Raw genomic sequence first — 248,373 nt, forward strand, 5'->3', positions numbered from 1 at the left:
CAAACACGCTTGATGTAGTGTATGGCATGTGTAAAGAGAAAAGTTCAGCAGGTCACCACTCTGTCCCAAACGGCTACAGAACAGTGCTGAAAATACTTCAACTGAGACAAGAACAAAGTCATGACAGTAATATCGGGCTTGTGAGAATGCAAGGCAGAGACAGAAAACTAATTCCAGCTGGAGGAACAGTTGTTTTGGAGGGAGTGGCATCAGTTAAAGAGTTCCATACTGAGAGGTCTGCTATCATGGAGTACCCTTCATCCTATTCTCTACCTGGAGGGCTGTTAGTAAAGCCATGTCTCATTGATCTACCAGGCAAACTACCAGTTGTGGTCTCAAATGAGTCTGAACATGACATTATTATCCCAGCTAAAAGTGTGATTGCTGAGCTCAGTGCAATCCAAGTCATCTTATCTCATAAGCAGAGCGTGACCAATCCAGCTAAACCAGAACCCTCCAAAGCAGCTGACCTAGCCTTTGACTTTGGTGAGTCCCCGGCCCCTCCAGAATGGAAAGACAGAATTATTCAAAAATTAAATAGCATGCCTGAAGTCTTCGCCCAGAACGATACAGATTTGGAAGGACAGACAAAGTCAAGCATCATATCAAACTGTCCGATGAAACACCATTCAAACTAAGAGCTCAACCGATACACCCACTTGACGTAGAAGCTGTTCGTCAACATCTTCAAGAGCTTCTCGATGCTGGGGTGATTCGTGAAAGTGAGTCTCCATTCTCCTCTCCAATCGTTGTAGTCAGGAAGAAGAATGGCCAAGTACGCCTCTGTATTGACTACAGGAAACTGAACCTACAGACAGTGAAAGATGCCTATGCACTTCCAAGGATGGATGACACCTTTACAGCACTCTCTGGTTCCAAGTGGTTCAGCGTCCTCGATCTAAAATCTGGCTACTATCAAATTAAAGTCGAGGAGGCTGACAGGCCAAAGACCGCCTTTGTATGCCCACTTGGATACTGGGAATTTAATCGTATGCCCCAGGGGGTGACAAATGCCCCAAGTACCTTCCAGAGACTGATGGAAAAATGCATAGGAGACATGAATTTGAAGGAAGTTGTCGTTTTCCTGGATGACTTGATAGTTTTCTCGAAAACTTTAGAAGATCATGAGGCCAGACTCACCAAGGTTCTCAACCGCCTGAAGGAGTATGGGCTCAAGTTGTCCCCGGAAAAGTGTAAATTCTTCAGTCCGGTACTTGGGCCATGTGGCCTCAGAGCATGGCGTGGAGACAGACCCAGAAAAGATTGCAGCGCTAAAGACCTGGCCAGTCCCTCAGCATCTGAAAGAGTTGAAAGCCTTTCTTGGATTTTGTGGCTACTATAGAAAGTTCATTAAAGACTATTCAAGTATAATGAAACCTTTGAACGACTTAACATCTGGATACCCACCTCTAAGAAAGCACTCAAAGTCCAAGGAAAAAAATGGCCAATACTACCATCCCAAAGAACCATTTCTGAACCGTTGGACTCCCGCCTGCCAGCAGGCATTTGAGATGATCATTGGCAAGTTGACAATGTCCCCAGTTTTGGCCTTTGCAAATCCTGCACTTCCTTGCAAGCCGAGGGTTATCACGTAGTGAGTCCCGTTATCCAGCTCATAAGCTTGAGTTCTTAGCGCTGAAATGGTCTGTAACAGAGAAGTTTAGTGACTACCTCTATGGCAATCAGTTTACAGTAGTTACTGACAGCAATCCCCTTACCTACATACTCACCTCAGCCAAACTTGATGCAACCAGCTACAGGTGGTTAGCTGCTCTCTCTACCTTCTCCTTCAAACTCCAGTACAGGCCGGGAAAGCAGAATGGAGATGCTGATGCACTGTCGCGACGTCCCCATGGCAATCTGCGTGACGACCCCTCATCTCAAAAAGAGTGGGACAGGATCTGCCAGTTCACACAACATCATCTGTCAGATCCAGATAACATTGAAGCTGTGAATCAGGGGGTTGTTCATGCCATCTGTGAGAGACAACTGATCTATTGTGCCAATGATGAAATGGGCAAAGATGGAAACATCTCCCTCGTCGAGAGCCTTGCCATCTCTGGAGATGCTGTACCTGACAGTTTTGAGAAGGAAGATGAGCTTGGAGGCCTCCCCAGTGTCCCACACCTATCAGAGGCAGATCTCAGAGACAAACAGAGAGCCGACCAGTGCATTAAACATGTCATCTCCCAGATTGAGCGTGACGAGAAACCACCACCCGCTGTGAGAGCTTTGCTTCCAGACCTACCTCTGTTGTTGAGAGAGTTAACCAGACTTTAACTGCAGAACGGCATCCTCTATAGAACACGGCAAGAAGAAGGCCAAACACAGTACCAGCTAGTCTTACCTGAAGAACTTCGTGAGACAGTCTTAATGAGCCTGCATGACAACATGGGTCATGTGGGAAAAGACCGCCTGCTGGACTTGGTCAGAGCCAGATTCTACTGGCCGAGGATGTCCTCTGACATTGAGAAGAAAATTAAGATGTGTAACAGGTGTGTGCTCAGGAAAACCTTACCTCAGAGGGCAGCACCTTTACTGAACATCAGGACAACAAGACCGCTTGAATTGGTCTTCATGGACTTCTTGTCAATAGAACCAGACAGAAGCAACACAAAAGACATTCTTGTGATCACAGATCATTTTACAAAATACGCAGTGGCTATCCCAACATCAAACCAAAAGGCCCAAACAGTTGCAAAGTGCTTATGGGAAAATTTCATCATCCATTATGGCATTCCAGAGAAACTGCATAGCGACCAAGGTCCTGATTTTGAGTCACGGTTAATCAAACAACTGTGTGAATTTGCAGGCATACAGAAAATTAGAACAACTCCGTACCACCCAAGGGGCAACCCGGTGGAACGTTTTAACCGCACTCTGTTGGACATGCTTGGCACTCTGGAAAACCAGGAAAAGTCACACTGGAAGGACTTTGTAAAGCCTTTGGCCCATGCGTATAATTGTACCAGAAATGAAGTGACTGGGTTCACACCCTATGAGTTAATGTTTGGACGCCAGCCACGCCTACCAGTCGACCTTGCATTTGGCTTACCTGTCAAAGAAGAGCAACCAAAAGTCACACTCCCAATATGTAAAACACCTCAAATCCCGCCTCGAGGAGAGCTACAAAATAACTACAAGGAGTGCTGCCAAGGTGGCTAAAAAGAACAAAACAAGGTTTGACAAGCGTGTTGCTCCTTCGGCTCTGGACATTGGAGACAGAGTACTTGTCAGGAATGTACGCATTCGTGGAAAGCACAAGCTTGCAGATAAATGGGAGTCTACTGTCCATGTGGTATTGAGGAAAGCTGGAGACCTTACCGTTTATACAGTAAAGCCAGAGACTGGAGAAGGCCCCTGGCGCACACTGCATCGAGACCTCCTGCTCCCATGTGGGTTCCTCCATGTAACACCAGAAGAACAACCTAAACCACTTGAGCGTCGCAAAACACGCCAGAACATTCACAGTGACACCATAGAAGTTGATCAGTCCTCAGATGAAGATGAAATCACTCCTGTTACTTGGTCCCTAAAAGAATCAATTCCAGAAGTAACCAGATATATTGTCTCATGAAATGTTCCAAGACACCATGGTCCAAGCCATTCTAATAAGAATCTGACGACAAACATCAACAAGGTGATTGATGATGTCCCAGCTAATGAGAGTAGCCTACCTGATGTTGCTCCAGTCAACAGAGTAACCCTGAATCCAAACTTACCTGGAAATGAACCTGTGGAAATAGAAAACTTACCTGGAAATGAATCTGGAGAATTAGAACACTTACCTCGAAATAAACCTGTGGAAATAAAAAACTTACCTGAAAACTTACCTGTGGAAATAGAAGACCTACCTGGAAGTGAACCTGTGGAACGAGAGACAAACCTATCTGACAGTGGAAACTTTGTTAAAGGCTCAGATGAGGACTTCACCAAACAACTTCCAGTCCCTTCCGACATGCCAGAATGTGATGAGACAAATGTTCCTGAAAATGAAGGAGAAAATGAGATTAAGAGGACGGAGGAACAAGTAGTAACTAATGACCTAGTCAGGAGGTCCCTGAGAAATCGACAGCCACCTAGGCGGCTGGACTACAATGAACTGGGAAACCCTTAAGTCACAGTGGTGAAGTCATTTTTTCAAGGGCTGACCACCGTGTGGGACGATCTCATAAGTGAGAGTGATACATCAGCTCATCCCCCTGTCCTGTCCCTCCCAATGATAACTGTTTAAAGATTGCTATGCACAGGGACGTGCATAATTTAGGAGGGGAGAGTGTAACCCACACAAGGTTACTGAGTGCAATTCTCTTTATCGCCTGCGAGTGGCGCAAATAAATCACTCTGCCTGCAAGTTGCCAGGCAACCTACCAGTAAAACAAACACTTGATGACTTTCCTCCGGTGAAGACGCTGTTAGAAAGTATCAAGATCTGGTTGAAAGCAGTGAGACAGAGAGAAAGTTAAGCTGCTGATATTGAGTTTTTCAAGATACCTCCGATTGGTTTTAGAAAGGGATAGATCTGATTCTGACCCTAGCGGTCAGTGGCGAGCCAACCGCAGAACTGAACAGACCAAGAGCCTGGTGTGGCCAGCTGTGGCATCTTTGGACCTATGATCATCATCATATGCCTCCATTTTAAATACAGATAAGAACACGTAAACCTACCCGGGTAGTGAAGAGAACACATACAGTATTGTTCAAAATAATAGCAGTACAATGTGACTAACCAGAATAATCAAGGTTTTTAGTATATTTTTTTATTGCTACGTGGCGAACAAGTTACCAGTAGGTTCAGTAGATTCTCAGAAAACAAATGAGACCCAGCATTCATGATATGCACGCTCTTAAGGCTGTGCAATTGGGCACAAAATTCAAACAAATTTAAAATGAATGTGATCAGCATTTATCTTCTCATTCCTTTAAGAATAATAATTAAAACACCTGTTACACAAAAACAAGTCGCACAAGTACAGATAAAGAATATTTGTTATATTATATATTTTTTAAATAACATCGCTGAAAAATTTAATTTATCTATCTTTTTTTATTACGTGTTGAATTTGAAAAGCTCTTTATATTGATCATGCATCTTACGCAGATTGCGCTCGTATAATGGAGAATACGCGACTGCGTCAGACTTTCCGTATCACATCCGATTAAAAAGGTACAAACTAATCTTGTTTACATGAAATAAGCCTGCTCCCGAGCAGGTTTGAGCTTACGGACCTGTTGCTATGACAGCAAGTCTAGGATGAGCTTTGAAGAACCAAATAATCCAAAATCATGCCAAATCGTCAACAATCAAATCCAGCTAACTGAATTAGCGACGTACGAAGAACGGGCCCCTGGTTTAAATTCAAACGTCAGATCATACTTTTGCAATCCTAACATCAGTCTTTGTATGCGTGGTGGAACTTCTCCCAGTGATTTTATTGATATCGCTATGAGAGACATGGTCTGTCTATCACCATTCTTCCATAGACATACTTGTGGAATTTCTTACAGCTGAACACTGCACCTTCTGCTTAAATTTTCATAAATTGAAATTAACTTGAATTAATATCAAAAAACATTGCAGACATTTACACTCCCACCAATTACTTTGATTTATGAAAAACTTAATGTACATGTTTGAATAAATCTAGTAATTCCAGGACCACATACCAGAAAGAAAGTTATTTATCAAACCCTTACATCCATTTAATGTTTCAAATACTCTATAGTTTGTGTGTGAATGTTTAAATTATTTCTAATGAAACACACTTTAGTTGTTTTCTATGAGTACAACTAACTTATGGATAGGACGTTCCAGAATGGAAAGGTTATTGTGTCTTTTACCCTCTTTACCTAACTTTCTATCTCCTATTTGTATTGTGACCTTTCGCACCAATCCATCTTCATCTTTACAAGCATCAATCACTCTTCCAAGCCTCCATTCATTGCGTGGAATCTCTTCCTCTTTGAGAATAACAATATCTCCAGTCCTCACATTCTGTTTTGGAGAATGCCAGCGTTGTCTGGGGGTGATGTTTGCCAGATATTCTCTCTTCCATCTACACCAGAATTGCTCTGTAAGATATTGTACCCTGCGCCATCTTTTCTTGGCATACATCTCTTCTGCTACAAATGTTCCTGGTGGAGGCAGCGGAACAGATGCCTTCATGGTAAGTAAATGGTTTGGGGTAAGGGGCTCTAGGCTTTTTGGATCATTTAACCATTGGGGTCTTAACTCTCCTGGAAGCAGTTCATCCCATTCAATACCTTTTTGCCACATCCCCTGTAGTATTTTCTTTCCCTGCAGTAGAAAGGGGGCTAGGAACCCTGCAAGTAAGCTTACGATGGGCCTGTATGGGCATAGCCCAAGGGCCCCGCACAGGTTCGCCCACCGGCGAAACGCCGGCCCCCCAGCGCCGGCCCCGCACGGGCAGCCCCCACACAGCCCCCAGGAAGCCCCCACACAGAGAAATCCCCAGAGCCAAATGAACACCGCTGGATGTATATATTGTCCCATCTTACAGAGTGTTAAAAAGTAACAATGAAGCAGAATTAAAACCGCTGTTATCCTCTCTCTCACCTTCTCTGTCTGAAATCTAAAATTGCATTTTACATCTTACTTGTAGAGTCATTTTCTTACTTTAGGTTGAGATTTTGTTTAATTTAAAGTCACCACTATTGTGATCAGTGTTTGATTTAGTTAAACTTGACTCTTGCCTTATTCTGTCTTTTGATTGCTATAACTTTGTGTGTTTAAAACATGTTTGTTATGGCAGCATGCGATCCTTTGGTGGTGGTCAGTTCAGTAAATAAAGTCTGAACATCATCATATAAAAACGTATGTATTAATTTATTGTTTGCACACTTAACAGAAGGATCTTTCTCTGACAATGTGATACTACAGTATGAGATCGAGCTCTCCCCCAGCAGTTTGTCCCTCTGAAGAACCCTGAAAGACTGACACCCAAAATTAACTGCTCTACAATGTAGACACACAAACACCAAGAATCAGAGCACGAATCACAATGATGGCGACAATAAAACGAAAAGCTTCATGCTGCAATGCATGCTGGGTATCAACAAATTACAAATCTCATCCAGAACTCCCAGAATGCACTGGGGCATGAATAAATAATGACCTTTTTTACCATTTTCTTTGTCACCATTGTTGAGATTCATACTCTGATTCTCTATGTCTGTGCATCTACATTGTGCAGTGGTCAATGTTTATGTGCACACTATCAAAATCCTTCAGAATGACAAACTGCCATGAGAGTTCTGGACCTTACACTGAAGTATTTCATTATTAACAGAAAATTATGCTTCTGATGAGGGGGGAAAACTATATTAATAAATCTGTTCATTAAATGATTATGTTTGACAATGTTTATGTATCAACCATCAATATTCACCTACAATTGCCTTTTCTTTGCTATAATATGTGTTTTAAACACACTTAGATATAGCAGTTAGAAAACATCAACAAGCCAACGGTCAAGAGTCAAAGTCCAATCAAAACAACCACTGATCACAACTATGGCGACTTCAAATGAAACAGCCAAAATCTCAACATAAGATAAGAAAATGACTCCACAAGATGTGAAATGCAATTTTATATATCAGACAGAGATGTTGAGAAAGAGGATAACAAAGCTTTTAATTCTGCTTCATTGTTACTTTTTAACACTCTGTAAGATGGAACAGTATATACATCCAGCAGTTTTTATTTAACTCTGGGGATTTTTCTGTATGAGGGCTTCCTGGGGGCTAAGTGAGGGCTGCCTGCGCAGGGCCAGCGCTAAAGGGCCAACGTTTTGGCAATAAGCAAACCTGCACGGGGCCCTTAGACTAGCCCTAAGTGGGCCCATAAAGGGCCATTGTAGGCTTACTTGCAAGGAAGCCTAGAGGGTCAAACACAGAAGCTACAGTTGAGAGGATTCCTTGCCGTGTTGCTGGTTTCTTATCCAGAACTACCTTAAAGGAGAAGGCATCACTATCCACACTCCACTTTACTCCCAACACGGTCTGGACAGGGAGGTTGTCATGACTGAGGTCCACATCCTGAACTCCACTAGCTCTTTCACTGCCAGGAATTGACTCCAGAACTTCTCTGTTGTTAGAGATGAACTTATGAAGATGCAATCTTCCTTTAGCACACACAGTTTGTGCTTCTTTCATTAGGTTAATAGCTGTGCCCACATCTTCTACACTAGCAAGGCCATCATCAACATAGAAATTCTTCCTTATGAAGTTGGCTGCTGCAGGATACTCTTTTTCATTTTGGCTAGCGAGATACTTCATTCCATAATTTGCACAGGCAGGAGAGGATGCCGCTCCAAAAAGATGGACTTTCATACGATATTTCTTTGGCTCAGAATTCATATCCCCATGTTCCCACCACAGGAACCGTAAGTAATCTCTGTCCTCCTGGCTTACATGGAACCTGTGGAACATTTTCTCAACCTCACAGATGACTGCAATTGTGTATTTGTGGAATCTGCAAAGCACTCCTGTTAGGTCATTGGTAAGATCAGGTCCAGATAGCAAATTATCGTTTTGGGCCGTGCCATTGTATTTGGCAGAGCAGTCGAACACAACCCTAATCTTGTTTGGTTTTCTAGGGTGATAGACCCCTTGGTGAGGAATATACCATGTATTTCCTGTCCTGGGTGAGTGCTCAGCTCTCTCTGCATCACCATCCTCAAATACACCTTCCATAAATTTAATGTAGTCATCCTTGAATTTGGGATCTTTATCAAGTCTTCCTTTCAGAAGCTTCAGTCTTAGTAGAGCCAACCGCTTATTCTCTGGAAGCTGGGGACGTGTCTTAAAAGGTAGGGGCATTTCCAGGTGCCCATCTGCATTGTAGCATATTTTTTCATTCAGTAACTGCATGAACTTTATGTCATCTTGTGATATGCTCTTTTCCTCAGGGCTTGTGTCTTTGAAGTCTGATTCTAGGGCTCTGATGACAGTGGCTGGTGTCAATAGTGGAATTTCTTTGACGGATACCCGATGGCACAGGCCTATAACCTCTGATGACTTTGCAGCATGTGGTGAGCTGCCAACAATGCTCCATCCCAGGTTCATCTTGATTGCATATGGCTCATCGTCACCTCCTATAATGACTTGTCGTGGAGCCAGTGCCCTGGAGCAGTCATAGCCTATCAATATTCCGACCTTACAATCCATCAACTTTAAAATTTCTTGTGCTGTTCTGTTCAGATGGTTCCACCTTCTGGCAGTTTCAGGGGTTGAAACGTGGGAACGTTCAAGAGGGATGAAATCTCTGGTATATGCAGGTGGCAAGTTGACAAGACTTTGGGAGGAAAACTGCCTAACTCTAAGGCCACTAACTCTTTCACTCTGAATAATGGAATCTTTTCCCATCATTGTTGTTAGTTTTAGCTTGACAGGCTCTAAACTTGCTCCAATCTCTTCACATACCTCTTGATCTACAAAGGTGTTACTACTCTGTGTGTCCAATAAAGCATACACTAGAGTTTCTTTTTCTGGAGCTGTGATCAAAGAAATCCATACAGGCACTATCATAGATGTGCTCCCACCATCACCTCTGTCTACACAACAAGAAAGAGAAGAAGTTGTTTCTTCAGATTGCATAGCATGAGAAGATGCGTCTGCTGTGGCAGAAGAACGGTCTTCATGCAGTGGTGTTGGATGGTGCTTCTTACATATGGCACAAGTATCTTTACTCTTACAGTCCTTCGAGTTGTGTCCTTTCCTAAGACAGCCGAAGCAGAGGTTGTTGTCAAATATGATTTTTTTTCTTGTCTTCTGCTGGCTTGTTAACAAACTTTTGACATTTGTGGATAGAATGGTTTTCTCCATAGCACATGCAAGTAACTGGTTTTGAACCTGAAGATGGGACATTTACTTTTTTAGTTCCATTTGAGGTTTTTGTGTTGTGTTCTACAGGACTGTAAGCCTTCATCTGTGAGTTTGACTTATCTGGTGATTTCTTGTGCCATAAACTCAGCAAGCTCCTTGAAATTAGGGTATTCTTCTGTTTTCTCAACTGCTTTGTCACATGGCGGTTCCAGCGAGAAGTCACCCAGTCTGGAAGTTTTTGCAACATCTTTTGATTTTCTTCGCAGTCATTTAACACCTGAAGTCCTTTGACATATGGCATAGCATTATTGCATGCTGTCAGAAAATCACTGAATTGTCTCAATTTACCGGAGTCCCTTGAACTTATCTTTGGCCAGTTATTCAGTTTCTCTCTAAATGCCCGCTGAATCACAAAGGGGTGTCCGTATCTAGAGTTCAGTGCGTCCCAGGCTTGGTCATAAGCTTTATCATCCTTCCTAAAGAAGCTTCCTTCTAACACACATCGTGCTTCTCCACTGACATATTTTTGTAGGTAGAACAACCTATCAGCTGGATTTGTGCATCTTCTTTCAATCAATGCCTTGAAACTTGTGCTCCACTCTAAGAATTTAAGTGGATCCCCTGAGAAGACTGAGGGCTCGGGTGCTGGAAGTCTGGTGAGTATCATTGTATCATGAAGGGCTTCCCTTACGAAACAAAAATATATTGCAGTATATTGGAAAATATCATGTAATATATTAGGCAACATATTCCCATATATGGGATTTAATATTTATATTTTCCAATATATTGAAATATATGCATGAAACATACATGTATATATGATACAAAATATATTGCAATCAAGAACAAAAAGGGCACTATATTTTTTACATGTAATAGTTTGTCTTTATATTAGGGCTGTCAATAGATTAAAATATTTAATCGCAGTTAATCGCATGATATCATGAGTTAACTCGCGATTAATCGCAAATTAATCGCACATTTTTATCTGTTCTAAATTTACCTAAATGTAACACTTTTTAAGTTTTTAATGCTCTAATCAGCATGAATTTGGATAATATATATGCTATATGCAAATGTACGTCTACAACAGCCTGTTTACATTTTCAACAGAACCATCAGCCATAGTTTTATAAATGTTTTTGCCTTTAGAAGACCTTGTTCTTTCTCCATTTCTGTTTGCTGCTGCATCATTTGTGACCTGTTCTGGCAAATTGAGTTGGGATAAGCAAATTTTCAAAAATGTGTCACTTATATTTTAACATTCTCTATTAAAAAACTTCAAAACAATTGGACCAATTGTTGGAATCTGACAAAGCATGAGAGAACTATACCTGTTAATGCAGAGCAAAAACAATATCAATATACATATATGTTTTTTTTTATTGTTTAATTTTGACATTGAGACAGACCACTTTAAGACTGTAGGATAATGCAAGGGTTTAATATAAATGACACAACAGATACTTTTCCTTAACAGTTATCCAAACATTCACTTCAGATATAACAGATTATAGGTCATACCTGCGTGAATTCTTGTCAAAACAGATATTTTTAAACCTGTAATTTTGTTTTAGATGTCTATATATATCGAGCCCAGTCTCCTGAAGATGCGTATAAATAGCACGAAGTGTCACGCACTCGCGCGTTTGTGTGCACGCGCTTCAGACGTCTGCGTCAGACATCGCTTTTGAGCCTTGTCACTCCTAATAACATCAATCGGATCCCGAACTTTATCCCTCTTAATAATTATTTTAACATCAAGAAAGTCCTGCGGTCTATTTTTTATAATTTCTGAATGCTTTTTAAAACGAAACTAAAAAGTGAAAGAAGACGCATCTTTGCTTTATGGATTTGGGACGGTACACCTCACAGAAAACGTGCAGATAAAGAAAACTGCACGTGCAGAAAACGTGCATTTTAGATGTTTAATGACCATTTAGAGCATTGGACTCGCTAGACGAGAGCTTAATGTTCTTATTTTTATGAAAAGCTCCAACTCATCTAGACAGCGCCAGTCACTTGCTGCGTCTCAATTCATCCAGCTGTGGGTCAAACAGAAATTGCGTGTTGCCTTAATCGCGCGTTAATAAAATTAGTGCCGTTAAAATGAATTTGCGTTAACGCGTTATTAACGCGTTTATTTTGACAGCCCTACTTTATATGCTTTAATATATTGCTATATATGCATAGACCATACATGTATATATGAGACAAAATATATTGCATTCAAGAACAAAAAGGGCACTATATTTTTTTACATGTAATAGTTTGTATTTATATGCTTTAATATATTGCTATATATGCATAGACCATACATGTATATATGAGACAAAATATATTGCATTCAAGAAAAAAAAGGGCACTATATTTTTTTACTTGTAATAGTTTGTATTTATATGCTTTAATATATTGCTATATATGCATAGACCATACATGTATATATGAGACAAAATATATTGCAATCAAGAACAAAAAGGGCACTATATTTTTTACATGTAATAGTTTGTATTTATATGCTTTAATATATTGCTATATATGCATAGACCATACATGTATATATGAGACAAAATATATTGCAATCAAGAACAAAAAGGGCACTATATTTTTTACATGTTATAGTTTGTCTTTATATGCTTTGATATATTGCAATATATGCATAAACCATACATGTATATATGAGACAAAATATATTGCAATCAAGAACAGAAAGGGCACTGTATTTTTTACATGTAATAGTTTGTCTTTATATGCTTTGATATTTTGCAATATATGCATGAAACATACATTTATATATGATACAAAATATATTGCAATCAAGAACAAAAAGGGCACTATATATATATATATATATATATATATATAAAATGCTCGAGTAGGAAGCTGAGATTCAGGCGCGAAGAGAGGACAGGATGCGTAACAGACACCAGCAACAAGGAGGCTGATAGATAGGTCCTGACCTATGATCCTGACCCACACTCCTAATCAGTAGGTGGCGGTAATGCCACTAAAAGTTGTTTGCCAACTGCCAGTAAAACTCAAGAAGAAGAAGAAGAAGGCTGACGTCAGCAGGCTCCAAGGAAACTTCAAGTTTCAAAAGGTATATAAGTTTTCAGAGCTGGTGCTTTTCCGTTTTTATTGCATCTCTGAGAGATTTTTGTGAACAACTTGTTGTTCTGCTCCACAGATGCTGTTTTAAAACAGTTTCCTATAAGGCCAAGGAAGCTGATGTCAGAAAATCTATCAACAGTAGAATCTTCGAGCTAATGGCATTAAGACACCAGGTGAAGAGCAAAAGCATGGGTATGTAAGTGGTTTACATCAGTGAAGATCCAAGGTGGACTCCTAACCAGGATAATGGACTGTTCTTTTGGCAATTTTTTTTTTTTTTTTTTGCTTTTTCACGGTTCCCAAAACTTCTTGAAAGTTTGTTTATTATTTATTTGTTCATTATTGTCTGTGCATTTTGTTTATTGATATTGTCTTTATTGATATTGTCTTTATATTGTATAATGGCACTGCTGAAATTTTGAAATGGAAATTGGTAATTTAAGTTGCTTTAATTTATATTTTGTATATTTTTTGTTTAATGGCACTCTTTTAAAATGTAATTTATGTAAATGCAATGCAACACATTTATGTAATGTAATGTAAAGCCAATCACATTTCCTTTGACTGACCATATGCAAAACCTCTTGTGGTTTTAATAGGCCTATAGAGCTCTGTGCCTGATTAAAATAAAATAAAGGTGGCTTTTGATAGATTACCCATCAGTCTGTGTTAATATGTGGTGTAAATGTTTGTATATTGCAGGTTGCATATTTAAGTATTTATATATTTTAGATGTTTTGTGTACATATACTGTATATATCCCAAATATATATTTATACATTGTATGTGCATGTTCTCATATATGTACACATATTGTGCATACATTTACAATAAATATGCACATATATTTCCATCTAATTTTAAATATATGCAAAATGTATTCCAAAATATATCAAACACATATCTACATATATATTTCCATATAGTTGTACATATATTTGAAATATATTCTACCATATAGTAAACATACATGTGACACTATATCTGTACATATATTGTTAATACATGTTCCCATATATGCACATATATTTCACATATTTTCCATCTAATTTTACATATATGTTAAATGTATTCCACAATATATCAAATACATATCTACATATATATTTCCATATAGTTGTACATATATTTGAAATATATTCTACCATATAGTAAACATACATGTGACACTATATCTGTACATATATTGTTAATACATGTTCCCATATATGCACATATATTTCACATATTTTCCATCTAATTTTACATATATGTTAAATGTATTCCACAATATATCGAACACATATCTACATATATTTCATGTATATTTCCATATAATTTTACATATATTTGAAATATATTCTACCATATAGTAAACATATATGTGAAACTATATCTCTACATATATTGTTAATACATTTTCGCATATAAATCAAAATATAATATTGCATATATTTTTAAATATATAAACACATATATTATATCCATGTACAATATATTGAAAGTGGCAATAATTTGTATATTTTGCAATATACTGCAATATATTACACATATATAGAATATATGTACCATCGATATATTATTCCTTGTATTGCCAATGTATAATATATTGGAAAATGGAAAGTAAAATAATATATTGCAATATATTACAATATATTTCAAGTAATATATTGGTAAATATATTTTCCTTTCGTAAGGGTTGTGCTAACGATGCATCATTGTTTGTATGGTTTATTTGAACGTTGTCATTGTTCCCACAAATCTGTTCATTTTTTATTTCTTTTTGAGAAACTGGAAGATGATAAGCTGCTACACTGCTTGGTGATCTGCTTTGATTACTTGCTTCGCCTGAATCTGCTTCTGAGTATGCTTTAAGCTTAGCCGCTATTACTTGCAGATCTCTTTCATTTTCGAGTCTTTTAAGTTCTTGCCTTTGTGCAGCAATTGCCTCTTCCATCTTGATTTCAGCCTGCTTTGCTGTGAGCTGTGCAGCATACTCTGCTCTTTTTGTTATGACGCTTGGTTGTACTGATGAACACCTTGAGTGGTTACTTTGAGCACTAGATTTGGAAATTGAAGCCTCAAATATTGACTGGGCATACTCTTTGTCAAGCACCATATGAAGTCTAGCATTTTCTGCCTTAGCATCAAATTCCTCCATCCCTACTTCACTCATACGTACTTTCATTAGCCCCATAAAATCTGCTGTTACTGCCGTGCTGGAATCCATTTTCCTTCTAATGTCAGGGGAGGTGCTGACTGGGATCGAATTTTCATACAGTTCTCTTATTTGTATTTCCAGCTCTTCTACAGCGTCAAGCATGTCACATAAATCTTTGTCAGAGCACTCATCTTTGAGTTTGGTTCATGTGGTTTTAACTTGCTCTTTCCAGCTTCCATATAACTTAATGAATTTGTTCTCCTTCTGAGAAACCTCTTGTTGCTTAAGCTCCAGCATTTTTGGGGTTAATTTTCTATCCCGTGACGACTTTCTAGGTTCTTTTTTCTTGGAAGTGACAGAATTTGACTCTATTGCTATCTGGTGCATTTCTGTTGTGGTCAGTTCTGACTGAATAAACTCAATTTGCTCAGTAGGTTCCTCAACTTGTGATGTCTCTCTATGAACTGACATTATATTAGAAATTGTCTCTCTCACCAAGTATTTGCTAACTCTGTGTATACCTTTGTGACTATGTCAGTATAATATTAGTATTTGAGTTAAATTTCACTTAAACTCTTAATGCATTTTTAACTTTCTCAGAATGCACACACTTAAACCATTTAGATGCACACACTTAAACCATATAGAATAGCATCACTAAAGCAAGAACAACAATAGAACAATAACCATAGCGATAATGATAGCTATAGTTGCTATAAATGTAATGTTATTCAATTAAACCCAGGTATATATTTTAACAAGTCCTTATTTTTCAGTTTCTTTTGACCAATGTTCATGAATTTGTAGAGATAGCAAAGTCAAACCTGATATTGTTTATACCGTCGTACTCTTCTGTTGGTAGAGAGTAATATATTACAGTAACGTTGCACTTGAAGCCTTGGCTGTAAAGGATATGCAAAACCATAGTCTACGCTGGTGAATGTCGCCCTGTCTTGGTGAATCAGTGTACTGTCCTCAACGTTGTCAGGAGCTAACACTCCCGTCTTCTCTTAATCAGCAAACTGATGCTCCGCCCACACTCAGCGATAGTCTATAGTAGGGATGCACCGAAATGAAAATTCTTGGCCGAAACCGAAAACCGAAAAAGAGGAAACCAAGGCCGAAAACCGAAAGCCGAAACACCGAAAGAAATTATGCCAATTATTAGTACTACCATTGCACTTATGGTATTTTTGTGTGTAATAGAAATGGAGTCAACACACAAAATTTGAGAAGAAAAATAAGCCAAACAGCATGTGGCATAAACAAACCCAACTTCAGTTATATAGGCTGAAGGATTTGTTTGATTAATCCTTTGGTGCTTGTTTGCCATGCAGTATACATTTAAAAACTGAGATGTGCTAGTTGTGGTTTTGTTCTAACGTTAATGTTACAAAATGCTGATAAAAAATAATGGCATTTTAATGCACGTTAAAACCCCGAATGGGTCGAAGGCTCAGTCAAATATGAATATCTTCTTTATTTAGTCTGACATGTTTTTGTTTAAAAAGAAAATCATATTTAGCCTACCTTCTCCGGTGAAACCCGTTTTTCTCATTAATGCCAGCTGCAGAAAAAACTCTGCTCTGTTGTTATCCAGTGAGAACAACAAACGGATCTAACAAATATATCTGAATTTAATATTATGTTACAAATAACGCAAGCTGGCTTGATACATTATTGCTGAGGGTGCAAAGTTACGAGCTTAATTTAACAACACTTCACAAAACGGAGCTATTGTTTGCTGTTACGGCATTTGCAGTTATTGGGTTTGTTATAACCATATCCACAGATAAAATAAACGTTCTCCGTTTCGCTTTCCATGCGTGTCTCGTGTCGTTTTAACAAAATAAACTAGGCTATATAAGGAAGCGAACAAATCTCTCATCATGCACGCTGATGCGGCGGCGGCGAAGCACGTCTAACACCCGGCATTAAAACTCTAAACACTTAAATGAGTCTGCAATCTGAATTACCAAAACAATCAGAAATACATAAATATTAATTTTCATGTATATTTTATATTAAAGTCTGTAAAAGACCGTACAGGTGAAGTGAAAAAGGATTCAATGAGCAGTAGCCGTAATGCTGCGGTGGCGGATTAAGAACATTTGAATATCATTTTCCCCCCATTCTAATTATTATTGCAGATCGAATATTTGACCATTCGTGCACATCCCTAATTTTAAAAGCAATCATGTTAAATGTCTGTTATTCTGGATGTTAATCTGAACGAATGTTTAGTCGGAGCTTGTGAAAACTGTACACAAATGCCCAGAGAAACTCCGCGGGTTTGGACACACACATTACGGTCGTGGGCGGGAGTGAAACTCACAGGTTGCGGAGATCCTGGTCAGAAATTCGGCGGACGCGGGTTTGAGAGAAATCTAGTCCACACCGCAGATATGTTACTTCAGACAAGCACGTGCAGGTCGCGGTTTCTGTTTGCGTCATCACATTATTTCGGCCGTATTTTTTCGGTGATAAAAGTCTTTCGGCCGAAAACCGAAAAACCACTTTTGGGCCATTTTCGGCCGAAAAATTTTCGGTGGCCGAATATTCGGTGCATCCCTAGTCTATAGTAGTTTTTGTTGGGTATATTACTGAACATATGCTGTATTAATATTATATTAGACCTAAGGCCTGTTGTTTCTACACAAGGCTATAAGACACCCAGTTAAACTTTTGTTTTCTCAGTTAACTTTCATTTCCTAATTAGAAGAGCGCAGGTGCGATCCTGCGACTATACCCAGATTGTTCTCGTCACGATTATCTTGAGAAGCAAGGTCGAAACAACCGATAAACAAGAGTACGTCATTTTAGATTAGAGAATTCGTCCAGCTGTACTTCGCTACATTAACAATAAGGTATCTGTGCAAGCTAGGCCAAGGCCATGAGAACCAATAAGCAGAATATATCCAGGGGTGCACATAATTTTTTCAGTGAGTTACTCAGGTGAGTACCAGGAGATTGTGTTTGGTACTCACCCCATATGTAGCGTGGTCTTAATAAGTGCAGTCTCCATCACTGTCCTCCTCAGTGTCGCCACCACTGTCCTCTGCTTCATCTTCCTGCATGGTACATGATGAAGATGCTGCAGATGCACCTCCTTGTCCTTGGTTGAGCCTCCGATTACCTGTCTCCATCCACAGGTCAACAGCTTGCTTTGGGTCAAATGTCTCTGTGGTCTGCTTTGACAGGTGAATGTGCATCAGCGCTGAGAGACGAGCATGTGACAGACGTGATCTGTATTTGGTTTTTATTATGTTGAGATGTGAGAATCCCCTCTCACAAGCTGCACTGCTTAAAGGCAGTGTAAGAGACAGCCTAACCACCTTGTTGATGTTGGAGTAAGCATCTGGGTTACTTGTATTTATTATTTGGACCAAGTCATACACAGAAGAGGCTCCCAGGCGTTTTCCTGCCTGCTTTAAGCGCATCCATTCTGTCACAGTGGTGTCTTTGTCAAGTTGCAAGGTGGCATTGTATTTCTTTAGAATACTGCAAACTGTTGTGTTTCCAAAACTGTGAAGGTCTTGCATTTCCTGAGGCCATGTTGAAGGATCAAATACTAAGAAATTATCACATGACTTGAGGGAGTCATATCTGATTTCAAACTCTTCAATTAACCCCCTGAGTAAGTTTGTCTTGTCTCTGTCAGCATCAGCATTAGAAACAGTGTGTGCCCTGTGGCCTTCACCATCAAGCAGAAGTGTGAACTGTCCAATGGCCACCATGAGTTCATCCTTACATTCTCCAATGGTCAGCTTTTCCTTTCGAAACCTAATGGATGTGGTCTTCAAAATGTTGCCAATGTCAAGCATGTGTGATAGAAAGCACTGAAAACGCTCTGTGCAGATATGCTGCAAGTCACTGTTATCACTCATAGCCAGTTGTATTTTAATGGCTGGCAATAGTCTTGATATTTTTAACAGTGTTTCATGCCTCCATGCAGACCATCTGATATTATGAAACTTACCCAGTTTCACAAATGAGATCCCATTTTCTTCACACAGCTTTTTCAGTGCAGCGTTTTTTTTTTGCTCCACCTTTTTGTAAATAAAACTGCAGCAGCTTGACCACAGAGCTATTAAATGTCTCACAGTAAGAAACGTTGTGATCAGCTGCTTTTGTGCAATTCTCCAGTGTGTGTGCGGTGCACAGAATGTGCACAAGGGAGTCTCCAACTGCAGCAAGTCGCCGGAGTTTTGGCACAACGCCGTTGTAGATACCGGCGTTGACAGCAGCCCCGTCTGTGCACACAACGACCAACTTTGTTGTCCAGTCATCCAAGCCTGTGTCCTGGCAAACGCTCACAAGTCCGTCTGTTATGGCTTGCGCAGTTCGGTCAGCACCCAATTCAATCAGTCCAATAAAGTCTGAGGTAAATTCTCCGTTGCTGGACACAGACACAATGTAAACGATTTCCTGCTCAGTTTTTGTGATGTCCTCAGATCCATCAAAAAGCAGCCCCCAAAAATCAGCAGACTGCAACTTCGCTCGTAACTCCCTGCTGATGCTTTGAGCGATGCTCTGAATAATTCGTGTGCCCCCTTCACGTGAATGATATGCACCTCCGACATTTACTCAAAGCCGCTTCAGTAAAGGAACATCCTCAGAATAGGAAGACATGGGACGTGCGTGTTTAGCTTTATGGAAGACGAGGAGAAAAATATTAAACAGAGCTTGTCGCTGTTCTTCATTTAGCTTGTCTCGCCATCTGGCAAGTGGGCGACTGGATGTTTCTTCACGGCTAGCTTGTTTATTAGCAATGGCTTGCGCCACATTCGTGTGCTCCTTGCTCTTTTCATGTTTGTCAAATAAAGGATGGTTAAAATTCTTTGAGCCTTTATAAAACGCACCTGTTTTGTCTGCTAGCTGTGGATTTGAGCGGCAAATCTTGCACCACATTTCAGTGCGCTCATCGTTTGCTTCAAGCCACGGCACATCTTGGAGCCACTTTTCCGAAAAAAGTATTTTCTTTGGCTCTGGTTCAAGTTGGCGTTTCTTTGTAGGTGGCGAAACGCCAAAGAAGCTGCTTAATGTCTGTTGCTTTTTGGACATTTCTGACAGTAGTTGACAAGTAACATGCCACGTGTAAGGTCAGACGAGGATCGGTCAGTACGCAAAGGCGCGTAGTTACACACATGTCATTACGCATTCCAGATTTTGTCGCGCATGCGTACCTGCGTACCAGTTATGTGCACCCCTGAATATATCATTTTAGATATGAGGCAGGATTCAGCTGCACTTCTGCTGCATCAAACAAATAAAATTAATTGTGGCAGACCGAGACCAATGAGAAGAATGTACGTCATCTCAGATAAGAAGTGTTTGATCTTACTGTATAAAAATGGAGTCAGATGTTGGGAGGACAGATGATCTTTGAGCACCTCTTTGAGGGGTATTCTATTGATTGTCTCACTTTGTTGGCTCGAGCGAATAAAGTAATTTTTGTTTGGCACCTGGAACCTTTGTCTCCTGAGTATTTTTTCTTATGAAGATTCAAGCTAAGACTTTTTGCCAGTCTTGTCTTCGGATAATCGCCAATCTTCTCTTTAATTTCTCTGACTTTAATCTTCTTTGGCGATACGTTTTCACTGTAGCTGCACTGGTTCAATAAAATAATGCCCACGCATCATACTGATGTCATTTGAATTTATTTTCACACTCTCTCACTCGCTCTCTCTTCAAACACCGTGAAAACTATAAAAAATATAAACATATAACATTCAAATACACATCTCACAGTCATAATAAACATCCACAAAACGCAATCCTTTCATAATTAGTCACAATCACGACATTACAATGCACAATACACCTATATACACGACAATATATACATAATACATAACACATCTTACATAACAGCACATGAACAACATTATAACATTTATCACAATATTAACAGTTACCATGTGCGCATTTTGAACCACATGCAGATAAACCGTAGTTATTTGTGGAAGCCGATCATGTCAGCATGTTAAAGTGTCCACTCTGACCCATAATTCCATAGTCCCGCGCTAGAACACTGGCGTCACGTGTACATCAAGTAGTTTTACAGAAACATGCACATACACATTCTCTGAACATTACATGTTACATTTAACCTTCTGCTTAAATTTTCATTAATTGAAATGAACTTGAATTAATATCAAAAAACATTTAAACTGTCTTGCAGACATTTACACTCCCACCAATTACTTTGATTTATGAAAAACTTAATGTACATGTCTGAATAAATCTAGTAATTCCAGAACCACATACCAGAAACAGTTATTTATCAAACCCTTACATCCATTTAATGTTTCAAATACTCTATAGTTTGTGTGTGAATGTTTACATTATTTCTAATGAAACACACTTTAGTTGTTTTCTATGAGTACAACTAACTTATGGATAGGACGTTCCAGAATGGAAAGGTTATTGTGTCTTTTACCATCTTTACCTAACTTTCTATCTCCTATTTGTATTGTGACCTTTCGCACCAATCCATCCTCATCTTTACAAGCATCAATCACTCTTCCAAGCCTCCATTCATTGCGTGGAATCTCTTCCTCTTTGAGAATAACAATATCTCCAATCCTCACATTCCATTTTGGAGAATGCAGCGTTGTCTGGGGGTGATGTTTGCAAGATATTTTCTCCTCCATTTACATCAGAATTGCTCTGTAAGATATTGTACCCTGCGCCATCTTTTCTTGGCATACATATCTCCTGCTACAAATGTTCCTGGTGGAGGCAGCGGAACAGAAGCCTTCATGGTAAGTAAATGGTTTGGGGGAAGGGGCTCTAGGCTTTTTGGATCATTTAACCATTGGGGTCTTAACTCTCCTGGAAGCGGTTCATCCCATTCAATGCATTTTTGCCACATCCCCTGTGGTACTTTCTTTCCCTGCAGTAGAAAGGGGGCTAGGAAGCCTAGAGGGTCAAACACAGAAGCTACAGTTGAGAGGATTCCTCGCCGTGTTGCTGGTTTCTTATCCAGAACTACCTTAAAGGAGAAGGCATCCCTATCCACACTCCACTTTACTGCCAACACGGTCTGGACAGGGAGGTTGTCATGACTGAGGTCCACATCCTGAACTCCACTAGCTCTTTCACTGTCAGGAATTGACTCCAGAACTTCTCTGTTGTTAGAGATGAACTTATGAAGATGCAATCTTCCTTTAGCACACACAGTTTGTGCTTCTTTCACTAGGTTAATAGCTGTGCCCACATCTTCTACACTAGCAAGGCCATCATCAACATAGAAATTCTTCCATATGAAGTTGGCTGCTGCAGGATACTCTTTTTCATTTTGGCTAGCGAGATACTTCATTCCATAATTTGCACAGGCAGGAGAGGATGCCGCTCCAAAAAGATGGACTTTCGTACGATATTCCTTTGGCTCAGAATTCGTATCCCCATGTTCTCACCACAGGAACCGTAAGTAATCTCTGTCCTCCTGGCTTACATGGAACCTGTGGAACATTTTCTCAACATCACAGATGACTGCAATTGTGTATTTGTGGAATCTGCAAAGCACTCTTGTGGAATCTGCAAAGCATATCTTAACAAAGCAAGACATTTACACTTGCTTTGTTAAGATAAAAGAGAAATTGCATGCAAGAAGCCTACAATAAAATTACTGGAGAAGTGCAGGTATGACCAACTTCACAGGGTGCATCACCACTGCATGTACTGGGATTCGTACAAATGGTCTTCCGCATAGAAGACATAGGCACTACCACTGCACCACAGAGGACTTGTTGGTGAGCAAGGCACAAACATAGAGTTGATGCTAGTACAATCTGCCCACATGTGCTTTATCACCCAGTCAAACTAGATGCTTGTTAAGAGCATTAGTAAGATTATTGATTTTTCATAGCAATGAGCCTGTAGAGAAGGGCAGATTATTATACTACTTTAAAAGACCCCATAGTCTTAAAGACCACTTAAGGACTTTTTAACAGGAGTGATTTACAAGGCCAACCCAATCAGCACTGAACTGCTGAACAGCAGTGATTTACAAAGTCAACCCAGCTGGCCCTGAACTGAACAAGAGATCACCCTATTGCTCTGGCCTTGAGCAAGACATTAGGTGTGTTCGAGATCATCCGGCGCTGCAAATGCACAGACATATATTAACTCAACAGAGAGTCAAACTAAATGTTGGTTACATGGTAAAAAATATCTCAAGACATGAGAAATAAAGATAATTTCTTTGCACAAAATGGACAAGGTTTTAAGATAATTAGTTAAGCATTGGTAATAAGTTTGAATACTGTCACGAAAGGGATCCAAAAATAAAAAAAAAGATGGACTTGTGGGAAGCTCTCTGTGATGTCCAGGACGTCCACTGAAGTTAACACCTCGTCAAGAGAGTTTTGTGATGATTGATGTTGAAAAAAATCATCATGAAAGTTCAGCACAGTTGGCTAAACCATTAGAAATTTAATCTGGGGTGTTTCCTGTGACATACAGTGCAAAGCATGCATGGCTGTCATCCACAGAGAAATCCACTTGTAAAGACAATGCACAAAAAGCCTTTTACTGGAGCTTATTGAGAAAGGTAAAGACTATATGGTCTCTAGCTTTCTATACTTTGGAGTAATGACACAAAGATTAATCTTTACGGTTCTGAGGTGTTCTAATCTGTATGGTGTGGTAAGAGTGAGGAGTACAATGAAAAAGCATGGTACCAAAAGTAAAGCAGCATGGTGGTGACAGTGCTCTTCTGTGGGCTTGCATGAGTGCTGCAGGTGTCAGAGAGTTGAATTTTATAGATGGCATCATGACAACACAGATGTACTGTGAAATACTTACAAAGAAGATGCTACCATCACTCCGTGCCGTTGGTCACCGGGCAATCTTTTAACATGATTGTGACCCAAAACAAACATCTAAGGTTACAAATTCATTTTAGAAGCACAGGGTAAAAGTGATTCAGGTTGAGGTATGGGGAGTTCTGAAAAGACAAGCAGAACGTCATTCTTCATCCAGGATCTGAAAGAGGTCATTGTTCAAGAATGGAGAATTAAAGATGTAACTGTATGTTGTCAACTTCATTCAATGTCATCACCTCATTTGAATTAAATGTGTTATTTTTTGTATCCTTAAGATGGTAAGTGACTTTCACTCTTATGTTAAGAAACATAAAGTTTAATAAAACTGGTGTGTAAAAATACAGCAAATTGGTCTCATATTTACTAACAAATGGAGAAAAATCTTAATTTTCAAAGGGGGTGTACTCATTTATGCTGTGCACTGTACATGTTGTTGTTAAATGGGCTGACATTTTTACACACCCACCAATCAATTTTTTTTATCTCAAACACTTTGAACACAATTTCCAGGAAACATGTCGTTCAACCCGGAAACTGTAGCAAAACAGTTTTTACTTCCAAGGAAATCTGGCTAGAATCTTAAAGTGAAACTGGTTCTGCCAACCCAGGCTCATTGGAAATACGTTACTCTGCCTACATTTTTGCAAAACCTAAAATACGTAGCTGAAAGTACATTTCCCTGTGAAACGTCCACTAGAGGCGCTATGTGGTATACAGCGAGTCATACTTGGCCCGTATCAGATGCATGTTTATTAACGTTTATAAAAGGGACAATATTAATAAAGGATGTTCAGACTTGTCAGCATACACTCATTTTGACATCAATTAGTAATTATTTCCATGTTTTTGAGGTGCCAAGAGCACATATCTTCTGGATCGCACTTCCTCGAGGTCATCGCACTTACTCGAAGTAAGTTACCGAAAGAGTATGGTATTGCCTCGCAAACGGAACAATTTATAATAAAAATGCATTTGTATGTTTTCGTTTTTTGTGTTTTGATGAAATTAAACGGCAGGGAATCGCACAATAATGATATCGCGTTGATTTCGTAATACGTACCAAACCGCACAAAACTAACGTTATATGCAGACATCCCAAGTCTCCCGGAAGTTCCGGGAGTCTCCCGCATTTGGATAGCGGCTCCCTGATGCCCGCAAATTAGTTAAAATCTCCCGGAATCTAGAGCGAGCAAGAAAGAGTAGACGTGCACGGCAGAGAGGGAGGGGGAGACCTTGCGTGTGTGTGCTAGTGTGCCTCATTAAGCGCATGTAAGACAGAGAGCATCCTGATTGGCCTGCTCCGCTAAATCAACCAATCAATTGTCAGTGTGGGCGGGCTTTTATCTCTTCTCCCGAACTGACATTGAGTTCAACAAGTTTAATATCATGTGCATATTATTCAGGCTGGCTACTAGTTGCCAAGGCTACATGAAAACAACAAACTCCTTAGACCTGTTTAAAGTTGCAATAGAATATAAATAAAACAGTTTATATAAATATTATAAGCAGCTTATATAAATAGTAAAAGTAATCTACATATTGTAAAATAATTAACAAATAATTGGGTAACACTTTAAAATAAGGTTCATTAGCTAACATTAGTTTACTACATTAGTTAACATATAATAATGAACTGCATTTATAAAGCATTTTTTTATCTTTGTTAATGTTAATTTAAACATTTACTAATACATTATTCAAATCTTGTTAACATTAGTTAATGCACCGTTTTTATTAACTAACGTTAACAAAGATTAGCAAATACAGTAACAAATGTACTGCTCATGGTTAATTCATGTTATTAACTAATGTTAACAAATGAGACCTAGTAAAGTGTTACCAATAATTGCATAGGCCTCTAGAAATTAATATTATGCTTTTATATCTTGAAATGTCATATCCTTGTCCTCCTTTTTTTTCTTTTTTTTGGGGGGGGGGGGGGGTAGGGGGCTTCGGGATACCTCCCTGAAATGACTTTTTGCAGGTTGGGATGTCTGTATATGGCAAACTATTCTTGAACAGCCAGACCAAATATTTTACATGGGTCTACGTGTCTCACTACCGAGCCTCGAGTAGGCTATGAGTTGTAACTGTTAATCCGAATAGATAATATCAAAAGATAATAAAGTTTTGCCAGAACGTAACGATATGTACGTTTCAGTCAGGTGATTGTTTTATGTACTCGGTGAAACGTACAGCAAGTTAGTGAGCAGTGGACACCCGGCTTCAATTACCCTGGTACAAAAAATATATTTTATTGACCCCCATAATCTCAATTGATCTGTTCTTTTATGACCCGGATCATATTTATCTGGCCATTCAACTGGGTTTTAAATGTTAATATTCCCTCGCAGTCTGATCTCAAATCAGCTAGCGCGGTCTGCGGTGAGTTAAAGAACGCTGCAGGTTCAGTAACATTCAGCGGTGAGTTTACGCTCAAATGCGGGTAAAACAACATTCAGAGAGGAGTTTTATTAAAACAGCGATCATCTGCAGGTAAAACAACACTCAGAAGTGAACAACGCTCCACGGCGCGTGCGGCGCGTGAGAGTAGCATTTTAAGCGTTTTCTGCTCATCTAACTGTTAGCTTTGATTACCATGCTGGATGGTAAATAATTTTTATCGTTGATGTTAACAAATATAGATATAAATATACATTTTACTATACTTCGATTGTGTTTGATTAATTTATGTGTTATATGATTATTAATTTGTTTATTTAAAATCCTGTAATTTAATAACTCTGACGTCATCGAACGTCATTTTTTTATCGTAGTTGACCTTTGCATTGAGTATGAAAGTTAAGGGGCAGTCTGATGTCTACTCTACTGCTAAAAACTACTAAGACCAGCATAAGCTGGTTTTAGCTGGTCTCCCAGCTTAGTTTTAGCTGGTATTGCTGGTGTAGCAAGCTGTGTTTTGGTCACCTTGACCAGCTGATCCACCAGCTTGTAGGTTTGCCAGGCTGGGAGGACCAGCTTAAACCACCTTAAACCAGCTACCAGCTTATGGTGGTCTTAGCTGGCTTTTCCGGTAGGGAATATCAAAATTAGATAACTTAATTCAATAAATTGTGTCGTGTAAAAGTTAATCCTGCAGCAAGATACAGGGAAATGCAAGATTTTCAGTAGTGATATACCTATATTACACTAGCTCGCAACTAAGTTATTATGTTGACTTGTGTGCGTGTGTGTATTATTAGTTATTTATTTATTTTCTGTTTATGTCCTTCAAATTTGCAGGCTTCAAACTCTTTATACCCCCACCACCACAAACAAACCAAAAACAAAGGCACTTTTAATAGTCACATGTGTTTTGTTAAACTGTACTTGTCAGTCTCACTGTAGCACTCTCTGTTTACATTTATATTTGTTTTATCTGTTGTTCTCTTTGTTGTGAGTCTTTCTGTCTGTTTGTGTTTCTGCCCATCAACATGTCCATCCATTCAGAGCTCCAATATCATCTTATGATCTTGGATAACTTGGTTGATGGTCAAGAACTGAAGGATGAGCTCCAAAGTCCTGATGACACTCTTGGTGAGCTGCAAGAAGAGGAAGCAGCAGCGCCAGTGAAGACACCTGAGCCGAGGGTGCATTAGAGAAAAGAGACATTGATGGGAAATATTGTCTATGCAAGGTCAAGCAGTAATCAACCAAGTAAAGGTCAGTATTGTTTACATTTTAAAATATATTTTTAGGATCTACACTGTTTGGGTACTTGCAGGTGTATAAAATTAATGAATACTTCGACTTCTAAGGGGCCAATCACACCAAACGTGTTTATGGCAGTTGTAGACTCATTTTTTGAATGATATTCTATGGACAGTGAGCGTTATGCACACTGTTTATTTGCGCCGAACGCCTTGCGCCGAACGTGCTGTTTGAAGGAGCTGAGAGCGGAAAAGCGCCCGACGTCATTCGCATCTTTCCATTCTCCAATCGAATGAGGGGAGAGGCGGGCCTTCCATTGCAGGTACGGGGTCACTCACTATCTCCTGCATGTTTGTGCACTCTCACCCCGCATCAAGGCCAGAGCAAGTGCCCTCTTTGTAAAGTTTCTGCTAATATCTGTCATAACAGCAAATTCAATATTTGATTGACATGAGAGTTGCATCTGTGGTTGCCTAGCAATTTGCGCCCTTGCGTTTCCACACATTTAAAACGCGTTTGGTGTGATTGACCCCTAAGGCTATTGTCAATAGCCAATCAGATGATTTCTTTATAATCGGTTCTATTTGAGCATTCTTATTTGCTGTCATCATCTGCATGACGCATAGATATCCATACAGTTATTGGACTGTTAACATAAGGGTTTGGGAAAATAAAGTGTTCTAGTTTTTCTCTCAAGCTATAATGTTAAACAGTGAGCTTGCACCATTACAGACTGTAACCAGACTGTGCCACTAGCCTTGGGACAAGTTGGAATTTGTAAATATGTATATTATATTGTATGTTATATATAAATGTTGCTTTGTGTTGTTTTAATCCTCTTAAGCAGATCACATTCGGACCACTGATCCTCCCAATGTTCTTGACACTCATTGTGAGGTGGGCTTTGCTCCAGAGACTGTTGGTGTACTTCAGTGTGTTTAAATGATCATTTATATCTGTACATATACAGAATATGACAGTGGGTTATAATGTAAATAAATACATAGTTTTTTTTCTTAAATTAGCTTGAATACTGGACCTTTTACACATGAAGTACAATTAGATGCTGTAAATATATATGTATAAAGAGAAATATAAAAGTATTGTTTTTGTATACTATTTTAACTATTTTAGTGTTTTCTACAAGATCACTGAACAATTTCTCAGAGGCATCACCTCCTGGAACCCCAAGAGATCCTCTTCTGGCTTCCTCAAACTGGAGCACACGTCAAAGTCTCTTTTCAGAGAGGTGGAGGGCATAGAGACCCCGTCTGCTAAACACGGCTGTGGCACAGGAAAATGTTTGTGGGAGAAGTCCAGCTGTTATCCAGTGTTGTGACTGTCGACCTCGCCCCTTCTTCTGTGCTGAATGTGACGTCATCATGCACATCAGACATGTCCTCCATAGCATAGATGCCATGACTGCTGAATTCTTCCAGCCATTACCTTTAACAACTGTTGTGGTGGATACGGCTCTTTCCCATTGTGGTAAGTTTTGTGTACGTACATCATATATCATTTTCAGAATAGTTAAGCTACAGTACTATGCTTTACTATCTCAATTATACCTTTTTGTTTGATGTTGAATGTATGTGGATACACCGTGTCAGTCAGCATTTTAAACATGTACATTCTCATGTACTTTTTCAACTATGTGCTTCACCACTATTGATCCATTACAATCTTATATTACTCAGTCAAAAGAAATGATCTTAATTGTCCTCTACTGTATGATGTTTTTCAGTGCGGCTTGTACTTGTGGAAATGCCTGACAAAATCTGTGGTTGTTCACCAGAGTCATTAAGGGTCTGTCCAGGAAAGACAATTGCTGTGGTCACAATTAATGGTTAGAATGTAAAGAACTTTGTTTTGTCCTGTTAAAGCAGAATCTTAAATATCTTTTCATACTTAATTCCCAACAATTTAGCATAGATGTGAGCTCCAACACCTTCTTAACATTCATTTCCTTTTAGTATTTCATACCAAAGCCCATGATTTTAAATGTGAGGTAAGGAAAAGTTGCTGTGTGATAGAAAATAAATTAAACATCTGGTTCTTTCTTTCTTTCCTAATTTTTAAGCAGGTGAAATGGAGTATGGCATATCAGGATGTTGCTGGATTAACACTAGGAGAGGAGGTGGAACAGTGCAATGCCTTCCTCTCTAGGATCACAGTGACCACAAAACCCAAGTCAAAAGCAAGTAAAACAACTGCACTAGCAGGTGCAATACTGCACTAGTTATATAATCATATAATAAATAGGGGGAATAATATGGTGACAAAATATTTTCTGTGTTTGCAGGATGCTCAGACCTGCCGACCCTCATGGCCATGGGCTGGAATCAGCAAAAGTTTGACAATTTGGCCATCTCGCTGATATCAGAAGGTAATGACAAAAAATCTCTTGGAAATCTCTTTCAGCTTGTGCTGATGCCCTCGGAGAGCTGTCCTGCTTGTTTTCTAATGAGACAATGAAAAGTATGCATTTGTAATATATGGCATAATGGCAATGGGTATTTTTATTTTGTTGTTAGTAAGAGTATAACCTATTAACTAAAATCTGCTAAAGTGCACATTCACATAACTATATATAGGACATGTCCTCTCTAATCATTGAAGTAACAAGTAGTAAAAACACAGTAAAATATTACAATTTCCTTTAATAAAATAGTAATATTTTACTATGCTCTTACCTTAACTTGGACAAATTAATACGCACATATCTTCTAAGTTGGGATCTAAGGGATTTTTTTTACCAATAATTAATACCTGTGTTTTTTCAGAATGTATCATATTAGGATGATGCTGTAATTTGGTCTTGTAGAGGAGAACAATGATGTTTTCCTTTAAGTACAAGTACCTCAAAGTTGTACTATGTTTTCTAATGACATTATCTGCACTTTGATATTACAGTGGCAAAACCTGAGATGACACCTGGGAGCCTGCCCGCGAATTCCAGCACAAGTCCCCACATCCCAACCAGCTTTCAGCATGACTGCCTACACCTGTACATTATCAAGCACCCTTCAATTGTTTATTTTTGTCTTTGCTTGCTGTTCTTTATTAAAGTTTTTGCACAGTACCCAGTCTCTTTTAGTGTTTTTTTTATTTTGTATTTTTTAAAACCCTGTATTTGTCATGAACTCTACACAGCAGACAAGAAGTGTCCCATGCAAGATCATAAGGTAAAGAGTTAGTGCTGGTTGCCATTATGAAATTCCCAAAGGCATTATATTTAAAGATTTTTGGAGCACTGGTTTAATATAGGTAAGTCTACTTAAACTATGTGGAATGCCAGACATGAATAATACCGCACATATGTTCAATTACAATATTAGATAAGAGTTACTTTAACGTTTATAATTGTTATTAAAAAAATAATAATTTACTTATATTCAGAGTAAAATAATGAAAATGTATTAGTTCATATTTAAAACAGTAATTCAAACATATTTTATTTTTGGATGTTTCTTTAAAGGACAGAAAATATATTTTTGATAGCAGCCTGCATGCTACAATAACTTTATTTAATTTTGTAAGCAAAAATTAAACATTTGGAAATATTTTATTATTTATTTCACATACAATACATCTGCAACAAGTTACCTTTAGGCTTATACTATTGAAATAAATATTTGCTTAGATTACTGAGAAAACTTTTCTGTTTCAGTTAAGTCTGTGTTTGTGATATAAATAAACATTATAAATGTACCTATAGCGATTTACAGCCGTGCTGATCATTTACATTCAGGAAGAATGTGCACGTGATAACCATATATAGACACGTGTGACGTTTCCTTGCCGTACACGCTGTGATTGGACTAACTTTATTCAAAAATAATAAGTGATCCGTTTTGCAAACTTTGTTTTGCCGTTGTTGTGACCTTAGTAATACTGTCAGTTATTGTTAGGTATTGCTATGTTAAAAGAAATTACCCGTTTATCGAGATCCTAACCCTAACCCTATAATGTAACTACAGGCTTCAATGAACTACAATTAACAGCGCCATGTTTCCCCGTCCCATCGACAGAATGACAATGGCTTATGGGCAATGTAGTTTTAAAACGTTTAGTAATGGAATTAAATAAATACAATCTTTAATGAACAAAATGGCATGTAAATATGTTCATTGTACAAAAATCTATGACATATTTAAGAGTTAGAATGAAATTTGATATTTTACTGTGAGTACTTTTTAAAATGCTTTTTTAACAGGTTTCCATGTATGTCAGAAATCTCTGTTCAACATTATTTAGTAAACATATCATAAATAGTTGTCCTACCAATTTTCTCTTTAATAAACTAATCGGACTTTGCTATACAGCCATTTGAAATGTGCATTATTTTTGCATTTCCATGGGTTGTTACATGGGCCCCTGGGAGATGAAGGACAGTAAAACCTACACAGATGTACGCTCTTCATCATGGATAACAATCTGTGCTGAGTGACATTTTTATCTGAACAATATTTTTATTTTTATTTCCCTTTTCCAAATTCATATCTTGATTGTGTTAGGTTTTGCTCATATTGTGAGACTGTAATCAGAATTCAGAACTACAGTAACAGTTGAAGAGAAACCTCTTTTATAAATATTTATTTATAACAAATAAATGCTTGAACATGACATGATTTTTTCATGCAAAGGACAAATGATCAGCAAATTAGTTGCCAATTCATTTATCAATTGTTTCTTTTGAGACTTTTTGTTTATAACAATATTTTATAAGCTCTCGCATGTGATGCTAAGTAATCTAAATGGCAGTGGAATATAAATTGAAAATCAGATGAAAAAAATGAGATACCTAAAATATCTACTGCAAAACAGTGGGTGAGAGTGAGGCACAACGCTTTTTGGCTTTGGCTCTATCATTCAAAAAATATTTAAGTTAGATGAATCATTTTTTTACACAATCAACACACACACCTCTGCTACAAATGAACACTTAAAGTTTGTTTGTGAGACCTACCATTATCATACAATTACACCGAAAGTTACAGGAGGGCAAACATTACCCCCTAGGTGGGGTTCATTGTTACAAACAGAGGGTTTGTTGTAACACCTGCTAATTTTTTTTTTTAAATTCAATAAAATTCTGTCTATAACCTAAAGGTGGATATTGTTTATATATCTGCCTATAATAGATATCCACACATTCATCCATCCATCATCCTTCATCTAACCATCCTTGTATTATGCATTAATAAATAGAAATATATATATTTCAAAAGGGCTGCACAATTAAGACAAATTAATCATAATAGTGAGTTATTTCCTCTGATATTGTATTAACAGTTATCATTTTGATGAATAATATTTACATTGTTTTCATTTCATTATCATTGTATACCTGAGGCTTCATTGTAACACTGTGTGAAAACTAACCCAGCTTTGTAAAATGTTTTTAATCCCAGCTATCAGTTACTAGGACTTGCTGACATGTTTCAAATGCTGTTTTAGGTAAGACGACAGTGATTCAAATAATATAAGGTTGGATTTGGTGACTTACACACCCAACTCAGAAATGGAAAAAAACTTCCATGCTTCCAAAATCTTAACCAAAACACATCAAAACTTTTCTCAGGAGATCTTGTAACAGTAAGAGAAAAAGACCAAAAGCACAGATTGCTTGGCCCTGTATACATATGTAATACATTTTCATTATTTTACTCTGAATATATATGTAAGTAAATTATTATTTTTTTAATAACAATTATAAACGTTAAAGTAACTCTTATCTAATATTGTAATTGAACATATGTGCGGTATTATTCATGTCTGGCATTCCACATAGTTTAAGTAGACTTACCTATATTAAACCAGTGCTCCAAAAATCTTTAAATATAATGCCTTTGGGAATTTCATAATGGCAAACAGCACTAACTCTCTACCTTATGATCTTGCATGGGACACTTCTTGTCTGCTGTGTAGTTCATGACAAATACAGGGTTTTAAAAAATACAAAATAAAAAAAAAACACTAAAAGAGACTGGGTACTGTGCAAAAACTTTAATAAAGAACAGCAAGCAAAGACAAAAATAAACAATTGAAGGGTGCTTGATAATGTACAGGTGTAGGCAGTCATGCTGAAAGCTGGTTGGGATGTGGGGACTTGTGCTGGAATTCGCGGGCAGGCTCCCAGGTGTCATCTCAGGTTTTGCCACTGTAATATCAAAGTGCAGATAATGTCATTAGAAAACATAGTACAACTTTGAGGTACTTGTACTTAAAGGAAAACATCATTGTTCTCCTCTACTAGACCAAATTACAGTATCATCCTAATATGATACATTCTGACAAAACAGAGGTATTAATTACTGGTAAAAAAAATCCCTTAGATCCCAACTTAGATTAATTAATACACACATTCACGAGGCGCTGTACAAAACTTAAAAAGCACGCATTGAAAAAAGATATGTGTGTATTAATTTGTCTAAGTTAAGGTAAGAACATAGTAAAATATTAAAATTTCCTTTAATAAAATGTGTTTTACTACTTGTTACTTCAATGATTAGAGAGGACATGTCCTATATATAGTTATGTGAATGTGCACTTTAGCAGATTTTAGTTAATAGGTTATACTCTTACTAACAACAAAATAAAAATACCCATTGCCATTATGCCATATATTACAAATGCATACTTTTCATTGTCTCATTAGAAAACAAGCAGGACAGCTCTCCGAGGGCATCAGCACAAGCTGAAAGAGATTTCCAATGATGGTCCATCTCTGCAACAAGAATCTTCTGCTCCTCCTCAGTCCTTAGATCGACAGAGTCTGGAATGCAATTATGAGAAAGTCTTAAGTCATTGGGTTTTCATGGCCTCTAGGTTTTGTAACTGGCTTTGCAGAGCTTTTTTGGTCTACAATGACAAACAATCACAAATAGCAAGAAACAAAACCAAATCTTTAATGCACAGCTTCAAACACTACTAACACGCAATTCAAAACATCTACCACAAACTCTACTGATGTCATTACCTTCTGATATCAGCGAGATGGCCAAATTGTCAAACTTTTGCTGATTCCAGCCCATGGCCATGAGGGTCGGCAGGTCTGAGCATCCTGCAAACACAGAAAATATTTTGTCACCATATTATTCCCCCTATTTATTATATGATTATATAACTAGTGCAGTATTGCACCTGCTAGTGCAGTTGTTTACCTGCTTTTGACTTGGGTTTTGTGGTCACTGCGATCCTAGAGAGGAAGGCATTGCACTGTTCCACCTCCTCTCCTAGTGTTAATCCAGCAACATCCTGATATGCCATACTCCATTTCACCTGCTTAAAAATTAGGAAAGAAAGAAAGAACCAGATGTTTAATTTATTTTCTATCACACAGCAACTTTTCCTTACCTCACATTTAAAATCATGGGCTTTGGTATGAAATACTAAAAGGAAATGAATGTTAAGAAGGTGTTGGAGCTCACATCTATGCTAAATTGTTGGGAATTAAGTATGAAAAGATATTTAAGATTCTGCTTTAACAGGACAAAACAAAGTTCTTTACATTCTTACCATTAATTGTGACCACAGCAATTGTCTTTCCTGGACAGACCCTTAATGACTCTGGTGAACAACCACAGATTTTGTCAGGCATTTCCACAGGTACAAGCCGCACTGAAAAACATCATACAGTAGAGGACAATTAAGATCATTTCTTTTGACTGAGTAATATAAGATTGTAATGGATCAATAGTGGTGAAGCACATTGTTGAAAAAGTACATGAGAATGTACATGTTTAAAATGCTGACTGACACGGAGTATCCACATACATTCAACATCAAACAAAAAGGTATAATTGAGATAGTAAAGCATATTACTGTAGCTTAACTATTCTGAAAATGATATATGATGTACGTACACAAAACTTACCACAATGGGAAAGAGCCGTATCCACCACAACAGTTGTTAAAGATAATGGCTGGAAGAATTCAGCAGTCATGGCATCTATGCTATGGAGGACATGTCTGGTGTGCATGATGACGTCACATTCAGCACAGAAGAAGGGGCGAGGTCGACAGTCACAACACTGGATAACAGCTGGACTTCTCCCACAAACATTTTCTTGTGCCACAGCCGTGTTTAGCAGACGGGGTCTCTATGCCCTCCACCTCTCTGAAAAGAGACTTTGACGTGTGCTCCAGTTTGAGGAAGCCAGAAGAGGATCTCTTGGGGTTCCAGGAGGTGATGCCTCTGAGAAATTGTTCAGTGATCTTGTAGAAAACACTAAAATAGTTAAAATAGTATACAAAAACAATACTTTTATATTTCTCTTTATACATATATATTTACAGCATCTAAGTGTACTTCATGTGTAAAAGGTCCAGTATTCAAGCTAATTTAAGAAAATAAACTATGTATTTATTTACATTATAACCCACTGTCATATTCTGTATATGTACAGATATAAATGATCATTTAAACACACTGAAGTACACCAACAGTCTCTGGAGCAAAGCCCACCTCACAATGAATGTCAAGAACATTGGGAGGATCAGTGTTCCGAATGTGATCTGCTTAAGAGGATTAAAACAACACAAAGCAACATTTATATATAACATACAATATAATATACATATTTACAAATTCCAACTTGTCCCAAGGCTAGTGGCACAGTCTGGTTACAGTCTGTAATGGTGCAAGCTCACTGTTTAACATTATAGCTTGAGAGAAAAACTAGAACACTTTATTTTCCCAAACCCTTATGTTAACAGTCCAATAACTGTATGGATATCTATGCGTCATGCAGATGATGACAGCAAATAAGAATGCTCAAATAGAACCGATTATAAAGAAAGCATCTGATTGGCTATTGACAATAGCCTTAGAGGTCAATCACACCAAACGCGTTTTAAATGTGTGGAAACGCAAGGGCGCAAATTGCTAGGCAGCCACAGATGCAACTCTCATGTCAATCAAATATTGAAGCGTGAGCGCTCTTTTGCTGTTATGACAGATATTAGCAGAAACTTTACAAAGAGGGCACTTGCTCTGGCCTTGATGCGGGGTGAAAGTGCACAAACATGTAGGAGATAGTGAGTGACCCCGTACCTACAACGGAAGGCCCGCCTCTCCCCTCATTCGATTGGAGAATGGAAAGATGCGAATGACGTCGGACGCTTTTCCGCTCTCAGCTCCTTCAAACAGCACGTGCTGCGGCCAGCAGCAAAAAAACGCGTCTGCAACTGCCATAAACACGTTTGGTGTGATTGGCCCCTTAGAAGTAGAAGTATTCATTAATTTTATACACCTGCAAGTACCCAAACAGTGTAGATCCTAAAAATATATTTTAAAATGTAAACAATACTGACCTTTCCTTGGTTGATTACTGCTTGACCTTGCAGGGAACTACACTAACCTTTTCCACTGGTGGCACTTGCGCTACCAACTTTTTCAGTTACTGGCGCAAAATATGATTTGGTCGCACATATTTTTTTCAAGTTATATTAAGGTGCTCTGGATAATAATGAACAATAATGAAACTGTATTGCATACAGATATGCTTTTTATTTTACTTGCCATCTTTTAAACCACATGCCTTCTTGTTTTCTTAAACGTTGCAGTCGTGTTTCCCACAGATCTGAAATTTACTTGGTGGTGAAAAGGGCAATTATTACCCACTGACAAATAATGGTCTACTATACATGTGACGTAGAACTAATAATGTGTGACACAACACAATACTTTGATTTATTGAAAATTAATATTAATTTCACATTATATTTCATTAAACACTCCAAACTTTCTTTGCCATTAACAAAGCTGACACTGTTTGTCAAAGCACCACGAAAACACTTACTGTTTTTGCACTGATATATGAAGCAATTAGACCCCTTTTATCAAGCTCAATATAATACAATACGATGTATAGTATATTAATAGACAGTGCAGGTCTATAGATTATAAATGTGACCCAGCTAACACACGACGTCCTAGTTACGTAATTTATTTGTCATTTTTGGTAATTTCATGACTTACCAGCTGGCAACGTAACTGTTACGTCCTAGGGAGGTAATTTCATTACCATTACAGTACCAAATCACTACGTCGCCAGTACGGTCTCCTAACGTCGCAAGATAACCAAGTACATTCTTGTTAGGTAATACATTCGTACTATTTTGGTAATTTCATAACTTACTGGCAACGTAACTGTTACGTCCCAGGGAGGTAATTTCATTACCATTACAATTGTATTAACATTTATTTTATTTTCTATTTAGGTTAGCATGTTAAAACTTTTCAGTCTCAAAGTTTCCCTTAAATAAGTCAAAATAGAATAGATATTTAACCACCATACGAGCTGCTCTTTACAAAAAACAGCACGCGTCTCCCTCCTTCAGCTGAACTCAATTAGAGCGTGTAACCGCGCATGCACAGCACGGCATCTGACAGGACCGGTCGTTTTTCTGACTGAGAGACAAACACAAAACTTACCAACACAAAACTTTTAATCCATTACGTTGTCACGACGTGCCCACGACAGGCAGATTACGTTGCAAAGTTACGTCGAGGCGACGAATCCAGGAATTTCACTTTTCCGGTCGCCACGACGTAAGTTTGGTAATCATATTACGTCGACGTTACGTAACAGGTATTTGTGTTAGCTGGGGACTGATATATTGATGCTCTTTGCTACAATCTCTGTCCAAACTTAATATGGATATGGTTTTAGAAAAGATATGGTTTATTAATAATAAGATTATTAAAAAAATGTGAGAAAGCAAATGCAGCGCGTGGTCGTAAAAAGAACCATCGCCATAGAAACCGAAGGCACGCTGAAACTTCACTCGAGCTTTAGCACGGTAGCGCTCATGGCCGCTTTCCGATCGACTCCGACTCGGGTTATAAACACAACATTAATCAGACTTGGGACCCAAAGTAATTAAACTAGGACCTAACCGGACCCGACAGACCACTTAAAATATAAACCCGGAACCATACGGGTCCCGCGTCCTCAGTGAAGAAAGACCTCTATGGGGTGTGAAAGCTGAACTTTCTGCTGATTGATTAGCTAACAGACATGAGAGCTAACGTGTATACGCTCGCCTGCCGTCTGGCCAAAATCCTATAGGATAGAGCCGTCAGACGTATAATTTAATGCGTTTGACGTCACGGTCACGTGTTGGAGCTGCGCCAAATGTCAGAGGCGGGGTGGCGGCGGCGTACCTGAGAAATTGATATTTTGTAATTTGCGTCTGGATAACGTACGTGTTTATAAGCGTCTGAATAACGTACTTGTGGATAACGTGTGTATAAGCGTCTGAATAACTTGCGTGTGGATAACGTACGTGTGTAAAAGCGTCTGGAAATGATTGTTATTACAATATAGATGCACTTCTATAATGTGCCTAAGGAAGGTTTTCAGATGGTAAATATTGTGTCTTTTGGGAGATTATAACGAGACATTCAGTAAATGATGACACACACACGGACTTAACGTGACTGCTCTTTTACTCGCATGCGTTAGAATCATAACACCGGAACATGTATATCCGGAAACACACGTTACAAGTGCATTGTGGGAAATGTAGTTAAATAACAATGTTAACAACATACACAACATTTCCTCCCCTCTTACTCTTTGAGGTATAACACAAAGATTACAAATTAAACTGTACCACTTAAATTACAAATTATAAAATTTTGTTTCTTTATCAACATCTATAAACACAGATTGTTCAGAACGTGAACATTGAGTCTTTTATGTTATTCCTGTTGTAAAATAACACAACTAAATCCTGGGAATGAGGGTAGACTACCTCAGACCCTGGCTTACCCTTAGGGGATTATTCTGCCCCGAAGCAATAAGGGTAGCCCCTAACTATGTGTAATCCAATAAACGTTGAGGTGGACGCCGCTCCCTTACTGGATACCGACGGCCTATTTGGTTTCCATTTTCTGGCGATGAAGGTGATGGTTTGTTAGCAAAAGAACCATTTGTGGTCAGCATAGGCTCATTTGTGGAGACTTCTGAAGTTGGAGAATTGTCATATATTTGATCAGTGACATCAGTGATCTCAGGGAGAGCTGTAACAGTGCTGGCTCCACCAAGCAACTGATCAGTATGTCTCCTCCAGGAAAGATTTTCATCAGTCTTGACCTTATATGACACTGGACCCGTCTGGGCCTCCACAGTAGCCGGAACCCATTTCGGACCACTACCATAGTTCCGAGCAAGCACTGCTGAGCCTGTTGCAAAATTTCTGTCCTTGGCTCGTAGATTCCGTCGCTGTACTTGATGCTCTTGTTGCCATTGGACAGTCTCTTTGAGTGTAGCTGGTTTAATCAGCTCAAAACTTGTCCTGACCTCTCTACCGAACAACAAATACGCTGGCGACACTTTGGTGGTCGCATGCGGAGTACTACGATAGGAAAGCAAAAAGCTGTGCAGACGTTGATGAAATGTTCCTTGCCCGAGCGAAGCTTTCAAAGCATGTTTCATGGTTTGGACAAATCTTTCGGCTAATCCATTAGTGGCAGGATGGTAGGGTGATGACGTTATGTGTTGCACACCATTTGCTTGTAGAAATGTGGCCATCTCGTGAGATGTAAATTGGGGCCCATTATCTGAGACAAGTTGCACTGGTGATCCAAACCTGCTGAAAATTTCTCCCAGTTTCTCAATTGTCTTTTCAGCTGATGTAGATTTCATAATGGCCACCTCAGGCCACTTACTGTGTGCATCCATGACCACTAACAGCATTTTGTACTCAACTGGGCCAGCAAAATCAATATGAATGCGATGCCATGGTTTTTCAGGGAATTCCCACGGGTGCAGCGGTGCAAGTTGTGGTGCGTTACGTATGTGCTGGCATGAGGTACACGTCCTAGCTTTTTCCTCAATTTGGCCATCAACTCCTGGCCACCAGAAGTAGCTTCTGGCGATCTCCTTCATGCGGACCATTCCACAGTGTCCAACATGCAGCTGTTTTAGCACTTGCTTGCGTAAAGCCGGGGGAATTACCACTCTCCTCCCCCACAATAAGCAGCCTGACTGCACTGAAAGTTCATGACGTCGAGAGATGTAAGGTTTTAGCTCCAAGTCATGTCTCTCCCCTTTGCCTGTCATGACCATATCCACAACTCTTGACAGGACAGGGTCATTTCTTGTGCCTCTGCGTACTTGTGCGGCCGTTATAGGAGCCCGGTCCACCTGGTTGAAATAGAAAATTTCAGCCACCTTTGCCTCCTTTACCCTTTCAGCGAGAGGCAACCTGGACAGACCGTCTGCGTTTCCGTGCAACTCCGATTTCCGGTATTTGATGTCATAGGTGTGAGCAGACAACAACAAAGCCCATCTTTGCATCCTACTGGCGGCAAGGGTGGGAATGCCATGGTGTGGACCAAATATTGCAGTGAGTGGGCGATGATCCGTCAGCAGCGTAAACTTTCTTCCGAAAATATACTGATAAAACTTACGCACTCCAAACACAATGCTCAATGCTTCTCGCTCAATCTGAGCATAATTTGCTTCTGCTTTGCTCAGACTCCTGGAAGCAAACGCGATTGGCCTCTCTTGACCATTGGGCATGATGTGGGACAAGACAGCTCCCACACCATACGGGGAAGCATCGCAGGCCAGTTGGATAGGAAGCGCAGGGTCAAAATGAGTGAGTGCATTTGACCCTAAAAGTGTCTCCTTTGCTTTTATGAATGACTCCTGGCATTCAGAGGTCCACTTCCAGTTATTTTCATGACATAACAATTTGTGCAGAGGTTTCAACAGCGTAGCGATATTTGGGATGAAACGCCCATAATAGTTCAGTAAGCCGAGAAAAGACCGTAACTGGCTGACATTTTTGGGTATTGGAGCATCCACAATAGCTTTAACTTTGGATGGAGACGTATGCAGACCAGAGGCATCAATGACATGGCCTAAGTACTCGACTGCAAGCTGGAAAAATTCACATTTATCCTTGCGCACTCTTAGCCCGTATTCTTTCAGTCTCTCAAGGGTAGCATCCAAGTGTTGTAAGTGCGACTGTTCATCTGTGCCTGTCACTAGAATGTCATCTAGATAACACACAACTCCTGGAAGTCCCGCAAGGATCTGATCCATAGCTCGCTGAAAAATAGATGGAGCTGAAGTTATTCCAAAAGGTAAACGTTTGTACCTAAATAGTCCCTTGTGCGTATTGATGGTGAGAAGTTCTCTGGACTGCTCCTCAACATGCATCTGTAGGTATGCTTGGTTGAGGTCGATTTTGCTGAATCTTTGTCCTCCTGTCAACCCAGCAAAAAGGTCATTAATGTGAGGCAAGGGGTATTGCTCTACTGACAATACGGAATTTACAGTAACTTTAAAATCCCCACAGATCCTTATGCCTCCATCCTTCTTTATCACTGGAACGATAGGTGTTGCCCACTTACTCACATTGACTGGTTCCAGTACATCATTTTTCACAAGTTCAGCCAAGCTCGCCTCTACTTTAGGTTTGAGTGCATATGGTAGGGGTCGGGGCTTTAGGAACTTTGGTTGACTTCCCTGCTCTACATTCAATTTCACTGTGATTCCTTCCATGCTGCCTAACTCCTGTTTGAAAACTTCACTGTGTTTTGCAAGGACACCTTCAAGATCCAGAGTTTTAGGCGTCATCATATGTATGGTCGACCAGTCCACCTTGAGTTGTTCCAACCAGGAACGTCCCATCAGTGAGGGGTAATCACCTGCAACCACATACAATGGCAGTTTTTTTGTTTGTCCATTCAGTTCAACTGTTACCTGGGTGAGTCCTTTCATAGTTACTGATTCCCCAGTATAAGTTTTAAGAACAACATCAGGTGGTTTGAGTGGCAGGTGGCTGAGTATTTCGCTGTATACCGCCTCCGACACCAGCGATACAGCAGCACCAGTGTCGATTTCCATTTTCACTGGCTGTCCTTCCAGCAGCGCGGTGACTTTATAAGCCTTCGTTCCACCTGCGACAGTGAGCACATGCAAAGGAAATTCCTCATCAGATGTGTCAGTACTCTCTTTATTTTCCTGTCCGACTGTAAATATGCGCTTCTTTTGTTTCCTTCTGAAAACTGGTTTCTGAGGCATTTTTTTCTTTTCCATTTTATTTCTACACGCACGCTCAATGTGTCCCTTTTTCTTACAGCTGCGGCACTCCATATCCTTAAACCAGCATGAAGCAGGTGAGTGTCCAGTCTTACCACAACGGAAACATGGACCTTTACTTTCAGTTTGTTTTTCTGTCTCCATCTTATACACTTTACTATTTGAGCTTAATTGCTGGGCTTCCTTAGCAGCCAATTCCATAGACACACTCAGCTCAATTGCTCTCTGTAGTGTCAGGTTGCTCTCTGTTAGCAATCGTTTCTGTATGCCCTCGCAGCGTAGTCCGCATACCAATCTGTCCCGAAGTGTATCGTTGAGCACGTCACCAAATTCACAGTGTTCAGCTAATTTTTTTAGCACTGCCACAAACACTGCCACAGATTCCCCTTCTAGCTGATTTCGTCTGTGGAATCGAAATCGCTCTGCAATTACTAAGGGTTTTGGTGAAAAATGTGCTTTTAGAGTGCTCACTATTTGATCATACGTTTTCTCTCCAGGTTTCTCTGGCTGCAGTAGGTTACGCAGCAGTGTATATGTCTTTGGACCCATTACACTTAAAAACGTGGGTACAACTTTCGCTTCAGTAATAGCATTTGCTGCTACAAAGTATTCAAATCTTTCTGTGTAAGAACACCACTGCTCACTGCTTTCCTCAAAGGGACCCAAATTTCCATAAACTGATGCCATTTTAGCCGTTCTCTTTCGTTTAACAATCAATTCAGTCACTTATCTGAATCGTTGTCTTTCCTCCCCGCTTATCAGCCAACACGTGAACTTGCAGCAGACTGTTATTCGCGTCTTTCAGCAATCTCGCCGTCAAGCCGTTTCATTTCCGCATCTTTAAACACACACGGGATATCGAGATCCTCGTCGCCACTTTATTGTGTCTTTTGGGAGATTATAACGAGACATTCAGTAAATGATGACACACACACGGACTTAACGTGACTGCTCTTTTACTCGCATGCGTTAGAATCATAACACCGGAACATGTATATCCGGAAACACACGTTACAAGTGCATTGTGGGAAATGTAGTTAAATAACAATGTTAACAACATACACAACAGTAAATGATCACCATAGAGTCGGCATTACAAATGAAGAGTTTGGTTCCAAAACGCAATAAATCCATTTTGACTAATTTCGGTAAAAACATGTTTTCATATACCAAGAAAGTGACAAGATGAAAACCACTTTTTTCTGTTTAAAAATGGCATTTATCGCGTTTTGGAAACAAACTCTTCAAATATAGCCTATCTTCATTTAGGATTATAGTAGTGTTCATAAACGCAGATCTAACGTAGCAGCATTAATGAACTTGGACTATTTAATTTTAGGGTAAAAAATAATGTTTCCAGGCCAGAGATAATCCAAGGTATAAACAATTTTTCGTCCCGACATGTTATTCTGATTAAATATAAACAAAATTGTATAAATCTCCGAATCACTAAACTTCACAAATAAATGGCATTTCCAAATTATTAAAGCTAGAAGGCAGTTAGATCCTTCAGTCCCCAAACTTTGGAGTAGCATGAAGTGTTTACATTTAACTAATACTTGTGTACCAGTTGCAGCAGCTTGATCAAAAGCCCTTTAGATTTTGTCTTAAGGCTACACATGAGTCTGTTCGTTTTTGGACGAATACTCTGGAAATATATTACAACATAAATATATTTATAATATTAATATAACACCACATTTCAACAATAGTCGAAGATTAAAGAAGCCTACCAGTCTCACAGTCGAATCGTCGCAGATGTCTCAAAAATGAGGATAATTCAATTTTGGCCATAAGGGTATGTGATTTCACATACAACAGCTTTCTCCCAATATATTAGTGCAGCCTACTATCATTATGATAATACTTTGCAAATAATGTAAAAAGTAGCGTTCAATAAATATTTTTAAAGTGCATTAATATAAAAATAAAAACGTGACAGGGCTGCATGTTCATATGAGAAGGGGTTTTCAGGTGAATAAATAACCGTGAAGCCGGACATTCTGGCTATACTTTCGTCATTTTAATAATTTCTTTATTTTTTATATATCACTCGGGGCTGTGTCTTATTGTGGCTTGTGTTTTGTTCCCCTGCATGCACTTCAGGCATTTTGCACACATTTGTTCTGCATCTTGTTACTTCTGACTTTCTTTTATTTTGTATTTATTATGAAAGGCAAATTCTGATCTAGTTTAAGTCTGTAAATTTTGGATTTCTTTTCGTTATATAAATGTTGAAATGTTGCGCGCTGTCCGAGCTGCTGCGCCGAATCACGCTATTTGCACACATTTGTTCTGCATCTTGTTACTGACTTTATTTTTTTTATATAAAAGGCAAATTGTGATCTGGTTTAAGTCTGTAAATTTTGGATTTCTTTTCATTGTATAAATGTTTAAATGTTGCGCGCTGGCCGTGGTGCTGCGCCGAACACGCTATTTGTGTCAGGACTCTGCCTTGAAGTCTTGTTAAATTTTGAATTTTGTCATGGTGGCAGAGTTCTGGCAGTCCCTTGCCTTGTGTGGAGCTTCATGCCTTGCTTTTGTGTTTGGGCATGTACCTCCGGTGTCTTGTCATTTGTCCCCGCTCCCTCGTTCTCCTGCTTATTGTTAATTATTACTTATTCCCATCACCTGTTCCCGCTCGTTATCTTGTTTGGTTTTCTCTATTTAATGTCAGTGTTTCTTTTGTTCTGTGCAGGATCATTGTGTTGTGTTGTGTTCTCGTGTTTCGTGTAGGTTTTCAGCCTAGCTATCAAGTCTAAGTCTAAGTCTTAGTGTTATTTGTCAGTTTAATGTTTCATGTTGTGCACCCCCTCGTGGGTTTTTGTTTGTAAAATAAAGTGTTTTCTGTTCTTCCCCGACATCGTCTGCTCTTGGGTTCATTTGTCCTGCTAATCCTCACAATTTGCTCTGCGTGTCATATGAGTTCATCAAACTATAAACATAAAAAACTTTGTTTTATATAGTTTTTCGACACGTATAAATTTTAAACTGTATTTAAAAAAGGGTGGTTATCTTGTCAAAAGTTTAGCTACAAAACAGGTAAGCCATTTCTTTAAATTTCGGTGATGACATGAATAATATTTGCACCAAACATATATTTGACACTATTGTCTCTGATTTATGCTGAATATAGAGATGATCAAAGTCGAAGTAAGCAAGCAAGCAGGTAGGCTATTTCTCTGCAAAATAATAAAGCGTAGCGTAGTGTCTATAAAATCAGTAATTTCAGTGTGTTTCCTTTTAGAAATGAACGTTTATGGAATTTTTTATAAAGCTTAATCTTTATCATTTACAGTAGCCTAACTATCACAATTTGTCGTTAATTACCGTTTTTATCATAACTACTTTGACACGCTATATAAATTTCAAAATAAAAAAGTGAAGCTGGTCTTATTTATGTTTGTGCTATGAACTAACGGTTTTAATTACCTTTAATTGTTACAAACATATAGCCAGGGTTTGAAAATGAGAGAGGTCCAGGGTTAACAAACGCTATCCCAGGAGAAAAAAAGTGCACTAAAATACACATTTAAGTAGTAAATGTACCATTTTGTACCATTTTGTGCACCAATTTTGTAGTTAATATACCAACATTTTATTTTTTACCTAGATCTTATGTATTCTGTCTGAACGTTTTTTGCCATTTTACACTTTGGATACACATGTCTATATGTTTTTGGGGTGGGCATTTTTATATTATTTATTAGATAACAATTTGTTATTAATTTATTGTTAGGGTGGATAATTGCTTATTATAGCATTATATTAATCGTTTTAATAAGCAATATGAGACAATATAAAAAAGAACTTTGTTTAGTGCTCGTATGAATGTTTTCAGCATGACTTTGTTAAATGCTAACTCCTAATCTGAATGAAATAACTTAGCCTTCTTCATGGCCATTGTTTACATTGGCATATTTCATTTTAACCTGTTATGTAATTTTCTGATTTGTAGTGTTGAAAGCGTTTCTTACATCTATAATCATGATGATTATTGCGTGTGTCTTAAAGTTTCATCTCAGCAATAACCTGCACACGCTGAATGATGCGCCATTTGATTACTGTTTAGGTGCTGGTCACCCCGTGTTGCCATGATATTAGTACGAAAACAAAATAGGCCATAAAGAAAGAAATAAGTTAAGACCTTGTCTTTCAGAGATATCGCTAACACAAACAATTCTTACTTCATAAATTTCCCAAAGTGTCACATTATTTGCTAAACCATTAAACACAACGTCTAAAGAGGATTTTTCACAATGGGCTCTGGCAACACTGCAAATGCTGCAGCCCCCAGCGTCTCATTAAGCCAATCTCTGTCATTTTACACCAAACTATACAGTAAACGGTCCAAACTCAATTATATACGAGGATGCCAATGTGAGTCGTCTAAAAGTATTATTAATTCAGAAAAATTCGAATTTTATTTTTTACATGAAACATTTACCGAGGTCCGGACCTCGGTGGCCTCATAGCTGGGACACGGTTACAAACTATAGCTGGCTTTCATTTAACACAAATGGTGTTTTATTGGTGCTTTTACTACATATAACAACAAAATTAATAAAATTAACATCAATAAAATAAAAATCCGTAGATAACTGTTACAATAACATTGCTCAAAACACAAAGGATAATAACTAAAAAAAAAAAAACACTTTGATAAAGGCTTTAAATTAAGAAAAAAAATATGCAGACGACACGGCGGAGACGTCACGTAGCTTCTCAGACAGCTTCTCACGTTCATTTTCAGACGAAAAGGGTGACGACGAGAGTCTTACGTTAATTCTTAAACGGCATATGTCACGAAATCAGTACACGACAAGGGACGCGACGATTGACACGACTGTCTGCTTAGTTAGCAAAGGAAGTTCAGCTTTCACACCCCATAGACCTCTGCTCAAGTTCAGAAACATGAAAGACACTGCGCTTGCGTCGCACCTAATTCATTGAGAAACAGCTGAGCACGCAAACGCACAGTGATAGGGAGAGACACGACGTGCTTTCACCCAAAATGAAGCCAACGTGTTGATGGCTCAGAGCACGTTATAAAACGTATTCTTAAAATCCACATTTCTGTTTTAATAAATGCTCATAGTAAATCATAGCATATATTGTCTAAAACTTTTGGTAGCACATTTTCTACCCATTAAATATTAGGGTCGCAACGGCAGTTCAAAAGGTCGCATATGCGACCATTTTGGTCGCAGTGTAGCTCCCTGCCTTGCATAGACAATATTTCCCATCAATGTCTCTTTTCTCTAATGCACCCTCGGCTCAGGTGTCTTCACTGGCGCTGCTGCTTCCTCTTCTTGCAGCTCACCAAGAGTGTCATCAGGACTTTGGAGCTCATCCTTCAGTTCTTGACCATCAACCAAGTTATCCAAGATCATGAGATGATATTGGAGCTCTGAATGGATGGACATGTTGATGGGCAGAAAGACAAACAGACAGAAAGACTCACAACAAAGAGAACAACAGATAAAACAAATATAAATGTAAACAGAGAGTGCTACAGTGAGACTGACAAGTACAGTTTAACAAAACACATGTGACTATTAAAAGTGCCTTTGTTTTTGGTTTGTTTGTGGTGGTGGGGGTATAAAGAGTTTGAAGCCTGCAAATTTGAAGGACATAAACAGAAAATAAATAAATAACTAATATTACACACACGCACTCACACACACAAGTCAACATAATAACTTAGTTGCGAGCTAGTGTAATATAGGTCTATCAATACTGAAAATCTTGCATTTCCCTGTATCTTGCTGCAGGATTAACTTTTACACGACAAAATTAATTGAATTAAGTTAGCTAATTTTGATATTCCCTACCGGAAAATCCAGCTAATACCAGCATAAGCTGGTAGCTGGTTTAAGGTGGTTCAAGCTGGTCCTCCCAGCCTGGCAAACCTACAAGCTGGTGGATCAGCTGGTCAAGGTGACCAAAACACAGCTTGCTACACCAGCAATACCAGCTAAAACTAAGCTGGGAGACCAGCTAAAACCAGCTTATGCTGGTCTTAGTAGTTTTTAGCAGTAGAGTAGACATCAGACTGCCCCTTAACTTTCATACTCAAAGGTCAACTACGATAAAAAAAATGACGTTCGATGACGTCAGAGTTATTAAATTACAGGATTTTAAATAAACAAATTAATAATCATATAACACATAAATTAATCAAACACAATCGAAGTATAGTAAAATGTATATTTATATCTATATTTGTTAACATCAACGAGCCTCTGATAAAAATTATTTACCATCCAGCATGGTAATCAAAGCTAACAGTTAGATGAGCAGAAAACGCTTAAAATGCTACTCTCACGCGCCGTGGAGCGTTGTTAAAGTCACTTCTGAGTGTTGTTTTACCTGCAGATGATCGCTGTTTTAATAAAACTCCTCTCTGAATGTTGTTTTACCCGCATTTGAGCGTAAACTCACCGCTGAATGTTACTGAACCTGCAGCGTTCTTTAACTCACCGCAGACCGCGCTAGCTGATTTGAGATCAGACTGCGAGGGAATATTAACATTTAAAACCCAGTTGAATGGCCAGATAAATATGATCCGGGTCATAAAAGAACAGATCAATTGAGATTATGGGGGTCAATAAAATATATTTTTTGTACCAGGGTAATTGAAGCCGGGTGTCCACTGCTCACTAACTTGCTGTACGTTTCACCGAGTACATAAAACAATCACATGACTGAAACGTACATATCGTTACGTTCTGGCAAAACTTTATTATCTTTTGATATTATCTATTCGGATTAACAGTTACAACTCATAGCCTACTCGAGGCTCTGTACAAAAAACGAAAACATACAAATGCATTTTTATTATAAATTGTTCCGTTTGCGAGGCAATACCATAAGCCGGGTGTCCACTGCTCACTAACTTGCTGTACGTTTCACCGAGTACATAAAACAATCACCTGACTGAAACGTACATATCGTTACGTTCTGGCAAAACTTTATTATCTTTTGATATTATCTATTCGGATTAACAGTTACAACTCATAGCCTACTCGAGGCTCGGTAGTGAGACACGTAGACCCATGTAAAATATTTGGTCTGGCTGTTCAAGAATACCCAGATAGCACACGTACGTCTCAGATACGTCTTGTAAAGATCTTTACATCTGCTGACGATCGTCTTTAAATAATACGTCTTCCATATCTCTACAAGACGTATTTAAGATCTTAAAAAAATTCTAAATCCTACCTGCCTGCAATGCATCTCCGTTTGGTCTTGAATCCGATCAAACGCAGACGAATCAGCAAAGACCTCCAACTCATTTCATTTTTTAAATAAATGTCTTGTTTAATTGTTTTAAAAATATAGTTAACGGGTTTTTAAGGGTTGGCATTAATTTTGAAGCAAAAATATAATTAAATATAATTAATAAAAGCCCATATCACGTATAATAAAAAAGCAATAGACATTTTGCGTTTAGTCCAAAACGTTAAAAAGGCACTTAAAGCACCATGCACAAGAAAATGTGATCTCATACTCTTTCTGACTACAAAATATTAACAAATACAAAAAACACAGGAACATTGCCAACAGCCACTGCCCCTCTGACTGTTGTATCAGTCTGAAATGAAAAAAAGTTATACATTTAAATAAAGCAATTGCCAACAAGCTGATTATCTTAAGGTGACCCTGCTTTAATGCTTACTGCAATTCCTGCTTAGTATAATTACTGGGTGTGACTCATATTAAGTGTGTTTGTCAACAGTTATATATCTAAGGTTGAAACTTTTAACTTTAATGTTTATATATAGATGAAGAAACCTCATAAAAAATTGAAAACACAATACACATTCATTTGACCAGGTTTAATTCAGCATCACCGCATGAATTATATTGACTAGTTTGTTTACCAAATTTGAATAAAATGTTTAACCTATGTGCTGATATGATTACAGCCACAGTGTAACAAAAAATACTGCAAAGCTATCGATCACATTCTCATTACATTACTTCACAAGACCCAAAGCTGACCAGGACACTTTAAGAGCACTTTAACGTAGTAACTGCTGAAAGAACCATGTAATACTGTGAATATAATGACAAACTGCTCCATAACACTTGGATGTGACTTTAATTACAATACAACATACTCTTACTCATACTCAGGGTTTTTAAACTGTGGGTGAAGACCCACTTGTGGGTCACATCGTAAGATAGCGTGTGTTGCATTGTAGTGATGGTTTGTCCAATTAATTATTAGCAATGGTTTTGATATACTATAAGATTACACCTGTCTAAAGCCCATAATACACGGCACGATTTTTGGCTGTCCCAGATGAAAGATTACCAATCGTGAAACAATCGTGGAGATTTCTGTGATCATGGCTCTTAATTGGTGGTCCTATCTCATACAGTGTGAGAGGTTTAAAGACGTCTGTTTTCCCAGTCCTGGGACCAAAGACACCTACGATAGTTTTATGACAGTGTAAGAAGTTCAGCATGATCAACGCACATCAACAACATGTTTGCTTCTACGACCTGCATTCCTGTATTTGTTTACCACTAGCGCATGCTGATGACGGATGTTGCAGCCTCAGATGCAATAGGTGTCTTCATCGACAGTCGACTGCTGAAGTTTAAACAATTCTTGTCACACAGTGTGATAAGGCCTTATTGGATTGCAAAAATCCTGCTGTGTATCCTGGGCTTAATATGTTGTGAAATGAAAAGTTTGGAAACCCCTGCTTAACACAAAGTCTCATTTGAAGTTTATAAGAACTTTTGCAATAGACCGACACTAAACGAAACTGATGGCAGATAAGGTGTTGGGATGACAATGGGCCAGAGTTGAATCTGTGCATCTTAGCAGATCACAGGCAGGTTTCTCCTGAAGTGCTGCATTAAGAAAAGAAAGGAAAAAGATGTTAGAACATTTTTAAGGAAATTGAAATAATTCTCACAATCAATATTGGACTATAAACAATAAATTATTACCAATGCAATAACATGCAAACAGACCTGTCAACCACCTAAATAATAGATACTATGCGGTAGGCATGGGCGGTAGCCGTCTCCAAGGTATGAACTGTATTTATACAAAATTCATTAAATCATTAAGTCATGTGATTGATTTTATGTTTACATGTAATATACATTTTGAAAATATTATATATAATATAATTTAAAGGCTTTATTTTTACCTGGCATTTAAAAATAACAAATTTTAGTGTAGCAATGGCAATACCGCAACACTGTAAAACCATGGTATTTTCTTATACCGGCCCATGCCTACTACGCGGTTGTACCATGTGTTAGAAACATCAAGATTCTCAAATTTTGAGGGCTAGTGCAATACCACAGTTTTGGCTATTCTTCATGTTCTCTAGGGCAGTTATTTTGCACCAGTGACAGAAACAGTGACCAAATAATTCATTACCTTATCTACATGTGAAGGAAGATTTTTGGCCTGCACTTTCACAGCTGGTAAACATGGATTGTGGTGGCCTAGTGACAGAATGAAGAAGATCAGTATAAAATTTGCTTTACAACCAGAGTTTGCATTAAACTTTCTCAATGTCTGTCATTTTGACAGACACGGGCCACAAGAAAACCGTCAAAACCAACAACAATATGAGGCAACCGCCAAACAACCACAACCAAACTCAATCAAATATCTTAATGTGCCTGAACTCAAATCTTGTGGTCTATAAAGTGGGAGTTTATCTGTGTGTAATTCAACCATCATGTTAGACTGAAGGAGTTGCAGTTATCATTAGATTTCACGACAGCACTGGACAAATGACTTCTCACACTCAGTGTGACTTGAGACAAAGGATAAACAAAGACATTGAGTATGTTTACATGCACATAATAAGAGGACAATTATCTTATAATGATATTATAAAAATCAGCTTATTACATTAACATGTTTCAAGCGTTTTAATTTACTTTTATTTGTGAAGTTTATCTATCACAGGTGGAGACATACGCACATACGAAACCGCAAAAAAGACGTTAAAATCTGGGTTAAGAGCAAAAAAACTACCTGCGCCAATCAGTTTTTGCCATTTATGGGCTTTACCCTATAAAAGAAAATCGTTATATGCATTTAAATGACCTTACACGTTATCAGTTTATTAAGCGTTTAGACTATGTAGACACACTTACTGTGCACTAAGATAAAAAAATTGGTTAACACGACCACTCGCGGCGGCCCCACCCAGAGGCCGGAGAAGACAACCGGCGGACCAAACATCAAGCCTCCGCACGACCCAGGCAAGTGGAACAAAATACACTGCAAACAAACATTACTAAAACAGATTGCAAAGTCATTCATTCAAAACTTGCTATGACCTAAGCCTAAATGACTTAATTTCTTTTTAGAATTAAGACAACCTTAGCAGGAGAGCCCCAGCAGTAACTTTCTCTCAAGCAGATGAGCAATAAGTTGCTTTGTATGAACTTGATTTTTGCAGGCCGATACCGATCACCGATTTGTTGTCTTCGTGATCTGCCGATACCAATGCTATACCGATTTTTCAAGCTGATATGCAAGCTCTTTGATGACTGTAACTTTTAAAAAATTTTCTAGATAAAGTAATACCACAGATGTTGCCTTTGTTATATTACTTGCAGTAATTAGGTATATTATTGTTTTAATATAGAATCAAATAAATTAGCACAACAGATATTTCTTCTGCAAAGAGAAATTTAATATGCCTTTAAAAAGGCTTATGTCTGTAAAAACTAATGAAAATAAAACACTTCATAGTCTTTACTGTATGAATTAAATATATACGCATTCGTATGAAGTACAACAGTTCTTTAGTGAAGAGCAGAGAGTGATTTTATTGAAGGATGAATTAGGTTACTGCAGCTTTAAGACTTGTGGGTGGATCACCGGGTGGATCATCAAGACTATTGGTCCTCCTAGTTGTCAATCTGGAGTGTTGCGCAATTGCATTTTTTTTTTTAAAGCGGAGACGGCGTTTCTTTTCTAAAATTCGAGAAAATCCTCCGCTACACCTTTAAGTGGAACATTTTTATAGCATGCCGCTTATAGCTAGTGAGAAAGATAATCTAATTGATCTACCATGCATATCCTTCAAATAACTTAACATAACAACTGAACATGTTATTTAATATGTACATCATTAATAATAATTGTAAATAATATTTAATATTTGTGAAATTATATACTTGTGAATTCATATTTGCAATGTTTATACATTACCTGTTTTTAGGTAAACAGATTATCCATCAGTGGATGTCATGCAAAAAAATAGCCTCAAGGTCAGCTCTGTAAATACTGTAATCTGCATGTTTCCGAGCACACGTTTACCAGGACACACTAATATTAAACAGAAAAACAACATAAATCAGTGTTAAACACAAACAAATTTTAGGTAAATTAAATAAGGTTTTAATTTTCAATCAATATAAAAGAAATAAACGTAATAAAACAATGTCAGTGATGTAATAAATATGTGTAAATTTACACGCATCATTTATTAAGCATTATAAAAAAATCCAGCAATATTATTAAACTTTGGTTATTTGTTATTATCCCTGCATTCAAATTGCAGGTTGGAGCAGGAAGTTAACCCTTCTGTCGCGCATGCGCGAGCTGGTCGCGAGGCCATTCGTACGTCATGTGAGCGCCATTTTCATCATATGACCGTTATTTCCTCAGGCACACTTCAACATTTTCTTCGCATTTAACATCATTATTAACATGTAAATAATATAATTCGTAAACATAGCGTTTATGTTCATTTATAATATGGTAATATTGTAATTGTTGGCTTTAAGTTAATTTTTCTGTCAGTTTGTTCGTGTTGGTAAGTAACTTAACTTTATTAACGTTACGTCAGCCTTTTGTCATGTATGTGTTGTTAGAAACTGATAAAAATACGAATTAATTCACAGATATAAATAACTTTATAGCTAATACAACTGATAAAATATATTAACTCAATTATCAAACCACTTCGCTAAGGCTTCTTGTGAATACAGGTCGTTTACATAACGTTACGTTAACTTACTCCAAGCAAATCGGGCGGGAAGATTGATAACGTACATTTTATAACTCAAGTAACTTTAAGTTAAACAGGGGCTGGTCTAGGCTAACTTAGCTAATGTTTACCCCACCACCGCTGAGAAAAGCGGTTAACGTTACATGTTCAACGTACCTTGCCTTTAGGATTTGCAGCTCGATTTTGGCTTGCATTGATAAACGTTACAAACAAACAAACCAAAAAAACAATGATCATATACGACAATCAATCTGTAGATCCACTACATGCATAACATAAAGTTGGTTACTTACCTCTACTGATGAAACTCCTTCGTCAGCGTTGTAACTTCACATGTTGGTTTTGTTAAATCACAAGAGGCCAAAGATCGAGGTGAAAAAGAGAAATAAATCGTTCTGCGATCGTTTAACGCGACGAGACACGTAAGCCTTAAAAACCACAGGCTACTCCAGCCCAAAGATTAGTGCAGCCCTTGTGTCCGGCTTCACGTGGCTTAGCGTTAACCAGTATGACGTCACAGTACCGCGTGATTACACTGTTTCGTGGGCTTTTGAATCACTCTCGCGGTACTTCAATGTCTGCGCATGTCTGCATGAAGTCAACCACCCATGCTTGTAACTGGGGTAGCGTTTGTGCGCTCAGTGATTTAGGGTGTAACAAAACAAGATAATTACATTAATTTAATATTATCAATTAGTATTGTAATAAACCTTTTTAAATGTTTGTTAATGATTAAGTGTCATTAACAAACTCTGAATTAAAACATCAATATATATGCTACGTAAATTTTCCTTAAATCATCAAAACATCCAAATTCAATGAAAAAAACAACAACAATGTATTTAAGATGAGACACATTCAGCATTTATAATTTTTTCTCTTTTTTTTACTTTGTTCAAAGTTTTCCACAGTAGCCTGTTAACAGTAGACCAAAGGTATGATGATCAATTATAAATGCAATATGGTTGAAACCTCAGTAAACAAACAACAAAAAGGTAATTTCTTAATAGAATGTCTGTACATTTTTTGCTTTTGTTACATATTTCATACATCAAAATCCTTAAACGTTAATAATTATGTATTCCAACTTGTTGCAGCTTGACAAAAATGTAGCTTGAAGGAGAAGGGACAGCTGAGAAACAAAGTCCTGGTACGCAGACGACGATACTATTACACTGACAAGAGTGTAATGATGATGGAGACACAAGCCAGAGAAAGGGGGGACCAAACACCAGGCCAGAATTCTGCACGAGTCAGGTAAGCATAATGAGTTACACCAGTGGTTCTCAACTCTGTTCATGGAGTTTCACTGCTCTGTGCATTCTGTATGTCTCTTTGATCTGACAGACTGAGGCTGCATCCAAATATCACTTTGTGCATCATATCGTGCATCATGTTCTGGATGTAAAGCATGAGACTTTTAATTGTATGTTAACATTTCTATGGTGTTCACTGCATTATTGTTATGCATTTTGTGAAACATCTGCAACATTGTGTCGTTTATTTAGGGACTACTGAATAAATAATACACTTTAATAAAGCTACATACTCAAAACAAAGAGCTTTTTTACAGGAGCAAAGAATTCTGCATCTAAAAGTTTGATATAAGCAAATGTTAATTTCAGAGTGTTCATTTTATTTACAGAAAAACTTAAAAACGTTAAATATAAATTAAAAGTAGTAAACAAAACACAAATACGTTTTGGTGCAAATTGCTGGCACTACCTGGATTGAAATTTTTACACATGCTAAGTGTGTCCCATCGGATGAATAATTCTACATGCACGCTTGGGGTCTTCACACCCACTAGAATACTTAGGCCAAATACAAAAAAAACCGTAATGTAAGTAATCTAGTGCAAAGACAACAAGTGTGAACATTTGGACACAGCCTCAGTTCAGTTCATGAAGATCTCTACTAATGAGCTGATGATTTGAATAAGGTGTGCTAAATAAGGAAGACATACAAAATGTGAATAGCAGAGGACCTCAAGGAACAATGTTTAGGTACAGTTACACTGTATAAAACATTAACTAAACAGACAAATGATTTGTCATAGTTCAATAAACAAAAGAATGTCACCTGCATTTTAGTTTCCAGCATTTTTCCACAATGAAGCCAAACTGGAAGAAAATAAGCTTCTGCTTTGCATCTGACATCAATTCAGAAACCTGCAAAAATAATCACAAGAGAATGAAGAATGTTTCAAATATACATAGAAATAAGCTCTTAGGAGCGGCATGGTTTACAGTAAAATTATGGGGTACTCACACTATGCATACTGTATCATACCAAAGTATGTTTTACCTCCAAAGTTTGGTGTGACTAGTGTGAGCGCTCCGTACCTTACTACACTTGGTCTCTGCGACAGTCCAGTTTAGTTCATGGTAGGGGGGCATATTTTGAAACAAATATTTTCAAATTATTTGCGACCCTTACAAAGACACTAATTTCCCACAGCCAGCAACAGCACAATGTTTGTCTGACATCACAATCTTACTCTTATAATAACTTTATGATTGTCAACAACTACTACTTTAGACTGAACACCAGTGGGCGGAGCCAACGATATAATGATGTGCTGTGTCTTTCTGTGGGGGAGGTCAAATGAAAATTAATCTAGCTAGTGACATCACTACTCCAGCCATTTTACATTCGTAAAAGAAGAATGCTGTCTGCGATTCACTTATGTTTCCATGATTGCAAAAACTTTTATCGAAGTACATATACAATTGTTTAAGTGTCATAATTAAAACATGCCTAAATTGGCAGTGACCCTGGCTTAAGTCAATACAAAACTCAAGTGCAAATCATGACACTCACATTAACTGTAGTTTTGCAAATTATTGTAACACCGATATCAGATATGAATTGTGTCTTATGTAAAAAGAGCAGAACAAAAAAGGAATATAGTCAAAAAAATATGATCTGTGCATTAAAATTTGCAATGTAATTGTTACGAAAAAACTTGGTTATTGCTGGAATCATGAATGATCTGAATAGGATTTGAGTTTGTTTACTTGTGAAACTTACCTGCTCCACCATTTACAGCTCCAGTGGGTGCAGATCATCCTACAGATGGTTCAAGTGTGGATCCACCTAATATTCAAGGTAAAAGAGCATTTGTTCACAGCATTATAAGAAAACATATCACTAGATATTACATATTAGATGTTAATGTCTGACTCTGATCCATACGAAACAGATTTTCTGTCCTGGGACACTCGGCTAACCAGCAAGAAAGAACACAGAAGGTTAACAAGAATCTGACCTCACGTTTTGATCAAAATTATGGCATTACATTACACATTTAAGGACTGTTATTTCTCTGGCTGATTTAAAAATACACAAAAGTTCTTAAAAAGAAGCAGCCCTGGTTATTTTGGCTTGTTAAACATAAACTATATATAAACTATATAGACATAACTATTCCGACGCCTCCTTCTAATAAACAGGTTTAAATACTTATTTCCATGAGCACAAATCTTAATGCTACAGCATATGATATTCTAGAAAAACCGTTTGATGCTAAATTTATGGCAAGAGTTTTGTCAGGGCCCTTTTCAATACCAACTTAAGAATGACCCTACAAACAAAGTAAGGTTCAAACAGAAAATGAGTGATTCAGTCTGGTGTAGAAGAACTTTGACTGGTCTGAATAAAGCCCAGACCTTAACTCAGCTAACACCTTTGATATCTCTCAAAGGTTTTTAGCCAAAAACTCATCACCTAAACCTATCTATTACTTGTACAAGAAGCTGTAGTCATTTCGGAACAGAAAAAGGCACTTACAAAACTGTTGCAACAAAAATCAAAACAAAATTCTTTGTAGTGGTATTATATGGGATAGCATTTATATTTGTTTTGATTGGACATACTGGAATAAATAAACATGTTTATTAGAATGAGGCCTCCCAATACTTTTGTCTAGTGTATTTGCCACAGACAGGTTAACGCAAGCCTTAGTGTGCTTCTTTGTAAATGTGACAAATGAAAATGACCTGATCCATCATTTCCAGCTCCAGTGGGCATCCTTTATCCATCCAGACCCTCATACAGATGGTTGGAGTTTTGATTCACCTAAAGTACCATGCAAGGTAAAAGAGCATTTGTTGACATAATTAGGAAGAAAACATAAACGCATTGTTCATGGCATTTAAATACAACATAACACTGTGTAATACTACCTTTTCTGTTCAATCCATAGAGCACTCATTTTCACTCTTGAGACCATGGTGTGACCTGCAAGGTCGAATGGAGAGTAAGTTACCTAAAATAAATAAATAAATAAATGTATTTAAAATCGTCATTAGCTAAACATCAACATGTCTGAGGCAGATGCAGGTCTGATAATCTGTCCAACATTCAAAACCTCACAGTAAATCTACAGTCTTGAGTACCTTTTTAAATCGATGTATACATATGCTCATTATGAATTTTAATAAAAAATACTAAATGTATATAAAAAGCCTCAATCAATTCAATTATTTTTTTGATATTGCAGCTGTAAACGAGACAATCTTGGAGTCACCTGCATTCACTGGTCCAGTTGTTAGTCCAATTACAGATGGAGATTATAGAAGAGGATGATGTCTTTTCTCCAACATCTTTCTAGACTGATAAAAGGGCTTGAACAAAAGTTAACAGAGGGGCTTATATAGAGAATGGTAAGAACCATTTTATCCATCAAACTTTTTACCAATTATTGTAAACATAAACAATATTATAGGGCTTAATTTGTTTTAAACATTACTTCAATGTACTGTATCTGTTTAAGGTGAGCAGCTACACATAAAAGAAGAACATGGAGAATCTGCCCAGAGGTGTTAACCAGCAATGCAGCTATACAACTAAATTGATGCAGGCGGAAACAATGTGTGTATGTTATGTCCAAATGTTGTTATGTTCAAATGTTTTACAATATACTTAAACAGGTGGACCTGTCATTAGTGCATTAGTCAAGTACAACTGAGTAGGTTAAGTTTACATATCAACGTCAATAAATATATATAAATAAATATCAGTTTTGACAGCAAACATAATAATGTAAAATAAAATAATAATTACAGCTTTTTAAGAAATTTACACGGGCTCAAACTATCAGTGAAATTAACTATCAAAAACCTAAAATAACCACAGACACGCGAATAAAATATCTAACGTGAACTAGCTAGTTACTGTACATACATTGCTTATTATCAACGAAATTTCTAGTTAACTGATCCCACACTCAGCATTATTAAAATGTATTATTACTACATACCTTAAACAGATGTTCCCTTAAATCGCCAGACCAGGACAGGTTTCTTTCTTGCCGTTCTTCTTTTGCATTAAGACGTCAATATAAGTTCATGGTGTAGCACGAATTTAACGCAAAGACGCTCATATTAATAATATACACGATATTGACGATTAATACGGATGATTTTATCTTTGTTTGACATTCTAATCAGAGTTATATTAAGGAAACAAAGAAAACATATGACATAGTTTGTAAAATTAATTTTTCCTCATTTTTTGTAATGGTTTCTTTTAGAATGCAGCTGCAGATGAAGAATCCGTCCGTCTACCACTGAAGGAGACGCGGAAATTCCTTCCAAGATGTTCTTTGCCCGAGGAAGCATTTGATTAATTTAAAGATATTGTGTTTCTTTGTATGTTATAGAAAAACGTTGCTTTTTTGCATACACTCGTGTAAATATGCATCTTATGAATGTTTTCCTTTGTCTAATTTTAATAAATTTTACGCAATCAACTGCCTGTTTTATTGAAAATACTGTTTTAATTGTTGTAAATGATATTTTGTAATAATATTTGTGTATAACTGTGTAGAAGATGTAGTTTAGAGCAATTTATTTTTAATGATCTTTTAATCGTCTTTTAAAGCTCTCAGAAACATCTTAGAAAGAGCTCGAATAAAGCTCTTATAAAGATCTTTTAAAGATCTAAGAAACATCTTAGAAATATCTTAGAAACATCTGCTAACCATCATTCTAAATATCAAGCGTCTTGAAAAGATCTTAAAAGCGTCTTCAAAACGGCTGGGCTCGTACGTCTCAGATACGTAATTCATATGGGCAAACGACCTTTATAATACGTTTTCCAGACGGAATGGAAATCTGAGTGATAACCTCGCAGATACGTATCTGAGACGTACGTGTGCTATCTGGGTAGTTTGCCATATAACGTTAGTTTTGTGCGGTTTGGTACGTATTACGAAATCAACGCGATATCATTATTGTGCGATTCCCTGCCGTTTAATTTCATCAAAACACACAAAACGAAAACATACAAATGCATTTTTATTATAAATTGTTCCGTTTGCGAGGCAATACCATACTCTTTCGGTAACTTACTTCGAGTAAGTGCGATGACCTCGAGGAAGTGCGATCCAGAAGATATGTGCTCTTGGCACCTCAAAAACATGGAAATAATTACTAATTGATGTCAAAATGAGTGTATGCTGACAAGTCTGAACATCCTTTATTAATATTGTCCCTTTTATAAACGTTAATAAACATGCATCTGATACGGGCCAAGTATGACTCGCTGTATACCACATAGCGCCTCTAGTGGACGTTTCACAGGGAAATGTACTTTCAGCTACGTATTTTAGGTTTTGCAAAAATGTAGGCAGAGTAACGTATTTCCAATGAGCCTGGGTTGGGTTCTGCACTTGCCCTCTACTGTACTCTACTCAACCAAGCTGACTTTGCAGGTTTCACAATTTTTCACAAATATTATGTATATTTCTATATAATTTTTATCTGATTAAAATCGACTTGTCAGCATAGATCATTTGATTTGCCATTATAAATAAAAATATCAGCAGCCCAATTTGCTTCTGTATTACGGCATCAACCACAGGAAGTGATGATGATGTTAAAAGGAAGAGCTGTGGAAGGAAGTTTGAAGGAAGAGCTTTATAAATATAAAGAGGAAGACAGACAGAGACTGATCAAATGGCTGCTAAGTGTCACATATATCTGCTGGGACTGATCATTCTCTGCTCACTTCTCAAAGGTAAAAAATATGTTTATACTATATAAGGGATAATATGACATAAAAAGATTTACATGATGATTTGAAGTGGATTTATAGTGGATCAATCTCAAAGTAGCTCCTAGGTCACTGATGCTGACAAATCTCATTTTGCTACTATTTATCCTAACTGCTTTTCTTTTGCATTGTATATTAATATATGTGTAAAGACATTTACTAATGTTAATTAATCAAGAATATCTGATCTCCATTCTGAACACTCAAATCTACTATGTGTCAGGTACCAGTGGAGTGGTCAATGTGTTCTGTAGTGATGGAGTAAATGTTACTCTGCCCTGCAGTGATGCTTATCCTGACTGCACATCAACACACTGGATCTATTATAAAGACAGCAAATCAACTGTTGCACTGTTTACTAAAGGAAACAAAAACAATGGCAATAAAAGACTGGGGTCTGACTGCTCTCTGAACATCTATAAAACCACAAAAGAAGATCATGGGCTTTACATCTGCCATCAACTAATAGATGCAACTGATTCATACACTGATCCCAATGTTTATCTGCATTTTCTTCATGGTCAGTCTTTCTGTTCATTAACATTTGTTTCATTTAAAAATGCACAGTCTGAAGTCTGTTGTGTGATTTGTGTTTTAATTTGTGTTTCAGTGTCTTTATCATCCACACAGACTGAGATTAAAGCAGGCAGATCTGTCACTCTCTCCTGTCAATTATATTCAATAGATGGATATGATTGTGAGCGTTTGCTCGAAAAGGATGAATTTCAGATGATCTGGGTGAATGAGTCTGATGTTAATCTACAATCAGACTCCAGATATCAGATCTCATCTTCAACAAAACACTGTAACAGCAGTCTGACTACAACACTCCTGAATGAAGACAACAACAGAGAGTTAAGATGTCAGATTATTAAAGGAACTGAAGTAAAGACCTCAGCCGGATACACTGTCAAGTATTCAGGTAAAATCCCATATTTCACTCTCTCATACACTTTATTTACTGGATAAATATTCCTCCAGATTTAATATCAGTATTTTATATCACTTTTCTATTTATGTTTCAGTGGTTTCATCTTTAAATTCAGCAAACAGTGAGACTGTGGGTGGATTATTATTAAGAGGTAATTTGTAATTTTATTTTGTTTGTTTGTACTGAGTTTGTATTTGTATGTTGTTTTATAAACTTTATCTGTTTGTGTCTGCAGTGATTATTTTTATTGTTGAGTTTGCAGTACTGACAGCACCTACTGTTATTCTTCTCTTGATCATCTGTGAAAGGAGATCTGGTGAGTTTTTTTAAACAGTCTGATGATTCACATAAAGTAACACAAACAAACTAAAATATTAAAACATGTTAGTCAGTTTCCTAATATTCAATATATTTGTCATTGTGTGTTTTTATTCTTAGAGAAGAAGAGAAGAACTCACAACATCTAAACAATTGACAGAAAAATCCAAATGTCATTTATTTGCCCTTCTGTTGAAGTCTAAACTGTTGTTTATTAAATGAGACATACACTGCAAAAAATGACTTTCTTACTTAGTATTTTTGTCATGTTTTCAGTAGAAATATCAAAAAATTCTTAAATCAAGATGTATTTTCTTGATGAGCAAAATGACCTAAGAAAATAATACTAGTTTTAAGACAAAAAATGTACAATTTAAGTGAATTTATGGTTAAAACAATCAAAAATAACTGCCAATGTAGTGAGAAAATTGTACTTGAATTAAGTGTTTAATAAAAAAGAAATCTTATTTCACAATTTTTTTTTTCTCACCCCATTGGCAGATAACTTAGCTTGTTTCAAGGACAGTTTCACTTGGATTGTATATTATTTGTCTTAAAACTAGACTTATTTACTTAGGTCGTTTTGCTTATCAAGAAAAAACATCTTAATTTAAGAATTTTTAGATATTTCTATTGAAAACAAGACAAAAATACTAAGTAAGAAAGTCATTTTCTGCAGTGTATCATGAAAATCTGACTTTTTCAATGTTTAAGTAATTGTGTCTCTAGTGCTTCTATCAACCTGGAACATTTGAAAAATATCAAACCAGTAACTTAGTTTCAGTAAGCCATTCTCTGCAAGCATGTGAAAAAATAGCTAATTAAAATTTGTTTCCCCTTATGATGTCAGAAGTGGATAATACAGTCCCTTAATCTTCACTATCTTTGTGAATTTGTAGACAATGGTTACTGTTGACTTTTCTTATAAAATGTTAAATGCTCTTTTATTTGTATGTCACTTGTAAATACAAAAGAATTCTTAAAAATAAACGTGATACAAAAGTTTCTTCACAGCAATGTCATAGCATTTTTGCTTCCCTATAGAAACATTCAATCCAATGTTCTTAAAAAAACATTCCTTTCTCACCTTCATCTTCAGATGTTAAATGTTCTTTATGGAGCCATAAACCTCCCTTGACTCTAAGATGGAAAAAACTGAACAAGGAACATTGAGTCTTTGACTCGGCCCTGACAGTACAGTACTTTGTACTGTATACAGTTTGGTGTTTCTCTCCATTATATTACTGTAATTGTCTTGTATATTTGACTAATCAACAAGAAATAAGATGAAAACGATAGTTTAGTGATAGGTTAGGGTTTGATTAAAAAGCTTAACAAAATATTTATCTGGAAGAGTTTTAAAAGGAAAACACAACCATTAAAGCTCACGTAACACACGCTGTTTCTGCATTTCTGATGTTAATCTGGAGTATCTATAGAGTAGTATGACATCCTTTATATCTCTGAAGAGTCTTTAGTTTAATCAGATTTATAAAAGAAAGATTAGCTTTACCGAATCTTTCCGATAACGTACGAAACAATGAAGAAGGAGGAGTTACTACCGCGGGTGGAGCTAGTACGAGTCATGCAACACTATACAACACTGTTTTAACTTATGATTCACTACTTGTTCGTGTCATTTATATAATATACATGCGCCTACTTCAATGCAGTCACAAAAACAGAAGATGATCTAGTTCAAAAAAGGAAGCAAAAAGATTGCAAAAGGGGAAAAACAATTTCATGAAAAACTTCTTAGAATAAGAGCAAACTTACAGCAGCAACTGTGTTAGGAAACTGCAATAATCAAGCAATGATACAGGGAAAGACCACAGCAGCACAAAAAAGACACATGTAAAAACAATATAACTACTTACTAAGACATGAGGGTTCAATAACAAGTTCTATTGCTCATAATAAAACACTACAAAGTGAAAACTCTGACACTATGTAAAGGAGACATTTCACAAGACTTTTAAGATGTGAAATAAATCGTAGTTGTCTCTTTTTATGATCTTCCCTCGCTAACTTCCCTCAGTCTTGTTCATTCGGATGTAAGTCATTGCTTACATTGTACGAGTGCCCCTGCCCACTACTGCTGGAACACTTGAAGTGGGTTCGAATGGATTGCTCTAAGCCCTTGAACACATGGAAAGTGGAGACCGCCCCCTCCATCATTTGAACTGTGCTGCTGAAGTGACATCACGATCGTGTTGCATTGTGGTATATGTTACCAACCCAGAAGTCATTGCGAAAAGAGCAATCACACCAATCAGACGACGGAAGGGAGGAGTTCACACTGAAGGGCAACTTCTCTTCCTATTTCCGGCGTGACGCTCGAGTCTGTCCCTAAATAAGACTCCGGTGCACCAACATGGATTCGCATCAAAGGTCCCTAAAGTCTGCACTGTGATGTCATCAAAGTGTGGACTCTGAGGAGGACCACAACGATAACGCGCTCTGACTTTACGGTTGCTGATGAGAACTCGGATCAAGATCGCTAGATAAAGGGCTAAATTTGGATCTGTTCCTTGCAATCGTATGGATTTTAAAGATGTGGATTACAGCAAATTTTGTGAATTTATGTTGTATTTTGTTGTAATTATTGCTTAGTAGTAATAATAACGTATTGCATAGAAGACAGCATGGGAGAAAACGCGTTTTTGTGTGTCATGGTAAACCAACTAAATATAATTTTTTTTTAAATACAGAAATTTGTTTTTTATTTTAAAGTTTTAGAATGTTCAATATTGTGAAATTCTCTGAATATCATAATCATTTGATTAGGTAAATGGATAAACTGTCTTAAAATGAATAAGTCAGAAAATATGACTTTAAACATGTCATATTAATATTTATGAATAGGAATAACTTACGTACAAATTTGTACGTCTATAAAGCTGTAAATAATTTACCTATTAGTTCTGTCAAAACGTCGATATTATACGTTTCAGTGTGAAACGTAAAAATACACATATTCTCATGAGATCACGTTGGACATGAAGTCTGAAGTTGCATTGCAATACATCAGATATGTATCTGATTTAGGACCACATATGAATGTGGCCTGGGTCTGATTTGAGAAACTTCTGTCTGGTGTTCAAGAAAATTAGATATGGGTCACGTTTGGGGAAAAAATAGTTGAATTTGGGTTACTTTCGCCTGGAGTGTGAGCATAGCCTTTTTTGTGAAGGTACTGTATCATAAGGCGCCGCTTATTCGCTGAACTCAAGGTTCTTAATGGGGTGTAAGATGTAGGAAGGTGTGAAAGTATGGCAGTTCAGAGTCAGTGTTAATCTGTAAGTGAGCAGAAATGATATATGGACTTCAATCAGTAGCCAGTGGAGAGAGATGAACAACCTCCCAAACTAGGTTGAGGCCTTCTGCAACATTTACTTTCACGCTTTTTTTGGCATGGAGGTCTGCAACACTTTCCCAAACTTTTCAATGGATTCTTTTGTACCATTATGATGTGCTCATTGATCTAAAAGTGAAACTCATCCTGGAATCTTCGTTTACTCAGTATTATATCCAAGGGCGTAGGAACCGGGGGGGATGGAGGGGACGTGTCCCCTCCAATATTGGAGACAGTCACATTTGTCCCCCCCAAAAATATTATACTGCGGGGGAGAAAAATATTTGACTCGCATGCTTTTATTTTGAAAGCGCAACAGTGTCTTGCCACCGGCCCGCTCCGCTCCCTCAACGGCTAGTGGGGTCTGAAGCTGGTGACAGGTCGTCAGAGGTTAAGATGAAAAGACAACTGCAGCTCAGTTTAAGTGATTTCTTTATCACGGGGAAGACAGGAATGTGAGTTTGTAATAATTTTGTACAGGAGGATAATTATATTTTCTGTCTAACGTTAGACCATGGATTAAAGTTCTCCATCGCACGACGGATTAACGTCAACTGCAAAATTCTTAAATTCACTTTTCATAAAGACGACTTGTATTCAAAGCCTGGAGTGGAGCCAAAGCAAGTTCTTTTCTTTAACGTTACTGTCACGCCCAGGGGCTGGCTGCTAATGGCTAAAGCCACGCCCCTTCTCAACTTCCACCTCGAGGAGGTCCCCAAAACCAACCCAATGACCAGACAACAACGAGGACAGGTAAATATAAAAACAATCTTTATTTATTTGTTTAAATATTTAAAATGTAGTGGGGAAATGGGTAAGGGAAATTAAAACTAGAATCTGGCTCTGCCCTCCAGGTAGGCCACGGCCAAGAGGGTGACGAGGAAGGGGGGCAATGGGGGGGTCCAAAGCCCTGTGGGCTGGGATGTGAGACTCAGGCTCCTGCCTGGTCTCTACTATCCGTGGCGCCATCCTTCTTCCTGGAGGCAGAAATCAAAACAGTGTGAGTGTTAGAAGTAACGTCCTGTTTGAGCACCTAGCTTAGTTCGAGGAGCCTTCTCCCTTGTTCTCGCACAGTTCTGGACGTGCCGCTCACTTTTCCTCTACATTTCTCCACAGGTGATGACTAGGACACAAAGGTGCAGTTAATTCGATTCGTATGGCTCTCACCTCTTCTGTGGGACACAGCGTACCGTAAGTACAAGTTTCACTCGTTTCTTCTCGTGTTGTTCACCCTCTCTCTTTCCTTCTCCACAGGTGGTGACTAGGACACAAAAGTGCAGTTAATTCGATTCGTATGGCTCTCACCTCTTCTGCGGGACACAGCGTACCGTAGGTACAAGTTTCACTCGTGGCGCTCACTCCGTGTCGATCGGAGACAATGTGTTCTCCGTATCTGTCGATGAACGGGCTCAAAGAGGTTAGTATATATGACTTCTAGCAAATGTGGCAGGCTTACGTCAAATGTTTGCGATGTGTCTGATGGGACAAGCAGTTCCTACGTGGCGGCGGGGGCGAACCCTCTCGACTGGCTCGATGGTTACAGAGGGGTGGACGTCACACCGTCTCACCGGGCCGGGCGCTGCCCTCTCCTCGCTACCGTTAGGTGATCGAACACTGGACAGGGGCGCCCCTTTGTAGAGACCTCGGGACGGTGAAGTTCCTACACCTCTCACTCTGCAACAGCAATTTCTATACAGTTGAACACATCCACAATGACAGCCCCTGATCGTACTCACACATCTGCTAATCCTTCTGTTCTTCGCCGCCGCTCTCCAATTTCACCCAATGCCTGGACGGGGGAGAAATCGTTCCGAGTCACCGTACTATTTCCTTAGACCTGGAGCACACTCACAACATATGCTATACTGAAGTAAATAAGGGCCGACAGCCTCTTCGTTTTCCCTCGACGACGTGTATGAAGGCGGGGGTTTTTCTGACAAGACACACAATAATGCACAGCAATCCACAGCAATATATACAGCACCACGTCAAAATAAAGGTTTCCACGGCACAAGGACTCACCCACCACACTCTAGTGAACACAAAAGACCACCCGTCTTCCTCCACTTCGCTTAGGTTGGATCTGGCGATGAAATATACGGCCTAGTTGGTAGTATCGTCGTTGTGACTGCTTCAGTATGGATTCCTTCAGCTCACCCACCGCGCTATTTTAGGGGTAGGGCCGCCCTCCTTCTCCTGGAGGTGCCTATCACAAAGGCAGATAAATAGCAATGCGGTTCCAATGTAATCTGAGTACTCACATCGAGGCCCGTCTCAGTTCCGTTTCACTTTGTCTCCGTTTAAAATGTATTCCTTTCCGTTTCCCTTTCAGGTCCACGAATATCTTTGCCACCATACAACTTCAGCCTGTGGGAGAGAGAGTCCAGACAACCACCAGCAACACGCCAAACGGGCACAACACAGCGCTTCAACACACCAAACAACTAACGGATCAAGGTTTCTAAAAAGCCTCCGGTGCAGTGCTCCTTTAACTCACAGCCCCGTCCTTTTCGCCTCTCCTGGCTGCCGCACTCTTTCCTCTCGCTATAAGCGCTCTTGTGGATCAACGTAGGGATGGCTGACGCGAAACAGTCGTTCCGAAGCTTTGCGAGACCCCGAAGCGCAGATGTGTCGAAACACTGATCCGAAGCGCGATTCAAAACACCCATGTCACGTGACTATGACCAAATGAAGCCTCAAAGTGTTTCACCAAGTGTTTCATCAGGTGTGGTCTGCCGAATCAGCGTTTGATTTGCACGGTCGGGAACAGACAACACAATCGCACATCTGTATAAAAGTGAAATAAACGCATATTGACCTTGTGGGTTTTTGTGAGAGGAGTTTTTTAAAGGCTGGAGAAATTATCTGTAAAAAAAGAAGTAGGCTAATTCCTTCCACACACGTGACATGGTGGCTTGATATATTTTATTAATTTCTTATTGTTTATGTGGTATTTATCTCTATTCAATTTATTTATTAAATAGACCAGCTTATAGTTATTGACAATGGTGAGCCTAAAAGCTCATGTAGTTGTAAAACAGATGTTAAAACAACAACAAATATGTAACTTCATTGTGACGATGGAAATAGTAACGCGTTTCCAGGGATTCGATCCTAAGTGTTTTTTGCATGAGAGTCCAGTACACTATCCACTCTCCCACCTGATCACTTGTGTTAATCAATCAACATGTGGGATATAATTTGTCAGCGCTCGTCTAAAACCTTGTCAAGGTTGCTCTATGGTAATACGTGCGAATGACCACTAGGTGTCACTGTGGAGGCGGTTCCGAACCATGTTTCGAAGCCTCGACACAATTGATTCAACTGTTTCAGTGTTTCACAAAGCCTCGCTCTGCCCATCACTAGATCAACGGCGCCCTCCGGCTCTTCCAAGGACGGGGCGTGTGGTTCAATCTGCCCTAGGCAATAAAAAGGAGCTCATGCCCGAAACAACAACCACTGCTTTGTGTTCTTGCAGGGCTATTTAAGTGCTTCAAACTCCCACAGCCTCCAATCACACTTTGCTTGATTAATTCGTTTCACCTGTAGCGAATTTGGCCTTGTTTGTCTCCATGGAGAACCAGGAAGTAAACTGGTGTTTTTAAAAATTCTGTCCGGGTGGAACCTCTCCTCTCCATTTTTGGTTCCGCCCGAAGTCACCCTGTGACATTACTGTAAGCTTTCTGAAAGCACTTTGCTCAGGATCCACTCCGGGTTTTCTGACTGTGTAAAGCTGAGGTAAAACTTTAAGCATGGACATACTTTTAATACAGGAAGGCTCATATTGGAGGTCAGTGTAAAAGACAAATGGAGATTCAGTTGGCTTAGCGAAATGGGGAAGCCTTTTAGTTCGTGGGATAAAAAAATCAAACAGCCAGGCGAGCCAGGTACGTGTCTTTGCATTGTATGTCTAGGGCAGTATTTTGGGGGTAATTGATTTGTCCCGTACATAATCACTCGCGTCCCGTTTTTTGACTGATACGCTGATCTAACCAGTGACTGATACAGTTTTGTTAAAGTTCATGTGGCGCCACAGAGGCAGATGACATCAAAATCCTGTGAAAGCGATTCAAGAAAACATACAGAGGAGACTTCAAATACTTTGATGTCATCTGCCTGTCGGTTTCAGCACCGCTGTAAGAATCGAACCAGCAGCAATGCTGATCACAACACATGAGAATGATCAACTGTCATTCAATCACAGACTCCCTCAAGTGTAAATTAAAAGGGGTGATATAATACGATTTCATATTTTCTTTTTTTTAAAGTGGGATATTTAGCGGTTTCGCCTCAATTTACTATGCCTCAAAAGCATTTCCAACTTTGCTTGGACATTCTCGTGCATGATTCACAGTCTGTAACTTACGTGTGTTTTAATAATCTTATTTGTTAAAGTATATTATGTTGACTCGAAACTACAGCTTACAGAATCTATGTAAGAGTTTTTTTTAGTTTGTCACACGTAGATTAATATGAAGGGGATAACATTTTTAACCCTTAGTGCAAAAGTCACAAGTGTTTTGTTTAAAGGACTGTGTTAAAAGTAAAGCTGTAAATTAACAAACTATTAATAAACCTACCATATGTTGTAGGCATAAAAGTTATAAATTAGGAGATTAGCTATCATTCTGACAAATGGCTTAAATCTATATATATATATATATATATATATATATATTGTCATGGTCCTGTCTTCAAGTCACAGTTTTTAAGTCATAGTGACAGGATAATGGCAGCCCAATGTTTTGTGTGAGAGCACTGGCTTTGTTTTTTCATTGCCATGTGCTTTCTGTCTCGTCTCCTGACCCCGCCCCCTTGTTTCCTTGTTAATCATCCCATTATTGTTGGATTCATGTCACCTGTTCCCCTCTTGATTTGCTCCTCTATTTAATCCTCTTGTATTCATTGTCCTGTGCTTGTGCTTTGTTCAGAATACTTGTGAGTACGCTGTCTTTGTAATCTAGTCAAGTGGTGTTTATTGTATTAGTCTAGTTCACCGTTTAGTGTCTCCCTGCTTAGTGTTAAGTGTGTTTTAGGTCTAGTCTTGTTTAGGTTTATCTCCCTCTGTCTAGTATCTTGTTTGTTATTTTGCCCCCTCGTGGGCTTTATTTTCTGTTTGTTTGAATAAAGAGTTTGTGTGCATCCCCACCACCGTCTGCACTTGGGTTCCTCTTGTAAATCCCTTATATTTATATTAGGGCTGTGAATCGATTAAAATTTTTAATCTAATTACATACTCTGTGATTAATTAATCTAAATTAATCGCCTACATAATTTTTGCTGTGAAAGTATTAAATATTTCTTTTTAAATGAATCAGTGAATAATCAGCATTAGTGACATTGAAGCTCAAAAACTCTATTATTACAGTATTTTCACTGTTCAAATAATGGCCATAACAATCAACAAAAATAACCTAAAGTAATATGCTAAGGAAATAAAGTGCTTCAGGAAGATTATTTACCAAAAGTTTAACAGTGCAATATCAATTGCAGGGCTTTTGTGTGCAATTGAACATAAACCTTAAATAAAGAACCCGACAGGTGGATGACATCAAAGTACCGCGAGAGCATTTAGGAAGCAGTCTTCTGTTATGATTTCTTGAACTGCTCTCACGGGATTTGATGTCATCTGCTTCTTGGTTCTTGTGGCGCCACATAAAGTGTACTCACTAGTTTAACAAACCCGTTTTATCAGCCACTGGTTAGATCAACGTAGCAGTCAAAAACGGGACGCGAGTAATCACGTACGAGAGAAATCGTTTACACACAAAATACAGGACACCTATACTGTGCTATATTTGGTTTTCTGATCCCCATCTTCATCATTCCGCTAAGCCAAGTCAATCTCCATTGGTCTTTTACACCTTTATCGATCTCCAAAACTTCGGAGCCTTCCTGCATTATAAGTATGTCCATGCTAGCTGAAAATAAGTTTTACCTCATCTTACGGGCTACAACCAGAAAACCCGGAGTGGATCCGGTGCGTAGTGATTACAGAAAGCTTACAGTGGAGAGAGGAAGGTGATTTTGCTCCACTCCAGGCTTTGATCACATCCCACTTAAAAAGCTGAATACACGTCGTATTTATGAAAAGTTAATTTAATAATTTTGCAATTGACGGAAATCCGTGTAACGACGGAGAACTTTAATCCATGTTCTTTGTATGATGTGGTACTTTAGAGTGGACGAACTCTATGATATGCAAATTCTTTGCTGCAGACGTTGCATACTTTATTTTTATCATCACTTCCATCAGGCCGTTTCTTTATAAGTAAATGTTCCAGTCAATGATCCAGTCACCGCCAGAGCGTTCTCATCTACCTCCTTTATTTTACAGTCAAATGGTGGCTAGAATGTATCCAGGTTCAATACGGAATGGATTAATCTGCGTTATTTTTTTTAACGCGTTATTTTTTCTCAGATTAATTAATCGAATTAATGCGTTATTTTCACAGCCCTAATTTATATATATATATATATATATATATATATATATATATATATATATATATATACCTCAGGAGACTTCAATATGGCATTAATGGCAAAAAATGCATCTCAAAATGCATCAGATTGATGGATTAAAAATATGGAATTTTCAAAATTTTCTTGCGGGGGAGCATGCCCCCAGACCCCCCTAGAGGGGTATATCCTTCTCACCATTTTCACCCCTAACCCATTTTCATGCCTGAATAAAGTATGTTGGTGAATGTTTTGCACTGTAGTTCATTTAAGACATATTTCTGTTCAAGCTATTAACGGATCTGTCAGGTTTCCGATATGTGTCCCCCCAATGTTAAACTTATTCCTACGCCCCTGATTATATCAGTATTAGGTTATCATTAAAATGTGATGGCCCAAGACGTCTGTGTATTGTAGTGTTACAAAATAGCATCGACCACAGGAAGAGCTGATGATGTTTTACGGAAGAGTTGTGAGCTAATAATAAAAACAGGAAGATAGACAGACAGACAGAGACGAAATGGCTGATAAGTGTCAAATATATCTGCTGGGATTGATCATTTTCTGCTCACTTCTCACAGGTAAAAACAACATCTGTATTTACTGTATAAGAGATTTATGTTAGAGAGATACGTGAATAATATAAAAATGATTTAATACATGATAGTTTAAAGTGGATCGATCTCAGAGCACCACTAAGATTTAGTTTGTCTGGAGTGCAGTCACTGGTGCTTACAAAACTCATTTTGCTCCTATTTGCAAGTGCCTATGCTTTTACTTTGTATGTTAACATGTGTATGTACAGTAAAGACTTATTTAGGTGTAACGCTTGTAGATGTTTAATAATCAAGAATGTGTCTGATTTCCATTTTGAAAACCTAAATCTGTGTCAGGTACCAGTGGAGTGGTCAATGTGTTCTGTAGTGATGGAGTAAATGTTACTCTGCCCTGCAGTGATGCTCCTCCTGACTGCACATTAACACACTGGATGCATTATAAAGACAGTAAATCAAATGGAGTTGAACTGTTTCATGAAGGAATAAAGCAGATGGATCATAAAAGAGTGAGTCTGGGGTCTTACTGCTCTCTGAACATCTATAAAACCACAATAGAAGATCACGGGCTTTACACCTGCCGTCAACTAATAGATGCAACTGATGTCCAAGTTTATCTACATTTTCTTCATGGTCAGTGTTTCTGTTCATTATTATTATTGTTTTATTTAAAAGAGCACAATCGTCTCTTTTAACTCACGTTTACATTGAAGAGTGAAGTCTGTTGTGTGATTTGTGTTTTAATTTGTGTTTCAGTGTCTTTATCATCCACACAGACTGAGATTAAAGCAGGCAGATCTGTCACTCTCTCCTGTCAATTATATTTATATGATGGATATGATTGTGAGAGTTTTCTTCATAAGTATAGATTTCAGATGATCTGGGTGAATGAGTCTGATGTTAATCTTCAATCAGACTCCAGATATCAGATCTCATCTTCAACAAAACACTGTAACAGCAGTCTGACTACAACACTCCTGAATGAAGACAACAACAGAGAGTTAAGATGTCAGATTATTAAAGGAACTGAAGTTAAGACCTCAGACAGATACACTGTCAAGTATTCGGGTAAAACTCCATATTTAACTTTCTCATACACTTTATTTACTGGATAAATATTCCTCTAGATTTAATACCAGTATTTGGTATTTATGTTTCACTCTTTTCATCTTTCGATTCAGCAGACAGTGAGACTGTGAGTGGATTATTATTAAGAGGTCAGAAAAGTCTTTAATTAATGTTTTTTCATTTTCTCATTTTAATGCTTTACAGTCATTTATAGTTTAATGAACTGAGTTTGTATTTTGTTTTATAAACTTTATCTGTTTGTGTCTGCAGTGATTATTTTTATTGTTGAGTTTGCAGTACTGACAGCACCTACTGTTATTCTTCTCTTGATCATCTGTGAAAGGAGATCTGGTGAGTTTTTTTAACAGTCTGATGATTCACATAAAGTAACACAAACAAACTAAAATATTAAAACATGTTAGTCAGTTTCCTAATATTCAATATGTTTGTCATTGTGTGTTTTTATTCTCAGAGAAGAAGAGAAACAACTCACAACATCTAAACAATTGACAGACAAATCCAAATGTCATTTATTTGTTCTTCTGTTGAAGTCTAAAAACTGTTGTCTATTAAAGCATCATAGCTCTATTCCTACTTGTAAACATGACTTTGTAGACCATGATTACTGTTAGCTTTTCTTATAAAATGTTAAATGCTCTCTTATTTGTATGTCTCTTGTAATTACAAAAGATTACTTAAAAATAAAGGTGATACAAAAGTTTATTCGCATTGATGTCTTTTTGCTTCCCTAAAGAAACATTTAGTCGGTTCTTAAAAAAACATTTCTTTCTCACCTTCATCTTCAGATGTTAAATGTTCTTTATGGAGCCATAAACCTCCCTTGACTCTTAGAAGGAAAAAACTGAACAAGGAACAAGTACTTTGTACTTACTGTACCCAGTTTGGTGTTTCTCAGTGGACAACTTTAGTATTACTGTAATCGTCTTGAATATTTGACTACCGGTAATCAAGAAATGGGATGAAAAAAAGTTTTTGGATAGGTTAGGGTTTGATTAAAAAGCTTACCAAAATATTTTTCTGGAATAGTTTCAAAAGGAAAACACAACCATTAAGTGTTAAAGGGGGTATAATGTAAAATTTACTTTTATGGTGCACTCAAAAAAATACTTACAGCCAATCATTGGATGGCCAAGAATTGTTCATTTTAGGTCAAATAAAATATTATACATTCATAAATGGATGAGTTTTTGTTTATTTGGAGATATTTAAATTTTCCATGTTGTACATATAATAAGAGTAAAGTTACTTGGATAAATAAGTGAAATTTGAGTTGGTGTCCTGAATCCCATTGGCATTCATTTAATGACCATAAAGAATTTATTTTAGATCAATTTAAATATTATACATTTATAAACACATGCATTATTTTTCTTTGGAGAAATGTAAATTGTCCAGGTAGTACATGCAATGGGTTGTACATAGCGCAAGCAAAAGCAGTTTCTTAATATTTCTGTCTCTGGGTAAGAAAATCTACTTTTAACATTATTTTAGGTGAGATTATACACTCACCTATAGAGGATTAATAGGAACACCTGTTCAATTTCTCATTAATCAACCAATCACATGGCAGTTGCTTCAATGCATTTAGGGGTGTGGTCCTGGTCAAGACAATCTCCTGAACTCTAAACTGGATGTCAGAATGGGAAATTTTGAGCGTGGCATGGACAGGCCGGTCTGAGTATTTCATAATCTGCTCAGTTACTGGGATTTTCCCGCACAACCATTTCTAGGGTTTACAAAGAATGGTGTGAAAAGGGAAAAACATCCAGTATGTGTCAGTCCTGTGGGCGAAAATGTCTTGTTGATGCTAGAGGTCAGAGGAGAATGAGACGACTGATTCAAGCTGATAGAAGAGCAACTTTGACTGAAATAACCACTTGTTACAACTGAGGTATGCAGCAAAGCATTTGTGAAGCCACAACACACACAACCTTGAGGTGGATGAGCTACAACAGCAGAAGACCCCACCGGGTACCACTCATCTCCACTACAAATAGAAAAAAGAGGCTATTTGCACGAGCTCACCAAAATTGGACCGTTGAAGACTGGAAAAATGTTGCCTGGTCTGATGAGTCTCGATTTCTGTTGAGACATTCAGATGGTAGAGTCAAAATTTGGCGTAAACAGAATGAGAACGTGGATGCATCATGCCTTGCTACCACTGTGCAGGCTTGTGGTGGTGGTTTAATGATGTGGGGGATGTTTTCTTGGCACACTTTAGGCCCCTTAGTGCCAATTGAGCATCGTTTAAATGCCACGGCCTACCTGAGCATTGTTTCTGACCATGTCCATCCCTTTTGACCACCATGTACCCATCCTCTGATGGCTACTTCCAGCAGGATAATGCAACATGTCACAAAGCTCGAATGCCCTGGATACTGTATGCATCCCACAAATCTCCATCAACTGCAAGATGCTATCCTATCAATATGGGCCAACATTTCTAAAAAATGCTTTCAGCACCTTGTTGAATCAATGCCACGTAGAATGAAGGCAGTTCTGAAGGTGAAAGGGGGTCAAGCACAGTAATAGTATGGTGTTCCTAATAATCCTTTAGGTGAGTGTATATACACTAGTCAACATTCGAAGTGGATCAAAACCATTCAAAAAAGTTTACATAAAACCAATCCCTAATACCCATTCTTGTCTAGGACAACTTTGATAAACTTTTTTGATCCACTTCAAATGTTGACATAAGGAAGAAATAATAAAAAACAGGAAAATTATGAAATATTTAATAAATAGTTTTGACCATGAAAGCATTTTATTTATTTTTAGTTGGATTTTTCGTTCAGTGTTTATACACTGTAAAAAAATTCTGTAGAAATAACAGTATTACTGGGTATTACTGGCAACTAGCTGCCAGTAACTTACTGTAGATTTTACATTTATGGTATTTACTGGCAACAGTTTGTTCAAAGTTAAATGAACATGACACATTTTCAGTCTTTTTCTTCTACAGTAAGTTACTGGCAAACAGCTGCACAATTACAGCAAATTTTTTACAGTGTATAATTGCTTCTATAAAAATGCAGATGTCATCTACAAATAAATTACAAAGAACATCAGAACCAATAACTTGAGCAATACTGTAAATTTTAATACTAAAAAGAGTTACTGCTAAAATACTTCCTACACTGCAAAAAAAAGACTTTCTGACCCAAGAAAAAAAATCTTGAAAATGTTTCTTGAACAATAAATTCAAGAAAAATTCAAGAAAAAATTGTTTACCCCATTGGCCGATATTTTTTGCTTGTTTTATGCACAAAATCTCTTAAATTTGATATTTTTGGTCTAAAAACTAGACTAATTTTCTTGGGTTGTTTTGCTCATCAAGAAAATACATCTTAATTTAACAATCTTTAGATATTTTTACAGAAAACAAGACAAAAATACTAAGATTTTTTTCCTTGAAATAAATTTTTTGCAGCGGTACTCCAAGTTCTTGTTTATGTGGGTCGGACACAGTATTGTCTACCTTGACTCTAAAAATTATATTCGAAAGAAATCTTCCAATAAAAACAGCCTCTAAAATTTAGTCCAAGTCGAAAAAAATAGCATGCTCTTTCTTAATAACCAAAAACACCATCACAGAAATTCTTTTGGTTCTAATGGAATATGGCCCAAAACACACTACAGTGTGGTGGTTTTAATAGTAAAAGCTAATGGTTCTTATTGGCATTTTAATGGAAACCATTGTAATTTTCTGTAATGGTTTTATTGTTTTTTTCAGCAGGGCCATCACGGATATAGGTTTCAAGACTGGCAAGGTGATCTGTTTCTGCATACACCTTTCCTAAAACCACATTGGGCCTTACTTAGAAGTTGTTTGAAATCCAGGAACCAGACTAGACGATTATTTATTTACCATCCTCTCCATGAAACGAGTGTGAACACACTTCAGCACCATGCAGTGTAATTATCAAAAAATAATTTAAACATTTAAAATCAACACACCCTAAAACATATAAAATGGCTGAACAGAAACATTGTTGCCTTTGTTTGCCTCCCTCAAGGTATTTTCTGTTATTTAATAAAGTCTTTTGTTAAGAGATGTCTGCAAATGGGTTCTGTCCCCCATCACAGGTGACATTAACATCATATTAGTTGACATAAAAACAGATTATTATCATACTAGTTGATGTTAAAACATCATGGAAGTAGCCCGTAGCTCATTCTCAATGCCTTTAAAAACATTATGTAGCAAAGCAAAGTGATCCAAATACTACCCTTGAATGCACATTTCTTGTCAAAATGACTATACAGCTGTTTTAAGCCATCCATTTGTTATATTTTGCAGAGCAGTATTGAATGTATCATAAAAATATTTCTTCTTTAACATTTTAGGCCTGTGACACAACATGAACTTATTTTTTAACATTTTATTTATAAACATACAGCCATGTTAACATCAGATTGATCTCTTGGATAGTGTATATTCGTATAACACAATAAATATACCTTAGATTTAAGGGATATATTTTCCAAGGTAAGTGTTTTCCCTCCTAAACAACAAAAACTTTCCTGGCAAATCCCCCGACCTTCTGTAAAGCTACAGTTATGACAAATTAAACATTAAATACATGACCCACCCCGAAGCACAGAAATACTGGCTAAATAAACCGATTATGACAGAAGATTACATAGCAAATATGATGAGAATGATCACGTTTATAACAACAAAAGTCTCCATGGCCTTTTGGTCGGGTATTTAAAATGTAGGAGCAAACATTCATAGACATTATGTTTAAACTGTGTTAAATTAAGCCAGTTTGATAGGCAGCCCATACATCTGTATTGCTTTGTCATGGTCAAAATGAACAAATGAAAATAGATCAAACTTTATATATACTGTATATAAAAAACTAATTGACTAGCAATTGTCCAATCCAAATTTTGGATTTAAGCAAAAAGTGTAATGGGCCAAACATTTAAAATAAACCTTTCATGTTACAACTGTTAAGAAAACATATGTGAAGTGTGCTGTGAAAAAGGGGAAAACTGAAAGATTTAAAAGCTCAGAGTTCACAATTTCAAAGAGCAACTGGCAACCAGCTGCATATTATATTACATGACCAAAAATATTTAGTTTTATCAGATCAATACAGAAATAGTGTTTGGATTTAAAATATCATTCACTCCGAATCCCTTATACAGACATTGCATCACACTTAAGGCACATTATTTCAGTGCAACAACTTCCTAAGCCATCTGTTTAGAGAAAAATACTTCAAGCAGCTGTATCCATACAACTTGTCATTTTTTACGTGCACAACTCAATTTTGTTTACATGTGTAAAAATACATACTTTCTTCTAGATAGGAAATGATCAGGGGTCACTGAGGCACTACAAATTCAAAAATTTGTCTCATTTACACCTTTCTCATCCATTAAAGGAATACTGTAAAATAAATGTTTATAAGATATCTAAACATTTTAATCCACTCTCAATGGCAGGATTACTATGTAGCCACCAAATTAAAATGTATTAAAAAATACTTTGCGATGTCAAAAACTTTTTAAATTAAATACATTTGCAACATCAGGATAAAGATTCATTCAGACAAATCTGAAGGAAACTGAAATTATATTTGATTTATAGCGCAAATCTTCCACATAGTGTTGCATACTGTACTGTTTATAACTATTTCCAGATAATAAACAATGGACTTTACAAAGAGTCAGCGACAATGTTGGAAACCTAAAAAATGAAAAACATGGGTTTTGCTACAGTCTCACTTTTGGTGTTAGAAAAACAAAAACCCTTGAACAATGGATTTGCAGTGGTTTCAAGTTAAATGTGCTTGTATTGGGCATGAAGATGTATTATAGGTAGACTTCTTAAGATCCCAAATCAAATATTTCACAAGGTAGTGGGCTGTCCGGCAGCTGAAAGACAAGAGAAATGAAGAGCAACACTGTAATAATAATCAACTGCTGACTATAATTCAATTTCGAAAAAATTACAATGGTTGTTGTAATTTTATACTGAGTAACACCACCACATATTACAAAATAAGACATTTTTATGAATTGTGAATCATTGCTGTTAGTATTTTTTGATTGTTTATCATTTCAAAATTGAAATACAAACATTTCTGATAATTTATACTGTGTGACTCACAGCGGGAGTGGATGTAGCACTGATGGCAGTTCAGGAGTCCATTTCTAATCCTCACATCTGTTCCTGTGCTGGTGTCACCCAACTGACCCTTACAGATACCACACTGAGACAGAGACATTTAAACAAACTTTACACTAATCTATATGATAGGAAAACAAGACACGTGCTGTAAACAATGGTTTTAATTATTTTAACCTACTGTTTCTGCCCCAAATTTTATCCCTTCATTCTCAGAAAATTAAAAAAGATAAAAAAACCCCAATAAAATACAGCTTTTATAAAGTCCTTAAAACTAACAGTAATACTTTACAATAAGGTTGTATTTGTTAACAAATTATTTAATGCATTATCTAACATAAACTAACAATGAACAATACACTCCCTGACAAAAGTCTTGTCGCTTGTGTACAAATTGACCTAAAGTGCCGCTAAAATATATTTCTAATCAAGATTTGTTTTCAAGAAATGGCTCATTTTAATCCCAACAGCTTATGTAATAATGTTTCAGTGCAAAACGAAACTGTCAAAAAGTATTCTAATATTCACAGCTTGGTAAAGCCCATTGAGTCAATTTTTGCAAAGACATAAGTCTGGTCGCCTTGTCATATGAGCTTCATCTGTGACTAATAATGGATCAATTAGGTCTCAGGTGTGTATACAAAGAACCCCAGTACACTAGACCTTCACATCAACTGCAAAACATGCCTAAGATTCACCCTGAGACTAAAGTTTTGATTATCAAGAGGCTGAAGACCAGATCCACACCTTCAATGTGTCTCAGCATCAAGTACAAAAGATAAAAAAAAGATTTGAAGATACTGGAGACATTTTGACAAGCCCGGGTCAGGCAGACCCCGCAAAACAACTGCTCGAGAGGACCGTTTGTCGGATTTTGTCTCGAAATGGCCTCCATGGTTGAATCAGTGCCCAGAAGCCAGCACTAAACAAAACACAATTGAAAAACCATGTGGCATTTGCCAAGGCCCACATCCTGCTAAAATGATGGATTTTTCAGATGAATCTTCTGTTAAATTACACCAAAGTCGCCTCAAATATTACAGGAGCACTAGTGGAGCCCGCATGGATCAGAGAGTCACCCAGAAAACTGTGAAGTTTGATGGCGGAAAAATCATGGTCTGGTTACATCCAGTATGAGGGTGTGCAAGAGATCTACAAGGTGGAAGGCAACATCAATAGTCTAAAATACCAAGAGATCTTAGCTACCTCTTAAATTCCCAACCATAAAAGAGGCCAAATTCTGCAGCAGGATTGTGCTCCATCGCATACTTCCATCTCCACATCAAAGTTCCTCAAGTCGAAGAAGATCAAGATGATCCAGGATTGGCCAGCCCAGTCACCAGACATGAACATCATTGAGCATATGTGGGGTAGGATGAAAGAGGAAGCATGGAAGACGAATCCAAAGAATATTGATGAACTCTGGGAGGCATGCAAGACTGCTTTCTTTGCTATTCCTGATGACTTCATCAATACATTGTATGAATCCTGCCCAAACCGAATGGATGCAGTCCTTCAAGCTCATGGAAGTCATACAAGATATTAAATTGGGATCTCACAGCACCACTACTTAATTTGCTAAAATATTTTTGTATTTGCAGTAAATTTGTTCAATTTCTGTAGAGGCGACAAAACTTTTGTCTTGCCAAAATTTGACCTTTCTGTCTTGATTAAATGATAAAAAAAATTGTGAAACTAATTCATTTCAGTGCATTAAACATCATTTGGGAGGGTTTTAGCTTTTCATATGAGCTATTTCTAACACCAATTGATTAATTAAAAGTCAGGTTAATAGCAGGTGTTTCTACAAAATAGATAAGCGACAACACTTTGTCAGGGAGTGTACTTCTAAAGCATTTATTCACCTTCATGTTCATTTTAGCATTTACCAATAAATTATTCATATCAAAAGTTGTATTCCTGAACTAACATGAAAACTATATTGCTCATTGTTAGCAAATGCATTTACTAGTTAGAAAAGTTTATTGTATTATAGTGTTACTGATAGGGCATTGAAGAGGTTATGCCCTCCAAAAGTACAGTATTGTTCTTTGTTGGTAAAGCATGAACAGTTTTTGTCTTTACAGCAAACAGAGCATTTTTTTCTTAAAGGCCATGATCTCTGAAAGCAAATGTTGACATTTGAAATCACCTAAACAAACACGCAATACACCCCAATAAAATTTTTTTGATAGCCACTGACTGACTGGTTAATTTTACCCAAAAGCTTTTCTAAATGCTGTTGGTAAGGGAGTGAGGAGCTCATTTGCATTTAAAGGTACAAAGGCTACATGAAAACCATACTTTTTTGCTCCTACCCAAATAGTGGAATTTTGGACATCTTATAACAAATTATTTGTAGGGTATTTTGAACTGATACTTTACAGACACATTCTAGGCACACCTGAGACTAATATTACATCTTTAAAAATTGACATAATATGTGTCCTTTACAGAGGGAAAGCTAAAATCTGTACAGCAAAGAATGCGGTTGATAATTTTACAATCGTCATTCTTCTGTAGACACACACATACCTTAAAGCACTGAATGTGGAAGTAAAGGCTAAGAGTTTCGATAATCATGGCGGCACCTTTGCCAAGTGGGTGACCACAACTTGAACACAGCTTCTTCCCACTGACAGACCTGCAAAACAAAACAAAACAAAACAAAACAAAACAAAACAAAACAAAACAAAACAAAACAAAACAAAACAAAACAAAACAAAACAAAACAAAACAAAACAAAACAAAACAAAACAAAACTTAAAATTACTTATGTGGAGAAAAATATAATTGGCAATATTCATTTCCTTCAATGATAATTTCTTTAATCACCAAAAACTAGTTTTAAGATAATAAAAAATGAATGACTTAAACAAATATAAAGAGTCAGACAGTAAGATCCCAGAACAAATGTTAAAGGAATACTCCACTTTCACGTATAAAGGTCAAGCATTACATATGTAAAATGCCCACTTGTAGACCATTTTAAACAATAAACTGACTTAAAAAGAAATTAATTAGTATCATTCCACATACAACAAAGTCTGAACGCTCCTTTTTCTCCTCACTTGTAAACATGTGGTAGTTTCGGATACGTCATATGTGAACTTTTGATCTGATTATGTAATACTTAAGCTCACACTGACGTATCACACGGCTAGTGCAAGGCGAGAAGTTGTGTGCTGTGTTCGTAACCATTCCCTCATTCACTATTCCTTATATAGCAAATGACAATTGAGTCCACTATATGGGAAAGTAGTGAAAGAAAATCAGTAAGCAAATTTGGACACTACCGTATATACTAGTGTTGTAGTCAAGACCACCTAAACCGAGACCAAGTCATGACCAAGACCAAGACAGGCCGAGACCAAGACAAGACCAAGACTTTAAAGGGTCGAGACCAAGTCAAGACTAAGACCAAGACATGCCGAGACCAAGTCAAGGCCAAGACCAGTGCAAGTCACTGCATTAAAACACTTATGATAAAATGTGGAATATGCATATGATTAGGCACTTCTTGTCTGTGTGTGTGGGTTGGTCTATGTGGTTTACGAGGACATGAATAGTGTATAATGACATGTTTATTATGCTATAAACGTGGTTTACGGGGACACAGAGAGTCCATGAACGGAAAAGCTAAAAAAAACATACCAAATGGTAAAAATGCAGTCGATTCCGAGACCGAGACCTTTAAAAAGTGTTCTTGAGACCGGTCTCGAGAACTACAACACTAGTAAATACCATGCGTCAGAGAGCTGTTGCCGAGATTCGTCATAAACCCCTAGAGGTGTGCACATCAAAGCTTTTACGCCGGCGGCTGGCGCATGTTTTTAATTGTTTCCAATGGAAGCTTGTTCAAAAACGCCAGCAGCTAGCAGTTTTCCGCACTCTGCGCTGAGCATCGAGAGTTGAAAGAGATTCAACTGTGGGTGAAAAGCTCCGTTTGTCAATGTCAGTTATCACGGCCATCAAATCCCAGTGGAGGAGGGGCGGGACATTACCACAGCAACCAACCGGCTCACAGCTGAAGTTTCAGAGCTCATCAGTGTCAGTCCTCACACGGCTTTCCAATTACAATGGAGGGGCGGGATAAACATAACTTGTTCACGTAGGTTTTTTGGACACTATTACTAGAAAATGGCGGACACCAAATATAGTGCATTATATAGGAGATAGGGAGTTAGGGCAGGTTTGGGCACAGCAGTGGTTTAAAAGCAAGGCGTTTTTTGCCAAAGTAATGATCGTTTCACTAGATAAAACCCTTATGCATCGGTTGGGATCGTTTAGAGCCCTTTGAAGCTACAATGAAACTGCAATCTTAAACTGCAGTGAAATTGTAAACTGTTAAGGTCCACTAAAGTCCATTAAATGGAGAAAAGTCTGAAATGTTTTCTTAATTTCTTCTTCACTGAACAAAGAAAGACATAAACATCTTGAATGAGTAAATTATCAGATTTTTTTTATGAAAGTGGAGTTACCCTTTAACCCTTTATTTTTTTATATTTACACATGTACCCAATGTGACATCCAAAAGTAAACAACAAATCAATTTTTGAAATATCTCTTATCTCATTGTGAAACCTCAAGAAGCTGCTTGATAAAATGATATGAGAACATTTTTACAAATTCTAGGGAAAGTGTGAGTACTTTGAGGATGCTAAAATATAACATTGTTTTGATCTTATTTATATGGAGCCCCTAAGGGGACATGGAGAAAACAAATCTAAAGTTATTTCCCTTTCAGTCGGTCACTACGACGTCACATCGTGACCGACGAATTGGGAACTCGCTTAGAGAGACCAATCTGCTTCGAATACTACTAAAACGCCAATGAACTTGGCATTGAGATATTTGCATAATGCTGGCGCCGCCCCGCCAGGTGCGTATATAAGCCCCAGGTGCAAATATAGAAATCAGCTTTTTATCGTTTCGAAAGCCGGCAGTATCTGCTACTGAGAAGCTACTCTCTGCTCTGGTGGGAAACGATTGCTGAAGTTGGTTGGACAAGCAGTACCACAGCGGACGCCGCAGTTTTCCACTACTCTGCATCTTTTTTGTTTTGAGTTATTAGTGAGTGCGTTGCTGATCCCTGTGCGCATCATCAACTGAGCATCTAAGAGTGAATTTCCCTAAAGAGTGATACGGAGAGCTTTGTGCCTTGTTAAAGGCAGCCACTCTCTCGTATATCCGGAGATCAGCGTCCTTTTCAGGATGGCTTTTCGTCCGTGTGTTCTTGGATGCGGCAAGTACATGGGTCCAAAGGACGGTCACGAGCGCTGTCTTTCATGCTTGGGCATCGAGCATGCGGAGGCGGCGTTTGCTGGGGGTGCATGTTCTCATTGCGAGGAGATGTCCCTTCTGGATTTACGCAGGCGGTTGTCGTTTCTACGGGAACGGCGTCCGCGTCCGGTGAGTTCCGACCGCCGCCACGGAGCGGCTGCGAAGCTCTCTAAGGACGATCTGCGTTTAATTGTGTTGAGCCGGTCGGGGGATTCGTCCTCCGGCTCTCAGCTTTCCCGTCCTCAGCCGGTTGAGGTGCCTATGGAGACTGCAGCCTCGTGTTCTACGAGCGCTGTAGAATCCGTTGCGCCTCCCTCTGGAACCGCTTCGACCGCAACACCCGAGGGTGGAGCCCCTCTTTCTGAAGCTGACTCCGACGTTCTTCCTCCCTCTGGTCGGGTTGTGACGCCGGAGTTTGACCCGGAGATGGTGGCTGTGCTCTCTCGAGCGGCGGAGACCGTAGGGTTGGAGTGGGTTAACCCCCCACAGCCCGAACCGTCCCGCCTGGATGATTGGTTCTTCGGAGCTGCCCGGGCTTCACAGCCCTCTCCACCAGTACCTTTCTTCCCCGAGGTGCACGAGGAGCTGTCACGGACTTAAAAGTCGCCGTACTCTACCCGGTTACGGCCGATTCAGCCCTCCCCCCTCACCTCCCTCACCAACGGAGCCGCTAAGGGTTATACGGGGATCCCCCCTGTAGAGCGCGGCGTCGCGATGCAGCTGTGTCCGACCACCGCTGCCTCCTGGAAGGACCGCCCAACCCTTCCCTCTCGGGCTTGTAGACAGTCGTCCGGTTTAACGGGCGCTGCCCATCAGGCTTGTGGAGAGGCGGCTTCGGCTCTGCATGCAATGGCTTTGCTGCAGGTCCATCAAGCGAAGGCCTTACGAGATCTGCATGAGGGAGGACATGACTCACCCGTCTTCTCGGAGCTCCGGGCTGCCACTGATTTGGCTCTCCGCGCTACGAAGGTGACGGCGCAGGCAATTGGTCGTGCGATGTCTACACTCGTGGTCCAAGAACGCCACCTATGGCTGTGTCTGGCGGACATGACGGAAGCGGACAAGAACAAGTTTCTGGACGCTCCAGTGTCACAGACTGGCCTATTCGGCGAGTCGGTGGAGTCTTTTGCACAGCAATTCACCGCCGCTCAGAAGCAGACTGAAGCGATCTCTAAGATCATGCCCCGGCGCAAGAGGCCTGCCTCTCGTCCACCAGCACCGGCTGCCCAGTCTGCTCCTCGCCGAGGGCGCCCTGCGGCGGCTGCCTCCGCCCCCCCCCCCCTAGGAAGTCATCCAGACAACGGAGGGGGAACAGCCGTCGACAGCCCGCCCCGCCCGCTCCACCCGCCTCCCCGTGGTCGCAAACGGGGATCTAAGCGGCCCTGAGACGGGCGACCTGGATTCGGATGGGATCACTCTTCGGGAGGTGGTGAACGCACCGCTCCTTCCCCCGGAGGAGGGCCGGGTGGAAAATCTTTGGTTTCGTTTTGTTTCTGTTCCGCCGGCTTCTCAGCCGGCACCCACAAAACCACAAAAAGAGTGCATTCCTATTACTTCTCCAGGTCTTCAGAGGATCGAGAGAGCCGTGAGCGGGCATTCATCTGCTCATCCTCCCTCTCCTCCATTGCCAGCGGGGGTTCTGAGGAGTCCGAGCTCTCCACTGCGGAGACCGGACCACCAGCACCCTCAGCGGTCTCAGGTCAGTGTCACAACACACACACACACTGTAGTTGCGTGCGCTCTTACGGCGCGCGCACCGGCAGTCTCACCTGTTCCGCTCGTCTGCCCCACCGCGAGCTCTCCGTTTGTGCCGTTAATTCCCCTCGCACGGTCCCTGGAAGCTTGGCTTCAGCTTACCAGTCCGTCTCGATGGGTATTACGCACACTCCGCCTCGGTTCCGAAATACACTTCAACCGGCACACACCCAAAGTCTCGGGCATTCGTTTCACTACAGTGAAAGCGCCCGATGCACATGTACTGCGTGCAGAACTCGATGTCCTCCTGGCAAAGGACGCGATCGAACCGGTCCCTCCAACCGAGATGAGCTCGGGGTTTTACAGCCCGTATTTCATAGTTCCAAAGAAGGGCGGTGGGTTACGACCGATCTTGGATTTGCGCGTTCTGAACCGATCTCTCCAAAAACGATCCTTCAGAATGATAACGCCGAAACTGATATTTCAGTCAATACGCCCCCAAGATTGGTTTGCAGCAATAGATCTGAAAGACGCGTACTTTCATGTGTCCATTCTCCCTCGCCACAGACCGTTTCTGCGCTTTGCGTTCGAGGGGCGGGCATACCAATACAAAGTACTACCGTTCGGGCTGTCTCTCTCTCCCCGTGTATTTACGAAAGTAGTGGAGGCGGCGTTAAAGCCCCTGAGAGAGAGCGGTGTTCGCATTTTGGCTTACCTCGACGATTGGCTTATAATAGCGCATTCTCGACGGACGCTTTGCGAGCACAGAGACTTAACGCTTCGGCATCTCGCCCGTCTGGGTCTTCGGGTCAACTGGGAAAAGAGCAAACTTTGCCCCACGCAGAGGATCTCTTTTCTCGGGATGGAACTGGACTCGATCGATTTATCAGCACGTTTAACAGAAGCGCGCGTCCAATCAATTCTGACTTGCCTTGGTTCTTTCCGAGGGAAGAACGCGGTCCCTCTGAAACAATTTCAGAAGCTCCTGGGAAATATGGCAGCAGCCGCGGCCGTGACACCGCTCGGGCTGCTCCATATGAGACCGCTTCAGCGTTGGCTTCACGATCGAGTCCCGAGGAGAGCGTGGCGCCCGGGCATTCACCGTGTAACCATTACACCTGCGTGTCGTCTAACATTCACCCCGTGGTTAGACCCTGCGTTTCTGAGAGCAGGGGTGTCCATGAGACAGATTTATTGGCATGCTGTTGTACACACAGATGCATCCAACACGGGGTGGGAAGCCACGTACAACGGGCTTGCAGCTTCGGGGGTGTGGACAGCACCCCAGCTGCACTGGCATATCAATTGCCGCGAGTTGTGGGCTGTATATCTGGGACTCGTACGCTTTGCTACGGAGCTGCGAGGGAAGGATGTACTAGTACGCACCGACAACACTGCGACCGTTGCGTATATCAACCGTCAAGGCGGTTTGCGCTCTCGTCACATGTCGCATCTCGCCCGTCATCTCCTCCTTTGGAGTCAGAAGCATCTGAGGTCCCTTCGTGCCATTCATATTCCGGGTTCGCTCAATACAGCGGCAGACGCGCTTTCCCGAGCTGCGCGCCCCGGAGAATGGCGACTCCACCCCCAGACGGTACAGCTAATTTGGAAGAAGTTCGGTCGTGCGCAGATAGATCTGTTTGCGTCGCCAGACGATACCCACTGTCGCCTGTTTTATTCACTAACCGAGGGCAGCCTCGGCGTGGATGCGCTGACACACAGCTGGCCGCGGGGGATGCGCAAATACGCGTTTCCACCAGTGAGTTTAATCGCACAGACGCTGTGCAAAGTCAGGCAGGACGAGGAGAGCCTTCTTCTGGTCGCTCCTTACTGGACGACCAGGAATTGGTTTCCAGAACTAATGCTCCTCGCGACAGCCCCTCCCTGGCGGATTCCCCTGAGGAAGGACCTTCTTTCTCAAGGAGGGGGCACATTATGGCACCCGCGCCCCGACCTGTGGGATCTCCACGTATGGCCGTTGAGCGCGCACAAGGTTTAGGTGATTTATCGCAAGCGATATCTAACACCATCGCCGCGGCTCGAGCTCCGTCCACAAGACGGGCTTACGCGCTTAAGTGGAACCTTTTCGTCGATTGGTGCTCTTCGCAACGCGAGGACCCTCGAGAATGCCCCATTAATGTTGTGCTTTCATACCTTCAACACCGGTTAGATGGTAGGCTGTCACCCTCCACCATTAAAGTTGATATCGCTGCTATTTCTGCTCATCACTCACTTATTAACGGCAGATCAGTCGGCCAGCACGACTTAGTTATTAGGTTTTTAAGAGGCGCTCGTAGGCTAAACCCCTCGCGCCCTCCCTCTATTCCTCCTTGGGACCTGTCCATGGTGCTGAAAGCCCTGCAGGGAAACCCATTCGAGCCTTTGCAGTCTGTGAGTCTGAAGTTTTTATCAATGAAAACTCTGACCCTACTCGCATTGGCCTCTGTTAAGAGGGTAGGTGACCTTCATGCATTCTCTATCGACGATTCGTGCCTTCAGTTTGGCCCTGCTGTCTCGAGTGTTACATTGAGACCCAGACCAGGCTACGTGCCCAAAGTGCCCACCACTCCCTTCAGAGATCAAGTGGTGAGCCTACAAGCTCTGCCCGCGGAGACGGCAGACCCGACCATGGCTTTATTATGCCCCGTACGAGCGTTACGCATCTACGTGGATCGCACACAAAGCCTTAGGACCTCAGATCAGCTCTTTGTTTGTTATGGTGGTCAGCAGAGAGGGAAAGCTGTCACTAAGCAGAGGATGTCTCATTGGATAGTTGATACTATCGCCCTTGCTTATAATCTGCAGGGCATTCCTTGTCCATTTAATTTGAGAGCTCACTCTACTAGAAGTGTCGCCTCATCTTGGGCACTCGCTCGTGGTTCCTCGCTAACAGACATCTGCAGAGGCTGCTGGTTGGGCGACACCTAATACGTTCACTAGATTTTACAGTGTTCGTGTCGAGCCTGTCTCCTCTCGTGTTCTTTCCTCGTTAGGGGAAGCACAGAGAACAGGCTCGCAGGTCGGCTTGCAACCTCCGACTGCTGCTCCAAACTGAGCTCAGTATGGAAGGCCATCGAGGCAAAAATGCGTAATAATTTGGTTTGCCTTCCTCCGCTGCCTTGGCAGCCTGATGTTGCGGAGCATCTGCTGCCAGCCTCTCACTAGCTGTATCCTCGCGAACCTGTGTTTGGCTCGGGCATCCACATTGCGTCCCACCGGGTTCCTTTGTGAGTATTTATCCGTGGGGTTAATCCTACTAGCCCACGTTTCCCTCAGCAGAGCACTGCTTTGCTTACACAGCCACGGCTGTCATTTATACCTCAACTACGGTTGACTTTCGCCCACCAATAGCCCTTAACGGGGCGGTGGCTTCCGCAGCGTCCCTATACCGCTCAGATAGGGCGCTTCCCAGTCGCTGGCACTACTGTGGGGTTAAAGGAACATCTAGTGCCCGGCCTTCTGCCTTAAAACCTAATTCTCCTTATCCTTAAGTGGAACCGGAGGGCTTTACGCAGACACTGGAAGAGGTCAGCCCTTAGTGGCGTTTTGGTAGGGATTCCCAATTCGTCGGTCACGACGTGACGTCGTAGTGACCGACTGAAAGGGAACGTCTCGGTTACGTATGTAACCCTCGTTCCCTGAAGGAGGGAACGGAGACGTCACGTCCCGTCGCCACAGGGCTGCTCCCTGCTGTTTATCGGCCGGTCACACTTTCCGGCTTTCTCAGCGAAAAAGAAGCTGATTTCTATATTTGCACCTGGGGCTTATATACGCACCTGGCGGGGCAGCGCCAGCATTATGCAAATATCTCAATGCCAAGTTCATTGGCGTTTTAGTAGTATTCGAAGCAGATTGGTCTCTCTAAGCGAGTTCCCAATTCGTCGGTCACGACGTGACGTCTCCGTTCCCTCCTTCAGGGAACGAGGGTTACATACGTAACCGAGACGTTTTATGTGCTCACGTGAAACTTTCATTTGCTCATGCGAAACTTTCATGTGCAGAATGTTTTTTTTTTTTAAGTTTAGTTTCTTGTGCTCACGCAAAACTTTAACGTGAGCACAAGAAACTAAACTTTAAAAAAAAATTCTCCACATGAAAGTTTCCTGTGCGCACATGAAACTAAACTTTAGATTTTTTTCTCCATGTACACTTAGGGGCTCCATATTTTTTGTCATTTTATTATAACTAAATAAAATATACAATATATGGGTGGAAACAGAAAAACTGACTCAGTTGTGTTTGGATATGTAAACTCTGAAGAGACTTCTAGAGGAGGTCTGTAAGTATGACAGCTGGTAAGAGAGTAACTGTGCTATACCTGTTTGGTGAGGGAGGTGGTTGTGTGTCTGTGTCTGTGAATGAGGATGATGAAGATGAATTTGCCACAATGTTCTCTATAGAGTCAGACCTGAGGATGGTAAGCCACATGCAGGGTTCAGCCCTCATATCACAAACATGCTCACAAACATTAAGCTCGGAGGATGAACTCAATCAAATTATCACAGACACAAAAAACTGTCCTCTGGATCACATGCTACATCAGCCAATGTGTGAACTAAATGAATAAAAAACAAACAACTGAATGCATTATTCTAAATTACACACACACAGACCTCTTGCGTTCACCAGGTTTTGTCTGTGATGTAGTTTTCTTCAAGGTTTCGGCCTGCTGTGGTTGTTGTTTATTGCTTAGGGATACATCTGTAACAGACAAACCAAAATCACCTTACAGTAAATAGAATAAAAAGTACACAAGTACACATGATCTATCTTTACAAGGATTATATGTTATAAAAATACATTTGAAACATTAACATGGTTAATTCATGTTTTGTGACTGAAGTGAAAACTAAAAATTACACAATAATTATAGACCTACACAACTTAATCACAAACCTTTTTGTGTCAAAAGGGTGACTGCTGTGGTAAAAAAATACAAATTATAAATCTATATAAAAAATATCTAGTCAGTGTATGATTTATTTCCTGTGAGCTTTTTATGCACTTTGAATGTTAGCATGAAACTTACACTTCCTAATAGTTTGCCTTTTTGGTGAATAACCAAAAGATGTTTTCTTTATTTTGTACATTTCACATTGTTAATGATTAATTTTATGGAAGGTATTATTTTTTTTTTTTAATTAAATGTAAAAAAAAATTAAATCGCAAAATATGTCCCAAACTTATCGACTGTTTGGATGAATCTTAGCTTCACTTCTGTACAGATAGGCTACTGTGTCGATTGTACTGGCCAACGGGTGCCGGGTGTCGCTGTCCCGGTGAAATGTGCGTCTGGCGTCTCTGTGCATGGAGCTGGGCAGTGAGCAACATTAAGAGTGTACGAGCTGACGCGTGGATGAGATTCGCGTTCATTGTTTACATTTCAAAGGAGGAACAAACATTAAAAGAGGCTGGTCAATCATACCTTTGACAGTCGCTGAGTTGGCAACACTGCTTCAAGCCCCACCCACTGATTAACATTGAATTTGCATACAAGTTGAAAATAAAAACACGAAAATGAAAAAGAAAACCAAAAAAATAAACAGAACATAAAATTAAAACTAAACTTTACATTTTAATTTTGTCCCTATTATTGCTTAGGCATGAATAAAAAGCCTTTTAAAAATGTTTTACAGATTCCTTTTCAAGAGTTTGCCTTTTTATTTTAATATTGGCTGTCTTGCCTCAAGATAATATGGAAAATGAAATGTCAAATCATCAATTTTATTTTATTTTTCAATTTGGCCAGAATGATGCTTCATCACGGTATAAATGAAAATAATTTAATTTAATGTTTTAATTTTTATTTTAGCATTTAAGTTTCAAATATTTTGCGATTTAATTTTTTATTTTATCAGTTAATTACTTAATTTAAAAAAGACCAAAAATACCTTCCAGATAATTTAGCCCGAAGGGGGCATTAAAAACAAATAATCACAAAAATGCCCTCTGGTGGCGTTTATGTGTTGCCCCATCCTTAAAGGATTACTCCACTTTCTTTAAAAATCTGATAGTTTACTCACCCTCATGTGATCCAAAATGTAGATGTCTTTCTTTGTTCAGTCGAGAATAAATTTTTATTTTTTTTAAGAAAAACGTTCCATTTAATAGACTTTATTGGAACAGTTTAAAATTGCAGTTTCAATGCAGCTTCAAAGAGCTCTAAATGATCCCAAATGAGCCATAAGGGTCTTATCTAACAAAACAATTGTCATTTTTGGCAAGAAAAATAAAAAGACGTACTTTTAAACCACAACTTCTCGTCTTGTACCAATCATGTGCGTCATGATGTATGCGAAACTACCACTTCAGTGTTTACAAGTGTGGAAAAGAGGACTGTTTAGACGTTGTTGTATGTTGAATGATACTAATTAATGTCTTTGTGTCAGTTCATTGTTTAAAATGGTGCGCAAATGTGCATTGTACATATGTAACGCATGACCTTTCGACGTCATTACGCAATACGTGAGTTAGTGTCACATGGCTGGTGCAAGATGAAAAGTTGTGGTTTAAAAGTGCCTATATTTTATTTTTCTTGCCAAAATGGTCAATCGTTTTGCTAGATAAGACAAACTTATGCAGTGGTTAGGATCGTTTAGAGCCCTTTGAAGCTGTGTTGAAGGTACAATTTTAAACTGCATTTAAACTTTGAACTGTTGAGGTCCAATAAAGTCTAATAAATTGGGAAAAATGGAAACATCTGGAATGTTTTCCACAATTTTTTTTTTAATTTCTGATTAAATTATCAGGAAGTGGAGTAATCTTTTAAATTCCTATTGGTGGACTGGCGAAGATGAACCTCAACACGTACCAAGAGTCCGCTATTTCTGCTCGTTCATTCCCTGAGGTAAGTACATTTCTACATTTTGAAACCATATTACTGAAATATTTAGTATAATTAGTTAATATTTATTTTTGTTAGAGTAGCCTTTGTGTTAAATACTAGATTATAATACTAGAAGCTAAATGTATAATATTTACCTCAGTTAAAAATACAGCTGGTAAAGCAATGATGGGCTTCGTCAGCCATCGGTTCAGAAAGCCCCGTTAACTCAGGGTTTTAATGAATTAAGTTACAGTCTTCCTTTATTTCCTTGTCATTTTAAATTACATTGCCAATAACAATAAGACAGCTGTGTTATAAGGAGACGAGATTTGAGACAGAAGCGTAATTTCAATAAAGCGCGTGGTTGCGGTTCATTAACTGTAAGATGACGATTTTAAAGCGAACCGGATGGAAGACGGAAGCATAAGATGTGAACTGCTAAAAAACAACTTTATTGTGTGTACTTGGCATAATACAATGTCTTTGTGTGGTTTATGGTTAAAAAATATTTTCATTATTTTTGTTATTCCTGTCTTCCTGAAGCGCACAGATTTTGTACAAAACTCACTGATTTCTAATTGGCCAGCTAATCTCTACATGAATATCAAGAATGTGAATGAATATCAGGCAAGACTCACCCTGACTAGACTGTGGTGTAACCTGTTTTTCTTGGCTCAGGTCTTTTGGTCCTTTCTGGCCATAGGACACAGTCCCACAATCTTGAGATGAAGAACTAATATGTACAATATTAAATATGCAAATGATCAAAATCTCAGTATCTTTATGTTATACAGGTGTATTTAACAACACTAATGGGTTAATAAAGGATTAAACCCTAAAGGATATTCACCCTAAAGCAACCTTTATGCTGTTAAACATTAAAGAATCTCACTTCCACACAGTTTACAGTGACCTGTTGATCTCCAAAAACATCAGTAAACACATTCATGTAGATTACACGACTTTTATTCCAAGCCTTCTAAAGTCATGTGACATCTGAAACCAAACATCTCATTCTCTATTTAACAACCGTGTCTGGGGTTTTTTGGAGCTCAACAGACATAGTCACTATAAACTTGATGTATGGACACTATTCAAATGCAAATAAAGCTACAGCGCAAGGGTTTGCAGCTACAAATAATGATATTTTGGGATGAAACCCTTAAACTTTGTTCCCAGACCTTACTGTCATCTGTACTGTGGTTTGTCTTTGGACTGCATTAGCGCTGCTGTTATTGTGTAAGGTGCTGTGGGTGATCGGGAGGGCTGAAGGAGTGATCGGTCCATGAGGGGTCAGCGGGGTCACAGTCTCTTCCAGAATTTTCCGCTCCTGCAATGACAACAAATAACATTTACTGGCAGAAAATAATTAGCTTAATACACCTTTGGTGCCTAAAGACCAAACTTGAAAATAAGTTAATAAAATAAGAATTAACCATATAAAAGCCTATAAAAAACTTCATGATATCACTAGATTCAGTGACATTATCAGTGTATCGCAAAATGACACAATAAAAATCCCCCCATATCTACAGTATTAATAACATTAGTGAAAGATAACGTCACCTCCTCATGGTACCGCCTCTCTTCCTCTTCCACCTCCTTCTGTGCCAGCTCCCATTCATGCTTCAACTTCTCCTGTTCACGACGATATTTCTCCTGTTGTTACACACATGCATATCAATCATTCAGTGGATGTTTAGAAACTATTAAACGGTTTCATGTTGTCCTCTATGCAATTCATCTGCTCCTGATATCCAGAAAATGATTGTAATCTGAGTGAGATGCATGTGATCAGAAGTCATTTGAGGGTTAAAGGTTAAAGAAAGACAGACAGCCCATAGATAGCCAAGAAAAAAGCACAGTAACATTTTAAAGGCAAAATCATAATCAGCCGAACATACAGTATATAGCTTGCAGTTAAAATTTTAAAGACCTGCATTAGCTTTAAAGTTAACACGACTCAATAACTTTTGAAGAGATACTGCATGATTTTGCCTTTAAACAGCACCTCTGGTGAAAAGCATTTGTCTCAATAGACAAATACTTTCCTGTTATACACAGTAGGGCACAAATGCAGGGGCGTCTCACATTAGGCAGGGATTTATGCGCAGCGCTGGATGTAAGCTTTGTGTTCTGCTTTTCAAGCTCAGAGTAAAGAACCAATAACTTTACGGTGCTCGTCTACCAGATCTCCTGTGAATTATTCCTTCTAAATTGTGCAAACTCTGATTTGAAGCAAAGATAGTTTTATGATTTATTAATGACAGCTTTAGTCTTCATACTTATTGTGCATGGCTACAAAAACGCAAAAAAAGCCAAGTGTGGGTTATAATAGCTGAAACATGCATCTAATCCATTCTGAAATCTTTCTAATGATACGAATGCAAACTTAAGATTGAATCGGTATTAATTTAAAAAACGTCCAAGCTGTTTATGTCTAATACATTTTGTGTATTTAGCTTTAAAAGCAAACTTCTTAACAATTTACTTTACAGTATCTTACTATAGTTATTATATCTAATTATGCCAAATAACCCTAAACCAAACTCTCACCCTATAACAAGTACATGTTGTAAATTATTATTACTCAGTACTTATTATGGTAACACTTTACAATAAGGTTGTATTTCTTAGAATTATTTAATGCATTAGCTAAAATAAACTAACAATGAACAATACTTCAACAGCATTTATTAATCTTAGTTTATGTTAATTTCGGCATTTACTAATACATTGTTTAAAATTAAGTGAAGCATTGTTGCTGTTAACATTAGTTAATGCACCATAATATTGATATGAATAGTATTGATATTAACTAACATTAAGAAGATTTAATACATGTTGAAAAACTATTGTTCATATGTTAGTTAATGCATTTACTAACGTTTACTAATACAACCTTATTGTAAAGTGTTACCACCTATTATTTATACTTAAATGCATAATTACACTGTAACAGTTACACTGTAAAGTAAAATGTAACCTAAACCTTACACATGCAACCTAAGAAACCTAAAGGTGCCAAAGAATGCATTGATTCAATCTGTTAAATTCTTTTCTGATATCTACATAGAAGGTCTGTGGATTTATTAAGTGCAAAAATGATCTAGAGATGGTTTTACATGTCCATTTACAGCCCCAGGATTTATCCCCAGAATTAAATGGTCTATTGTTACCTTATTTAAAAGGGTCATGAATAATAATGTTGAGCTCTGCTCTGATTGGCTGTTTCACAGAGCGGCTTATTTCAGTAGCTCTGTGTGTATGTAAACAGACCTTATGTTTGAGCCTTTATTAGACAAAGATACAGATTTTGAGGAATAATTAATTATTCACAGATTGGAATTGAATGAGTGATACGGTTTTTTTTTCAGTATGGACCTGCAAAACGTAACTTTAACGTTCAGCCTAAACGTTAGCATACAGTGTTTACTAGCATATAGCGCTAACTCAGCAGCCTCAACTTTGCTTATTTCCCAATAACTACCGGCTGCCTCTACATTATCCCGCTTATTACACAGCTACTTAACCACATAAGAAAAAAAACTGGACATGAATATGAATTGAAACATTTTATTGGCATATTTGTTTTAAATTAACATTTTTATCCTTCCGCGAAACTTTGCACAGATGCATAAAATGATCTTAATACCTTATTAAGATCTTCTGCTTCATACTTGTCTGTCTCCATTGTTTTTTCTTTTTTAGCCAGTCTTTGAGAAGTTTTAATGCCCATTCTGTTTTTTTTTTGGTGTTGGCTTCGTAGCTGTCATGCTCTATTTTGTCAAGTTCAGTCTCAGTAAGCTCTCTGTGTCTTGTCGTTGTTCGTTCTTCTATCCACTGTTCAAATGTTTTGTTTTTTCCGTACATGTTAAAATTAATGTCAAAATGTTCCATTCTTAATTGTGGTTGTCCAGTGTTTGTCACAAGATGGCGCCAAACATTAATCTTTGTTGGCGCGGAGGGATTTAAAACATACAAGTAGTCCGGCTATGCGTTATTACTTTTGAGTGGTTATTATTTAAAAAGAACGAACCTGCAAATGTTTCAACTGACCAATCAGAATCAAGCATTCCAGAGAGCCGTGTAATAAGCCTAGATAAATACAGTTTTACATTCTACGGCACCTTTAAGCATGAATCTTGACAGTGCTCATATTCTGGTTAGTCTGATTGAATTATGGATTCTGTGAAGCTCGTCCAGGACTCGGCGTCAGCTCAGGCCGTTGTACCTGAAGCATTCGTTCCTGCTCTTCCTGCCACTTCTTCTGACGTTTACGCTCTTCCTCAGGGCTCCAAGAAATGTGTTCAACGCGTTTCATCAGATTCAGCATCATGGGAGGAACCTAACCGCACCGACCGCAACATAACATTACACGTACGCCAAATCACACATAATGGTCGAGGAAGGGAATGAGAGAGAGAAAGTTGGTCTATTATCCCTGAGGTAGTCATGTTGTACCTATTCTACTAGAGAGGACACAGAGGACATGATGGATGAGAGAAGTGGAGACAGAACAGAGAAGATCCGTTGCTGCCGTCCCATCTGGTATCAAACGTTCATCAATTCGACAGGACTTTACACAACACAGATGGGCCACTTTTACACTGGCTTTGGTTATGGTATAATTCTCACTTGTTTAATAAACAGGCATTTGAAACAAACCAAGCAGCTCCACCATCCAACACTACATTTTCACTGTTTCTGATAAAATTGTGGTGCTTGCGAAAGTTGCAAAAAATTTGGGAATCATGGATAATTGGACACTTCACTGGGAATTTGTCAATAAACTAGTTTTAAGAAATTATGTTCAATTAAATGCATTGACAGAAACATATACTGTACTGAACCTGCAATATCCGCAAGCAACACACCCAACAGTACATGTTTGGTTTTGATATCAATTCTAAATTTTAAACCAGATGAGAAACGACAAGAAACCCATCAACCAAAGTCTGAATGAAGAAAGAGGAGAGTTGGATGCATATATTGTAATACTTACATTGCCATCAGACTGCTTAGCCATTTCTGTAAAAACAAAACATGAAAAGTTTCAACAAGCACTTTTATTATAATTTGTTTTTTATTGGTTAACAAATGACAGCAAAAGTGGATATAGTTTCAAACACAAAAAGGTTTAAGTTTCTCTGTAGTCATAAATTTGATCATTTAAAATGCATCTTTGGGCATCATTAACATATGTAAAAGTTTTACCTGTCACATGCTTTAAAACAGCTTGAATGTAACTGTACACCCTTGCCTCATTTACATGGATCTATGAATATGCAAATTAGTCCCGCCTCTACTCAATTGCTTAGCTGACCATAGATATATATGTAAATAGATGCTATATTCAGCAGCATCAGACACATAACTGCTAAGTCCGGTTTCAAACCATGCAAACACGAACTATGGGCCCTATTTTAACGATCTAAGCGCATTGTCTAAAGCGCACAGCGCAACGTGTAAATGGGCGTGTCCGAATCCACTTTTGCTAATTTAACGACGGGAAAAATGGTTTGTGCGCCTGAGTGCATGGTCGAAAAGGGTTGGTCCTATTGTAATGGGAGTATTTTGGGCTTAACGTGCAGTAAACCAATGAGAGTCTCAGCTCTCATCCCCTTTAAAAGCCTGTTGTGCTGTCGCTATGTCTAATCCCTATTTAGATGACAGACTTTGTAAACTGAAAAACTAAGCGGAGGAAGAAGATCCCCAGTTTAAGATTAAGTAAGGAATAATTGACGACGGGCCATTGAATTATAAGAAAATAATGCACACCAAGGTGGTAATGCGGCACGACGCGAAGCAGAGTGCCGTTACACCGCACTTTTGCTTCCTTATAAATGGAATCAGAGCTGGGCACACAACATTATTACTACCATGATAATTTATCAGAATGATGGTCATGAATGTGAAGCTTTAAATAATTGGGAGACTTGACTGGCCTGTATTTGGAGTTTGGCACACTGGTGCGGTTCCGTTTAATTCTGGGATGGATGAATATGACCGATTCGCTGGTTTAGGTGGAGACTCCATTGCTGGTTTTTGGACCTACAATCAAACCCATAGTCAAGTTCAAATACTGTACATTAAAATGCATTGAAGATTCAACATCTGATTCTCTAAGCACAAATGAAACGCAGTTCACATATAAACTAACCTGTGCAGCAGAGGCATCGGTCTGAATCACATTAGACTCGCACTGATTCACATCAGATGCATCTGTGTGCATAGACGTGTGATTTTCAGTGGACTTTCCTTTATCTACACAGAGATAATGTATAGGGAATTTGTCAAAATCAAGGTTGTGGATTTATGAAATTTAACTCATTCCACAAACAATCATTTGCAACTTTGACAACTCATTTAATTTAAATAATAAATACATTTGTAATAAAATATCATTATATATAATCAATGATCATTAATCAATGATCAAGGCTTTTTTCTTGCTAAATCGTCTCGTTTGATCAATTTTTTGTTTTGGTTCAAAGTCACAACTAAAATAGCAGACACTGTAAAGTCAAAGCTGACTAACCGGCTACATTCTCCTCTGCTTTTGGTTCAGACACTTTTGGGGATATAGAGGTGGCACCGGCCTGCGGGATCATCTCTCGTTTAATCTGAAAAAAATTAGATGGCTTATAAACTCTCCAATAAGTTTTTACATCAATTATTATTTTACGTTACAGCGTGAAAAAAACTTGTGGGCATCTGCACCAGCAGATTCTGTGGATTGTAGGTCGTCTCCTGTGCTCACCTCCGTCATCTGATGAGTGTCTGTGTATGAGACGTCTGACACGTCAGTCTGTCTGATCTCTGTGTGCTGAGATGGAGATGGGAAGAACTGCAGAGACTCTTCTTCTCTGTGTCTGTCTGATCCTTCCCTCTCCTCTTCCTCAATGCTGTGGACGTCATCATCTCTCTCTCCATTCACTGCTTCATCCACCTGACAGAGAGACAGATTTAACCTTTTGAGAAAACGACACGAATGACATCAAAGCTCATTTGTGACCTTGAGATTTAGACATCATCTGAAAATAACAAACAAGCTTTCCAATGATGCTTTTCATGAATAAGCTTTCTTAATAAATAAGCTTTTCATATATGTATGATTTGTTAGCATAGGACAATATTCAGCTGAGATACAACTATTTGAATTTTTTTTTTTAGAAAATCCCCTTTAAAAGTCTGCAAATGAAGTCCTAAGCACTGCATCCACTCACAATAATAAAGTTTTGATATATTTATGGTAGGAAATTTAAAAAATATCTTTATGGAACATAAACGTTACATAATATCTTATATAAAATATAATATATATATATATATATATATATATATATATATATATGTGTGTGTATATATATATATGTATGTATGTATGTATGTATGTATGTATGTATGTATGTATGTATATATGTATGTATATATATATATTATATTTTATATAAGATATTATGTAACGTTTATGTTCCATTGAACAATACAATGTATTTCCGCCTATTGCTACAAATATACCCATGCTACTTGCGATTGGTTTTGTGGTCCAGGGTCACATTTGAGAATTTTGTGTTTTTAAGTTCATGTTTAAATGATTATTAAACATTTCTAGTCATACTGTTAATTTAACATTCTAGCTTTGATATGTAAATAAACAAATGCTGTTCTAATTTATGACTACACAACCTGAAAAAAAACTTCCCCAGTGAATGACGGCATGTCTGTGCATCCCAGACAAATTCGCAAATATTTGTATAAAATAGAAAAGGATTTGTGTGAGGGTTAGTTTTAGGTATTTTGGTATAACTAATTAGCGTAAAACCAGAAGTCAGTGGTAGCCCCCAAACAACATGACAAATGTGTGTATGAGCCAGAATGTTTCAGATGTGTTCAGAAAGAGGGAGTCGATATAAAACACTAGACACCATTCAACACACTCCTACTTTAACAAACATCACTCATTCCAGCCACCAGAGGGCAACATCTGCTCTTACTGATGCTGTCTGAGCCACCCAGTACTGACTTCATTCATAAAGAAGTACATTATGCAGTATACAGCTATTCAGTGTGTTTAGTATGGTGTAGAAGTTAAGATTCAGGAAACTCTGCTTCATGATTCTAAAAACTCAATAGACTTAAAGTTTGTTTCATTCTGGTATCAATTTAGTCTCAGACGTTTCTCCCAAAATTCATTTTAATAAAAGAAAAAATAAGACAAGCATTTACAAACCTAAGAATAATCAAAGCAAAGCTCAAAAAATTTACTTTTGGATAAATCTCATGACTAATGAGTTCCCATTAAAGGGATAGTTCACCCCAAAATTAAAATTCTATCATCTTCACCGTCATGTATCAATTTCTTTGATCTGATGAACATGAAGATATTTTGAGGAATGTTTGTAACCAAACTGGGGTGCGTTTCCCAAAAGCATTGTTGCTAACTAAGTTATTGGTTGCAATGCAATTTCCCATTGCCAACCAACTAAGTTGCTAACAGGTTAACAACGATACTTTTGGGAAACACATCCCGATCATGTGCCCAAGATAACATTTTCCGAAATATCTTCATTTGTGTTCAGCAGAACAAAGAGATTTATACAGGTTAACAGGTCATGTAACAACATGAGAGTGAGAAAATTATGACAGGATTTCATTTTGGGTGAACTATCTCTTTAAAGAAATGTATTTCCCAAATGAAATGCCCTTGAGCTTTAATCCTAAGTCATGTAACGTTTGGGGTAAAGGCATGGTAACAACTTAAATTTAAAAATCCTTTTAATTTAATTCCAAACTATAGATACATGTCATCTTTTAATGAGAAATTTTAGAAGCTGTTCACACCTGGTATTAACTCTTTCCTCGCTATCCTTTTTAAAAAGTTGCCCGCCAGCATTTTTTTGCGATGTTCACAAAATGCTTTCCGGGAAAATGTACTACTTTAAATATATAAGCATACAAATACACTTACCTAAAGGATTATTAGGAACACCTGTTTAATTTCTCATTAATGCAATTATCTAATCAACCAATCCGTTGCTTCAATGCATTTAGGGGTGTGGTCCTGGTCAAGACAATCTCCTGAACTCCAAACTGAAAGTCAGAATGGGAAAGAAAGGTGATTTAGGCTATTTTGAGTGTGGCATGCTTGTTGGTGCCAGACGGGCCAGTCGAGTATTTTACAATCTGCTCAGTTACTGGGATTTTCACACACAACCATTTCTAGTGTTTACAAAGAATGGTGTGAAAAGGGAAAAACATCCAGTATGTGGCAGTCTTGTGGGTGAAAATGTCTTGTTGATGCTAGAGGTCAGAGGAGAATGAGCCGACTGATTCAAGCTGAAAGAAGAGCAACTTTGACTGAAATAACCACTCGTTATAACCGAGGTATGCAGCAAAGCATTTGTGAAGCCACAACACGCACAACCTTGAGGCGGATGGGCTACAACAGAAGAAGACCCCACCGGGTAACAGTCATCTCCACTACATATAGGAAAAAGGGGCTGGATCCATGGATCCATCATGCCTTGTTACCACTGTGCAGGCTAGTGGTGGTGGTGTAATGGTGTGGGGGATGTTTTCTTGGCACACTTTATGCCCCTCAGTGCCAATTGGGCATCGTTTAAATGCCACAGCCTACCTGAGCATTGTTTCTGACCATGTCCATCCCTTTATGACCACCATGTACTCATCCTCTGATGGCTACTTTCAGCAGGATAATGCATCATGACACAAAGCTCAAATCATTTCAAATTGGTTTCTTGAACATGACAATGAGTTCACTGTACTAAAATGGCCCCCACAGTCACCAGATCTCAACCCAATAGAGCATCTTTGGGATGTGGTGGAACGGGAGCGTCGTGACCTGGATGTGCATCCCACAAATCTCCATCAACTACAAGATGCTATCTTATCAATATGGGCCAACATTTCTAAAGAATGCTTTCAGCACCTTGTCGAATAAATGCAACGTAGAATTTAGGCAGTTCTGAAGGCGAAAGGGGGTCAAACACAGTATTAGTATGGCGTTCCTAATAATCCTTTAGGTGAGTGTATATCAAAGGCAGTGGCGGCTGGTGACTTCTTTTTCTGAGGGCGCACCATGCGAAGTTCGTCACAACATGTATGTAGCCCTTCGTGTGTGTGGTCTGTAATTTCAAAATATGTGTTCTGCGCTTCGAGTGATTGTATGTGCATCACGTGTCCTGCCAAAATAAATGCCTGCTGCAGACGCGTCAAAGGGTTCCAACCAACAGAACCAACAGTGTTCAGCGCCATCTTTAGGCTTTCATTGATACAACTGAAGCAGCTGCTCTCCGCATTTTTCATATTTGTTTCATTTTGCAAGCTTGTGAAAGTTGCACAAGCTTATTTCATTGATTGCGCTGAAATATCAGAGAAAGCTCTTACACATACACATACAAAACAATGTGCTGCATGTTTACTAACAACACAAATTTCTCCCGCTTACGTTTAAACGAAAACAGAGAGACTCGTCCATAGTGTCCAAAGACCATCCGCTCAAAGTAATCAGGACAGAAGTGGACAAAAGAGACAGACCAGGTGTAAAAGTGTATGTGATCTAATCGACCAAAACGCATCTTAATACCAGGTATAAACAGCCCCTTAGTGATAAATGTCAATTCTACAACTGTCAGTACCTTTGCTGTCCTTAACCCAGCTCTTCCGCTCTGTCTGTAAGGTTTTGAAGCCAGCGAACGAGCAGGACCCAAAATGTTCTCAGCATCTCCCTTGATTCCCTGCTCCACCGTGAAACCCGTCACTCGCGCCTCCACCGTGGACGTGAACTTGGGCGTGGGGAGAGACTGTTGTCGCAGGTACTGCATTGCATTGGAGGTGGAGGAGGTGTCCAGAAAGACAGGGGTGGAGGAGTGGCGGGTGGGGTCGGCCGATACGCTCCTTTCCAACAGCTTAGGGAGTTTAAGGCGCTCGAGAATAGCCTCACTGATGGTGAAGCGCTGGGCGTACTTCTGCAGCACGGCAGACGCCTCCTCGGGCGTGCGGGCGTTCCGGTAAGCTTCATGCAGCTCTTGCTCGCGACGCTCCCTAATGGAGGAACAAGAAAACTGATGGTAGGCACAAATAATTGCCTCAAAGTAACAATAACAGAAAAGTCTACACAACTATTAAGAAAAAAGCAGTGAGATATAGACATACTTCTCCTCCACTATCTCTCGGTACGTCTTGATGCTTTTCCTTCTCTGTGAGCATTCGTCTCCGCTCATCATCCTCTCCATCATCTTCCTCTCCTCCTCTTTCTTTATCAGATCCTGAGACACGCTTCTCCTGCGACTCTTCCAGCGGGCCAGATCCTGACACACAAACACACAATCACTATGCAGTATCTTTATCTGCTGCACCAAACAATATTAAACAACATGACAACGATCTAAAGCACTTACGTCCTGCCAATAATCTTCATCCTCTTTTAACTTGTTGTACTGGTTGTGCATGAGCTCATGCCGAACTTGACTATGGGGTGATAATGAATCTTCCTCACTTCTCATGTCAATCATACTCACACTCCTGTGAGACAGCAAACGTTCACTGAGTTAATGTTGGCATCAATGAATCTTTTAATAAAATGTATTCTGTGTTGGTTAGCCATAGTGGACTCTGGAAAGGCAAGGGAAGTTATTAAATAAGCAACTAGTTAATAAGCACCGCTTACAAGTCATAGTGGGCATTTACAATCTGTGCCATTTGTAAGCCATGCATCCAAAGCAAGAGACCCAAAGAATTAAAAAAGAAGAGTAAATATATAAGAAAAGAGATTTTGAGACAAGCATAAAATTGAGATTTATTTACAGACAGCAAAATGCACATATAATTTCCATTTCACCATAAAAGCAGAAACCAAGGATAATGTGGACATGATGCAAATGACAGGCTACGCTATGGAGAGGGATGTTACATTTTTCTCTGGAATCCAACATTGTAAACATTTGGCAACGCCGAAGATCATTCAAGCCAAATCAGGACCTTTTTATTTTATAAGTCCCAGGTTGACCTTAATGAGCCTTATATATAACAATGTGCAATTTTAGATATTTTAATTGAAGAATCTTACATGTGCCTTTAAACATGGATTATGAAAAATTTGGTTACATTGTGTTAGCAACCCACTGAACTCATTTCTTTATTTTGCACAAGAGCGGCATGCCTCATACACAGCTAAACGCATGCAGACCTTCAGCGCTGTGAGGGTGTAAATGCATTCATACAAGCGTGTTTCATAAAGCATCAGCAATCAGAAAGACTTACTCATTATCATCAAACACACTAGATGTGCGCCTGAATCTACAACAGACAAGACAAAAGAGCACAAAGACAATGATGTATGAAGACAGAGTTCAAGAATAATAAAAGAAACCTGGATGACACCATAAATCTTACAGGTCAATGTATGCACAGATTATGGGTCAAATTTATGATAAATAACACAAAACATGTCCAAGGATTGTATAAAATAAAGCAAAAATACTTACTACCAAAACCAGAGCAATTTTCTAGTAGGTAGTCTTAAAATAAGTTATTTAAAAATAGAAACATGAGAAATAATAAAAATTTAAATAATTAAACAATAATATTATTAAAAATCAGAAAGGTCTGAGATTTATAAAAAAATGTATAAAAAGTATATTTCTGATTTGCAATAGCAAGGAAACGTACTATACTGATTTTTTTATTTTGTGTGCAGTCTCAGACGCTTTATACAAAATGTTAAAGTACTGATTCATAAATAAAAGAAGTCACACAAAAAAATACATTCAATAGAAAAAGAAGAAAGATATCAAACACAACTGACTGCATAGTATTTAAATTATTTATCATTCATTTCAAATTTTGTTAAAGACTAAATTCTACGTTATTTTTCCAAAAGAACAATTTATTATTTCTTTCTGATTGTTTTTAAAGGTGCAGTGTGTGTATTTTGGATTTATAGACAGAAATGATATATAACTATATTATAAGTGGTGCATAAAGATCTTGAATAATGAACTGTTATGTGTTATATCACCTAAGAATAAGACATTCTTATATGCATACACATATATGTTTCTAAACTTTAAAAAAATATATTGTCACACTTAAAATTTTACGTTTAATTAACTTGAACTAAGGTGTGAGTAGTAGGGGAGAGCGGGGCACAACCTTTTTGACCTTAGCTCTATCATTCAAGCAATATTTAAGTTGAATTAATCATTTTTACACAATTAACACACATCTCTTCTACAAATGAACACTTAAAGTTTGTTAGTGGGATCTACCGTTATCGTACAATTACCTCGAAAGTGACAGGAGTGCAAATGTTACAATTACCTGATATGTGGGGTTCATTGTAACAAACAGAGGGATTGTTGTAACACCTGCTAGAAAATTTTGTTTAAACACAAATAATTCAATTAAATTAAAGGGGGGGTTAAGTGGTATTTCAAGCATTCTGACTTATTAACACAGTTATAGAGTTGTTTCCTCATGCTAAACGTAGGCAAAGTGTCAAAAAAGCAGTTGGGCGTGTTACAGAGTATTTCTGTGCCGAATGCACTTCGCCAGGACAAGTTTCTGAAAATTTTTTTCGTTTACAGGTCCAGCTGACGTTTCAGGGGTTTTCTATACGTATCACTTCTTTATATGGGCACTTCCCCCGGAAAACCCCACCCACCCGTCAATCAGCGGGAGACGCTAGAACTTACAAACATCACAACACGCGACAGTGTTGTTTAATTTCAAAAGTCAACAATGGCACAAAAGAAGAAGTGTGTTTTTGGATGTAAGGAAAAGAAATCCAGCCTTATGAAAACAATGGATATAGTTTATTATCTGGAGTAGCAGCGGAGTTTTGCGTGTGTGTTTGATGCACTGGATTTTCCCAACCGGGTCACGAGTCGCATGTGGTAAGTAAGACTTCTGTCTTATGTTGGAAATATGTGCGTGCATATTATATAAATGACACGAACATGTAATGAATCATAAGTTATAAGTGTTGTATAGTGTTGCATGACTCCTCCCGCGGTAGTAACTCCACATTTTTTTTGTACGTTATCGGAAAGATTCAGTAAAGCTAATCTTTCTTTTATAAATCTGATTAAACTAAAGACTCTTCGGAGATATAAAGGATGTCATACTACTCTATAGGTACTCCAGATTAATATCAGAAATGCAGAAACAGCATGTGTTACGTGAGCTTTAAGAAGATTTTCTGACGGTAAGAGAAAAAGACCAAAAGCACAGATTGCTCAGCCCTGTATAAATATGTAAAGTAGCTGCGTTACAATCAACCCCATGTTAGTTTGTGCCCCGCTCACCCCTACATTATAAAAATAATGTTGAAATAAGCTAATTCAACTATATTTTATAATTTATAGCAACTCCTCATTAGTCAAGAAAGTTTGATTAAAAACTCAAAAATGTAAGTGGAACAATAATTTCTTTCACAGTGTACAGTAGCCCTGCTCTACAAAGAGTGTTTCACCACTATGTTTTCTCAGACAACAACATGTTTGTCCTGTGACAGCTACTGTAGCTTCTCTATGCATTCAAAAGCAAGTGGTGATCGGTGGACTGAGGCATGGCTTGCAATTCACAATCTCACTGATAGATGCCGCTAAAATCTATACACATCAGCCTTAAAAAACATACTGTACTTTACAATATTTATTGAAAATGTTGATAATTCATCAGGAGCCTTAAATGCAGAAGAAGCCAAAGAAAGCCAGAGACAGAGTTAGCTCTTTGGATGGATTTAATGTCGAGAGATGTGTGTCAATGTGACCTACAGTCTAACCACATGAAACACATATCCAGTAAAATCCAGACCACCCAAAACAGAAACCAATTCAAGTCTTTCTCATAAATGCAAATATGACTGTATATCTATCCAGCAGAAGAGACCAAAGGAAACATAACGCTCAAAGGCTCTTTTACTAAAAGCAAAACAAGAGCTATTGTTGGACCAAATCTGCTATTATTGGTTATTCAAAGCTGTTATATAACCTAATTCAGCACATTTCACATCTAAAGAAGCCAACATTTCCACAAATACGGCTTTCTGAATGTCTGAATTTTCAACTTGTGGCAGCGAATAAACCTGCACAACACCTGACACAGACTTTACAGTAATAGTACTGTTCTGTATAGAAGTGGATAGCTCCACCCACAGTGAAACCTCATTGGTCCAAAATCCTTCTGCACACAACTTTATTATAAACTTCAAATTATTGCCTGTGATTGTGTCACGTCAAGCAACAATTCATATTTGGTAACAAATTCCCCATCGCTGAAAACAGTGTAACGCTCATTTGTGAACTACAGAAATTATATTTTGTATACAGATACTGTAATATACCAACTGTTAAAGCAAAATAACTTTATAGTTTCAGAAACTGCAGACATAAATATAAGAAAAAGTGAGACTTTAGGACGTGTCATTGCTTGTCTCTGGTTGGTCTCTACTACACAGAATTTTCCCTTAGGCAAAAGTCTTTTTTGTTATATGTTTTCCTTCTCATGTTACAGTCACATAATAATAACAGCTATAATGCTTTCTACAAACATCTAAATGTCCTTCCAACTCATATCTCAGAAATGCATCTCTGTTCAAATAACAACAAAGTAAAGCATGTGTTCACTTGTGCTTTGTGACTGTGAACAAAACCCTGAACATGTATAATAAACTCTACTTGTTTTATTTCAAGTACAATTTCTTGTCTTTTCATTAAAAGCACTTAAAATTTGCCACAAAGAAGCTTACTGCTGCACGTCGCTTCAATGCATTTCAATTTTACAGAGTAAAGCTTCAAGCTACAGCTTCAACTTTGAACCACAACTAATTATGACATAACTGTGCATATGCAGTCACTGAAAACATTCAGAAAATAACCTTCATATTATGTTTATAATCTGTTAACAGATCTGATGATGTGTGAAAGGAAGTTGATTTATTAAATTTTCTTACAACATGCAAAAACAACATCACACACACATAAACAAATACATAATCTTCAGTCCCTGTGCATATCCTAGGCATCATGTGTGTTAACTTTTTCTACTTACGGTACATGCAAAGTTGTTAAAAAAATCTAATAAAAAGTCAGTTCACAGATTAAAGTACTAAAAACAATCTTTCTGAAGGATGTTTTCTCAGTTTCAGCTCATATATGGTAAATCTCTAATTCATCGACTAACAACAAAAACTGTAATGTGTTAAATGTGGGTGTGTAAGAATTGTGTTGTTGCTAAAATATTTCCTCTTCATTTTTATAGCTGAGAAACAAAAATGTTATCCTTCAACACATCCATCATGCTTCTGGCTAATGTGTTGTGTACACAATTCACAATTGTTCATTGTTTCAAAGCAGCTTCACAAAGAAAAGCAAAGAACAACAAAAGCATGGCAGTTTTTAAATATGGAGCACACAAAGTTACAAAGTTATTCAAATGTATTTCCTTATTTAAATAATATAATAAGTAGTTCTCCATTCCAAACTATATTATGAACATACTGTAGTCTAGGATGGAGTACACGGAGAGATTCAAATGTATTTGAATAGTGTAATAAGTACTCCAATTTCAAACTACACCTTTCAACTTATCTTTAATGCCATATGGCAAAGAGCACTGGCACCATCACATGCCAACCAGCAGGATGCCAACACAATCACACATATCCCTGACAAAGCCACATCCAGATAATCAAATATAATGCATATCTTTCATTCAAACCTCAAACTGTTTCCGGGGAATTTGAGTACCCACTTCTGTTGAACACTTCATTTCCTTTACACTTACATTATGTACATATTTCATTTTCTAATGGAATCCAGGGTGTGAAACTGCATTACACACCTCACCGGTCACAAAACAAGAAACAACAACTATAGTAAGTCAAAAATTAATGTTCAATAAGTCCATAATGATTACAAGTCAATGAAATGATGCACAGATCAATGATCTGTGATTACAGGTAGACATCACATCTAAATGATGTCACATCTGATCAATATACAGTACAGTATATGTGACCCTGAAATCCAGCCTCATACTCTTCATAGGATGTTTACGGTTTACTTTCAGTCATTGATTTCAGGCTTTGCATGACCTTACTTAATCAATATTAAACATTTCAAGGTTATTTTTCACACAGTTATTATGTACGTTGATTTATTTAGACTTTAGCTGGGTTTCTGGCATTTCTCAAATTTAGATACCTCAAGATTAAAGCATTCATTTTCAAACTGGTATGGACTTCTCAACACCAATGACTTTTGAAGGTGGGGTCTCTGTGGTTATATTTGGACATTTATGTTTTGTTTGCAATATATTGCCATGGTACATTAGTCATGCTAGATTTTTTATGTGTCGCTGTAGTTCTTGTTGGGTAATGCAGTATGAGATGCGTGCCAAGGTTCTGGTAATGCAGGTAATTTTTTAGGTTATGAAATCTGAAGTATGAGGAACAGTTATATTGATTTTTGGCATAGTAAGTTGACTTGTGCTGTTCATGAACTCACCTTTGAAACTGCATTTGTAATTGTCATACGCGGTTTCTGTTATTTTTCACACGTCCTTCGGTGTACTATGTACTAAATTATTTGTGACAGCACCAAGGCGAGCTCAGTTCAGCCCAGTTCATGGCTTAACACAGGAAACCTGCACATTCCCAGTCTTCCTATGGGTGGGTCGCCTGTTCCTTGTGTGGATGTGTAAGAGGTTATTTTCATAAACATGCACAATGGGAAAGTACACAGCGCAGCATTTATTGTCTTTTCTCTTTTTTAAGGTGGCTTGTTGGTGGCTCCAATTTTGACACATAAAGGCCTAAGTGGTGTTTGATCTTTTCAAATAAAATGCAATTTTTTCCACACAGTCACTGTCATTGTAAATCAACATGTGAAACACTGACCACCAATTGTGAATTCCATGTATAAAACTTTTTGTAGCACGTGGTCTCCCACTTCAGTGCCATTTTTTGACCTGCAAGTTACTTTCTGTTGTTTGGCTTATGTGTCAAATAAATATCCATTAAATTAACTTAAAACTGATTTTCTGCTGAATTTGATCAAGATCTGTGTATTGACCCATAAGGTATACCATTGGAAGCAATGGCATTCCTAGTTTGTCTACACAAAGTAGTGACTCTGAAGGTTACCTTTACCGCAAAAGGTGTGACAGTGATAGTTTTTAGTTGTCTAGGGGATGAGAATATAGGTTGAAATACCTTAATTCCCTTTTAAACGTACCTTTAAATAAGATTATGACACATAACTTTACTTGGTTGTTTTACTATAACTTATTATAGTATAGTACCTGTTCATTTGTAAGTGTACAGTAGTGTTTCTTGTCAGTTACTGCATATATACACTATAACTATGCATCTGGTATTACCCCGTACTTATCTAGAGTTACATAATAACTACCAAGTATTTACCAATGGTAAGTACAGTAGTTATACCATTTAATTACAATGTAGATGCTCAAAAGTAAGTACCACACATTTGTCTGTAAGTACAACAAATTTTCCAAATATGTACGAGGTAAGTACACGTACTGTAAAATAAAGTGCAACCCTAAAGGTATTATTGTTGGTATTAACAACAACAACAATAATAATAGTATAGTTATTATTGTTATTATTATTTTTAATTATAATATTGTGTATTGCAAGTAATAATACTATTACTACAACTACTACTACTTCTTATAATAATAAAACTATTATTACTATTATTATTACCTATAATATTTTGTATAACACGTAAAAATAATAATAATAAAACTATTATTACTATTATTATTACCTATACCAGTGGTTCTCAAACTTTTTCAGCGTGCGGCCCCCCTTGTGTACTGCACATTCCCTCGTGGCCCCCCCAAAGAAAATTTATGACAAAAAACTTATCTAAAACTCAACTTTTAATTAAACAAAACATATTCAATGATACAAAGTAGTGCTGTTGGTTAGTAGCCTTATTTTTTTTTAGGTTTAATTGCACAGAATTGATCATAAATTAATTTATTTTATAAAATGTCATAAAACTGGGCCCCCCCTGGCACCATCTCGAGGCCCCCCTGGGGGCCCCGGACCCCAGTTTGAGAATCACTGACATATACTATTTTGTATAACAAGTAATAATAATAATAATAATAAAACTATTATTATTGTTGGTATTATTAACAACAACAACTATAATATAAGTAATAATAATTATAATATTTTGTATCACACATAATATCCAAATCGTCTGCTAAAGCACTTTATAAACAAAGTAAGGACCACCCTGACTCAGCCAGCTATGTAAATCTGAGCTACCATATTAAATCCTTGGGAGTGTCATTGAATCTCATTCACGTTGACCTATATCACCCCAAAACATTTTAAACAGCAGATGCACTGTGTGTGACAGACTCCCATACTTCTTTGGCTCTTGTTCCACCTGCCAGAGTTAAGAGAACGTGCCAAAAACAGCCCGTCAGCACCCCCGCTTTTCCTAAAACAGCAGCTCAAGCTCCCCTGAATGAACCCCTTAAAAATATACAAGCAACAGAACATAAACAAGCTACTGTAGTTTTTTCCCTAATCTTCAGTTCTGATCCCAAACACAATAGATACCAGCAACCACATTCACTCCTGTATGGGACATCAGAGTAAAACTACTAATGTAAACTTTCACTGCCAGTGAAACTATTTTTATCAACAATACTAAACGGTTTAACCTAAAATGTTTTTTGGACAATATAATACAAGAAGAACCAAAACTTTTTTCTTTGGGTTATGTGTGATGTTATTTTGTATGTTGTAATGGTGAAGGGGAAGTCTAGCACCTGGCATCGTTTCCTGCAGTCTGATTATGCAACATCTGTAAATCGCTGTGAAGGAAATCCCATCCGTCTCTCTCTGTTTCCTCCTCATCCATCTTCTGGCTGTCTGATTGGTTCTGCTCGATTGGTTGGGTTTGTACAGAAGGACTGAAGTGATCTTTGGGAGGACTCATCTGAGGGTCACTGAGTTGTGGATTATTAAAATCAAGGTCTTTAGGGGGAAGATCATTTGAAGCTGACAGTCTAAAATGTTGGTTTACAGGGTAAGTTTCTACTGGGTCTGGATCTACATAATAAACATCAGTTCCTGCTACCACTGACGACAATTCAACTTCACTAAATCACACAACAACAGTGACATAAAATGACAAGCATGCACAAAGCATGTGAAACACAGATAAATGACAGGAAAGGAAAATGAAAGGGTTGAAATGTCAATGTTACAACACGACAGGAATGGGAGACAAAAAGACAAAAAAATCATTATTACATCATCTGTTTTCCATCTGGTGAGGATATAACATTGGCTTTGTTCAGAAAGGAATACCTGCTACGTACTGTCTAGTGTGTACTGGATAGGCAACTGAATATAAAAATACATAGCAGGATTATGAAACAGTATGCAGTACACTTCAATAATGTACACAAAATTAAGGGCCAGATTTACTAAACGGGGCAAATTAGCGCGAGAACACAATTCCAAAAAAAAAATTAGTTCAGGGTCAGAAATAAGCAGAGCTGATGAGGTGCGGGGGATCTACTAACACCTGATGTGCTTGAGTTCAGCACCACAGACATCGCAGTGGAAAATTCGGGTTGTGAAATCCCAGCTAACAAAGCCAAAGGTTTACAAAGAGTTTTGAAATGTCTGGTATTGGGTGACTTCTTCAAGTGTAATAATATGTTCCTCTGGCATTCCAAATAAACTGTTACATGCAGAGGTGGGTAGTAACGAATTACATTTACTTCGTTACATTTACTTGAGTAATTTTTTTGGGTAACTAGTACTTTTAGAGTAAAATTAAGGATGGGTACTTTTTACTCTTACTCAAGCACATTTCTAATGAAAAAACTGTACTTTTACTTCGCTACATTCGGTGGCGTTACTACGCTACTTTCAAATGGTAATAATTAATGAATATATTTTATTTTTATTAAGTTTATATGGCTTGCTCGAAAGTCTCGCGAGACGTTAGAGAGGCAGCGTGCGTTGCGAGGGGTGGCTACGTTTCACCCTTTAGCGCGCGTAGATGAAAGGAGATGACTGAAGCGGAGGATGACCTATGCAAGCTATCGGAGGCAGATCACGCGTGGCCTCAAGTTTGGTCTATGTTTACACTACAAAAGGTCAAAAAGAATAGTTTCATAATGCGATGTATGCTTTGTGCACCAAAACGAACTGACATCTCAGCGTACAGGAATTCAAGCTCCAACATGAAACAACACGGCGGTAGGTGTCACTTTGTGCAGTGCCTTATTATAATATTATTTCACGCACTGTTTTTGTCATATGCGCTCTTGTGCAAGCAATGAAAATTACTCTAACCTTACAAACAACACACGTTCACATCTGTACATTTCCATATCATTTCCTCATAAAACTAAACAAATTGAACAGCATGTTAAGTCTTGCATTAATAATACGGGAGAACCGGGGCTAAAGTAACGCTGGACGAAAGTAACAAAGCGATTTTCTAAGAGGACTGATAACATTTGCATCCCAAACTATGACAGCATCTTTGCAACCCTTGACAGAGCTGACAAATATCGCGTTATTTACTCACCATTTTCCGGGTGTAGATCCAGAAAGGTGTTTTCACCATAAGTAAATTCCAAAAGCGGTCATTGTTTTCTTATAACGTGTTGTGTTTCTCGTTTCATCAATCTTCAGGTTATTTAGTGCTCTAACACATCCTGAAGTTTGACTTCTCAAGAGTTTTTCAAAATAAAAGTAAATCGGGTTTAAATGTGAGGAGATCCTGTCAGGACGAAAGTAACACTTACTTTTGTACCATTTATATTATTCTAATTTTATTTAATTTAATTTTCATATCGTTCAAACTGTTGAATTTAAGTTTGTACTGTTGGTTGCTTTTGAAACATTTGATAAAACTGAAATTTAAAATGAAAATATAATTTCATTATTTTTTACAAAGATAAATTACAAAATATGTTTGCAGTTACATATTAAAGAGGTCATAGTCATGTATAGTTAATAAAAACAAGTGTAACACGAAAATCTACATTGTTTTGTTGTGTTAAAAAAAGTAACAATTCACCACTTATGTACAAAGTGAAATTATACTAGTCATTTTACATTTGTTCAAAATTCCACCTGGTATTGATAGACCACACTTGTGAGTTACTGACCACAGCAAAAATATATCTCTGTCTGAAACATTATCTTTAAAAATTTAAAAAAACTTAAAATAAAAAAAATTCTGAAAAATTGTACTTTTCGCCTGTTCTCCCTTACACATGACCGGACACCTTACTTAAATGTAGAAAATACATACGAATAAAAACTGGATTGTATTTTATTTAATTCCTTCCTAAATAATCTATATACTTATAAAAATAAAAGAATAAAGTATGTTTTTAAAGAAACATGTTTTATATATTATAATAAATGTAGAGTTGATTTGCAAAAACAGATAAGTTCCATTTGAAATTCTAAAATAAGCATTTTATCAAGCTCCTTATGTTCATTAATTGCACATTAATGGCAATGAAAATAACCTATTCATATAAAAACATGATAACAAACAGACACACACATTCTTTTTTTCTTACTGTAAGCTTGTTTAAAGGCAGATGCAGCCAAATTTTGTTGTGAACTTGAAAATAAATACACAGTTAACTGTCAGAAAACAGTCAGTGTGTGTTTAAGATTTTTTTTTAATGACACGTTATGTGATGTTGGAGGACTGAGATAGACTGCTTTACTTTAACATAGGTTTATAAGTAGTATATAAGCAGAACAATGAGACTTTTAAAGAGAGGTTTGTGAAAGCCCTCCAAGTAGTCTGAAATTCAGGGATTTTACGCTTCTTTTCAATCAGATCGGAAGTAACGAGTAACTAACTACTTGAGTAGTTTTTTCATCTAATACTTTTTTACTCTTACTCAAGTAAATAATTAGATTGTTACTTTTACTTTTACTTGAGTACATTTTTGTATAAGTAGTTGTACTTTTACTTGAGTACAGATTTTGGGTACTCTACCCACCTCTGGTTACATGTTAAAACAATCCTCTGCATTGTATCATGCGTTCTGTAATCTCTGTGATGCCTCTTTTTTTTAGCAATAATTGCAGCCATTTTGAGTGCACAGTAATTTAAGACAAACTTTTTTCGGCATTAAAAATTGTGCAAATACCAGTCAAAACACACGCATAAACATTAGTAAACCGCGTTTCATGAATCATCTAAATAATTTCCTCCCAAAAATTTCACATCTGGAAGGGAAACTCCTAGAAATGCATGCAATAAGGACATACCTAGACCATACCTTTTCCGAGCTAATTATCCACTGCAGGTCTTTAGTAAATCAACACATTCATTATTTATGCCAAAATGATGGCTTGCGCTGGTGCAAGCTGTTAATAAATCTGGCCCTAAATGGTGTATTGTTGACAACATCTTACAATAGCTTTGTATAGACGGTTGCAGCAGGAACAACATGAACAAACGGTGTTTGTAGCGCAAACTTCACTTCCGGTAGACTTCCGCAAAGAATTAATAACAACAAAGTCGTTAGTTCAAAACATAGCTAAAGCGTATCAACTACTTCACTAACGTTACTGTGTAAAATTTATGTATACAATGTTAGCTACAGATCCTTCAATTCTTGCCTGGCTGCCAAGCCTCTCTTCATACAAAGGTGATCCATGCTTCCCGTCTACCCTATCTTTAGGAAACTGAAACAGTTCTATTGTCGACAAGGTATTTCTTTCAGAAGTCAGTTTAGCCACTAGCCAGACCAATAAACAACCTTGGCAACGCATGTGCGTCCAATGAAATTCTCTATACATTAGTTAACCGAACACTTGATAATAAACAATGGTTTTATAGCTTTTATTACTTTGAATGCTCATTTACATTTACATTTCTGATCCCAGAATAATTTATACATAAATGTTCAAAATAAAAATTTGCTTTAGCATTAGTTAACACATCAAGTTTGATAAATGCTGCAAAAACGTAATGTATCCTATATAGTTGATGATACCTCACGTATTAAACAAGTCTAATAATAACTTAGAGAACATTATTAAAGCGTTGACTGGATGTTTAAAGTCCCCATGAAATCAAAAAGGACTATTCTTATTTTTAAATAGAATATCGTAGTGTTCATTTAAAACAATTTATCTATGTGGGTCATTATTAAAAAAAAAAGTGCACTCATAAAGTTTTATCAAAATAGGAAAATGTACTTCCACCCTTTTGTGGCGATCTTTCTCTGATGACATCAGCTAGATGGCTTGGACAGAATAATCAATAACTCCGCCCCCTCAGTATGCTGCAAATTAAATTTTTGAAAGAAACGTCCCCTTTTCTAAATCCAATCAATTCAAAGTGGAAAACACACGCCACGCTCGCAATTTCCTCGTGTGATATTCCGTTTCACTCGGAAATACGTCGTAATATGGATGTAAAGTCTATTACAACTTCCTGTTCAAGGGGACTTTAATTTCTGATCAAACAATAGGGCAAGAAATAAAATAATAAGATGGAAATGAAAGGTGAAGACGTGTGTATTGCACAGTCAACTCTACAGTACTTAATATGTTTAGGTAAAGATGCAGAAATAGGATTAACATATTGTACTAATTGATTAAATCAGAGTTTAAAAAATCCATAAAATGAAATCAATTATTTATAAGGTCTTAACACACTAATGTAAATCTATACCTGTAAAAGAGACAACAACCACACTCTCTAAAACACACAAAGTACTGAAATAAAGAAGATTATCAATGATTTTCAGTGTGATGCTCTCAGGTAATTCACATAAATTTGTCCATAGAGTAAACTAAGCACAGTCAACATATTGTTTAAACTGATGGGTTGATGTTCAAGTAAAGGAGTCTCCAAGCTTTCAGCACATGAATTCTCACATCTGGTTTTAATTAAGCTTCCATCTCAAACCACCGCTGTACAAAAAAAATCAATGCAAAACCTAAAACCGAAGGCCACACTTTCCTTTCCGAAGCTACCAATTAACTTATTACTTATACAAATGAAGTTTTAGTCGTGTTTTGTAAAGAGACACTGTTATTCTAGCATTCTCTGTGTTGTCTGAAGATCTTTAGCAGACAGTAAGAGTTTATGTATGGGGTGGAATTCAAAGGAAAAGACAGATTAGTGCAAAATACTTACCAAAAATCTATTGGCAGCTAAACTGAGGTAAATTAATTAGGAAATGAATCAAAAGGAATTAAGCAAAACCCTGCTTTGCATTTTAGAGGACATCACTAAATGTCACAGTAATAACCGTGCTAATAACTAATCTTTAAAAATGAGCACATAAACTAAATCATAGAAAATAACTTATTTGAATCTAGCTAAAAAATTCAAGCCTGATCTTTGACCTACTGACACAAAATGAATTACTTCATACCAAAGCAGCTGAAAAGGTCTTAGAAATCTTGGAGCACAAACAAATTTATTTAGCTAAAGTCTGATTCTCCAAATAAAAACAAGAGATGAATCTCTATAAGACTACATCAGCGTAACGGTTTTACCTGAAGGGTCTCTCTCCTCCTACAGGTGAGGTGGCATTACTCCAGCTCTTACGGCTCTCCTCCCTGTCGGCACGCGGGCGTCTCATCGGTGCGGGCATGTATGAACTCTGGTTACTCCTGTTGGGCAGGTACTGGTTGAAAGGGACAGGCGTCCGTGGCTCACTGCAAGAGGTTCGACGCACCAGCATGTCGTCCTTGCGGATGTCTGGCATCTTCCTATTGGGAGTGTCGCAATCCGAGTCGCTCCCGCGGTCTGCAATAAGGCCAGTCAGTGTCATTTATGAAGAATTGAAAAAAAACATACATGGACATCACAATCCATTTGTTGCTTTGGTTCTTATGAACGTTACAAATGTAGATGTTGTCTGGACTGAAAGTCCAATCTGTGCTACATATTATTTCAAGCATACTGGAGTAAAAACAAACATGTATTTTAAATCACATAGCTTAAAGAAACACAGCTTGGTTTGTTTGTTTATTTCTTGACGCCATTCCAGTATCTACGGCTATATTCATGGTTACAATTGGTTAATCTATACACGAGTTAGTCTATACAGAAGTTAAGTGAGGACAACTTGGCATCTCCAATTCACCTAACCTGCATGGTTTTTGGGCTGTTGGAGGAAACCTTTGAAGAATTTGATTTGAATTTTTTAGTTCATTTTGAAACTGACCCGCAACTGAAATAAGTGTTAAAACAGTCACAGCTTTTACTCAATATCCAATTTGACTTCAAACATTTTGAACCAGAAGACTTTCACATGCTACTTATATTCTGTAAATGAAAGCAGTAAACTTTTTACAGGCGTCTTGTAAAAACATTAACCACTTTTCTTATATTCTGTTAAAATCAAGTTATGAGAACTGTGACATTATAAAATACATTTATATACTGCCAATTTATATTTACAGCTGCACATGTACTTGTAAATGTGGTAATCCTAAAATGGAGTTAAGAAACTTTGTCTCTTGTCGCTTTGGTTTTAAGGCGGGTGGTGGGGGGTTAAAGCTATTTCATGCATTCTGACTTATTAACACTGTTTAAGTATTTTAGTATTTTAAGTTTAAGTATTTCTGTGCCTAATGCACTTCGCCAGGGTTCGTACAAGTTCGGAAAGTTTTTTTTCGAATATTAAAGATTTAAACGTAACAATCTTGCTTTATTTCTTTTATGGGCCATTTCAGTGCAGGAAGTACAGTGGAAGTCCTTATAAGGACAAAATAGCACACACGCACACACCAACCAAGAGCTGACACGAAATCAATGTCATCAATGTGTTGTTGTTTGTGAGGGAAATTTAAGTTTGTTCAGATTCCCAGAGAGCCCAGCATTATGAAAACAATGGATGTAGTGTGCATGTGTGTTTGTTTAACGCTACATTTTGTTGAAATGGGGTGGTCCTAACTGGGTCATGAGTCACAGGCGGTAAGTAAAACTGCATCAAATGTCTGTGTGTTGTTGGCAATCAGCACATATTTTTTTTAGATTGAAAAAAGATTGATAAAAGGTTGATAAAAGCACTGGAGACCCAATTAAAGCACTTAAACATGGAAAAAGTCAGATTTTCATGATATGTCCTCGTTAAAAAATACTGGAAAGCACTAAACAGCTGGTTTGGTATTAATGCACAAAGTTAATTTGATGTCAGTAAACAGGGGTAATTGCCCTGCAAAAAATGACAAAAACAAGCAAAATTATCTGCCAATGGGGTGAGAAAATTTTGCTTAAATTAAAGGAATAGTCCATCTTCTTAAAAGAAAAATCCAGATAATTTACTCACCACCATGTCATCCAAAATGTTGATGTCTTTCTTTGTTCAGTCGAGAAGAAATTATGTTTTTTGAGGAAAACATTGCAGGATTTTTTTCATTTTAATGGACTTTAATAGACACCAACACTTAACACTTAACTCAACACGTAACAACTTTTTTTCAACTGAGTTTCAAAGGACTATAAACAATCCCAAACGAGGCATAAGGGTCTTATCTAGCGAAACGATTGTCATTTTTGACAAGAAAAATAAAAAATATGCACTTTTAAACGACAACTTTTCGTCTAGGCCCGGTCCAACGCGACCTAACGTAAATGCGTAGTGAGGGAGGTCACGTGTTACATATATAAAACGCACATTTGCGGACCATTTTAAACAATAAACTGACACAAAGACATTAATTAGTATCAGTTGACATACAACAACACTGAAGAAATTATTCATTGAATTTAATCAATTTTTTTAAGGTAAGTGGTTGCAATCAATTTATTTAAGCTACATTTAAACAAAAAAGATTAATAACGTAAAATAAAATATAAAACTTTTGTTTAAATGTAGCTTAAATAAATTGCTTGCAACCACTTACCTTAAAAAAAATTATTAAATTCAATGAATCATTTTTTTCAGTGAACGTAGGAACGGTCCTCTATCAACACACTTGTAAACACTGGGGCGGAGTTTCGTCCTCTGTGACCTCTTGACGTCATGACGTATTGCGTGAGGTCACGCTGACGCTTTCAGGGCCGGATCTAGACGAGAAATTGTGGTTTAAAAGTGTATATTTGTTATTTTTATTGTCAAAAATGACAATCGTTTTGCTAGATAAGAACCTTATGCCTCGTTTGGGATTGTTTATAGTCCTTTGAAACTCTGAAAAACTGTTAAGTGTTGAGTTAAGTATTAATTGTTGGTGTCTATTAAAGTCCATTAAAATGAGAAAAATCCTGGAATGTTTTCCTCAAAAAACATAATTTCTTCTCAACTGAACAAAGAAAGACATCAACATTTTGGATGACATGGTGGTGAGTAAATTATCTGGATTTGTCTTTTAAGAAAATGGACTATTCCTTTAAGTGTTTAAGAAAAAAGAAAAGTTTTAAAAAATATTTTGCTTGTTTTAAGTTTAAATTTACTTGCATTGTATATTGTTTGTCTATAAACTAGACTTATTTTCTTAGGTCATTTTGCTTATCAAGAAAAAGCATCTTAATTTAAGAATTTTTAGATATTTCTACTGAAAACAAGACAAAAATACTAAGTAAGAAAGTCATTTTTTGCAGTGTGAGAGATTGTAGGACACTATTTCATGTCATCTTTCATGTCAAGATCTATTAAATATCTTATCTGTGTTTTCTAAACAGCGAAAAGTAAAAAAATCCTGCATTTATCTCCTAAAAAAGACCATGGGAATCTCATGTATCTCCTGTATAGTTGTAAATGTCTGTGATGTCTAAACCTTACATTTCCTCAGACATCGACGTCTGCAATTAAAAGTAAAAGATTTCTGCGTTTTTATCCAGTTATACTTAATTGCTGTTGGTCAACAATTGTCTCATTTGGGTCTATTTTTCACTCAACACCCTAGAATTGTGGTGGCAACTTTTGCACCACCCCAATTTTCTTTATTTTGATACCACAAGTGCTGCAGGAAAAACACTTCACATTTAAGATTTGCTTTTACTAAACTGACTTATTGGTTTTTTGTCGGTCAGTCTTTGCACTTTGATCTGTCTTCTGGACAGTCTGCTCTAAAACCCCTGGAAGTCCCATTACTGAGCAATGCATTCTGGGATAGCATATCTGGCACTAGCTCCCTACTTCTGTGGAAAAAATCTAAATTTAAAGTCTAAATTTACTATTACATTTTTGTTGTGGGAGCTGTAAGAATGGAGATGAATTTGAAGCTGAATGCAGTTTGGCCGGTAGATGAGATATGTATGTGTTTGTTAATTCTCATAAGAGATCTCTTCTTCCATGCGCTCTCTCTCTCTCTCTATAAAGTTTATGAGCCATGACAACAACACTCAAGAGAAAAAGCAGAACCCACTGAAACCACGTCTGCTCTGCATCGCTCCTTAGTGGTCAGCTGCTGTAGATCGTGCTTAAAATTGCTGATGAGATAAAGACAAAAGTCTATTAAAAATGGAGAATGTTACGTTTTTAATATTATTGTTTCTATGCACAAATTAAAATAGGAAATAGGAATAATGATTAAGAAATGAATTATTTATTGTTTTTTCCTATTTTTGATTTGTGCATTGATACAAAAATGTGATTATGAAGATGTAATTTGTTTTTACGTTATAATTTTGCTTATTGTTGTGAGTTGTGATTTGTGGACCCTTAATTAAAAAATATTTTTTGCTGTGTATTATTGGGGGCTCCAAACTGCAAATGAGAGAATCCTGAAGCAGGTGCAAGCCACAGAACGGGTAAAAAGCCACCCGCTCCCGCAGCGTACGTTGGTGCACAACATCCTAAAGAACTGACTACATCCCTGAAGACTCAGTTCATTTTGTTATGTGTATTTTTACATTTAAAGATGTTTTACTATTTAAAAGCTGCACTTTTTTATTTAACGCTTAAAATATAAAAATTCAAAAGATTACTATAGAAAAACTCTGCATTAATCTGTGGCTTTGGCACTTTTAACAGTATACTTCTACACGTTAATATCCTAATATAATAATTTATTTAGCTATAATAATTGAGTAAATGCTTAACCGATTAATCGAAAAATAATCGCCCAAATAATTAAAGGAACAGTATGTAAGAAATGTATATCAATTAATCATAAAATGGCCCTGATATGTCACTAGACATTAAGAAATAATTTTCATTTCAAATACTGGCCAGGATATTGACATTTAAAAAGTGAAGTTACAGCTCTCAACTGATGTTTATGTTGTCATTTTGTGTATTGGCCACCAGTTGTGAGATTGCAGTACCAGTTTTAGCCACAAGTTTTGTGATTGCAGTACCAGTTTTGGCCACAATCCTACATACTGTTCCTTTAATCTAATCCCAACAAATTTTTCTATTTCTCTATTACGATTCTTTGTTTTACATTTGTGTGTCCATTTAATATTTTGTCGCTTTTTATGTACAACTGGAACCATTTTGACGAGTAGGTGAAATCTGGATATTAAAATATGAGTTTATTTTTTAGTTACAGTAATTCTAAATAAGGATAAGATGGGCAGAGTTTAGTGAAGTGTCAGTTCTACATTGCAGAGGATGATTTTTTTAAAAGCTGGCTGTCAAAATCCTGTTGTTTTTCATTTTTACAGCCATGTCACCCCCCATGTTATTTGTGGAAATACTGTATGGGACTAACCATCGCTGTAGCCACGGGCGAGCAGGCCGTCAGGCGAGGGGGTTTGACGGGAACGTGAGCCGATGGAGTCCAGGCTGTCGAACGAGTCGTCTCGCGTGTGTTTCGGTGGAGAGAGAGAGTCGCTGCGTTCGGACTCCCAGCAGTCAATGTAACCGCTGTCCCTTATGCTACGCTTCGGACTGTCCCGATCCTCTGCCTCCTATAAAAAATGCACACACATAAACAACACATTAAAGTGAACTAAATCATTCCTATTCACAACCATGTGGTGACTTGTTTACTGGAGTCTACACAATTCTTAAGTGGCTTTTTCCTGCTTTTAAAGACTTACGGGAAATTTAGTGTAAATTGTAAAAGATATATATTGTTTTAAACAGATTATTTTTAGTAAACAGATTTAATAGATTCTATTCACTTGGCTAAATCAAAATTACGACCACTAAATCATCCCGTTAACTAAACTGTATAGAAAAAAGGGATTTGTGCCAAAGGAAATGGATGATGATGTAAAATAGAAAGCTGTTTATATAACCTTTAGGTATTAGCAGAAATATTCAATTAACCCTCCGCTGAGATCAATCCTAAAGAGATCCGTCAGTTTGTGACCATCTGAACAGATGGGGAAATATTTTCAAGGCAAAGGACACATAAAAGGATGGAAAAATGCATTGCAGTGAAGTGACATCATCGTCCAAATTGGCTGTGTCACATCAGCTGCTGGTAGCATCAGTCTCAAAGAAAACACCCAGTTTTTTCATGGTCCATACTGCTTAGAAATGTAACAATATGGTAGAAAAAAAATCATTGTTATTCCCTTTCAGATCTTGAGTTTAGTTCTGGATGGGTCCGCAGGTCCTGACGAAATAATAACAGTCTCCTCCAATAATGACCTCAGGAATGATGGACAAAGGTGCTGTTTGTTTCTTTAGACTCTAAATCTAAAGTTTGTCTTGAGCTCTTATTAAAAAACACATCATCAAGCCCAGCTTGCTTTCCAAGATTAAAGTAAGATAGCAATGCATTATAAAATAAACAAAATCTTTTTACTTTTTCTGATTAAGTGGTGCTTTCATATGCAAAGCTCACCACCACCACCACAATGCTATGGTATTTTGTGGGGTTACCAGAGTAATGGTTGCTAGGTTTTGACTTCCTGTCATTTGAGCCTATCCCTAGTTACCTAGCTCTGGTATGGTTCTCAGGGATTATTTACCAGTGCAATTTTGGTTTAACTTATATCAGATGAATGCTTCAGGATAAGTCCAGTATAAGCACATTTATTTGCAAACAGCACTAATGACATTAAAAGAACAAAGCACTGAAGCTATTTTGACATTTATTTAATACCTACTGTGTGTCTTTTGTTGATGCAGGAATTTAGAAATGTGCGAGGTTCTTTACCTTTCTCATCTGTGACAGCAGCCCTTCAAACTCATGCAGGTCCAGGGTGGGCCCGTTATATGTAGCGCTGCTATTGGCTGCTCGACCCAGCCAAAAGATAGTGATCAGAACCTGAAGGAACACAGTCAGTTCAACAAAAGAAAATGGAAAAAAATGACACTGTGCTGACAGTTATGTATGAGGGTGTGAGTTGCTGTGTCTGTAACAAATCGTTTGATATGTAAGGAGTACAAATACATTTTTATGAAAATGTGCAGCGTTTAAATATTCAAATTCATAGCAGTGGGCATTAACTTCTAAGCCTTGAATGGGGTATTGTTACCCCACCCCAATATTTGTATTCTCCTAATAGTCATGAATTTAATTTCCATGAGATCATTGAGAAGTTGGAATAAAAGATAGCACTTCTAAATGATGATGTTTTTATGACAAAATATCTTGCTAACTTTATAAGTGGACAAAAAAAACATACAAATAAAAAATAAAATAATAAAATAAAATAAAATAAAAAATATACATAATACCTTAGTGTGTATGCATTTTAATGAGCATATTTAATTTTGTATTTAATAATGATGTAGCAGATGCCATTACCATACCATTATTCATACACAAAAATTGCTTATTCAACTCTACCAAACATGAAAGCTTTGTGCATGCAATAAAGCAAAATTTACACAATACACAACATTGTCACTGTAGTTTTCTCTACTTTCAGGGTGTCCCGCAGCACTTTGCAGTTCGGGCGGCCCGCCTAAGCTGGGAAACCCTACCGCCTTAACTAGGTCGTCCAAAAAAAGAAGTCTTTGCGCTATCTATCATCGTTCCCCAGACGTTCTACAACATCTGGTTAAGGTTGTGTTTATTAACCCTTTAGTTTTACTTCATCACGCAGCTATTCTCATTAAAGGTATTTGTTAAAAACATTTAATTCATTGAACATTTAATCATTAATAATCTAGTATGTGTTAATTTTCTGTCATAGTTTCTTCAAAATTAAGTTTTATTTGAGTGTTTTAAGGAAAAATATTTTCATTTTCATCATGATGCCCCACCCCTTTGATTGCCACGCCCCCATGCCCACCCAACCCTACCACCTTAACTAACAAATTTTCTGCTGGAAACCCTGACTTTCAAAAGTAGAGACCCGAATAAATACTTTACTAGATTTTACTTACATTTTTTAACTTCCTGTTGCCGTCTTGGCCTCTGTGAGAGATGAGAGAGAGAAGAAGTGCACTTAATTGGTGTTAACTTTAAAAATCAAACCAATCAAATAATGAACAGGTGACACAATGATGAAAATACAGTACAGCATCCTCAAAAGAAAAACAACACCACAGGACTTTCTGTTTTTCTTTTTTACAAACTCGCAGACTTGTAAGTGAAATTTTGTGTCTACTGAACTCTGTGCTTTCTGTATTTCTTAACTGTGCCTCTGTGACTTAAGATGGAAATATACGGGACCTTACAGTTACAATACCACGGTTTAGCAGAGGTGTAAAGAGTAGCTGAAAGCCCTACTTGAGTAAAAGTACAAATTCCTTACTGTAAAAATTACTCCACTACAAGTTACAAGTCACCAATTTAAATACGACTTGAGTAAAAGTATTAAAGTAACCCAATTTAAAAGTACTCAAGTATTTTTACTCGTACTGAATGTTGGCTCAAAGATGCACTAGTCATCAACACAAAGAGACGTTGTAGGTCAGTGAAAAACAAGAAAGTTTATTTATGAGGTTTTATTTCCTAATATAGAAAAGAAATCAAACACCTGGCAGAACAAACACAGATTAAACATAGTCATAGTCTTTTGACTAAAATTTAATTAAGTTTTAGTAATATTTTTGTCATCTGAATTGATTTAGTTTTAGTCTAATTTCATTCAACTAAATGCCATGAGATTTTAGTCTAGAAATCTACATTAATTTTAATTTAAACCCATTTAATTTTAGTCTAGTGTCATTGTGTACTTGAATGTGCCATGCTGAAAAATATATAGCCTAACTTTGTGATATAAATATATGGTAACACTTTACAATAAGGTTCATAAGATAACATTAGTTAGCTACATTGGTTAACATGAACTAATAATAAACTGCACTTATACAGCATTTATTAATCTTTGTTAATGTTAATTTGAACAATTACTAATACTTTATTAAAATCTTGTTAACATTAGTTAATGCACTCTGAACTAACATGAACAAACAATTAAAGTTTAACAAAAATAAAATGACACTAACAAAAATATGATAATGCATATTAAAAACGTGAAGTTGTTCATTTGAAAGATTAATTGTAAACACATGTAGTACGTAACACCACTATCTCACATTAAATGCACTACATTTCTTCCGTCATGCATCCCTCTTTACAGTAAATACATTACAGCATACTTGATTAAATGTGAGGACAGTGAAATTGTACACTTATTATCAATCTTATAATGTACTTAAGTTACTCGGGCAATCAGTACAGGACCTCGCTGGTTTATTTTGGCTTATATAGTAAGTTATACCAAGTTATGTAACTTACCAGCTCAGGTTAGCTGATAAAGTAGCATCAGAGTATATAAAACATTTGTGCTTGCCTTTGATTTGCGGGATGACCCGATCCTGCGATCGCGCTTCACTTTTGTTTTGATTGTAGCATCACATGTTTAACAAAGGGTCCCTTGACTGAAGCAAATGTGATATGCATCCATATGTTTGCTCTTTATCTCTTCTCTCAGACCAGACGCGAACTTTTCTCTACAGTTTATGACATACATACGCAGCACGCAGATGTCCCGCTACGGTGGCTCAACGCAAGCCATTCAGCGTTTGACATTAAAGTACCGCGAGACCAGACATCTCCATATGCATTTGATTCGGTCTTGCAGTACTTTGATTTCATACGTTTGCTCTGCGCAGCGCCAAATGAAGTCCCTCAGTTGTGTGCGTGCGTGTAACCTCGCGATCACAGATTCTATCCATCATCACCCTCTGACACTTTCGTCTCGTTTTTATTTGACGAATAAACAATGTAGCGAGTAACGTTAAGTGTCATTTCAAATGTAGTGGAGTAAAGAGTACAAATACCCAATCAAAAATGTAATTGAGTAGAGAGTAAAAGTTGCCTATATTTTTGATACTCAGTACAAGTACAAAGTAGCCCAAAAAATACTTAAGTACAGTAACGAAGTACATTTACTCAAGTACTTTACACCTCTACGGTTTAGACGGTTTAATTGGATGCAGGCACGTTGTCACAACGTCTGAGCAGAACTTAACTTTCACTCTCAGTTTGTTTAATAGACTGACTAGTGGCTAAACTGAACGCTGGAACAAATACCTTGACGAAAATAACAAATGTTTTTGGTTCAGAAATAAAATACTCTAAAAGGATTCTGTTGTTATTGATTATTCGCAGTTTACCTGAAGTTAAGTTTGTTCCACAAAAGCTGTTTGTTTATGTCATTACTGCTGAAACCGACTATACACTTGAACAAACTCATCACAATTACTTTCCACAACATTACAAGCAGGTGGATGGATTTAAACTTTGCCGGTCTGTTTTAAGATGTTAAGTGAAGAGTCTGGATTTTGCATTGTGTTGTATTTTTAGCATCTTCCACCATGAGCATAACATTTTTAATACAGCACGTCAACTAATAAACAATTTTTTAGCATATCACAAACTAAAAATGAACTTTTTATTTTTATGGGCTTTTATTCGTCGCTTTGAAGAAAAGCATCTGATAAATGCCTAACTGCAAATATAGAAAAGAGGAAGTACAAGAGATAGATGGGGGACTGCTTTTCTTCATACCACATGACAGATTCCAATACGTATTAGATCATCTGATCTGATAACAGCTTCAGTCACTCAACTTCTCTTTTTCTTCACCTGTCATAAAAAGTTCACTCTTTCCATCAACAAGCAGAATATCTTCATACCTCACTCATTTTATAGATCAGTCTGTAATCCAATGGAAAGACTGATGACACAGACATGAGAGAGAAAGAGAGAGATACCAGAGACAGGCCAGTACAGGTGCGAGGTAGACAGCACACAGACACATGTAAATATTCTGAATCTTTTTTAATGAGTGGCAATATATTATACGAGACTGTGCTATTTTGTGTTGAAGTGCAAAGTGATATAAAATATGCAACACAGTCTCATGTCGTGCAATACATATGCCAAATTCCAATATGGTGTGCATATGATATGCCAGTCCTTCCCATTAACTAAATTGCGCATCTTTTTTGTCATTATATTTATTGGTTTCTCCGATTTTTTTTTTATTATTATTTAAATCATTTTCACTTGGGTTTAGGGTTAGATTTAAGATTTGCTTAAGAAGGTTATTTAATATACAGGTTTTCCATGTTTTTGTCTATTTTTAAGCCATGGTCGCTTGAAGTTGGGGTTAGAATTGGGGTTTGGGTTAGTTGTCATTTTTATTTCTAACCCTAAACCCAAGCAACAGTGGTTAAAAAATAGCAAAAAAAATTTGAGAAACCAATAAATAAAACGACAAAAAAAGATGAAGTGAATGGGAAGGACTGGCGTATCATATGTACGGCAAATTGGAATTTGGCATATGTATTGCACAATTTTCACACTTCGTGCCATTTATACGCAACTCTGAAATATGTTATCTGAGTTTGTCACACCACAGAAAATTGTGTTATTAAACATCCAGACAAATGTGAAAAAAACCACCAAGTAAGTAAAATAAGTTATCAAAATATTGGAAAAATAGGCAGGATTCTCTCTATTTTCAAATACAGCTACAACCTGAATGGATGCTTGCATTTGTGTTATTGGCGGGGCCATGCTCTGTGTTATCAAGCCACAGTTTTAGCTCCAAACAAATAATCCTGAACACGGAAATGTGTTCTTTAAGGTTGTTAATAGACACAACACTTAAGATGTGACTACATTCACAATACAGCATAACCTTGAATGTATCATTTCTCGTTTAATAAAATTTCAAAAGATTTGATTCGTCAATAGCCATCTGACGTCTTTACTAAGGCCATGTTTACATTAGAGCATTTGCGTTTTAAAACGGCATTTTAAAATGAAAACGATCCTCGTTTATACTGGCATTTTTAAAAGAATCTTCATCCACACTATACACCACCATAAACGCATGAAACATGACCAATCACGTAACTGAGCATGCGCATATAAGTGTAAAATAACTTATTACTCTAATAATAGCTTATCTTTGCACGTTTACACAGCCTAGGGGTGTGCGATATTGACAAAAAGTCATACATGGGTCCTTTGCTGGCAACTATAACAGACACTATTTTTGAACCTATAAAAATGTGTTTGGGAAAGTCTTATATTGTTCTATTTCCCCCCTACAACATATTAATATAATTAATAGGTTAATTTTGATTTTATAACTAAACAGAAAGGTCTTTATGATTTAAAAAGAAAGCATTCAAGTGAACAGTACTAAACAGTAGCGAACTTGAAGCAAACTTTAATCAAACATAGTAAGAGGTGAAGTATTGCTTTAGCCTACCAGAAATGCTTATTGCATTAATTTTTAAAAGTGTGCGAAGTCCGTGCACGTCCTCCGCTAGCAACACACAAATAGCTAAAAGCGCAAGCGCCTAAACGAGCATTATATTAATGACGTTGAGTTTATTGTTTTTATTAATTTATATTCACAAAACTTATCAACAAAACATCGATTAAAATTAAGAGACCAATTATCTGAAACGAAATTCATTTTAAAGTAGCAAACAAAACTTACATTAAACTGGAAAATAATGTCGGACCCATTACAATTCTCCCTTCATATTGGCCTTTGCAACGCCTATATGGCGTATAAAATTACAGTCTATCTTTCGTAAGCTAACTAAATTTAAACAAAACATAAACACATTAAACCCAACAATACTCAAACATTAATATAAAACAGACATTATCTATAAGGATACATGTTAAAACAATCCGATATAGCGTTTATAATAGCTGGTTGGTAGATGTTTACTATTTTTAGCAAAACCTCCGTTGCAAACCAACATTTACATCAATAAAATAATTTTTACTTTGAAAATGATGCGCTGTCATGTTAACATCAGCTGTTCGTTTACATAAGACTCCGTCTACGTTCATTTACACTCAGAGCAACGTCTGAGTTCTCAAACTAAAACAGGGTCTTCAGCGTTTGCGAACGAATCCGTTTATGAGGGTCGAAAACGGTGATGTAGTGTAGATGAAAGGCGTAAACGTAGCAAAAGTAACGTGTTTTAAAGCATAAACGCATTAATGTAAACATAGCCTAAGTGCTGATGCAAATTTTTATTAGTGTGCGGAATGTTTTTACTATGTAAGTGAACAGGTGTTTTGTGTCATAGCTGTTACTGTCCCTACTGAAAACACCAGCTAAAACCAACCTAAGCTGGTTGGCTGGATATATCTGGTCTCCCAAACTGGTTTTAGCTGCTAAACTCTTTCCCCACATCATTAAAAAAAAAAATGGCCAGCCAGCACCAGCATTTTTTATGATTTTCAAATGCCTTCCAGAAAATGTTCTTCTTCATTTCATCCTACCTTCATTTGTTCTCTTTTTATCATCACTTATATATGGTTTCTTCAAAAATACCACATTTTGAACAAACAGCTAAGAGAAAGAGATAATTGCATTTTTGTAAAGGACTTTCGTTAGAGATCAGATTACATACACAGAGTATTTACTGGTTTTGGATCAGTGGATGCTTCAGTGTTTTATAAGCTGGGTAAGAGCACCACCTAGTGGATAATAGCGGAAATATGGATTGCCGTAAAAACTTGTTTGCAGGAAAGCGTTTTCTCTTAACTGACAAGATAACTCGTCAATGGTGGGGAATGAGTTAAGCTTGTGTAGCAGGCTTTAGAGGGGTTTTGGCCACATTTTAGCTGATCAAGCTGGTCTTAGCAGGGTGGGAGACCAGCTGACCCATCAGCTAAAACCAGCTTACCCAGTAGCTTGACCAGGCTTGGTGGACTAGCTTAAAACAGCCACTTCCATCATCAACCAGCAAAGACCAGCCAAACAGCTTAGACAAGCTGGTCAAGCTTCCAGCATGGTCAAGGTTGTTTAAGCTGGTGGGTCAGCTGGTCTTCAAGCCTGACCATCTAAATAGTGTCCAAAACCCCTCTAAAACCAGCATGTAACACAAGTTTAACCAGGCTGGGAGATTTCAATGGAAGCACAGAGCTTTACAAAAATGACAGCAGCTGGCGTTTTTTTCCCCATGCTGAGCGCCAACGTTGAAAAATGTTCAACACTCAGCATGTCAATGTCACTTTTCACTCAGCCGTCCAATCATTGTGAAGGAGGGGGAGGAACAATTCACCGGTGCATCATACAATAACTGATAAACAAAACAGAAGTATCACAGCAACCAAATCCTTTAGCTAAAAAAAGGCTGGCAAGTGCCCACAGCTGGTGTTTTTAAATGCCTTGGTGTACATGCCCCTTAAATAAAACAAGGCCACAATATATTATAATGTACAATATAGAAAAATAGTCTAATGTGTGAAAAATATGCCCTGACATTATTGCTCAGACTGATGCCAGTTGAAAGCTGAACTAATTTTTATTTTATTTTAGTCTTGGATACACCCGTCCTCATAAATCCAGCATCACACTAAAGGAAAAGTTTACGCTGTGCACATAAATCTTTTCAAAAGTATATCTGTTAGCTTAATTAATTAATTTAAAAACTGAATGTGTTATAAGACAACCTCTTTGATTTTCCTGTAGTTTCATTCTGAATTGTAATGCCTGTTGGCTTATTCCTCAATGAAGAGAGCTCCAGTACACTCATGAACTCCCGATCAGGACATCTGATACCATCAACAGTACAATGAACAAACACACCTCTGTTAAAGACTTCTGAATAAACAAAGCAAAACAACAACAAAGGGTCTGTACCCTTGAAGCCGGATGACGGGGTCATAGAGACAGATTTAGAAATAATATGGGGTCAACATTTCCTTGGGAACAGGGGGTAATATTTCCATGTTTACTGCTTGGAAATAGATTTGTTATAGCTTAATAGAGCTTCATCCTTCACTCAGATATTCGCTTTATTCTGATTACACTAATTCTTGTATGGGAACATACAAAAAACGCAAGTATTACAGCTCAGAACAAAGTTAAAAAATCTTATAGAAGACAAAAAATATGCAACAAATGCAACTAGAGTAGAAATGGCTGAAGGTTTTTCGAATAAACACATTATACAGAATCTATACATATGCACACACGCACATATACTGTACACACAAAAGTGTAAATGTCTTGTCTTACTTGTTGGAAGGATCTTGAAGATCTCCTGGATCAAACAGCTGAAAGCCCTTCAAACCCAGTTCCTCACAACCCTTCAGGAAGAGCGCCACATTATCCTAAAAACATACACATGCGTGAGTGAATCCCACACAAACACAGCTTCAACACTAACTGAACACACAATAAAGCATTAAAGAGTGAACCGATGCCAGTGGTTTTGGGCATCAACTGCCTGTGCACTGAAAACAAGTCACTCTCACAGCACGTTTATATGATACAGTCTACCTCAGGTGCTGGAATGTCTCTCTCTCTCTCTCTCTCTCTTTCAGGTGACTCAAAGTCTTTTGTGCGAGTTTGCAATCTGAGCCGTCTTATCCGCTCAGCTCCGCTCTCATCCACTGCGCTCTTGTTCTCAGCTTCAGTGAAAAAGCTTGCTCGCTCTCTATTTCTTTCTCACCCTCTCTCTCACTTTCACTCTCTCTCCAGCGGACCTGGAAGGGTGGCACAGTTTCCTGTCCCTGGTGATTGTTGTCCCACTGTTGTTTTTATTGAAGGGACAATACTTACGTTTACATGAAAGAGAGAGAGACCTGCCCATATTCATGTCCTTTACATTGTGGTTCAAACCCTGACACAAGTGGCATTTTTAAATAGGTTTACTGTACATTATTCAAGCATTGCTTTAACAGTGCAAAGGTTTTGGGTTCAAACCAAGGGACTCGTTCCAACCCAAAAACACGTTTATCTAAAGTGACTTACAGTGCATTCAATGTGCAAATGATATGATCATTATAACAACTGAGCTAACATTTCTGTCAAACTTTATATTAAATATCTTAATTGTGTGCTTAAATAAGAATAAAGCACAGTCTAGTTCACTTCATAGCATTCAGCCCATAAACCACTCACAGGAAAGAAAGGCCAAAGTGAAAGGTTGTAAATAAGGACAATAGACAATAATTCCATTTATTAACTTTGTGATTAGAATTGACATCTGGTGTTTATAAAATCATAAAACAAACTTGCTGGATATCTTTCAAAAATCTACTGGCACAAACCTCACAAACCTCTTGCTCAGACAAGCTCACTGTAAGAGCACAGGTTACAGTGTAAACACAGCGTTGTATGGATAACAGAAATGTATTGAACATGACTCCCAGAAGATGCATGAAGTCACTCAATCACATTCAAGCGTGTTATGAAAATATTTATTTATTTTGTGTGCAATATGAAACAATAAACAGCATTCTGGTTAGAGTTGTATTACGTTTCCCCATGTGTACTTATAATATTACTAAAGCATTTTGTTAAAAAAACATACACAAATGAAGTAATTTCAACCCTGTTTTTTATCCTCACTTCCAAACATAAACATAAAGTTCTGTTCTAGTCTGTGCAAACACTGCAACATTTTTACTCTTTTAAACAGAAAATTTCACACTAAATAAAGCACTTACTGCCACCAATTATGAGCACACATTATCCATAAAATACCAGCGTATTTCTAACACATCTGCTTGTGTATACATGCTACTGTGCTTTCTCATTAAGCAATTGTAATTTTCTGCTTTTACTTCAAAGCATCTTATAAGAAGATGCAATGTAATGGAAGTGATGAGGCTGGAGTCTAGAATCTACTAAACCTAACAAAGCAAACGAAACAGACAATGAAACTTAAACTCACAAAAGTAAATATGTTCGTCAAGCTCATATGCTACAAATTCAGTGGATCCAAGGGGTCAGACCAATTAAAGGGAAACTTCACCCATTTGCATTAAGCTTTGTACCGTTAGAACCCCAGTCATGTTTTTGAATGGTCGTGCACCATTCCCTCAGTTTCCCCTGAGAGGGGAGAAATACTGATTTCAGTGAGGCACTTCCTTCTTTCAATGATGTAAAAATCGTCATTTTGCGTCATTGAAAGAAGGAAATCCTGTATCTCTATTGAGTGTGAAAGACTACAGACACTCATTCCTCATTTTTCCAAGGTGGGGGCTATGGGTGGGACCCACTCGCGCTTCAGACCAATTACAGATAAGTGGGTGGGACTTACGAAAATATACGAACACAGACCGAACAAAAACGATCAGCCGCCATCTTTATGCTAAGCTAAGCTAAAAAGAAGCTGTGGAGCGAGCCGAATTCATTTTACAATAACAGTGGAAGTTAATCAATATTACATGGAAGAGGGTGATTTTACAAGCGTGATGCTCTAATCCGCTGTGCATTGCACCTTTATGAGCCACAATACTGCAAAGAGCTGAGGCAGATGTAGGAACAGAAGCCTGAGGAGTAGGCCGGAGCCTGGGCGTCGGCTGGGTAGAGGAGCCCGGTGAAGAAGCAGCAACCATCGGCCTCTGCTGCGTAGAGAAGCTTGCCTGTTCTCTCGCTGTGTGGCTTCTTTATAACATTTCTGCATCAGATAAGGATATGGACGTTTGTTTGGTGAAGGTTTCTATGCAAGAGAGGAACTTTGCGCGCGTTTGGAACGTTTATTTCACGGACATGTTTCGGTTTACGAGCAGACGCGCTGCGGAGTATATAAGCTTGGACGGACTCGCGCCGTTTGCTTTCGGTTTAACATTTCTGGATCAGATAAGGATATGGACGTTTGTTTTGTGAATGTTTCTGGTCGCGTGCTTATTTCAAAGACGTGTTTCGGTTTACGAGCACAAGCTCCAAGAGCTGAGGCAGCGCGTCTGTGGAGATATTGTGCAGGGGACGCGTTTGTGTGGAGGATGCAGGGATAAACGGACGTCTGACTAAAGTGAGTGTTAATATTTTCTTTGTTATACTAACGTGGCATTTATGTACACAATAGCATATCTGAGCGGGGTTTTATATGTCTATATTGTGAGAGCAGTGAGGCCAATAATAACACAAATGTAATTACAGTAAACAAGAGACAAAAAGAAAATTGGTAAAACTAAATAAACATTTAAATTGCATACACTTTTTTTAAGTACTTGGAAAGACATTTGTACTGCGGATCTGAAACCGCACGTTACTGTTTGAATAAGACTTTGCTACACACCAGGCCAGAGTGTTATTGTGTGTACCACAATGTAACATCACGTTTAAAAGTAAATCATGATTGGTGTCAGTCAGACACAGTGGTGGTGGCTATTTTCTTTGTTTTACTAACGTGGCATTTATGTACATAATAGCATGTCTGAGCCGTGTTCCGAGTAATGGGAGTGGCTTGCAGAGCTGTGCATTGTGGTGCATAGTGGCAGTTGTAGTTTTTCATACAAATGTGCTCTAAAGTCACATTTTGTCTTTTCTCTGTCAAATAGGCACAAAATTCTACATTTATGTTACATTTTGACTACAAATATGACTCACTTTCCATAAAGATTAATGTTCCTATCGGTGAAATGGCCCTTTAAATTCATAAAAAAATAACCTTACATGTAGCCTAGAAATCTAGACGCACCCTAGCGGCCGCAAAATATATTTGCTGCCAGGGTTTAGTCTAGGCACTCACAATACACTTAACAGCTCCAAAAAACAAAATTTGATCAGGCCAATCACATGTGTAGCGTCTGTGGGGCGGGCTTAACATGATGACGACAGAGCTGCCTGCGACGGTTCCTACTTGAAAACAAAGAATGGCTGCTGCTGCTGGCGAACAGCTTTCTTTTGAAGCGGCTTTGGCCGCGACTCTGGAGGACTTAGACTTATGTTTTTCTTTGAGAGAAGAGCAAATAACCCTACTGAAGTCCTTTTTAAGCAAGAAAGATGTGTTTGGAGTTCTGCCGACTGGTTACGGTAAAAGTTTGATATACCAATTAGCTCCACTGGTGGGGAAACGCATGGGACTCAGCCACAATCCGCTTGTGATTGTTGTTTCACCATTGATAGCGCTTAACCAGTGGTGGATGAAGCTCATCTCACGTACAAATGGTAAATATATATTTAGCCATAAATTAGATATTCAACAATTAATCTATACTGTATGACGGTGGATGTAACTGTTAGCCTACGCTCTAACTACGTCACCTTCTTCGTTGCTCTGATTGGTCATAGTGCTATCCTATTGCGTGCAGAGGCATTTTGAGGGACAACCTTAAATCCTGCCCCTTGCACTGAGCCGTTTGTGTGAAGAGTTGCCAGACCTTACATCTTGATGTAGGTCTGGCTAACCAGGCTACCATACATGTAGTCCTCCTCCATCAAACCACTGTAGGCAGTCTGGGTTTGGAAAGGTAGCACTGCCACTGATACAAACTACAATTATGCCAATACACAAAAATGATGATGAACAAAGCACACTAAAAGAATAAACACATTTTCACTGTAAGTTTGTTCCTATTTCACAATAACAGCAAAGTCAACTGGCCATGTCACCATCAGCCCAAGAGACATTTGATGAACAGACTCAAGGGAGGAATTGTGACAGCGCAAAGTTATGTCACCAACATTTATAATTACATGCATGACTGTGCACTTGGATTTCTGCACCTGTCAGCTTTCAATGGCTGAATCCAGATACTATAAAATATTTTTACAACCATACCATAGAAGAACCATTTTTGGTTCCTCAAAGAACCTTTCAACTTTTCTTTTGGAACCATTCAGCCAAAAATGGTTCTTTCATGGAGCACCTTTAATTTTAAGCGTGTATGCAGAATTCGTCCCATGTTTTCTTTGCCTCAGCCTGCCAGCCAAGAATAATAGCAATGTGCTGACACCTGTATAAAAAGGAACTGCAAGAAACAAAAAAAATGTTGGTGGTGGAGAAACACAAAAAATAAGGTGCAGATTGTTAAGATAAAATGCGTGGAAGAACAATGCAAAAAATGTTTAAATTAAATCCAAAAAGAATCATAGAAGACCCACACAGAATACTGTAACAGAAATTACAACACTTACAAGACCACACTAAAATACTGGAATTAAAAACCCAATGTAAACACAGAGGTGAAGCCTCAATCACATACTGTTATTACAGCAAAAGAATAGTAGATATATCAAAACAGGGGTCAAGACTGAAGACAGGAGAGCACGAGGTACGCATAACACAACACAGGTCATGTGACTCTCCACACAGACACAAGACAAGAGGCTTGTTTGACTTCATGTGGCGCTGCGCAGACCGATCGGCGGCTGACTTGAAGCAGTGCATGCCGGTTAGTAATTTTTGTCCGACTTGAGCTGGCGCTGAACATAGATATGTATAAAGAGTAGATGTCTCGCCCGCGTTGCTGGCCAATTGAGTAAAACGTCCGCATTTGGCGGCCATCTTACCACAAGCAGCTCGCTCACTCATAGCGTTGAGTTTTAATGGTGCGTGTACTTTTAAATGATAATAACTTTCTACCGATTTTCAAACGGTTTGGTTCGTTATAAACGTCAAAGATGTACCTATGACACTGCATACTTATACAAAAAATACATGAATTATAGCCACGTTAAAAACGTTTGTAAGAAACCAAACCGTTTGAAAATTGGTAGAAAATTAAGCAAATGACTCTTGCGCCAGGCGCAAATCAATAAGGGGTTGGTCTGAAGTAGGTTCATTATTCATAGGTGTGGTTTGGGCGTAACGTCAAATAAACCAATCAGAACGTCATCCAACATTCCCTTTAAAGTGTGTGCGCGTTGTGCACACTATACATTATGGTCAAGCATGCGCCCTTAAAATAACATAATGAACCACGCGCAACGCGCCACTGACTTTATACTAGTTTTTTTCTGGTCAGTGGCGCAATTGTTTTTTGAAACTGCAAAATAGCATCAGGGATGGTTTGCGCCGGAACACGCCTCCTTTTTGCGCTGAACCGCCCAGGGAGCGCAACTTCATTCCCTAGTTTGCCGACGTGCGTCTGTGGAGGGAAAAACCCGCTGTGCGCTGGTGCAAAATACGAATGATACATGCGTCACTGACAAAGTCAATTGCGCTGGATGCAAGATAGGGCCCCTAGTCTTTATACATATCTATGGCGCTGAAGGCATGTGACTGACAAATGGTTTTAAAGTACCGCGAGAGCCTTTCGAGAGTAGCCGGCTACCTCTCCACAGCGGCTGCATGGAGTTCTGATGACGACACAGCTCGTCGTGATTGGTCGCCTTAATGGTGATGACAACGTTCATGTGCGTTTTTATGTTTAATCTAACCTTGAGTTCCACTAATAAACATTATAAATTCATGTTTTTATAACAGGTAAAACACGTTAATATACATTCATATTTTTCCTATTCACATTACTGGAATCAATTTTAGTCTAAAATCATCAACCTTGGTTGGCGTATAGCTTATTGGCTAACGTCACATTCTTACACCATATCAACAATGTTGTTGTTTTGTTGCTGATATGCCGGTGAAGATGGCAGCAATGAATCAAGCTGAGAATGCCAACCTTCTCCGTTTCTGATGTTGCTTCTTAGACACAGCAGTTCAGCACTGTGACTGTACACTGTTATATTGTAAGACAACATCGGCCCTGTATGCACCTGGTTTTAAGATGTGTTTGCCGTTATTGGATTACAAGTGGATGATGCTAAATACAGGTGTAAACAAAGTCTAAACCGTTTTGGGCTCATCCACTTTCGATCAAATTCAGGAGTAATTGAAAACGCATTAGACCGGAATGCTTTAGTGGTGTAGAAGCTCATGTGGCTGAATGTGTGCGACCAGCCAAAAAAGACCTTTCCACCTACTGACATAATGTGTAATGTACCAAGTAATGGTGTAATGGTTTCTCTATCGGTCCTGTCTTCTAGCTTTAACAAAAGCAGAAGAACATACTTGAAGTAATTAGGACAGAATCGTGAATGAATGTGTCTCTCTCGTCCACTTGTGTTTGTTTAAAGTGCATCTGAACATCAGGTGTGAACAGGGAAATAAAGTGTGTTTGATTTCTGCAAAGACCAACAAAGTACTGCGAGAGCAATCTGAAAGCATACAGTACGCAGCAATCTATTAACCGCTCTCATGGTACTTTGATGTTACGCCAATGCAGTGTTGAAAAATAAAAAAGCACCATAAATCAGATCTGAACAGCTGCGATATAGTCAATCATTTAATTGTAGACAGTCAATCCTTTAGATCAAATATCAGTCGGGTAGATAATCGGATTTGGACTGGCAGTGTGAACACAGTGCAGAGTTTATGCAAACCACTTTCACATAATACATCACATCCCCTCAGACATGAGTAAGAAAGATCAAGCTTCATTTTGATTGTTTCCAACAAAATTTTTGAGAGATACTGCAAATAATATGGTTGCTACAAACATGTAAAATTGATGGATCTATTTGGCTAAATCTTAGTTACAAGGATTCAAGAGTTTGGCAGAACTTAAAAAAACCTTTAGAAAATATGTACTGAGATTATTTACTCAATACACTTTAATTATGTTTCATGACTATTTTGATAAGAACATCCATCTAGTTTAATCCTTAAGCAAACACTGACAAAATCTTTTAAATATGTCAGGTATGTACTTCAGGCTCTCTGCTTGAGCATGCAATGAGAAACTAAAACTATACTGTATTATAGCAGTTAAATACGAAAACTAAGTTGGGTAAGCCTTCTGACTGTAGATACTAAACTGTATGAAAAACTTCAGCGGGTCCCATGAAGCAAAGAACAGGAAAAGGAAAGGGGAGTTAACCTGTTTTATTATGATGCAGGAGATAACATTACAGCGTGTTTGTACAATTTACACTTCAAGTGCCAAACAGACCCACAATTATCTTCTGCATTCTTTTAAATGTCAGACTATAAAGCAATAATTCAACTTCTGATGTTTTTTTTTTCAGAACGATTCAAGTTGATTCAAGATCTGCAGGGCTGTAAAACAAACATGCTTGTAAAGTTTATAAACTCTTAAATTCTCATGAAACTGAATGATGACAAGTCACGTATTAAAGGGTCTGTTTGGATTATCCAGAATACTTTGCAATCAATTGAAATATTATCTGAAAAGTGTTTGCTTGTGCACTCAAATGCACTTTATAGAAAGAGGGACACGTCTGCCCTGTTGATGTCTAGACATACTTGTATTAGATGGCATTTTGACATTCATGAAACCTTACACAGTTAGTGAATGATTTACAGAGGCATCTCTGTATTTCACTCTGTAAAAAATGCTTATACTGTGAAGCATTAAACAATTTTATAAAGTGTGATGTCTGCATCTTGCAAAGCTAATAAATGCAAAATAATGTCTTATAATGTCATTAAAGTGTGATGTGTGGCATGCGCAAAACAAATAAGCATCACCTATTTTTTTATGTCCACACCTTTTCTTGAAGCACTGAATATTTTTTTTATTAATGATTATTATTTTATTAATGTATTGATCATATTTATTATTTATTTTGATGTGCGTTTTGCTACAACTTAAAAAATAAAGTTGACTACAACTATATTTTACAAGTTATAACAACTCATCTAGATTAATAATAGCAAGTTAAAATCACTTATTACACGGCTCTCTGGAATGCTTGATTCTGATTGGTCAGTTGAGACATTTGCAGGTTCGTTCTTTTCGAATAATAACCGCTCCAAAATAATAACGCATAGCCGGTACTACTTGCACGAGTAATATCGCTCTGCGCCAATAAAGATCAATAATGATTACTGTCTGTGTGGCGCCATCTTGTGACAAACACTCGACAACCACGACAAGAGACAGACAGCTTACTGAGACTGAACTTGACAAAATAGAGCATGACAGCTACGAAGCCATCACACAAAAAAATACAGAATGGGGATTAAAACTTCTCAAAGAGAAAAAATGGAGACAAGTATGAAGCAGAGTATCTTTATAAGGTATTACGATCATTTTATGCATCTGTGCAAAGTTTCGCGGAAGGATAAAAATGTTAATTTAAAACAAATATGCCAATAAAATGTTTCAAATTCATATTCATGTCCAGGTTTTTTTTCTTATGTGGCAAGTAGCCGTGTAATAAGCGGGATAATGTAGAGGCAGCCGGTAGTTATTGGGAAATAAGCCCCTTCAGTGTGATACAAGACCCTCCGCTTCGCGTCGGGTCCTGATCACACTGTCGGGGCTTATTTCCCAATAACTACCGGCTGCCTCTACATTATCCCTTACTTGTAAATCTACTGAGCCACTAAGGTGACATTATTAAAAAATCTAAAGTTTAGTTTCATGTGCTCACGTAAAACTTTCATGTGTTCACGCGAAACCAGATTTTGGTAGATTTGGTAGTTTTTTTAAGTTTAGTTTTGCGTGCTCACATAAACTTTCACGCGAGCAAGTGAAACGTGAAAGTTTAATGTGTGCACGCGATAGTTTCATGTGAGTACGCAAAACTAAACGCAATAGTTTCACGTGCGCACGCAAAAGTTTCACGTGAGCGCGCGATAGTTTCACATGCCCACGCGAAACTAAACTTTATTTAATTTTTGCTCCATGTTCCCTTAAGGGCTCCATATAAATCCCAGTTGATTAAACAAAAAATTTTAAGGCTGCAAAGTTATTTTTTTACAGTGCATACATGTAATGTTGTTCTAGAATTTGTATAGAACTACATATGAGCTCAGATGCAAAACCATTAAGCATATTCAAAGCGAACTAGCCAACTAGTAAAATATGTACAAATTCTTGAGAGATCAGCCTGAAAATACATGCAAGAATTCAGTTAATATCTTTATCTCATTTTCAACGGAGGTGGCATTTAGCGGCTTTTGCATCCGAGTCCTTATATAAACAGCGTAACATTGCAGCCTATATTTTATAACAGGTTTCAAGTCATGAGCACACCAGCAATGCTATAAAATGCTGTCTAGGTAGGGAGCTCACCAGGAACTGGAACAGAGCTGACATGAGATATTGTGTCTGATATTGTGTCTGACAAAAAGAGAGGAAGCATTCCAGAGCTTAATGTGCAATAAGATATTCCAATATAACTGTAGCCCAGGAATCAGAGAAGAGAGAGAGAGAGAGAGAGAAAGAGAGAGAGATTTGAGGAATGCAGGTAATTACCCATGACTGTAAGCAGCCGTAAGAGGGGTGGCGGCACTCATTACTGGACGGGAAGATAAGACAGACGATCCAAAAAGGGAAGAGGTGAATGACGGGGGCAGAGGAAGCAGCCCAGCCAAACCAAATTTCCTTCAAAACACAGATTCTGAACACTGGTGTGGATAACACCTGTTATTTCCTTTCTTTTACACTTTCATTTTTAAGAATCCCACAAGATGTTATTTCTCAGAAATTGCTCTTTTATAAAACAGATTAATAGTCCTAGTTGCGTTCAGTGGGGGAAATGGCAGAGATTCAGGGACCATAGTTGGGGAATATATTTTAACAAAAAATAAATAAAACTGCATTATAATTAGGTAAGAAATTTGCATATGCTATGTGGCTAAAAGCTAAAAATCCACTACACTATTGAACTGGAACTCTATCCCACCTAAATGATTCCCTCGAGTCCCCTCATGTCCAGCCCTTGTTGTGTATTAATTTAACTTCGGCACAGATGTTGTAATAAAAACAAACACGTATGAGAAATATTAGTTAAAAATATTTAAAATTCATGCTGAATCACCAACTTATCACTGTAAGGTGGCTTAAGAATATAAGCACAGTGTTATAACACTGTTGTGATCTCTTCTGAAACTCATGTGAATCATTTGAAATTTGCTTTCTCAATTTCCTCTTTATTTAATCTCAACGCTTTATTGTTAATCAAGTGAAAGCACTGTGAAATGCAAAACAAGTTGTGCCCCTTTCTTTAACACATACTTGTTTTCTTTCAGTCAGTAGAGGAGAGCAGGGCGTTTTGGGTAACTCCCCCTGGGACATACAGGGACTTCATTGATGTGAGAGGAGTTTGGGACAAAAGAAGGTGGAACGAGAAAAAGAAAGGACACCCTAAAAAACACTAACAAAACAAGAGGTGGATTCATTGGAGTCCCAGGAAACAGTATGACTTTAAAACTCAATTTAAAGTTTGACATTTTGACTAATATCTGGAAATACTCATTTACGGACTGCTAAGCATTAGCGTTTGCTTCTGTTGTGTTTGTTAGCCTATGTAAACGTGTTTGTTAGCTTCTGTCAGCTGTAGGCTAGCAGCTTGTTTTTACTGCTAGTTTGTGTTGCACATTATTAGTCTAGCACTTAAAGCATAGTTTTGATACCGGTGTCTATGATGTTATTTAGCCTTTTGTTGTGCTAAGTGTAAAGCCATTTCCAACTGTTTTCAATCAGCTGCTGTTAACACACACATCTAAGCAGTGCCTCAGGGCTGGCGCATCAACGGTAGCTTCAGCCCTTGTGTGCAGCCCTCCTCTTGTGAATACCTACAAGTGTAAAGACCAGCGACTTTACCTGCACGACTCCACCGAGCAAGACTATTGTATATTTATCTCTTTTAAATTCTCTTTGCATTTTTTTTTAAGTTTTACTAACACAATGTGTTTCCAGTACATTTCTTTCATTTATAACAGACAACACATGCATCCCAGACACAAGCCGCAACGCACTCACTCTACTGTGTGATCCATCCACACCTCACCTTCTACACCTCAGTCTTTCTCTGCATGTGGGGCTCTGGAACTGCCAGTCAGCTGTCAACAAATCCGACTTCATCCATGCCTTTGGGGGCTACACAGATGGCCCTCAACCTCCTACCTCTTACAGAGACATGGATTAGCCCAGAGGACACATCCACCTCCTCTGCTCTCTCCTCAAACTACTCCTTCTCTCACTCTCCTTGCCTAACAAGCCAAGCACTTTACTATGCACAAATAACACTTTTGAATGCCATGCTGTTAACATCACCTCTCCTACTCAACTTCATGTCGTTGCTACAGGTCCACTTCTGAACTTCATAAAGGGAGATTAATATGCTGTCCTCTTTTCCTGAGGATGGCAGCCCTCTTATAGTACTTGAAGACTTTAACATCCACCTGGAGAAGCCCTACGCTGCGAACTTCCACACACTTACCTCCCCATTTGACCTTAATCTCCTCTCCACCGCTGCCACTCACAGGTCAGGAAACCAGCTTGATCTCATCTTTACCCACAGCTGCAATACGGACAATGTTAAGGTTGTACCTCTCCATCTGACCACTTTTTCATAACTTGACATGAACCTACCTACATCCTACACACCCACACCGTCTTTAGTACATTTTAGGTGTAACCTTCCCTCTCTATCCCCCTGTACTGTTTCTGCTGAGGTGGCATCCTCACTTCCATCTCACGTCCTGTCTTTTGATGCCAATGCTGCAACTGACACGTTAAGCTCTACACTAACATCATGTTTATATTCTCTTTGTCCACTGTCCTCCAGACCAGCTCATGCTACTCCCTCTTGCCCATGGCTGTCTGACATACTGCACAAACAACATCCTATCCTCAGGGCTTCTGAAAGGAAATGGCCAACTCCAGCTGAACCTAGCGAAGACAGAGGTGTTTGTATTTCAGGCACAACCCAAGATAAAGCATCAACTGGGCAACACAACCGTTACTCCTTTCAAAACTGCCAGAAACCTTGACATAATCTTTGATGACCAACTGTCTTTCATTGATTACATTGCAAAGATTATGTTGATTTGCATTATACAATATCAGGAAGTTACACCCCTTCCTTACAGAGCATGCTGCACAAAACCTGATCCAGGCCCTGGTAATCTCTAGTTTGGACTACTGGACTCCTTGCTGGCCTTCCTGCACAGTGGATCAAACCACTCCAATTGGTTCAGCACGCAACATCCCAACTAATCTTCCAAGAGCCCAAAAGGGCTCATGTAACGCCGGTCTTTATCTCTATCCACTGGCTACTGATTGAAGCACGGGTCAGGTATAAGTCACTACTGCTCACTTACAGAACTTCCCTGCATTCCTACACCTCATCCAGAACCTTACGTTTAGCAAAGGAGCTGCGCCTTGTTTTACCTTCACAAGAGGGCACTAAATCACATTCCCGTTCATTTTCCCTCACTACTCCCTGTTGGTAGAATGATCTTCCTATAGGAGTCCGATTAGCCACATCTCTCACTACATTCAAAAAACAACTAAAAACTCTTTTTTTTCCAAATATTCTTGACATATTGATATTGACTGTAGACAAACCTATCAATGGGTATTGTTTCAGAATAGTGAAAACTTGTAACTTGGTATAAGCACTTCTTGTATTATTGCTTCCCTATGACAAATTTTATGCTTTGGATAAAAGCATCTGCTAAATGTCTAAATGTAAACGTAAATAACAGCATGTCTAATTTTATCCAATGTTTTTGTGTTTATTGTAGGGTTGTTGTGTTCACACACTGCCAACACACATTTATTTCTAAATTTATTGCATAATTGTCAGGACTCTGCCACGAGAATCTTGTATTATATTTATGTTTTATAGTGATGGCAGAGGTATGACAGTCTCTTGTTTCATGTGGAGGCCATGCCTTGTTTCTTGTGGCATGTGCCTCTGGTGTCTCGTCTCTAGTCCCCGCCCCCTTGTTCTCCCTGTTAATTCATTATTAGTTCATCCTTTGCACCTGTGTTACCCTCGTTTAGTTTCCCTATTTAATCTCCTCTTGTCTCTTGTCTTGTGCTGGATCATTGTGCTAATATGTCATGTTTTTGCAGTCTTCGTGTTTATTCAGTTTAAGGTTTTCTTCTTAGTGTTTCATGTCTAGTCAGTCCTATTAGATTCATGTTTCTATGTTGTGTTGCCCCCTCGTGGGTTTTTGTTTTCATGTTTATTTAATAAATGTTCTTTGTTCACTCCCCGATATTGTCTGCGCATGGGTTCTCTTGTTCCATGTCTCCAATCCTCACAATATTATGTGCCATTTAATGTCTACTTAAACAATTTTCCCAGACATTAAATAATTGAAATTAACTTGTAAAAGTTTTAATATCTTCAAAAACATAAAAAGAAAATTCATAGTCATGTCAAATATCTGTTTGAAGCTGTCTGAATAGTCTGTCAGAGAGTTGTGGAGAAACAGAGACCAAAATCATTCCCTTTATTGTCTGTTTTTGTTTTCCTATACCCAGATACACAGTGCTAAAACTGATTTACTACATAACCAAAACTAGTTTTATCATCTTTTTGTGGAAGATCACAACATCATAAAGAAATACAGTATACATAAACAAATCCCTTCATGAACCCTGAGTCTTCACATAGGTCTGCGTATTGTCAAACAGATGGTGAATTTATATTTTGGAGGTCTGGAAACCCTAAAAACTGCTGGGGAATTTTAGGGTACCTAAGCCAGATATGACGTAACTCCATTCCGATCCCCAAAAAACATGTTGATATTGATAGTACTTTCACATACAGCATGCAAATTTACAAGCAACAGAACAATTCTCCACAGTATGTGATAGTGAAATTGTTCGATCACTGCCTTTGACACAAATGCTTTCAGGTTGTATATCAGAAACAGAAGCACATTTGGTAGCATTTTATTTGGTAAATGTCCTGGAATGAGGAGCGGGTGCGAGGTGAAGCTGTGTCTTTTGTGTGCCAGGGGAACAGTAAAATAGGGAAAATTTGCTGTCTATGCCTGATCTGCCACTGACTAGAGGAAAGAATCTGAGGAAATTTACAACCTGGATCTTACATGAGTGATCTGGATTATTACAGCCCAAGTATCTTCTGTTCCAACAACCTCACGATATGTTCATCACATCATGATGCATCACAACATATTGACTGACTGAGATTGAAAAGCATGAGAGGGGCCCAGTCTACCTGACTGCACTTCATAAGTTTTGTATAAATTAATAAGAACGATATTTGCAATATATTCAAATTTGAAAAACATTATACTGTATATATGCCAAAAAAAAAAAAAACATTTAGCAGCTTCAAGTCTGATACAATAACACTTTTAGAAAAAAAATGTTTCATGGTTCCTTGCATTAAGATCAAGGCTTAGGAAAATATGTTTAACGAATAAATCTAACAGTTTAATAACTATTCTTTTAACAAGTTGTCTATTAGCTTGCATATTGCTGTTTATTAGTAGTTATAAAGCACATATTAATGCATGACTACATGCTTCATCCCTTAATCCTACACCATTCCTACACTTAAACATCACAACAACTATCTTAATAAGCAGTAATTTACTATAAGAGTTTTAAAGCAAAATCTGTAGTAAATAGTTACTATGCATTCCCTATTCGATGCTGAAAAACGGTTTAATAAAGATGCACCAATCGTCTGAAGTTTTTATTTTTGTTTTGCAATTTGTGTTAAGCTGTTACATAAATGTTTCTGTCTTTGTTAAATATATGTTGAGAAAAGTGTCAATGGCATTTTCTTGCCCTCCTATTATACTGTTTCTTTTAGGAAAAGCAATGAAACCAATATGTAAAAGAACTCAAATCTGCTGCATTTGTTTTTCGCAAACCAAAAATCTTTAGATCTAACAAAAAGTGTTTATGTACATTATATAACATTTCATGCAAATCAAAAATTTGGGTGTAAATTAAAACCATTGTGTATGCTTTCGACCTGAGCTCAGAATTCAGGGTGAAAAATGTTCAGAAGTTATGAGAGCATAAACAGTTATTGGTGATGCTGGAGGATTTAAAATAAAGACCACTAAAAATATTATGAAAATTGGTACAAACTCATTTCATAAGCAAAGTTTGGACACCTAATGAAAAAAATAGACATGTGTGAATAAAAAGATAAAAGTCTTTACCAGAGCAGCTACAGGAGTGGGCAGCCTGTTTATCTTCTTCACAAGTCCTGGTTTAATGGAGCTCAGTAGTCTGTGAACAAGAGAAAGATACATCAGAGAGTCTAACAGTGTGAATCAAATACAAACCAAAGCACCGAATGTTAAATATAAAACATATTTGACAGCTGCTGCACATGTTTGTCAATATAATAAGCAACACAACGCAACACTGCACACTTTGCTGTCTGGGACACAGATCAATTACAACATCTGTCTGTATGAACAAGAAACACAGACGATCAGACGACCTCACCAGCCAGACATTCCCTGGAAACTGATGATCATCCAAGTAAAATCCAAACAAATTTGTCTAGTTGTTTTTTTTTTTTTTTTGGGGGGGGGGGGGTAATTAAATTCCTTCAGGGAATGTTATATGAAACAAAGGCAGGTAGGTAAGACACAAGGATGAAAGTAGAGTTGTAATGCTGCGTTCACACTACCAGTGACTTTTTTCATTGTGTGTCACCGTCTCTTTCAATGAAGTCATTAGGAGGTCATGAAATAAACAAATTGCATAAAAATAAACAAATAATCATGAGTAATCAATAATTAAAGCTGCGGTCGGCAACTCTGGAGGATTGAGCTGATTCGAAATATTTATAATTTCATACCCCTCCCCCACTACCACCGAGCAACCTCTCTTCAAGCTCATCATCGTCAGTGTGTGTGCACCAGTATTATTGTGAACGCATACTTAGCAAGAATAATTAGATTACTTACATAACACTCAGAAATACAATCAATGGTTGATAAAACACAATTACTGTACCTGTCGAGAAGAAATGTGGCAAGCTCTGCATCCAGCTTGAACCCTTTAAAATCTCGTAGATTTTTGTTTGTAGTCTGTAATCTATATGTTGTCAATTAAAGTTCTTAGAATGAAAATCGGAACCTGCAAAAATCGGTATCGGCAGGTCACACCTACAGAAAAATTGAAATTGTCGCATCTGTAATTTTGACAGGACGCATGATGCACATAGCTTCACATGATGTGCCGAACACATATTTTGACGAGCTTTGCTGCCACTGCATTCCATGCTCCTTCACAGCATCATCATGCTACGCCTTTGTTGTTGTTTTGTGAAAAATTACATATTGTGCTTTATCTCCATTATAGTTTCAGCACAAAACACGTAAATTTACATTAAAACTGTCACCTGTTCCGTGCAAGGAACACCTCAGTATATGTCAATATTTTGGATGTACATTTTATCAAATGACTTTATGTTTATAGCAATTTTTATTTATAAAATTATTGTTATTGCATTACTTTTTTTAACTTCTATAACAACTTCACCTTATTTCAAAAGAAATAAACATTTACAGTAAGTGTCTTCTTTAAAACAAGACCAATATGAAGCTTCTAGACAAAAAAATGCCAGAGTTATATTAATTTGTAGGTGCACATAAACTTTTCACCCCACACTCAATAAAACCCGATTCACACAGACCTTTGGTCCCAGAAAATACCCGTAAAATTGCCAGACAAGCGTCTGTGTGAACACAAACTTGTCCCGTTAATCTTCTGGGATCGTTGCCGGAAAGAGGACCTAGTCAGATACACGGATAACCCTCTTGGCCCTATTTTAACGATCTGAAACGCAAGTGCGAAGCGCAAAGCGCAAGTGACTTTGTGGGCGGATCTTAGGTGCTGTTGCTATTTTCCCGGCGGGAGAAATAAGTCTTGCGCCAGGCGCAAATCAATAAGGGGTTGGTCTGAAGTAGGTTCATTATTCATAGGTGTGGTTTGGGCGTAACGTCAAATAAACCAGAACGTTATCCAACATTCCCTTTAAACGCAAGGGCGCAAGTTCCATGGCGGGTGGCTATTATTATGACGGATTTACCAGGCGCACGCCAGGAGCGGATCACAGCCGAGGAAACCCACGTTCTTGTAAGAGTAGTCAAAGACAGAGAAGTTGTTTTGTATGGGGATAGGAGAAACCCGCCCAAATCAGCGTCGGTTAAACAGGCGTGAGAGGAAATAGCCACAATTGTCTCATCAGCTGGCATCCGCTACAATGATATCCGGAGACGGGGGAATCCCAAGCTTGCCAGCATAAATCGGGCACGCCGTGTAACGGGAGGTGGATCTGCCTTTACACATGACCGGACGCCAGCAGAGGACATCGCTGCGTCCACCCTCACCGCTGAATGGGTTTGGGGCTTTGAAATCGGACCCAAGAAACGCAAGCAAGGTCCAACCCCAAAGTACACTTACAAATCAAGTTCATATACATTAAGGTTTCTTTAGAAAACATTTTAATTATTATTTACATAAAATAAATGAATACAGCCACACAACAAACTTATGAAAATATTTTAATCGTTATATGCATGAGATTTTTTTAAACGCAGCCACGCATTAAATGAAAACTATCACTACAATGCTCACCACTATGATTTCCCTTATCTCATGTGTTAATATTTTTTATTGTAACAATTTATGATTTGCAAAAATAACTGTTGCATCTGTGTAGATTAGATAAGCTAAGTGTGTGCGCGTTGTGCACGCTATACATTATGGTCAAGCATGCGCCCTTAAAATAGCATAATGAACCACGCGCAACGCGCCACTGACTTTAGACTAGTTTTTTCTGGTCAGTGGTGAATTGTTTTTTGAAACTGCAAAATAGCATCAGGGATGGTTTGCGCCGGAACACGCCTCCTTTTTTGCGCTGAACCACCCAGGAAGCGCAAGTTCATTCCCGACGTGTGTCTGTGGAGGGAAAAACCTGCTGTGCGCCAGTGCAAAATACGAATGATACATGCGTCACTGACAAAGTCAATTGCGCTGGGTGCAAGATAGGGCCCTCTGTGTGAACAAGAAGCCGAAAGAATGCCGTAATGGGCGTGTCGTAGTGAGGATGCACGTATCATCACAACAAAAGTTATGGTTCAGCTCCTTAAAATGAGAGATAACATGCATATAAACATTCACCACGAGAAATGTTGCAAACTATATTGACGCAGTTATCAGGAAATGATAAATGAGACGCACAAACAATGACGCGCGTGCTCGCGTGTCATGGCAACATGAAGTTGGTTCAACTCTTTAAAATAAGGGATTTACAGAAATGATAAGAGAAATGTCAGCAAACTGGACTGAAGCAGATATCAGGTAAGTTAGCTCGTCACTTACTGCGTTGAAATGGAGATCATTCAGCAGCATAAAAGAATATTGCGTCACGTGCTCATTTGAGCTATAATAAACGAAAATACCCGGGCGTCATCCCAACAAGATATATCGTTTAGCTCCGCAAAATGCGGGTTTTAAATGTATATAAACAATCACGATGAGAAATGTTTGAAAACTGTATTAAAGCAGATCCACTCTGAAGCTGAGATCATACACCAGCATTAGAACAGCGCGTCACACGTTCCTTTATAATCTTATCATAAACAAAAATGCACGCGGGTGGTTCTTGGAGAGAGAAATAATATATAATATGCAAATTCAGACACTGCGTAGAAGAGAGGGCGGGACTTTCAATAGGTCACGTGTCTTTCCGGGACCATCAGAAGCCGGGAATCATGGCAGTGTGAATGAACAAAAAAACGAAGGATCCCGGAAAAATCCTGGATGCCTTTCCCGTGTATTTTACGTAATGTCTGTGTGAAAAGGGCTTAAGTGGGGTGACAGTTACAGTAAAAAACAGTTTATGTAAGTCAGAAACATAGGGCAGCAGTATGTAACATAATGATCCTCTATCAAAGAGCAGATACTAGAATGATTCTAACTTTACCACACCAAATAAAAGGCCGTCTCAGATGAAAATACAATGAATCTGACTTTTTAGTAGCTATATACATGAAAAAAAAAACAGTTTGAAAAAAGCCTCATAATTATTAACTCCAAATACAAATGCCAAATACGATGAGACAAAACAGTGATGTAGTATTTGGCTTACCAAACCATAGCTGGTTCCATAGTCTAAAAGGTTATTAGAAATACTGAGCAAATGTGTGTGTGTTTTATGTCATGCTGTAATGACTTATATGAAGTGGGTGAGGATGCACCTGGAATCTCTTAAAGACCTCAACAGAGCAACCGAAGTCACGCTATGGACACACTGATGTAAAATATCATTTATCATACATTCATATGTCTTGACCTGAAACACAGACTGAACAGCATTCGGTCCAGATTAAAACAGTATGTGTGCTTCTGTGTGCGTCTGTTCAGAAATATAAAAATCTATACTCCAATCTGAGGATCCGAATCTCGTACCTAATGTCCAAAACACATCAGCAAAACATCATAATAACAACACTTCTGTTGTCTGTTGTAAGCAAAGCCAAAGAAGTGCAGTTTAATAACCAATATTATCCTCACATGAAGCAATCATGGCAATACCTGACTGTTACACATGTGCAAACCTGCTAAAGTCAGTGTTTTGTTCATATAACTAATCAGTCCTACAAACGTTTTGGAAAATTAGACTGGTTTGGAATGAATGACCCTAACCGAGCAGTAAGTTATTTGCTGTTGAAGGCCCAAAAGGCACTGGGAAGATTTTACAATGTGAACTGTCTATTCTTTTGGCGCATCCCTGTTAAAAATGACTTCAAAATGACAAAAATGGTGCGTTCACACTCAACGCAAATGAAGTGTTAAGCGTGAGTGATTTACATGTTAAGTCAATTCAAAGATGAGATAGAAATCCTGAAGCACGATTTGCGTAAATGAGGCAGCAAGAATGATCCGAATTGAGCATTTTGGGCGTTTTTTGAGTTGAAAAATCTGAACTTTGGGGGATATTCACACCACGTTAACCAATCAGGAGCTTGCTCTTGTAGTAACATAATTAAGATGTAGCGAGTTGAGGCAGAAATACGAAACAACAATGAAAAACAAAATCATTGTCGCCGTATATCTCGAGCTGTACGACACATCTTCGTACTTTTATAGAAACAGGAATAAAAAGGATCTTGCTTGGAAGAAAGTGAGTGAGGAGGTAAGTTGTTAAAAAAGCTCTTTACTTTTAATGACACGAATTTCACACGCAAATGAAGCAAGTTAATTTCAAGTGTCCAACTACATGCAAAAGCGTGATTTATTCGCTTAATTTGCGTCTGCTTTGAACACTGTGTCACATATGTCAATATGGACTGGCAGACCGATTAGCAGACCGTATGATGTACAAGTACTGCTGACAAAAAAAGCATGAGCTTTCTAAATATGACAAGCTTAAAATTGACATCACACAGTTTAGGCTCTCGAGAATGAGCTGCATATGGATCAGATAATGCTTTTAAGTGGAGAGATGTTTACCAGATGTTTATTCATAAGAAGACCCCAGTAGTCTCACATGTGTGTCCTCTAACACCAATTTTTCTTAAGTTTCACAAGAAATCAAAGTCTGCAATTAAAAGTTCAGAGATGAAAAGTATAATGTAAGTGAAACAAAAATGAGATGTCCCCGTATCAGATCCCTCAATAATACTAGTTAAGTTAAGAATTTATGAAAGGAAAAACTGACTACAGATAAGGCTTAAAACATGCATTCAAGAACATAATCTCTGTATAATGTAGCAACCTATGTTGTCCAATCTTTAGGTCAGGGCTATTCAATTAGTTTGTCGTGGGGGCCAGTTCATAAAAAGTATCTTAAATGAGGGGCCGGAGATATAACAGTGATGATGACTAAATTTTTCTACATTTAAACATATTCATGTTGTATTTTGAAACTGCATAACAAAATCATCAGTGCATTGTACAATAGGCTTTTTCTACAAACATGTATTTTGAAACTGCATTCAACAACATTAGTGCATTGTTAGATGTCAGAGTAGGCTTTTTCTACAGACATGTTCGTTGTATTTTAAAATTGCATAACAACATAAGTAAGATGCCCAAGTAAGCTTTATTATACATTTAAATAGGTAAATAACATCCATATCACACTTGAGAATTTAACTCATTTACTCACTTCAGTGCACATAACAAAAAAGTTTATAATATGAAACATAATTGTTTATGCTGTTTTTTTGTCAAAAGCTAATTATTACAGTAGCCCTATTTAAACTACAACAGCCATCTTAATAACTGGCAAACATTAGGCTACCTTCTAATAAACAGAATATGTTTTTAGATTTCGCAAGAGCAGTAAAATCATGTGTATGTTTGTCAGCATGATACGCATACAGTGGTGCAGGTGCTGTGAGCGATGGGCGACTAACTGTTACTCGTTTTAATTGCATTCTTGTGTGAGAACGATGACTCGCATAATATTTGAGCTTTTGTCTGCTTTGAATTTTGGAGAAACGACAGGATCTTTTTGTCTAGTTCACAAAATCGTTTCAACGAGTTTCCTTTATTAAGACATCTAACGTTAATGTAATTGTGGATAAGCATAAACATATCAGACAACAGTTGTCGGAAAAGGCAGTGTTTTAAGCTGAAAATGCAACAAACAAAGTTAAAACAACCATAGAGTCCGGTCTCTTAACTCACCACTGTCTGTCAGCTATCGCGTCTTGAGACGCGGGCGCGAGCGGGGGAGGCGATCGCTTTGAACTTGTGAACAAAAGCGCGAATATAATCACGTGACACAGCTGCTCGCACCAGTCACGTGACTCGCGCTCTGCAGCTCATGCTGCATGAAACAGACGCACGCGCATCAACTCGTAACTGTACGGCCCGTTGTCTAACTTACTAAATTTATTTTAGAGATGTCTTTTTTACAGACTACATAAAGGGCCGGATCAAATTACCTTGGGGGCCGGGTTTGGCCCGCGGGCCGCCAATTGAATAGCCCTGCTTTAGGTGATCAATGAAACATGTGTGCTTGTGTATGTGTTTGGCACAAGTAAAGACGGCCATATGTTTAAAAGTGCTCCTCAGACATGTAAGGGCCGCAGGGGATCTCTGATTTATACCTTGTGGAGTGATACTACGAAACATCTCACAGTCTGCTCCTTTCTCTCTATGCACACATGGACATCACTGAAAAACATCTCTGAAAGGGTGAACTTAGTGTGACTTTCAAGTTGTGGTTGTGGATGTGAATGCCAACACTTATTCTAATAAGTTACAGTTGCTTGCTGTTTTGTAGTTGGTATTAAAGGTGCATTATGTAATCTCTTGAGAAATGCAATATAATATGAAGAACTATATTATCAGTGGTGTAAAGATCTTACATAATGAATTTAAAAATGTTTTTATTACCTTAGAATGAGACGTTTTTATCTCCATACACCGCAGTCCCCTTACATGAAAGTTGCTGTCATGTTTCTACAGCTCTAAATGGACAAACTGCTCTAGAGAGCGTTGTCTCAGACCATGACATGTTTGTCCTGTGGCAGCTACCATATGCTTTTAGAAGTAGTTCTGAATAGTTTTGAAACAATTCACAATCTCACCACTAGGTGCCGCTAAAATTCACACACGCCACCTTTAACATAAGATATCCAAAAATAAATCCCAACCTTAGTGTGAAGCTTTATAGCAAAACACAATAACAGTAAACTCAAGTATAATTTTAAGTATAACACTTAGAGCTGCAATCAGTATCTTTTGACCTTTCCTGTATACCTAAATTCCATGAGGACATCAGGCTTTAAAAGTTTTGTGTGGCACACCTTACTTTACTGACATTCAAACTTTTGTATTCACAAATGCTGTAATATATAGTTCAAATAAACAAAAATAGTAAAAAAATTGTAGTGTTCAAATCTCAATTAAAAACTTTTTGCGTGAAATATATTTGTTAAATGTGTGAATTGTCTAAAAGAGTACTCACTCGCACAGAAGAATGCCGTTGTCAAGTCCGCCTCTGAAATCTTTGTCACCAAAATTCCTGCCAGTCACTGCCTGCAACACACATGTCATTTCCACCCATGAATCATCTGAGCCCAAACGTATCTCATTTGATTTGAATATCATTTTAATCAGATATAAACAATGTTAAAACAGGTCCATGTGCGTGTGTAAGAAAACGCATATGTTTGTCTTGAACTAGAGATGTAATGATTTCCCTGAGAGTTGACTTGTCAAATAAGAGAAACGCTTCCTTGCCAATGCCAGTTTTTCCAGCAATCTGTATTTCCGCTACTATCCACCAGGTGGTGGTCTTACCCAACTTATAAAACCTGGAAGTATTCCCTTAGGGCAAACCGTTCAAACTCTGTGTATGTTTTGAGGATCGCTCTGAATCTGATCTCTATTAAAAGTCCTTCACAAAAACACAATTATCTTCAATTTTGTTATTTTTGGGGAAACCCATATTTGAGAGGTGATAAAAAGAGAAATAATAAAGGTAGGATGAAACTTTTTTAAAAAGCACGTTTCTTTCATTTGATATATTGTATGTTTATATATATTTATAGAAGAACATTTTCTGGAAGAAAAAATGCTGGCGCTGGCTGGCAACTTAAAAAAAAACACTGGTGGGGAAAGAGTTAATGGTTAACCGCAATAAAATATTCAATGGTTAGTATTACCGTGTTATTTTTTAATTACAGTTTAAGCAATTTAAGCAATAACGTGAGACAAACACATTCATTCATGTCTGCTCCCATGTGTTTGTAATGACAGTGCTTCACTGACTAAATTTAAATCTAAACATGTTCACATTTAGGAAAATCTAGTTGTACTGACGCATGTTTACTTAACATTTCTTTAGACTGATCAATCTTTTATATTCATTTTCCATTAAATGATGTGATCTGATGAGATTAAAGCTCCTTTCTAATCTATTTGTTGCTGTAAGCGCAGGTCATGCACGTCGTGCAGCTTTACTCCAGGTTCATAAAGTACACCCGATTTCTTACAAAATACGCAAACAGATGACTTGCTGATTTGTGTCCTGTGTTTATATGAAAATCTGATTTACTCACTTTTGTTTTATCTGAACTAAATGAAAATGTATCTCACAACCCCAAATGTACCATGATTAAGTAAGGAATAATTGACGACGGGCCGTTGAATTATAAAAAATAATGCAAACCCAATGTGGTTACACCACGGATGTGCATTATTTTCAAGTAATTCAAAGGACCGGAGTCAATTATTACGCTTATACCATGGTTACCAAAAATATTGCTCTGGTGCCTATTTTTAAGACATTTTAAAGGTTAGGTGTGGGTTATGTAAGGAATAATCCATGGCTAGCCATGCATTAAAGGATTTTATTGCACGACGTAGAGGCGAAGAACCCGACGTGTAGCTTATACCTTGGTTATTTGCCAAGTTAAAGCTGTAATTAATGTTTACAGTGTAATTTTATTTTTTAACAGACGGGTAAAAAATTACGGTCATTTTCTTAAGTTAAGCCTCGCACTCCGTCCGCTTTAAATAAGGTAGAGCCATCATATTGCTTTTATTTAAATGAATTATCACATTTATTTAAATTCATTATTAAAAGAGAGAAACAGAGAACTGAAAGAGAAGGACAAGAGAGAGAGAGAGAGAGACGCACTTTAAAGAGAGACGCACGCACACTCGTTCTACTCTCAGCGCTGAGCGTGAAAAAAAGTGCTAGCTGCTGGCTGATTTGAAAAACGCTGAGCTTCCATTGGAAACAATTGAAAACATGCGCCGGTTGCGGGCGTAAAAGCTTTGGTGTGCACGCCCCCAGTAGTCTACCTAAATAAAAGTTTTCAGTAAACGTGTTTATAGTAGCGGATTAATTTCTAACTGTAATCAAACTGACTGGAACTACCTGTGCATTAAATGGTTTTAATGCACACCTTCCAGCCAATTAGAATCGAGTATTTAAACAGACCATGGTATAATGAAAAATAATCACCCCTTAGAACATTTCTCAACCAATCAGACTAAAGCATTCAACAGACCCGTGGTATAATGTTATTTATAGGGGATTTTCACGCTGATACGTAGAACATCCGCTTTCAGCGATCTTTGTGCACGGCCACTTCCAGTGAATGACTCAATTGAAGGAATACATATTAATTTAGGGTTTAGTAATTTATTTATTTGCAGTAAATTTGCATACATTCAATTTTATTTTATTCCTTTTATATACAGGTGCCGGTCATATAATTAGAATATCATCAAAAATGGTTTTATTTCTCTATCATTGGTAAGATAATGTGTTGTTAGCAGCAATGCAAAAGTCACTGGCTCAATTGGCCAATTTAAATATTCAAGCACAGAAAAACCTGTGAAACAGATCTCAATACTTTACTTGTGCGTTGTTTGATAAGTTTTGTTTGCTCGCACCGCTCAACCGCGAGCCCGGCACGCATATTAAGGCTTCAGACAGCATGCAATACAACCCAGTAAAGACAGCACGCAAATGACAACTGAGTTTATGTTTTCTCGCATAACATTTTAACACAAAATTATCACAAAATGCTGTGATTGTAGTAGTAAACAATCATTTACACATTAAGTAGGATTACTTCAGTAGGACTGGTGTTGTTTGTTCGACTTACAACAGAGCAGTGACATCTAGCCTGCGCTTCAGCCACTGTTGAAATGTGCCGGAAGTGGCCATGCACAAAGTTGACAAGTCCCACCCACAAACACGTAAACGTGATAATCCCCTATTGTGTTTATGCAACAAAAGTGCACTTACATGTAAAATTTGGTTTGCATCAGTACTTTTTTACATTTCTTGAATTAGTTCACAAAACCATGATTATATTGAAAACCGTGGTGATTTTGGTGACTACTATAACCCTGATTTTCATACAGTTTCATCTTTATCTTGAACGTTGTGTAGCCTGGCATTACAACAAAAAAATATTCAAAATAAGAAATCAAAAACACAGGAGAGAAAACAGGAAATGACATGCAATGACCCAGCACAAATCACAGATCAGTATATTGCTTATTTAAGACCATTACTAGAGAGAGGAATGGAGAGGTAGAGAGAGAGAGAGAGAGAGAGAGAGAGAGAGAGAGAGAGAGAGAGAACAAGGTTTGATGTAAGCAGCCTCCTGACTAAATCTGTCTGTCAGGTGAGTCTCCACACTAATTATTCCTGACATTTGGCATTTACTTCTGTGTGCTTGTATTTTCCTCCTTCACAGACGTCAGCCACAAGCAGGTTGTGTATTCACAGCTTTATTGCAAATTACACTAGTCAAGAAGCACTTTTTTCAAACTACATAAATGTTAAAAAATACAACCAACAGAACATCTAGAACTGAATTACATGTAAAACAACATATAATTCTTCTGGACCAGTGTTATTTATGTCCTGCAGAATGATCTGCGGTAATTATTACATAAACTCACTTTTATCACGTCTATTAACAGTGTTTTTAAAATCTTCTTAATACCTTTATATGAGCAAAATGAGGACAACTTGGGTGGAGATGAACCGGTTTTGCAATATATAGTTTTGTTTTGGAAAACAATATTATTTTGGCATATAAAGATTTGTTTTAGGAAGTGGCGCTATACTAAGACTTTGATCTATTATGGCTATGACCAGCAGAAATCAATCCATTGTCTAAATCATTGTCCAGTTATACAAAATTGTAATGTTTGTCAAAGTTAACAACTCAAACCAGAACCACCACACCACTACCACGGTATTCTTTTTGAGGGTCAGAACCAGATCTAAAATCCCTGAAATTTAAAGATTCAAAAACCAAAAATATCACAAGTATATACTGCTATTTCCCTTGATTCCCAGGGTTTATAAAACACTGCTGTTTGTGGCGTATAACGCAGGATCGCAGATTCACCTCAGCATTCCAGCAGCATAAACATTCACAACACATCAAAACACAGAAGCTTCCGGCAAACACAGGTCATCCCGGGCCAACCAATTAGTGAATGGAATGTGTCCTATCTGCTGTCATGAACTGAATGCAACCCGGTGCTTGTCTGCATTGTTTCCCTAAACAATCAAAGATGTTTCCTTTTTTCTGTGACTCTGCTCCCAACGGATGGTTTAATGACATAACAAAGTCCATTCTCACGCATCCGTGTCCAACTTTACCACTTCCCCGACTTTGTTATGCTCTGCGAGGGGGCTCTACCCCGGCATAAGAGAGAGAACTCGCTAAAGTTACAAAAAACAACAGCAGGATTTTCTCATGAGACAACGACAGGCTGGGCTTGCTTTGTTTACTGTCTGAATAGCAGGAGATGTTTAAATAGTGAATCTCTAAATGTGCAACATTCAGCTTTAAAACAACAACGATTACTGATGTTACCCAATGCACAAAACTTATGAAAATAGAGTTTGCGGAATGCTGTACGCTCGGTGTTGTGTAATTTCTGCACCATGCCGAATTCCATAAATGCCCTTTTCCCTCAATGTTTCCCCAAACTCACGGCATTGGTTAAGTACAAAGTATTATAAAGGTTTTACTCAAACACACTTCAGACTGATGGTCTTACGCCGATTATGATTAATATAATAATAACGTGTGAGGTCATGTAAACACTTAAAAAGGTTTTCTTTTATCTTTTAATGGTTTTCTTTTATCTTTTTTTCTGTGCATGTAAACGCACACGCTGATGTATTTCCTGAGACAGGAAAGTCTATTTCTAAACATCTGGTTTAAGAGTAAAAAACAGACAGGTGCATACAATCAAAGCAGATTCTTGCCTCTGCCCCAAATGACCAGACAGGAGCAGCCAAGACCCCTCCAAAACAGAGTCAACCTGACACCATGTTGATCTCTAGAGTAGATAAGGGACATTTCTAGCTGACACAGATGACATTTTTTGGGAAGTATATTGATATATTTTTAAACTCTTATTAAAAGGTCCCATTTTTCCTGATACCATTTTTCAAACTTTAGTTAGTGTGTAATGTTGTTATAATAGCATAAACAATACCTGTAAAATGATAAAGCTCAAAGTTCACTGCCAGGCGATATATTTTCTTTTACAGAATTCGCCTCTACTTCCTGCATTAATGACGTCACTAGAACAGTTTTTTGACTAAACTCCGCCCACAGGAATATGTCAGTCGGCAGCTAAGCTAATGGCAAGCTAAGCTGCTTTTGAATCACAACACACTAAACAAACTACACAATCAGAACTCGATAGGTTTTTCTGAAGGAGGGACTTCATAGAACAAGAAAGACATCAGCCCGTTTTTAGGACAGTGAAAACAGCGCTATACAGATTAGGCTTGCCGCGATAGTCGGTGAAACGGTGATAACCGGTGCTTCAGCCTCTCACCGGTTATATCAGTAGCCCACCGCGACACCGTCTTTCACCGTCGTTTTGATATTTTCGTGTAATTAAATCATTTAGTTTCGTTAGAGAGAGCAAACACTTACAACTGAATGTGTCTGTTGTCTGAATTCAGCGAAGCTGAACCCGCGTCACGTCACAGAGCAGCAGGTGTCAGATTTCATTTATTTCTGTCAGAGTTTGCGAGGTGAGCTGACTGACCAGATGATGACAGAAGCCGCGTGCTTACTCGTTTTTGTTATAATATACATATATGATGTTTAATATAAGTGAGATTGTTTTGTTGTTGTGTTTTTCATCAAGAAAAATATTAAACCCATCATTCAAGCAGCGCTTTTATGGAGAAGTAGCCGGTTGCTCTGCTTGGGACTGGCGGGTTCTTTGAGAATTACCTGCGCACATTGACTCAAGCACTTAAGTAAACCAGCTGTTGTCGCATTGCATGCAAATTCATAGGCGATTTAACGCAGCTTACGCAAGAGCTGCATTTAAACAGTTGCGTAATTCAAAAGTGAAAGTAAAATGTGCACGTCTGCATGCGCATTTAAAAGCCCCTCCCACTCGGTGATACCGGGATCACCGAGTTTGTGACGCGCCGATTAACCGGTGGGAAAATTACGTCACCGCGGCAACCCTAATACAGATAAGTAAATTGTGTGAAAAATAAAGCAATAAGCCCCGTAAAGCAGGGGGTTACTAGTGCATTTTATAACAGCGAAGGGGTGTTGTGAGGCACGACGAGAAGTGGAGTGCCTAAAAACCCCTTAGCTGTTATAAAACTGCTTTGCGGGGTTTATTGCTTTTATAAAACGGTTACTTCATATGCATAGCAGGATTTCATAAAATAAAACACAAATAAGTTGTAATTATAATAGTACAAATATGACTCTTTAACTTTTACGCTGGCAACGCACATTGAACGACCAAGGAGGAGAACAAATTGTTGAAAAAAATATATTTTTGTTTTCTTTGTGCACAAAAGTGTTCTCGTTGCTTTATAATATTATTATTGACTTACTGATGGCACATGAACCTTTTTGACAATGTTTTTTTATTCTTTCTGGACTTGATTGTGAAAATTAGATTGCAGCCTATGGGACAGTCACAAGCCTCCCAGTGTTAGGGCTGGGTATTGTTTAAAATCTTTCGATCCGGTGCCAATTTCGATACCTCCGTTTCCATACCGGATCCTAACGATACTTTTTTCGATACCATATGTTTTAAAATCCATTTAAACATCAACAAAAATACATTAAACACAAAACTTTTATTTTTCACCTTAAAGGAATATTCCATTTTCTTAAAAGAAAAATCCAGATTTAAACGATTTAAAAGTTAAGTGCCGTGAGCTAAAAGACAGCACTGGATGCAACAGGAATGCTGATCTGGTGATCTTGTTGATGGACTAGTAAGTAAATATCTTATTTATAAACTTGTTTGCGGTCTATGTTGTTGCGCGTGCTTGTAGTATGTCATGCAATTATCATGACAACAGCTGTCAATATCTCACATAATTATCAGGACATAAATAAGCCTAGAGGTTGTAAATAGTGTAAACATGCACAATTTGCAAACTATTATGATAAATAGCAATAATCATGTATAGTGACATTATAACGAACAACGTTATGAAATAATGCAACGTACACAATTAACTTTGTCATGGCATTTTGTAATGTTTACATTACAATCAAAGAACACAAATGAAATTATACAGTAGACATAGACTATAGACTGTTTAATTGTGATTTAGCTGCAATCATGTAAAAACGTTATAAGCCAGCAAACGCGGTACTTTATTATTAACCAGCGTTTTTTAAAAAAAGTTGCCAGCCAGCGCCAGCGTTTTTCATGATTTTCACCAAAGTTTAATGCCTTTCAGAAAATGTTCTTCTTTAAACATATAAACATACAATATACCAAATGAAAGAACAGACCCTCTGCTTTCAAACAAAACAAAAAAATGTTTCATCCTACCTTCAGTGGTTCTTTTGTAATCAGCTTTTGAATATGGGTAGGTTTCTGCAAAAACACCACATTTTGAGCAAAAAGCAGAGATAATTCCATTTTTGTGATGGACTTTTCATAGAGATCCCATTCAGAGCGATCTTTAAAACAGACAAGGACATGCAGCCGCTTGCCATAGGGCAATACTTCCGGGGTTAAAAAGTTGCGGAAGGGTGCCACCTGGTGGATAATAGCGGTATTGCGGAAAGACGGAAAATCTCGTCAATGGCGGTGAAAGAGTTAAATGCACTCTACACTTGGAATAAACTTCTTATTATCCTATTACCATCATCTGTAGTTTAGTAGATTATGCAGTAGCCTAATATTTTTATGAAATTGTGAAACATTACCTGGTCATTATCTTCGGAGGTGTACTAGAGTGGGAAATTACGACAGTTGCAAGTATTCTCCAGCGACTCTAGGGGTCGCTGTTTGACAAAAATGCCGAAAATGCATAGAGCGGCTTTAAACTGAAACCCCTCGTCAGTTTAGGCGCCGTTTTGGTTAACGTCCCTTTCACGGAGACAGCACGGCCATACGTGCGCTCACTCAATTGGTTAGACTATCACAAAGTCTTTCTATATATTTGTCATATTGCATCCTTTCTACACTTGTGTTGGGTGACTGCGAGTATCTTCAGAAATCCTCACCGTCACGTGGTGGTGGACAGCCAATCGCCGGCGCTTTAGGTCCTTACATGCAAGTACAGGCTCACACAGACACAGCCGCTTGGCTTTTTTTTGGAACCGAAATTTGGCACCGAAAGATAAAAAATTTTTCGATACTCAAAGTATCAGAGTTTTTCGTTCGATACCATAAAAGTATCGACGTTCGGTACCCAGCTCTACCCAGTTTTCATCAAAAATATCTAAAAATGTGTTCTGAAGCCAAATGAAGGAATTTGTGGTTTAGAATGACACAGGGGAAAGTGATATATGATACAAATTTAATTTTGGGGTGAACTAAACATTAAATAACAATACAATATTAAAAAAGTTTTGTTCTAATAAGAACTTTATGGGGTAGTTTCCCAGACAGGGATTAGACTAGTCCTAGACTTAAATAAATGTAAGAGCTCTCCACACTGAAAACAACTTCTTAAAATACATCAGTGCCCCTTGTTTTGCCTCAAAATGCATGCCAGTAATGTTTTTAGTGAGGCATTTTTGTTAAAGCTAGTTATTTTCCTTATTAAACTAAGGCCTAGTCCTAGCATAAGCTAATCTCTGTAGGGGAAACCACCCCTATAGGTTGAAAACCAAAGTACAGGCCTGAACTGGCCAGAATAACAAATCTTTATTGTTGATTTCTTATCATCGATTATGAAATGAATCATGCCAGATTAAGCAATATTATCCTTCCAGCTACAATCAATCACTGTGTAGTTTCTATAAGCATTGATTGTGAAATCAGATAACGAATTACAATATTCATGTGTACTGGCTACTAACCAACAGTGACTAATTCACTTTAAAACAATTATCTCTTAACAGTGTTCAGTAATCTCTCCTGACTCAAGAGAAGGGTTTCTTTCAGCATGGGGTCAAACTGTTCATACCATTTAGGCTTTCTAGTTTAATCTAACAGGGCTGATAAATGATGACTTACCTCAAATGAAGTGAGCACTACAAACACAAGCCTCTTTGATCTTTGCATTATTCCAGTCTGCACATTAATTGCTTGCAGCCGCAAATGTTTTATTTTTTGTTTTTTGAGATTCTGCATGAATCGCAAAAACTTAACAGCAGACCTGGTGCGATTTTCACAGCCCACAGCGTAAGTCAGCATTTTTGACGATACCGAATAATGCGCAACTCAATCTCCTGTAATGGCTTTTCTGACCCCGACATGCGCAGTGGGAACCGCCTGTGACGTGAACTGTGAAGGGGTCTATAATGGTATCAAATACTATAATAGTAATACCATGGGATTTTGATATAAACAATATTTATGCATTTTACGGTTTTTAACTTTTACTATAAACCTCAAAACAATTTTATCCGACATTTGTTATTGCCACTGTTTTTTTTCTGTACATGCATTTCACAAATGATGAAAAAACTAAATTTAAATTATGCTGATGTAATGCAGGTCTAGGCATACAACACAGTTGGTTAATATGAATCTGGGTCTACGTTGCTTCCCATCTGTTTATATTTACTTATCATTATAAACCCCTCTGTAAAACCTAGTTATAGCAATCATTACTTTCTATTATAATCGGTTGTATTTAAATTTTTTATTGAAATTAAAATATTTTACCTTCTCTAAAAAATATATCAAAATGCTGAAATTTAACCATGCATTTTCTGTTCCACCTTGTTATACCATGACATTCAGCCGAGGGGCAACCTTCTGATCTCTCTGATGAAGCCAATATGGAAGTGACTTAAACTGCAATTCATCGACTGGCCGCTAGAGGCAGGCTCCAAAATGTAGTCACTCCTCATATACCCCCATGTTAAAGGTGGTCTAAGCGAATTCACGCGTTTTAGACCATAAAACATTTTTTGTTACATACAGCAAACATCTCCTCACTATCTGCTTGCTACATGTCCGCTGAGCAAACTGTAAAAAAACGCAAAAACTGACGTCTCGCAGATTCGCTTAGAGCGCCTTTAAAATGTCCTACTTTACAGTAGAAAATAATATGTTTACAGCTTGGTACAAAAATAGTTTTTGGTCTGTAAGTTAAGCTAAGTTTGCCCTTCTCTTCACATTGCATTGATCGCAATCTCCCCTCGTCTATGAAACCAAAACATTTATTATTTTCGACAAGGTATTTGTTCCAAAGTTCAGTTTAGTCACTAGCCAGACCAATAAACAAACAAAGACGGAAAGTTAAGTTCCATCCAGTATCGGATGAAACCATCTATATACAGGGGCTAATGAGCTAACAAGACACACCTGGAGAGACAATCAATAGGGGAACCAATCAACAAGAAACTACAAAGAACTACAAACACAAGACAGGAAACAGCAACTCAAAATGCAAACTAAAAGTCCACTGAAACACAGAACGTGACACCAATATAAAACATAAAAAGCACAGATCTTGAGGCCAAGGACAAAACCCAATCCAAGAACTAAGAGTCTGGATCTAAACATTACGCTCTTACAAAACATGAACACAAACAAATCTTTGTAGTGCAGCACTGATTGAATCAAAACAGATTTTTGAAGAGTCTTTACGGACACTAATAAAGGACTTCATGAATACTACTGTAATGTCTGTAATGCAGTGTTTGCTGGAGGGGGGTTAAAGACTTCATTCTGTCAGATAGTTGAGTTTGTGTACAGTAAGAAGAAGAATCCTCTCTCTTTCTTTCTCTTTGCTGTCTGAAGAGCACCAGGATCCATGTGGTTCAGCCAAAGGTTACAGATCATATTCATCTCACAGTCAGAGTCTTAGAGCTCTATTCTCTGGGGTGGTGGACAGCCAACATTAAACTCTGAGAGATACTGGACTCAATGCAAAGTAGTGTCGTTGTATTTGAAAGAAAAATTTAATTTTTTATTAAAAGTATGTACAGGTATAGAAACAGATGCAATAGATTTTTTTTTAAATAACCAAAAATTTAACAACCAAAAAACCGAGTATCAGAGCTATCTCCCTGTTCAATTCTTTGTAGGAAAAATGATTAATGTGTTAACTTTATTTGTTTTTAATACATAAAGGTAATAACGCTTTAACGTAAATTCATTTTAACAACACTCATTTTATTAAAGAGCACCTATTTCACTGCTAAAAACAGCGTTATTTTGTGAATTTGGTATAATACAATGCGTTCACGTGGTTTATGTTTCAAAAACACATTATTTTCCACATACTGTAAATTTTTGTGGCTCCAGATATCCATGTCTTCCTAAAACGCGTGGATTTTGTACAAAACTCATCGATCTGAAAAGCTCCGTGTCCCTGATTGGCCAGCTAATCTGTACGCTGTGATTGGCCTGGATACCTCTGACGTCAGCCGGAAATGTGACGCTCCTTACCATGTTTAAAAGATTCGCTCACAATGCAATGCTGACAGCAGTGCTTTAAGTGGCCCAAAAGAGGTGCCGGTACTTTTGCTGACTCGACTCCTATAGACCGTTTCAGCAGTAACAACATAAACAAGCGGCTGTCGCGGTCCGCACGTAACTTCCGGTAAACTCCGCTAAGAATAAATAACAACAAAGTTCTTTAAACATAGTTTATTTATATAACAAGCAAAACACATAGATTACCTAGGAAACCAAAACATTTGGTATTTTCGACGAGGCATTTGTTCAAGAGATCAGTTTAACCGGAAGTAAGGTTCGGATCCAGCCGTGTATCACGTGCGTCCGATGAAACCGTCCATATATTGAAGGGGTTTTATATTCAGCTGTCAACAGACGACCTTGTAAAAAATAATAAATCCTTTTATAAATTTGTGGATTTGCTTGAGCTAGAAATAGCTACTGAACATAAATAAAATGTGCAAAAGGATTTTGAAAAAAATACCATTAGAAAGACCTACTGTAGAAAGAGCTTTTAAACATAAATAAAATGTGCCAAAGGTAGATATGTGAATAAAATTTTCAGCATGGTTAAATGCTAAAACTAGTTGTTCAGATAGAAAGAGCTTGACAAAAAACTTTAAAATGACACCAAGACCATGTCTATGGGTTCAAGAATAACAAAATACTGGCCATTTGAAACTAGAAAGTCATTTATTTTGTCCCATTGTTTTCCATTTTGCGGGTGGTAAAACTACTGTGCACATCGTTCAAATTCATTGAAATTTCGTTCACTTGTAGTTTAGCAATTAAACTAAATGTATATTACAATTTCAATAATGTTTTCTGCACATCGCCTGAGGAAATCCGAAGTTGCGTCGAGGGGAACCAAACTGACAGCCGCGACAGCGGAGATTATCACGTACCTACAAGGGTTGCGTCTGACCTGCAGCTATCATTCTGGCTTGGTGGGATGTCAGCCAGTGAGTCCTCTGATTCTGACCTTGTTCTTTTACTACTCAGAGTCTAAAACAAGGAGGGCATATTACGTGTTCATTGTATTTTCATTTTAACCGAGCAGTTATGGTTGCGCGTTTCACACACAAAACCACCTCTGACACTGACTGACCGACGCATGCGCTTTTAACTTGTAAACTCAAGGGTGTATGGGTAATGTAGTCTCTGCTCTTGGTGGGACGAATTAGGAAGCGTACATTAAGGGCGCTCTGAAAAGCCGCAGTGCAGCCAAAGGATTAAATTAAACCTCTGATTTTTAAACAGATGTGCAAATGAGTGTCCTGGTACGCTAAAAGCACGTTCTGGGCGCACGGAGAGGTGGTGGTACGCTCAAGAGCTATTTTTGGAAGTGGGGGTACTGAGTACCGGGGCGTTCCGGCCCACTTAAAGCACTGGCTGACAGGAGTTAAGTTACAGGCTGTGAGTCAGAAGTGGGAGGAATTATGATAATGTCGATCTTGTCTACATCACCAATGCCAGGAAGTAAACTGTTGCCTACAATCCGTGTGTTTGTTGTAGTACAAGAGAAGAGTTTTACATTGGAGATAACTCGCGTCATCGTTTACTTTGGGGTTTATACCTTTTGCATTGCATATCGTAAACGTGTACTTATACACACTTACACACCAAAGGAAATTTGTAAATCGGATAATTGGTGCTTTTGAAACTTGTGATTAACGCAATGCACAGTTTCTGTTTGACCCTAACATGTTGTTGGATAAATTGAGACTCAGCCTTAGACAGTAAATAGTCATCAAACGTCTAAAATTATCATTATTTGTGTAACGTCATAAATGCTTAACTAATACAAATAATGCATGTCCATTCACTTGTCTGACATTTTGGTTTCGGTTTTAAAACGGTCTTCCTTGCGCTGACTGACACATCTAAAGCATCCACACATGCGTGCGACCCCGATATATGCATAATTAGACAGAATTACAGTTTTGATCTGTTTTGACAAGAATTCATGCAGATATGGGGCCCTATCTTGCACCCAGCGCAATTGACTTTGTCAGTGACGCATGTATCATTCGTATTTTGCACCGGCACACAGCGGGTTTTTCCCTCCACAGACGCATGTCGGCAAACTAGGGAATCAACTTGCACTCCCTGGTCGGTTCAGCGCAAAAAAGGAGGCGTGTTCCGGCGCAAACCATCCCTGATGCTATTTTGCAGTTTCAAAAAACAATTGCACCACTGACCAAAAAAAACTAGTCTAAAGTCAGTGGCGCGTTGCGCGTGGTTCATTATGCTATTTTAAGGGCGCATGCTTGACCACAATGTATAGCGTGCACAACACGCACACACTTTGCTTATCTAATCTACACAGATGCAACAGTTATTTTGCAAATCATATATTGTTACAATAAAAAATATGAACACATGAGATAAGGGAAATCATTGTGGTGAGCATTGTGGTGAAAGTTTTTATTTAGTTTGTGTGGCTGCGTTAAAAAATGATCATGCAAATAACGATTCAAATATTTTCATAAGTTTGTTGTGTGGCTGTATTACATTTATTTTATGTTAATAATTATTAAAATGTTTTCATAAGAAACATTAATGTATGTGAACTTGATTTGTAAGTGTACTTTGGGGTTGGACTGCTTGCGGTTCTTGGCTTTCAGCGGTGAGGGTGGACGCAGCGATGTCCTCTGCTGGCGTCAGGTCATGTGTAGAGGCAGATCCACCTCCCGTTACACAGCGTGCCCGATTTATGCTGGCAAGCTTGGGATTCCCCCATCTCCTGACATCATTGTAGCACTTGCGGCGCAACGTCCTGGGGATGCCAGCTGATGAGACAATTGTGGCTATTTCCTCCCACACCTGTTTAACCTACGCTGATTTGGGCGGGTTTCTCCCATCCCCATACAAAACAACTTCTCTGTCTTTGACTGCTCTTACAAGAACGTGGGTCTCCTCGGCTGTGAACCGCTCCTGGCGTGCGCCTGGTAAATCCGTCATAATAATAGCAACCCGCCATGGAACTTGCGTACTTGCAACTAAAGGGAATGTTGCATGACGTTCTGATTGGTTTATTTGACGTAACGCCCAAACCACACCTATGAATAATGAACCTACTTTAGACCAACTCCTTATTGATTTGCGCCTGGCGCAAGAGTTATTTCTCCCGCCGGGAAAATAGCAACAGCGCCCAAGATCCGCCCACAAAGTCACTTGCGCTTTGCGCTTCGCACTTGCGTTTTAGATCGTTAAAATAGGGCCCATAATCATTTATGTCCTAAGTAAATGTTTGATTAAAGGCAGGATAGGCAGGAATTATCTAAAAAACTTTTTTAAAAATTTGTTTAAACTGTCTTTATATACCAATACATAAGTAAAATGTAAGTACTCTGAAAAAGAGAGTATAAAAATCCCTTCTGGGTTTCTTCTAAAGCCACGCCCCAAAACACATGAACGTGCTACGCTGACCGTCACTGCTGGGAGAAGCATTCGCCTCAGATGAGCGGAGAGGAAGGAGCGCGGTGCATGTAGTAACATCATGTCACAATCACATGTAATAATACACCTAACTTAATCACTATGAATATAAACAAATAGGATGGCTTTTAGTACTCACTATTAAGCTAGCATATCGATACTGGTTAAGTTTAAAATATATTTTGTTTGATTTGGTAACATTTATAAGACAAAGCTAAAAACAGATTGCATTGATACAAGTTTTTTTTTTATTACCATCAGTTACGCTGTGATGAAGGTGAAATTTATGACATATACGACTGTGTTTTTTCATGTAAGAGTTTCCGTAATGAAAGCATTGTTGACTCTGATGAGGAATACACACCGGAGACAATACCGCTACCGCATCGTCGACTCGAGGAAAAGCCACGCGATATTAACTCTCGTTTAATTTCTTTGTTTATTCCTTTTTTGCCTTGTTTGCCTTCGTTGACTGCATATGCAGGTACTGTGAGTTCTGAATGCTCTTTCTCTGCCGTACTTTAGCTCTTCCTAGAGTGCCTCATGCACGTTCAAATCAATCGGGTGTGCGCATGCGTGGGCAGATCCCATAGCAACAGGGGTGGTGACATGGTTGCGAGAGAGAGTGATAGTCGTGCAAGCTAATCATTTGTTTCGTCCCGAATGGAAATAATTAACTGTGTTTAAAACAATCGTGAAAGGTCTACATACACTCGAGTTTTATACTCTCTTTTTCAGAGTACTTACAGTTTAATTATGTATTTAAGCAATATCGCTCGAGTAGGAGTGTGATATAGCTCTATATCATCACGGCTGTGATTAGGCCAGAGAATATCGCACGCCTCTTAGCCAATCAGATTCGAGAACCAGAAAGAACTGTTGTATAATGGTATATAAAGACAGTTTAAATAAATTTGTAAAAAAGTTTTTTAAGATAATTCCTGCCTATCCTGCCTTTAACTGTTGGAAAAAAATATCTGATGTGTAACATTATATTAGATCCTTGCATTAGAGATCCTTAAAGGATTAGTCCATTTTCCAACATTTAATACTTAATTCAACACTTAACAGTTTTTTTCAACGGAGTTTCAAAGGACTTTAAACAATCCCAAACGAGGCATAAGGGTCTTATCTAGCGAAACGATTGTCATTTTTGACAATAAAAATAACAAATATACACTTTTAAAGCACAACTTCTCGTCGTGTAGATCCGGTCGTGATGCGCCAGCTGACCCCACTACATCACCGCAATACGTCATCACGTCAAGAGGTCACAGAGGACGAACGCGAAACTCCGCCCCAGTGTTTACATGTGTTGAGAAAGAGGACCGTTCCTACGTTGTTGTATGTCAACTGACACTAATTAATATCTTTGTGGCAGTTTATTGTTTAAAATGGTCCGCAAATGTGCGTTTTAGATATGTAACATGTGACCTCCCTACGTCACTACGCACTTACGTTAGATCGCGCTGGACTGGACCTTGACGAAAAGTTGTGGTCCAAAAGTATATATTTTTTATTCTCCCTGCCAAAAATGACAATCGTTTTGCTAGATAAGACCCTTATGCCTCGTTTGGGATTGTTTATAGTCCTTTGAAACTCAGTTGAAAAAAACTGTTAAGTGTTGAGTTAAGTATTAAATGTTGGGTTCTATTAAAGTCCATTAAAATTAGAAAAATTCTGCAATGTTTTCTTCAAAAAACCTAATTTATTCTGGACTGAACAAAGAAAGACATCAATATTTTGGATGACATGGTGGTGAGTAAATTATCTGGATTTTTCTTTTAAGAAAATGGAATATTCCTTTAAGGGGACATTTCACAAGACTTTTTTAAGATGACAAATAAATCTTTGGTGTCCACAGATATGTATGTGAAGTTTTAGCTCAAAATTTCATATAGATCATTTATTATAGCATGTTAAAATTGCCACTTTGCAGGTGTGAGCAAAAATGTGCCATTTTGGGTGTGTCCTTCTAAATGCAAATGAGCTGATATCTGCACTAAATGGCAGTACCGTGGTTGGATAGTGCAGATTAAGGGGCGGAATTATATCCCCTTCTGACATCACAAGGGGAGCCAATTTTCAATTACCTATTTTTTTCACATGCTTGCAGAGAATGATTTACCAAAACTAAGTTACTGGGTTGATCTTTCTCACATTTTCTAGGTTGATAGAAGCACTGGGGACCCAATTATAGCATTTAAACATGGAAAAAGTCAAAAATGTCAATCAAACAATAAAAGAAAGTCATATAGATATTGTTTTTGTGTGTGTGTGTTCCAAATCTATTCGTTTTACCAATAATTTTAAGGTATGAATGCGGTAATTTCGTTTTTGAACCTTAATAAATCTTTAACAGATTTTTTTTCAAAATTATTTTTGCTGATTTTTTTCACTAATAATAAACATACATTTGCTTAAAGCATCCATATTTATCCATGCCCATGTTGATTAGAGTATTATAAACTTGTGTTAAATTAAGGTAAACATAGAACAGATTAAAATGTGAGATTAAATTGCAATTAATCATGAGTCCGCCCCTTAATGTACATTGGCAATAAAAGTAAACCTGCTAAAAAACAGACTCATTTATTCTTAGCATATAAAAGAGCTCATTTTATGTACTGCAAATTAGCTACAGTAACTACCACAGGCAAATGCACATACTCAGTAGCATCTTATGTCATGGACTGTGGGGATTTATCCTATCAGGAGCGAGAGGATTTTTTACCAAGAGGTTTATTTATTTGTGCATATGGCTTTAGTGTCAAATTAACAGGTGTAAAAAACATTGTGTAAATCTTTGGACAACATAAATCTCCTGCTAACCACAGAGCTTTGTTTAGTTAAGTTTAGTGCAAGACCTCTCTGCATGTATTCAGATGAATAATAGATGATGAGGCCCGACGAGCTCCAGTGCTGCCCCAGAGGCTGATGGGAGTGAACTAACGGTGACAGGAAAACTTCTGCCCTACTTTCTGTTTTTAGATTTAGGCAAATCTGCAGAACCACACCCAGGGTTACATCAGACAATGGAAAAGACTACATATTACTGATTTTACATTAACTGGTAAAATCTTCTCTAAAATATGTAAAATATCTATATTTTTTTTCAAACAGGAAGTTCACTAAAAAGACCATGAATTACCATCAGCTGATAAGAGAGGAATTTAACTTTCTGCTTTAAACACAGTGAGCATCACAAGAATAATAAAACCTTTAAATGTCTATGTATATGCAACCTGACTTATTTACAAGCCTCCACTGCATGGACAGAATTTTCCCCCTAACAAAAGTCAGGGAAGAGGGTATTTGTTTATTAGCCAGGTAATACCATCTTCTGCTACTTTGCTTCGCTTCATAGAAAGAGTCTGGCTGGGCACAATGTCTCAAGTTTAAAATCATTGGTGTAAACGTAAGCCAATCACATAACGTTTGGTTATGACGTGTGTTATGCGCCGACACAGTCGCATCGAACTTCCACTATAAACACACGTATGATGTGAAAACAAATCCATCGAGCGAAATACAGCCGTGAACATGGCTGTGAACGACTTTGGCAGATTATGTGAAGTAAATCTGGTCAGAGCTTATTGAACACTATCCTTGCGGTGTCTTTCCACTCACGTCTAAGTGGAGGAACCCCCTTAATCCTCCCAAACTCAAAAACTCTTCCACCAGACAGCCCTAACCATAATGTAAATTGTTTAATGTTAAATCTTTCTACCTTATTTTCTGGTTAATCAGAAGGTCACCAAAGAATGATTGCCCACGCATCTTCCACCATTAACTGTGAACAATGAAATTCCCTCCATGATTTCTCAATCATTGTGCACGCCAAGCTGTCCAGCACAGAGACCGAGTTTTGCTGCCTCTTTAACCTTATCATCCATGAGAGCTACCAAGGGGGACACAATCACAACTATCACCTTGCCGGCCTTTTGCCTCCCCAGTTTCTCGCTGACGATTGGTAATAGTTGATAAATTATACTTTACCCAAAACCTGTCGGGAGTAGGGCAACAACTTCATCTCCATTCAAAACGTTTAACAAACACTCTTTTTGTGTGGGCTTCAGCTGGCTAATGCCGGGAATATTCTCCACAACAGAGCGAATAGCATTTTTGTCCATATCCGCGGTAAAGTACAATCTTAGGGTGTTTTCACATATAGTTCATTTTAAAAGAACCAAACCCAGTTCACTTAAAGTGCAACAGAAAAGGAACTAGCCGAATGTGACCTCAGTCCTTTTGGTGTTCACAATATAGTGGACTCAAAAGAGGACCCAGTTCTTTTTTTTAGTCCTCTTCAGAACTGAAGTCATCTCAGACCCTTTCTTGTTCACATTACAACTTCATAAGAACTCAGACCCCAGCTTTCTGTGCAGCAGTTGATTTTGATACAATGTCAAGACCACACGCGAAACGGACCGGGACCTCATTGATTTCACATATCAAAAAGAAATCGAACCACAAAAGAACCCAAAAGCGAACCGTACTCAGACCACCTCCAGACGTGTTCTGAGTTCGGTTCACTTTTGGGTCCTTTTAGGGGGGTCTGAGATCACTTGGTTTGTTCACATATACACCCTGAACTGCTCTGAGAGCGTTTGGAGGGCTCAAACTAGGTGTGAAAACACCCTTACATTCGGTGCTTAGCGTCTAAGTCACGGCTCTCAGACTGCCCTATGTTCGTTGATTGGGCCGGACGGTTTGAAACCAGAGTTATAATGGGAATTATACAACAGTTCTTTCTGGTTCTCGAATCTGATTGGCTAAGAGCTATGCGATATTGTGCTAATATCAGCACTGTAACCGCTTCACCTTTCGTATCATTCCGCCACCTAGTGAATGGAGGTCCTAAGCAGGCTCATCTCTGAATGGAAAAACACAGACGCGCTGTTTTGAATTACTCTCCGTGTATCTCATTAGTTTACTAGCTCATAAATCAGTCTGTGAATCCCCAGTCGGAAGTTATTATTGGATGTTACGTTAAAGTTAATGGGAGAAATGTCTTGTCACATCGTGTGGACGATTAACACTTGGAAAGAGGAATATAAACACTCGTTTTTTTCTGGAGCTATATCTCATCAGAACGCGAAAACACCGTGGAACTGCAGGTAAGCACCGCAGCTTTTAAATGTGGACATTGATCATTTACTTTATCGTGACGTGACTATTAAAACATGTTATGAGATATCACCACTGGTATAACGTTATTTATAAGCAGCATGCAAAAACATCTCTCTGACACTTATAAAAAACCGTTTTATATAGTACTGACAAGAACAAAGTTTAATAATAATAATCGAGTGCTCGTATCACGTTAAGAATAAATGAGAAAGCAATAGTAACGTTATACAAGTAGTTTTATTAACTTTTACCTCGCGCCAAAACAATAACAACACAAAAGACACAAAATATGAATTAAAAAACAAGTAATAGTTTGATCATGACACCAAATACTGCTGATTTGATATCATTTTGACGATCATAAACAAACAAGGCCAACATGAGAGCCAGGGTATCTCTTCAGAGATGTAGCCCAGAGAGGGCGGTGGTCAGCGGGGCGAGTGAACACTGATGTCCGCTCATGCTTTGGTTCTCATTCGTACCGAATCTCACTAAGCAAACGTTCAAACAGGCGCTATCTTTACTAATCGACTGCAGATTTAAATATAATACATATACATTCTCGACTGAACTAATCTTAAAACTACACTTTGTGACCAAGAAACGGTAATATAAAGTAACGGCTTTTCCGTCCATTGAGTTGTTATGAGCTTCAAAGCAGCCGAAAGTTTTACCTGTCATTCTGGCCGCCCTTAAATCCGTGGCGGAAGAAGTAGTTCTCAAACAAAGAGGCTTTTAAAATAACTCCGTTGTTGTTTTCTAGTTTTCGTTTTTCAAACGTGTGCCGTCGAACTGTTGTATAAAAGCAATATCGCTCTCGGAGTCGTGTGATATAGCTCTACGGCCTCGTGCCTCTGGCCTAATCACAGCCGTGATGATATAGAGCTATATCCCACTCCTACTCGAGCGATATTGCTTAAATATCTCAGACTAACTACAGAAGCGAAATGAAATTAAGCGGAAGTACGAAGTCTGACGTAGTCAGGCTATTTGTTTGGTGCCCAGCAGATAAAACAATTCATTATTACACAAAAAGCATGACAGGTGTGGTGAAATTTTTAGCAGTCGACAAGTACATCGCTTGGCCCGCCTAACTGGAGCTGAAGTTGATGTATTTAAACTGGGCGTAATGTATGTGGAGTGTGTGTTTTAGTGTATTATGATCAACAGTGAAAGAGGAGAAGCTACTTGACTTTAAACAAACAAACTCTGGCAAGGCTGAACAATAGAAGTCTGTTACCGTGCCTGAAGAGTAATGACAGATAATGATGAGCTATTACTAACATATTACACTGTGGAATCTGTGCTTCACTTGCACAGAGAGCTGAATGATCAGACCTTCCTCTGATGTGTGCTGAAAGCAATGCCTGTTCTTTATCTCAAAGATTTAAGATGTGGTAGATAGACGGATGTTTGCTTAAAAATTCAAAACTGAGCTCTTGTACTGTTCCTTCAGCTCAGCTGGTAAAGAGTGGAGCTTGCAACAACAAGGACTTGGGTTCAATCTCAAGGAACATACAGTACATGCTGATAAAATGTATGCCCTACAGGGGATTCATCCACATCTCAGTAAGGTCTGGATACGCCCAGCTTGAAGTTGGCACTAACTAAAGAAACCAGTTGTAAATCACATTAATACAAGTCAGTGAACCACAAGTGATATTGTGTCTGTTCTTAATTATCATGACCTACAACCACGTTGTATGAAGACACAGAGATGCATTAGCTCTCTAAATCACTGACTGTTATTATTGGTTAGCATGGGTGGCAGTGGGAGTTTATTTGGAATAAAAAGACTTCTCTAGATCTTTAGGGGGCATATGTAGAATCTTTAGGGGGCATATTTAGAATCTTTAGGTGGCATATTAAGAACCTTTAGGGGGCATATTTAAAATATTTAGAGGACTATGTAGAATCTTTAGGGGGCAAATGTAGAATATTTAGGGGGCAAATGTAGAATCTTTAGGGGGCATATTTAGAATCTTTAGCGGGGCATATTTAGAATCTTTAGGGGGCTATGTAGAATCTTTAGGGGGCATATTTAGAATCTTTAGGGGGCATATTTAGAATCTTTAGGGGGCTATGTTGAATCTTTAGGGGCATATTTAGAATCTTTAGGGGGCATATGTAGAATCTTTAGGGGGCATATTTAGAATCTTTAGGTGGCATATTAAGAACCTTTAGGGGGCATATTTAAAATATTTAGAGGACTATGTAGAATCTTTAGGGGGCAAATGTAGAATCTTTAGGGGGCAAATGTAGAATCTTTAGGGGGCATATTTAGAATCTTTAGCGGGGCATATTTAGAATCTTTAGGGGGCATATTTAGAATCTTTAGGGGGCTATGTTGAATCTTTAGGGGCATATTTAGAATCTTTAGGGGGCATATGTAAAATCTTTAGGGGGCATAATTAGAATCTTAAGGGGGCTATGTAGAATCTTTAGAGGGCATGTTTAGAATCTTTAGGGGGCATATTTAGAATCTTTAGGGGCCATATTTAGAATCTTTAGGGGGCATATGTAGAATATTTAGGGGGAAATGTACAACCCGAATTCCGGAAAAGTTGGGACGTTTTTTAAATTAGAATAAAATGAAAACTGGGGGAATTTCGGATCACATGAGCCAATATTTTATTCACAATGGAACATGGATAACATAGCAAATGTTTAAACTGAGAAATTATACACTTTTGTCCACTTAATTAGCTCATTTAAAATGTAATGCCTGCTACAGGTCTCAAAAAAGTTGGCACGGGGGCAACAAATGGCTAAAAAGCAAGTAGCTTTGAAAAGATTCAGCTGGGAGAACATTAAGTTAATTGATATTAAGTCTGTAACATGATTAGCTATTAAAGGTATGTCTTAGAGAAGCAGAGTCTCTCAGAAGTAAAGATGGGCAGAGGCTCTCCAATCTGTGAAAGACTGCATAAAAAGATTGTGGAATACTTTAAAAACAATGTTCCTCAACGTCAAATTGCAAAGGCGTTGCAAATCTCATCATCTACAGTGCATAACATCATCAAAAGATTCAGAGAAACTGAAGAAATCTCTGTGCGTAAAGGACAAGGCCGGAGACCTTTATTGGATGCCCGTGGTTTTCGGGCCCTCAGACGACATTGCATCACTCATCGGCATGATTGTATCAATGACATTACTAAATGGGCCCAGGAATACTTCCAGAAACCACTGTCGATAAACACAATCCACCGTGCCATCAGCAGATGCCAACTAAAGCTCTATCATGCAAAAAGGAAGCCATATGTGAACATGGTCTAGAAGCGCCGTCATGTTTTGTGGGCCAAGGCTCATTTAAAACTGACTATTTCAAAGTGGAATAGTGTTCTATGGTCAGACGAGTACAAATTTGACATTCTTGTTGGAAATCACGGACGCCGTGTCCTCCGAGGCTAAAGAGGAGGGAGACCTTCCAGCATGTTATCAGCGTACAGTTCAAAAGCCAGCATCTCTGATGGTATGGAGGTGCATAAGTGCATACAGTATGGGCAGATTGCATGTTTTGGAAGGCTGTGTGAATGCTGAAAGGTATATAAAGGTTTAAGAGCAACATATGCTGCCCTCCAAACGACGTCTATTTCAGGGAAGGCCTTGTATATTTCAGCTGGACAATGCAAAACCACATACTGCAGCTATTACAACAGCATGGCTTCGTCGTAGAAGAGTCCGGGTGCTGAACTGGCCTGCCTGCTTTCACCTATAGAGAACATTTAGCGCATCATTAAACGAAAAATACGTCAAAGACGACCACAAACTCATCAGCAGCTGAAAATCTATATAAGGCAAGAATGGGACCAAATTCCAACACCAAAACTCCAGTAACTCATAGCCTCAATGCCCAGACGTCTTCAAACTGTTTTGAAAAGAAAAGGAGATGCTACAGAATGGTAAACATGCCCTGTCCCAACTATTTTGAGACCTGTAGCAAAAATCAAATTTGAAATTATCTCATTTTGTGCATACAATTGTAAAATTTCTCAGTTTAAACATTTGCTATGTTTTCTATGTTCTATTGTGAATAAAATATTGGCTCATGTGATTTGAAAGTATTTTAGTTATCATTTTATTAAAGTTTAAAAAACGTCCCAACTTTTCTGGAATTCGGGTTGTAGACTCTTTAGGGGGCATATGTAGAATATTTAGGGGGAAATGTAGAATCTTTAGGGGGCATATTTAGAATCTTTAGGGGGCATATTTAGAATCTTTAGGGAGCATATTTAGAATCTTTAGGGAGCGTATTTAGAATCTTTAGGGAGCATATTTATAATCTTTAGGGGGCTATGTAGAATTTTTAGGGGGCACGTGTAGAATCTTTAGGGGGCATATTTAGAATCTTTAGGGGGAAATGTAAAATCTTTAGGGGGCTGTGTAGAATCTTTGGGGGGGGGGGCTATGTAGAATCTTTAGTGATAGCTGCTCACTGCTCCTAGTGAGTGTGTTTCCACTACTCACTGGGATATATTGAATGCAGAAGTTAAATTACATTTTAAGTATGATCTGCCTACTTGACAATCATGTCACTTTCACTTTCTACAAAACACATGTCCCTGATATCATATTGCTATCCAGAGGAGTATGTAAAACAGAGATAAAGTGTAATCTACACAGGTCAACACATGCAGCAGATACAAATACAAACCTGCAATACACAATACATTCTCTTGAAGCGATGAATTAAACAAAGAATCTTTAATTCACTTAAGAAACAGATACATTATAATTCAGCAAATCAGCACAGAAACGGGATGAAGCATTTACACAGGTTTTGGTGGAATGACACCACTGTCATCAGCACAAAGCAATTACAGCATGACTCTAAAACCAAACAAACACCAACATTGTAACAGACACACCAGTATGTACACAGACAATACAACGTACGCTGTCTTCTTATTCATGTCATCATTCACTGATAAAAACACAACCTGCCAGTGCTCCTTGAGTACCATCTTTACGTTTTTAAGGCCTTTTACAATACCAGCACTAACTCAACTAGGGATTGGCACGAACGTGGCATCGATGATCGATCACGAAATTGTGGATCATTATTGTGGATATGGTGGCATTTGGATGTCTGGTTAGCGTTACAAGCGCATGTGGTAGTAAAGACTGGGTCTGGAGATGCATGTTTGCCGTTGTGTTGAGCTATGCAGACAAGCGTATGACATCAGTAACATTACCATGCATGATTTAAAAACAAACTGATAATTCCGCACACCCACAGCAACCCACTGTTCCGCACCATTCGCGTCAGCCTGCTGATCCCATGAAGCTGGCCACACCTCACATCACTAAGGCACTATGGTTTTAAAAGGATGCCGTGATTTTCAGAAATACAGTCAGTCAGTTGCAAAATGTACAGGGCCGTCAAAAGTTCAATGGGTTATCATCTCATATTTAAACAATCAAATATCAAGAGATACCAGAGAGCCATACGAGCATTAACATTACATATTGAGGCATACCAATTAAAAGAAGCTCGCGACACTTTTACTTATCTTGGCGTTTCAGTAACCAGCAAATACAGGGATTTATTCAAATATAACTTTAAACCAGCCCTGGAAAGGGCCAAACAGGACCTTACCCGTTGGTCAACATTACCCATATCGCTTGCAGGCAGGGTTAATTCTGTCAAGATGATAATTATGCCCAGACTCTTATTCCTGTTTCATACAATACCCGTTTTTATCCCAAAGTCCTTTTTCAAAGAATTAGATAAATCTATATCTACTTTTATCTGGAACAAAACCATTCCACGAATAAGGAGGTCATACCTGGAGAAACAGAAAGAGGCGGGAGGCTTAGCACTACCAAATTTTCTACAATATTATTGGGCAGCAAATATCTATAAACTAACATATTGGGTTTCTGCGTTTTACGAGGGGGATGGACCTGCATGGGTTGAAATGGAACAACACTCCGCTCACCCGGTGTCCCTACCTTCTTTAGTATGTACGCCATTGCCACTCAGTAAACAGTGCCGTACAAATAATCCTATTGTGAGTGGCTCACTTCGAATATGGTCCCAATTCAGGACCCACTTCAAACATAGACAGGCTATGCCCTCCCTCTCAATCTCTGCCAATGTAGTCTTTCCTCCCTCACTCATGGATACAGCATTTAAGTTATGGTTCAGGAATGGTTTGAAGCGGGTGAAGGATCTTTTTAAAAACGGTGTATTTATGTCATTTGAGCAGTTAGTAAATGAGTACAATATTCCCAGTACACATTATTTCAGGTATCAGCAGGTGCGTGTCTTTGTTCTGAAACATTTCCCTCCCTTTCCATTGCTCTCGCCAAATAACTGGATAGAGGAGTGGTTGGAGGGGGATCTAAATCTCAAAGGAGGAGTGAGCAGATTATATGAGGATATTCAGAGGATCGCCTCTCCATCACTTACTCATATTAGGGCAGAATGGGAGGGGGAACTAGGGTTTGAATTGTCTGACATCTCCTGGCAAAGCGCAATTAAGAGAATACATTCAACTTCGATTTGCATCAGACATGGTTTGCTTCAGTTGAAAGTGCTCCACAGGCTTCATCTCTCTAAAAGCAAGTTGGCCAGGATATATCCGGATGTTGACCCGACCTGCTCCCGATGCCGTCAGGCCCCAGCTAACCTCTATCATATGTTCTGGGCTTGCCCAAAGTTGATACAGTTTTGGTTTTTAATTTTTGATACTTTTTCTTATATCTGCGATAAAGAGATAACCCCTGCCCCTGAAATTGCAATATTTGGTATAACCCTGGCTGGGATGGCAATCTCTGGTGCACAATCAGATGCCATTGCGTTTTCATCTCTATTGGCCAGACGTCTTATTTTGCTCAAGTGGAAGTCAGATATGCCTCCCACACACAGACGTTGGGTGGAGGATGTAATGGCACATTTGAAACTTGAGAAGCTGAAACACACAACCAGGGGTTCAACTCAGAGATTTTATATGGTCTGGCAGCCATTTCTGGATTATTTTAATTTACAATTTTCTGCTGGAAGCACTGGGTCATAATTGAGTCATGAGCTCTGTAACTTTGTAATGTGTAATTTTTTTTTTGTCTCTGTTTTTGTTTTGTCATTTATTATTGTGTTTATTGGTGTTGTTGTATGGGGATTTGTTAAGTGTTTACTATGCAAAACTCAATAAAAATATTTGAAAAAAAAAAAAAATTGTTCCAAGCTGTCACCGGGGCAGCAAACTTTAAAGAGGTCCTGATATGTACCGGAGGGTACAGATATACATTTGGTACCAATATGTACCTTTGAAGCACTCATATACCTCTAAGATTCTAATATAAACTCTTTAGGTGCAAAGGTGTACTTTTTGAAAGGTGACAACTAGGACCATTTTGTGATTTTTTTTAGATTTGGATCAAAAAAAAAAAAAAAAAAACATTACATCTTGACTGAGAACAGGTAAGGGGACGACATGACACAGCTAATCGCTAAAATGATAGCAAAAGACTTAAAGCTGGTTAATGTTATGAAGCTTGAGCTTTGACTAGACGTGTTTAAAAGCGTGCTGTTTATGGTATACATCCACAAAGTGAGTTAAACTTTTTGTACATAACTTAGTTGAAAACTTAGTTGAAGTCTTGCATTTTATGCAGATAGATGCACGTTGTACATTTATGTTGTATAAAGGCTTAATATTACTTAGAGTGCGTCATGCATTTATGCATCTGGCAGAAACTTTTATCCAAAGTGACTCACATTAATGTTACCTGGGTTCTAGGGTTGCTGCGGTGACAGAATTTTCCCACCGGTTAATCAGCGCGGTGATACCGGTATCACCGGGTGGGAGGGGCTTATAATTGCAGACGTGCGCATTTTTCTTTCACTTTTGAATGACGCAACTGTTTAAATGCAGCGCCTGCGTACGCTGCACTAAATCGCGTATGAATTTGCATGCAATGCGACTGCAACAGCTGGTTTAATTAAGTGCTTGAGTCAATGTGCGCATACTTCTAACAGAACCCACCAGTCCCAAGCAGTGCAACCGGCTACTTCTCCATAAAGCGCTGCTTGAATGATGGGTTTATTATTTTTCTTGATGATAAACACAACAACAAAATTATATTAAACATCATACATGTATATAATAACAAAAACAGACCTAAGCATGCGGTTTCTGCCATTGTCTGGTCAGTCAGCTTGCCTCGCACACTGACAGAAATAAATGAAATCTGACACCGGTTTATTCGTCAAATAAAAATGAGACGAAAGTGTCAGAGGGTGATGATGGATAGAATCTGTGGTCGCGAGGTTACACGCACACACACAACTGAGGGACTTCATTTGGCGCTGCGCAGAGCAAACGTATGAAATCAAAGTACTGAGAGAGCGAATCAAATGCATATGGAGAAGTCTGGTCTCGCGGTACTTTGATGTCAAACGCTGAATGGCTTGCGTTGAGCCACCGTAGCGGGACATCTGCGTGCTGCGTATGTCATAAACTGTAGAGAAAAGTTCGCGTCTGGTCTGAGAGAAGAGATAAAGAGCAAACATATGGATGCATATCACATTTGCTTCTGTCAAGGGACCCTTTGTTAAACATGTGATGCTACAATCAAAACAAAAGTGATGCGCGATTGCAGGAGGGTCATCCCGCAACTCAAAGGCAAGCACAAATGTTTATATAGTCTGATGCTACTTTATCAGCTAACGTGAGCTGGTACATAACTTGATATAACTTACTATATAAGCCAAAATAAACCAGCGATGTCCTGTACTGATTGCCTGAGTAACTGAAGTACGTTATAAGATTGATAAGTGTTCAATTTCACTGTCCTCACATTTAATCAAGTATGCTGTAATGTATTTACTGTAAAGAGGGATGCATGACGGAAGAAATGTAGTGCACTTAATGTGAGATAGTGGTGTTACGTACTACATGTGTTTACAATTAATCTTTCAAATGAACAACTTCACGTTTTTAATATGCATTATCATATTTCTGTTAGTGTAATTTTATTTTACAGGAATTTTTTAAATATTAAAATTATATCTTTTTTAGGATAGGCCTATATAAGAATATTTGGTAGTGTTAACAAGATTTTAATAAAGTATTAGTAATTGTTGAAATTAACATTAACAAAGATGAATAAATGCTGTATAAGTGCAGTTCATTATTAGTTCATGTTGAGTAATGTAGCTAACTAATGTTAAAGGAGCATTTCACCCATAGAAACATTAATCTTTATTGAAAGTGCGTCATGTTTGTAGTCAAAATGTAACATACATTTCGAATTTGGTGCCTATTTGACAGAGAAAAAGAGTGTTTGTAGTCTCACCCCCTCAACAAAGATATACCACTTCCTTCTTTCAATGATGCAAAATGATGATTTTTACATCATTGAAAGAAGGAAGTGCAACACTGAAATCTGTATTTCTCCTGTCTCAGTGGCAACTGGGAAAATTATGCACGACCATTCAAAAACATGACTGGGGTTCTAACTATACAAAGATTAATGCAAATGGGTGAAGTGTCCCTTTAACTAATGAACCTTATTGTAAAGTGTTACCATATATTTATATCACAAAGTTAGGCTATATATTTTTCAGCATGGCACATTCAAGTACACAATGACACTAGACTAAAATTAAATGGGTTTAAATTAAATTGAATGTAGATTTCTAGACTAAAATCTCATGGCATTTAGTTGAATAAAATTAGACTTAAACTAAATCAATTCAGATGACAAAAATATGACTAAAACTTAATTCAATTTTTGTCAAAAGACTATGACTATGTTTAATCTGTGTATGTTCTGCCAGGTCAAAATTTTGAGGAGTCTGATTTCTTTTCTATATTAGGAAATAAAACCTCATAAATAAACTTTCTTAGTTTTCACTGCCCAGATCTACAATGTCTCTTTGTGTTGAGGACTAGTGCATCTTTGAGCCAACATTCAGTACGAGTAAAAATACTTAAGTACTTTTAAATTGGGTTACTTTAATACTTTTACTCAAGTCGTATTGAAATTGGTAACTTGTAACTTGTAGTGGAGTAATTTTTACTGTAAGGAATTTGTACTTTTACTCAAGTATGGCTTTCAGCTACTCTTTACACATCTGTGGCCCTGTATGACATCACAAAGGGCGGAATTCCTTGTATGGGCACTTTCCCGTAAGAGCTCGCAAACAACCAAAGCGTAAGCAAGAGTATGCCCATTTTGTGTTTTGATCACAAAATCCACAATTTCACCAAAGAAGTGTGTTTTTGTTGTGAGGGAAATATAATCAGCTTTCAGCAGACCCTGCATTAAGGAAACAGTGGATGCAGTTTGTTTAAAGAGAGTTGTGCAAGTGTGTTTGTTTGTTCCCAGCATTACAGCTATGAAAGTTTTATAAACAAGGCCTAGTCCGATGCTGGATTTCCAAATCATCTAAAAACGAAAGATGGAGTGGTCCTAACGATAAAAGATCATCACCATGAGCCATAACCGCAGGCGGCAGGTGGTAAATAAAACTGTATTAAATATCTTTCTTTGTTTCCAATCGGCACGAAAGTGCGTATAATAAATCAAAAGTTATCCCTGCATAATACAAGGATGTATTGTGTGTGTTTAAATAGATTTGTTTAGCTGACCACCATAAGTGTCCATTTGTTTATTCAAAAACCATTCCAAACTGCCCACTGCACGCCTCCAACAGCTCGGCTGTTTTCAGAAAGAAGTGTTATAGCTGTATTTGTCTTTTATAAATCTGATAAAACTAAAAGACACTTCAGAGATACAGAAAGGGATGCCAGACAGGTACAAGTATGTGTGTGTTATGTTCCCTTTTAGAAAGAAGATTCCCAAATGAGATCTCAATAACACCATGATTCTTTTTTCTGATTAACAATACGAATAAATGGCAAGTAAATGGTCACTTATGCTTATGTCTCCTACTTCTCTCAAATTTTTATACTGAATAATAAGTTAGCATAGTTGAAAGAGATAGTTCACCCACACATGAAAGTCCTGTTATCATTTACTCACCCTTAAGTTGTTTAGAAGAGTAATTTTTTTTAGGTAAACAATCCATTTAACATATCAGAACCTCTATCAGTAAACATCAATAGAGAACACACACAAAGGTTTACACCATTAAAGCTATAGTGACAATTGTTAATACATCAGGAGAGCATTTAACTGTGAATAAGACCACATTATACAGTATGTGGGTGGTTAATGTAGAAAATCCATTAGAAGAACTATAAATAAAAATGAAATAATAAATGTAAATTAGGGGAAATCTGGGACCAATATGTTACTGTATATGTTGTATTTTAGCATGATTTTAGTTTCTCCATGATAAAGGCATATTTACTTTAAAATTTAAATTCATCACTAAATTAAAAGTCATCATTTAAATAATTCACCAATTCTGAATCGATTTTCATATTGATTTCTAAAGATCGATCCGTAACTCAGAGGATCGATTTAATAATTAATAACTTAAACTTGCTGCATCATTGAATTCACGCATGCACGCGAGGTGGAAGGACATTAAAAAAACGAACATGGCGGTCAGTAACATTAAGCAAGCAAGCGGTTGTTTTGAAAACTGTAATTTAGGTAACAGCTGGGGAAAATGCTTTTTTCACTTATCTAAATCTCGAAGATCGGATTAGATCGAATAATGATAATCGATTCAAGATCTTGAGTATCGGAATCGAATCGATTCTAACTAACTGTTTGACTACCATCATTTATTAAAATATCTTCTATGTTCAACAAAGGAAAGAAACTCATACAGGTTTAGACCAACATGAGTGTGGGTAAATAATGACAGAATTTTCATTTTTGGGTAAACTATCAAACTTAAATTGCTAGTTATGTTTTTTTATCCTTAATACTAGGGAGGGGCAATATTATATTGTTTGCAATATAGAGGTAAAAAAAGTCCTCCTGTGATAATAACAATAAAGCCAGCTGATGAAGTATTTCTGTGCGAAACCCATTCACAGTTCATATGCGGAACGAAAACAAGTATGATGGAATAGAAGCACACGTGTGAAATAGGGTATATTCCACATTCCTGTTAAACATAGACCTTACTGGTTGATACAGTATTTCTTTGTTTTCATGGAAAATAACACTTGTTTCCAAAACTCAAAAACATTTGACCCTATGATATGTTTTCAGTGCCATGAAAAAAATCCACCCAATACTGATTCAAATAGCAAAGGTCCTCCAGCTTTGGCACTGTGGCTCTAATGGGGCATACAGACCAAAGCCGAATACAACAATTTGCACGAGTAGATTACATTCCCGCTGTGTGCCACCCGTCTCTTTCAATGAGGCATTTCTAAATCTGGTTGTCATAAACAAATGAGTACCGTCCATTCCAGTAACTGACAAGACAAGGATGACATGAACTCCACTGCTTCGCACCCATTGGTAGTTGCTCCTGAAAACCACTTATTATTTGCATATAGTAAAACTTTTACCAACTTTATCACATCGCCAGAAGTCGCCAAGCTTCCATTAAAATGAATAAGATCGCATCACTCTGCTACTACTGGTCGCAGCATTATAAATGTCATCATTAAAGGAATATTCCATTTTCTTAAAAGAAAAATCCAGATAATTTACTTATCACCATGTCATCCAAAATGTTGATGTCTTTCTTTGTTCAGTCGAGAAGAAATTATGTTTTTTAAGGAAAACATTGCAGGATTTTTTTCATTTTAATGGACTTTAATAGATACCAACACTTAACACTTAACTCAACAGGTAACAGTTTTTTTCAACGGAGTTTCAAAGGACTATAAACGATCCCAAACGAGGCATAAGGCTCTTATCTAGCGAAACGATTGTCATTTTTGACAAGAACAATAAAAAATACGCACTTTTAAACCACAACTTCTCGTATAGATCCGGTCCAGCGCGACCTAACGTAAATTCGTAGTGACGTAGAGAGGTCACGTGTTACATATATAAAACGCCCATTTGCGGACCATTTTAAACAATAAACTGACACAAAGACATTAATTAGTATAATTTCACATACAACAACGTAGGAACAGTCCTCTTTCAACACACTTGTAAACACTGGGGCGGAGTTTCGCGTTCGTCCTCTGTGACCTCTTGACGTATTGTGTGGGGTCACGCTGGCGCATCACGACCGGATCTAGACGAGAAGTTGTGGTTTAAAAGTGCATATTTTTTATTTTTCTTGTCAAAAATGACAATCGTTTTGCTAGATAAGACCCTTATGCCTCGTTTGGGATCGTTTATAGTCCTCCGTTGAAAAAAAACTGTTATGTGTTGAGTTAAGTGTTAAGTGGTGGTGTCTATTAAAGTCCATTAAAATGAGCAAAATCCTGCAATGTTTTCCTCAAAAAACATAATTTCTTCTCGACTGAACAAAGAAAGACATCAACATTTTGGATGACATGGTGGTGAGTAAATTATCTGGATTTTTCTTTTAAGAAAATGGAATATTCCTTTAATATAATCCAAATAAATACAGTGGGTTAAAGGAATAGTTGTTGGACTGCTGGACCTCAGTATACCACATTACAGTTGCACAAAAGTAATGTGTCACTCCTTCATAGACGCATCTCCATCAATCATAAGATATATTTAATGGGGGTCGAATCAGGTTCATGCCATTCTTGCTTTTCATTTTATCCACAACAAACCAAATAAATTGAGCTCACATGTTGTCGTTTAAGTACCCCGGTATGAATTTTTTTTTTTTAAGTATCTTGGACTTGACCTTGTGAACGGCTTTTGCAAATGGAACCAGTGTGACCCCTTAAAAAATGCAACCATTTAATTGCAGTCTAAAGCCCTACAAGCACAGAGTTGATGGTACCCTTTGACTTTCATAGCAGGAAAAACAGAAGAAGAAATTCATACAAGTTTAGAAAAACATGAGGGTGAGTAAATGATGACAGAATTTTAATTCTTGACTGAACTATCCTATTAATAAATTTCTTAAAGTGGATCCTCCATGATTATCACTTTTAGTGCTATTTAGCAACATTTTTTTAATGTATTTATGTATTTATTTTAGTGTAATCATGTGAAATTGGAGAGAACCAGATTTAGATATTAACCCACTTTTTGGAGCCTTTAATATTTTGTGACTATGGGACTATTTGCTCTATTGCTTTGGGACTATTTGCAGTATAAACTGTAAAATGGCAAATATTTGTAAAAATTTCAATTGAAAGGAAGACATATACCTGGGATCATGGCATAAGGGTGAATAAATTATGAGATCATTGTCATATTTAGGCAACTACACAATTATTGAGGAGCTGCTTTCTGGTTTTTATTATTCTGTTTTTTTATTTTATTATTATTTTCTTCATGGCATTCCAGCATCTATAGCTCACCTAAATGATTATTAGGAACACCTGTTCAATTTCTCATTAATGCAATTATCTAATCAACCAATCACATGACAGTTGCTTCAATGCATTTAGGGTTGTGGTCCTGGTCAAGAGAATTTCCTGAACAAATTTGGGTGTGGCATGGTTGTTGGTGCCAGACGGGTCGGTCTGAGTATTTCACAATCTGCTCAGTTACTGGGAGTTTCACACACAACCATTTCTAGGTTTTACAAAGATTTGTGTGAAAAGGGAAAAACATCCAGTATGTGGCAGTCCTGTGGGTGAAAATGTCTTGTTGATGCTAGAGGTCAGAGGAGAATGAGCCGACTGATTCAAGCTGATAGAAGAGCAACTTTGACTGAAATAACCACTCGTTACAACCGAGGTATGCAGCAAAGCATTTGTGAAGCCACAACACACACAACCTTGAGGCGGATGGGCTACAACAGCAGAAGACCCCACCGGGTACCACTCATCTCCACTACAAATAGGAAAAAAGAGGCTACAATTTGCACGAGCTCACCAAAATTGGACAGTTGAAGACTGGAAAAATGTTCCCTGGTTGGATGAGTCTCGATTTCTGTTGAGACATTCAGATGGTAGAAGTCAGAATTTGGTGTAAACAGAATGATAACATGGATCCATCATGCCTTGTTACCACTGTGCAGGCTGGTGGTGGGGGTGTAATGGTGTGGGGGATGTTTTCTTGGCACACTTTAGGCCCCTTAGTGCCAATTGGGCATCGTTTAAATGCCACGGCCTATCTGAGCATTGTTTCTGACCATGTCCATCCCTTTATGACCACCATGTACTCATCCTCTGATGGCTTCTTCCAGCAAGATAATGCATCATGTCACAAAGCTTAAATCATTTCAAATTGGTTTCTTGAACATGACAATGAGTTCACTGCACTAAAATGGCCCCCACAGTCACCAGATCTCAACCCAATAGAGCATCTTTGGGATGTGGTGAAACGGGAGCTTCGTGCCCTGGATGTGCATCCCACAAATCTCCATCAACTGCAAGATGCTATCCTATCAATAAGTGTCAACATTTCTAAAGAATGCTTTCAGCACCTTGTTGAATCAATGCCACATAGAATTAAGGCAGTTTTGAAGGCGAAAGGGGGTCAAACACAGTATTAGTATGGAGTTCCTAATAATCCTTTAGGTGAGAACTGTTTAATCCATAGACAAGTGGATCCACACAAGTTAGTAGAGGGGCAATTGGTATCTCCAATTCACCCAACTTGCATGTTTTTGGCCTGTGGGAGGAAACCAGAGTACCCGAAGTAAACCCACACTGACACAGGGAGAACATGGAACTGTACACAGGAAAGCCAACAAACCTAGACGGGGAACTGAGGACCTTCTTGCTGTGAGACAACAGTGCTACCCACTGAACCACTGTGCTGCCCCCCATTGTGTTGTTTCAGAATTAAATGGGTCAGCAGCACTATTGATTATTATTTCTGCCTGATGCATAGATTGAAGTGCATGCTCACATACATAAATAATAGTCCAGCTGCACAGATAAAGATCAGCTTTGATTTGCTATAAAATCACTCAAATGAAAAGTGTGCTTCTCATGTGCCCCTAAAAGGCCTCCATATCCTGCTAGTGGGCAAACAGCTCTCCGAGCCTTGAAATACACAGAGTAACCCTGCATATATGACCCCATCTCTCAAGTATCGGCCCGGCATCACTGCCTCTGTGTTAACACAAGTCTTCATTAATACACATGTGTGCGTGTGGAAGAGAAAGAGCTCCAGTCAGTAGGTTCATATCCAAACATCATATTAATACACTGTGGTTAAACAGAAAGTCATGGAACACAAGCTAATGAAATCAAAACTAGACATCTAAACTCCTCTAAACTTCACTTCATATGGTTAAATATATATACTTTATTTATTTTTATATCACGGGCCTGTTGAATACTTTATTCTGGTTGAGAAAAATGCTTCAAGTGTTACCCATTCCTTACTTATCATGTGGCTCACTTGGTTAAACGGTTTAGCGCTGCACAAGGGTTTTGGGGTCAATTCCCAGGGCACACACGTACTAATAAAATCTATTTATTGCAAGTCACTTTGGATGAAAGCATCTGCCAAACATGTAATTTATTTAGGAGGACATCACTGTATATTTAACAATTTCAAAACAGACCTCCATTATGATTGGCTAACCTCTACCCCTTTGAAATGACTAACAACACCCCTATGTTTCTGAATACTGAGTCGCCATTGATACAGTATGTAGGTTAAATCTGAGAGGTTAATGCTCTGACAGTATAACCATGACACTTTCTGAATGCCCCATTTCTGCAGCTCAGTTTCCAATAATGGTCTGGGTGAACCAGGGAGGCAGCACATTAAACTCTTTTTTTAAATAACCAAAGAAAATCCTGTTATCATGTCAACATGTCCCATTTAAAAAAAGTCTGAGAGGTAATCAGGCAAGTAGAAATGTTACAAGTGAGTTATCATGTAACAGACAACTTTACAAAATAGGAAAGTCTTGCTGTTGATGCTAGTTTAATCTTCATCTTCTCAAACTCCTTCATGTTGACTATGAGTGTCTGTTTCCTGCACCAGTTCGTCTGTGTCTCGTGTTGCAGACTCTGTCTGGCCTCTCACAAAGTTCTGTCTCTGTGCCATATTCCCAAGCTTTCCATCAGAGCTTCGATCCATTTGTGGGTCATTAACTTGCCCTCCCTAAACTTTGGGCCTCGTCCACCTCCATTTGCTAGAGACAATTCATACCAGCCAGGCAAAGCTTGATTCTTAGAGATGCAGAGATCTGCAATTGGCCAACTTTCCAGAGCCTACCACTACAAACAATACAACTTGCATAATGTTTTCCTAACAAAGTGAATAAAGTAACAAACATTTTTAATAAGAGTTTTGTGTAAAACCAGGGCTAAGAGGGGCTGTTTTCTTGACTGGTCTTAGATATTTATGCGTTTGTCCAAAATGTGCACATTAAAAAGGGTATGAACAGTGGCGGCCAGTGACTTCTTTTTGAGGGCGCACGATGCAAAGCTCGTCAAAACATGTATGTAGCCCATCATGTGTGTGGCTCGTCATGTCAAAATATGTGTGTGGGGCATCTCGCGTTGTGTCAAAATACATGCCCGCTGGAGTCGCTTCAAAGGGGTTTATGATAAAAGAGACGCTCACGTTTGCCAGATACTCACTTAATCTCATGTGTAATCAGAGTTCAGTGTTAAGTTAGTGTCTTATGAGTATTTTATGTATGTGAGTGTCTCTTTTATCATAAACTTTTTCGACGCATGTGCAGCAGGCACGTATTTTGACACAATGCATGATGCTCATAGGTTCATGAGGCACATCCTTGTTGTCTAGCCCTGACTTTGAGGTCTGTGCAAACTTGTCTTTCTATATTGGGAGACGATTAGATCACTTCCACTAATACTTCATTATAGCAAGCTATTGTTATTCCGGAAACAAAAGTCTAGTGACTTCTTCAGACATGACACAGAAGATTAATGAAGCTGGATCTACTTCCAATGTATATCAATGGACGAGGTGAGTGGAAGCTGTTATCAAGAGCTGAAGGGTGTGACAACCACAAACAACACAAAGTGAATGGTGCGCACCTGAGGCAGATAAATAAAATGTGCTCAAAGACATTTTCTCCTTTAAGACACATACACAAACAACACTGAAGTCATCTATAAAACTTAAGCTGATTTATCTGGAGGTCATGAACCTTGACTCTTGTCAAACTAGGGTGTGTTTGTGTGAGGATAATTTCGGAGGAATCCCATCAGACTAAGTATCCTTCATCATTCACATTGGGGCCGACATACAATACTGAGACACTGTGAAAGAAACTTTCATGAATGAGGAGTCTGCCTGAAAGATCTCTAAAGAGTTTCATAAAGAGTCAAATTAGCAGAAATCTGAGAGCATTCAGACAAAAACAGCTTACACAAGCAGCTAACAAACGCATTTTATTATTCTTTTTTTATTATTAGTGTTTAATAAATTGTAATTTATATATTTAAAAATAATAATTATATACGTAAAGAAGTACATAGTAGATAAATAACCTAACCCTAACAATTTCATACCACATAACAATATGACATTGGTACAGCTGCTCTGAATGTGTACTGTATAGTGAAAAGCCTGTACATATAAGTTGACCTTATCTCTACACTTTACACCATGTATTCGGCCATCTTTTGCATACGAATAGTAGTATTTAGGGCTGCACAATTAATCGAAAAACTAATTGGGATTACAATTACAGGTAAAACAATTACATAATTACCAAAAGCCTCTATTACAGCGGTCCATTTGTGCTCATTTCTGTGCATTTCGCCAGTATGTTTGCCGTCTTTAAATCAGAGATTTTAAAATTGATTCGATTTGGATTTTGTGACAACATAACTCTCATAGTTATTTGTTATTTACATTATATTATTTAGTTTTGGATGTTTAGAATTTACCAAGCAGCTGCTTCACAAAAAGTTATAAAAGATGTCAAAACTTCAATGTAAAATCTATTATTAGGGATGCACCGAAATGAAAATTCTTGGCCGAAAGCGAAACACCAAAATAAATTATTATGGCAATTATTAGTACCATTGGATTTGTGGCTATCACTGTGTACTAACTATACTAGGGGTGTGATGGATCACAAAACTCACGGTTCAGATCACATTACAGTTTTTGAGGCACGGGTCGGATTATTTTTCAGATCAGCAAAAACGGGTGTGAAAAATCGAATAACAAATAAAGAAATTGCAAACATTTATAAAAAAAGAACAAAGTTGTACATTAATAAGGTCTGAAATTAGCATAAGGTACAGAAATCAAATTAAATGAATCATAACACTGTCTTTATTGTATAAATTAAATATTATATTTTTTAAGAGCTACAAAAGTGATTTTTTCTTTGTCTTGGGTTGTTTGATTAACATTAATGACACAGACTTAAGTAGGTTAATTGAGGCTACTGTCTCTTTAAGACCAAATAAGCACAGACTGGTTTCGAACTCTATAATTCACTTAAGACATAAACAAATGTTTTTATTAGATAAACAATACTGTAGAGATCATTTTGTTTATATGTGCCCCATCAATAACAGAAAGATTTTATGTTCGCTTGTTTTTGGAAACGCGTCTCTCTCATGTGTGCACTTGCAAACAGAGATCGAGGGCGAATCCCAAACAGCGCAACATAAACAGTCGCTCCACATAAAAACGTTACGTTGTTTTTCATTGCTTTATTCGCCAAATGTATGTTAATGGATTACAGTATGAGAAACATTAGCGCGACTCTCTCTAAAGTTTACACATCAAGAGTTCTGATCTTCGAAGGGCATACTGTGATGATCAGGCCTGAACCGAACACATTCACAACCACATGTGCCTCTGTGCGTACAGAAACCTGCTCCATTTAGTGCCTTTTTGCGGTTTAACACATCCACACATGTTGATTCAGACAAGCACGTGCAGGTCGCGGTTTCTGTTTGCGTCATCAGTACATTTCGGCTGTATTGTTTCAGTGATCGAAGTCTTTCGGTGGCCGAAAATTCGGTGCATCCCTATCTATTATTTGACAAGAATAATCGAAACGACAATATCAAGGGGAATAATAGACAATTATGATTTTTGTCAGAACCGTGCAGCCCTAGTAGTATTGTTAAACCAATTAAACTTTCCTGGACAGGGTTTAGTTTAATCCAGGAACAGGCCTTAGTTACATTATGTCATTTAAGTAGTTTAAAAAAAACATACTTTACAAAAGCATGCGTCTAGAGACAAAACAATGTTACTGATATATGTTAAGATGTGTCAGTACAAGATGTTTTTAATGAAGGCAGCTCAATCATGCATTTAAGTCTGGGACTAGGATAAGCCCTGTCTGGGAAACCACCCCTATATATTTTTTGCTACATGCAAGCATTCACAGTTTTCCATTTGAGGAAACTGATGATTCAAATATACGTGTATGATTCTACCTTTAACACATTCAGCTCCACATCATTTGCTACATACTTAAAACCGCTGAACGCATGAAATGTCCACAATTCTTTCATGTGGTTAAAAAAGGACATTATGCAGCTAAATTGATTTGTTAAGTATGCTAAATATGCCAAACACCAAGGACCCATGTTCGCACATACAGTAAACATCTTTGGTTTCCTGGTCATGGTTTAGATTAATCCAGGAGTAGGCCTTAGTTTTTTAGGACATTTAAGTAGTTTTTACAAACATATCCTATATGCCATTTCCTGTGTGTCCTTTAAAATGCAAATAAGCTGATATCTGCAATAAATGGCAGTGGAGTGGTTGGATAGTGCAAATTAAGGGGCGGTATTATCCTACATCACAAGGGGAGCCAGATTTTAATTAGCTATTTTTTCACATGCTTGCAGAGAATGGTTTACCAAAACTAAGTTGCTTGGATGATCTTTTACGCATTTTCTAGGTTGATAGAAGCACTGGGGACACAATTATAGCACTTAAACATAAAAAGAGAGATTTTAAGACAACTTAAACAAGTATTTAGTCTTGGACTAGAACTAAGCCCTGTCTGGGAAACTGCCCCTCAGTTAGCCTTTGATTAGTTAAGCATTAGTTAGTTTAGTCCATTTTTTTCAAATTTAACAAATTAGCAAACTAACAAAATGAGATTCAAGTGCTTCAAAAATGTACCCAGCTTACAATTAACTACTTCTTGTTTTGCAAACAACTGTAGATCTGCTTTATTCATGACCCAGTTACTACATGTGCGCATGTTAATGCTGTTTATAATATTGGGATGGTCACACATCTTAACCTGTATAATAGCACAAAGCATTTCAATCGTGGGCCATCCTTTACATTCTCTTTACTGTCCGCTGCAGTCAATACTACAAGGTACATGGGGACCGTTTGTGAAAGTCATTTCCATGTTTACACCCTACCCAAATAATTTATACGGCAGACCGTCAAAGACTAACAAAGAGGAATGAACAGCGATTGAAACTGTAGCTACCACCCAGGCGCCACAGTGGCTTCCCGCCAAAATGGAAATCAGTTGCTGACTCTAACATAACAAGCAAGCTGTGCTGAATGTTACTGTGAACGCAAGAACATTCCCACAATTCCTCACTGAATCAAGAACAGGGAACGAATAAAGCGTGTTTGAAAGCCTCCATCAAGAGGAGGTTCTGACATTTCTGTCTCCAATTTTTCCTCTCGTTCATGCCATGCCAGAATATCCCACAAAAATATTCGCATTCACGCACATCTGCAGCGGGGCAGACTAGACCACATACCTGTCAATCAATGGACAGGATTCATACAGCTGGTCAGATTGAGTATTAGGTGAGCTGTGGAATTAAGGGAACGCCCCACTGGACTAAAAATGATGGTTACAAGAGACATATCCAGTGAAATAAAGTAAACCAGAAGTCTGCGTTTTCTTTGAATGTCTTTCCTGTAGTGAAATCATGCTGTGATCAGAAATATTCCAGATGTTAAAACCAAAGTATAAATATAATCTTTCTTACATGAGGGTCTGTTGCCATGCCAACTTGCTACTGTAAAGGAAAGCTCGTAACCCTTGCCCCGCCTCCAGATTTTTCTGATTGGTCCACTGTACTGCAACTGACATTGACGATTTGCGCTCACTGCATGAAAATGTAAGTTATTTAGACACAGCGCCTGCGTCCAAAACCGCCTACTTCCATATCACTGTATATAGTTTTTGAAAAACAGTAGGTAAAAAGGAACCCGGACTACTTTTGGGAAGATCCCGAAGTATGTGATTTCATACGCAGTCAGCGTCTTTAAAATGCAGCACTGATGGGCATGACTCTGCATAAGATGATTGACAGGACAATCAAAATGTGCAAAAGAACGTTTGTTAATAAAAGTTTTTATTCTTTATTTAATATTAGCAATTTTGTCATTGTACTATTTTATTGTTGTTGTTTTTTTATGAAAATAATAATGAACCACAAGGATTCGTTTTAAAGCAAGAGAAAAAGTGTGATGGGGAACTGTGATTAACCGTGAAACATATACAGATTTTTTGTCAAGCCGCCCAGCACTATGCACAATGATGAATTGATCTGTTAAAGGTGCAGTGTGTACATTTTAGCGGCATCTAGTGGTGAGGTTGCAAATTGCACCAACGGCTCAGCCCACTGCTCACCCTTCGCTTTTGAAACGCATAGAGAAGCTACAGTAGCCGCCACCGGAAAAACGTCATTGTCGGAGACAAAAATGTTTGTCCATTAAGGGCTTCTGTAGAAATGTCGTGGCACAAAATGGCGACGTCCACGTAAGGGGACCCACGTGCATATAGATAAAAACATCTCATTCTAAGGTTATAAAAGCATAAAGATTCATTATAAAAAAGTCTTATTACACCCATGACAATGTAGTTTTGTATTTTATATTGCATTTGTGTCAAGAGATCCTTCTAAAAATTACACACTGCACCTTTAACCTTCCAGTTATCAGACCCCAAAAACTTTAACAGTTAAGCTACAGTAAGAACTTTTTTCCAAGCAACCAACCTGTTCGTCTTGCACGCAACATTACATAATTCAGAATTAATTCATAATTAATCATTAATTATAATATGTGCAATATTGTATCAATGACAGATGTGCTGCAGGTGGGGCACCACAATGTAGAAAACAAAGACATAAACTGTACTGTTGTACATAAACACTACGAACAATAAAGCTTTGAAATATAAATGGAAAAAATGGTAGACTCAACCAATAATTGCACGAACCTATTGGTACACAATAACAACATCGACTATCAGCTCACAGGTTGCAGTAACAGGTTGCTATTCAGTATTTTGCTGTGCTGGAGGCTTTATAAAGGATGACCAGACAGATGCTGGTCAGCTGAGTTTGATTGTGTCATTTTCCAGAGTCAATAACAAACTGCATTGTCAGACAGAGTGGGCCCTTTGTGTCTGTGTGTGCTTTATGAGATGGACAAGTGGTAAACCCAATTAAAAATCTTTGGAATGCAACAGCAACTGGGTGTAAAGGGACAAGAGGCCTCTTTAAAATATATATTTATAATAGGTGTAGAAGTGTGATGCTACGTGCATGCTGACAGTACTAAGTGTCTGGACAAAACACATCTGTATGATAAGAAGTTTTTTTGTGTTTTTTGTGTGCACGTGCATGTGTGTGTGTGTGTGTGTGTGTGTGTGTGTGTGTGTGTGTGTGTGTGTGGTACTCTCTGAAAGACCCCATTCATATGAGTGGTCACCATTGTTCCACATAAGGGCTCACCATAGTGCAGCATTGAATGTGAAAACCGTGTGTGTGTGCGTGTGTGTGTGTGTGTGTGTGTGTGTGTGTGTGTGTGTGTATATGTGGAAAGCTCTGTGATTGAGAAGTCAGCATCAGTAATCTGATGACACCCCAGACGGTCATAGCTGAACCCAATACCATGAGAACATAATTCCTATTCTTGTGAGGTCTGTGATGATAACTTTTCTATTCTGTGTAATTCCTAAAAGACTAAACTTATTCAACTGAAATGAACTCACCCTCTCTTACATAAACACAGATTAAACTCGATTGTCTTTTTACAAACATGAAGTCATTTAAATTCATTGTCTTCACTGAATTTATTGTCATAATTAAAGGTGCAGTGTGTAATTTTTAGAAGGATCTTTTGACAGAAATGCAAAATAATATACAAAACTATATGATCAGGGGTGTATAAAGACCTTTCATAATAAACTGTTATGTTTTTATTACCTTAGAATGAGATGTTTTTATCTACATACACAGAGGGTCCCCTTACATGGATGTCGCAATTTTTCTACAGAAGCCCTTAACGGACAAACTTTTTTTACTTAGTTGTCTCCGATAATAACATGTTTGCCCGGTGGTGGCTACAGTAGCTTCTCTATGTGTTTCAAAAGCGACAGGTGAGCAGTGGACTGAGCCGTTGGTTGCGATTCACAACCTCACCACTAGGTGTCGCTAAAATTTACACACTGCACCTTTAAATCTCATCAAGTGAAATATCACTCCCGAGAAAAACAGTGTAACTCATAAAAATGTGAAGACAAGCAGGACACCAAATCTACATATGCAAGATTACATTCATTGCTTCTAAGGTTTGGAAAAATCTGATGTTTTACTGAACTATTATTATATAAGCCTATACAATTTAATTAATCTGCCAAATACGCTGACTTCTCACATCCATTAAAATGCTAAATGACAGCTAAATACTAATACATTCCTGACTCAAAGTGTACGCATTTACACTGAATTTTATAAATAAATTCCACTTACTAAACATTTTTAATATTGAGGATTAATTTAAGAAAGTATTTAATAGGTTTTATGCACAGAATAAAGCAGGTATGGCAATGTATGAAGCATATTTTAGTGTGACAGAGCTTTAAAAGAGAATGAATAGAGCAGAAGTGATGAGTGTGTTCAGCTCATTTAACAGTCAAATTCACAACAAACCGACAGTACAAGCAGGAAGGTCAAGTGAGAGCACGACGGTGTGTTCAAACGTCAAAGTAAAATTAAAACTACATTTGTGTAAAATATGAGGGAGGTCTGCCTGTGCAAAACCCAACAACATGATGCAACTTTTTTTTTAAGAAGTTCTGAGAGTTGCTTACTTGCCTAAATGTCTGTGATATTTAGGTCTATACCTGTAGATCTGCTTCAGGGCAATCATTCACTGTAATTACCCGATAAGTACGGTATGAACAACTGCATTATAGACCACTTTAAAACTGGTTTGCTAGAAGGATTTTCTCCAAGACAGAAATGAGATCAGAAGTCTCCAACTTATCCTCTTACGACTGTAGTACTCTTACGTCTTAGTAGTGTTTCAAAACTTGCACTTAAAGGGATAGTTCACCAAAAAATGATAATTCTGTCATCACTAACTCAAAGGAAGATATTTTGAGAAATGTCTGTAACCAAAATGATCAGAGGCCCCATTGACTTCAATGGTATTATTATTTCCTACTATGGAAGCCAGTGGGGCCTCTGATCGGTTTGGTTACAAACATTCCTCAAAATATCTTCTTTCGTGTTCATCAGAACAAAGAAATGTATACATGTTTGTAAGAACAGAAATTGAGTAAATGATGACTAACATATTTGTTTTCCCACTACAGTCAGATCAATCAAATTAAATAAAAAATAGCTTTATTAAAAACAGCAAACAATGCATTAACACTCTCCCCTGTGTGATTATACAGAGATATATTGAATGATGTGTGTGCATGTGTAGACAGTAGTTTCCACTGATAAGCAAAAAGAGCTCAGCTCCCAAGAGTCACTTACTCCTGTCCCAATTTAAACCTTAAAACAACCCCCAGCACATGCACACATCTCTTGGATCTCTGGCTGTGTCCCACTTACCACCTATACTGAAGTATGAAAGTGATGTCTTTCAAGTGTATTTCATGTTTACGGACTGCCTGCCCATGTAAAGATCCCCCTCAGATTACATCTACTGACACTAGCCAAACAATTACCTCATGAACACATACTGCAGAAAAAACCTGCAACTTCAAACTAAACTACATTACAAACAAACAAAGTTGGTAGACGTTTAGCCTTTTAAAGCCATTTTCAAACACAGTGTATTGTATTTGTAGTCATGCACTATTATCCAAAATTTTTTAAAATTCAATCATAAACTAGCGCATGACGTGCTGTTCCATTAAAGGTGCAGTGTGTAAATTTTAGCGACATCTAGTGGTGAGGTTGTAAATTGCAACCAACGGCTCAGTCCACTGCTCACCCCTCACTTTTGAAACACATAGAGGAGCTACGTTAGCCGCCACCGGACAAACATGTTATTGTCGGAGACAACTTCGTAAAACACTTTGTCCGTTAAGGGCTTCCGTAGAAACATGAATGGCACAAAATGGCGACTTCCTTGTAAGAGGACCCTCGGTGTATGTAGATAAAAACATCTCATTCTTAGGTAATAAAAACATAACGGTGCATTATGAAAGGTCTTTATACACCCCTGATAATATAGTTTTGTATAATATTTAGCATTTATGTCAAGAGGGCCTTCTAAAAATTACACATTGCACCTTTAATATCAATCTCAGTTTTAGCGCAGATAGTGAGGAGCTCCCTGAACTTTATGTTGTAGCGATGATACTCGCGTCGTATGGCACGCCCCTTACGGCACTGTTCCTGTATTTTCTTTACACAGGACACGTTTCGGAAATGTTACGGCAATGTTACTAGGTCCACTTTATGGGAGCGATCCAAGAATTGATTACGGAACACGTCTGCCTTCATGCTGAAGGCATGCGAGCAATTTTATGGGAATTTGCTTGGATCAATGGGCTGTGTGAAAGGGGTTTCACCATACAAATTCACTGACATGTTTCCAGCACGTACTTTATTAAAGGTAGGGTAACACATTTTGAAAAATGCTAACGGTAGCCGCCTAGCAATGAAATCACGATCCCACCCTCAAGTCAAATCCCCATCCAAAGTCACGCCTCTTTCAAAACACATGAACACGCACATATCAGACGATCACATCTCATGTCTCATTCAGCAGTGAGAAAACTTTGCAGTACAAAGTGAATAACACTTCCAAAAAACCAACATAAACAACTGCTTTACATCAGAATTAGTTAAAGCACACTTTCGGTGTGTAGACGTGGTAACTATATTGTTATGCTAATCCGCAAACGAACACAAATTTCATAAGCAAGTTGCAACACAATGTTTCATCAAAGTAGAATATCTGAATCCATCTCAATAGTCAATACAAACATATCGCATACCTACCTTACCAAAATAAACAGTGCAACGACCCTTACAGACTCTTTGCCTCCTGTAGCTGTTTGCATCTCGTGGTAAAGCAGAAAATTAACCGATCTTCAATTGAGTTTTAGCTCTTTGCTGATCCAGGCAGTTTTTGCTGTTGTTGTTATAAAAGATGCCTTTAGTTTTGTGACTCCTGTACAGGTTGTCAATTCAGCAGAAAAGTTTGCTGTTCTCACTGTTTACAGGCAGGAGGTGAGCGCACGTGAACGCGCCGATGACGTATGGTGTCTGCGTGGACTCGCTGCGCGGTGGGCATTCAAATTATGCTTACGTATGAGGGACAAAGAAGGAACCGTCTGTTCGGACCGAAATCTATGATTGGTTGAACATTTTTTGGTCCTCAGGTTCACAGATGACATACATTTCTACAAATACATGTAAACAACTTAACACAGTGATTGCTATCAGGATGTAAAGAGACTTTTAACCAGCATAACTAAAAATGTTTCAGGATCAAATCTGTTACCCTACCTTTAAGACGCAAGTAAGTTTACAATGACTATTTTTTATTCTGATTCTGCTACTGTAATGTATAGATGGGACATTGAATGTTCATTTTGGAAAACCATAAGCGCTGTTTACACTGTCAGCCAAAAAAGATACAACATTGAATTATGTTTAGGTACCAAATGTGACCTTGGGGAACCTCCCAGGCAACAAAAGAAGTTTCTAACATTAGTTGGTAATAACATAAAACGGGTATTACCAACTAATGTATTGACATTGAATATTACAGCACTTCAGGATTTAAAAGTAAAGATAGAAACGTGCCTGATTCTTTGTGTCTGTCAAACCTCTAATCTTCTGTTTAAGTCTTCTTATCCTACTTAGGAGACTCTTTATGTGCTAAGCTTGACTTCTTTTAGTCTTTACTGAACATGAAACTCATTTTGCAACTCATTTTCCTACAGTAATGTGACATAATTCATGGTGAAACAGGTTTTTCAACTAAATAAAATGTAGGTCAGGAGTTGTTTGAATTAGGAAATGTGCGTGTCACAAAGTCAGTTTATGTTCGATAAGGGAAATTTAATTTTGTTTTATGTGGAAAGTTTTATATTTACATGCAGACCAACATGCAGTGCAATTATTGTATGCATTATTGTATGTACTATTATCAAATAGCTTGATCAATTTAAGCTCTCAAGTTTAATTACGTGCTGCTCATAACGTGGAATCTGTGAGCTGTTATGGTTGGGGCATCATCAATGTGACATCACATTGATAGGGGATCCCCAACAGTCTGTTGCTGTTTAAAGAAGATTACACAAAGAAGAATAGATGGATTTGTATAACAGGATGTTTCTGCGCACACACACACTGCTGACTAATTTTCTGCTAGAAGCACATTTAAAAGTGCATTTTCTAGGTTGGGGGGAGGCTTGAAAAAAACTTCGATCCTAACCTAATATGCAGAGACAACTATAGGTTATCTAAATAGTACGTTTTTCAGTAGATCATTGTGGCCCTGTGGCAATACCAAACATTACTCTATTTTTTTGGTTTATGGACTAGACCAATGGCATCAGTTCAGTAAGGGACCATCAATTTGAATCACCAATGAAAAACACATGGGGGAAGTGTTTGGGAAGCGTGTTTGCAAATAAGCGTATCTTATGTAATTCTGTTTGGCATTACCTTCACACTTATGATACACAGCTATGATACATTTACATGTAGGCACTTAGCAGGTGCTTTTATCCAAAGCGACTTACAAACGTCAAGAAAAAACGAATAGAGCGTTACTCAAATCAGGTTTGCAAAGCAAATAGATACATAAAACTTTCCTGTACATACATGCACAGACACAGACCTGCTCGGGAAATGAGAGAGGGTCATAATAGGCAATGTCATAAATACAGTACAAACGTCCTTAATTTTCCAAAACAGCTCCAGGGAATGTCTCCATCAATCAAGCAAAGTCACGCCCCTTCTGAGTGACATCAAACTAGTCAATAAAGGCACACATCATCACAATATGTAATACACTCAAAAGGCCTTTCGGAAATGAATTCATGCACTTCATGCACATACAAGCAAATCTGTGTTTATAGAGTAAATTTGTTTTCTTCTAATCATATTTTCTCATTCATAAACAACACTGGATCCGGATATGCAATTTTCCCCCAGTCCATTTATGTTTTATATCTTCCTCCATATGCAATTCAATTATTGTGCAGCTGCAAGATGAAACAATGTTATTATACACAAGTGTGTAAGCAAACAGATGAGAATGCATTTAACTAACCCTTCAGGCCAGTTTGAACAACTAAGCGATAACTCCCTAGGCACTATGTAGTGAGTTGTGCCATAATGCCGGTGAAAAAACAAACATGTCCTAGCACCGAGTTTGATCTACCAAACACTAATCCCAGACTTATCAACGCATGTATGCCATATGAATCTAGTTTAATCTTATCTTAAAAATATTTAACATAAACGAGGATTCTCGTCCAATATGTGATGTATAATATGGCATGAATGCCTTTTATTGTTTTGATAGTGAAACACAATCTTTTTATGATAGATGGTTGGTCATCTGTCAACAGACTTTACGACTTTATTAAGACTACTGTACTGTAGGTCTCGATCAATAAACTTTTCTGGAAACCTAACTGTTTCAACGTGTTAAATATAGCTGTTATAACATAATTTGTTTCCTACAATCATAACATGGGCCATTAGTTGAACTTGACTGCCTTGAGCTTCTCTATGCATCATTTATAAGAAATTAACTGTGTTTTAGTTGGCCAGATGTATTTTCACACAGCCACATTTGGGCAAACCCAAAAGGAATATTGTTAGCAGTTAACACAGTTTACAGACATGAATGATACCTTATGTAAAACTTGTTTTGAAAAAGACTGAACTTTTCACCATGGTAAATGATAAAATGAGCTATTAGGGAAGCAACCAACCAGAACAGCCTATAGTAGTCGCTTGCAGGGTTATTCCTTATATCCTTTACCATTATATTTTTTGCCATTATAAACTAAGATCATGTTTACATTTGCTACGTTGACATAGGTGCAAGATGAAAAATAAATGAAACTTTGGAGAGACACACCTTATCCCAGCGCTGTGAAAACGCTCCCACTTTTATACAAAGATCATAGTATTCACACACAATGGACACAAAAGCTGTGAGCTTTGTTACACTGAGCTCTATTTTAAAAGCCTCTAGCTGAGGTGTGTGCTTTTCAATAAACAGTTATTTGGGGCATCCGGCACCAGTATGGTCACTGCAAGTACACAAAAATGTAGTCGCCATTGTTGATGTTCACAGTATGGCACAAACAAGAGGTCGCACTGCATTAAAAATTCCTCAGCATGTGTATGTTCCTCATTGCTAATATATACAGTAAATGCAAAAAAGAAGGCAGGTTTGTATGCAGAATTGTGATATTTTATGTGCTGTCACTTAATTTAAATACTTTATATAGGAGATGGGAAAGTACTTTCAAATACTTACAGTTGGTCCATAAATGGTAATTCTGTCTATTAATGTAATAATCTACAGTATATAATACAATAAATATAAGACAATACAAACATAATACAAGTTTAAATTGCCAAGCATCTAAAATATTGTAATGTTTGTATGATAAAATCACCCAGGCATAAGTTATAGGAACATTGCATATGCATTTGATTAAATACAGAAAATGCGCAGACTGACAGCACATAAATGCCATTGATATACTGTAATATGCATTCCATCCCATAATAGATAAGGGTTAGGATTAGGGTTTTTAAATCGTTAAAAAATCAAAAAGCAACGTTCATGCAATTTGGTGCCCCAATTATTGTTTGACATCAAAATTTCACCTCTAAAAACAGACTGCGTTATTTTCAACCCAGCGTTGGGTCAAAATGGACAAACCCATCAAATTTCTTAAAACCAACAATGGGTTGAAATAACAAAAAAAATGTACTCAACGGGTTGTGTTTGTCACCTTTTGACCCAAACGTGGGTTTAGAATAAACAACCTAGCATTATAGAGTGTAGGCATAGAAACTGCAACAATAAGTTAAAAAGGCTTAATAATAAGGAGACACAATAAAATGTATTACATAAAATGGAAATGTATCGTAATAAATTAAAAGAAAACACCAATAATGTAACAATAATGTTTCAATATATTTGTATGTAAACATCGTAACACGGTAAATGCATATGTTACTGTAAAATTCTCAATTAATACTCAAATATGTGAAGAGGCATCCCTCGCTCCTTCTATTTCCACCAAGGGGTCCTTGGTGTAAAACAATTGAAGACCCCTAACATGCATTACAGACCCCTGAGATACCTGCATATTTACTGTTAAACCTAAAGCAGAATGCTTAATTCATACTGGATTCCAGTTTGATCTCATTAGGATTGGCTCCAAATTATGACATGATTTACATCTTTAGGATTTGTTACAGAGACACTTGAAAGTCCTGATTTATTTCAACAGGTGACCACAAGTAGCCAGCCATACTATGCACTCAAATATTTCGCATGCAATTTTGACAACACGTCAGTCTACCTCGTAGACACATACTGGAAATACCTGCGCATTTCTTATTCTCAAACTCAAAGCAAACATTGCATGTATTATGCGTGCGCGTAAATCTGACTGAAACATATGTGTCAAATAACGCAGTGCCGTGACGTCACTCACCTCTATCCATCTCTGCGCCTCGCGGACAGCAGGTTCGGGCGCCGGTTCGGTGAGATGATGAGGATGAGGCTGCAGTGCAAGATGCCGTCCTGCATCCGAACCTGGACTCGCCATTTAGCACTGGTGCCTTAATAAAACGCAACTCACGCCCGATTAGGGATGAAAAGTCACGCAGGTAAAGTTATTTCGGGACTCTGTTTGTGTCGTGACGCAGAGCTGAGACGCTCCTGCTGCTGCACTTCACAGACGACACGCAGGAGCTCCGCCGAGTCGCGGAGCGCCACCGCTAGCCAATCAGAGCGGAGGAGCGCTTCCAAGCACCGCCCAATGGCCCAGACAACGAATCAGAGCGGAGCGTTACATCCCAGTGCCGCCCAGCCAACGCCCACTTTTAACTTCTGTTCCACAGCAATAACAGCATATGAACTTTTAATAAAAAGTGATTAAATAACACACATCATATGATGCCGAACTTAACATTAGAGTATACAGCTGCCCCAAAAAGTTTAATTTAATATACAGAGTTACAGAATAAAAGTACTCTTATATATAATATATGTCCTTCTATTTGAAAGACCTGTCAAGCCTTATGTCTAAATAATGTCTGTTTGTGTCATTAAAGTTAATAATGTGTTACACGTTTTCCTGAAAAGACTCTAGACCAGTGGTTTTCAAACTGGGGGCCCCAGGGGGCGTGAGATGGTGCCAGGGGGGCCCCAGTTTTATGACATTTTATGAAATACATTAATTTATCATGAATTCTGTGTAATTAAACCTAAAAAAAATAAGGCAACTAACCAAAAGCACTACTTTTTTGTATAATTTAAGTTTTTTTATTAAAATGTTGAGTTTTAGAACAGTTTTTTTGTCACAAATTTTCTTTGAGGGGCCGCAAAGTAATGCACCGTACACAAGGGGGACCACAGGCTGAAAATTTGGGAACCACTGCTCTAGACTAACATTGTTTGACTGGTTTTTTTACTATTTATTAAAAAAATTTGACATTATATGCAGCAAATCAAATCAACTGGTATGGTGATACCTGGTATGGCAATAAGCAATCATACATATATATATATATATATATATATATATATATATATATATATATATATATATATATATATATATATATATATATATATATATATATATATATATATATATATATATATATATATATATATATATAAAACAGTATGTACTCGTGTAATTAAGTTTAAAATACCGCATTAATACGATAAAGGAGGGAAGATTGTATATTGAAAGACTTTTTATACTTGCACTGCTCATGAAATTGTCATACAGGTTAACATCTGAAAAGACGCAGTAGTGCCATCTAGAGGATCACGACACAATTTACAAAGGGCGGGGCTAAGCAGCTCTTTTCTTGTCTCTTATTGGTCAGATTCAGTTAATCTAAATGATAATCCACTATAAATAAGAACCCCTTTATACAGCTATGGAAACATTTATTTCAAACACAGTGAAGACCCAATAGTGACAGAACAGGAGGGTATCTTAATATCTCTCCAAAGGGTCAAACTGTTTTACTGTTGTAATAAGTTTTTGTAATAAGATGAAAAGTTGTTCATGTTTTTATGTTAAACATTATTTATCTTTTATACGTTTAACTATTTAATCTTGAAAATGCAGTGCATTTAATGTGTGTTATGATTCCATAAATGATCATTTCAAAGTTTCATAATTAAAAAATGCCTTTGTCATTGTTGGCCGTAACACATTTAAATATTAAATTCTTTACATTTAACTAATTATCATGACAAATGGCAATTAATTTAAAATATATGTAACACACACCTGCCTTTAGACTCCTAATCTGGCAGGTTTCATTTTTGATAAAATCTCAGATGATGCTACATGCACAAACAAGGTTTGATGTTCAGAATGTTCAATTTATTGATCCAACTATGACCATGCCAATAATGTTGGATCCTCCAAGGTTTAGATTCAGTTCACTCGATCTCTCTTCTTTAGCAAAGTAACTAGGGTGGCCATTCGTGCCAGTTCCGCCGGACACGTCCCGAACATGTTTTCGGGTTCGTTCTCCGGAAGTCGCGTTGGTCGACCGCATACGTCATCAAGGTTTAATATTTCAGGTTTGATTTCAGAAAAGCAACCGTTACATTTCAAGGTAAGAATGAAACTACAATGATTCTATGTCTTAAAAGAAATAAATCTTAATTTTCTAATGTATTTTAACTGAAATGTAAAAACCTCAATGACATATGCGCGCGACTTCCGGAGAACGAACCCGAAAACATGCCCGGGACGCGTCCGGCGGAACCGGCACGAACGGCCACCCTAAAAGTAACCCTGTCCACAGAGGCGTTGCACAAGATCTCGGGCCCTATGCATAGGCAGTCCTGATGGGCCCCCATTTCCCACCCCATAATATATTTTAGACTTTTCAAGGGCCCTCTCTTCCTTTGGGGCCCTGGTAATCAGTACTGGTTTTACCCCCAGTCCGACGCCCCTGCCTGTCCAAAACTCAAAGACAGTCAATTGTGGTGTGAGTTAAAGAGCACCTATGGTCCGATTCACGATTTTATATTTCCTTTGGTGTGTATTAGTACATGTTAACGATATGCAAAAGGTACAAACCCCAAAATAAACAATGAAGCAAGTTATGTTCTCCAACGTTAATATCTTTTTTGGACTACAACAAACACACGGATTGTAAGCAACAGTTTACTTCCTGGGATTGGTAATGTAGACAAGATCGACGTTATCATAATTCCTCCCGCTTCAGACTCACAGCCTGTAAGTTAACTCCTGTTAGCATTGTATTGTGCGTGAATCTTTTAAACATGGTAAGGAGCGTCACATTTCCGGCTGCCATCAGAGGTATTCAGACTAATCACAACATACAGATTAGCTGGCCAATCAGGAACACAGCTTTTCACATCAATGTGTTTTGTACAAAATCTGTGCGTTTTAGAGTTAGGGTTACAAAAATAATGTGTTTTTTTAACCATAAACCACTCGAACACACTATTATACCAAATACACAAAATGACGTTGTTTTTAGCAATAAATTAGGTGCTCTTTAACACTTCTGCTCAAGCAAATGGCAGGAAGAGTTTCAAACCTTCCACAAAGAGGCTGGATATAAATGTGGCTTGGACCTTGTGGATGAGAGTCAATGCTTCAGAGTTGCTAAGGAGTTCCTGCACTAGAATCACATACACTCTTATTCTAGAACAAATGAGTCATACACAGGGGGTTAAGAATTTTTTTTATTGGAATGAAGAATTATGTATTATTAATGTATTGAATGCAATTATTGTATTGAGGATTGTTGTGTTTTTTATTTAGAAACAAAGCAGAAAAAACAAGAAAAACTAGACTCAACTGGGCAGGGAAAACACAAGACAGCGTCAGACAGCAACAATGAACCAACACAAGATAACAAACACAAGGGCATTAAACAGAAGTGGAACTAAACAGGGTAACGAAACCAGGCAGGGGGAACCACCTCCTTAGTCACCCAGAATGAATCAACCTCTTTATCCTTAGTCTACCAGAATGAACCAACCTCTTCATCCTCATTCTCCCAGAATGAACCAACTTCTTCATCCTCAATCTCCCAGAATAAACATTCCTCCTCAGTCTCCAAGATTGCATTGGCCTCCTCAGTCTCACAGGCTTGAATAACATCTTCAGTCTCCAAGACTGGATCAGCCTCCTCAGTCTCCCAGAATGAAACAACCTCCTCAGTCCCCCAAAATGAAACAACCTCCTCAGTCTCAAAGTCTGGAACAGCCTCCTCAGTCTCCCAGGCTTGAATGACCTCCTCAGTTTCCAAAACTGGAACAGCCTCCTCAGTCTCCCAGAATGAAACAACCTCCTCAGTCTCCCAGGCTTGAATGACCTCCTCGGTTTCCAAAACTGGAACAGCCTCCTCAGTCTCCCAAAATGAAACAATTCCCTCAGTCTCCAAGAATGGAACGGCCTCCTCAGACTCCCAGGCTTGAATGACCTCCTCAGTCTCCAAGCCTGGAACGGCCTCCTCAGTCTCCCAGGCTTGAATGACCTCCTCACTCGCCAAGACTGGAACAGCCTCCTCAGTCTCCCAGGCTTGAATGCCCTCCTCAGTCTCCCAGAATGAAACAAACTCCTCAGTCTCCAAGACTTGAATCGTCTCCTCAGTCTCCCAGGCTTGAAGGACCTCCTCAGTCTCCAAGCCTGGATCAACCTCCTGAGTCTCCCAGGCTTGAATGACCTCCTCAGTCTCCCAGAATGAAACAACCTCTTGATTCTCGCAGGCTTGAGTGACCTCCTCAGTTTCAAAAACTGGAACAACCTCTTCAGTCTCCAAGACTGGAATGACCTCTTCAGTCTCTAAGAATAAAAAGAAAAACTTTAATAAAGAGTGCAAACAACACAATAGCAGATTAATTGAAATCTTCATTTAGTTTCTTAAATGCTTAGGATAAAATGTTTAAATATAAATGAAAATAACTAAATCATAATTAAAAACAACAAATATAATTTATTACATTTTTGCCTTTGTCAAACGCTTTTATCCAAAACAACTTACAGTGCATTTAGCATTTACTGATACATTTTATATGGGATCGAACACAAACCTTTCACTCTGCTAATGCAATGTCTAAAACCTAAGCAACTGAAACATTTATTGTCTTCAGTCAATCTATCTTCAAATATTTATCAGTTTATCTTAAAATGTAATCCATAACGTTTACCACAGTAAACGACCTAGCAATACTGATGTATAATTAAATAACTTGCCATACTGTACCTATCAACACTGGGATTTGAAAATAAGGGAAATATCCTGAACCCTAACAACCCCAACCACCCCTTTTCATTACTACGCAAGGGAATGGATGGGTACACTGCAAAAAATGTCTTTCTTCTTACTTAGCATTGTTGTCTATTTATTTGTATGATACAGCTGCAAATAAGTATTTGAGCACATTAGAAAGTCAATGTTAATATTTGGTACAGTAGCCTTTGTTTGCAATTACAGAGGTCAAATGTTTCCTGTAGTTTTACACCAGGTTTGCACAGACTGCAGGAGGGATTTTGGTCCACTCCTCCACACAGATCTTTTCTAGATCAGTCCAAAGATTCTCCCTCCAAAGATTCTCTATTGGGTTTAGGTTTGGAGACTGGCTAGGCCACGCCAGAACCTTGATAAACTTCTTACAGAGCCACTCCTTGGTTATCATGGCTGTGTGCTTCAGGTCATAGTCATGTTGGAAGACCCAGCCTCGACCCATCTTCAATGCTCTAACTGAGGGAAGGAGGTTGTTCCCCAAAATCTCACAATACATGGCCCCGGTCATCCTCTACTTAATATACTGCAGTTGCCCTGTCCCATATGTGCAGAAAAACACCCCCAAAGCATGATGCTACCACCCACATCCTTCACAGTAGGGATGGTGTTCTTGGGATGGTACTCATCATTCTTCTTCCTCCAAACACGTTTAGTGGAATTATGACCAAAAAGTTATATTTTGGTCTCATCTGACCACGTGGCTTTCTTCCATGACTCCTCTGGATCATCGAAATGGTCATTGGCAAACTTAAGACGGTCCTGGACATGTGCTGTTTAAGCAGGGGAACCTTCAGTCCCATGCATGATTTCAAACCATGACGTCTTAGTGTATTATCAACAGTAACCTTGGAAACGGTGTTCCCAGCTCTTTTCAGGTCATTGACCAGCTCCTCCCATGTAGTTCTGGGCTGATTTCTCATCTTTCTTAGGATCTTTGAGACCCCACGAGGTGAGATCTTGAATGGAGCCCCAGTCCGAGGGAGATTGACAGTCATGTTTAGCTTCTTCCATTTTCTAATGATTGCTTCAACAGTGGACCTTTTTTCACCAAGCTGCTTGGCAATTTCCTCGTAGCCCTTTCCAGCCTTGTGGAGGTGTACAATTTTGTCTCTAGTGTCTTTGGACAGCTCTTTGGTCTTGGCCATGTAGTTGGATTCTTACTGAGTGTATGGGGTGGACAGGTGTCTTTATGCAGCTAATAACCTCAAACAGGTGCATCTAATTTAGGATAACAAATGGAGTGGAGGTGGACATTTTAAAGGCAGACTAACAGGTCTTTTGGGGTCAGAATTGTAGCTGATAGGCAGGTGTTCAAATAATTAATTGCAGCGGTATCATACAAATAAATAGTTAAAAAATCATACATTGTGATTTCTGGATTTTTTTTAGATTATGTCTCTCACAGTGGACATGCACCTACAATGACAATTTCAGACCCCTCCGTGATTTCTAAGTGGGAGAACTTGCAAAATAGCAGAGTGTTCAAATAATTATTTTCCTCACTGCAATTAAAGAAAAAATAATGTCAAATTTTCATACCCCATTGGCATACAAGTCATTTTTGCAGTGTATATACACATAGGTCGCAGACACTTGTTAAGCAGTAAACCACAAACAACAAAGTTTCCCTACATGCAAAGTTATAAAAAAATACACGCCACACGCATCTGCCTGTACATCCAAATGTGTGAGAAGCTTTTCTTCTTGTTACATTGGCGGGTGTCGATTGAGTGATATGTTACAAATATACTGCCGCCTGATTTACTGGAGGTAGAGTGACCATACTTGCCATTCTTCCCGGACGCGTCCTGGCCAGGATTTCGGTGCGTCTTCCGGAAGTCGTATTTGTTGACCGCATACGCCATTCATTTAAAAACATAAAACATACAATCTTAGTTTCATTCTTACCTTAAAATGTAACAGTTGCTTTTCTGTAATAATAATAATAATCCTCTATAACGTATGCGGTCAACAAATATGACTTCCGGAAGATGCACCCGAAATCCTGGCCAGGACGCGTTTGGGAAGAATGGCATGTATGGTCACCCTACTGGAGGTGAATGTAGCAAACATCTAAAAAAACTTAAGACTAAAAATACGGGAGAAATACAGGAAAATATTTAAATGGGGTGATGGTGTGAAAGAATTGCTAAGTACGTTATCAATACACCAAAAAAACATGTTTAGTAGATTTACAATTAAAAAACATGGTTCATTTTCATAAGTAAGATCCAGACATCACGCTCTGTCACAAGAAAGGGCTGACAGGACCATAGCACATAATCCCTTTGTGGTAAAAGTTTTTGATAACCATAGTTTTACTAAAGTAACCATGTTTTTTTGTAAAGTGGTTAATTTTGTGCAAGGGATATTAAATTATTAGTGACTGAGAGCAGTAAATAATCATTACCTCTAGCATGTGTTGCTATGCGCGAGTCTGTGAGCAGACTGTGATGTGAATTGTAAGCGTCTCTGCCTCTAGCAGAAATCCTTTCAACCTCCTGGTTGCAAATAGTCTCCAGTCTCTCTTTCAGCTTAGAGACAGATTTAATAATGTCATTAAAAGAGCAGACAGGACTGACAGTAAAGCTGACTGTAGATTCAGGTGGTGCAGAGAGAGCTTGGAAAACCTACAGAAATAGGGAAACAACATTCATGATCAACCTGTTTATGTGTGCTGCTCTCATTTTCTTTGATTCAGCATTTTTAGGCATGTAGGTATAGATAAAGTATGTAGTGCCAACATGCACCTTTGAGGTACTAAAATGCACTCTTTGGTACCAATATAAACTCTTTAGGTGCAAACTTTTCATAAGGGTACCATACCAGTGACAGGGCCCATTTGTCTGACAGTGTATCTATTAAAACCCCTGTTTTTAACAGTGCTTTACCTTGAGGAAATTGATGTGATCATGTGTGTGCGAAAGTTGCTCCAGCTCGGCATCTCTCCTCCTCAGATCATCAATATCCTGCTTCAGTCGCTCCAGTCGTTCCTCCGCTGGAATCACTGAAGTCTTTTCCTGATCTCTGATCAGCTGTGTCACCTCAGAGCGACTTTTCTCAATGGATGAGATCAGCTCAGTAAACATGATCTCACAGTCCTCCACCGCTGTCTGTGCAGAGCGCTGTTAGGACAAACATCACAATCATATCTTATTGGCCACAGTAAGCGGTACTGACAGTTCTTCAGCACTAAAGCAGAGTCCTGATCTTCTCAAAACTCACCTTATAAGACCTCACAGCCTCTTTTACTTCCTGAAGATCTTTCTGCTTCTGCTCGATGCTCTGCTTGAGTTTTTTCTGCGTCTTCATCAAGTTTTTCTGTAGAACAAAGAAAGACGTAAGAAAAAATAACATTCAGATAAATCTATAGTGGAAAACAAGGCTAGTTGTTTTATGGAGTTTTCGTAACTAGGACTCGCATGGCACAAAAAACAGCATGGTTTTTGTCAATCAAATTACATTAATGCTTGGTGCCAAGGGGGCCCCAGTTTTATGATATAAAATACATTAACTCTGTGTAGTTAAACTAGGGATGGGCGATATGGCCTAAAATCCATATTGCGTTATACATTGCAGCCTCTTGCGATAGCGATATGTATTGCGATATAATAATTTCAATAGACTCGTTTCAGAACAGGTTATATAGACCCTTACAAAAGCCAAACTGCTAAAAAAGTAAGTAAAAGTAAACCGTTATGGCCAGATTAGTCTTGTTACCTCTCTTAGCTGGAACTTTTGCCTGACACACTCTACAGCAGGTGTGTCCAGACTTTTTTGTGTGGTGATCTACTTTTAAAATGATAAAGCTGACAAGATCTATCTGCTAAAAAACACAGTTAATTATTTTTATAACACTAAACACTTTAAATGCTTGTGGGGACTATAATGCATATATATACTGCATTTTTCACAATTACTAGACCATAATGCCAATTTCGCGCGTGGAGCAGCAGTTAACTTATGTAACTTATGGCTTAAATCCAAAAAATAGATGTTGCATCGGTCTTTTTCACGAGTTCCTCTGTTTCGCTGACGCTTTCATCCATGTTTATTCGGCTGCAGCTCGTGGCTCTAAAGTTCGCGGGTAGATTGTGTCATCAACACGCATTATCGCGATAGTGCAATAGATTTAAAATCTCTATCGTATGCCAATTTTCTATCGTTTATATTGCATATCGTTTATATTGCCCATCCCTAAGTTAAACCTCAGAAAAATAAGGTTACTAACCGACAGCACTGCATTTTATCATAGCTGCCAAAAAATGCATTAAAATAATATTTTACCTTTTTTTCTGATATCTACATAGAAGGTTTGTGGCTTGTTAATGGACGTTTCTGAGTGGTAAGTTTGCGGGGGGGTGGGGGCATGGCACACAGTCAGCACAATAGCATTGCAATTCGTACGACCAACTTCGTACATCTTTCGCCCCTGTGATGTTGGGTTTAGGGGTGGGGTATGATTCATGTTTTTTTTATAATCACAAGTTTTTGTACGATTCACTTTGTACAAATTCATAAGAATGAGCCTGCTCATGAAATATGCACAAACTCCCATGAAATCAGGTTGGACTTGCATGGGTAAAAACAAGGCTTGACAGAGTTCTCCGTAAACTTTGTGCAAATGCAATGCCACAGGTTCATTGTGTAGTGTAACATGGTGTATTTGTTATACGTTTTCCGCAAGATTAAACTAGCTATTCAGCTATTGAGTTTAAAGTCGACATAAACGGAAGTAGCGATTGTCTTTTTATCCCTGTCGTGAGATATATCCAAGTAAAATGGTGTCTGAAATGAGAAAAAATTCACACCAAATGCGAATAAAAGATCAAATTCGCGTCTAGTTTGCTGCTTGAACATTTTGAATGCATTTGCGGGTCTAGAGCGAAATAGACGTGCATAAAAAGCAAGCGTTTAAAGCTAAATTGATGCGCGTCCGAGATGAAATCCGCTTCTTGTGGGAGAGGCAAGTGCTAGGCGGGTTTCCTGTTTGCAAGATGGCTGATGTTGATCGATGTTGACCTCTGGAGGCGTTCCCAGTTTGGCAAGTTTCATCATTTCCTATCTCTAACTGCTCACTGGGTGACTGCTCACTGACAATAGCAGTCGTTCCTCCATGTTGAATGAGTGACTCCGGGGCGAGCCTGCAGCCACAGCAGCAAGCAGGCTTCTGATTGGTTTACGAAGTGCGAATTGATGCCAAATTTCAAATCGGGCATCAGACGTGATTTTCGTCATTCGCGCAAACTAGACGCGTGAATGATGCGAATTTGCATCTACAGCGCCACGCTAAATGCCTTCTTCACATTGACATTGGAATCATTCGCGCCAGACACTCTATTTGCGTTTAGTGTGAACGCAGCATAAGACGTAGCTGTCAAACTTGCAGCAATGAGTGCCAACATTTGAACAGTCTAGATAAAGCAACAGAAAATGCCATGTTCTATGCAGTTTAGTCAGAAACTCAGATTTTGTCAACATTTTGTTAGCAATAGCCTACGGCAGTGGTTCTCAAACTTTTTCCACATGTGGCCCCCATTGTGTACGGTGCATTCCTTCTTTTATGACAAAAGACTGTGCTAAAATTTAACATTTTAATTAAACAAAACATATTAAGTTATACAAAGTAGTGTTGTTGGTTAGTAGCCTTATTTTTTTAGGTTTGATCACACAGAATTCATGATAAATTAATTTATTTTATTACACGGCTCTCTGGAATGCTTGATTCTGACAGGTCAGTTGAGACATTTGCAGGTTCGTTCTTTTCAAATAATAACCGCTCCAAAATAATAACGCATAGCCGGTGCTACTTGCATGTTTTAAATCCCCTTCGCGTCGGGGTCCTGATCACACTGTCGGGGCTTATTTCCCGATAACGACCGGCTGCCTCTACATTATCCCTTACTTATAAAATGTCATAAAATTGGGGCCCCCCTGGCACCATCTCGCGGCCCCGGACCCCAGTTTGAGAACCACTGGCCTACGGTATGCCATTATTCAACTGGAATAAATGTAAGAATTTTACATAAATTACATATGTGACCCTGCCTGGGAAACCTCAGTGACTTTGTTCTACATATAATCATCCTACATAATGTTAAAAAAAACATTCTCTGAGTAAGATCATGTCAAAGATTTAAATAAATGTGAAATTTTGATGTTGATGCTCTTTATCTCATTAGATTATGGATTTCTCAGATAGGGTCACATTATACATTTACCGCAAATACTGTGATTGTCTTAATGGAAAAGTTAATTTTATATATAGGGGTGGTTTCCCAAACAGGGTTCATCCTAGTCCAAGACCAAAATTAATGTTTGAGCTGCCTTCATTTAAAAACACCTTGCACTGAGGTATCTTAACATATATCAGTGCCATTGTTTCTCTATAAATGCACACCAGTATTGTTTTGTGTAAGGTTTGTTTGTAAAAAAAAAAAAAAATCCTAATATAACTAAGGCATAGTCCTGGACTAATCTAAACCCTGTCTGGAAAACTGCCCCATAAAGTTACAATTGATGAATTACCCTCAATAACTGCCCACCCTGGATATCAGAAATCAATTCAAATACCTCTATCTCTTTCCTTCTTGCTTCAGCTGATACAGTATCATGATCTTTATGTTCATACACTGTACACATCATACAAATACACTGCTTGTCAGTACGACAGAAAATCTCCAGAAGCTTATGATGCTGAGGACAGATCATCTCCTGCAAACTTCCAGTGGCTTCAGTCACTTTGTGTCGTTTACCTGAGCGAAATTCTTCATGGCGTTCAAAGTGAGATTGACAGTAAGATTCAAGGCACTCCAGACATGACTTCACAGCTTTGTGTTTTCTTTCAGTATTACAAATGTCACACTCCACATCTCCAGGACCAGCATAACATGGAGCGGGGTGAGGAGTCTGAAGTTTAATCAGTTTCTCTATCATTTCAGCAAACACCACATTTTTACCTAAAACAGGTCTTGGTGTGAATGTCCGTCTGCACTGAGGGCAGCTGTAGACTCCCTCATCCTCATCATCATCGTCATCCTCATCCTGATCCCAGTAATCTGTTATACAGCTCATACAGTAACTATGTCCACATGGTACAGTCACTGGATCCTTTAGTAGATCCAAACAGATTGAACAGCTGAACTGATCCCGAGCCCATAAAATACTGGCTTCTGCCATTTTACTGCATATACACAAAGACAAAGAGACACATGAAACAAACCAACAACTAAGTTTCGTTTTCCCTCAAATCATCAGTTTCCTAGTCTGGCCAAGTGTATCCGTCTGCGTCCTGTAGGGTTCTGGCTAGAGGTGATACAGCTACGGCCCACTCTCTCGCGAGATGTTGAGTTTGGGGTTAGGTTTTGGAAAAGATACAGCGCTCATTTGACGAGATTTCACGAGATTTTGGCCGAGGCTGTATCCCTTCTAGCCACATCCGTCCTGTAGGACTACAAGGCACGCCCAATACTATGCGTTACGCCCACAACAAAATACGTCGTCACAGCCTGAAACCTATTTCTTAACATTAATTCGCTGATTTTGCTTTACTATCATCACGCAATAATGTGTGTAGGTAATGTTAATTAACCGTCGGAAAGCTTTCAGAAAATAAAAGTGGTGGGCGTTTCTTGGGTTAGTCAACTTCTTTACAATAATTCATTGCTGTAAAAAAAAAATTAATCGCTGTTAAGACGTCACCATCGCCATCTAGCGATAAGGCGGTGAGCCCAAACGCAAGGAAAGCAATAATAAACGCCTGGAGACATACAGGCTTAAAACCACAACATTACTGTTATTAGGCAGCCAAAGCGAATTAAATATAAAATAGTAATCCATGCAGTATTATTGTATTAACAAAAACATTTTTTTTTACATATTTGTACGTCCTTCTTCTATGATTTATTGGCGGTTGGCAAACCAACTTAAAATGTGCTTTCCCGCCACCTACTGAAAAGGAGTGTGAAGCGCATGTTGGAAAGGAAGTTTAAACTAGATCAACTCTTTCAAAAATAATAATAATAATTATTAATATATAAAAAGTTTACACAGAAGGGAGTTGTTGTTTCCTTGTTTCCTTTAAAAATATAAATAACTCATGATAAATTCTTGATTGTTTGGTACCTTCTTCAGGAGAGCCGAAAGTGTCAGCTCATTTTTCTTAAAGATTGTCTTAGTTGGGATCGCTCTCTTTCATAAGCTTTGCATTCTATAAGCACATGTTCTACAGTTTCAGCTAACCCACACTTTCACACTTTATTTATCACACTTTCCATTCCCATGTTTACCAATTCTTTGTAAGCATTGATTTAATAAACAATGTCCAATACGCATTCTTGTGACTAACGTCTTCTTTCTTGTTTCCGAATCTTCTTCTCTCTGAACCAACTTTTTTTTGAATGCAGTAAAAATGTCTACCTTCATTCCATTCCTTCTGACAAATTTTCAATTTGTTTCGCTATTATCACTTTAATTTCTGTTTTACTTAATGCCACTTCAATGTCAATTTGTCTTGCCTTGCTGATGATGTTCCACTTTCCAAGCTATTTGGAGATTATAGAGAATCTGTACAAATCACTGCACTTGTTGGTTTTAATTCTATCAACAAAAAAAAGTGCTTAACATATTGCTTTTATTTCTGCAGTGAATACAGATATGATCTGAGGTTCTTTTTAACATTCTAATGTCCCAGAGAGGGTGACGTGCAAGTGTGGGAACAGGTGTAATGAGAAAATATAAATGTCCACTAGATGACAGTCTAATACAGAAACTGATTGTTGAGGAATTGCAATATAAACTCATCCTCATTAAATGATCTTCATTGATACTTTGTGTTTCATTTGTCAAATAAATAAAAGGTCTTTTATTGTATTGTATTATAAGTACTTATAAAAAGCAACTTTATAATACAGTTAGTCCGTCAAAAAAATAAAATAAAAATAATAATCACTACAAAAACTGATTACTCATATAGGGGTTGTTTTCCGGACAGGGATTATCTTAAGCCAGGACTAGACCTTAGTTTAATTAGTAAAAATATAACTAGTTTTAACCAACATGACTTACTAAAAACATTACTTGTGTGCATTTTAAAGCAAAACAAAGGGCACTGATGGATTTTAAGATATGTCAGTGCAAGAGGTTTTTGGTTTGGACAGCTCTTATATTTATTTATGTCTAAAACTTATCTAATCCTTGTATGCCTTTAACATCCTTTAAAGTTTGAATTGATGTTAGTCATAATTTATGACTAATAACAATAATAATTTAGAGTAAGGGTCTTATCTTTAAAATTAATTTCGAACCAAAAAGTGAAAAGGTAATCTTCTACTTATAACATGCAGCTGTTTATCATGTTACGACAATTAACCATGCTTTTTGATGTATTAATCACCATTGGCAAAACCATTATGTATGATTGAAGGATTTGATTTTTTTGAGCCACCGAGCGCCCCCTGGAGGAAAGTATGTAATAGAGTAACAGTGCCTTTGTGTACCTTTAAGGTAGCTTGCACACTTCCGTGTTAAATTTCTTTAAAGCGTGACACTGTCCGCCAGCTCCGTAAAAAGGTACTCAAGCACAGTTCCCATGCAAGACATGTGTTTGTGTTTTATATGCACTTTAGTGTCAGGTGGATCAGACAGCATGTAACAAATGTGTGTGGCAGGTTAACAGTCAGTCACTCTCTCTATCACACACAGTCCAGAAACACAGTCTTTAGGTCAAGGTCACTGGTAAGTTCTGCTTTACTTGATTTTCTCTTTATACTAGGATAACAGAGAAAGAGTTGTTTGTATTTATTATTTTCGATTTCTTTTATGAGTGAGATTTATAATTTGAGAACAACCACAGTCCATTATCTGACAAAAGAAAGTCCAGTGACCATTTGACCAATCAAAATACCCATGTGATGTGTATCCTTAGTGTATGTCTTGTAATAGCAATTATGTTTTGTTTAGCTTTTTATTTACATTATTATTAAACATAATAACTGATTACACACTGTATATTGTATCTTTTTCACATTTTCTAGGTTGATAGAAGCACTGGGGACCCAATTATAGCACTTAAGCATGGAAAAAGTCAGATTTTCAGTATTATGTCCCCTTTAAATGATATTTTGCAATGTTCTTTATTGTCACTGATTGTCAGAGATGTATTTTAGATTGATCGATTGTCAGGTATGTCGCTGCTGGTGGTCTCTCTGCCTCTCCTCCCGGCTGTGATTATGATGACTGTTCGGTTCTGCTCGCCTCTGTTGGCCCTGTGTCATCGAGTCTATGCCGGCAAACACAGAAAGGTCTGTGTCACCTCTACTCATGCTTATGTGTTCTCCAACTGCACCCATGGACAGGCCCAGAGTGTCCTGATGACCTTTGACCTCTATTCCAACACACACCCCTCTCTCAACATTGGCCCAAAGAAAGGTCGGTCACTGTGTGTGTAAGTCTCAAAGATGGGGTTTTAAAGCAACCACACGTAATGAACGTTATTTTAATTGCTAAAGGAGGTATCTTTTTAACCTTTAAAGAATTATGATTATTTATTTATTTTACAAAAATTAACATAATTTTTGCATGACCCCACCCAGACTAAAATAGACTAAAACAGTCTTGTAATATGTAGAGTACTGTAAATGATCTCTGTTATGAGATGTAGATTATCTGATGTGTTAAGGTGAGTTTCTGGATGATATTGTAAAGCGTGAAGCTCCGTTGAGGGTTCTAGAGTTGGGTATGCACTGTGGCTACGCTTCGGTTCGAATTCTGCGCCTCCTCCCTCCGTCTGGAAAACTGCTGACCGTAGAGATGGATCCTCTGACGGCCGATAAAGGAGAGGAGATCATACTAGTGGTGGGCTTCAAAAACCCGCAGGTAATAAAACACGTATCGTAAATTGGCCAAGATTTGCACATTTGTAAGCAAACATCAGCTGACATCTACTGTACATTAATGCACAGAAAGTATGATCGTTACATTGCATGGCAGTACACATTCAAAACGTTATCATATTACTATAGCCAGCTTGCAATGGTTAAAACACACTCATGGTCTCTGTAGTCGTCACCTAATTACTGTATATTATATAATAAACAACAGCATTTTAAAAATCAATGTTACATTCTTCAGTTTCAGGTTCTGACATGCTCCTCTGCTGAGGCCATCTCTGCTCTGTCCTCTTACCTCGGGGACAGTCGCCTGGACCTGGTCCTAATGGATCATGACCCTGAACATTATCTACCAGACCTGCTGGCCTTACAGAGAGGAAAGCTGCTGTCCAGCTCTTGTGTTTTGTTGATCAATAGAGCTGTAACAGCTGGAGCTAAACATCTGCTGGAGTATGTAAGAGACCGACCTCAGAGCTACAGCATCGCCACACACATCGAGGGATTGATTGAATTGCAGTGTCATACGGCTGGAGATATTAAATAATATAAATGCTTGTGTAAAAAAACATTGCATTTAGGTTATTGTGTTTCTTAATAAAAATATTTACATGATATGTGTTTTGTACATGTTATGTCAGTGAAATTAAACCCAAAATTACAGAGGACAGCAAAGCCCTGACTTGTCTTAAAGGGACATTCCACTTGAAAAAAAAAATGCTATTTTCCAGCTCACAATAAACAACTTGCTTTCTCTGAACGATGAGCTTTGTACAAATCGATGCGTTTCAGAAAGGCAGGGCATAGAGGAACAACAATGATGTACAGTATGTAGGGAATAACTGACGACGATGGGCCGTTGAATTATTTAAAAATAATGCACACCCCATGTGATAATTACACTATAGATGTGTATTATTTTAAATCAATGTGTATTAAGATAAAGTCAATTATTCAGCTTATGGTAAATAGACTGCATAGCGCTTTTATAGACCCATGGCCATCCAAAGCGCTTTACAAGTTGCCTCACATTCATACACCGACGGCGGTGTCAGCCATGAAAGGCGCCATCCAGCTGGTCAGGAGCATCTGGGGTTAGGTGTCTTGCTCAAGGACAGCTTGACACTTGGTCAGGTGGAGCCGGGGATTAAACCACCAACCTTCTGATTTGTAGACAACCTACATGAACCACTCAACCACTGCCACCCCAGCTTATATCACGGTTACCACAGGCATTGCTCTGGTGGTTATTTCAAGACATTTGATAGGTCAGGTGTGAGTTTATTGAAAATTAATGCATACCTGTGCAATATCTCATCAAAATAAAGAATTCAACAGCCCTGTGTTATAAGTGTGAACCACGCAACACATTATATTACACCAAATACACAACATTACGTTCTTTTTAGCATTGTAATATGGGCTTTTATCAACTCGAATGTGAGCGTTAATACTTCAAATCAACCAGACAGATACAGAGATGAAGGGAAAAACAGCAAGAGACGAAGTGTTGTTGAATAAAATGAAAAATTATTTATAAAATAATCTCAGTAATATATAATAAAGAATTATGAAATAAGAATAAAAGTAGATACATATGTATACAGTGGTGTGAAAAAGTGTTGGCCCCCTCCTGATTTTTTATGTTTGTCACACTTTAATGTTTCAGCTCATCATACAAATGTAAATATTAGTGAAAGATAACAAGTAAACAAAATGCACAGTTTTTAAATAAAGGTTTTTATTATGAAGTGAAAACAAATCCAAACCCACATGGGCCTGTGTGAAAAAGTGCTTAAACCCCACCCCTTCGTTGCCTTGTTAATTATTCATTATTAGTTTACACCCTTCACCTGTGTGTCCTTGTTCCCTAGTTTAGTTCTTCCCTATTTAAAGCCATTGTGTGTGATGTCCTGTGTCGGATCATTGTGTGTGTCACGTTTGATACTGTCATGGGTCCTGTTTTGTTTTGCCATGTCTTGTTGTATGTTATCATTTATATTCTTGCCTTGTTTACCCCCTCGAGTGTTTTTTTGTTATATAATAAAAGTATTTTTGGTTGAGAGCTGTCTGCACTTGGGTTCTGTCCTCCATATCCCTGACACACCCCCAGCTGTATAAAAACAGCATGTTGTGTTTACTTTTTACTTGTGTTATCTTATTAATATTATCTCTATTAATATTTAAATTAGTGTGATGATCTGAAACATAGTGTGACACATGCTAAAAAAATCAGGAAGGGCTCCAACACTTTTTCACATCACTATATAATATAGTTAAATACAATTATGTAATAAATGAAACAGAGTAATGAAATAAATTATGTTTTTCTCAGATCTAGCAGAATCAACAAAGTACACATATTTATCTTACTATATAAAATAGTCGGATATTTAAAAAAAAAAAAATCTGATGTGACAAAGATTGAGAAGATAAGATGAACAAGTTCCTCAACTTTGATTTGAGGGTTTATTTTATATCACACTATTACAGTGGTGGCTCGTGACTGCTCATCCGAGGGGCGCTAATTTAAAATAAGTGTTCGGACTGTCATGTGTGTGGTTCCTTTTTTCAAAATATGTGTTCTATGCATCAAGAGATCCCGTGTGCATCACATGCTCTGCCAAAATAAGTGCCTGCTGCACACGCATCAAAACCGCCCATGATAAAAGAGACGCTCGCGTTCACAAGGAGATGCTCACGTTCCCAAAATACACGCAAGACACTCTCTTAAATGAACATTCCACTTTTTTTGAAAATATACTAATTTTCCGGCTCCCCTAGAGCAAAACATTTGATACCTACCGTTTTGAAATCCATTCAGCCGATCCCCGGGTCTGGAGCTACCACTTTTAACATAGCTTAGCATAATCCATTGAATCTGATTAGTCCATTAGCATCACGCTAAAAACGACCAAAGAGTTTCAATATTTTTCCTATTTAAAAGTTGACTCTTCTGTGAACATTGTGTACCAAAACCGACAGAAAATTCAAAGTTGCGATTCTCCAGGCAGATATGGCAAGGACTACACTCACCTAAAAGATTATTAGGAGCACCATACTAATACTGTGGGTGACCCCCTTTCGCTTTCAGAACTGCTTTAATTCTACATGGCATTGATTCAACAAGGTGCTGAAAGCATTCTTTAGAAATGTTGACACTTATTGATAGGATAGCATCTTGCAGTTGATGGAGATTTGTGGGATGCACATCCAGGACACGAAGCTCCCGTTCCACCACATCCCAAACATGCTCTATTGGGTTGAGATCTGGTGACTGTGGGGGCCATTTTAGTACAGTGAACTCATTGTCATGTTCAAGAAACCAATTTGAAATGATTCGAGCTTTGTGACATGGTGCATTATCCTGCTGGAAGTAGCCATCAGAGGATGAGTACATGGTGGTCATAAAGAGATGGACATGGTCCAGGTGTCTCCAACCCTGCCTCTGGCAAGCTACAATCCTGCAGACATTAGGTCCAACCCAGCTCCAACACACCTGTCTGTAATTATCAAGCAACCCTGAACGCCTTGATTAGTTGGTTCACCTGTGTTTGATTGAGGTTGCAGCCAAAATCTGCAGGATGATAGCTCACCAGGAGCAGGGCTGGAGAACCCAGGCCTAGAAAATCGCAACTTTCAATTCTCCGTCGGCACCAGCACACGATGTAACTACAGAAGAGTCAAGTTTTAAAAAGGAAAAATATTGAAACTCTTTGCTTATTTGCACGATGCTAATGGTCCAATCAGACTCAACGGACTATGCCAAACCATGCCAAAAGTGCCAGCGCCAGACCCGGAGATCAACCGAATGGATTCCAAAACGGCAAGAATCAAATGTCTAACTTGGTAGGGGAGCTGGAATATGAGCATATTTTCAAAAAACTTTAACAGTAAACTCTGATTACGCATGAGATTATGCGAGTATCTGGCAAACGCGAGCATCTCTTTTATCATAAACACTTTAGACGCGTATGCAGCAGGCACCCACCTGGACAAAACACGTGATGCACACATGATCTCTCAAAGCAAAGAACACATATCTTGAAAAAAAAAAAACACACACATGACGGGCTACATACATGTTTTGACGAACTTCGCATCGAGCACCCTCAAATAAAGAAGTCACTTGCCGCCACTGCTCTGTTATATAAAATAAAGTCTAATATAAGCAATATTCCTTAATTACAAAATGCATCATGTACATTTTCATAATATTTGTATCAACAATCACTTAGTACAACTGATTCTGAGCAATTCACATAACTCAGTCTTTTGCTTTGATCTCTTCTTTTACCTGGAGGGATATAAATGATTCATGTTTTAACATTTCTGTTTGTTTATGTTACTTTATGTTGACAGTTTCAGATTGTTGTGAATTATCAGACTGTTAAAAAACTCACCAGATCTCCTTTCACAGATGATCAAGAGAAGAATAACAGTAGGTGCTGTCATTACTGCAAACTCAACAATGATGATAATCACTGCAGACACATTCAGAATATACAGTAAAAAACCAAATCTATAACATCTTTATTAATTACATCATTAATATGGGAAAATGAACCAACACAGAGAAATGAACTCAGTATGTACCACAATGGCTAAAGACATGTTTACCTCTTATTATTGATCCAATCTCATACTTAATGCTGGGTGAATTTCCTAAAAGCACAAAATGTGTTGAACATGTCAAACATTTATTTCAACATTGGTTAAAAAATGTCATATGGACATTTTATAAAAGCATTTATCAACAGTGGCGGACGGTGACTTCTTTTTTGATGGCGCACAATGCGAAGCTTCTCACAACATGTATGTAACCTGTCATGTGTTAGGTTTGTCATTTCAAAACATGTCTTCGGTGCGTCATGTGAACCTATGTGCACCATTTTGCAAACATGAGCGTCTCAATTATCATAAACCCTTTGACTTATTTTGACATGACGTATGATGCACATAGGTTCACATGACGCAACAAACACATATTTAGAATTTGCGCTCCTCCGAAGAGCAGTCACGAGCCGCCACTCACACTGAGCAGGTGGGGTTGGGAAGTAATGGAATGCATGTAATCTAAACCTCTTAAATTGTTAGTTTACAAGTATGTCCAGTTTTCATGTTTTCACAAAACCTCAGTAACAAGTGTTACTGATATAACATTCAATCTTACCCAACATAACTCTTTACTTTTTTAATTTACTGCACTCAAAAAAAAAAATTTGCTTGTTGGTTTAACTTAATAAAATTATGACACCTATTTCCACACAATTGAATTGATTTATCTGACATAAGCCGGGGTGATTGTACTTACAAGTAAAAATTAAGTTCACTCAACTTAATTTGTTGAAATTCATGTTAAAAATTAAATTTGTGTTGACCCAACTTACTTTACTTGCTTTTTTGAAATAAGCATTTCTTTATTTATTCACCATAATGAATGTGCTGACAGGAAGCACATGTAAGTTTGCATGAGTATTTGCATGTGAGTATTCATGGCAAAATGGTATTAACATGCTCATCCTGAACCTGGAGACACTCACACTTCACCCCCAAAAACTTATACATTACAGAAAACTTCTCAATTTCAACATTACAGAATATCAAACAATAACATGTCCTCATAACTTTCATCTTGCTTAAAACACAGTTTAGAACTTAATTTTACCATATACTGAGCAAAGCATGCTGGGAACTCAGTCCTCTTCATAGTTTCAGTTAAGTTAGGGCCACACCAAAAGATATTTTTAATCTTATCAGATTTTCCAAATGTGAGAGACCACAAACAGGATGAAAAAATTGATGATTTAACACGTTGGTTCCTATATAGTGTGTAGGCTGACTGCCGTTTTGTAGTGTGCGCACCATCTTGCAATGTTTCTCACATCCAAGCCTGACTTCACAGTAAACAAATTCAGCCCAAATATCTTTTAGGCCATAAAACATTTTTTGTTACATACAGTAAACATATCCTTACTATCTGCTAGCTGCCTGTTTCTCTGAACACACTGTAAAAAACGCAGTCCCTGTAGACAGCGCAGACTCTACAAACTGCAACAAAAACAAAGTGTCAAACCTACCACCACGAAACACAACAAAGTGTTCCAGCCAATAAACGAAAAGAAGGATTTGGGAGTGGGGGAGTGGGCGGGTTCATGACTCGTTCAGAAAGCACGGAAGGGAGGGGAGGAGTTAGCTAGGCTCCGTTTTGTTTGACAACACTTGGAACGCCAACAACAAGTGACGTCACACAGATTCGCCTATAGAGTGCCTTTAAGTTATGTCAAAAAGTTACCCATTTATGTCAGTATTATGCATTGGAATTGTGTAAACAAAAAACTAAAACAAATTTGTAGCATTAATCTAAACTGCTTTAGCAAAACGAACAACATTTAAAAATAATTTTTACCACCAGACGTTCTGGATATTTAGGACCATATTTATCTAGAAAAAAATCTGCAACCTGAACATTTAAAAAAATTATTAAATCCATTGACATTCCAAATACAATCTTGTGAATGCAAGTACAATACAAAGTCTCAAGCTACAAATCTACCTTGGTCATAAAGAGAAAACTAAAGTATCTTAAGATGATGTCATGCTCGGTTTTGCTGTGCTGGGGTGCTCCCTCTATAGCCTGGGTGCCAGCCGATCTTAGCCCCGCCCACAAGAATTTGAAAACGGGAAGATGGGTCTGGGGTTTCTCCGTTGAGGAGCTACTATGCTAAGACAAATGCTGGTCGAACCAATCAAATTGTCAGGGCGGGCTTTATTTGATGATGGACAGATGATCAACAGTAACGTAATGAACCACGTCACCAAAGAGCGCGTGTGTTGAATGGCTGCCGCTGTAGAGTTCAGATGTGTGGATTCTGACATGGAGTCTGTTCTAAAAGATATCGACAGAGCATTTTAAAAGAGGAACAGAGAAACGTGAGCAGGGCATTTGTTGATGTTTTTGCCGTCCTTCCTATTCGGCAAAAGTTGGTCGCAACTGAAATGGCTAACGTTATCACGGCGATGCAACTCAGCGTGCACGACGAGATGGATATAATTAGCGGTCGTTGCCAGCTTCTTTTCGGAAGCCCGGAATCATGGTTGCTGAATAAGTGGAGGGACATGCTAGGCTCCAATATTTTCAAGCCAACGTAATGGGTATTGTCGTGGATGAAGTTCACCTAACGTACAAATGGTAAGAGATAGTCTTACTCTATGACTTAGTAAATACTTCATGTTGTGATATAAACGAAATGTTGTAAACATAAAAGGTGTTGATGTACATTCGCTAACTCAGTATAATCACAATGTTGTGTCTTTGTAGCATTGTAGCGTTGTGTCAATAACTAGCAGTTCGGTCAGGCTGCAAATACGTAATTTCAACATACATCACACACTCTGTTGCTCTGATTGGTCGTAGGTCTATCCAATTGAGTGCAGAGGCATTTTTCGGTTGAGACACGCCTCATAATTATAGCTCAATGGAGCGGTATCAGACTCAAATTCTGACTAGAATTGAGTATGGCAACGTCAGGGTGCTCCCTCTATTATTGATTTAAGTTGTTTGGCCCGTCTTTCTCCTCCCAGGCTGAAGGGGGAGTTGTCGTCTCTCGGTCCATCTGATAGCAGCTGATGGGCAGAACTATAAAGGACATTTTCTGCCAGCTGCTCAGCCTCTGCTCTGCTCTGCACGTTTTGATGGCCTGGGCTTTGGCCTTTGTGCTGGCAGTAGTGCCACCATCATACTCCTTTCATTTTTGTCTTTTGGCATAACACATAGTCTACATTTTACTGATTTGCATTACACTTTTGGATTAGTTTTTTCATTCTCTACATTTACTGACTAGATACCTTTATTGGTTTAAATTATGCTTTTATTAATAATTTGAATGATTTAATAAATTACTTTTGATTTAACTGAACAGTTGTTGTGGTCTCCTCTATGTCATTGCTGCTATGAGCCAAGTAGTCGTGACATATGGGGGCTCGTCCATTTCTGATCCCGAATTGTAAGTAGATCACTATAATTCGCACAGTTGTGTAGGCTTTAGTTGCGTGTGTGGTGCTACGTGACGTCATCGGTTCACATTTTTGTGAATGAAAGTTGCCGTTGATCAGCTGGTAGTAGTCTAATCAGCTGGCACGTGTTTTGTTTGTTTGCTGGGGAGTTCCGCATCGATTGTTCAGTTAATGTAGTTTTGGATCTTTAAAGATGGAGTATCGTCGTTAAGCAGAGCTATTTAGTCAACCACTTTTTTCGGTTTGTTGTTTTAAAACAAACAAATCGTTTTGCGTGGCGAAGAGTGTTTGTATTTACGTTACGGGATGGCATTTGACGGAGTCTGTTTTATCCCCGATTAGTGCGCTTCGGCGTTGTGGGTTTAGTTTGCTGGTCACCGAAGTCCGAACGAGGGCACCGCCGTGGAAAACCGGCTGAATTGACGTTTGTCGGGACAGTACGATTCCAGCGGTATTGGTGAGTAAATTATCCTTGTTCTTGGGCTTGGTGTGAAGATAGGTCAGAATAGTAGGGGGGGTAAATGTTTAGGGGGAAACTCCGTTGTTGTCCTGTTAACATGAATATTCCGCTTTGCCAATTTAATTTGTGTGGTTGTGTTTAATAACCCGAAAGACATTGAAGTATAGGCACCATTTGTTTGACTAGTTGTATTGCTAGTGGGTGTTTACTTATTGATTATAGCCGTGTTGGATTATTGATTGGTGACTTATAATTTAGGTTATATAGTAATGAGTAAAACGACGATGAGCAAAACGACCCAAGAAAATAACAAGCAAAGTTTTTTTATTTTTCTTGAATTTAGTGTTTAAGAAAAATGTTCAAGATTTTTTTGCTTGTTTTATGCACAAAATCACTTAAATTTAATATTTTTGGTCTAAAAACTTATTTTCTTGGGTTGTTTTGCTCATCAAGAAAAAGCATCTTATTTTAAGAATTTTTTATATTTTTACTGCAAACAAGACATGAAACAAGACTTGAAAATCTTTTTTTTTTGCAGTGTATATTTGAATCTAGAGTTGTTATTGTATTTAACATTACTTCAGAAGCTCAAATGTATATTGTTTTTCACTTATTAACCTACTGAGTCATAAGGATTACTTTTATAATGAATAAATGTGCTTTTTGAGCTTTGATGCGTTGATCCCAATCAATTTCATTGTAAACCAAGGAAGTGCCAGGATATCTAATAATAACTCTTCGATTACATATGGATGAGCTAATAATCAGTAAATTTTCATTTTGGTGGCAGAGTTATAGTTTAACTTCTGTGTACAGTATATATTTCAGCATGTATTTTTGTAATTTTTAGTAGGATACATATTTAAAGTAAATCTTTCAACCCTGCAGACGGTTTGTCCTGGACAAGAGAATGTGGCATCAACTGTAAACATTTAAGCCTATTGGGGCAGTTTCCTGGACAGGGATTAGCTAGCTCAAACCAGGACTAGGCCTTAGTTTAATTTACTTTTTTATATTTAAGTAATCTTTAAAAGTATCATTTATAAATAAACATTACATTTAATTCAAAAACAAATGAAAACCATTTAAAAGCAAAATATATTTTTTTGTTGAATTCTTTTAACTATATTTTATAAGTTATAACAACTTATCTCTAGTCAAGATAAATAATAGTCAGTTAAAATGACTGACTTGTAAATTTGAGTTGATTCAACAAACATTTTTAAGGTAGCAAATAATTTTTTAACAATGTGGGCATTTTATGTTTTTACCTTTTATTTTTTGTCTTTCACTCACTATTACATAGAAACAAATTAACCACAACTGCAAAAATCTTTCACAATACGTCTTTAGGAAAGCCTTATAGATATAATGATGCTTATTTATATTCTTACCCAAACTGCCGACAGTGTATCTGGCCAATGCTTTAACTTCAGTTCCTGTAATAATCTGACATTTCAACTCTCTGTTGTTGTCTTCATTCAGGAGTGTTATATTCAGAATGCTGTTACAGTGTTTTGTTGAAGATGAGATCTGATTTTTGGAGTCTGATTGTAGATTAACACCAGCCCCGTTCATCCACATCAGTTGCAATCCCTCAATAATAAACAAACTCTTACAAAAATAGTTATCATATGAATACACCTGACAGGAGAGAGTGACAGAGCTGCCTGGTTCCATCTCAGATAGTGGAGACACTGCAACAAAAATTAAAACACAAATCACACATTTGAGAGACTTTACTCTGCTCTGTAAACATTCAAGTTTGATGCTCTTTTAAATAAAATATAATTAAAGAGTTCAAATCCAAAACCCTCTAAGTGCGTCTGACATTTTTCTTGTAAATGAGCATTTTTATCAGACTCTTAATGGATTCTGCCAACAAACCGGTATTTCTGCACTGCAAAATATGACTTTCCTACTTAATTTTTTTGTCTTGTTTAAAGTACAAATATCTCAAAATTCTTAAATCAAGATGTATTTTCTTGATGAGCAAAATAACCTAAGAAAATATGTTTAGTTTTTAGACAAAAAAATCTAATTTAAGTGAATTTGTGCTTAAAACAAGCAGAAAAATCTGCCAATGGAATACACTGCAAAAAATGACTTTCTTATTTAGTATGTCAAGAATGTATTTATGTAAAATGACCTAAGAAGATAACTCTATTTTTCAGACAAAAAATATACAATTTAAAGGAACAGTATGTAAGAAATGTATATCAATTAATCATAAAATGGCCCTGATATGTCACTAGACATTAAGAAATAATTTTCATTTCAAATACTGACAACAGTGGTCTGGCCAGGATATTGTCATTTAAAAAGTGGAGTTGCAGCCCTCAACTGATGTATATGTTGTCATGTTGTGTATTGGCCACCAGTTGTGTGATTGCAGTACCAGTTTTAGCCACAAGTTTTGTGATTGCAGTACCAGCTTTCACCACAATCCTACATACTGTTCCTTTAAATGAATTTGTGCTAAAACAAGCAAAATTATCTGCCAATGGGGTGGGAAAAAAATCTTTGCACTTCGCTAGGGTTTGTACAATTATCGGAAAGTACACGGGTACACATCTTACGTTTGATGGGTAGACCTTACGTATCATTTATTTTTATAGGCACATCCCCTGGAAAAGCACGCCCACACGTCAATCAGCAGGAGAGAGAGAGCCGAGGACACTAAGTTACAGGAATCACTTCACACGAGAGCTTTGTTTTATATCAAACTCAACAATGGCACAAAAGAAGAAGTGTGTTTTTGGATGTAAGGAGAAGAAAGCCAGCATTACGGAAAGAATGGATATAGTTTGTTTATCCTGGGTAGTAGCAGAGTTTTGTTTGTGTGTTTGTTTAACGCTGGATTTCATTGAAAAGTCCTAACTGGGTCATGAGTTGAATGCGTTAAGCAAGACTTCTGTGTTCTGTTGGAAATCAACATGAACATGTAGTGAATCATAAGTTAAACAGTGTTGTAAACAGTGTTGCTCCTCTCGTAGCTCGTGACTCCTCCTTCCGAATGTTTCCGTGCATTATCAGAAAGAATCGGTACAGCTAATCTGTCTTTTATAAATCTGATAAAACTAAAGACTCTTCGAGATAGGAAGAATGTAATGTATTAAGGAACTCAAGATTAACATCAGATACGCAGAAATGGCGTGCACTGCAAAAAATGAAGGAAAACGTTTTTTGTATTTTTGTCTTGTTTTCACTAAAAATATCTAAAAATTATTTCTTGATGAGCAAAACGACCCAAGAAAATAAGTCTAGTATATAGGCCAAAAATATCAAATTTAAGCGATTTTGTGCATGAAACAAGCAAAAAATATCTGCCAATGGGGTAAGCTAATTTTTCTTAAATTTAGTGTTTAAGAAAAATGTTCATGATTTTTTGCTTACCCCATTGGCAGATTTTTTTGCTTGTTTTAAACACAAATTCACTTAAATTTGATATTTTTTGTCTAAAAACTAGACTTTTATCTTTGGTCATTTTGCTCATCAAGAAAATGCATCTTGATTTTTGAATTTTTAGATATTTGTACTGAAAAACAAGACACAAATACTAGGACTAATACAACGTAAGAAAGTCAGTTTTTTGCAGTGTGAATGACCTGAAGTTGGAGTTAAGTGGATTTTAAGTGAAAGTATTCAATGAACATATAAAGCCGAGAGCATTCTTTAATATTATTATTTTGACAGAGGTGGCATTTATAGGCTTTTAAATCTGAGCTTAATTATATAATAGAAAGAAAAACTGACCTTGAAGAAAATGCAGATAAATATTGGCATCAATAAATTCAGATTTTTCCAGTTGGCGACAGATGTAACGCCCAACATCTCTTTTTGTGACATTATAGATGTTCAGAGAGCAGTTAGGTCCCAGACTCAGTCTTTCATCATCGATCATCATGAGATTTTCATCAAACAGCATAACGGCTGTATGTCTTTTATAATATATCCATGAAGTTGATGTGCAGTCAGAAAGAGTTAGATTACAAGACAAAGTGACATTTTCACCATCACTCACAATCATATGGACATCTGTCACTCCACTGGTATCTGACAAATGGTTAAAATGTATATTTAACATTTAAAAGTGATCTACATTTAGTCTAATCTACATCATCTATTTTTAATTTATATAAAAAAATTAAACTTAAAATATAACATTTTATATCAACATAACATATATTCTCATGAAAAATAGGCTATAAAAAGTGTAATGTTTGTCTTATTAGGAATATAATACATACTATCATACTAAGATGAATATTAATACAAATATACTGAACGTAGTGTGTTACTTTATAATCTATAATGGAAAAGCACTAAACTATATTCTCAGAAACACCACCTGATTTAATACAAATATTTTATACAGACATCTTTACCTGTGAGAAATCCCAGAATCATCAGTTCCAGAAGATATATGTGATACTTATTAGCCATTTCTGTTTCAATGGTCTTTGCCTGCTGTCACAATCCTTTCATAACATTTCATCAGCTCTTCCTGTGGTTAAGATCTTGTGATGAGACAGAAAGCCATTACCCATGATACATTTCTAAACATAAAACCATGTGGATTGAACACAAACTTAATCATGTTAAAATAATGTTTTCATTATTTCATTATGAACTCACTTAAATTTCAGTAATTGTAATTGCTTTACTTGATTTTAAAAATATTTCGTTACATGAACGTTACTACTAAGAGTAGTGGAATTACAGTTCTACCGTGTAAACGGCTTTATCTACGCACCTGTGCTCGTGGGCGTTTACCGGAGCAGACGCTATGGAGTCAGCGTTTTGCTTTCAGTGCTTGGCCGAGATGGACATGTTGCACGGGCATGACCGCTGCCCATCGTGCCCGGGTAAGGAACACCTGAATGAAGCTTTGTCTCACCACTGTCAGGAGTGCGGTAATATGCTGGTTTGTTCGTCGACACCAAATGACCGATCCGCTAGCATTTCTGCAAGCGAGGTTAAACACAAACGCAAGCATGGCAATGACGGCAGTCAACCGAACCTGAAACGAAAATCCACATCCACGCTGGCGAAGCAAATAGACAAGTTGACTGGATCGGCCACATCAGCGGGTAACGAATCCCAACCGTTATTGCAGAGGAATGCCATAGAGGAGGTAGATCCTCTGTTGTTTTCGGGAGGTTTTTATTCGCGCTACTTTCTGGTTCTCAAAAAGGATGGAGACCCATCCTGGATTTAAGGCACTTAAACAAGTTCCTAAAGCGTCTACCGTTCCGCATGTTACGCACGGCCAATGTGGTTCGAGCCATTGTCATATCAAGCTCTCTCTGCCACCCCAGGTATTCACAAAATGTGTCCAGACAGCACTGGAGCCCCTGCAACAAGACAGCATATTTGTGCTCTCGTATCTGGACGACTGGCTGTTGTGGTGGGGGTTGCAAATGGCAACATCAGGGGGTGAACGGCCTGTGGGAACTGCAAACTACCATATCAACATTCTGGAGCTAGAGGTGGTTTTACTGAAGCTCAAGCACTTTGAGACGGTACTGACAGGGAAACACGTCCTGGCCAGGACGGACAACACCAGTGTTTTGTCACATCAATCATCAGGGTGGCATGAGGTTCCTTTCCTCTCTGCACCTGACACGGAAGCTTCAGACTTGGGCGGAGACGTGGTTGGTCTCCATGCGGGCGAAACACATCCCCGGCCATCTCAATGCTGCAGCAGATTTTCTGTCCCAGGGGGACAGAGGCTAATGGACTGGCAGTTGTCCCTGGCGGCGTTTCAGACTATGGACAGCCCTCGCCAGGTGCTATGCCCGGTACGTGCCTTGCAACGCTGTGTTTATGTGATGGCTGAGTGGTGCTAGACCAGTGTTTCTCAAACTTTTTCAGCCCAAGGACCACTTTATCTTCCTTTTTTTTTGAGGACCACCTAACTGAATCCCACTCTAACACTCCCCCCAAAAACAACAAAATAGGAAGGATACGCTAAGTTTAAGTTTAATATGCAACTGTTTCAAGTCAAAAACTATTTTTTTTTAAACAAATGCAATGCTATGTTCAGAAATTATTATATTAATTTTATTTCATTTGAACAAGTAAATGTGAAATGAGTTGCAGCTTAACATGAACAACAAACTGCACATGTGAAAAAAAAATGCAATTAAACATACTATAACAGCCTAGGTCCCACTTAATGTCATTCCAAAGAGCCATTAGTTTAAAACTGAGGGGGTGGGTATATGAAGGCTATGGTTGTAACTATGGTAACAATAAAATACTGAAAAAAAGTTCCAAATTAATGTCCAAAATCACTGAAATTACAGGGATTTTACACATGAAACAAAAACTAGTACATTACAAAACTAATAGATCTGTGGATTTTAGCTGCTTTCAGTTGACGCTTGATCTTTTCTTTTGACTCCTCTTTGGGTTAGCCAACCGATCCATTTTTATGTTATTAAAACAGAAAGGCAAGAACTGATATCACAGTTTCACAAGTGCATTAAAAATCAACTTAAATAATTGACGATTGCATAAACACTTGCCTAGGTCATCTTTTGGCGGACCACTGGGGGGGGTTTGGCGGACCACTGGTGGTCCGCAGACCACACTTTGAGAATTACTGTGCTATACGGATCAGCTATTTGTCCGCTTAGGGCAGTGCCCTTCCACATGCCCCAATCTAAACAAAACCTGGCCCACTGGGTCTCTGAGTCTGTTGGCGGCACTTATCGTGCTGCTGGCAAACCTACGCCGGCATCTGTGAGGTGTCATTCGACGCAGGGTGTTGCAACTTCTTGGGCCGCATTGAAAAGAGTCTCTATCGCAGATATTTGCTACGCGGTGACTTGGTCTTTGGCGTGCACTTTCTCACGTTTTTACAGACTGAATGTAGTCTCGCTCCCACCTGTTTCTTCTGCTGTGCTACCCAGTGTGGTGTAGTGTGTGGATTGTTTTGTGCCTGTGCACTTTGTTAATAAAGATGTTGAGTTAAATTACTGTCCAATGTCTGTATTATTATTCCTTGTGACTTGGTGGTATGAGTCTTCCACTCTGTTTTACGTCTCTGGCGGTCTGGAGGTATGAAATAGAAGAATAGTGGAAGACCGTCAGAGTTCTTGATCACTCGGAGCCGCGAGAATGACCATTGAGAAAAATCATGAAGTTGTGATAGGCTTAATATTAGACTATTAGACGTCATGAGGTTATAGATGACAACCAATCAATAAAGTTCTCATAACCAATGCGTGAGCGCATGATATTTCCACTCTGTTTTACGCCTCTGGCGGTCTTCCACTATTCATAGAACCACGGTTACATTTGTAACCAGAGTGTTTCTTCATTGGAGCACACGCTGTATAAAAGCTGCGAAAACAAGTTTTATCATATTGGTTATGCAAGTCAATTGAACCTACTATTTTATGGTTAAGAAAATTTTCTAACATGATGACGGTGACCAAAATGATCATGATTATCTTGGTTTTGGCTCCGAGTCAAAATAACAACTCTCATGTAAGCCAATCATCTGCCTGCCGGCTGTTATATCAGCAAATCATAGCAGTGAGTCATCTGATCACATCTGATCATCTTTGGGCTCTTTGGTGCTTTTGTCAACAAGTTTTTAAGTGGCATAGCAATAGTCAGGGATGAATCTCTGATACCCACCAGCCCCAGGAAGGTTATCATTTTGTTCTGGGTCTTGAGGTTTCAGATGGCCATGTGCTATCCAATATATCTGGGTTTTGGCACACCGGCCAGTATACCTTGTCCAGGTCCAGGGCAGTAATGTTTAAGATCTGTCTGATTCTCTCCAGCAAGTCTTCAAATCAAAGCATGGGGTAAACATTGAAGTGTGAGTGGGCAGCTTCTGTGCAGATATCTATGCAGACACGTAGTACTGCATCGTTCCTTGGGACAATAACCACAATGAAACTCACAATAGTGTATATTTTCATGGATACATATCACTTGATATAGAGAGCTAACATTAGTACATCAAAGATACATGTTGGCAAGTACAATGGCAAGAAAAACTATGTGAACCTTTTAGAATTTCATGGTTTTCTGAATAAATGTCATCATAAAATGTGATCTGATCTTCATCTAAGTCAAGGGTATAGACAACATAATGTGTCTAAAAATAATTACACAAAAAATCTTTATTAAACACACTTATTCAGCATTCAAAATGTCAGTGGAAAGAGTCAGGGGCGTTGCACAAGATCTTGGGCCCTATGCATAGGCAGTCCTGATGGGCCCCCATGCCCCACCCCCATAATATATTCCAGACTTTTCAAGGGCCCTATTTTCCTTTGGGGCCCTGCCCACTAAACAAAAACACGTCCAAAAGACGTCATTATAACGTCTTTGTCTACCGTTTAAAAGACGTCCACTGAGTAGCCGGAATGAAAGTTTTTGCAACGTCTTTTTTAGACGTCTTATATGTGTTGAAATTAGACGTCTCACTGACATGCCTGTTGAACGGTCAAACGACATCCACTGACTAGCCAGAATGAAAGTTTTTGCGACGTCTTTTTTAGACGTCTTATATGTGTTGAAATTAAATGCCTCACTGACATGCCTGTTGAACGTTCAAACGACGTCCACTGAGTAGCCAGAATGAAAGTTTTTGCAACGTCTTTTTAAGACGTCTTTTATGTGTTGAAATTAGACGTCCTTCTGACATGCTTGTTGAATGTTTAAAAGCGTCTACTGGAAAGCCAGAGACAACGTTCATTTAATGTCTTTTTTAGACGTCTTTTATGTGTTGAAATTAGACGTCTTACTGACATGCTTGTTGAACGTTTAAAAGACGTCCAGTGCGGAGCCAGAGACAACGTTCATTTAATGTCTTTTTTAGACGTTTTTTATGTGTTGGAATAAGACGTCCTACTGACATGTTTGTTGAACGTTCAAAAGAAGCCCATGGAGTATCCAGAATGAAAGTTTTTGCAACGTCTTTTCTAGACGTCTTTTTTGTGTTGAAATTAGACATCCTACTGACATGCTTGCTAAACGTTTAAAAGACATCTTTTAAAGGATGCTTTTCAAATGTTCTTTATTGAAATCCAAGTGACATCCTTACAGGGTTTTTCGATGTCTTTGCAGACCTCTAAAAGACATTCATCCAATTTTTAATTATGTTTAATTTCAGACATCCCTGTTGACCTCCATTTAAACCAGGTGTATGATTTTACTTCTTAAGCTCCCAGTTCAAAATGGTCTTACCACCAAATATGCCATACAAGGGTTTGGACATCAACACTTTTTCAGGTACTGGATGTTGACAGTGTGCACACCTTCTGCTTTAAAATTTTAAATACCCATCCCCTTGGCTGACATGTACCCATCCAAGAACTATAGGTGTGCAGAGACATTTTGTAACATGGGTCACAGTATGTAGGAAGGATGAGGACGATGACAGGTAACACTAAACAGAACTTTATTTGACAGACTATGGGTAAATACCCATAACATAGACAAGATCCGACAATAAATAAAGACAATGGTAAGCGCGTGTGGTTGTGTGTATAAAAAAGATGGTGGTTGAGGGGGTGCAAAGGATTATGAGTAATGTAGTCCAGTGAGTGAGGGCAGACGATCCCTGCAAACTTGCGCCATGGAGAGCAATGAAGAGTAGGAAAGAGGTTCTGGAGGCAGATGCATTGCAAGGAGGAGGAAGACAGATGCAGTCCAGGACGGGGCCTTGAGCAAGGTGACACATGAGCATGAGAAGCCATGGAGGAGTGGAAGGAGCCATCATGGAGGAGACCAGGGTGCAGACTGATGGACACAGAGCTGCAGACGGTGGCGGAAGAGCCTGAGATATAACCAGACAGACACAGAGCCCGGCTGGAAACAAGGTGCTGGAGAGCCAAGGCTTTTATTGTGGCCAGCTTAAGTCACACCTGTGCAATAATCATGCATGTCTAATCAGCATGTTGATGTGCCACACCTGTGAGTTGGATTATCTTGTCAAAGGAGAAGTGCTCACTTACACAGATTTACACAGATTTCTGAACAATATTTATGAGAAATAGGCCTTTTGTGTACAAAGAAAAAATATATGTTTTACTATACATGCCTTTGCAGAAAACTGAAACAAAAAAAGAAGGCAAAATACTTTGTTTCCCTTTAGCTTCCAGACAGACTGTAGCAGTCAGAAATGTCATCTGCATTTGTCCAGAGAACCAACTGAGCAAAAACACGTCTAAAAGAAGTAATCAAGATCTTTGTCTAACATTTAAAAGATGTTCTATGATGTTCGAAGGGGAGCTGGGAGGCAAAATTTGGACTTGACTGTAATAAGAGCCACACATACAACAACAGGTAGTGGGAAGTACAACTGGTTCCAAAATCAGTTCTACAAGTAACTATTTTTAAAGATGTAGGCTCTATGCTAAAGCAGGCAGAAAAAATACAGTGGATAAGCACAAAAAAAACCTTGGTGTTTGGTGTCATATTCATTTATAAACAACATAATGTTTTTACATGTATTTTAGGAACAATTGTACTTGATGGAATAACCTTATTTTTATCACATGTTTCATGTGTCATGCCCTCATACTTTCATTGCTGTTAGTTTATGTCAGTCCTGAGGTTTGCTTGCCAACAGATAATGGACTAATATGCACACAAATGTAGAAATGATGATAAAATGCAAAAAATATATACATTTTCAGTGGCTGTATATTTCATAAATGGTAGAGTATTGCATATATCCATGTGCCAATTCATGTGATTTCTTGTTTTTATATAGCAGGTAGTTCTCCAGACTATTTGACAATAAATTCTTGATTTACAAAAAAATCCATATGAGTTCATATCAGTCTCTGGTCAGGTGTTCAGATATTTAATATTTTGACATCTACTATCTTCATACAAGAAAGAATTGGCCTTGTAAATGTTTCAGGAAAACGTGTAGACATCATAGCTTTTCTTCTCTAATTGCCATAGTTAAATTCCATAACATGCCAATTATGTGATACCAATTTCACGTGTTTGCTCATACATAAGTTCTTACATATTTTTTTAGTTAGTTCCTAGTTATTGCCTTGAAAATAGAAAATATGAGCTAGGCATCATGTATGACAGATGCCAATGTGAGGTATTAGCTACAAAATGAACAGATCCTGTCATGAGCAATTTAGGAGACATATCTTGTATGTATAGTGCTTATATGTGGATATTTATAAGCAATACATGAGACCAATATGGCCCGATTATGCACATATATGCACCTCAATTCTGCCTATATGCAGCATATACTGTATGTGCATATAAGCTGCAGGTTTCATATATGTGCATATATCCTCATATAGGTTATTTCCATTTGTGTTTGCACGTCCACAGACATCCATAAGGGGTCATAGTCTGACGTTTATAAATTGAACCTTTTTGGTACGTTCACAGACATCCAAAAGGGGTTCAAGAGTGACTTTCAGACACTGATCCTGTTTTGCACGTCCACAGACATCCATAAGGAGCCATAGTCTGACGTTCATACACTGAACCTTTTTGGCACGTCCACAGACATCCAAGAATGGTGCAAGAGTGACGTCCAGATACTGACCCTGTTTTGCACGTCCACAGACATCCAAGAGGGGTGCAAGAGTGACGTTCAGATACTGACCCTGTTTTGCACGACCACAGACATCCATAAGGGGTGGTAGTCTGATGTTCATACACTGAACCTTTTTGGCACGTCCACAGACATCCAAGAGGGGTGCAAGAGTGACGTCCAGATACTGACCCTGTTTTGCACGTCCACAGACATCCATAAGGGGTGGTAGTCTGACGTTCATACACTGAACCTTTTTGGCACGTCCACAGACATCCAAGAGGGGTGCAAGAGTGACATCCAGATACTGACCCTGTTTTGCACGTCCACAGACATCCATAAGGGGTGGTAGTCTGACGTTCATACACTGAACCTTTTGGCACGTCCACAGACATCCAAGAATGGTGCAAGAGTGACGTCCAGATACTGACCCTGTTTTGCACGTCCACAGACATCCAAGAAGGGTGCAAGAGTGACGTCCAGATACTGACCCTGTTTTGCACGTCCACAGACATCCATAAGGGGTGGTAGTCTGACGTTCATACACTGAACCTTTTTGGCACGTCCACAGACATCCAAGAGGGGTGCAAGAGTGACGTCCAGATACTGACCCTGTTTTGCACGTCCACAGACATCCATAAGGGGTTGTAGTCTGACGTTCATACACTGAACCTTTTTGGCACGTCCACAGACATCCAAGAGGGGTGCAAGAGTGACGTCCAGATACTGACCCTGTTTTGCACGTCCACAGTCATCCATAAGGGGTGGTAGTCTGACGTTCATACACTGAACCTTTTTGGCACGTTCACAGACATCCAAAAGGTGTGCAAGAGTGACGTCCAGACACTGACCCTTTATTGCACGTCCAGCAGACGTTTAAAAGTGGGTCTGAACTAACGGACGTTATACAGACATGATCTGAATGTCTCCCAGATGTTCCATGTTTGGTGGGTGGTAATCAGTACTGGTTTTACCCCCAGTCCGACGCCCCTGGAAAGAGTAAGTGAACCCTTAGAATGAATAACTGGTTGACCCCACTTGACAGCTATTACCTCAACCAGGTGCTTCCTGTAGCTGTGGATCAGACCTGCACACCATTGAGGAGTTTAAGACCATTCTTCCTGGCAGAACTGCTTTAGCTCTGTCATATTTTTTCATCGTCTCATATGTATGGCCCTCTTCAAATCAATCCATAGCATCTCTATTGGGTTGAGGTCTGGGATTTTGTTTTTCAGAAGACATTCTGTTTTGGACTTGGTTTGGTGTTTTGGGTCATTGCCCTGTTGCATCACCCACCTTCTACACAGTTTCAGCTGACATACAGACATTCTCACATTATCCTGAAGAATTGTCTGATATACTTGGGAATTCATCTTCCCCTCAATGATTGCAAGCTGGCCAGGCCCAAATCATGACGTTTCCTCCACCATACTTTACAGTTGGGATGATGTTTCATGTGCCTCTTGATATGCCGCACCTTTTCTATGCCAGATCTAGCGCTGTGTGGTTTTTCTAAATAGTTTCATCAGTCGACAAAATATTTTGCCAATACTGCTGTCGAGTGTCAATGTTCTTTTTGCAAACTTAAGGCGCGCAGCGATGTTCTTTTTAGTAAGCAGTGGCTTCCTTCGTGGTGTCCTGTCGTGGACACTCTGCTTGTTCAGTGTTTTACATATTGTAGACTCATGAACAGAGATGTTTGCAAGATCCAGTGATGCCTTTAAATCTTTGGCTGTCATCCGGGATTGTTTCTTTACCTCATTGATGAGTCTTGGTTGTGCTGTGGTTGGTGTCATTTTGACTGGGCGCCCACTTCTTGGTAGAGTAGCAACAGTCCCAAAGCGTCTCCATTTGTAGATTGTTTGTCTAATTGTAGACTGGTGAATTTCTAAAGTCTTTGAAATAACTTTGTAACCTTTTCCAGCTTTATGTAAAGCAACAATTCTCGATGGTAGCTCCTCTGAAAGCTCTTTTTGGTGAGGCATGGCTCACATAAGCGTGTTTTTTACGAGTTCGCCCTTACATCTAATCTGATTGCGAAAGTAAGCATATTTTGGCGTGCTGTCCTGGAGGAGGGCTCAGGATCCGGCGTGAAGCTCGAACTCCGAATCCGGGGTATGGCCCGAACCCGGAGAACTCCCCCATCCCAAACTGGGATAGAACAGATTAGAGTGGCGAGTTGGGGTGGTGGAGGAATATCGGAAAACAATCTCAAGACTGAGGTAGGTAGGATGTCGGTATATGTAGTGTTTGGCTGATTACCAAATAAGATGCACCTGTGCTTGATTAGTTAATTATCTGATCGTGCTCCTCCCGAACCTTGTTAATAAAACATCATTTCTTGTGCAGAGCAAACTACAAAAGTTTTAGGGTTTTTATCAGTTAAAGTAGCTGTAGTCCACACCTCCAAATGTATTATCGTAGCCTCTTATGGAACGGCTGAAATTCCACAAGGGGGTGTATTTGTTCCTCAGACGTTGCACAATAAACGTGACATCCGAATATATTCATTATAAATCGTGAATGAAAAGTGAGATTCAAACGAATGTGAACTAATTGTGTACACTATTTATATCGTAATTCGGTCAGAAACATCAAGATT

General features: G+C 38.1%; 6 protein-coding genes and 5 long non-coding RNA genes across 43 annotated transcripts; 6 read left to right on the top strand and 5 right to left on the bottom strand.

Moving 5' to 3' along the window:
* The first annotated feature begins 28,011 nt into the window (after positions 1-28,011).
* On the top strand, positions 28,012-29,968 carry LOC141350011 (uncharacterized). Of its 3 annotated transcripts, none has more exons than XR_012357865.1 (5): positions 28,012-28,573; positions 28,717-29,070; positions 29,327-29,428; positions 29,666-29,804; positions 29,885-29,968. It is a non-coding gene; the product is annotated as an uncharacterized lncRNA (long non-coding RNA). The 3 variants fall into 3 exon arrangements; XR_012357867.1 differs by having other exon boundaries at positions 29,666-29,783; XR_012357866.1 differs by having other exon boundaries at positions 29,666-29,779.
* Positions 29,969-29,986: 18 nt separating this feature from the next.
* LOC141350012 (uncharacterized) lies at positions 29,987-30,664 on the top strand. Its single transcript, XR_012357868.1, has 2 exons — positions 29,987-30,060; positions 30,496-30,664. It is a non-coding gene; the product is annotated as an uncharacterized lncRNA (long non-coding RNA).
* Positions 30,665-50,476: 19,812 nt separating this feature from the next.
* LOC129419344 (uncharacterized) lies at positions 50,477-55,253 on the bottom strand. Of its 2 annotated transcripts, XR_008636474.2 has the most exons (5): positions 54,955-55,253; positions 53,860-53,976; positions 52,063-52,130; positions 50,594-51,521; positions 50,477-50,559 (listed from the first exon to the last, which is right to left on the bottom strand). It is a non-coding gene; the product is annotated as an uncharacterized lncRNA (long non-coding RNA). The 2 variants fall into 2 exon arrangements; XR_012357869.1 differs by having other exon boundaries at positions 50,477-51,521; positions 54,955-55,140.
* Positions 55,254-55,769: 516 nt separating this feature from the next.
* On the bottom strand, positions 55,770-59,294 carry LOC141350013 (uncharacterized). 4 transcript variants are annotated; one of them, XR_012357875.1, is made up of 7 exons: positions 59,193-59,294; positions 58,849-58,931; positions 58,663-58,741; positions 57,695-57,760; positions 56,969-57,023; positions 56,744-56,832; positions 55,770-55,905 (listed from the first exon to the last, which is right to left on the bottom strand). It is a non-coding gene; the product is annotated as an uncharacterized lncRNA (long non-coding RNA). The 4 variants fall into 4 exon arrangements; XR_012357874.1 differs by having other exon boundaries at positions 56,933-57,023; XR_012357873.1 differs by lacking the exon at positions 56,969-57,023.
* On the top strand, positions 55,779-60,416 carry LOC129419345 (uncharacterized). 4 transcript variants are annotated; one of them, XR_008636479.2, is made up of 8 exons: positions 55,779-55,918; positions 57,713-57,772; positions 57,867-57,915; positions 58,681-58,758; positions 58,869-58,922; positions 59,166-59,328; positions 59,439-59,540; positions 60,198-60,416. It is a non-coding gene; the product is annotated as an uncharacterized lncRNA (long non-coding RNA). The 4 variants fall into 4 exon arrangements; XR_008636476.2 differs by having other exon boundaries at positions 59,439-59,536; XR_012357870.1 differs by having other exon boundaries at positions 59,166-59,540.
* A 958-nt stretch (positions 60,417-61,374) lies between these two features.
* On the top strand, positions 61,375-63,209 carry LOC129422570 (uncharacterized). 2 transcript variants are annotated; one of them, XM_073854594.1, is made up of 6 exons: positions 61,375-61,684; positions 61,944-62,240; positions 62,331-62,642; positions 62,746-62,802; positions 62,914-62,967; positions 63,090-63,209. In XM_073854594.1, the coding sequence occupies exons 1-6, from the start codon at positions 61,624-61,626 to the stop codon at positions 63,116-63,118; spliced, it is 810 nt and encodes a 269-aa protein (XP_073710695.1). In that variant the 5' UTR covers positions 61,375-61,623; the 3' UTR covers positions 63,119-63,209. The 2 variants fall into 2 exon arrangements, with proteins under 2 accessions (XP_073710695.1, XP_055034556.2); XM_055178581.2 differs by having other exon boundaries at positions 61,379-61,684; positions 62,887-62,967.
* Positions 63,210-73,160: 9,951 nt separating this feature from the next.
* LOC129422571 (uncharacterized) lies at positions 73,161-75,113 on the top strand. 2 transcript variants are annotated; one of them, XM_055178583.2, is made up of 6 exons: positions 73,161-73,367; positions 73,680-73,973; positions 74,097-74,408; positions 74,522-74,557; positions 74,679-74,759; positions 74,881-75,113. In XM_055178583.2, exons 1-6 carry the CDS (start codon positions 73,307-73,309, stop codon positions 74,916-74,918), a joined length of 822 nt encoding a protein of 273 aa, XP_055034558.2. In that variant the 5' UTR covers positions 73,161-73,306; the 3' UTR covers positions 74,919-75,113. The 2 variants fall into 2 exon arrangements, with proteins under 2 accessions (XP_055034558.2, XP_055034559.2); XM_055178584.2 differs by having other exon boundaries at positions 73,162-73,367; positions 74,525-74,557.
* Positions 75,114-78,796: 3,683 nt separating this feature from the next.
* On the bottom strand, positions 78,797-210,298 carry limch1b (LIM and calponin homology domains 1b). 15 transcript variants are annotated; one of them, XM_055178564.2, is made up of 28 exons: positions 210,034-210,297; positions 158,206-158,276; positions 150,422-150,491; positions 134,788-134,882; positions 127,655-127,685; positions 126,477-126,587; positions 125,076-125,274; positions 119,967-120,219; positions 114,224-114,403; positions 106,664-106,699; positions 105,802-105,925; positions 105,557-105,711; positions 105,040-105,445; positions 101,139-101,327; positions 100,917-101,001; positions 100,539-100,642; positions 100,324-100,429; positions 99,381-99,406; positions 98,610-98,723; positions 95,942-96,034; positions 95,557-95,705; positions 95,014-95,108; positions 92,446-92,469; positions 92,163-92,250; positions 91,868-91,957; positions 83,107-83,215; positions 80,554-80,656; positions 78,797-80,318 (listed from the first exon to the last, which is right to left on the bottom strand). In XM_055178564.2, the coding sequence occupies exons 1-28, from the start codon at positions 210,145-210,147 to the stop codon at positions 80,293-80,295; spliced, it is 3,246 nt and encodes a 1,081-aa protein (XP_055034539.2). In that variant the 5' UTR covers positions 210,148-210,297; the 3' UTR covers positions 78,797-80,292. The 15 variants fall into 15 exon arrangements, 13 of the variants coding, with proteins under 13 accessions (XP_055034539.2, XP_073710127.1, XP_055034543.2 ...); XM_073854026.1 differs by lacking the exon at positions 106,664-106,699; XM_055178568.2 differs by lacking the exon at positions 98,610-98,723.
* LOC129422488 (transmembrane O-methyltransferase homolog) lies at positions 121,510-226,361 on the top strand. 5 transcript variants are annotated; one of them, XM_073854031.1, is made up of 5 exons: positions 224,349-224,600; positions 224,904-224,944; positions 225,028-225,289; positions 225,540-225,736; positions 225,992-226,361. In XM_073854031.1, exons 2-5 carry the CDS (start codon positions 224,936-224,938, stop codon positions 226,292-226,294), a joined length of 771 nt encoding a protein of 256 aa, XP_073710132.1. In that variant the 5' UTR covers positions 224,349-224,600; positions 224,904-224,935; the 3' UTR covers positions 226,295-226,361. The 5 variants fall into 5 exon arrangements, with proteins under 5 accessions (XP_073710133.1, XP_073710132.1, XP_073710131.1 ...); XM_073854030.1 differs by having other exon boundaries at positions 224,349-224,596; positions 224,896-224,944; XM_073854032.1 differs by lacking the exons at positions 224,349-224,600; positions 224,904-224,944 and adding an exon at positions 121,510-121,523.
* On the bottom strand, positions 213,248-222,469 carry LOC129422569 (E3 ubiquitin/ISG15 ligase TRIM25). Of its 4 annotated transcripts, none has more exons than XM_055178576.2 (6): positions 221,435-222,469; positions 218,087-218,182; positions 217,753-217,986; positions 217,272-217,491; positions 213,626-214,398; positions 213,248-213,592 (listed from the first exon to the last, which is right to left on the bottom strand). In XM_055178576.2, the coding sequence occupies exons 1-6, from the start codon at positions 222,038-222,040 to the stop codon at positions 213,575-213,577; spliced, it is 1,947 nt and encodes a 648-aa protein (XP_055034551.2). In that variant the 5' UTR covers positions 222,041-222,469; the 3' UTR covers positions 213,248-213,574. The 4 variants fall into 4 exon arrangements, with proteins under 4 accessions (XP_055034551.2, XP_073710126.1, XP_055034550.2 ...); XM_073854025.1 differs by having other exon boundaries at positions 213,249-213,820; positions 213,902-214,398; positions 221,435-222,468; XM_055178575.2 differs by having other exon boundaries at positions 213,249-214,398; positions 221,435-222,463.
* Positions 226,362-229,778: 3,417 nt separating the features above from the next.
* On the bottom strand, positions 229,779-240,454 carry LOC129422234 (uncharacterized). The gene is made up of 6 exons (XM_055178013.2): positions 238,612-240,454; positions 237,980-238,279; positions 235,618-235,920; positions 230,368-230,412; positions 230,151-230,231; positions 229,779-230,044 (listed from the first exon to the last, which is right to left on the bottom strand). The coding sequence occupies exons 1-6, from the start codon at positions 238,667-238,669 to the stop codon at positions 229,971-229,973; spliced, it is 861 nt and encodes a 286-aa protein (XP_055033988.2). The 5' UTR covers positions 238,670-240,454; the 3' UTR covers positions 229,779-229,970.
* Positions 240,455-248,373: the final 7,919 nt, after the last annotated feature.

The sequence above is a fragment of the Misgurnus anguillicaudatus genome, chromosome 16 (assembly GCF_027580225.2).
Source record: "Misgurnus anguillicaudatus chromosome 16, ASM2758022v2, whole genome shotgun sequence".
NCBI classification, from domain to species: domain Eukaryota; kingdom Metazoa; phylum Chordata; class Actinopteri; order Cypriniformes; family Cobitidae; genus Misgurnus; species Misgurnus anguillicaudatus.

Excerpts from the sequence above, each read along its gene's own strand:
- LOC129422570 (XM_055178581.2), top strand. The coding sequence starts at position 61,624 with ATGGCTGCTAAGTGTCACATATATCTGCTGGGACTGATCATTCTCTGC. Across the intron at positions 62,241-62,330 it reads TTATCTGCATTTTCTTCATG|TGTCTTTATCATCCACACAG; the intron begins GTCAGTCTTTCT and ends TTTGTGTTTCAG. Across the intron at positions 62,803-62,886 it reads GGGTGGATTATTATTAAGAG|TGATTATTTTTATTGTTGAG; the intron begins GTAATTTGTAAT and ends TTGTGTCTGCAG.
- LOC129422571 (XM_055178583.2), top strand. The coding sequence starts at position 73,307 with ATGGCTGATAAGTGTCAAATATATCTGCTGGGATTGATCATTTTCTGC. Across the intron at positions 74,409-74,521 it reads ATACACTGTCAAGTATTCGG|CAGACAGTGAGACTGTGAGT; the intron begins GTAAAACTCCAT and ends CTTTCGATTCAG. Across the intron at positions 74,558-74,678 it reads GAGTGGATTATTATTAAGAG|TGATTATTTTTATTGTTGAG; the intron begins GTCAGAAAAGTC and ends TTGTGTCTGCAG.
- limch1b (XM_055178564.2), bottom strand. The coding sequence starts at position 210,147 with ATGGCGAGTCCAGGTTCGGATGCAGGACGGCATCTTGCACTGCAGCCT. Across the intron at positions 92,470-95,013 it reads TACACCACAGTCTAGTCAGG|CAGTCACCCTTTTGACACAA; the intron begins GTGAGTCTTGCC and ends TTTTTACCACAG. Across the intron at positions 91,958-92,162 it reads AAACCTGGTGAACGCAAGAG|GTCTGACTCTATAGAGAACA; the intron begins GTCTGTGTGTGT and ends TACCATCCTCAG.
- LOC129422569 (XM_055178575.2), bottom strand. The coding sequence starts at position 222,040 with ATGGCAGAAGCCAGTATTTTATGGGCTCGGGATCAGTTCAGCTGTTCA. Across the intron at positions 217,492-217,752 it reads ATCACATCAATTTCCTCAAG|GTTTTCCAAGCTCTCTCTGC; the intron begins GTAAAGCACTGT and ends CTATTTCTGTAG. Across the intron at positions 214,399-217,271 it reads CATAGCAACACATGCTAGAG|AGACTGAAGAGGTCATTCCA; the intron begins GTAATGATTATT and ends TTTTATTCTTAG.
- LOC129422488 (XM_073854029.1), top strand. The coding sequence starts at position 224,477 with ATGCACTTTAGTGTCAGGTGGATCAGACAGCATGTAACAAATGTGTGT. Across the intron at positions 224,597-225,027 it reads TCTTTAGGTCAAGGTCACTG|ATTGATCGATTGTCAGGTAT; the intron begins GTAAGTTCTGCT and ends GATGTATTTTAG. Across the intron at positions 225,737-225,991 it reads TGGGCTTCAAAAACCCGCAG|TTTCAGGTTCTGACATGCTC; the intron begins GTAATAAAACAC and ends TACATTCTTCAG.
- LOC129422234 (XM_055178013.2), bottom strand. The coding sequence starts at position 238,669 with ATGGCTAATAAGTATCACATATATCTTCTGGAACTGATGATTCTGGGA. Across the intron at positions 230,232-230,367 it reads GATTGGATCAATAATAAGAG|TGATTATCATCATTGTTGAG; the intron begins GTAAACATGTCT and ends ATGTGTCTGCAG. Across the intron at positions 230,045-230,150 it reads CATCTGTGAAAGGAGATCTG|GTAAAAGAAGAGATCAAAGC; the intron begins GTGAGTTTTTTA and ends ATATCCCTCCAG.